Source organism: Colius striatus, chromosome 9 (assembly GCF_028858725.1).
Source record: "Colius striatus isolate bColStr4 chromosome 9, bColStr4.1.hap1, whole genome shotgun sequence".
NCBI classification, from domain to species: Eukaryota; Metazoa; Chordata; class Aves; order Coliiformes; family Coliidae; genus Colius; species Colius striatus.
The window spans coordinates 14,651,517-14,898,631 of record NC_084767.1 but is presented as its reverse complement, the minus strand read 5'-3'; the positions used below and the strand labels follow the sequence as shown (position 1 = coordinate 14,898,631).

The window sequence follows — 247,115 nt, the reverse complement described above, 5'->3', positions numbered from 1 at the left end:
TGAACCAGGCCTGGGAACAGCAGCAGAGCCCCAGTTGCAGCTGCTCCAGCCCATCCTTTCCTGCTCTTGCTGGGCAGGACCAGAAACTCTAGTTGCAATATCAGTACTATGAAATTTCTGCTAACTGCAAGCAGTGTCATCTGCTCAGACATCCATCTATCCTTAAATTAAGGTTCTGAGCAGGACCTGGATACCTCTGGATTCAAAACTGATCGTGATCAAGCCTGTGCTTATATTTGCTTCCCCTAAAGACCAGGAATATTTTTTACTAACAGCACTGGTTCTGCTGTGAGCAAGGACCAACCAAAAAGGTTACTTTTGCAAATCAGCCTTCATCTGAAGCACTCAGCTTGTCTCACTAATCAGGTCTGAATAGCTCATAGGCTCAGCAAGTCAGAGAAGGCCCCTCTGTGCATCTGTACAGTACCCAGATGAGCAGGACCCAGGGGAGTTGACATTACTAATCCATGAGGCCATCTGTGTGCAAACGTCACCATTTGTTTAGTGCACTTTGATGCTTCTACAGCATGAGCTGAGGGGGAACATGTAAAGAGCATCTTGAGCAAAGTTGGTATCTCTCATGAAATTGCTTTGGAGCCTGGACATTTGAGATGTGGCATCTCCTTTTTCTGAAGCTGAGCCACAAGCCAGGTTTTGCTCCACCTGATGCTCCATCAAGTGAACTGGAAAGAGACAAATCAGGAGCTGTTTTCTCTCCTACATCCTTGTGACCAAAGGGAAAATAACAACTCATTCAGCTAAACTCAGCTGCCTTGTAGATGTCATATTCCACCATCAGATGAGATTTGGCAGACTCCCTCCTGGCTGGTCCTACTTTCACCTTGCATGGTCACCCCGCTTTGCAGCACAGAGCCTTTCTGCTTGATGAAGGGAAAAGCCACTGCAAGTTATGCAAAGTGCTGGCAGATAAAACTTGTGGTTAACACACAGGTTTTGCCAAGCTCACAGCAGGCTGATGGGCTTTCAGCTAGATTAATTTAAATGCAAAGACAAGAAATGGCTGCCAAAATGCTAATACACACAAGTAAATAAACTAATAGTTTGATTTCCCTCATCAGCTGCTATTAGAAATCTGTGCCTTAAATGCAGCAGAAAATTACTCCCATTACAAGCCCATTGCAAAGCACTCACAGGTTCCCTTTTGATTTTAAATGGCATTTGGTCTAACATTATGTAGCAACTAGATGGTATTCCACAATTGCCCAGCTTTTCTACAGCTCCTTGCAACAGCCTCGGAAGTGTTGCCTCCAGGAGCATTAATTCCAGGAAGGCTGCGCTTACCAGGAACATTACATCTGTATTTACACAACATGTATTTTGCATCAGCTCTAGTTTATGCCAGGCAAATTACACTGGAGAATCCCAGAGCAAGGGAAAAGACCACAAGCCCAAGATGTAGTGCATCAGGGGTCATCACTGCTGTCAACTGTGTCCCACATAAGTGGTGCCAGCCACAAAAACAATGTGGGCTCTGGTGAGCAAGGCAGAGAGCTGTGCTTGAATGATCTAACTCTTCAAACACCATCAGAAAAACTTTCAGCCATCATCTCAGATCTCTCTTCTGCCCGAGGTTACAGCTGCAAATGCTAAACACTTTGCCATTAATCACGTTGCTGATGGGACATAGGAGGTTTTCATTTAAAGCTGAGAGATTCCTGCTTAGTCACTAAATGCAGTTTAACTTCACTGTACGCCATTTATCATTACCCTCCACTTAGGAAGGTTCAAAGTTAATTAAAATATGCCCTCAATGAGCAATTAGGCCCAATTGCAGGCACTGCAGGGCACAGGAAAGCATGACACACTATCCACGCAGCCCCTGCTTTAAGCAGAGTGACCCTGTGTTCTGCCTCAGGCTTGGGTCTGATCATCTTAAATTAGTTCCCATGTTTTCTCTTGGAGCTTTACAATTTGTGTCTTTTCTTAAAACAAAAATCTCTGCTTTTATCCTAACCTCAGAGCTAAAGACCTTTGTAGAAACTGGTGTTGCTAACCTCACTCACACGCCTCCTGCATCTGCCTGTTTGTGTGCAGCCCTTAAATCTGCTCCATCATGTCTCTGGTCATTCCCATCCCTCGCTGAGACATGTTCACGACCAATCCGTGTCTGTGATCACACTGTGTTGGCTCACATTTTAGTTTCTGATCAGCATCTGTCTTTCTGGCTGTCTGTGTTGGCATAGAAAGACCCTTCCTGCAGTGGATGAGGGTCTCCTTGTGTTATGGCTGTTGTAGGAATTTCTGATCTGCTTCTGCATCGTACAAGCCTAATCACCAGATCTCATTAGCGAGGCTCGCTGTTTCCTCACCTCTGGTTTGAGCTGATGGGTGGCTTTGTCACTGAAACGGCAAGCACCTGAGGAAAGAGTGGGACCGTTTTATTTCTATCTCACCATCTCTGGTTTGTAAATTCTGGTCAGGATTTTCTGTGTCCAAACACAGTTACTGTTTGCAGCAGTAAAAGGCTGCATGATCATGCAAGCAAAATTGCACGTCAGTCCGTAGATTGCTTTGTGAACTGATTGTGAAGGCTGAGACTGAAAGCTGCCGGTGGGATTTGGATAGCAATTCCCCATTCAAATTAACCCAAATCCCTTCAGCAGTTCTGATGATCTCAATAAATGAGATTTTTCTGCCAGTGATTTCAAGCACAGAGCCTGCCATGAGATTGGCCATGGAAGCAGCACAGCTTTTATCTCATTCCGTGACCTAAATTCCTCGATAAGGTTTTCTTTCTTGTCTGGGAGCATTTCTTAACGTGCTGTGACTTCTGCAGGTTTATCCCAGCTGATGATTCCTCAGCTGCTATTCTGTATAGATAAAAAGAGAGAGAGCATTTCCCAAAGGCCCTGGGTGTACATCCATGGGTCACCGAAGTGGGGAACAGCAGGAAAAGTGCTATATAGCTTCACGCTTCATCCCCTCCAAATGCATCCCACTTCTTTTCCCCTGGAAGGACTGCAGAGTCCGTTGGCAGCTCTGGGTCACCTCCTGGAGAGCCCTTGGTGGCAGGGAAGCAGTGGGCTGTTCCAGCAGCAATGGGGTGAAGGGGCTGCCCCACATCCCGTCTCCCCATCGAGCTGGCCCAGAGTGCCTCTGTGGAAGGTGGCTGATCTTGCCTGGCTGCAAAACTGCCCTACCCCAGGAACTGTTGCAGCAGTTAACTGCCCCATGGTTTCACAGGGGCTGGTGTGCTCCTTCCCAACAGAGGCGATGGTGAAGAAGGTCAGGGCTGTGTTTTCAAAACAGCATTTATCAGAATCTGAAGGCTGGCTCCTGGCCCTCTGAGCATTCCCCGTCCTGCTGGATGCTGCTCCACTCACAGGCACCACCAGCCCCATGTTTCCCTTCTCACTCTGCTGCCTCATCCCTTCTGTGACCATAATTAGTCTGTCTCTTTGTTTCTCCCCCCCATCCCCACATTGCAGTGACTTTGTCACTTCTCAGAAAATCCAGTTGCTTGAGTAGAACCTCAGTTTTCATTAAAATATGCTCCAGAAAAAGGCAATTCGCTTAAGAAAAAGGCAATTCTCTCCAAAGCTTCATTCCTCCAAGCCTTGCAGTTATCTAGCACCAAACACCCAGTGCTCCATGGGCATGCAGCAGCCTGCTGCTGAGCAAACCTGGAACCCTCACCATGTTTACAAATGCCCCCCAGTGAGAAGCACAGCCCTGCAGACCACACAGCTGCTCCCTGTTCTACATAAGAGGAGCTGGGGACTTTTCCCAAGGCACCCTGGGCTGCAGCTGTAACCTGCTCCTGCACTTCTTTCTCTGGATATTGGCCGGTTTGCAGAGCCTGGAGCAGCAGGAGTGGTGGAGCACTGAGCCCATGCCCGGGCTCTCCTCTGGACACAGCACATCGGTGCTCCAATCCCTGCTTGCAGGTACTGGGGAGTTCTGCTGGAAAAGTGGATGGCTTTCAGGGTTTTGGAGATTCACAGGATTATGTGGCAGATGGAGAATCACAGCACTGGGCATCAGCTGCAAAAGGGGTGAGGTGTGGAGGCTCCTTTTTGCCTCTGCCATGAGGGTAACAATTTTAGCTACAGCATTACAGCACTACCTGCTGACACATAGCTTTAAGGGAAGCAAGTGCCTAGATCTTGGGCATGGAGGTCGTCACTCTGACAAGGCAGAAAAGCTTTGCAAGGCATGGATGTGTGGGAAAGAGCCCAGGAGCTACTGTGGTGACCTGCTGGGGTGAGAAGGTATTTGAGTGGCAAGCCTTCATGCAGTGAACCAGCCCTGAACTGAAAGCAATCACACACAGTTCTGCAGTAATGGAAACAGCAAGGTCACGTAACAATTTTATTTGTTTCCTCTGTCAAAAGCAGTGATACATGCAGTTGGCACAAGACTTGCTAGGCATTCATGTCATAAATATTCACACTGACAGAATTAAAAGTATCAGCAGGGCAATGAGGACAAGCATCACTTAAATCCCAGTGGTAACCTAAGAAGGAAGGGAAAGATGTGGAGGAGGCAGAGCAGGCCTCAGCTCTCCATCAGCTCCAACAAATGCTGGAGCCACCTTCACTTCTTTTCTTGCCGTGTGATTAGTTCAGAAACAAAGATGAGAAGCAGTTCAGCTCCATAGCACTAATGAGTTTTAACAGGAGAAAACATACTTGAGGTAAGAGAAGTGAGAATGAGATGCTCAATATGCTGACCTTTTGCTCCTTGAGCATATTTACACTTACATTGGTACTGAACAGAAGCTGCCTTCTCATTTAATCTGCTCAAGGGTGGTTTAGAAACTGCTTGTGAGCATTTTTACAATTACAGCTTTCCAATGGTATTTCCCATCTTCGCTGCTGTTGAACAGCCTGATCCTCGTACTCCTCCCCTCCATGCCAAAGGATTTATTCTTAGTAGTAGTCACAATAATTATGCTAGTGTTGCTTTGCAGTTTTCTCCCCTACTTCTCTTGACTGGCTGTGGAGACTGTGGTACCAGGCACGGGAATGTGGGATTGCTCTGACTGCAGGAGAATGTGCTGACACGAGACAGCTTCTCTGGACAGAACAGTGTCCACACAGCAGTGAGGGTGATCTGGATGTGTGCTCAGCACGCTGTGCTGACATCCCACAGCAGTGAGGGTGATCTGGATGTGTGCTCAGCACGCTGTGCTGACATCCCACAGCTGTGCAGGAAGGCTTCTCTTCTTACAGACTTCCTCTGTAGTGCTAACATCAACTGAAGTGCTTAATATACGTGATGTGCTGGATGGTGGTAACGTGGTTCTTTCATGTTTCAGTCTCCCAGCACCAGGCATAACACAGCCAGCGTGGCTAGCATGGTTAGGTAGGTGAGAGTACAGAAGCACAGATACGAAGGGAAACCCAGAAGTTATTTTACATGCAGGTCCTATGAACACCAGCCCAGAATCCCCAGTCTGCCCCTCAGCCAAAGTTGCTCTTCTGGGCACGCCACGGAGCTCGTGGGGCTCCTGCACCTGAGCACCAGCCTCCATAGGTGCTGCAGTGTGCAGCCTGGCTGGTGCAGTGCAGGGCAGAGCTCAGAGTGATACCTGTTTTCTTACAGCTGCACTGTGGGTTGTTCCAGCTGCAGGACAGTCGCCGCGCTGGACACAGCAGTGCCTGTCCAGGACTTCCAGCTCTCCTCCTGCCAAGGGTAAATCATGGAGTAAAGGTAACAGAGCTGTGCCAGGGTAAGCAACGGAAAAATCTCTATCCAGAGGAGTTGTAATAGTTTCCATGTTACCCTCTAGCAAATCCTCATAAGACTTTAAATCTTATGATTTAAAACCAAATACTATATGGTACTGCAGGTGACCTCTCCCATGATGTTCTGTTGTTGACAGAGTGATCTGTAATGGTCTCCTAGCAAATGCATGTGGTCAAGGAGAGCACATCTAGTACTGCCCAGGCATCTGTTGAAATGTTCCTGTCAGAATGACTGTTCCAAAGTGTGAGCAGCATCTGGCTGTTTGGCATTTGCTGGATGCCACCAGTAGTTTGATGTTCCTGCAGATCACTTCTCCAGAACAGATGGAGCTGAGACTCTTTCCAGCTTTTCTTCTTGCTCAGGACAGTTCTAGGCAATAAGTTGAGGGAAATGCTTTATGAACTGTTGTCTTTCCAAAATGAGAACTAATTGCTCTTTCCTTAGTGGATGAGACTCTGAGTTGTCCCTTTGCCCACTGATGAGGGATATGATGGGTCACAAAAGTCTGCCTGACTTGCATGCACAGTCAATCCGTGTTTTCTGTGTAAAGACTCCAGGGAGAGCTTCTAGAGCACAGAGTGGTTTTATCTTTTAAATAAAATTATTCTGAGCAGCTACTTCTTCACACTTCAGCAATAGCTGGGAGCAAACAAGCTTTTACCTTTGCTTCTTTCCAGATGCATCTGTGCTCTGAAATCCAGTTACGGATCACAGCTTTTCTAGGTACCTGGAAACACTCTGAGTACTTTTGCTTCGTGAGGACATCACCCATTACATTTTTGTCACAGCGAGAAGTTTCTCTCCCTTCTTTTTCATAGGTGCTTGCTGTATTGAACAAATAACTCTGCCTTCTCACAGAGCAGGGCAAGGCTGGGTTTCCTCCTAGCTTCCCTCTGGCTGAGGATGGCGATTGCTCTTCGGTGTTGATGAACATGGGGCTGTTTTCTCTCTGACTGTGGTTACTCCCTAAAACTGTCCCCTCATCCCTTCTGAGACACTTTGTCTCTGAGCAGGCTGCATCTTTCTGCACTGGTCTTGGGGAGGGAAGCCTTGGAAAACTGAACACTTGTGGAAAACTGGGGTTCCCTGTGACTTTTTCTTTCATGGTTGGGGGATGAAGTTCACCATCCGAGGTGGAAGAGTTGCACCATGAGTAACCAGTGCTGGAGCTTCTACCAAACAAAGAAGCCTTGGAGGAGCAGAGTTTTCCTGCACGGGTGTAAATTTGTGCCAGGGGGTCCTCTCTGGACCAGAAGTTGACTTCTGCAGGTGTGACTTTTCCCAGTGGCACCATGTTTGAGATGAAATTGGTCAATTTACATTTTGATGTTTCCAGCTGTGTCCTCCCAAGGGATGAGGATGATGACACATCTTCAAGGGTCTGCAGGGTCTTTCTCTCCTGGACCTCACAGTTGCTTTCAGGAAGGCCTGGGAAGGTGGGTCTGGCGAGGTGGCAGATGGATTGAATGTAATCATCACTGGAGTAGGAGTCTGGGCTGGTGGCAGTGCTTGCAGCGTGCTTCGGGTTGCTCATTGAGTCTTCCATCGCTTCCTCATGGGTTTCACGTATGGTTGGGAGAGGCTTTGAAAGACTCAATCTTATCCAAGGTGCCATAGCTGCAAAGAACAGACCAGATCTGATCAGCATGTGAAAGCCAGCTGTGGTAAAGAAACTCTGGGCTTGTCTCTGTAAAGTCCGTGTTACTTGAGCCACTCAGTGTTCTCTTGTGGCAAACGGGTGTTTACAGAGAGGTCGCTGGCAGTAGTTTTATACACATGGCTTCATAAAGAACCATATGTACAAAAGAAGCCAAGTGATCAAGCACAGTAGAAAATAAAAGGTTCATTAAAGAGACTAGCCATGGTGCTCCCTCCTGAAGCAATGCAAGGGATCAGCAGCCGAAACACTCTCTCCTCTCACTGCTCCAGTTGTATCAGCAAGGGACAAACTACACTCCTTGTTTCATACTCTGCTGGCCTGTTCACTGTAAGAGGCTTCTGACTTCACATTGTGTCCGATCAGGCAAAAGCTGATCTCAGCAGGAGAGGAGCTGACCTACCCCTGTGGGGAGCATCAGCTAAAGAAAGTGACATTACAGCTGATCTTTCCTAGAAGCTCTAAGTGATAATGCACAAACACATCCATTTTTCTCTCTGCTGGTGGTTCATACACATGGTTATGGAGCAGCAGATCCTTCCCTGAATGCTTATGTATAGTCAAAGGGATTTAATTCATGTCCTTTACATTCAAATTGTTATCCTTAACTCTTTTTAGAATGGATTTCCATCAAACTGTTCCCATTAGGTAAACACTTTAACAAATATTTAATGCTGTAGTTTTTGCTAACTGTACTGAAATTTTTTTTCTCCCCTTCTGGTAGAAGTGACCTTTTTTTTTTCCTCCCTATCCCCCTCCATGGAATTTGTATGGGAATAATCTGCCAACACAATATAGCTTTGTAGTGTGATTAAACACAAAAATGCTCTGCTGGCTATTTTTGTGCTTTGTCATTGCTGGAAATCAATCTGGCTTTCTTGAACCACCCTGCAAAGCTGTAAATCACATATGGAGTGCAAGTGAGCAGCTCGCTGAGCCCAGGGTAGAGCTTGTGGGGTGTCCACCCCTCCCCAAGCTGCTGTCGCCTTTTTACTGGTTTTCACCTCAGGTTCTTGCTACTGTAAAGTCAGTCAAACTGGGATTTGCTGTACAGGGAGCAGGAGATGCTTGGTTTAAATCTTATGGCCTTCTAACTTCCCTTTCTTTACTCTATCTGCTCCTTTCTTCTCATTGCTTTGAGCATTAAGATAAAGGCTTGCTCCTCCGCCCTCCCTGCCACCCCTTGCCAGAGCTCAGCGCTGCCAGGCTCCAGGCCTGCTCTGACCCCGCTGGATGCTCCAGATCCTGGGTACGGGCATGTCATGTTAACTTACCATGGGGCTAATCATTAACTAAGCCCTGTTAGTGTGCCTTCCTCCGGATGGAAATGAAATTACCTATTTACAGCAAGCCCCACGCGATGGGATGGATGGGTTCCAGCCCGGATGGAGACTCGCGGCGCCCTGGCCCCTGGGCTCGGCGCTAAGGGCACCTTCCCCTTGCTGCCCCGCAAAGCACGAACGCCCTGCCCTGCGGCTTCCTCCCGGCATCACCGGCCACGGCCATGCCGGGCCCTTCCCAGCCACACCCAGCGCACTGCCCGCGTCCAGCCCCCGGCGTTGGGATGGCCTCCCCTTACCTGCGCCGCTGCAAAGGGACGGCTGGCTTGCAGCTCCCTCGCTCTCCCTTGCTCTCTCCCTCCCTGTTTTGAGTGCAGAGTATGTGCTGTCTAAAACTAACCCGTGCATCCGGCTCCCTGCCTCCAGTCAGCTGATCCCGCTGCCTGTTTTGTTGCTGTTGCTAAATATAGCCCCGCTGGCTGCCTGCCCTGCCGAGAGCCCGCGGCTGCCAAGTGCCATGTAGCAGCAGGACAGCAAACGGGCTGCAGCGAGCCAGCGCCGTCCTGTCCCCAGCGGGATGCTCCGTGACACATCCCTGCCGCTCCACTGCCTTATTCCCGTTCCTCACGGGAAAGGCGAGTGCGGGGCCGTGGCAGGAGGGGCTGCCCGTGCTCTGGGTCGGGGAGTATGAGAAGACAAGAGGTAATATCACATTTCATTGCTGAAATCCCTAGATTTTTGGGCTGCTTTTGCTCTTTCTCTGCCTTATTTCGCGAGCAAATTTGTGCCACTTTGTCAGCATTGCCCAGAAGAACGGAGCGGGGGTGTGGAGGAGTGGGGATGTTTTGTGTGCTTGCAGCATTGTTATCGCTGCTCTCTTGTCTCGTTGCTCCCAGTTTTGACTGAGCCGTACATCCTCTGCAGAGGCGCGGCAGCAGCTGCACTGGCAGCCTTCCCCTCCCCGATCTCCCCTCCTCTAACCCCCCTCTCCCTGCTGTCCTCAGCATCGGCCTCGTTTGTGTTTTGCTGAGCTGGTGCCCACCGAGCAAGACCACACAAATGCATTTCAGCACATTGCTTTGCCAGGAGGATTGGCAGCAACTGACCTTCGGGTCTGTGAGCAGCAGGGATTTGTCTTTTGTTTTCTGCCTTATTGACAGGCTACAAACTGACTGCAATTCTCATATAACTCCAGTCTCTCTCTCTTGCAGCATCGCATAGGGTGGGGAGATGCATAGTTATTTCCTAAGGCCGTCCTCAGAGGGAGCTGGGGAACAACCACAATGCACATCCCTGTGTGACAAAGGCCAGAGAGCGTGACTGTGTTTCTGAACTCTGCTGCTCCTCACACCACCCATCCTGAGCTGCTGGGATGGATGGATGGATCAAGAGAAAAGCAGAAATCCTAGATTAAAAATCAATGCTTTAGTTTTAATGCAAATATTCCCAGTGTTACCAGCATTCAGGCTGGAATTGACTTTGGCTGCTCATTTGAACACCCAAGCCCATGCTCATCATCCAGGTTTTTTATCTCAAGTGAAAAGTAATAAGAGGCTCAAAGGACTTGTGCATCATCTCTTCAGGATATGGTTCAAAGCAGAAATTATTTGCTTTGTGGAAATAGCCACTGCTTAGCATTTAAGTGTGAAAGGTGTGCATGCTTAAGCTGTTTATCTGGCCTCTTAAACAGCTGAAGTCAGCTGAAATGACCCTCAACCTTCATGCATATAATTTTATAAAAGCAATGATCAGCTGGGCTTATGCTGTAGTAACAACCTGGTGCTTAGATTTCTCCTTCTTGCTTACAGGCACTGTAATTACCATAAAATACCAAAGAAACCCCAAAACCTCTCAGCTGGTCTAAGCAGCTGCAGTATGAAACTTAGGAAAGCCATTTCACGAGAAAAATCACTGATCTGGAAAAAAAGATCCATATGTGCAGATGAGTATAGGTATGTTCTCTTTATAAGACTCTTTGAGATAATTTCCCCTCCCTTGGAAAGTCCTTCCTCCTGGATGGAGATGTCTTTTTCTCAAAGACCGTGGGTTCCAATGGAGCAAGTAAAACCAAGGCTGTGGAAGGTTCCAGGTTGGCCATGACCACCCCATCTGGGAGGGCAGCAGCTCCCAGAGCAGCTGCATGAAGCTCTGGGTTGGGCTAGCAGGTAGCTGCCAGGGTCAGACGCCTCCTAAAGCTTTTCCATATCATTGTCCCTCTGCACTGCTTTGGTGGTGTCTGGTGGGACCTGGCAGCCTCCCCTGCAAGGATGGAGCTGCGGAGACCTCACACTCCCCACTGAGAAGCTGCCCGAGAGTCTCTACAGTGATCAAGGGCCTCACCAAAATGTGGTTAGGTGAGGTGCTTATGAAATTGCACTAAAACTAAGGGTTTGCAATAAAAATCCCTTCTGATTGAAAAAGATAAAAATCCCAACATATTGAAACAAGTTTCCTCCAGGCATCTGGTGTTACTGTAGGAAAACCACATCTGTTTGAATCCTTGTTACCAGAATTGCTCAGATACCCCCAGCATAAATGATTTGCTCTCTATCATTTTTTTCACATTCTTGATGGCATGAAGATTCAAATATGAATCTAAAAATACCAAATACAGCTTAAAAAGTAGCTATCATTAACCAAATGTAATTTACAATAATATTTTTTGACTTTTTACCTTGACCACAGCTGTTTGGTTTCCTCTTTGATCAAGCAGTCGCTCAAAAATCTGTTAAATAACAAAGGACAGACCTATGAATGTTCATTTGTCTCTCTGCAAAGCTGCCACAGGTGTCTTCCAAGCACTTCTGAGGACAGCTCTGGTTAAACCATCCCGGTCTCCTGTACTTATACCCCCAAGACAGCATGGTGAATCAGCATTCCTGAGTGCTGGAAAACAGTAACCAAATGGATCTATGGCAAAAAAAAACCCCAACTAGCAGCAACAGCGGTGGTGCCCAAGCTGCTGAGGAAAATGTGGGTTATTGGTTCTGCAAGGCTTGGTTGAGTGGCTGAGAATTGTTGGAGAGTTATTTTTCTGTTGGTTTTCTGTTTGTTAGCTGGTTTTTTTTTTGCCTCCAGTTTTGGGAAAAGCCTTGATTTCAAACAGTTTAGCAGAGTTACACAAGCATAACAGGCAGAACTTCTATGAGCATTTTTGTAGCTTTTTGATGCTTGGGAAAGCAAACCAATTAATCTTAATGGAGGAGCCTTAAATGGATATCAAAGTCAGTTCCCATTTTGGACGTTCTCAAATAAAATACTCTTCATCTTCACAAATAACTTGTGCTTTGGAATATTGCAAGGAATATTTATTTGAGGGGAAAAACAATCACCTTATGCTTTCCAAAGTAATGAATCTGTACAGAAGCAGGGAAGGAGTAAAAGCCCCTTCAGCCCTGTCTGGCAAACTGATACCCCTGTGGGTGCTGGGCAGCTGAGGTGAGCTCCCTGGATGTAGGTCAGGCTTGATGGCACCAATGTGACAGCTCAGTGATGCCACAGGGCTGCTCTGCTTGGGCCTGTGGTAACACTGCTGAGCCCTTGCACTCGGACACAGGCATCACTGCCCTGGGCTGCAGTAGCAAAATCCCAGCTTGAATGAAATCCCAGTTTCTGAGCTTCCACACTGGGAAGTTGTGCCCGCTGCCAAACTCAGGTCAAAAAGACACTAAACTGAAGGTCCATTCCCTCTCTTTCTGATTACAAGGTCCCCAAGGGACATTTAGGGTGCCAGTTTCAAGCTTTCCCAGTAAGTAGTAGAACTGTAAATTCACTTTTTTTTTTCTTTATTTTTAAACTTTTCCTTGTTGTGAAGCGGTTTTTACCCTGCTTGGCATCTCTGCTCACTTCTGCCCTCTCCTCCTGCCCTCCTGGAGCAGCTGCAACACCCCAAGGCACCAGCACCGCAAAGGCACTGATGCGCACGTGTTCCTGCCACGGTCCTGCCGTCAGAAAACAAGCCTTTTGGTAAACCAGCAAAGATTGTGAGTGATGCACGGTTGGGCAGTGCTGCCACCTTGCCGGCATCTCACAGCATGGCAGGGAGCGGCGTTAACGCTGGGCTGTGCTGGGGCGTTGGGTACCGGGTGAGTGTGACCCTGAGCACCTCCACGCTTCGTTGCAGCGAGCTGCTGCTCTCTTGCGTGTTTGTCATGAGAAGTTCCGGAGAGGAAAACTGCTTGACCTGGTTTGTAGTAAATTCTACATGATTAGTGTTCTCTAATTATAGCCCCTGGCCTGTTAACCTCTCATGCGTTGCAGTGAGCAGTAGCAAAGGTACTCCTGTGAACCATTAATGAGCTGGTTTTGTATTAACCAGCTGGAGCTGGGTGAAAGATGTGGCCCCCACATCTGTTGCCTCGGCTGCAGCTCACATAGTAGCTGGTGGCAGCTACTTGTCAGTGTACAAACACTGTCGTTGATTCACATAGATTTTCTGGAAATTACCAGGTATCTCTTAGTCTTTTGCAAGCAAGGAACTGTTTGCTGTAATTTAGGCACTCACTTGCCTTGGGATTTCTATTAAACTTGGAAAATGACTCCAGGGAGCCTTTGCTGAGAGTTTCCAGTCCATGCTGGTGTCATGGGTCCATCAGCCTGGGTCTCAACAGTGCTGGTTGCTCATGGCTGGCAGGGAGCTCAATGCCAGTGCAGGCTTTTCTTCCAAGTGCTTTGAAGTGTCAGAAAGTGCAAACCATGGTGGCTGCTTGCTGGTGACTTCCCCAGGGAATCCAGCCCAGGACATTTATTCCAAATCATACAAATATTTCAATCTTTATGTTATTACTATTCCACACAAGGTATCTTTGTATGCATGCTTTGTTCCATATATCTTTTTAGATTACAGAAATACACATCCAGACCCCAACAAAACACCTGACCATCCCAAAGGGCTTGAACAATGATGCAGTTTTGCCTCCTGAGTGCCCTCTGTGAGGTGGCTGGAAAGCTGCATGCTGTTGGTCATGGCATGGCCTAAGTGCTGCCAACACTTAGAGCCTTCTCCTGCTTGGGGTCCCACCAGACCCCATGTGCCACCAGCAGCCTGGGGTCAGCCTGAGTCTCTCACAGTGGCTGTCTGAAGCCAGAACCCATCAGAGTGGCTCGAGGATGAAGACAGTGGCTGGAAACTCTGAGAAACGTGTAGGAGGGAAGCAGTGAGCCCTGCAAACCCTGTTCTGTATTACAAGCAATGAGATGTTCCCTGCCAGTCAGGCCTTGCAGGAGAACTGCGCTGCACTTGCACAGCTCCTTTCCAAGCTCCCTCTGGCATTGCTGTCAAGGGAAAAGGGTCTAAACTAGCCCTGCTACTGACCCACCTCTCCTCATGCCAAAAATAAACCCAGATGCACCACAGTGAGAGTACAAATGCACCATGCAGAGGCATAGGTGGCTGTTCAGCATCTAGGAAACCTATATTTCCTTCCCTTTGCTCTGAAGACCTCAACCACACAGTCTATCTTTCATTTTTCAGGCCCTGGGATCTCCTTCTCCTAAACAGAGAGATCAATTTTACTTTGGAAGCTGCACTGGTTAGTTCCACAGACACCTCCCTGTCCTGGCACAGTTCATAGAGGACCCAAGCAATTCACATAAACTTGTCATAAACAACTTCTGTTGCATCAGAGAAGGTTCAATCATAAACAACTGCTGGAACATCCTAGTCACTTGCAAATAGAAATGGACCCTGTTTCACTGCATAAATGATTAGTTACAAACTGCTCAGGATTTGTCTGTTAATCCAAGCTACTGACTCATCGGTCAGTTAATGATAACCATCAGTGGAAAATCCTGCAATGTTACTACCCTCTAAACCTTCTGTTATCAGATGAAGCTGAGCTGTGTTTAGATGCCCTAAGAAACAGTTCTCCCAGAGAATAATTTAATTCATGAACTATTTTCTGTGGTTTGGATGGCAGGACTGATCACAGCTCTATCTCTCCACTGCAGCTGCTGTCTCTGTTTCTCTCCTCCAGGATTCATGCTTGTTTTTAAGACAAGCACAAAAGCATTTTTGAACATGTTCATGCTGTGATGGGGACTGAGCTGAGCAGGTTTGACACCATCTGGCCCTTCCTGCAACCCAAGAATGCAAAGAGCCTGCTTGCTTACTTGATTGAAGGATTTTTCACCCTATACCGAAACGCAGAGACTTGTGCCGTGCCACCATCTAGTGGTGACTCAACTAGAAACTCTGCATCTGGAGAGGCAAACAGCATGAGCAGATCCTCCGTCTCCGGCCTGCTGGGAACCCAAGTGCTGCTCAGGGTAACAGCGATGCAAAGTGCAATTTCCTCACCTCAGGCTGGTGGAAGTTCTCTGCTGCTGAAGCATAAAACCCAGCAGATTCACTGTGTTGACATTCCTCCTACATGTCATCCCGCCCTGCATCTCACTGCAACCAGTGTGTAGAAGTGCACTTGCAGCTGAGGGGGTTCTGCGGCTCCATCCCTGCTCGGCTTTGGAAAGCTGCTAATGAGGGAAGGATTGTGGAAGGGTAGCAGGGAAGGACAGTGAGGAAGGGTGCAGGAGAGCAGTGTACACACCCACACATCCACATGCTCACCTCCCAGCAGCTACAGGGGAAGTTTCCAGGCATCTAGCCCCTAGAAAGGCTCTGCACCATTTTTTGACCCCTGTGAGCAAAGCCAAGTGTTGAGCCAGCAGCTCCTGACTGGGGGCTGGAAATTACCCTGTGCCCATCCCCACTGTTTGAAGGGACAAACAGATTTGCACAGCACTTTGCAGGAGCTACATTCTGCTTGGTGTAATTGAGAATAATATGAATAATTACTTTCCTGGCCTGGAATTGCTTCTTTAACTGCTTTTCTTTATTTCTTTCCTTTTTCCAGAGAGTGCTCAGCGGAGGCAACCATGGGGTTCACAGAATCCCAGAGCATTGGGGGTTGGAAGGAATCTAGAGATCAGCTAGCTCACCTCCCTGCTAAAGCAAGTTCCCCTCCATCAGGTCACTCAGGAACGTGTCCAGGCGGGTTTGGAAACCTCCAGAGAAGGAGACTCCACACCCTCCCTGGGCAGCCTGTGCCAGGGCTCTCTCACCTGAACAGCAAAGACGTTTCTGTTCATGTTCCAGTGGAACTTCCCATGTTCCAGCTTGTGCCCATTACCTCTTGCCCTGTCACTGGGCACTGCAGAACAAAGACTGGCCCCATCCTCTCCACATCCACCCTTTAGGTATTTATAAATGTTGATAAGGTCTCTCTCAGCCTTCTCCTCTCCAGGGTAAACTGTCCCAGGTCTCACAGCCTTTCCTAGTCAGAGAGGTGCTCCAATTATCTGACTGTTTGCTTGTTTCTGCACCACCGAGCTGTAACTTCTTCTCCCAAGACAACAATATTTGCCCAAGGAGACTCTGGTTTACCAGCACAGGTTCCTTGCTCTGCCCATGCTACTTCTCACTGGTGTTAGTGGAGCTCTCAGCTGGGAAACTCCATCCCTATCCCATTCCTCCCATCTTTGCTGAACCAGCTGCCCTCAGGGTAACCCTGTAGGACCCATGACTGTCTGTGCACGAGCAAGGGATTCCCTTGCACATGAGGAAGGACAATATATGCACACACCATCAATTAACTCATGCTGAGTATCAAAGCTGAGCCCCTTAATAATGCCCAGCACCAGTCCACTTACAGTCTCAGCAGTGCATGGGTCAGTTTTACTCTCCCAAGGCCAGAACAGTGGTTCTCACGAAGACAGTGCAGTCGTCCCTCAGCACCTTTTCAGGATGGGGTCCTTGGGCACAGAAGACAGAGGCTGAAAATGTTGAGACCCACTTTGCAGTGGAATGTATGGTTTGGGCATTTGGCTTACGGCTTGCTGATGACGCATCCCACATAGTGGGTTTGCTTTTGTGAGGATGCCCAGAGCCAGGCATGGCTTCATGTTCAGAACTACAGTGTTTGGTTCTTGTTGATACCATGGGAGTAGGATACTGTACAGACATCATCTGTGTGAATGAGATAGAATGTTTGCCTGCATCTTTGCTGGTTTAGGATAACATTTCCTTTCCTTCCACTGCCAGAGAGCTTCTGCTCTAATGCACACGTTGCATTGAGCTGGGTAAATGAAGCCCAGCTAGTGATGTATTGTGGTGTTTAACCCACTGCGGTCCTGCATCTGGCTGCAGTGCCAGGCTTCCAAGAAGGAAGTTCTTATCTGCAATGAAACCCAAGCTGGGACTCAGTTTTGAGGACATAATGCCTTCAACTGGATGTGGCTCTTGACGCAAATGCTCATGGGGCTGTTCCCAAAGCACAGCTAACCAGGCTCACCCAGCTCCACGGCACATACCCACTTCCATCTTCATATACAGTTTGGAGAAAGAGATGTTAAGCCATCATGGGCATTCTGAAGCAGTGACAGTTCCCCAGCAGGGCCCAGGGGACCATTGCAATATTTCTCATTACAGATGAAGATTTTTAAGTAAACAAAAAGAATCTGTTGCCTGCATTTGCATTTGGCATCAGCCTCACACCAGGGAAATGGTGCTCAGGAGCTTTGACACCTGGAGGGCCCTGAGCTGCCCCAGTGCCTCTGTGTGTCATCTGTCACTTGTCATCTGTGATTTGTCATCTTTAGGCACTTCAGACATAGAAAGGAAGACAGAGGGTGATAGAAGGGGTGTTGGAAGTGTTTGACCCCAGCATGGGTGTTTCTTGTGTCTGGGGTATAGATGTGAGACCTTTCCCCATGGCCACTCAAAAATCTCACAATCTTCATGTTGGGAAAGCAAAAGTCAATTGTTACCAGGGCATTTAGGTAAATGTCTTTTCCATATTGCAAGTGCTGAGGTGGTTTGTTAACTGACCAAAGACACGTTGGGCCTGAATGCACTGCATGGTGCTATCTTAATAATCAAGGTAAGTGGAGATCTTTCAAATCCTCAAGCAACAAACCTCAATTAGATGGGAGAGATTCAATTATGCTTGAAAGGGAACCTGACTATGAGCATGCAGGATATGGCAGGAAAATGTATGCAAAAGAATTTCACAAAAAGGAACAATTATTTTATCACTAGGATGTGCAAAGTGAAATTTTCTCATCGGTTCTGAACAGAAGCCCATACGTGGACCTGGATGTAAAGACCAAATGTAAAGCCAAATGTAAGACTGAAAGCCTCAAGCAGATTTAAATGAATGTGATTCATTTCTGTGCACTTATCAGCTGAAGTTTTGGTCCAGTGACCTTGTGATATTTGGCCTTGGATAACAGATGTTGTAACAATGATGTAGGACTTTGGCAGCAAGTGTATCCCAACCTCACTCCATTAAGACAATTGGAATTGGTTTTGAGGCTGAAGGTGCCGGTTCTTCCTCCTGCAGCATCTCTGCATAGTGTTACTTCAATGAAAAAAACACAGGGAAAAGTCAAACACTTTGCAAAAGAACACAGACATTTGAATTTAATAAATTATAAAATTAAAGATTCTAATTTGTATATACATTTTTAATATACAAGAAATGGCTATTTATTGCAATTTCTGTTAAGGCATATGTAAGTGATCGGAAGTCGCATATAGATATTCAGATGAACATAGCTAATACTGCACATTGTAGGTGAGTAAATAAGACATTAAATGCATTATGTAATAAAATAAAACACAAAACCCTTTGAGTACTGGTAAAGCACCATTTCTAGAATTTTCAACATATCTGAAAGCATTCTATGGAGATGTTGTGATCCTCTAAATAGTGAATGGATATATGCATATAAAAAGTGATGCATTCATAGTAGATTACAGACTATTTTAAAGGAATGTTGGTGAAAAAAATGGCAGTAGATTGGAGCCAAAGGAACCAGAATTGGTTTGGGATCTTTTTTATTTTTTTTGTGAGGGGCTGTCATTTGGGTTTAAACTTCAGGCCAACAACAAAACGACAATTTAGAAAGTTGTGTACTTGCGTAGTTATATCACAAAATGCATTGCTCAATGGGAGCACATTGCTTTAGCTCTCAGATCTCTGAGGTGGTCTCTGCAGGACTATATTTACTTACAAATCTGCTTTAGTTTCTGGGGGTTATGTTACATTAAAATACCACTCTCTGCTAATTATGTCTCAAAATGCAGTACCTGGGCAACAGCAAAATGGTTACAGAGGACACACTATGATGAGGCTCCTGCCCAGCTACAGCATTGCAGAAAAGAGGAAACAGTGGTCAAAGTTCAACCAATGAAAAAAGATGACCAAAATTTCCACTGCATGACATGGAAAGTGAACAAAACCCCAGCTATTGGCTTGGGCTGCTTTTCTTTGTTTCCTAGTAGAAGTGAGGTACGTGTTCCTAGGAAAAAACCTTCACGGAGAACTGCTGAAAAAACCCACCTCCTGAAAAACTCAGGTCAGCTTGAAAAGAAGGCATCTTCCCTGGGCTGAAGAGAATTCTTTTTCCCTTATACAGCAAGACCACAAGGAGAAGGCAGCTGGTGGCTCTGCTCCACAAGGAGATGGACCAGCCTGTATCCATCAGTATCTCACTGTCTTGAGCCATCTAGGCTGAAGCTGCTCCTTCAAAATCATTTCAGTGTTCCCTAAATAACAGCTAGACAAATATTCAGTAGAATTAAACCCAGAAAGAAAGAAATCGAACTAAATGTCCCAAAAGGTGAGACTGAAAATGAAGCAATGCCACAGGGCATTGCCTTAAGTCCCTAATGAAAGCCAGACCTAGCATAGCACCATACGAGCCTTCTGGACACTGCTCCTGCTCTAAGATGCAGCAGAAGTTTCTACCTTATCTGGAAAAATGCTTGTGGTTTGTTTAATTGTGAACTAAATCACTCTAGAGAAAGAACAAAGCAGTCAACCTTCTGAGCTCTGAACCAGCTTTGCAAGTTCAGCCAGGGCGTCCATGCTGCATGTGAGCAAGTGAACCTCTGTGAATTGGCCTTGTCCTGCTTGCAGCAGTCTTGGCCACTGGGAGACACAGCTGGTAACGCTCAGCACAGAACCACACAGTCCTTTTAAAACTCTGGGTCACCACACTGTAACAGGCCTTTCCTTCTGCTGTTTGCAGAAAAGTCACCTAAAGTAGCACCAAAAAAAATTCTGTCCCACTTGCTCTTGGGACACAATGTAGAAGTTCTTTGGACAGAACAGACTGTTTGTAAGACAGCATTTAAACTGTGGGCACTCCCTCTTGGGGCATTTCTTTATATTGTCGAACTGACTAAGCCTATTCCAGAAGTAAAGGAAGAACAGAAGCTATTAGATGGGTTATCTCCTGGAGATCGGAGAAATAGGTCTCCACAAAGTCCCAGAGAGTAAGGCTGGTACCCTCCAGGCAGCAAATTTATACCTCCTCACTGAATAGCTTCAAGTCCCAACTCGTCTCTGCCCCTGGGTTCGTGAGGGTTTTTTTCCTAAGTTTACCACACGCTTGGATGTGCTTCTAGGCTATGAAAAAGCTGGGGGGTGTGGTTTATTTTTATTGTCCACAGAGCTAGAAGAAGGGTAATAACCTGAAGAGGAAAAGATGAGTTTTACACAAACCACATCTGTGTTAAGGAAACATGGAAGGCAAGAAATACTCACCCTGTCTACAGGCTGGGAGTCCAGCTACAGCTTGTGTCTGCCATGCCATGGCACAGCAGATGGAATGATGCTGATTTAGACACATCTTCCTTGCTTATAAATAGCACGGTGGGTTGCTTATTTTCCTTTCAGTGCTCACTGCCACATTGGTCTGTTTTGCACAGATGTGACCTGACCTTACACTGTTACTAAAACCTGACCTGTCTGTAGGCAACCCCAAATCTCTTGGCACAAGGCTTCTAGGGCCAGCATTGGGCTTGCCTGTGCATGGTGGCTCTGTAACAGCAGGCAGGCTGTGCAGCAAGGCTGCAATGAAAGAAGGCTACCAAGTGGGCAACCAAAGATAAGCAACTTACAACTGCAGGAAAATCTTAGTGTCTCATGAGCTAAAGTCTGGGGTGAGGCTCCCGCTGCTGCCCCAGACAACTGCTGCTCAATGCTGCCAAACTGCGGAGATTTAGTTTTGCTTTTCAGAACCAGAACTGATTACTTTCTTGCTTACATTGGCTGCTGCTTTCACATCTGCTTGGCCCAGGAGGTGTTCCCTAGTGCTCTGAACATTTACCAGGCCTGTTGAAGCTTCCTGGTCTTCGTGGTCTTCAGTGTAACTCTCATCCCTGTACTCGCTGAGCTGCTCCTACACACTCACGCAAGTGTATCGTCCCAGTCCTCTGTAAGAAGGCACGCTTGATGCCATCACACCAGTTGAAAACATCTCTCTCTCTGCTTGGTCTACTATCTTTATAAAGTATTTTCTTAAACCATGTCTCATCCTTCAAAGACTTCTGGCCACAGTACAGGCCAGAACAGTTCAACGTCTCTCTCAGTGCTGAAAAGACCACTGTTCTCGCAGGCTCTCCCCTCCCTTCGAGCAGGACTTTCTGGTTTTAGAGAGGAGACCAGGCAGCTCATTCAGTCATGGTGGTCAAGGGCAGAAGGCAGGGTTGCAGGAAGCCATGTGTGGTTCACCTTGCAGTATTTCTGAAGCTCTTTGCCAGAAACTGGGTCACAGAAGAGCTTATGCATTGCTGGAAACTCTGCACATTTCCAATAATTACATGACTGTACATAGAGGCTTATTATTGGCCCTGCTTCAAACTACAACCAACTCAGGCTGGAGGATGAAATCTTGCTCTCAGACTGGAAAATCTGAACTAAGAGCCATCAGATCTTCCTAGTGGTAAAGGAAGGATTTCAGGGAAGCCCTGGGTTCTGCAGGAGGTTTACCAGCAAAGAGGAAACAAATGCAAGAGTCCAAGCCAGGAGACAGGACTAAAACTGCTTAGATGCCACTCACAGCAGGAATTAGTTCATGCTTCTCATCTCTGTGGTATTACAGCCAAGCTGACTTCATCTTCTGATCTCCAATCAGGACCTATGAAAACCACGATGACCCTGAGGGGAAAGGAAGTACTCAAAGGGCTATCAGGTTATACATCTTTAAGTTTCTAGCAGACCTGGTACTGTGAGTACATGTGTGGATGTGCATGGATGTATGTGTAGATGTAAAGGCACAGCAAACAATTGCTCACTTTTGCACCAATAAAGCTGTCTTAAGGAAAGGAAGAGAATACAAAATTATTTCCTCAAAAAAACCCCTCATCCTATGGGAGGAAAAAAAAAGTTTTCTTAACAAAGCACCAAAGACAAGACAACAAGAATCCAGTCATCTTTAAGTTAAACGGTACGTGGGTAGACAAAAAATCAAACCAATAAAAAAAGCACCAACCAACAAAGATCACTGAGGCTGTTGTGTTACAGGAACTTAAAGACTCTAAAAAATATGGATAATTGTAAACAGAAAGACTACGATGTTGTCAGTCCAAGTTGGCCGGATCTACTCTACTAAATGTCTTGCAGGTATTCGGAAGTTTAGGAGAATCCTTTGAAATTGTTTATGGAAATATGTAAACTACTGTTTGCCAGGTTTTAATTTACACATAAATATACGTCTACAGAATTTTCTATATCATTTTTTACCCAGTCCCGGCTAAGAAAGCTACAAAAGCACATGCCTCGCTGTGCAGCTGCTCTACCAAAGTCAACTAAACTTAGTCTGGCATGTCCTTAAGGACCTTCCCAAACCAGGGGCTGAGTTAGTGCCCAGATTTATGCAATGCACAAAAACATCACAGGATTGCTGGCACCTGCTTGTCAGTGTTCAAGGGATTTATTATATCTTGGGACTGTTTTCCACCACCCTAAGTGTAACTCCCATTACTATTCCCAAGCAGTTTTACACAGGCATAGAAGAGTTTGAAAAGCCCATAAAACAAGAAACCTGCTAACCTGCCCTAGGTATTAGGGTTTGTTTGGATTCAGTGAAACACTGTCACTATATTGCACTAATACTCTACCCTACCCTGACAACCTGGCTGTCAAAGACTTCAGATTAGCACTTTCAAAACAATCTGTCATTTCCATGTATAGTAGGCTTTAGAACTTGGCATCTCTGCCGTAGCACCACTTTGATTTTTCCCCATTTTCAGTCTCTGTGACATGGGCAATACTATGAAGTTGGTAACATCTCTATAAGAGAAAAACGTTGTTTGAGCCGTGTTTCCATTTTAGTTTATTTTTCTAAGAGTCTCTTTTTTCCTTTTCTCAGCAATCAGCTCCTGAATTCTTTGATTCCTCGTCCTTTCATAAGGTATCCTCCTCCGTGTAATGATGTTGTGCTGTGATACTTCATTATCCAGCCCATCGATTTTATAGGGAACATCAACCGCATTGATTTCTGGGTGCTCCTCAGTTGCATTGGAAGGAGGTGCACGTGTTTTGGAAACACGAGGAGGGCTGGTGGCAGACTGTGTGGTGGACACTCCCATGGGAGGGCTGAGGGTTGTCAGGAGCTCCTCCTCAATGACATTATTCTTATTTATGTTAGAATCAGTTACATTGTCTTCCTCTGTTATGTTGCTGTATATAATGCAGGACTTGCAGCACAGCTTATTGTAACTGGGTATCGAGCAGTAACGAGAGAGAACCTCCATGCGACAGAACATTGACTTGTCTCCTTGACAATGTTCTTCTGAAAGAAAAAAGGGGAACAGATAAATAAAGAGCATCCTCGTGTTAATCATAAAAAGAAACACAGCTGAAGCTTTGGCAGTGGGCAGAGGGTTTGGTATTTAAAGTAGGATGGGAAACTGGCAAACGAGCTCTCTATAAGCAGAAGCAGGCTTAATATTAAACCCAAAACCTGACTCACTTGAAGGGATGCAAAAGCTGATGTGAACTCTGTACCAGCCCCACAGACCAGAACACTAATTTTTGGCTTCATGTTCTGCAAGTGGTACCCCGAGGACCGTGCAGCCATGATGACATGCGTTCCTTCCTTAGCTTAGGGTTCAAAACACACCGATAGTGCTGTGTTGTTGCCACTTTTAATGCTACATTAAACCCCAAGAAAGTCATCAAGGATAATACTGAGAAGCCTTTTTTTCCATCTTTGCTCCTTTAAACTCTTTTCTGCGGTCTAACAGTGACTAACCAGGGGTCATTTAGATTTATCTGGGCTGTCTCAGTAGAGTGAAGGCTGATTTCTGTGTGTACCATGTAACTCTCAGAATTGATTTATCTCCCATTAGAGTGATTTTTAATTTCTTTTTTTTGGCCAGGTGCCTCTATTCTGAAAACAGCAGCACTGCCTGAGGAAGTCCCTTGCTTGAGGGACATGGTGCATTTAGCATAAGGCTTTTCTCCTCCTCCTAGAAGGGAGATGACATTTTCAAAACAACAAACTCCAGTGCAATTAAGCTAAGTCAGTCCATTAATGACTGGGAGACTCAGTAACAAGTCCTTATTTTTGTGTCACTGATTGGAAAGCTGTAATAGAAGAAAAAGAATGATAACTGACAGGTTTTAAGCTGTTGATAGCTGCACTATCATACAGGTGTTACAGCAGATCCTGATCTTGCTGAAACAAAGGTGGCAAAACGTAGCCTAAGACACTAAAGGTGAACTGATCAGTATTTTACTGTCTGAGAAACATAAACAGAAGCCTACTCAAGAGATTATGCAAGCCCCTGTGATTTCTGCCCAGAGGAGGTGGAAGACCATACAAATCAGCAGAGGATGGATATTGAGGAGTTCGCAGGCTCCTTGGAGGGAGAGCTAGAGCTACTTGTCCTTCATCCTACATACGTGCTCTATAGCTCCTGTGCCTCCAGGCTGAAGTGGTGGAGCCAGGAACTACCAGGAAAAATCCCAACATGCAGCCTACTCTGAAAGAAAGAGGAGTCAGAGGGCTTGTAGGAGAGGGCTGAGGAGAAAGGCAGACTGGCCAACATGGGGCAGAATCAGCAACAAAAATATTTCCTCTGTGACCAGAGTGCTGAGGTAGAGATGAAATCACTTCTGCCTCTCTCCCTGCTCTTACTACATTTCCATCTGCTCTTACAGTAAAGGATGAGTAACTCAATCGCTCCTTATTTAGATTGTAGCCGATGGCAGGCAGCGTGCTCAAGTAAGTGTGTTACTGGAGCTCCTATTTCACCTCCCTGCTCCAATTGCTGACTTACCCTGTCAGCAGCCTTACAGCAAAGTATAGAACCAGAGCAGATTCAGAGATACCAAGTGAACTCAGAAAGCGTCAGTGTTGCCTCTTCACTCATCCTCAGTTAACAAAATAGGGCATTATAGGTGTTTAATTGGCAAACATATCAGTCTAAAATAACCTAACAACTGTTGCTGCTGCTGCTTTAAAATGCCAGTGTTAGCTGAGGAAGGTGGAAACACCCTCCTTGCATTGTATTTATGCCCCAATTGTTGCATTTGTTGCAGAAAAGGCAAAATTCTGGTTCCTGTTTTTACATATGTCAATTCTTTTTCATATTTTTCAAATGCTAAACTGAGATGCTGCTGGAAATAAAGAAAAACTTCCTCAGGAACCTAAGAATAGTACCTTGGTTTCGGAGACATTTTCAAGCCAGTCTTTAAGAGCTGGAACTGTTTATCTCTGCATGCACAACTCTGTACAAAGAACTGCATGTCCCTATACATCTTTACATATATTTTTACATACCACATAGAGTCACTTTTGAACATTTTGCCTTGTATTGCACGACCTTAATGCAAACTTCTCCAAATGGCAAAATAAAAGCCAACAGATATAACATTTAAACGTTGTTTCAACAAGGCAGATCTGTTCTTGGCTTTGTAAGAATCACTAAAAGCGCCTTTAGAAAAATGCCTTTTTTCCTGTCAAAAATATACAACGTCAAGCTTAAAAAACGCATGAAAATGAAACTGAATTATGCAATACATTTGGTAACACCTGATAAGTTATATAAATAAACTCCATAACTTACGAATGTCAGAATGACATTTTTATCCTCAATCCAAACCAAAAATAGCCAGATTTGCTGAACTTTTATTTATTTTTACTTGCAGTATGCATGACAGACTGGAAGTATATCTTCAAAACATCAGTAAGAAAAAAATAAATCAGTTTCACAGTCACTTTGGTACACATTAGTCTCATAAAAAAATATTGAAAAGCAAACTGAATTGGCACATCTTTAATATTATGTTAAGTACATACAAAACACTAATAAAATATCCCTGATAAACCAAAGTGCATATAGACATAGTGCACAATGCCCAGATACCTTATTGCACCATTCTCTATAGCCACCCATCTCTTGAAACATCACTAAACATTGTCTATTTAAAGGTAACAGTCATGAATATATTTATACAGTTAAACACCAATTATTTTACATAACAGTATTCAGTGCCAGATACGTGTCTTTGCTTTTTCACCTTGTCATGTAAGTTGTTAACATGTTTCAGAAAATTGTCATATTAACAGCAAAATTTAAATATGTGATCACATGATAATGACAAGTTTGAAGTGCTACACTGTTGACGACCCAAAGATTCAAATATGCCACTTTTCCCAAGAACATGACCAATGCAATAAGGTAGTAATTTGCTGCAAGACTGCGGTTTGAAAAGTTGATAACGCTTCCACTATTGGTACTGACTGTCACAAACAGGTCTCTGACTCGTGAATTCCAAATCTTCAACACAAACACGGCAGGTGAGGCAAGAATGCCAGTTAAATTTCACTAAGTCAGGTCACAGTCCTGTCTTGATGAAGATATGGATATGCACTGTGCAAATTAACCTCAGATTAAATTTGCTGCCTTCTAATAGTTATCATTCAAGTAAAAACACTCCATATGAAGATTAACTCAAGGTACCAGTGTACTGTTTATATTTAAAGCTGGATCTGGTAAATTAATGCCATTTACATTTCAACATTAAGGCATTTTTCTAAAATTCTTCTTCTAAGCAAAAAAGCAATAAAAATTGAGGTAATTCTGTAGTATTTCACACTGTTATGTTTGCCAGTTGACACATCTATAGAGCATACACACACACGCACACATACAACCGCATCAGTCAAGTCAGACATGCACATGGTGAAAAAAGACCAAGGATGTAATGAGTATAAACAGCTCCGTGCTGAGCAGCTGGAGAAATTGTAGTCAATGAAAACATCGTATTGCCTCTGCCAGGCTAAGGAAAACACCACCACGCAACCTTCAACGTGGACCATGCCTGTTCTGCTTCGAGTTTGCTTCTGAAGCATGCAAAACTGGCAAAAATTGTGCGGCAGGAAAAAATGAATGCAGCTTTCCTCAGGGGAAAATCTTTCAAACCACCACCAAGACTTTGGCAAGAGCCGATGGTGTCATAGCACAGGGAAGAACCCACAGAAGCTTATGCTTCCCAGTGAGCCCTCCAGGGGTTAGAAACATAAATGTGAGGGGCAGGAATAAAAAATGGGCAGTGAGGGTGAGTAAAGCAATGGCATCGCAAAAGGAAAATGGAATGAAGAAATTCTTTCATTCATTAGACTACCCTGTCAGCAAACTGAAACTAGAGAGTTATGAGACTTAGGGGTTTTAGATAAAGGAGAACTTTAGCACTACAAGGTGTCATTATTGTGATGTGATCACATTCACAATAAGTTCTCAGTTTTGCTACCAAACTGAACATCGTGAACCAGTAACAGCCTTTTTTCACCATCACCAAGCAACAAGCAAACCGATCCCAGCTCCCTTTCAGAGGGCTGCAACATACTGTGGAGATCCAACTTCACACATCCAACACTTCAAGACCTCCACCGCCAGTGCTACGCAAGCTCCAGAGAAGAAAGACACCGAGCACCAAGTGCCTGGTGTGAAAAAAGATTCAGCCCAAGATTTAAACTTGGCAAAGTCAAGGGAACTTTCCGCATAGAGAGAAGAAGAGAGCAAAAGGCAAAGTCCACACTCGATGTGGCATGCATTTAAGGGCAAAGGCAGAGTTATAAATGGGTCTTTTACTTGAAGATATTTTCTGGATGGGGTAGTCTGGATCGGGTCTTGACAGCCATTGTATCATGTAGGTTTTCTTTGAAGGATCAGAAACATTTCCTTGAATAAAGGAAAGAGAAAAAAAACACAAGATGTAACACAACATATGTTAGCATTAAGTAGTGGAGCTGTCAGAAGTGGATAAGCTAAGAGATTGTGTGGGCTCTGACAGGGAAGGAGCCCAGGGAAGGATTATGACAAGGTTGTGTAGTTTGGGGCAGAAGGTGCTGTTTTCCCAGTTTGCTATGACATGTGCCCAGCACTTGATGGCCAACACTGAAGACAGCCTGAAAGCCAGTTCTCCAGCAGTACTTCTCACAGTAACATTAATAATGTCCTAAGGTACATCCAGTCTAGTTTAGTTATACTGTTTCTTTAAAATCCTTCTATTTGAGACCATAATTGATAGCTTGGTTCTAATTAACTAGGAATCAAAAGCTACCCTGAGAAATAAACCAGGAACAAAAGAAAAATATACATCACTATAGTCAGTAAAATGATCTCACAAGTATCATTTGCAAATAGATTAAAATCTATTGAGGATAAAGGCATTAGTGTCCTGGATTAAGTGGGAACAAATTTATTATAGCTTTAAAAAACTGAGTTAGATAACTCTTGAAGATAACTTGCACTTGACCAAATGGAAAAGAAGGCTGGAAATGTGGGGAAAGCAAAGAGGCATCTTTGTACATGATGCCCTTGGTTAGCCACAATCCAGCAGCCCCTTGCCAAGCCCAGCGCAACTCAGGGGCACAGGTCTGGGCTGAGGCAGCATTTCTCACCCAGGGAAGCTGTTGTCTGCTGGCTAGATCCATCCAACACTGCTGTGCTGAGGTCTGGCCCAGCCCCTCATACTGTCTTGGGACAAGCAGAGCTTCCCACCATGAGAAGAGAGCAATCACATTGGAAATTCTGCTCAGAATGGGCTATTGGAGAACTGCCACCCCAGCCAGATGCAACAAATGAGTGTAAGTCTGATGAAGGCATTTGAAATAAATGTAACCAATATAATTGTTTTTCAGCAAGTAATATATGCTAGAGAAGACAATCACTTACTTAGACATGGAGGTTGTCTGCAAATCCTTACAGTCTCTGGTTTATTTTCTTTACAAAGACCAACAGCATTGTCCCTGGTGCGGCACAGGACTGGGCGATCCTGCGTGCCATTGCCACAGCTGACAGAGCACTGAAAGGAGATGAACCAGTTAGAGCACAGCTCTTTGGAAACAATGGATTAGAAATTAGTTTTTTAAATTTTAAAGCACTGCCCTTGACTCGAGCCAACATGGCACTTGAACCACTGCAGTATCTACAGTCACCAAGCAAGTGGGAGAACCATTGCTTTTTGTGGTACACTAGTAACTGTGAAACACTCCAAGAAAGAGCTTATGGTCTGAGCTCTTGACACTTGTAACAGGAATCACTGAATTCTGTTTTGCCCACAGCAATGGCAAATAAACCAAGCAGAATGGAAGTTGCTCCATGAACAGGTGCACTGTGTTTCCTTAGAAAACTGTCCTTTGGCTTACAGACAGAACCTTATGAGATCAAGTAACTACATCTGCTGAAGGCCTTTATATCAAAGATGCTTGCAGACTTGAATCTTCCTGAGTGTTGGTATGTAACTTCCTTCACAGTATCTAAACACTTTAAAGAAAATAAAGCAGTGATAAAAGAATTACTTGCCCTGCTCTCAGCTTTATCCAACAGGTAAATAACTGTGAGCAGAATAAAGAGCTGGTAAAAGTCAGCTTTCCTGATGTTGCCATCTTATCTGGGTGTCTCACGAGGTCTAGATGATCCAGCATCACCACAGGATGGCTTTACTGGCTGTTTCACTGCTGCCATTTAACTCACTTTCTGTGGCATTAGTAGCAGTGGAAGCAAAACACCCTCTGTGTAGGTACTAGTTTATCGTCGTGTCAATGCATTTGAACAGAAAGCACAGAAAAAGCACCAAGATTTTCTCCCTTGCATTGTAAGCAATTAGTTGCTTGAGACTTCCAGAAAGAGACTGACCTGTGACCAGGACCCTATTCTCCACTGTGCTGGGCAGAGCTCCCGGTTGCAAGGCCTCCTGCCTTCCGGACGGTCGTTGTTGCAGTACTTGGTATGAACAGATCGGTTTGTATTATCATGTAGGGGTTGGATGCATCGGACAGATCGTACTTGATATCCTGTTTTCCCACAACTTTTGCTGCAAGGCTCCCATTCTCCTGTAACCCATCTGGGGCAATGATAAAGAAGAGTATGTCAGGTTAAATTCTCTCACCCCTAAATTAAGTGAGTGCAAATTGTCTGTTGAATTGTAACTGCTACATGCACAGGTTTAACAGGATGTTAATACTAGTTCTGATACAGAAAAAGAAGAAGATATGAAAACCCATAAAGGTTTTTTGACTGTGTCCCTGAATAAGACCTAGGTCTTTAAAATGTCTTTCTCAGTATCTCTGAGACAAGTATTATTCTTACTTTGCTCCATTTGCTTTGATTTTAAGCTGATCCTTCCAAGACTGCACAGGGAAATATGGTAGTTTTTATGTCAAAAGCAGCCACTCAAGGGTGCTGCTGAGCTTCCCAGGTCCTGGTGCATGAGCTGTGCCTTATCTCATAACATAGCATGCACCAGCTGTCCCCACAGCTGGTTCCCACGGGACTGAATACAAAACATCTGTTTTAAAACTGCAGCTCCAGCCTGGCCCATATCTGGATACCCCATGGACCATATCCCTGGCCACGCTAGTCACCATCTGCTGAAACACTGGAAAACTTGCTGCATGTGCTAAGCTTGAGCAAATCAGGGTCCTCAGCATCACCATGTTTGGGTTTGGAGAAGGTAAGACTCCACTGAAAATCAGATTCATCATGTCCAATTCAGTTTGGTCATAGAAAAATTAAATCTATGGTTTGTAACACGGTGCAGCTGAAAATTTCTCTGATCATCCAAACTGGCTGAAGAATAACAGCTGCAAATTGTAAGGAACTTAGAGCACGGCAACAAGGACAGACAAGACCAGAGGAAATTTATGTAGACTACTTAAAGCTTGGTTATAATCAAGTAAGTGAAGATACACATCAGTTTATAAATATTTACAGAAGGTACAGAAGGAAATATACTTCAATGTAAACAGTATTTATGGGATAAACTTAACAAAAAAAAGTATAATCTGAAGAAATATCCTGAGTTTGAAGCAATTGTCCTAATGTACTCATAAAATCCTGGGTTTAGAAGTAGTCAAGAAATAGCACTAAATGCTTCAGTTAAACAAAAAGTGGCAATTTCACCCAACTTTCTCCTTGCAGACTACTGAAATTAGACAACTGCAGAGGAAGGCGAGTGCTGTGGAGCACAAAGCCATGAATCCTAAGCTGATTTCTCAGACAAAGATGATTTTATTCCCAGCAGTGGAGAGGCAGCATATTAGTATAGTGGGTGTCACAGAGCTTCATAAAATCTCTTAAATAATTGCCTCTCCCATGTACAACCACAAAATGCTCCGACGCCATTCTATGGAAACAGAGGTGACTGAAACATTCTGGAATCCAAGTACAATTTAGGATCCTATTGAGTCTTTGTGGTACCTGGGTCCAATTATATTTGCAGCTGAAAGAAGAATATAGTCCTTTCCAGAGAGTCTGAGATATGGTTAGGTCATTATTTCAGTTTTCCAGTAAATAAATGTTAAACCCCGACCCATGCTGAGTTTATGGGGCACAGTTTCTTGACGTTTCTCTCTTTCAAATATTTTTTGAAAGGAAGTTAGGAAATATTGTGTGGTATGTTCTGCTTATTTACTGTGCTTCCTGGAATCTAGACTTGGTCTCCAGAGAGAAAAGCTGGGATCAACATACTCCCTTCTCATTGCAGCAGCAACATGAGAAATACATGTGAGTGCTACATGTGGCAGGAGTAACCTGCTACCAATCAAAACAAAAGCACCTGTAAAATGTGAGTTGAAATAGTTATAATGCTTGACTAGGTATAGCAAAGATGAAGGTACAACAGGCATAGCGTGCTGTACGAGGGCAGCCAGAAAAATCTAACAGGTCAAATATTTTCAATGTCAAAAAACATGCTGAGAACTTTGGGAAGATTCAGATTTGAGACGCTGTATGACATTGGATTTCTTATGTAGCACCCTGTAAGCTTGTTCTCACACGGTTAATTCCCATCACGTAAAATCAGCTGGTATAAATTGAGTTTATGGCAGGCAGTGATGCTTACATGGGCTGGGAGCACTCCTGGAGGTTGCACACCCTGCGGATGGGCTTAGGCTTTTGGATCAACTCGCAGTAACTCCGATGAACCATTTTGTGGTCTGTCTTCCTCCGGCAGCCGTACTTTGTGAACTGGTAGCCTGAAGAAAGACAGTTATCTTATTTTGAGCACTAGTAGATCTTACATAGGACTCAGGTTTCAAACAAATTGCACATATACTGTCAAAGGTTGCAGCTGGAACTACAGGTGAACATACTACCAAAGGAACTGTAAACTACACCAAACACACACTTTTTCACACAGATTTAACACCCAGAATAGCTCATCCCCTTTATTTTTCCCTACATGAGAAAAACACGAACATCTAGCATTTCAAAAAAGTTCTGCACACCTGCACAGCCACACACTCCAGCACTGTAACCTGACCTGGTGCACAGCATCAGGGTGGACATCTAGGCCCAAAAGCAGGGGTCTTGCATTGCAAAGTCCACAGCACAAGATGCAGATTTACTGAGGGCTGCCTCGTGGCACCTCGAGGTTTGTTACCTTCAGTTTTGATATCCTTGTCCAAATCTTGCCCATTTGTACCATTTTTCAGTTTCATAAACATAAATCATGTTTATGAAATGAGGCACCCTATATCCAAAACCATTTAAGTCAGATTTTAAATTCCATTTTCTAATTATTAATCTATTACTTATATATTCACTTTAAAAAAGTCCCCTCATTAATTCCACAGGTGGTGTTCATTCTTCCTTTTTTTCTTTTGTTAAACAATTTTGAATGCTCTGAGATCTTGTTTTTACCTCCTCCACAAGGTTTTGAACATTGGGACCATTTCTTCAAAGCCCACTCATGTGATACTGAGTCTTCTTCCAAAACATTATTGTTATCTACATTCAAGGAATCCTCATGGATCATGTACTTGTAAGTCAAAGATATCTTGGCACCACTGTGAGGAATCACCTAGTAAGCAAAACAGATGTAGGGAAAAAGATATGAACGACTGATATCAGAAGCTGTATGAGATGATGTGAAATTGCAGTCATCATGGCTCAGATTTAAAAACATCCCCGGAGCAATTTAAACCTTTTAGCTTCACTCAACGCTCTTTTTTTCCCCCCGATGAAAAAGTATCTCTGTCCTTATGACACAAAGTTTCTAAACTGTATATTGAGAAAGACTGTTCTTGATTTAGACTGATTTTTCTTGCCAGCATTGGACTGACTTCATGATACTAAATTTTTTCCATATCCCATCATAAAGGAAGGAAATGTTGTACTAAAATGATAACAGATAGTTCCACTGAAAGACAAGGCAAATCCAAATGCACAGACACTGACAGTAGTGAAGAAAATTGCCTGTATTTCTGATAAAACACAAATATTCTTATGATAATTCTGGGAATTCTGATAAGTTTGTCATTTATTCCTGACAGAAATACAAATATTTAGAGTTTCGTTATCATACTGTACTAAGAAATGCAAGAAAATGGAACTCAGTGTGAATAAAGTGCCTAATATTGGCCTTTTGAAAACATAATATTTGTTTCTCCTTTGACCTTCAGCTGGTGTAGATCAAAACATTACAGCTGCTTCCAGAGGGATTCTGAATCAACATACCCCCAACTCATTGTAGTCTATCATTGTCTGGTTTGCAATGAAACAAATAATATGGTTGGATAGGTTTGGGAAGTGCAGAACTGGCTGTGTCCTGGCAGCATAAAAGTCTTGCATCTGCCTTTGCAGGACACACTTTCAAAGCATGGATGGGAGGCAGAGCTATTAGATCTATCTGATAGGAACCATTTTGACCTTTTTTTAGCTAATGCTCAAGTGTTAGATATGGTAAGCTGGACAGTCTTTCCACAGTGGCTGTTTGCTAGGCCATTCACAGGAATAATCATGTGGCTACTCAACACATAACCCTGTATTATAAGCTCTTGTCCAGAGCACTGAATTTGGAGAAAGGAACTAAACCACATCTTCTATTGTCTTACAATTGAAGCAGATGTCTTCTTGTAACTCACAAGAGGCATTTAAAATATATTATAGCACGTCATGGCTCCCTAACCCTGACACTGTGCTCCATGGAAGATGGTTTTCATTTGACTTACCAGAATAACTATTCCATGACGCAGCGGCCCCATGGTCTGTACGGTTTCTCTGTCATCGTCATTCCGATACTCCCACTCCACACCCATGTCAATAAATACTTTAGAGTCTGGCACATAGTTGTCTTCACTTAGAATGTATTTCCCTGTTTCACGATTTTTAATTGCTACGAACAACACAAGAAAAGTGAATACGAGAGGGCAGCTTCTCACTGAGTTTTGTTCCGCTCTTGTCCCACTGGAAGATGCAGAAAAGGCCAGTGTGCATTTTCCCTCTGCTCTCTCACAGGCTTGGAAAGACTTTTTCAGGTGTTTCACTGAACTGCCAATGCTTTCCTGCTCAGCTCCAAAAACATCAATTGTCCCTTTTTTCCTTTTTTCATAGCCTGCCTTGCCAGAGAAATGAGGCCAGGGAGACTGCACCGCATGCATCCATCTGCCTGTTCCCAGCTAACAACTTCTGAATTCACTGACCAAATCTGAGCCAATTTGAGAGCTGGTGGGGGTCCCACGGCTACTCAGCTCTTTCATATGTTGTCAGGCAGCTCAGGGGGCTGTTACTGCTCCATGAGAGACAGGCTACTGGGCTAACCCCCAGCAGGTCCCCACAGCAAGAGAGATTGACGTTAGAAACAGTATTAATTCTCCGGCTCACATCCAGTCCTGACACTGACACAGCCCTGCTTAAGCTCCTGCTGCTTCGCAGGCACCTGCCATCACACATGGTGCCTGATTCCTCTGGTTCAGCAGTCACCAGTGCCCCATCCTTCCCCTGGAGGGAGTTCAGCCACCTTCATATTGGGACTTTTGGTTTTCTTCTGAGACGGAGAAATTCACTCTTCTCATTAGAAGCAGCAGGGACTGTTTATTTAACATCAAGTTTTAAAAACTTTCTCTCTCTAGCAGCTACCTGAACATCTTGCTTCCTTAGCACTGGCCTTGGCAGAGAGCAAGCTGTTCCCATCCCCTGTGTCACTTACCAGACACTGAAAGAAGAACCTTGTCTGAATTGTTAAGAGATTGCTCTCCTGATTCACGGGGCCTGGCTGCACTGAGCAGCAAGGGAAGCATTGGCTGGTGAGAAGCTGGGATGACTCAGGGTACAATTAGCAGGCCATTCGCTGTGAATCTACTGCCAATTAATAACAGCCTACGAGACACTGCTCTGCATTGATTAGAGGGCACTGGGAGGAGCAGATTTCAATTACTCTGTAAGCTGAGGGATTGATCTGGCAGCCTTGCATCAATACTGTTAGCAGTGGGGCAGAATCTGAAACGGTTTTGGATGCAGCTGGGAAATGACTAAGGATGGGAAGGACTCTAGTAGGGATATACACGAAGATAATGCACCCCATATTAATTGAGCTGCTCTTCCAGCAGCTTTCAGATACACACATGCTGATGCAGGGATCTCCTGTCTAGGACACTGGGGAATACAGCATGGGGAAATCAAACTGCCAAACAACTTTCCTAATTTAACATACTTGAAGGAGGTATGTGGTGTGGGAGGATAATGGGTAAACAAATGCATAAACACATTGTCAGGCTCCAGAGACAAAAATAAGCAGGAGGAAAAAAAGCATTCTGACTGAAAATTTTCCTACTCATTACGTACTTACCGAGATTATGACTGGTGGCGTCTGTTTCCTGTATAAGCAAATGTCTCGCACCAACAGGAATTTCAAACATCTTAATGTGCCCTTTATTGTAGTATTTGAAAAGACAGTGACTGGTTAGTATGCCACAAACAGGAAGAGTCTGTCTTAGCTTTTAAAATAAATCTTGTTTTCTAAAAGCAGGGTTGTATTACAGCAACCTGAATCTAATCCAGCAGCATTCCCATCCCTGTTTCTGTGCCAGGTGATGAAACATAACAGGGACAAAGGGCTTTGGGTCAGAGGGAAAATGCCATAAGTATCATCAACAGACGTTGCTCCTGATGAAAATGGGCTTTGAATGTCATTTGCATCCACAGGGAGACCACGCGGGTTCCTGTCTGACAGTGAGTGACAATATGTTATTGCAGCACTCCAGTGACTCGGACAGAGCAGTTGAGGACTAAATAAGTCCTTAGCTCTCCAACAAAGAGCACTGAAGCCCTCCTCTATTCATCCACAAGGTCTGGTAACAGCAGACTTAACCAAACATGGGATAAAAGTCTTATTTTCAAACTCTAGATGCATCTCAAAGTTAAGTCCAAAGAGTTTCTTAAAATTAGTGATGCTGTGAATGATTTGTGATTACTTTGGTACTTTCCGTGGAACAGAAGAGGTCAAACAAAAATAACCTGAATTTCCCAGGACAAAACACACTGAATACACTGACCTTGTTTCTTTGGTACTCTTGAAAATGTTCCTTTCACCACTTTGCAATGAGAATTATCTCCTCCACAAACACCACACTTATCTTCCTGCTTCGTGGAACCTATGACCCTGTCACACCCAACTTTCTGTGCACAAAAGAGAAAATCAGTCACTCTTATTTGCCCATGCTTCAATTCAAATGAACCTTCACTTCAGATACCAAAATCAGACTTCTGCTTCAACAAAGAAGTACAAACTGTAGTATTCTCCTGGAAGATCAACATCTAAGTTTTAACACTTCCAGTTCCTGTCATAGCTGTCAATCGGGTGATTATGTTTTTATATCATGCTTCACAGTGGTCCTCTTACTGAAGGAAAGCAGCACAGTTAAGGAAAAGCTCTTAAGCCTCAGCTTATCTTAAAGCAGATGCTTAAATTCCAGGAGAATCAAGGCATCTGTGTGAGGATAAGCACCTCCACCAGCTAAGTCAGAGCCTCTAATTCCATTGAAACGACCTGTAGCAGATCTCAAGTTAGAGGGACCATCATTGATTTTTTAAAAATAGCACAATCAAATATAGAGAGAATGCACATCAGTCATATTTTAGCATCACTTTCCTTGAAAACTGCTGCATGTTCCTATTTCACTGTGCATTCCACTCCCACTAAACCTCAGCAGGAAAAGCTTTCATTGAAAGCTAATTGCAACAGTTCATCTTAAAATACCACATTAAATATTACTTGTGTAGGCAGGTGTTGTTGGAATTGAGTCACATGCAATGTGGTGGCAACTGTGAATATCACACATAATATTGTGACAATAATCCTAATGAAATCTCCTTATTGCCCAAAGCACTATTATACCTAGTTAAATAGTCACTCTTGCAGAGAAACACTCAATGTCTTAATTGTTTTCACAACAGGGAGCTCTGAAAGGAGCCCCCAAAGCTTACCACGCAGTCTCCCCTGAAAGGAGCCCCCAAAGCTTACCAAGCACTCTCCCCTGAAAGGAGCCCCCAAAGCTTACCAAGCACTCTCCCCTGAAAGGAGCCCCCAAAGCTTACCAAGCACTCTCCCCTGAAAGGAGCCCCCAAAGCTTACCAAGCACTCTCCCCGCACGCAGATGCTGTAGGCGTCTTTGTAGGAGCAGCGGGTCCCATCGTGCACCATCTTCTTCATATACACCACATCCCCTGTTTCCTTGGACTCACAATATAGGTGGCACCTTTCCTTAGCTGAGAAATAAAATGTCCCAAGTTGTGTGTCAATAGTTCAGTTGCTGATTTTATAAACAGCACTTTCAATAGCATTTGCTCTTTCTTCTTCCTTGCATACATCACAGAAAACAATATAGTACTCTATAAATCATTGATGCATTTCCCCTTTCAAAGGCTACATGATCATTTGGAAACTGATGAATCATAAAGAACCTATGTCTTTAAAAAGTCTTAAAAGAACCAGACCATAATAAACTACCCATGAGCCAGCAATGTGCCCTCGTGGCCAAGAAGGCCAATGACATCCTGGGATGCATCAAGGAGAATGTGGGCAACAAGTCAAAGGAGGTTCTCCTTCCCATCTACTCTGCCCTGGTGAGGCCTCATCTTGAGTCTCGTGTCTAGTTCTGGGCTCCCCAGCTCAAGAGGGACAGGGAACTTCTGGAGAGAGTCCAGCACAGGGACACCGAGAGGATCAGGGGACTGGAACATCTTCCTTATGCGGAAAGGCTGTGGGAACTGGGGCTGTTTAGTCTGGAGAAGAGGAGACTGAGGGGAGATCTTATTAACATTTACAAATATCTACATGGTGGATGTCAGGAGGTTGGAGTATCACTTTTTTTCTGTTGTATCTAGTGACAGGACAAGGGGTAATGGGATGAAGCTGGAACACAAAAAGTTCCATTTAAACATAAGAAAAAAACTCTTTCACTGTCAGGTGAGGGAGCCCTGGCACAGGCTGCCCAGGGAGGGTGTGGAGCCTCCTTCTCTGGAGGTTTTCAAAACACAACTGGACACATTCCTGTGTGACCTGATCTAGGTGGACCTGCTTTAGCAGGGAAGTTAGACTAGATGATCTCTAAAGGTCTCTTCCAGCCACTCCCATTCTATGATTCTATGATTTACCCGGCAGGATGTATGTTTGTGTGTGTCTGTGTGTCTACTTAATCCTTGGTTGATGATGCAATCTGGCAGAGTTTTCCACAGTCTGCTACATGACTACCTGTGACAAATGCAGGTTTCTTCATCAGTTTCTCCTGCACTGTACTTAAATCTGAAAAAAGCAAAAGTCATACGGCCATTAAAAGCAGCTGTTTGGCACTGAGTGAATCTGGCATCTCAAACGTCTTCACAGACAGCTGGGCCATACCGTTTCCTCCTAAATATGAAGTTATTTCTCCCTCATTGTTGTACTTTTATTTATGATTGTTTAAATCATTAAACAAGATGAGCCATCCAAAAGATTCAGAAAAAACCATTTTTTTCTGCTAATACATACAGAGACAGCCAGACAAGTGTATCTCGTTCTTCTAATCTCTTCCAAAGAGCTAAAACCAAAGAATAATGTTGAAATGAATAGACAGTGGCTGAATAAAGTTGTATTCCACCATTGTATTTCATGTTACCCATCTCTCTCATGCTGTCCTCATCCCCATAATAGGATTCACTAATGCTGTCCTTGGCAGTGAAGAGCAGATGGGCTTTCTTTTAGATGAAACAAATAAAAATTCTCCTATTGTAATGTGATTGAAAGTTGGGATCTTTTTTTTTCACCATTTAAAACACTAACAGCCTTTCCGTGATAGCAGTTCAATTAAATCTTCACAGGCCCTTTGCATTCTTCCTCTGTACAGATCCACAGCCTCTGCCCTCTGTTAATAAAGTCCTTGTTATTGCTGTTGATGTCCTCACGGCCACTGGGTATTGGTACATCAGAGACCTTTGTTACTGCTCCTGAATCACACAGAGATGACATGCTAAAAATGTAGGGTCTAGACTATTAAAATGGACACTTTTCTTGTGCAGATTGTTAACAGGGGACTATTAAGGTCATCATAATCACAGACTTTATGTATGTGTATATATTAGAAACATTATGCACAAGCCATAGCTGTGTACCCACACCCTGCATACAAACCCACACCCACCCCACACACACATTCACTGTACACGACTAAATTAAGATCTCAGGAAGCCTGACAAGGTGCCAACAACTCTGGACAAGGGCTTTATTTTAGAAGGTCCTCTTCTCCCATTGCTCCATGGGAACAGTAAATGTGCAAGTGCCGTTAAATTGGACCCTGTTAATTGCAAAGAATTATTTTCTTTCTATTCATTGGCATGGGGCATAGTAGAGGTGCAGAGGCATGGATGTGACTGTGGGGCTGTCTGTTCCCTGCTTCCGATGCGCTTCCTTCTCATTTAATTGAGGCTGGGAGCTAACAGCCAATGCCACTCTATACTGCTTTGGCAGATGCACAGCACAAGGCCATGTGACCCCAGGGAGGCAGGGAGATGGGGTGCTCAGGGGCTTGGAGCATGAGTGAGGTCACGGCACGATGCAGCACTGGGGTGCTCAAGTACACACTGGCATGTACCCCAGCTCAGTGGCCTTTTAGTCGGCACAGGACAAAATGCTCCTCTCTGTCCCCATCACACAGACAATGTGTCAGACATGTCCAGCTGAGCTGCATGTGTGAAGTGCATGGATTTATGTCGCTTTTGAGCCATGGCTGCATTATCTGAACAAAGTATGTCACTGATATGCCTTATCTTTACAAAAGGGAGTTTTAAATACATTAGAGTTCAAACATCAAGCACCCTCTGTCCTTGTTTTCACACAAAAGCTGTTCCCTTTAATAACCCTGCATAGGTAAATGTAACTCTAAAGGTGGCTGCAGCTATACCATAGTTATCTGGGAAACCAGCAGTGCCCAGACATCAGTGAGCTGGTTTCTGACCCAGAAGCCATTTAATTTAATAGAAAAACATCTGATCAGTTTCAGTGGTCTTTGCAGACTGCTCCAAAGGCTAAAGCAAAAGCAAAGGTCTGTGGGCCACGGTGTTTGTTCCCTCTCCCTATGCCAGCAAAGCTATTTCATGAAATTAAGCTGTGAGACTGTGTCTGTGCCTCTGAAAATCCCAGATTGCACAAGACGGCATGAAAAGAATGAGGGAACCCTGAGAACTGTTTGGGTAGAAAGTCAGGCAAATTAATTACAAGGAATTTGCTACTAATTTCTGGCAGAGTGTCCTCTTACTGGAATGCAAAATGATTCACTCAACGTGGCCCTTCCTCTCCCAGAGATGAGGACAGCTCAGATGCCCCATGCTTGCCCCTTGCCAGGCCAACTCTGTCCTGCAGCACCCATCATTCAAACTAAGCAGCCAGGTTTATAAAACATGAGAGCAGCCTGCATTCCTGGTCAAGCAAGTTGACAATCATTGCCCTCCACTTTTTTGTGTACTAAAACCTCTTCTCAGCATGTTTTGAACATAATGTGGCAATTGCACAGCAACAGCCTCCATGACCCAACCCAACCAGCTGCACTTTCCTTGACAGTTAAGGAGAGGCATTAGTAGGAAAATGATGCCAAGAACATCAGACTGCACTGGTTCAGACCCAGCACCCGTTCAACCCAACATCTGCCTCCCACAGTGCCAGCAGCTTTTACAGGAAGATGTAAGAGCAGAACTGATACTTTTCTCAGAATATACTCCACGTTCCTCATAAACTGTAGCTTGGGGACTTCCTAAGCCATGTCTGGAACTTGGTGTCTAATAGCTCTTAATAGATTATAGAACTTCCAAGAATTTCTCTAAATAATTTCAACAACTTTCTGGTATCTGCAGCTTCCCGTGGCAATGAATTCCAGATTAATTATATGCTGTGTGCAAAAGTACTTGTATTTGTTTTAAATCCACCACCTGATGATTTTATTTGCTGTTCTCAGGCTTGTGTTATGAAAAATTGAATTATCATTGCGTGTTCAGTCTCTTCATGCCACGTTCTGTAATTCTGTCTTTTGAATCTGAATCTTCACTTTTTCAGGGTGAAAAATCCTAGTTTATCTCAACTCCTGTCACTCAGAAGTCACTGCTTATGCTTGATTTATTCTGGACTTTAGGAGGTCAACTGTAGGTTTTTTAGAAATGGGGGCTGCAGTTAAATGGGCACAACCTGAGCTACATTGACAGAGTACTTAAAATATAGACACCTGCAGGTACAGAGAAGTGGATCAGTGTTCTCCATCTCTCTTTCAACAGCTGCTGAACTGTCTTCCTAAAGCTATCCTCACCTCCACTTGCTTCTTCAGAGCCCACCTTGTGTACAGACTTGTACAGACATACAGGCTGTTTTTTTAATCCACATAACTATTCTTGGCATTTATCAGTGACAAACTTAATTTGCCACATTTGGTCTCTTACTGCCACTTCTGTAGCTCTCACTGTGGGCCTTCTTATTTTAACTAGCCTGAGAAATTTTGTATCTCAAGCAGCTTTTGGTACCTTGTCCAGTTCTTTTCCCTGCTCACTGTCATGCATGGTCCCAGCACCCACCCCTGTGGAACACACACCTCCATGCAAGGCCATCCCCTTTCATCTCATGATAACTGTGCTTAAGAGCAGTTATTGGGGAACAAGGTCCAAAGTTTTTTGAAAGTCCAAGTACATGATATGAATGTACTCACACACTGATACTCATTGATCCCTCCAACCAACTTGTAGCAGGTTTGTGATGTGTGATTTTCCTTGAAGTTTGATACCTCCTTATATAATTCTTACTGATGTTTGCAACTGATTTCACTTTTCATAGGAAAGAGAAATCGCTCACCATCAACATGTTCATAGGGGAGCCAGTGGTGTTTTGTGTTCTGGTACTCAAAGTAAGGATCCCACTGCCGGCACTGTTCCTCTCTGAAGTCTTCAAAGTCCTTAGGACACTCCTGAGTGTTGCACAGCTGGAACTCGTAGCTTGGCCCCACGCACGTGCGGCCTCCGTTGGCAGGACTGCAGCGAGGAGAGAAACCCATGGTTACTTTTGCCATTAATGCCTGAAGCAATCGTCTATCAAACCCTTTGAGGAGTAATTTCATTCCCAGTCACGTCAGTAGGCACTTGATGAAGTCAGCAATGTATTTCATATGGAAAATATGTATTACCTTCAAAAACCTACAGTCACTACTTAGCTCTTAAAAAGCAATTTCAGCAAGTAGAGCCTCAAAACGCTTGATATAGGCAAGAAAAGCCATTTTCTTGGTGTGGTCCAGGAAAGGAAAGCACAAGCAGATGAAGCAACTCATTCACATTCATGCCCTAAGCCAGCAGCAAATCCAGAAACAGAACCCAGCTCAGTGCTGCATCCCCAGGCAGCCGTGCATCAGATCACCGTCAGGTCTGGCAACACCAAGCTCAGGAGTTGTAGCTGGGTTTACATCCTCTTCCAGGAACACAGAAATATTCTCAGTAGTACATTAGCCTTTTCCTACACAAAAATAGATTTTACAACCAAAACTGTGCCCACAATTATAAAGATCACTTTCACGTTGCCAATGTAATAAACGCTGAAATTAGAATTGGCTCTTTTTTTTTTTTTAACAGAACAATTTCCATCACAAATTGTTGCTTTTTAAAACTTGGTTTGTTTTTTTTAAGCAACGATAAGATGATTTTTAACACTGGTCAAGTTCAATCACTTTGTCAACACAAACTGAGAAAGTCGATGATAAAAACATTCTGTCTGGTAAAATCATTTAATTCTGGCAATTGTTTCAGTTCTTGCTGTTGGGATTTTCATGTTTTATGATACTGTAATAAGATAGTAATAATTATATATTTCACATCATTTGTATCTATCTATCAATACTTAATATATCATACTTCCAGTATTACTGAAATCAAGACATCCTCCATTATCTAGACAAGTCATATATAAGTTACTGAAACAAAACAATTCAATGTTACTAACATTAACTTTGGGAAAGGTTCTTATCTGTGGAGCTTTGTTCCAACTTGAAATGAAAACAGTTTGAAAATATTTTAAGACTTGCTTTTTAAAATATCCTAAAAGGTGGAAAAAACACAAATATTTAAAAGGTATGTGCATTTAAAAAATATACAGCAAATCATTGTCAGTATGTCATACTCATATATTAAAATGAGACATATATAGGGCCCTAGACATTTACTCATGCTTTGTGCAATAGTGTTATAGCACTTTCAAATCCACGTAACTGCATAACCAGCTTAATAGATGGATAAACTGAGAAATAAAGACGATTTGTGACTTGCTAAAGACCAACAGTAGAATTTCTGACAAGATATACTATAGGTCAGATTTAACAAGCATCGCTCCCCATCCTTTATCGCATTGTGTACGACTAATTTAGGCAGGACTCTCACCATTCATTCACCCCACACCAGAAAAACCCAAGGGTGGATGTGTACTTACTGTGGGTTGTCACACTGTCGTGTTCGATACTTCACCCCGGTGCCACAGGTGCGAGAACAGGAGCCAAACTTACTCCATGCTCCCCAGTGTCCATCCTGCTTCAGGATGTCTGGTGTTAGCCAGATGCAGTGACCTTTGAAGCAATGCTGAAAGAGAAAATTAACCCTCATAACAATTAGATGATTAAAGTATATCACATGACATGCTGTGGTACAACAGATTTCATTTCAGGTACAAATTCTGGATTGCATTTTACCTCTCCATCAGAAAGCAGTGAGACTCACTGTCAGATCATGCTCATGACCCCAAACTCAGATTATATAAGCTTACACATGTTAAGTAGGCACACATGGGCTTGCAGGATTCAAGTCCACCAAGTTCATTATCTGCTTTCTCACTTCTGCACAATTAATCATATCCCATCAGGCTTTCTCTTCCCTTTTACCTCAGTTTTCATAGTCATTCTACAGAGTTTGAAACACATAATTTGCTACATTCTCCAAGCCCGTAAGGTATTTACACATTTCTTTAAGATCTTCATAGCTTCAGTACTGAAGCTACTACTGTCTCCTCTTGTTAAAGAAACCCGTCAATGTCTCTCCACCAATTTATTGAGTCTTTAATCAAGGATTTTTTTCTTAGCTGAAAGTCAGGATGAATTCTTCTCAAGGATCACAGATTCTGGCCCTTCCTAACACTATTTGTGCACTCATAAAAGTCTACTGATGAAGTGTGGGTGCTGGAAAATACTTCCAGCCCAACAAATGACTTTGCATTAGATTGTCGCAGTTTGTCTGTGTTAAGGGATACTGTTGGTTAAGAGCTCTGGCTCAGGCACACAGATGGCTATAACAACAAGTGCAATCAGTCACTTACTTTCCTTAACATTCAAGTCAACAACAACATTTTACACAGCTTAACAAGCCCTGGAAGGCAGGAATTTGGCAGGCAGCACAAGCTGAGCATATGGCTAAAGGCATGCTGCCAGCAAAAACAAAATCAGAAGATATATAACAGGAGAGCGTTCTTAAGCACAGAGCGATTGGCGATCTGGAAGACAGATTTAAAAGTGATGGATAATCATTAATAATGCTGAATTTAAAGAGAGAATCATTAGTAAAATGGTGACAAGACACAGCTTACTGATTCACTAATCTGCTCAACGAGTGGCTCTTTACTCATGTAATTTATTTTGGTGCTGATTTGGTTGGACAAGGAGTAGGAAAGAGAGTAGAAATTAGGATTCAACCATTTGTTCTGTCTCATGATTTCAAATATTCAAAGTCAAAACCTATGAAATAGATGAGTTACCACAAAGACAATTATATCAATCCTGCTTTGAGGTTATAACAGGCAGATTTTTCTTAGCTGTTTGAAAGAACAAGAGATCATTCAGCAAAGCATGAGAGAAATGCAAAATGCTAATACGTCCTTTGCTTTCTTCAGTTTTGAAGCTCAGCACTGTACCCTTCAGAGACTGTTTACTTTAGAGAGGTTTGTTTGAATGAACAGTTTGAGTTGCCAGGCCCTGTGTGGCCATGGGACCAGTCAGAGATGCAGGCGAAGCTGGCAATGCATCAGCTTGTCAATACAAATTTCATCTGGGCTTGGAAGCAGATGAGATGTGACAGCTCCTGATCTATGCTTGCTTAAACAGTCTTTCATCAGGGTTCTGCATCCCTCAGGTGTAAGTTCTACAGTAACCACTGAATTTGTTTCAAGAGCCACGTAGCATATGTTCATTAAGTGATGATTCAGGATCCAGTGCTCGGACTCTGAGGAGGAGACATGTGATGTTGTGTTTTCCAATCTCTTTTCCGTGTTTTAGGCAGGAACAGGGGGATGTGGGTTTGCAACAGCTACTAATAAACCACCTATTTGACACTATGACTGGTTCCTGAACTGGAAGGCAAACATGGAAAAGTGTTGTTGACTTGGCTGCATAAAGAGCAGCACTGACTTTTACTGGGGAAGCTGGTCATAAGCTGATTGTTGGGAAGCTGAGGCAGAGCTATTAGAGGACAAGCATTTGTGTAAAATGAGTCATCTCCAGCTCTGCCTTTTTGTTTACGGATTAAAAGAAAGGAGCCTACATAAAACAAAATTACTCACAATCAAGTCTTATTCTGTAAGAAAACGTGAGAAGGTAAAACCAGAGATGGAGTAAACTGCAAGGTAATAAAGGAAGCTGGAGCCAACCTTTATTGCTACTACATTAAGTACATAATGAGGTGGAAAAGAGCCAATTTCAATCACCATTCCCTTCATGAATAGGGGTTTCATTTAAAAAGTGAAGCATATGAAGGCATCTTTTTATTTTGTAATGAGAAAAAAAAAGTCCTGGGTAAATGCAAATTGTTTTCTTAGTGAAGGACAAGATGACTTCTTGCAGTCTTGCCTATTTTTCTGGCAAACAGGACAGTCCAAAACAAGTGCAATGTCCAGGACAGGAAGCTTAAATCTCTTGCAGTAAAACATTCCACTGCTGTTTTCAGCAGTTCTTTGAAACAACTGCTGTGGATGCCAAAAGGGAAAAAAAAAACCCAAACACCAGTGTGTTCCTGTGGGCTTAACATCTGCAAGTTAATTTGTCCAGAAAAGACTTTCAGATCTTCGGTAGGTATCTCTCTATTTTAAATCAGGCAGCAACTGGCAACCCTCCTGTCTCCTTACTTGACACCCCAGTTAACTGCCAGGTAGCCCCTCATGATTTATCATGGTTGGTAGCCCTCAGCTCTGCCTGCTCTACTGAGATCATATCAGGAGAAGGTGACTTATTTATTTGTATTTCCCATCACATGCAGGCTGGCCCGCTCCACTCCATCTGTTTGGGAATAATTAGTTGCAAGGGACAAACGGAAAGCTCTAACACTAAAGTCTACTCCGAGCCAGGAGAAGTTTCTTTAGTGAAGAATCAAGTATTCTCACTGTTTCTGTGGTGACTAACACAGCATACATTTACCCATCTGTCTCCTGTCTCCAAGAGAAGCTGAGGTCAGCTTTCTCAGTGGGAAATTATCTGGATCGCTTTGAGTACACATTAGTGTTTTCAGAAACCTTTTGTCTCAGTCCATTTCTCTCCTCAATAATATCTATTTATTTCAATATTTAATCACTCCCTTCCTTCCTTTTCCGACAGACTAAAGAAAACCCAACTTTTCAAGTTTGACTCAGATTGTCTCTTCGGCATGGTGCAAGTGAAGCAAATACAAGCTAAGTTTGCTTTGGATCCCTGGCACATAAGCCAAATCCAAGACCAACATCAGCTCAGCTGGCAGGGCACAGGTACCAGGCTCTTATCTCTCTCCATGAAAAGAAACAAAGGAGGTTCAGGTGGTGCAAACCTTTGTGTTAGTCACTGCAGCAAGCAGATGGACTGGAGCACGCGATCTTGCATGAGTGACTTTGGGTTTATTTCCCTCCTGTGGAGAGCAGTTAGCTACTCCAGCCGATATAAATGTCTCCCCAGAAGAGTAACAGTTTAAAAAAATGGAACGACGAAAATTGATGATATATTTTTGAAGGTTGCCTGGCTTCAGAAGCCAGAGGCTAACAATGGAGCTGACAGAATTGTATACAACTAAATAAATTATCAGCTGAAAGCATATGAGTTTTCTTTTAATCCACAGCACGCTGTGCAGAATTAAGCTTTGCACAGTTGTGCTGCATCCGCATGGTTTACTGTAACAATTTATGGAGTGTCTTTGACTCCACATTAAGACTCTGACCCTCCATGTGCTTAACTTAACACACTGGAGTTATTTCATGGAAGTTGGGGCTGTTTAGTCTAGAGAAGAGAAGATTGAGGGGAGATCTTATTAACATTTACAAATATCTAAAGGGTGAGTGTCAGGAGGTTGGGACATCCCTTTTTTCTATAGTAGCTAGCAACAGGACAAGGGGTAATGGGATGAAGCTGGAACACAAAAAGTTCCACTTAAATTTAAGAAAAAACTATTTCACTGTTCAGGTGACGGAGCCCTGGCACAGGCTGCCCAGAGGGGTTGTGGAGTCTCCTTCCTTGGAGGTCTTCAAGACCCACCTGGACATGTTCCTATGTGACCTGATCTAGGTGAACCTGCTTCTGCAAGGGGGTTGGACTAGATGATCTCTAAAGGTCCCTTCCAACCCCTATCATTCTATGATAAGTTAATGTAACCATTCAGACACAGAAGTAATTGTAAGTTGCTGCATCACTGAAGCTTCACAAAACTGACAGAATCTTCCTTCCTGCTACTGAAAATTCAATCTAGTTTTTAAAAAATCAAGTGAGGAACAATAAAAAAGATTCTGTTTCCTTTAGGATTTTATCTAAATCGTAGTTTTCTTCTCTGGTCAGGAAACTTCAAGCTGCTATCTTATTTTCCTATCCCTAAGCTCCATAAATAAATAGTTTCCTGCCAATTAACATAACGGTTGTTAGATTCTCCATTTGCACAAGAAGGCTTATTAAAAGGTTTGTGAAATGGCAGAACCTCACTCTTTTGGCAGCTTCTTTCAAATGATGACATGCACAGAAGAGTTTACATACATTTACATATATTTTCTCAAATATACATCTATATGTGTGCACACATGCACACATACACATATATAGGAAGCACTACAAAGTCTACTCTTCCTTCCATTTCTAAGGGTCAGTGCTGATGTCCAAAACACAGCCTGGGAATGCAGAGACAAGACCCTTATCAGTTTGCTTGACGAGTATGTGCTATGGATCTTGTGTCTCCCATAGGTGTTTGTGCCCTTTGACTGTCAGTTAGGAAGGAGGCAGCTGGACTGGATTTTCCTCAATAGCATCTGTTCAGTTTGGGGAAGTGAAGAGACCAATTATCAGTTATCTGAACACCAGACTTAGGTGAGAACATCTACCCACCATTCGTTGCGTTAGCCTTGCAAACATCGCTTTCATTTCTGGCATTTGGTCTCCTCAGCTGCTGCAAAGCCAAGATGTTTCTTTGACACATCAGCAGTGTTGTGATTGGTTTGAGCTTAAAATAGGCCCTGGGAATTGGTGGTATGAAATAATGCAAATTGCAAGTCTCTAAAGTGGGAAACAAATGGATCTTTTTGAATCAACATCTTTAATTGCTTATGTTTCTGTTCTTTACTTTTCTGGCATTATTCCAAAGAAGACAGTGGATCAAGTTTGATGCTATTTTCTAGCTCCTCGTGCTGAGGAGGCATCACAGGAGATGTACCTCAAAGGAGGCTCCCACTCTGCAACAGAGCTCCAGCTTTGAGCAATATATGCATTTTATAGCCCCTGTTCTTTCAGGTAGGAGCCTCTTCTATTGTCTGGTTCACTGAAGAGAGTAAACAGGGGAAGACCAAATCAAAGGCAGGCATGAAAAGGAAAGGAACAGATGGAAAAAGACTGATCCAATGTGCCTGTATCAAAAACATTGACAACTAATAAATACAGTGGTCAAATGCTGAACTCAGATATACAGAGTCAGTTGTGTAACCTTCATAACTCATGCTGTTTTAAAAAAATGTTTAGCTCAGAGTGCTGAGCCTTATCTAACAAAATGGGTTTCATTTTATACCATTTTCTCAGGTTCTCCTGGAAGGTTGCAATAAGTTTATTTATCAAAAAAACTGGGACAGCTCCTCTGGGAATAAAACAGTCATAGTCCTATCATCTCCTGAAACTTCAGAATGTGCACATACTCTCTCGCATCTCCACTGAACTAAAAAGCCTGGCTGTCTGCACAGTTTGCTGAAGCCTTGGATCCCAAGTTCCAGTCCAGAGAAAATTTTTACAGCTGAGTTGCATAATATCCTGACAAACTGTTTATAATGGAAGCATTGACAGATCCTTAACTGTATGCTTACAAGTTCTTTTTTTCTTATTCTTTCTGTTCAAATACTAATATGAAGGAATGGTTTAGGGAAGAAGGCGATGCAACAAAATGGAATATAACTGTATTTTCCTGGAGTTTGCATGAATATTTCAAACACAAAAATCAAGATATATAAAAATGAATCCAAATAAACTGTCTAAGATTTTGCATTCTAATTTAATTAAAAACAAACAAACAAACAAATAACCTCAAGAAACAAGTCTGTTGTAACAGGAGTAATCTAAAGAAGAGAAAACCAGAAGGGAATAGTTTATACAGAGCATGATTTGCTAGGGAATTAATCTATCGTTATGTCATATTTTCATAAAAAGAGATTTCAAATCTTAACACCAGCTGCTACTACGGTTCATTTATCCCATAAATGATGTCATCCATTGGGTTTTACAAAACATCTTTCCAAGTAGCAACATCTTCCTCTCCCCCTCAGTCACCCAGGAAAGCCAGACTTTTTCAGCTGACTTCAAAGGACTTGGAGTTCAGATGTACTACAAGTGCAGTGTGGCCTTCACAGAGGGATAACTGAACTCAGGTCCATCATGGCGGCTGAGGGGTCAGAGCTGCCTGAGCCTTTGCCGCCTCACATCTTCCCTCCACAGTTCCTTATTCCTCCCTTGGCTCTCGTCAAGTCAGCAAATCCACCCACACAAATCTACCCTTCTCTCTTCACAGTCCCTCTCTACTGGCATGTTTGCTCTCTCTTAGCTGGCACTCAACTCATAGAATTGTTTTGGTTGGAAAACATTTTTAAGATCATCGAGTTCAACCACTAACCTCATACTGCCAAGCCCACCACTAAGCCATGTCCCTCAGCACCCCAACGTGCATCCCACATACATACTTTCCTTCAGGACATTCACAGCGGCCTTTAGCTTAGAAATCATCTCCAGGATCTCACAGCTCCCTGAATCCCCACACCAGAGAGGCCAGTCACCATCACTACAACATCACTGATACAAACACAATGCCTCTGACCTCACACAAGTTGTAGACAAGTGGAAATTTCCCCATTTTTGACTCTGCCACAAAGACTTGCCAAGAAGCATAGGGCAACCTGCAGATACTTCAATGACTTGCATGAGGACAGCGTTTGATGATTACAGAGCTGCTGTGCAGGATACAGCAGTCCTTCCCCATGCCTCCTCCCATCATGCTGCTCAACAGCCTTACATTCCTGAGTTTGCCCTACTTCTTAGTGCACTTTGGATCTTCAAGATAGCTTCTTCTCTTGTTCCCCTTGATTCTAAAGGGGAACATCCCCAACCGCACACAAACACACAAGAGCACACTTGAGCATGAGGATACAATGCAGCACCCGCTCTCACCTTTCCTGGTGCACACATGGTCCCGTCCAGCGGAGGCCCTTTCTTTGTTTTGCAGAAGTAGGGGTTCTCTGGGTGGCTGCACCACAGCTGCTTGCAGGGATCAAAAGTACGGAACTGAAACACAAGAAAAATCGGAGTGGATGGTGCTTTGAGAAAGCTCCCATGGGAAACTGCAACAGGAGGTGCAGCATGATGGGGTTTTCCCTTTCCTAGCTGTCAAATTCCAGCTGTTACCACTGATTCCTAAGGAACATGGCAGTGTGTGTGGATTGAGTGTACCTGAGCTTTCATGCAAAATCATAAGTGACTGATGCAAGATCGCATCTGCATTCAACAGAATAAATTCAGGTGAAATTTAGTGACCCAAGGCAGACCTAGCAAGGGGGAAACCAGTTGCTGTGGACAGTAAAACACACACTGCTTTTTCTTGACAACTTCTCCACACAGTGCTGCTTCATTTGACAAACAAAACAAAAAATCCTGGAGTACTCATGGGAGAAGGAAATGAACTGCTCAGACTGTAGCTCAGCTGTCCACCTTCTCGGGAGGATAGAAATTTGACTTCAGGACCCTGATCCAAAGAATAAATTGACATTTTACCTAAAATACAAGAGCTTGCACACGAGGAGAACCGCCCATCACACAATGTACTAAGACATAATGTCTGGACATGTTTTTGGCTATTCTAAGCAAAGAATAGAAATGGCTGTAGGAAAAGATCCTCATTGGCTGGGACATTCTTCCACTGCAGCAACAGAGGGAATTATGTCAAGACACAATATTATGGATGATACTTTAAAGATTCTCATACACTATCTAGAGACACTGCACAGCACATATTCCTGCAGATGGGAATGAAAGCAGAAGCGTTATGTGTTAGCAGCTGCCACATCAGCTGAAAACATCTCTTTCCACTTAGTATTCTGTCCTACTCAAGGAGCTGGAGGTGGGAGGCACAGCCCGGCTGCAGAAGACTGTTTTCTGAGACCAATCAACTTGGAATTACACTAATCTTGCCTTGCTTTAAATTTAGACCTTGTCTCTTGTTTTCCTGCTACAAGAAGGTCAACTATATCATCAAGAGTCCTCGCAAGTTGCTCTGCTCACTGCCATGCTTATTTTCTCATGCTAGGCCTCAAAATGTGGCATCTATAACACTGGATCATTAAAGCATACTGACCCATGTTAGCACTACAAGATGTGCCACCAAATCTCCTTCACATTTGGGTGGGAGTTTTGTAGCAAATAACTGGCTGCCAGCATCAGGAGGCTTAATAATGCAGCAAGACTCTTTGCTTGAAGTCTACAGATACTTGTGAAACTCCAGAGTAATTATTTTTGTAACTCCAGCTTAAAAAAAAAAAGGCAGAGATACTTAATGTATTTGTCAACACTCAGTTGTCATCCCTTGCTTACGGCTAAGTGGACATGACATCTTCCTTTGTGGGCTTCACTACACTGTCCCTATTAATGACATTTCAGAGGCACCTACAACACTCCTGGATGAGACATAGCAAAAGCCAAACTTAAGTACTCACAGCTGTGCACATCATGTAGCCCAAACCAAAATCAAAACGGCACTGCTCATTCATGGAGTAGTGAATTCCTGGCAGCTGAGGAAGTGAAGGCCAGTCATGTTCGAAGGGATCATCGCGCAGACAATCATAGGAACTGCAACAGGCAAGAATTACAGTAACAGATGGGGCTGTGAGACTTGCACAGTGTTTGTGGTTTCATTGCCTTTTTGTTCCAAACAAAACAGAGCCTACGATTTCTCAGATGCTGATCATGAAGAGCAGCTAATATTGCAATTATGCTCATATTCACTTTACCATGTTGTATTCACCTTTAATGGATTCTATAGTTTGGTTTTTTTTTAAGCCTTTCAATTGTCATTTCCATTTAGCTTGCAGGTAAATTCATATCAGTCTCCAGGCTCCTCATGTGAAAGGAGTCAAAGGAAGAATTCACATGAGGCCAAGAAGAAAAGAAAGTAATTAATTTTCCATTTGTGGAATTTCTTGCTGCCTGTAACTGTCTTTCAAGTGAAGTTTTAGAAGCAGATGCCAGGGTAACCACCATCTGAGACTACCACGAAGCTTGCAGTTTTCCTGTGTCCTTGCTGAGAAGCAGCAACTCATTTACAAGCATATATACTTCCCCGCCTGCATTGAACACTCAAGTTAGTTCCCCGACTCTTTTCTTCCTGATAGCTCTCAGCTCCATCCATAGTTTGTACAAAGTTTTCCTTCTGTGGGATGAATATGGGAGTTTCTCCTCCTAAACAGTGAGGACAGCCTGTAATGTACCAGAATCCCATCTGATCAAGTCACTTGGACGACAGAGGACTGATGCTAATACCACTAAATGGTTAACACAGTATAGTCACTGGTTAATTCACAAGATTAACATGGTCAACAGTATCTCTGAAATGTCTCTGAGTTATTTAACAAACATAAGGACACCATACACTAGTCTTTTCTGGCAATCATTCAAGTTGCTTTGAAGATATCAATAGCTGAAAACAGAATTTTGAGGTTAGATTTACTTCAAATCAACCCATCATTCTGCTTTGTTATATTTAAAAATAGCTGTATTTGAAAGAATGTAAAGTGTGCCTCTAGGCCAGATGACTTTTTTTTTAATGGCTACAATCACACTTTCCTCACAATATATTTATTCCTTATTGCCATTCTTAAAATATCTAAGATAAGAAAAATATTGACAAAAAGCCTGACTCATGTTTACTTCCTGCATTTTGCTGCAGTTTTTCCTACTCATTTTCAGTTTTTGCTAGGTGTTCTAATAGTTTCCCCATATTTTTCTGTACAAGAAGAAGGGTGTGGTTTCTTCTATAAGGAGCAAAAGCACGGTCATAAACATCAGGGAACTCCAGTTTCAGGGAACTCTAGCACAGATCTACTGCTCAAGGTGTCAGGTTCAAAGGGAAGGCAAGGGACATGGATGAAACTGTTCAAATAGCTTCTGCATTTAGGGTACTCAAGTGAAGAATTAATTCTAGAACCATGCTCTTTCTTTGGCTATCTATTAAAGCCAAGAAAAGCCTTGAGTACTTTAAAGGGTAGAATTTCCTCTTTAGCCAACACCATCTTATCATTGACAGGCATCATAAGCAACAAATGGCCCCTGAAGCCAAATTTGGTACCTGTTACACACCACACTGCTGGCTAACACAGGCATTCCTCCAGCTAGAAGTTACACTGAGGAGGGGGTGAAGTTATCAATGAGATTTGTAATAGTGTCTCCTCATAAGCCCTGAGGGGACACCATACATATTATTAATGTCCAGAAAATGAACAGAGGTAAAAGAAATGAGAACAATTTAAAATGGACTGAAATCAAGCTAATTGAGAACTTGCATTATTATGTGCAGTTGATGGGAAAGCGTCTCATTCCCAATAGGATGGGGAGGATTCTTGGGTTGTTTTATTCAACCCCATTCGAGTAACTAACAAAAGAATAAAGCACAAATGCTAGATACAGAACTGCTCTTACTACTCAAGGAAGAGAGGTTGCTGAACAGCTACTCACTGGAGATATCGGTTGAGCTCTTGCTGGCTGCAGCGAGACCAATGGAAGCGATGAAACGCGGCTTGCACGAGGGGAGCCATGATGCTCCCCAGCCGGACTTCATCCCCACACCTGTTCCCTTGGCCGTCGTGCTCCATGCCTAAACTGCCCCACACAGGAGAGAGCCAGCACAGTTACATCACAGGTGAACTCTGAGTGCCCAATTGCTTCCATATCCCAAATGTCACCAGTGGTCGACTGCAACAAGGTTCTTAAGTCCCGTGATCTTTGTCCACATGAGCAAAGTCATGAGAAGTAATGCAGCGTGAGACTAAAGCTAAAGAGCTAGCCTGTAGTAGCTCTCACATAGAAGCATTGACCCTCAAGAGTACTTTCACATGATTAGCTTAATCCACTTTCAAAATAGACTAAAAATGCCTCTTTGGACTTCTGTGTACACCCACATTTGTGAATCACTATGGTCAAACAAACTCATTTCTTGATTAAGGATCTAGCCTGCTCTCCAGAAGTATTAACAGAAATTCATTCCTACTCCAATAGGGAGCTATTCAGGAGTTTATCTAACTTTTAAAAAATCCCACCTTAGCTTAATTTGAAGTAATTTGCAATTGTAGACAAGTACTTTGCATGAAAAAAAAAATAAAGATACCACACTGAAAGCTAGTTTAGAGTAACCACTGCTGCTGCCCAGTAGTAATCTAACACTGTTTAGATGTGAAAGAGTCTGGAATGGCTTGGGTGCCTTCTAGAAAATCACCCCAAGTTACAGATATTTTACAATTTCTTTTTTGCTTTATCATATGTTTTCTCCTTTCCTTTTTTAGGACCCTATATTACATTTTTTTTTAATGAGCACTGTTTGACTGACATATCTGTCCATAACTTAAACCAAATTAACAGACTGGGGCTGAACGTGATTTGAAGGATTACAAATACTCTTCGATAGTATCTCTTGTAAAGCTCTCCATGTATTCTTTTTCATTCTAATTCAAAAATTCTAGAATTAAATACCATCTGGTTATCAATTCCATGTTCCTGTCTAATTAAGATACATTTACAGTGATTTCAATAAACTTTGGCAATTTTTTGTTCCAAGCCCTTAATAATCCTGATATAACAAAGTGTAAAGGGCCTGCAGGCTTTCTTAAGGAAAGCAGAATAGATTGAAAACATTCAGAAAAATTCTTCTGGGAACTGTGGCTCTACCAAAGAGAAAATGGGAAATCAGTGGGTGTTCCCTGAAAACAGGGAAACTAAACACTCTGGGAGAAACCAAAGCTCTGACAACTGTTGCCTGGTTATTGGTTCTAATCACATCACTAAGTTAAATGATTGCATTTTTTACACGAAATATACAGAACAGTTGTAACCTTGGTGCTTGGCACCTTGTTTCTAAGCAGTACTCTGTCCTTTACCAGCAGTAACATACACAGACAATGTGTTTATTTAATATGGATTGTTTTCAAGAATCATGTATTCCACTGACTCAATTAATTTGTATTTCATCCATTATGAGTACTTTACACTTCCACCAGGAGACTATAATACATCATTCAATCTACTCTCACAGCAGCCTTGGAAGATACTATAGTATTAGTCGCTTTTTCCATTTGAAAAATACAAAAAAATAAAGCTTGCTTGTGATCATAAAGAAAGCTTTAAGAGAGCTGAGAACTGAAGCCAGAGCTAACTCTGAATATTGTTTCTTAACACGAATTGCATCTTTCCAGTGCCATCGGTATTTGTCAGTACCAAACACATTTTGATGCAGGACACACTATGTCCACAGTTTTACTCACACATGTCCAGTTTCATGAGCCACCACAAATGCAGATGAAAAACCATCTTCATGGTTGAGAGTGCAGCTTCGAACAGGATGACACATTCCAGTGACTGGAGCGTAGCCTGTGAAAAATACCAAATGTTCCAGAAAATGAACAAGTATGGAAATTCAATGCAGTGACAAGCTCTAGGACAAATATCTGTTGTGACACAAATATAGTTGAAGTAGTCCTCTCAAGAGACCTCTGGCCCCAAACACTTAATAATCTGTTTCTTATGAAACAGAAACAGATGAAACCAGCTCGTTGAACAAATGAAAACTATATTTCTGGCTCATCAAGAAAACTGTTGTCACCTCTAGGACCATACTGCAATTGCCTTCTCCAAATGTATGAGGCAACAGGAAAAAAGAAACCACATGCTGCTGTGTTACAGCTCATGAGGAGCTCGGTGCAGTTCCAGCCCTCAGGGTACATGTGAGCAAAGCCCCAGTCCTGTGCAGATCTGTCCAGTAGATCTGGACAACCCAAAAGGAATGGGAAAGCTCTGAGATTTATCCCTTTCAGTGAACAAAACTGATCTCACTGGAGGCAGAGCCCTGAAAAAAAAGAAAAGGTGGATAACACTTGGCACAGCTGTTCCAGACTTCTCTGCAACAGTATTTCTTGACAATGCTGCTGGAGACACAGCTTTGGAGACACAAAATCTATTCTTTAATCTTTGGGCATTTTCAAGACTGTTTACACACAGATCTCATTTCCTTGGCTTCAGCAAGAGTAAATAAATGATCCAATAAATAATCTCGCAGTTAGAAAGCATAAAATAATGTGAAGCAGTTACAACTGAAAATGGCCCTCCTATGCAGACCTCTTGGGGAAAGACAACATTGACCCAAACCATGCAAAAGATACACAATCAAACCTTGCAAAACTAGCCTTGCTTAGTGATAAACACAAATGCAAAACGAAACCTGATCTACATCTTACCTTGCATGCCAGATGGACCAAAATCCTGCCTTGTGAGAAAGATAGCATGATCATGATATTCTGCGTGCCCAGTGTCAGGTTTCTGCTGCAGGTAGGCCCATCGACACACATTCTCCAGACTTTGTGAAGGGTTCCCAATCTCTATCAGACTCATAGACTACGTATGCACAAGAAATAAAGACACCAATAGTCATTTATTAAAAGCTTGGGCATTTTTTTTTCATGGTTTGTTCAGAAACTTTGTTCTCAATAAAAAGGACAACTAAACTTACGAAACAAATTTTACTGGACCAAGAAAACAGTCAAAGCTCGTGGTTAGATTAAATGTGTTTAGTGATGTCTTAGATATAAGAAAAACAAAAAGGTGGGTATTGTAATGGCAAAACTGATATGATAGTGTGCATTATGTGTTATTTCTAAGCCATCCTGGCACCAGTTTGCACCATCATTCCCAGTCTGGATGTACAGTTTCTGATGGAACCCATGTCCCCATTGGAACTGCAGCGGCTCTTGGCCAGCATGGGGAGGGGTAAATGCCTAAAGGTCAAAAGATGTAAACCTCACTGATGGCAGATGGCCAGCACCCAGCCTGAGTTCATCAGTCGCTTTTGTTGTGAAACTAAGCTGTTAGGGCAGTTTTGTCAGACCTTTGAACACTATTGGATGCCTTCTAAGTTTAAAAACTAAGTGTATTTTTGTCAGCTGTACTTGAATCATTACTTTCAGAGACAGACTTTCCCAATGACTGTCCTTCAAAGTTCATTTTCTTTATCCCACTCTGTATCTGAAGATCGTTCTGAAGGTAGCACACGTAACTTCCCACTGCAGTAAGCCATTCTCCCTATAAACTGCACACCAGATAGGTGGTGCGCCTACATGGCTTAGTCAATCATCTCAACATGTGAGGTGTGGTGCAAAGGACTACTCTTTTTAACAATAAAGAGAATGGTATTTTAAAATCCAGTTACTACATCTGCTTTTTTTTTTCTTCAAAATAGTACTTTCTTAAAAATTCCCAGCTAACTCTACTTAATACTATGCACTGCTAAGACTTAAGAAAGCTTATTGTATGTGGGATGCCATTAAATGCATGACTAACTGACCCATCCCCAGCCTTCCAGGATTTGTAAGATCTACATATATGAACCCTGGCTTTTCATTTGCAAAAATTATATTACCATGACGATACTGTAAACATAACACAAACCACTACAATTTAGATGCTATATACTGTAGTGTACGCCTTTGTCATTCCAGAATACTTAATGTAGAGCAAAATCTGGCTTAAGCCAAAAATAAGAGAGATGTAATACAAATTGTGTTTAAAGACAGATGTATATGACGTGTCCTCTAATTGAGTGCAAGACAGAGTACAGAGAGTATTGACTACATGAAAAAGAAAATCCTCAAAGGGTTGTGGAAGAACAACTGGAATTGATAAAAGAAAAGTCTGCCAAACTGAGGTCTGATTTTGGCAAAATTGGGATATTACAACTCTGCAAATGTTCAGAAAAACAAATTAATAAACCAAACAGAGGCAGAGTTTGGATTCTGATACCACTGTGGAATGAAAAAGTTGTAATATAATCCCATACTGGATCATACTGCTTCCAGCTATAATTCCCTTGGAAGTTGAACTAATAACTGTATTTAAATGGTGGGACAGTTGTGATGCCTTTATTGCATCCTCTGTATATTTTTAAGAACAGACTTACACAAACTATGAGTGACTATTACAGGGTAAATTCCTGGCTCTTCAAGAAAAAATGCTATTAAGTTAAACAAGGTTTGACCATTATTGCAGTCCTTTATAACATCCAGCAGTGGTAAAACAAAAACAAACAAGCAAACAAACAAAAAAAGCCCCATTTACATCATCTTGATCTTGTTCTCATTCCTCTAAAGCTTCACAAAGGAAATCAATCCCTTCAAGGAGTTCAGTGAGAAATCTTACTGCAAGAGTCAAAATGCTGTAAAATGAAGTTCAGAAGTTGTGTGTACTGTTTGCTGATAGTTGTCTCATAATGACCTTGTCCTGCACATTCTACCAAATAAAAATCATCCCATCTTATAAGACGCATTGATCAGAAAACAAATAAAAAATACACACTATCAACATATGCTTTGTTTAAGGGTATCTGAATATTTGCCAAAAAATTTCTGCATGGCTAGCAAACAAGTATTAGAATATTGAAAAGTCAGTAATTTCCAAACAGCCACTGTTTTATAGCTTTCCTCTGTCCCATGTCACCTCTTCCCTGACACTTTGTCAGTGGACTTGAGTCGAAAACCAAAAGATTAGTGTAACACAGTGTCTCACAGCACTTTTCTGATGAACATCAAGTCTGCCAGAGTGATCAGTATTGCTACAGCATACCCAGCATGGTATGGGCACTGCGTTGGCATCAGGCACAAGTTGACAGCTCTATTCACTTTATACTTCCAATGTGAGAGCAAAACCACCCATTTGGTCCAAGAGCATCTTAAAGCTTATTTAGCAAAATAATGATTTTATAGATTGTCTTCAAGCAAATGAAAGGAGGAGCAATTAGTTAATGAGCATTGTGGAATGTTTTGCATCCAGCCTAATGGGGGAGATGAAGAAAATCACTTTGGCATAAAAGGGGAAACTGAGAACATACCTCTGTAAAACACTATTCAGCTGACAGACCAACTCCTTTGTCAATGACATAATGTTACCATCAGAAATGTGGCACATAAAAAATTGAGTCTTATTGCTCTTTAAATTGGCATACAGTAGGATGACAACTATTTTAAGTGTCCATGTGCTACAGATACAAATAGCAAGTCCAAGTCCTGTGTTAGTGAGGTGGAAAAACTCAGTATACCTGCTGTACTCAAAAGTCCACTCAGCATTCAAATCATCTGGCCACTAACCTCTTGTCTTTCTTCACTGTAATGTAGCACTCTGAAAAGAGAAATCCACTTGATTCCTAGAAAATTTTCACCCAAAATCCCACTTTATGCAATTTGGCAAGGATTTCCAAATCAAAAAGGCTCCAACAGTACTAACAGCGAACACCACATAGCCAGGGAATTGTCTGAGTCAACCTCACTGTGCTATCCCACTGAACTGGTTCAGACCAAAGAACCACCTAAGGCACAGTCCTCTCCTGATAGTAGGCAATGGAATGGCCAGGGAAAGGAATTAGAGAAGCATAAGTATAGTGTAGCATTTCCCTCCAAATAACCTCCAAAGTTCCAGTGCTCTTTGGATCAGAAATTTCCTCAGCCAGACATGTCAGTACATTGCATTTTTGTTCACTTTTCCAGCTGCCTCGCCTTTACAGATAAATGCTGCTGTCTTGCAAGAAAGAAGCTTAGGAAATGATGGGACAAGGCACAGCTTGTTACTAGACAGAGCAGACGCAATATGTTTTGGAAGGATGTTGTCCAAAAATTTACTCTCGTAGAGATATCAGATAACACTTGATAACACTTTCTATTCAAATTCAACAGGGAGCTTTCATCAGACTCAGAAAAGCCCAGCCCCTTATTGAACGGACAAAGCAGAAGGAAGAGGAAAAGAGATGAACTGTGTACAGTAATAAGGACTGTAAGTAAAGGTAAAATCCCTCTTTGTCAGACTACAAACAGAAAAGGTTTGGGGACTAGCAGGCTGCATATGGAGCAGAGGTGTAAGTGTTACTGTTGGCCAGCAAAGGGCCCACACTGCCAGGAACATGCAGGTCCTGCAGCTGTCTGGGAACTCAGACGTGGCTGGGAAGGACCTCTTTCCAAACAGGACAGCAGGTCTGTGGAGAGCATTACTCAGCTGATCAGGAGGAAAACTGCCAATGGAAAGAGAAACTTTCCTTCTCACAGCAAGGAAAGCAAAGAATCTGTGGGCATTTCAGAGAACTGCTAACGGAAACAGATGGAGATGTTGGCCAAGAAGTGGAAAGGCCTCGGCTGATGAACATCCCTCATGCAAGGAGACACCACAGAGGGTTATGAGGACACTCTGCCCTAGAGAACCAGATGAGATTCTTGGGAATCTGGGAAACTCAACATCTACTAATGTCTTCCATTTTCCTTCTTTTTTGATTCTGCCTTCCTTCTTAAATGGAAGTCACAGAAAAAAATAAAGAAAAATAGAAGACAGCTGAGTTGCATCTACCATTTGTACAAAGAGATAAATCAGAGCAGTAAGAAATGTTTGTAAGTTGATACTGTGTAGATCCAAAGGTCTTCATGCCTTCTTTGTGATCTGTCTTGCCTTTTGAGAATTTATTAGTGTGATGTTCAGTTCTATGTTATGAAGACACTGAAGAACAATAATTTATGGAGCTAATCGGAAGATTCTTCAAGTACTCATGGAGATTGTTTGGAAAGTAAGAAATCTGTCTCTTTGGTTTTTCTTTTCTTTAACAATTTCATATACAAAGTTATCTTAGAACAAACTTACAAATTTAGTCTATATTCTACCCAAACTTTTTGGGAACATTGACATTGCCAGTATGTGCGAAAGACACAGTGTTATCACACACAGAATGGCAGCTTTCCTTAACCAACAGTTTTATTTATCTGCCATTTGGCATAACTGGGTACAACTTTGCAATAGCGTTGATAAGAAATTTAGTCTGGTCAGAAAAGGACCTTTCCGAACTCATCCATTAGGTGGTGCTCCAAGAGTACCAACGGAGAAGGCTTTGCTGCTCCTCAGCAGCTCCAGGAGGAGCAGAAATAGGCTTAACTTGATAGGCTTCAAACTATGGTACCAAAAGATGGACCATAGCAGTGCTCACATTCAGGAAATTATTTAATATATGACTTTTCCTTCTTGAGTGTGTGAAGTCTCTTCGAAACACACTGTTTATATTGCTTCCACTTGGCATTTCTATTGTATATTGGATTAGATCTTCTAGTCTCTCATCCTGATTGAGACAAGTAACAAATAAATAAATACAATTATTGAGTGTCCATAGCAACCGAATTAACAAAAACAGTTAATTCAGGAAACTGTCATTTTGCATTCAAAGGGTTTGTGAAGCTTTCTTATGGGAGCAGTAGGTAAATATTTTTCAGTCTCTAATTCTGTATAAATGTAAGCATGTCAGGATACAAAGTACTGTTTATGCTATCAGTCAGCTCTACACTCCTCAAGGTCCCCACAAAACACATTTGGAAATTTTAAGCTCTGAGACTAATATACAAATAAGATAATTCAACAGTTTACCCGGATAAAAAACGAGAAGGACAATATCTCAATATCTCCTCTCATCTTTATCTCCACTCTAAACATATGAAAACAGTACAAAAATATGAATAGCATTCAAAATGTTATATAATATGTAGGTCCTGGCCTTGCAACTTAGCCTATGCAGAGTTTGTTATCGGAGATGGCCAAAGGCTAGGGTCAAGAACTCCACCTTCAGACATTGTTGTATACAACACTGCAAGATCAGGGCTTGACTGCTGCTGATTCTTTCAAGTGTTCTGCATCTACCAGTGTCAGTGGAAAACTAAGATACTCAACTGCCATTAGTGACTTTCTAATAGAGGTAGAGGCTACAGAAGAGGAGACTTGGGGGAGATTTTATCAATACATATAATATCTACTGGGAGAGAAGTAAGGATGACTAAGTCAGAGCCTTCTCGGTGGTATCCAGAGAAAGGACAATAGGCAATGGGCAAAAACTGAAATACAAGAAATTTCCTTTTGAAGTGAAAAAAAAAAAACCAAACAACCCCAAACTGTAAAAGCATTACTGTAGTTGGTCAAACATTGAGAAAAGTTGCTCAGAGAGGTTGTGGAGTCTCTGTCTAAGTTGATATTCGCAACTCAGCCTGACAAGGTCCCAAGCAACCTGCCCTAGGTGACCTTGCTTTGAGCAGGGGAGTTGAACTGATGATACTCACAGGTCCCTTCCAAGCACAGCTATTCTGTGACCCTAACATACAGCTAACAATCTCCTTTCATTGCTAGGCACAGCTGCTCTCAGCCAGACTCTTTGTGTCTTCCCAGGACAAGCACAGGGTAATCATTCCTTTCCCTTCAACCAGGGTCAACAGCAAAATGGTACAGACAAACATCAGACTTAAGGGATAAATCTGGCTTGTCCTTCCATCTCAGTTGTGTCATCTGTGACACCCTCTGGGAAACAAAGAAAAGAACCTGGCTTACACTGAACCACTGCTTTCCTTTCTGGCTGAACTGAGAACATCCTCCCCGATTGCATCAAGCTTTGACATGAAAAGGTCAGATGGCAGGAAGAAGAGAGCACTATTTTATGAAAAGATCGAAGGTAAAATCTTGCTCTAAATGAAGGCAGCAGGAGCTCTGCTAATAACTCAGACATACACAGTTGAAAAATTCTTCTCGGCTGAATAATCCTATCCTATAAGATTGTAGACAATCACCTCATAATGCCTTCTTCCTGAATTGCCATCTTAAAGTCATTTGGGTTTTCTTCTCTCCCCTAATCCTTTTGAAAGGCTCTCTGCCTTGGTGGTCAGGTTCCCCTTTCAATTTGACCAAGTTAACCCATGGCCAGAGTACAATCAATGGTTCTGGGGATAACGTTCATTTTATAGCTAATATAGGTTCTCTCTCCCTACTGGTTGCCATCCCAGATGCATACAGAGCAGACACAGTATCCCATCCTGATCCAGTCTGAACAGGGATCACTCAAGCTACATATGTTGCTGCAGGGGAGAGTTCAGAGGTGTCCTGCACTGCCATGCTCACATTTCACAAGAAAGAAGTCTCATGAATCTGCAGGTGACTGCAGTTCCTGCAAAAGTCTTTCTGACTCTGTGTTAATTACACCCATCCCAGCTAACATGTGTGTTTTACTCTGCTGCTCTGCGAGGACAGCTCATCTGCACACAAAGTCACCATTGTCCGTGGACAGAGCGTGGGGCTGGAGCCAGGAATTTATGAGGTCTTATCCCCAGCCTGCCAGTGGCCTTCCGTGTGGCCTTGGAAAATAACACTTAACATCTTTGGGTTTTTAGCTGTAAAATGGGAATAATAATCTTTATTCATCCACCTCAAAGAGGTGATGAGAGGTTTTTATGCAGTGCTTGGGATTTAAATGTTTCCAAACAATTTTAATAATAGTCAGTCCGGGTTTTTAAATCCATTCTCAGTTCATGTCTTGCCATCTCCTCTGCACTTGGTGACAGTGATTGCTTTGCTTATTCCTTTGTGTTGTCTAGAGCTAGCTGGACTATAGAGCTGTTACAACCAAAATAGGTTTAAGTGGAATAATTTTCCTAAATGTTGAACTATATTCATCTCAAATATATCACCAGTTTCCAAAATTTGGAACCAATCTTCCTACTACTCAAAGTCAAAAAGGCAGAAGCAAGACGTCATTTTTTTCCCACTTGAAGAAAAATGCACTGCATATATCCTGTTTACTTATTTGCAGTATCCCATCACATCAGTAAAGCCCATGACTGGGAGCCAATGTAGAGAAAAAGCCACCATAGACACAGAGCAGCCTCTGCAGGACACATTTTTGTATCCTACTGATGGAACTGGTAGATCAGTGAGAAGTAGCCTTCACATCAGCCTTTCTGGTGTGTCAGACAGGGTTGTTCATTTGTTTGAATTAGTAAGAGAAAAGTGGAGGAGTCAGGAAAGAGCTGGTAGCTCTGGCATGCCTACCTCAGACAGAGCACAGGCACACACCGCCCTCTCCTTGAGCAGACCGCCCAGTCAGCGTCCCGGGCTGGTGCTCCTGGGCTGGAGCTGACTTGCCATATCCTCAGTCTAAGCTCAGAGGTGATAACTTACACAAAGTCTTAACTCAGTAAAACCATGTCAGATCTTTCGAATTTGCCCCTGAAGTGATTTCAATATGTGATCACAAAGGAACATCTTCCATTTTTTCATCTTACCAGGGTAACTAATGCAACTACTGAAATTATTGAAACTTTTTGAATGTACAGCTGCTTGTGTTTGAAAATATTTAAAAGTACGTACATTTCAAGGAATCAAGTACCTTCAAGCAAGAATCACTGAAAAGCTGGTTGCTATGCAACTCCAATATTATCCATATTATTCCTATCAACAGATGACATTGTATAAAATAATACAATCCTCTTTTAAAAACTCCACAATACAGTAGAAGGCTGTTCAGGGTGGAAAATTGGCAATAGTCCAGAGTGCTGTCACAGATCTGACATTGATGGCACATACTTCATCAATTACAGAACCATAATGTAATTATTATGATTATTTAAATGGCACCCTTGATAATATATATAAATAGCTTACAATGAAGCAAATGAATCTGAAGATATCAGCTACAGGCTTTCAAAAGAAATGCTTACCCAAACCATACTGAGATAATATGTTCACATTGTGAAGCTCACCAAGCTGCTTCACTCATGAACTGCCTTAACTTATACATGCACCCTTCCTTTTATTATGTACTTTGAATGTATTTTCCAAAAAATTGGTAGTGCTGGCATGTGGGATAGTAAAATATTGAAAGCTGTGTTCTAATTCCTCAGAACAGGTTCAGAAGATAAGAACTATACACTTTTTCTCTCTGCTTTTCCACTGCTACATAATCTCAATCCTTCGACAAGAAACCTTCTCATTTACTTCGTGGTAAACTTCTCTGATCAGGAGCTTTGAAAAATGGATTCTTACATAGCCAGGACATGCAGCCCCCATACCATCAGGCATGAGGAACTCTGAAATGATTCCTTTTACGTTCACTTTACTTTTTTTCAGAAAGACATAAATTGCCTTTCATGTAAGTAAGAATTAGATACATAAATGCAAGAAAAACTATATTTGTGGTTATTTAGGGCAAGCTTGCGATACTGGAATTATTCCATTTTATTCCCTGCTGAAACCAGCAGGATAACCCAGGAACTAACACATTTTCCACTGCAGATTACGGGTCCAGAATGAAGAAGTAGACTACTTACAGGCAGATTTCATAGTGCTGCCTGCAATGGCTGTTTCTCTGATATGGTCAAAGACCCACCAAGAAGTGAAGGTTTCCAAGCTCCACTCCACTCTCCTCTCCAAAGAAGATTAATATTCATTTGATACATTTAAAATTATCAATGGACAACATTTTATTCTTCATAAGAAAAAAAAGATTTTAAAGTTGAAATGATGAATATCATGGCTACTGTCTGCAATCAGAAAAGTGGCAGAAGTTATCAGAGATCAGACTGGTGTAGCTCCATAGAGCTAAAGATGGAAATGCACAACAATTATGAAATACTTGAAATAAGGAGAACAAAGAACTGACTAGCCCATGTGCTAATTCTGATGGCTTCTACCACTGCTGCAATATCAGGATGAGACTTATTAGTCAATCTGCAATCCCTCAAATTGCTGTCATTATAGCAACCACAAAGATAAGTAATTTAATATTAACTACATGTCCTGAACTTTCGATCACAAAATGGCAAATGTGCCCTTTTTACCTTTTATTTTAGGACACACAGCTGATTAACCTTATCCAAAACAGGTACCTACATCAGCATCTACATCACTTCAGGAACAGCAGAGATGGATCAGTGTGTTTGCTGCTCAGATGACGAAGCTCCAGCAGAACTATTTATCCCAAATTCAACTAAGCAGTCCAGTAGAGTCCAGACTAAACTTCAGAGCTCCCTCATTTGCACCATGGAGGAAAATTCTTAGCTGATGTTGAGTTGGGTAAACTAGTGAATGCCAGTGGGGCTTTGCCACTGACACCATCCGCGCTGGTGCTTAACAGATAGCATTTCAGCAACTTGCACGAATACACAAGGCATCTTCCGGAATCCAGGTTTATTACATGAACATGTAAATGCCAACAACTCCAGTCACAGAAAGGTACATTAAATTTTAGCACTCTGTTTTGGCCAGATGCACATGGTGATGCAACGGAGAGCGCCGAAATCATGTGCCCTTAACCAAAGCATTTATCAACACATTTGAAATACCCTATTCCTGTTTCCATGAAATTTAATGTTCATTTGGCAAAAATAGGACACGGGTACCAAACAGTTCAATACTTTTGAAAACCATTTAGCATTTCCTTTCTCTTTGCCAGAGTTTTGCCTGTAGAGTAACCCTTTCCATAGAAACAGTGAGAGAAAGAACGCTTGGTATTCTTAATTACAGATTTGACCTACAGGGCTCTTGCTTTCTGGCCCCTATCCCACAGAACTTGCACTTAAGCATATGTATAGTCCCATTAACGTTAAACACAAGTTTAAATGAGTTCTTGAATAAGGCTGTGGCTCTCAGCATCTTGAAGAACTAATCTGGTGTTTATCGTTGCTTACATATTGTTCTACCAAAACACCTCGTGTTTTGTTTAGGAACCAAAATGTTCACTACGTTTCATGGATTACTCCAAACAAATCTGGAAAGACAGACTGCCAGAGCTAAGCAGCAACTTAAACTGACACAGGGAAAACACAGAAGAGATTGAAATTATCTGAAATTTGAAGTTCAAATTATAAATATGTGCAAACAGAAAAGTTCTTCATACTCACAGGCTGGTAAGGACAATGTATGAGTTAAAATATAAACCAAATACATGTCACCAGTAACTACATTGTTCAAAACAGAAGGAAGTTCAGAGATGTTGATATCCTCCACTTAAATTAACCTTTACTTACTTTGCCGTAGCTCAGCAGGATTATCCTCACCAAGACAACGTTGATGTGAGCACCCAGGGACTCATCATGATAAATTTCATTAACCTGCAAAAGAGTTCAGCACTTTAATCACAGTCCTGCCAACAGTGACTATGAAAGCAGTAATATAGCAGTACCTTTTATGCACTGTCATTAAGCCAAAGATCACTTTGTGATCATATATAAAATGGGGAAAATTCCACTAATGGGAAAGGGAATGTTATCTTTTCTAAACTGTTGTAGCCTCCCAACAGGCCATAATTCAGGAAATCATTTAAAATCAACACATCAAGAGCGACTTCCTATTAACAGGTATTTAAGTACCAGCCTAAGTGGACTTATACGTTCCATGGTGCACCTACACGACGCAGCTGAGCTAATCTAACAGCTACTCTTGCTAAAGAAGGAAGATTCCCAGCTCCCCTCAATTCATCCCAACTGTGTCTGCCTGACGGAACTCAGAGCACAGTAATCCAAGCAGAATCCAAAATTCAGCTCTCTGTTGGGCAAGACCATGCATGGGAAAGGGGATGAGTGAGCAGAGGGACAGAACCTCTCTCCTGAGAGCCATTTGTTGGATTGGCTCAGCTGCACTGTGTAACTCTTCCATCTGGGACCAATCACATCACATTGACAAGAGGATATACCTCTCTCAAAAAGCACTGTCAGCCACATGGGCTGGCTTCATTGTGTGTCAAAACTAATCAGTGTTAAACTTTGCAAGCAGAACAAAAGCTACAAAATACAGCCAATGAAAAACTCTTCTTTTTTTTTTCTCTACTAGAGCTACAGAACTAAACATGCACACAGGGAAATCACCCTAGGAACACTGGAAAGAAAACTGCAAATACACAGAAAATGAAATGTGGATGTATAAAGATTATCTAGGAAACACTGCTACAGACAAGTGAGGCAAATGACTGTTGAAGAGGCTGATCTTAGGTACTTGGTGATGAAGACTGCATGAGACTTGGCCAAATGGCAAGGGTTTAGCTTTACAAATTAGAAGAGGCAGATGAGATTCCCTGCAAGGCAAGTGTCTTCCCTAAAACCTCTTTTCCTTGGTAAAGATTGCACCAAACTGGACTGCTTTGCTGGCTGGAGCTAAATTTAATTTATTCCTACAAAACAGATTCATTACTACAAGTTAGTAAGTATTTTTCAGAAAACCCTTCATTAGAAACATAGTAAATAATGTCCTGTTTCTTCAGTCAGCCTTAGTTTAACAGCCCATCTTTTAACTCTGTAAAAATCATTAAAGCTAAATACATCACTGTAGGTTTTGCTAAGCAATCCCTACTGACATTTTAAAGTGAATTTTAATTCATTTTATTAGTGTTTTTTTATATAGGACTTTCATTTCATGCTTGGTAAAAGTCCAAGTTTTCAGAGTCCTTAGCATCTCGTGCTGACAGTCAGGAGACCATAGCTCCAGGACAGCCTCACACCCCGTAGGGTATCTGACCAGGCACCTGGGGAATGTGCTGCAGGATGCCTGGGGTCCGGGCTTGTTGCTGGTTTCTAAGTAGATCCTTGGCTGCATGATGGTGGGTAAGGAGCCTGTGGCTATGACTGGCTTCAGGGTCTGCTATTTTCATTGCAGAGCAAAAGCAGCTGATATGTTCAGATCTGCTTTTTGTAAACAATATCTCTGAAGATTAGATCGTTTATTTACATGTCTAAATAAGACTTTAGAAGATTAACATTATATTCCAGTATTTTAAAAAGTCTTTTATTTTGACAGCCATTACTGAACACAGATTATAAAGAGGTACACGCATTTTGCTTTACAAAATTTCTGTCACCTAGGAAAAAAAGGCCCTTGCATGTTGTCAAGGGAGGCAAGGATATTAATTTGCCTCACTCTTTGAGAGCACATGCATCAAGGTTATGAGTCTGAAATAAGCTGTAAATTACCTACACATGAAACAAGTACTGAACAAAAACTCCTGTGTATAGAGGACAGCAAACACAGCATGTAAATAAGTATTTAATTAGTTCATAAAAATAATCCAAATTGCTGCACACCGCTCTCTCATTAACTCCCAGAATTTAACCTAAGCCTCTTTTAACAATAGTTGAGTAACAGAACAACCGTATCGCTGTTGCATGCCAAAAGGAAATTTGGCTTGCAAACGTTGATGGAACAGAACTGAAACACTGTTTGACTGTTCATGCAAATGACATCTAACAAACAAACTGTGAATGAACAGAAAAGCACAAGTACTGTAAAAAGCTGCTTGGTTCTCTTGGGATATGGGGTTTTCTGCAAGACAGTGGGTCAATTCAAAGCTCTGGGTCTTGGTTTCATTAATAAGGATGAGTCCAACCCCCCTTCACACAGCAGCTGAATCGAACCCTCTGTGCTTTTCTCTAAGCTAAGCAAGGGCTTTGCTAGTAATGTCTCACTGCACATAGATAACACACTGAAATAGATGCTTTTAGTTTCTTTAGCATGGCCTAAATTGCGCCTATTTATTTCACAAAGAAACAAATTTTGTTATTAAAGAAACGAGATCCAAGTGATTGAATGTTGTGCACTGAAAAGTTCATGAAAAGTGCACACACCAAAAGGGCCTCCATAGTCCCTAGCTCAGATTCTCCAAATCTCCACCTGATACTTCAACAGGAAAGCAGAGTTCAGCTAATGCCATTCATCGTATAGGGCACCAAATGACCAGCCTGTGGAACTGGAAAACTCCAGGCTCTCCTCCAACATCACTGCTGAAATGTTTGTTTCAAAGCAAAGATAATTAGACAATGATAATCAGATGTCTGTGTAATAAATACACAGACATGCAGAAATGTTTATATAGGGCTTTTACAAAACTGTATCTCCATGTGCTACAGTAGGACATCCTGGTTTGTATCAATACCAGAAAAATCAGAGTTGATCTCCTGTCGTTCTTAGATCAGTAAACCCAAAATCATGTTACTGTATAGGAAAAGAAGGTACAGACATATCATTCCAAAATCACAACTGCTGAACTGAAGGCAGTGAATGCATTAAGTCTTTTTAGTGTCCTACAGTGATTCAGCATTTATAGAAGGTGATGAAGGAGACTGGGTAAAACTCAAAGAATTCAAAGCACAGTTGAATACTGTGAAGAGACTTTCATCAAGCTATTGTAGTTCACAAACTATTTTGGGATAACTTTGGTTTATTTTTCTGGGATATTTCAAGCAAAGCAGAAGACACATTGCTATTTAAAGTTTCTGTTTAGAAATCAGGCTGGCACAGATTGGTGCTACATAAGAAAAACAAAGACTTTATTTATATTTTTTCTTCTCTCTGCTTATTTTATAATTCTTCTGCCCTGAGTGAGCTTCAAGTCAGCACAGTAAGTACGTAGAATACATCAAAAAATTCCAACTAAAGACAAGCTAAGCATCTGTGAGATGCATCATGCTCTGTAAAAGAAGCACTGCAAAGGGGTTTTTTTATGGAGCAAAGCAGGGCTCAATCCTAAAAGTGAATTTTGGAAACTGCTTTAACACAGACAGCAATAAACAGCCTGCAGTTTCGTTAGTGTCGGTGCTGAGTGGATTACCAGCTGATACAGCTGGCATGACTTTTAGGGAGAGTCAGGTGGTTCCCTAAATCTCTAATTAAACCAATGCGCAATAGAAGAAATAATCTACATATTTTGGCAAGTCTTAGGCAAACTCATTCATGTAGTCTGAAGGAGTTCCCAGCCTTGCAAACTTTGTTAGTATCTGCTGTGCAAAAGAGCCCACTCGGTCACACCACAGCTCCATCCCACTGAACCGTAAATGATGGCAGCTGAGCTCATCCCGAGGCGCATCCTCTGTGGCTCCACGCATGGCACCACACGCCTGGGTAAGCACCGCTGCCTCGGGCTCCCTGAGCACACACCCCCCATGGACATCTAACAGTTTCAACCTCTGGCTACCATCAACCTCAAACTGATCTGACCCAGCTACAACAGTCTGCAGAGGGTATATCTAACCATTTGGAGAGTGCACAATACAAGATGCATCTGGCTTCTCAGTCACCACAAACTGCTGATCCATCCAGCCCAATTAGAGTGCTCTTTGATCACCCAACATCCTTACACAACTACCGCTGCAGAAACTACTGATGGCTATATGCTCTTGATCAAGGGACTGGGCATGGATCTCTGCCAGAACGATAGTGGGGGAGCTGGAGAGCAGCAGCGCCTTCCCCACGGGATGGCAGAGCTCCTGGCAAGCCATTGTTTGAGCCCAGCCCGAGACGCAGCTCACTCATCAGATCATAATTATCTGCAGCAAAACCTCGGTGCCTGGTGGGCATCCAGTGATTGTCTATTTCTGTAAGAAAAACGGCTGTTTTGAATTACAGAATAGGAACCAGAAATGTCATGGCGGATACCAAGCACAAACTTTTGTAACTTGACCCTCCCAAAAGCGTTCCCCTCCCACTTTATTTTTCTGTGTTCCCACTTCAAACACCACTATCCTCTTTGATTTTCATCACCTCCTTTATGCTTTTGAAGATCCCAAACTAACATTTCTAACATTCTCAGAGCTTCATCTTAATCCCACAGGAGTAACATTACATCAGTTCCTCGGGTGGATAAATTATGGTCACATAGAAAGTCATCAGGCAAAATCCAGGGCTCCTGGTTTCCCTTTCTAGTCCTTACAAGGCATTTCCTCATTTCCTCAGAGAGGAATCCTTTTCTTTTCTGAAACCTTTGTTGAACGTCACAAGGAAAAAAGAATAATTAGAGCACACAACACATGTGAAACTGAAAGGTCAAACTGTGATCTCAGATTTGGAAAACATCTATCATTCTGCTCAAAACCACAGGCAACAGTTTTAGATGAGCCTGGCAATGTAAGTTGTGAAAGTGAGATAAGACTCTGGCATTTTGTATGCAAATACAAGTCTGAGTCCTGATTTACCTTCCCTGGTGTGAGAGTCAGTAGATGTTACCAAGTCCAAGTTAGCTGCTTCTGATCAAAATGAAAAACATTCCCCAGAGCAGATGTCTTGGCAAGGCACTAGGTAGCTTCGTGTTACGGGTCTCTATCTCATCTTCAACTGTAACATTGGCTTTAGAAAGGTCATAGACTTTGTTTTCTGACTTCATGACTAATTTATTTTTCTTAGTTCCTCCCTCAGGCTCTTGGAACTCCTCATTCTTGCCCACAAATCACTGCTCTGAGATTCTCTAAACACTGTAAATTATATTTGCACCAAAAGACTCAGTATTTTTCTGAATTACTGTCTCAAGGTCACTTTAGTAATATCAGGTATAGTCTAATAAAATAATGACGCAGATTCATGTATGATATTACTAGAAGGGATAGGGGTGTGGTGTCAATGCAATAAATACGACCTCTTCAAATCTAAGTGCTTTGGTTAAGAAAAGCATCCAAAATTTGAAAGCTGATACTAATTATCCATCCTCCACAACACGAACCACAATGTCACAACTCAGAAGTCTCTGACTGCAACCTTTACAGCTAAAGTTCATGTTGGTATTTGGAGTAAAGGAAAAATCTATCTTTTAAAAGCAACTACCCTCTACCTCAAGGATGACACCAAAATCAGCATGATGCTCTGCCACATACAACAGGACTGCAAGGCATATGCCAGTTAATAATAATGAGCAACACTCACCTAATTGAAACTGGAAATAATGTCTCTGGGAAGATGAGTAAAACATGTGAGAGTTCAGAGAGTGTATTTCCTGCAGGACCTCCTGAATGCCCAATCACAAGTACAACTTCCACCACAGTGTGGTAATCAAGATAATGAACAAAAATAATCTCCTGAGGCCTTTTCAGAAATTGTTCTTACTAGTCACAGCTACTGGCTTATAATGAACAGTCTAAATGCGGAGTTAACTCACATATATTTAAATTTTCAAACAAGCTGTAATTCAACTATTGACAGATGAAATCCCTCACATGAAAAGAGCTGCACTTGCGTTTGGTATTTGTAGAACTTCTTAGAGTTTGGTCAGATCTGAAGTGCACATATTGAAATAAATTGATTTGAAATAATGAGCACTGGGGCTTATGAATTATTTATTTTTTTTAATCCAGTCAGTTCTATATTACTGAAATATCCTTGCCATCTGAAAAAAACAGGCTTTTTAGTTTAAAAAGCATGAATCTGAATATAGGGTGCACCATTATTTCAAAGCATTCAATCATCACTTTCTATTTACAGCTTGAATTAAACGTGCTTTCAGGTTTTCCTCCAACTGCCAGTTAGAAACCGGTGGCATTTCTGCCCTTTCCTCTCATTAGGGAGTTGCTGTTCTGTACCTGCAAAACTTCATCCCTCATCAGCCAGAGATACAAAAGTAGAAATCTCATCTATAACAGTAATATCATGTACATCTTATTAAAGAGAATGGATAACATATTCAAGAGTGCCTCAGGGCCACAATTTCAAAGACATGTGTAGTGCTGAAAGATGCAGGTGAAAGACTCTGGGGACTTTTCAAAGCCCTCAGTTGCATAGCTCTCATTGATTTCAGTTACTCAAATTAAAAGTTGTTTAATGTATTTGTTCTGGAGTTGATATATCACTTAAAGCCTGGGAGAGGCAGAATCCTATGGGATTATTTAAAAAACTGATTCTGTCTGATTTCAAAGGCAGGTAAATGACTGAATACTTGCATAAATCTAGCCCAAAGTAAGGCAAAGATCCTATTTAAGGTCTCTCTCTCTTTGAAATAATGGCAGTTAGGCACGTATATTCTTTGAAGAGATGGGCTTTAGCATCACAAACATTTTGCCTGCACATCCATTACAAAGATTTAACAGAGGCTAACCCTTAAATATTGCAACATCATACCATTTACAGTAATGTAAAAGAAATTAAAGACTTTTGCCCCTGAAAATTGTCAAAATATTTTTAAAAATACATATTTTGTAGACAAATTCATCCCCAAAACACACAAGGATGACAACTGCCTGCATTAGAAAATGAGGTAGTTGAGGAATTGAATAATATTGGGGAGGAATAAAGACAATGGATACAAGAAAAAGCTAAAACAGTAGCCTCACTGGAAAAAAAACCCTCTACAATTTGAAAAGGGGAATGAAAGCTGAAGACTTAAAGTCAAGATAGAAGAAGCCAAAACATTCAAAACCATTTGGAACTGAACTTATTTCATGACACTTTTTGCTGTCTGAAATGGTCAAAATACTCTAAGGTCATATATTCTACTACAGCCTCTATTTTGAAGCTACCCATCCTGGATGTGTCCCTAAACACAGGATTGTAGAGACTCTAATCAATACCGCAGGGTAAACCTACAGGTGAGTCTCAGGACTGCTGCTCTTCCATAGCAGGAAGCAAATGTTTTGCTTAATGCTAAAAACTATTTTTAACAGGATTACGAAATGATCAGAGAACTTCAGCCCTGGGGCTGGCTACTACCAATACCCACTTTAGCTCAATAACACCCATTCAGCACCCAGCTCCTCCTCCCAAAGCATCCTGCAGTGAAAACCTTTTGTTTCCCAAGGAACAAGATAATTCTCCAATGCTGCTTTTAGCCTTGGGCTTTTCTAATATTTCCAAACACTTCTACAAGCAGATAAAATCCTCAGGATTTTCAGCCACCTTCCTGATGAAATTACTTTCCACGTTCTTGAGTGAACTACAGAGCTCCAAGATACCACCCAAATCTCACTCCTCTGTTGCAATGCTCCTGCAAGCTATAAATACAAAGTTAATTTGTGCAATGTGTGGGCTCACGCTTGGAAATGCAGAGGACTGTGCAAGTTAATATCCTCCCCAGGAAAAAAACACAGCATGACATATAAAAGAAAATGGTGCAAGCAAGAGGCAGCTGAAGGTCTCTAAAATGAAAACAATGCATATTTTCCAAAGATGGGCTGACTGTCCTGATGGTGCTGAGCACAGAAAAGAGACGATGTCAAGAGAAACCAGAGATTTTGTATGAGGAAATGACTGGAGGATGAAAAGGGGGTGGCAAGAGGCCGAGCTCACTGTGGTGAAAGGGCTGGCGTGCAGTCAGCCAGTACATGGCTGCAGCCCAAAGCATTAAAAATCCTCTGGCGTCTATCACCATTCGTTTGGGAGTGACTTAATTTCCAAACTTTGGGATAAATATTAGCACAGCTATTCAAGATAGCCAGGACACCCGGCCCTGTTTTTTCTCAATTTATGGCTTTTAGGTGTGGACTGTAACACTTAAGCAGCACAAAACAGATTTACTGAGTAGGCCTTTGCACTGGGCTTGAAAAAATACATTGTTTTGGTTGGGTTGGCGGTAGGGTTCCACCCAAGATCCCTGGGAAAAGTTAATTAAGGACAATCGCTCACGCCATCACACACAGTGAAATCAAGCAAAGCGGGGAGAAGCAGCCATAGTGGGAGCTGCTTCTGGGAAAGTAATGTCATGCCTCCAGGAGCTTGGGCATAAGGGCAGATTCACCTGGGATTTATTTCATTTTTGGAATGACAGAAATTCAACTTTTTGATCACCCTCTTCCACTATTAAATTTTTCCACCGTTATTTTATTTACTTACTATGCACTATTTGATTTAATGCTCACTGTCTTGCTACTGTACAAAGCTAATGAATGACATCCATGAAACCAGCAGGGTACACACAATCTGATGGTTCTGGTAGGATCTTCCACCAGATTTAAAAGACAGATGGAATTTTTTGTAGCTGTCACTTCTTTTTCAGCTACCCTTGGGACCTATGCATTTCATTGGAAACATACTGCATACATGTAACCTCTAACAGCTTGAGACATCAAGCATTTTTATACTGGGCCCATTTTCTACAAAAAACCCACAACTTACAAATTCTCAAGGAGGTAGAAGAGAGGACAATGGGGGAGTCATGGTGTGAAGGAGACCAAAGCAACAGTCTACACAGAAATACACTTTGCAACCATCTAGCAATGAGAACAAGAGTTGGAGGAGCTGTCAGCTGGAGATACACTTCTAAGAGGAAGGAGAAGTTCTGCACTGTGATGTACCTTGACATGATACAGGTCCCCAGCATCATCCGGTATATGAAGTAACCTCTTGCCTTTCTATACTGGAGCAATGCTTGGACAGCTCTGGAAACGTACCTGGTGACCATCACCCACTCCTCTGCCAAAATACAGACTCTAGAAACCAGCTGAGATTTGAAGGAGGAAAGAGCAGGACAACACCGATGACTGCCAAAGACTATACAAAGCCTCCTCAAGAGGCCTTGTGGACTTCAAACAGCTCCTCCTATTTGGACACAAGGCAAGGGACACATCCTCAGTCCCCAGAAAACATATTTCTACCTCAAATCTCCCAACAGAACAACTATCACTTGTGCCAACATGTTACAGCCCTGTGGGTACGGTTACACAGGCTGCACTTTCTAAACCACTTGCAGAGACAGCATGCTTAGGAGTTGTTATTTCTTACAATTTGTGTGTTGGATGGTTTGCTAAAATTAGAAAAAAATATATTGCAGAGCTGGAACATTTATGACTTCTTTACCATTACTGTATATTTTAATTCTTAAAAATAGATTTAAGTGTCATGATAAGTAAAGAGTCCTGTTTAATCTGTTTCAGCCTGTTTGCCACATTCTGGGTTTGGCCCGGTTGGCTTGTTAATTTAGAGATGTATAAAACCATCTGTTTCACTGTAGACTTTGTTTTAAGCCTCAGAGGAAACAAACCACACAAATAAATTGAATTTACTATGTCATTTCTGTTAGAACATACATATTTACAGCCATCAGAGCAGACACTAGTACCCTATAACTAGTGTTAGTACAGGTTTTTAACTACTTACAATACTGTTATAAAAAGGCACCACAATTGAATTTATATCACACAAGGGATTTTCTTAAATTATAGTCCACCTCTCAATTCAAGAGAAAAACAGTGACATTCTACACATTGTTAAAAGACTGTCATAAAGACAGAAAAAAAGGAAGCTTTATAATTTAAAAAAACGTATCTTGGAAAAAAATACATTCCAGGCAAATGTACCTATTAGTCTGGATTTCTGTCCACATGTCTACCTCTGTGGTTTGTAACACCAAGAAGTCACCTACAGAAGTCCAATCTCTCGCATGAGTATAACTAAGTCAGTCTTACTCTATTTGTCAAAACCAGGGCAGACCTAAAACTTTTTACTCAGCAATATTTCACTAAGAACACATGTTCACTGAACCTTAAGGTTTTACAGAAATGTGTTTCATTGAGAAGAAACTCCTGCTCCAGATGAGAATGAGAAGGATGACAATCATCCCCAAACTGGTTGTCTTTGTGAAGGGAGCTACCACTCACTTCTATTTTTTGTCCAGAGAATAAAACATATTTTAATTGGAGATTTAATATTTTTAATGGAGATGACTTTTCAAAACTCAATTCTTCTCCCACAGAACAGAGCTCTTGCTTACTGACCAGGCTACTAGAGGGCTGCTGGGTCTGCTATGTTGATATTTAGAATGAATACATTTCTTCCAAATACAGTATTCTCTGGTGTCTCCTTTCACCACTACTACACTGTTGCACAGACTATAGTTGTGAAGATTAAATATTTAACTAAGGAAAACTAAAGATGTCAGCCATGGAGTTAATAGAAAATCAATTTGAGAAAGTTCAGTGATACACTGTAAAACATTTTAATGGAGGGTGAACAAGGAGTAAGGCGAGTGGCCTGGGACCTAAAGTGGCTGTTGAGAAATCAAAGAATTTGAGAAGTTTTAAAAAATATATAAACCAATCAAAGTTTCTAATAGAATCTATTTGAAGGCAGTTCTCCAAACCATGTTTTCCAGCAGGGAGCACAGATTTGAATGAATTCTACAGCTAAAACATTATGACTCCCAATAACCCGAGCCCCTGACCCTGTGCCCCCATCTGCTAAAGCACAGAAGCAGGACTTTGAACATTGTAGAGTCCCACAGCCAGCTTCTTCCTTGGCCTCTTTATCTTCTTTTCCTTCCCCACTTCTGGCTTCTCTGAAAGTGGCCTGGATTCTCCTCCCATTTTATCTCCTGCCATGAGAAGAATCTCTTATGTCTTATTTAAATGGCTAAATGAACCTACATTCACTGTCCTTTCAGTGCCTTCCCACAGCGCAGTTAGTGGGGTCGTACTCACAATATTCATCAGTGTCAGCAGGTACTTCTGAACATGTTCCTTCCCATGGAACTGAACAACTGAGTCATCAACCCCCAGAAGGACTTCAATATTGTAGTCATCCTCTGTCGCATGCCTTCGATGGCGCTGTCTTGATCTATGCACCTGGTCTTCAATAAAGCTCAACGCGCTGTCGAGACTGTCCAAGTTTGTGAGGTTAGCCGCTGAAATCAAACACACAAACGAGTTATCAACCAAGAGAGGCTCAGGCTCGGGTCTCAGCTAAGCTGGTTTAAATCTGAGGTAGCAGTGTTTGTTATGTTCTATGTGATATGCAACAGCATTAGTTTCACTTTATGTCAATTAAAAATTACCTAAATGATAGAGAAATCTGACTCCAAAGATTTTTACTTTTCAAAGTAAAAGCAATACTTTCCACAAAGTAATAATGCATAACAATATAATGGAGCAGTGGAACAGTCTGGCCAGGGAGGGTGTGGAGTGTCCTTCCCTAGAGGTCTTAATAGCTGACTGTACACGTTCCTGTGTGATCTGATCTAGGTTGACCTGCTTCTGCAGGTAGGTTGTACCAGATGATCTCTAAAGGTCCATTCCAACCTCTACCATTCTATGACTCTATGAACAAATATAACGGCAAATGGAGAGCAGGTGATGCCAATGTCTTGATGAGGAGAATGGAGCTGCTTGTAGTAAAATGCTTGTTGCTTAAAAATACTTGAAACAAAAAATACACCCTTCAAGGGTCTTGTACTACCAAAGATATCCTCCATTTCAGAACAATTAAAGATCAATGCCACACTTCAAAATCTGATCTTATTGCTCACAGGATACGCCAGAATTCTGCTTCAAGGCAAGTACAGTTGCCAATATAGTCTTTCTCTAGGTGGGTAGTAACAAACTGTCCTGAGTCAGCATAATAGCTTCACTCCTAGATCAACACACACAATTCAACAGTAGTGACATGGTTCCTCTCTATTATTAGAACTCAGGAACACATTTTAAATATGAAATTAATTGATTTATAGTCACATTCCTCATTTTTAATAGCTTTTCATCCTTTGTTCCCAATTTGCCTTGTCACTTTGCATTATGGTATGTCAAAAACCAATCTGTTGGGCACAATAGTAGCCAACTTCATTATTAACGGTTTCTAAAGTCCCTGTGATATGAAAAGCACATTCTCTGACCAGGCGGGATACAGTTATCGTGGCACCTACCTACTAAAAATTAACATGAAAATATGGAATCTTGACATTTCACCCCATAGAATAACAATGATTAGCTAATATCATTACTATTTGCATTACAAGAGGCCTGGAAGCCCCACTGAGAACCTCTTGATTTCAGAAAATGGCAAGAAAAGACTTACTCAGAGAGGTGAAGAATAGCAGTGAGGGTGCTGTGGATTGATCAAAGGCTCCCAGTGCTTAGTTAACAGAAACATAATAGGAAGCAAAGGGAGGAAGCTAAAACCATCACTTTCAAAGCAGAAATAAGACACAACTCTTGAAAATGTTACAAAAGCTGATTCTCCATTTTCATTTATTGAAGTTTTCACATCAAAACTGGCTGCTTGGGAAGGGATGAATGAGTCAACAGATCATGGCTCATTACAAGAACATCTGTGTTCTTGCCTTAAGACCATTGCCTCAGGCTGCTGTGTCAGAACGTCCTGGGTAAAGTGCAGCTCAGAGTCCACCACGGATCCCCACTGTTGTGACAACACCATACCAATGTCTACAGCCTCCAGCTACCAAGAGAGAGGTACACTGGGCCTCCCCAGCCCCTACTGTAGCATCCCTTAAAGCCCCCTGCTTCAGGCTGTGCTTTGTCAGTACAATGCCCAAGGTGGTGAGATGTTTGTCTCTGAACCTCCTAGAAGAGACCTGCAGTCAAAGGACAGTCCCTGAAAGACACACTTGCCTGGGCAGCTTTTTATCATTTTTCTACCAAGCTTCAAAGACATGCTTGTCACATGATCCCCAGCTGCATGCCACTGCACTGCCCTGGCAGAGCTCCACTTGCTCACTGGACAGACAGAAGGCCCTATGTGAAGGTTCTGCATCTCCGTGGAGCCACAGTGCCCTTCTCCTAGGAGGACTGCATTTAATGCAGCTAATAGGCATAACCCCCATGTTCTCACTGCCAGCCTCAGGGCTCCCAGCACTTTCTGTTCCTGGGGCTGTAAGTTTTTTTTAATTACTCTGGTCAGAATCCATGATTCAGCATGAAAATTCACTCTTCATGCAGAGACCAGCTGTCACTCCCAGGTTTGCTGTGAAGAAAAGAACGGGTCTGGTCTTGCAGCAATAGAGAAAGCTCTTTATCAGGGCTCAAAACCTGCCAAGCAGTCATCCTATCTCATGGTTTATTCCACTAGGAAAACTTCAGTGTTAATGGTTGCTAGGACCCAGAATTAACTGCTTGGCTATCACAGTGGTCTCAGGGGATTCACTAAGAGATCATGGAGTAATCATACATTCATGATCTGTAAGGCAAATCACCGTTTCTGTAGTTTGACTGTAAATCTTAAAAGTTATCTAGAAAAGTAAGACCAAGGTGTCAGGGGCTGCAGGTCATGTTCTCAATCTGTTGCTCCAAAAACCATAGTCATCAGCAGCAAGGCCAAAGCTATCAGACCTGCTATTGCAGAACAACAGTGCCGGGCAGGTGGGGAGCCTGAGCCCTGTGTTGCAGTAGCTCTGCTGGCTGAGGGGGAAGCTACTTAGTGACTGGTTGGCTGTCAAGGTATCTAGAGCGTCTGCACTTTCATTTCTTTGCCTTATGTGTAAAGTCAAACTAACCCCTAGTGCTATATCTCTACTCCTGCTATGAGCAAATCAGCCAGAGGCAAAATGTGATCCCTACCATTCTGCAGTGAAAACTGTCGGTCCTCCCTCTTTGCTCCTCACTTTATCACATTACAGCCCTTACAGCCCTGCCTACTCCTGAGAAAAGTTATCAGAAAGTTCCCTGGAAGTCATCTCACTGCCAGTGGGTGCCAAATGACTACTTGACATTTTGCTTGGAGCATAAAAATTCCCCACACCCACATTTTCCTTCACATCTTGAGTGTTACCCCCTCGAGACAACATGCCCAGTGGGCACTGGCACCTCTGAGGCACCAACCTGATGTGCTTCCCAGCAGAGAGTGAGCTGCACCTGCTCCAGCTGGCACAGGAATCATCCCAAGACCAGCAACGCAGCTGAAAACATTTACAAAAGTAGTTGCAAGACTTTTGATTCATATCCCAACTTCCCACTAAATGTCCTTTCTAGGGAGGCTCTCCTGGGACAGCCAGGGATGCCTCCACACACAGCCTGACCACATATCACACAGACAACTCCTCTGGCACTGCTCTGTCTCAGTCTCCTGGATGATGAGTTGCCAGATTTTCTGGCCCATGTTGTGTTATTCCCTCATTGGATTTGCTCCAAAATGACACATATCCAAATCAAATTAATACCTGTATCTTAACAAAAAGGAAGTGAAACAAAATTTCACTTACAAAGAGTAAATAAAACTGTCCTGTTTTGGTATCTCAACTCCCCTTAGTCAATATCAGTAACTGTTGTATCATTGTACTGTTAACAACATACTAGAAAAGCTCAAGAGAAAAACTCAAATTATGCAGACACCAAATCTCTTCACATTTTCCATGTTACCATCCTTCTGATCATCCCTGCACTTTGCACAATAACATCATAAAAGTCATGTCAAATCACACTGTTTTACTAAACCAGCCCAACACCCCTCCATCAGATAATCATCTTCAGCAAGTTTTGCCAAATCAACGCATCAGCCACTAATTATTGGTGCCAACTTTGTTCTCCATCTCCCAAGAGCAGACATTTGCAGGGGCTAACAATAGCCTGTGTTGAAACCTCCTTGTTCCCGCTGGGAAAAATTCACATTTGTGAAAATTAACCACTGAGAGACAAGGCTGTATTTTTCTCTTGTGCTGCTCATCCAGAATAAATCAAAAGGACAGCAGCACTGTAACAGTTCACCCAAAAATCCTTAAAAAAACCCCTCCTTTTTTCTAAAGCCAGCTAAAACTTCACTGGTATTTCAGTGATTTTTCTCCTAACACTGCAGACTATCTTCCAGTGAAGAAATAAAAAGTACCCAAGTTGTTGACAGAAGAGAAGCCTGTGCTTCTGGCTTAAGCATAAAATCAGGAGTCAGGTTGCCTGGCTTGTGCTCTCACCTCTGACACAAACTCTGCCTGCGGTGCTGGGAGATGCAGAAGGCAGCTGAGAGCTGGGCAGCTGAACTGTGCTGTGTGTGCACAGTCCCACTCAATGCAGCAGCCTGGGATGAGGTTTTTTGGGTGTCCTTCATTTTTGCTCGTATTTAATGCAGGAAAGTGATTCTAACTGCACCTAGGCAGCAAAGTCCTAGTAATTTGCTGACTCGAGAACCAGACAACGTCCCCAGCTGTGACAGCCCCAGTGATGCACTAATATATCCATAGTACATAAAAACATAAAGAGGACAGGTCTTTATACTGTGCAGGTGCCGACTGCTTATAGCATTATATGTCATACAAGATCCCTCTTCCTCTGCTTCCTTCTCCTGAGTAACGTGCAATATAATGATCTTTTATCTAAACTGTTCCATTTTTAGTCTGGTATTTAATTTTTTGCATCTGTGCTCTACTTGAGCTTTCACGTTTGCTGGGACCAGAGGCCTGAACACCTAGTACGGTGGCAGCATCGTGTAGCCTGGCTCTGGTCCCCACCTCTAGATGGGGAAAATTCACATTGACACAAATACCAGTTTTGCCTTTAAAAGTCTTCAGAAGAATTCTCCATGTGTGACAGTTTGGGATACCAGACAACACCTTATTTTCTGGCAATTTTTGCCTTGCTTATTAATCTTTGATATCACGTGCTTTACAGAAACCTAATGACGTGACATCTCCTGATTCTGCCTTACTCATCAAGGCAGGCAAAGCTCAAACAGATGCTGTGAGTTACTGAAGCATGAACATGCTGCCTGCCACGAAAACTGCCTCTCCCTGTGTTTCTGTCACTCCCTTTAGGATATCCACCAAAAGCACAGTTGCTAGCTTGTGATCTTGCTTTGTTTTTTCATGATCCCTTTCAAAATGCTCAGGGGAATATGGCTGCACCTACAGCTCTTAAAGAGTGCCTTGTGAAACTACTGCACTTTAATTATATCAGCTTTAGGGTTCCACGATCTCACAGCAGCCATATCATCCTAATAAAGCAGTTGCATATTTTTTACCTCCAATTTCTGGTAATGGGAAGGGAACTTTCTGGTGAGCCCAGAGCAGAGACCAGGACAGGCAGCCAGGAGACTGAATCACATGTCATGTTCACAGTCATCATCTGCAGCTTGTCAGCACAACTCACTGGAATTTCTTTCCAAACAGAAGTGTGCAGCATACTGACTGGCCAGCCACCATTTCAAATGCAGCTTGTTTGCTCTTGCAGACACTTCATCTATCACAGCAGGAGCAGACAAACACCTGAGCTGACTGCTGAGCATCTTCTCTGCAAGGCTCAGTACTTCTGAAGTGCCTTTTAGCCACTGATCCCCATTCCTGGGACACAGTCCCAAAATGATTCCCGTCTTCCTGCTCCTTTATGCGGCTTGCTGCAAACCACCAGCTTTTTTGTTGTTTGGGTTGGGCTTTTTTTTTCTTTTTAACTGCAGTGCCTCAGTCTGAATTCCAGTGAAGCACACCTGGAGCCCATCCTGTTGCAGTTGCCAGCATATCTGCACGTGCAGCACTGCGATGGCACAGAAGCACAGGGTACTCACCCCTGCTCAGCGGCACTGCAGCTGGCGCCAGTGCCACTCCAAGCCTGTGACTGCGATCTCAGCATGGGCGTGAGGCCATGCATCCATCACTTGGTGTTGCAAATGCAGGAGGAACACGGCAGGAGGCTGTGTGGTAGGGAAGCAGAAGGAGAAAGGGTGGACTTGCTTTAGCTCTCAGCTTCCCACTGCTAAAGTACATCTGCACCTCTGGAAAAGTACCAAACGCCCTCGACAGCTTGACAAAGAACTGCTCTTTTGGGAATTGCACTTTAAATCACAAGTCATCTTTCTGTAACGCTCCCTGCCACTCGCATGCTGTTGGCTTCTGTTGTGTCTGTCCTCTGTGATCAACTGTCTCCCCAATTAGCCCTCAATTAGCCTTTTCGTGTATTCTACCAATATCCTCATTTGTTTTCCATGGTAAATTGAAGCCCAGCCCATGGAGGTTAGAGGCAACAATGAGCAGTCAACAAATCTTGCTTTTCATCCCTTGGCAATTTTTTCTCCCATTTTTAAGTTCCTCAGTTTGGGGTTTTGTTTTTCATTCCAGACACACACAATCGTGATGTGTTTTGTTCATTTGCTAATCAATAGTTCCTCTAAGTTTTAACTTCTTTTAAAAAAATTATTTCTGCTGGTTTACAGCCCTGCTCACCTTCTTCTTTGCTTTCTTGTTTCCTTTTCCAAATTTCCTCTGTTTGTCTTTCTTCTCCCCCTTAACCATCCTGTTCAGCTATGCTGGTCTTTCATAATTTATAAACCCCTTTCCCATACTACAATCTGCTTTTGGACCCTTCTGCAATAGATCATTCATAAGAAAACTGGGGAAATCCAGCAAGGTGAATTAAAGTGGCAGAGAGCATTGTGAGGTGAAAGCAAATTGAAAGAGGTCCAAACAAGAGAAGCAAATCAAACACAGTGCACTGGGTACACGAAACAAAGTTTAAGAGGCATCCCCGAGGAGGACACTGCCTCAACACAATTTTAACTTAGAGCTCAATTTTCACAGGATTATTGTGTTATCTTGAATCACAGGTTAAAACAGCAGCTGTCACTTGATAAATCCGTAACCAGGAGCAATTATTGCAGCAGAACTCTCTTTGGGTGTGTGTTCAAATTCTTCTTCTTCCACTTTTTTACATAAATCAAAAGCAAGACCACACTAGTAGTCTGAAGACCAGGCATGCGCCAGGCATCCTCACCAAGGTTATGAATCTTCATCCTGTCCTTATCTGCAAAGAAACAGCAATTCAAAAGGAAATTTTTGGGCTGCATGCCTTGTTAACCATATGATCTCATTATGAGCTCCCTACCTCTTAATTTACAGTAATGCCGTTTCCAGTCAAATCACATTTTAACAGAGAGCTTGCTCCACCTTTCATCTGTCTGGGGAAAGTTTGACATGGGTAAGCTGGGCTGGGCTCTCAAAAACTAGGTCTCAGGCTTCAGCTGCAAGAAGGACAGCAGATACGGCAGCTGAACTGCTGGAATGATCTGGTCATAGCATTTGAACTCAGGAGGAGTTCAAAGTATTTAATAGTATTTCAAATACTGTATATTTCAGCCTTTATAAAGCAATTCTTGTAAACTTCTAGGGGCAAAACAATTGTCACATATTTGCAGAATGAATGCATATTCTTGCAAACACAGGCACAATCATTGTTCCCTTTCTTTCTCATAACTTATGAAACAGTACAGTGTCTTTAAAACTCAGGACATGTCCAAGTGTCTGCTCAAATCAGACTTACAAACAGCAACGAAGCTGAAATCTACCGAAGTGGCAAAACAGAGAACTTTCAAAACTGAAAAAGAAGGGAAAAAAAAGAAAAAACAAAGTCTTTTCCAAAAGATAAACCAATTAGTGCAATGACAATGGCCAGGTGGACACCGTGGCAAATGGCCAGGCAAGAGGCACTAAGAATAACCACAGCTGCATGTTGCCAAGGAGATATTTTCTGGCATGTCACAACAAAGAGAAAATACAATACTAAACAGTAAAATACAATACTAAAAAGTAAAGTTGAAAACTAAATTCATCTCATCAGGGCCACAGTCACACAATGAATAATATAAAGATGAGAGATAATTGCGCTGTTAAAAGATTTTGTGAGTGGAAGGTAACAGAATACCCCAGGCTAAACCTCCCCTCTTTTTCTTTTTTGCAAAATAGTGAAGCATATTGTGTTACAACTTTAACTTTCATATCACAACTTAATAGTCAAAAAGGGAAATGAAGGAATGGCTATCCAGCCAGGCAAACCAGTGTGGGTAACCTGGTTGAAATGGAGCTTTTTGAGAACGGATCATAATTTTTTCCCAACTGAAAAACTCACCCTTTGGAAAATTTTCAGGTATTAACCTCACTACTACAGACACAGGTTTCACAATTTAGCATCAAACAGTGACTGAGCAAGTTGTTTGTTACTCAGTGCTTAAAAGTAAGCTCAAAAAGAATGGAAAAAAAGCTGTCTGTAGAACATTAATTTATGGGCCACCTTATAAGTTTCACTGACTTAATTGATTGCATCTGGAAAATGCTTATCTTGCAAGTATTTTGGCAAGTCATTGTAATACATTGGCCTGTATTGCAGAGCTGGTGACTTGCAAAACATTGCTTGACTTTTCACTTTCCACCTGTCTAGAGAGCCCACAGCTGCCCTAGGAAAAGGACTCTGTCCCTCACAAGCCCTCAAGCTCCTATGCAAAGTGGGCTTTGTTCTACACGACTCATGTAGAGCTACAAAGGGAGTTTAATGCTCTCAATCTCATTTGCAGATAATGCATAATTAATTAAACTGCAGATTTCAGCCACGTCTCCACGCAGGCACTTGGCGTACAGCCACAGCTCCAGGAAGCTGTTCAAGCCCCAGAGATCCCACCTGAAGTCCCAAATGCAGAGCTTTCTTGCTTCTCTTTTAGCAGAGGATCAGGATCTGACCCACAACTTACACATCCTGACCAGGCTTTAACAAAATGTTTATGGACTACTTGAGTCCAAGTCTGCCACCGAGATACTTAACATCCATTCCATATTCCAAGCATGATTAAATTACAGCAAATTAGCACATTAAGTAAGCTGCCTAGCTGACCTCCTGGCTTTGTAGGTGACATGTCTAACAATCCCACTTGAATTTTTAACAGAATGAAATGTCAGACTATGGTAACAGGATCTGAATAACAACAGGTTACAGGGGATGGCAGTTGTCTTTCCATTGGCCAACTATTCTGCAAAAAAGGGAACATAAGTTTAATCACAGTTTAACAAACAAACATTACAGAACACACCGGTAAAAACCAAACCAAACCAAACCAAAACCAAACCAAACCAAACCAAACCAAACCAAAACAACCCCTCCCCTCGAAATTAAAAAAAAACTCAAAACATAAACCAAAATAAATTCCCAGCCAGGACAGTAGGGTGAGAAGAGAGGGAAAAGATGAAGAGATAAATAAAATAGCCATACATTGTTAGAAATACTACTGAAAAATAATGGCTGAAGCAAACATGAATCTTTCAATGCTTTTTAGCTATAACTACAGAGCTACAAATCTTGCCTTTGGATAATGTTTCAAAGTGGAATTATTCCATCCTTGTAAAAGGGGGGCTCTTTGTCAGGTATAAAGTTTCACAAAGTTGTAAATGATACAATTAACTGTCAATGTCAAGTATAACAAACATAGCATAAATCTTATCAGTGTAAATAATGTATCACACAAGTGACAATGCAAACAGCTCCTCTTCTTCTATATAATCATAATGATCTTTTAATTAGACAAAGTAAACAATCTGCTTGTTTCACCTTGTAAAGAAAAGCTCAGCAAGAAAGTTTTCCAAATTCTAAGGTGAAAAACATGTGCAACTTGAACTACCTTTAAGTTCAACTTCTTGTACATCTCAGAATGTTATGCAGAAATCAGCAATCAGTCAGAAAAGAACAAATGTTAATTTGAGTGTCACAAGAGGAAAACATGATCCGGGTAGTCTGAGCGATGGCAATGTGACGTACGATGCCTTGGCTACTCACACTGGCAGGATTTGAATCGGAGCAAGAAGGCCTTATAAGTTTACCTATGTTTTGAAAATACTCTTGTTGCTAAATCTGCTTGGACTTTCTGCAATAACAAAACCAGCTGCAATTGATTAGAGACTGTAAGAAAGACAAAGCTAACTTGGAGGATGCAGGAATTTCTTAAACTTCAAAATGACAGTAAAAAAACCCTGAAAGAGAACCAGCCTCTGCCATCAGTGAAAGCTCATGAATCTTATCCCCAGGGCATTTCAAAATCAAGGGCAAAGACTTCTTTTTTCATTTGTACAAGAGCTGTGAATCTGTTAGGCCCTACAAAAGGCAAACTGCTCAACACTGCCCTTCCTATTGCAGTGGGCAAGTGGGAGACGGGGTCTCAGTGACAATGGCTGAGCAGAGATGCTTCTGAGATGCAGCACTCCCCATGAACATGTACCAGGCATGGAAAAAGGGTGGAGGAAACGAGGCAGTAAAGAAGCTGGATGGATACACAGATACCAAAACTCTCTGGGGAGGAAGTAAATCAAGAAGCAGAAGTTGGAACAACACAAAGGCAGACGAGAAAAGTGAAAAGAAATCATAGAAGGTCTTCCTGCTGCTGTTGCCTACTGCCTCTAGGAAGGGAAAGCCAGGGCTTGCTCTCACCTCCCAATACCCAGCCCTGAGAGCTGCAGCCTGTGAACACTCTCCAGGTTTCAGGAAGTGCAGGGATGAGAGAAGAGGTTTGCAAGGCAATCCATCTCCCCAGTGCATGTAGGCAGGGCTTTCATGTTTCTTTTTCTAGATAATTTTGGCATTAATATCTGTTCGCTTTAGAGGGATTAGAGGCAGGTCAACATGTAGTTGTTTAGTTTTCTGTCAGGCCCAAGATATTTTTAATTCCTTTTGGGTCAAATGAACTTGAACATTGAATTTTTCTTGAAGTGAAGAAACAAACAAACCATTTTAGTTCATGTGAAATCATATGTCACTTGTTGGTATGAAATCAAGCACTTAAAGTCTCTATTTGGAGGTTTGTTTAAAAATGTAAGATATTTCAAGGAAAAGAAGGGAAATAGTTTCAAACCCATTGCCTTGAAATCCTTCAATATTTTCAGGGGTTTTCTTTCTTCATCTGTGTGAAGTTCAGTGAAAATTCAATATATTTTATCACCAACAAAAAATTTCACTCAACTCACTTGCAAGTGCCAGGACTAAACAGTTTCCATTTGTCTCTTTCCACCATCTATCCCTCTTTCCCCAAAGGAACGATCATCATCAGTTCAGGACCTTTATATTTTTGTTGGGCTATTCACATATTATTGATAAGCAAGCTGTACTCAGTGCTGTCTGACTTGTCCTTCAGATTGGCTTCCAGCCTAATCAAACTGAGGTCATTTGTCTACTAAATGAAATGTAGCTGGTAGGATGTAATGCTCCTTGGCAGGCAATAGAGAACTCTCCTGTAGGGACAAATCAGACCCACCACACCTCAAAATAAAAGCATTTCAAGAATTATGTTACAAGGAATTTATCTCCTGAATATCTTTGTCTGTGTAAATAAGGCTTAAAGTGGTCAGCAATAGCATCTGTATTCATATTCCAAATTGTTATAAAATTACTTTAGTATTAATGACTACCCTGCTCTTACTACAGAGAAAGAAATCAGGCTCTGGAAATGAATGCACAATGTCCGGTATGAATGGCTGAGAAATATTTTACATACATGTACACACATATATAGATGCAAATATATGTATGTACACACAGAGGTAATAATTGCTAAAATGAAAGAACTCTGTTTTTTACCAAGGTATAATGGTGGTTGGAGGGTTGGTGAACAATTCACTTAGTTAGATAACATTTCTACTAGAAATGTTTTTAAAAGGAGTCAAACGTATTGGAAAACCATCAGAAACAGCAGCAAATTAAGAGATTCAATTTCTTAAAATTCAACTAAATCCTCCTTAAATGGTGCTAACCCAAACTGAAGCTAAAAAAGCCAGACAAGTCAATGGCTGCCAGAGAAACAGTAGAAGCTGTTAAGGGTAAAACCAGACAGTTGCTCCAAAACTTCAAGTAGTTTCTGCCTTCTGAACTGGAACAGCGTATAAAGACCATTTAGCCTCTAACCTGTTACTTTTGCAGAGTAAATGGAAAATGTCAAAGCCAACACCAAAAAGAACTTTCAAATTGCCTTACAAAGCAGTTGCTAGAGTAATCAAGAAATGAGAGTTTTGCTCCCCAAAGTAGTAAAGGCTATCAGTAATTAGCACATTCTGTCTCATATTGGTAAAAACAGGGTCACTCAAGACCTGAATTTTTGCAATGAGTTACAGGTTTTATTTAAGTGCTGGACTTTGATTAGTTGAATTCTATCATCTACTTCCACCTAGTTAAGAATTAGCTAACCAAGTCGCTCCTAGTTTATGTGACTCTAAACATGCCTGTGATCAGTTAAACAATGCCCATGGGAAGAAATGGAACAAATGCAAAAACCTCCCATAAACTATTGGCTATAACTTCACGGTTTCTGTCTCATTTTTAGAAATAACAGGTAAAAAGCTTTCCACAAGTATATCTATCTGCTTCATTCTTCATAAACGCTACAGATTTAGATTAAAATACTGATCATACAATCACTGAAAATATTAATTATTAATGCATACTGTGCTAACAGAAGTAATAACATGGACTCCTCATCTGAAGTCAGAATGGATTCTATCTTCTTTCAGTGCTTCCTGAGCAAAAGAATATTACTCCTTTGGCTGTTGACCACAGAAATTCTTTATATTTTCCTATTACCCCAAGAAGAGACGTCTACAAAGGTAAACAGCAAAGCTAAACACTAACTGAACTTACTTTAATGAAATAAAGTGATATCTTGTAGCATGGGGAAAGCAAGGCCCCAGGGCAAAGCAATATCTTTTGGAGGATGAAAAGGTGTCAGGAGGTTGAGACATCCCTTTTTTTCTATAGTAGCTAGCAACAGGACAAGGAGTAATGGGATGAAGCTGGAACACAAAAAGTTCCACTTAAATATAAGAAAAAACTATTTCACTGTGAGAGTGAGGGAGCCCTGGCACAGGCTGCCCAGAGGGGTTGTGGAGTCTCCTTCCTTGGAGGTCTTCAAGACCCGCCTGGACACGTTCCTATGCGACCTGATCTAGGTGACCCTGCTTCTGCAGGGGGGTTGGACTAGATGATCTCTAAAGGTCCCTGCCAACCCCCACCATTCTAAAAAAAAAAAAAAAGGTCTCTTCAACAGACTGCTGTAACCTAAGAGCACAGCTTTCTGTCTGCCTCCTCAGCAACAGGAGTACCACAAATACTATCTCCTTCAGTCCACTCATAGTATCTGTTCACACAGATCTGAGACCATAAATCAGTGCTGAAAAGTAATGTTTTTGACAGACAAAGCAGTGTTTACCTGTCTGAGAGCAGTGCTATTCTATTATGCAATAAGAAAAAGATGTTAAAGTACCAGAGTCAATATTGTTTCACTTTGGTGCCCTGGAAGCCTCCATGAGTCCCCAACAATTACTTTGGACTTGCAGGACTTTGCGTGATCTTCTGCAGTGTGGGAGCTGGACATATATTTATTGAAGTTGACACTAATCAATATCCATCACTTTCTCACTGGTTTGAACTTTATTAGAAAAATTATATCAACAGCTGCTACCATCTCACTGAGCTTCAAAAGAAAGCAGAGGGTTGATGGTCTCTACGTGCTCTCATTGCCTGGTTCTCCAGTTTATCTTTATCTGAGCTCCAGGCTACTTTCAGTGCAAAGTTTTCCACTTGACCTTTCCTATACTTCTCTTAGGATCAGAGAATTTTAATTCAATACTTTTTAACTCTTCACAATGTATTTCTGGTAATCTTCTCTAAAATTTTTGAAACATCCAGAAAGGATTCTTACATTCTGTTTTTTGTCGAAGGTGCCTTGGTCTGAAATACTTCAGTGTAGCTGGACAGCTCTTACATTTTGCTGAACAACTGGTTCACCAAAAACAAGTTTTTATTGGTCTGAAATTATTTTAAAAATGGAGCAAAGACTCATGTTTTATTTCAGTGAACACACATTCCACAGTATGAAAGTATCCAACCAGCTTAGGCTACAGCAGAGAGAAGAAGAGGACATGAAAGTGTACAAGCACCTGAAGATGTTTATCTTCCAATGACCGAAGCTAGCTCTAGCTTGTGAAGTTGTAAATGTTGCAAAGTTAGTCCATGCCTTAGTTCTCCAAAGTATTAAGTGCATTAAATGGGCTGGTTCACAGGAAGAGTCAAAGAGCTGCACCTTGCCAAAGGACTGGAATCTGTGGGAGTTCGACATAACCAGGCAATATGAGGGAGATCCTCAGTCCTCCAGCCTGAGAGATTGCTTTTTTTGCAGAGACTGTCTAGCTTTAAGGTATTATCTGCTTCTTGACCCAAAAGGACATTTGAATAGGAGATTGCTATCCAAGTCTTTAGTAGAATAGTAGGGGTTGGAAGAGACCTTTAGAGATCATCTAGTCCAAACATATCTAGTAATGTTTTCTAGCCTTGCTAACATTCAGAAAATACCGATTCTGAGCAGCCATCTCGCGGGGTGGGGGGGGAACACATAAAAATAAATCAACCACGATGAAAAAAAAAATCACAATATGAAAAGGAGGGAAGAAAAGCACCTCACAAAGGCAAAAACCTTTTAAAGGTGAAACCACAAAGCAGGAGTGCCAAACTATGCTATGAAATTAGTGCAGCAACCATTACACATGTAGCACCTGAATCCCAGCTATCTCTTTGGACAGAGCTATAGCTGTGGGCTCAGCACTGGGGGTTTTAGGTTCAGAGGGGTAGATATTTTGAGACAAATCCATAAAATTATGTTTAAAAAACTCATCTAGAAGGCCAAGTAATGCTCTGAGAGACAAAAGAGAACATGAGCATTTGGATCACCTAAAGTATGAGAAAAGTCAGCAATGAACACAATTTGTCTGAAGCATTAACTTGACAGGATTATTTCTTAATGTCACAAATTTCAGGTCAATTTGAAGTCTCACAACAGAGAAACAAAGGTAACTGATTGAACATCCTTGTGAAAAGATTAAAAAAAGAAATCCTGTAGAGTACAGCATGTGGTCTTGCAGATATGTCCTGAATTCACCCAGGAAGACTGATGCCTGTTGCAGAAACCCTCTGTTGCCATTAGTCAAGGCAGAGGGGGTAAAAAATGTACTTTCTCATCCAGTTGTAAATGCAGCCTCTATTTCTTTGTTTCCCAGTCTTCCAGGCCTGGATCTAGCTCAATAAAGACACTACCTACACCTATTGATTTCATCAAGGCCAAAAATATGCCTGGTGCCCTGTGAACAATATTCTGCCCCACTGCTATCAGCAGTAAAACTTCAACAGAGAAGAGACCTTCTTGGAACTCAGAAAAACCTCCAGAAAACCAACACCCTTCCCCAAAGACAAGTCAAGCCAAAACCCCAAAGGTTCTGCAGATAATCATCTGGGCAAGGAAAGGGTTCATTCATATCAAAATACGCATGTGAGAGGGAAGACAGGTTGCTTGATTGGGAGAGAAGAGTTGTTCTGTTTAGCAGATACACATAGAATCTGACAATGGAGCCAAAGGGCTTTGGGAAGAGATATTTTTATGTGTTTTCAAGCACAGGACCAGTGATGGAAACATCAGTGAAGAACTGCAAGAAGAGAGGGGGAAAAAAAGAGGTATCAATGGCACAAAAGTGTAGGGGTCTAAAAACACATATCTGGGAGAGAGAACTGACCAGAGAGAAAGAACAAAGTGATAAAGAAGCAATGCCTGGCTCCTAGCATGGGACCTGGTGACTGCTGGTGGTTTCATGCTCTCCTGCACAAGCAGCTTGTCTTTTTCAGGCTCTGGGTCATCCACGGTAGGGCTGACCAAACATCTGCTAGGGATGAAAATTTCCTCAAGGCAACCGAAGCAGTCGATGGATTGGCAAGTAATTGTAAAGGAAGAAGCAGAGTTAAGCCCCTGCCCCTGGAGCAGGTGCCTAGGGCTGCAGGCTCTGGCACTGGATGAAGCCCCCCTGCCACTCCTGACAGCTGAGCATGGCAGGAGCACCTCTGCAAAGGGGCAGGGTCACAGGTGGTGACACAAAATGTCTTGGAAGACTGGTGAAAGATGCTGAGAGAGGGAGCACCACAACAGACAAGCATGGTGGCAAAGATCAGGCTGACAAGGCCAAAGAAAGACATTTTGTGTGTGTGGGATTATCACAGTTCGGCTGGCACCAGCACAGACTTCTTCCTATCCCTGCCTTCCTGACACGTGTTATCTTGGAATAACATGCAGGTAAGTAAGACCAACTCACAGTTTACGCAGTTCCACAGACCGTGTTCAGTGTTGAGCCCCTCACTAAGAGGAGGACACTGAGTTGTGTGTCCAGAGACAGGCAACAAAGCTGGTGAAGGGTCTGGAGCACAAGTCGGATGAGGAGTGGCTGAGGGAAATGGGGGTGTTTAATCTGGAGAAGAGGAAGCTGAGGGGAGTCATGAGCCCTCTCTACAGCAACCTGAAAGGAGGTTGTAGCGAGGTGAGTATCAGTCTCTTCTCCCAGGTAATGAATGATAGGAGGAGATGAAATGGCCTCAAGTTACTCCAGGGGAAGTTTACATTAGAGAGTGTAAAGAATTTTTTCACTGAGAGGGTTGTTAAGTACTGGCACAGGCTGCCCAGGGAGGTAGTGGAGTTCCCATCCCTGGAGATATTCAAAAGCCACATTGCTGAGGGACATGGGTTAGTGATGGGCTTGGCAGTGTGAGAGAAGTGGTTGGACTTGATGATCTTAAAGGTCTTTTCCAGCCAAAACAATTCTATGATTTACTGCTTCTTGAGAAAGCAGAGAGCCAATACAGAAGTAAAGATCCCAGCTAGCGTCCTCCAATTCCCAGGTCTTTCACTTGGCACCCTGGGAGGAACAAGAAAGAGGACAGGAAGAGCAGGCAGGGCCTGAGCTTGCACCAGGGCAGGGAAGGCAGCGCTACAGCCAGTCAGTGCCTGCACGGGGTCTGCACTGCTCCTTCTCTACACCATGACACACAGCTGCTCCTAAAACTCACGCCAGATCTGCTTAGACTGCCAATTCTGCAGGGCAGAGACTGTCCTCCACTCAGTTCTGGCATCGTCTTATCGTCAGGCATTTCCAGTCCAGACTGGGCATTAAGTATAATCATCATGTAAGCAGTTGATAGCAACAAGCCTTTTTTTCCCCTGAAGCCAACTGTTTCCTCAAACTTCTGTAAATCTCTGCCATGAAGTTAGTTAGCACGGCTCCACAATTATGGATGTAGCATAAGGAGCAGACAAGCTGAATTAGGCTTCCGATTGCATGTCTAATTTATGTACAACTGCAGCAATTAGATGCAAATTAAATAACTGTGCAGAAAATGGGTTTTATTAGCCATAACTAAAACCCAATAAAACTCAGTAGCTCATGCACATCTCTGCACTGAATGTGCCTCTTTAGAATGTCAATTAGAAATGTGAGAAACAACCAAGATTTTCTATTTCCCAATCTGAAAAAAAAGAAAAGGATAAGCTGTCAGAGCACATGTCTTTCTCCCACAATAAAACAAACAGGAGCTCTAATTGGCAATTTCAGAGAAACACACTGTTTTACAGACAGCAGTTATATGCAGCTTTTAAACACATTATTTATACTCAGTCTTCTATGTCTGACATGGCTGAGAAAAGTCTCATCTAATAAAACCATATGCCAAATGTAATTCAGCTTCAGAAGAGGCCCACTCTCACTGCCTGGCAGGTTGGGATTTAAAAGTTTAAACTCAAAGTTGAGGAGCACCGTGCTTAACTTTGCAGCCCTTCTGAGATTTCAGAAGTTGGGGGCTTCTCAGCATCATGTCAACTGCGGCCAGGGCTGTGAAAAGCCTCTCTTTATGTTTTAATGCTGAAACCACTCAAATCTTCTGTCAGTCAGACTTAGCATGAGTGCTGCCATGTCTAAGGAGTCAGCACTAACCTGACAATTTGTTTAAAAGCAATAAAAAAAAAAATGTTCCCATTAAATCAAGGTTAATCCTCCTGCATGGTTCTTATACATTTCCCTGCTATGTGTGATTAAAATGACTCCATATATATGCAGCAGAAACACCTGGAAAAAAATGTACCATGATGTGTCTACACTGTCTGCTTCATTCCTTGTTTTGCAAGAGGGAAGGGACTTTCCCAGCTGGCTGCATCACATGCATGTGAGTTAATTGCTCTGTCTCTGACCAGGAGTGACTGTTGGGTCTCAGCATGGGAACTTTGACCTATTCCTGTATAGCCACCTATACACAGCAGGCCAGAGCATATCACCAATGCATAGCATAGATAAAACCCAGGATTTCCATCTACAATATAGATAAACCCCACTATACATCACACCTTAGTCCTTCCCAGTCCAGCTGCAGGCAGAGGCTTAGGAAGGGCTCTGTTCAACCTGTGTACATACCAGGCAGGGCAGGATTGACTGTGTTCCTTTCCCAGGGCTCTCTGGCAGCCACCAAGCAGGACAAGCTCCTGGACACCAGGATGAGAGAGAAACACCCAGCTTCTTGCATGGGGCAGTCAGCAGACACCAGAAGGGGAGCAGGCAGCATGCCACTGTTAGCAGATCACCTTGTCTCCAGGCTCACTCACACATGGCTTCCAATGGTGACATCTTCTCCACGAGTGCTCTCTGCTTCCTCAGCTGTCTCATTTCATGATGTATTATTTCTAATACAGCATCTTTATCAATGCACCCAGTAATAGAAGTGGTATGTAGTACATTAGATTAGCAAGATAACTGCTCTTCCTATGCTGCTTCCTAACAGACTTGGTCCTGCACACAGTGCTGCTGCCCTGAGCTTCTCCTGCCAGGCCACAGTACGGACAGTCATTCTGCATGCACAAGCCTCCTTCAAAATTTAAATATACCATATTGACTGACATCCCCTTATCTCTTGTGGCAGTTATATCCTCAGACAACTCCAGCAAATTACTTAAGCATGACCTCCCTTGTCTGAATGTCTGCCAGGTAGTCTTAATTAAACTGCATTCCCATATACAGTCTCCACAACGCCCTGAGGAGAGGTTTCCAAGGTTTCCTCATTTTGTGTGTTCCCTTGGATCATCTATCATTAAACAGCAATAATGATAAGCAAAATGAAAAAAGACAAGAATAGTTTTGAATCTGCAGAAAGACAGCACAGAAATAATAAATTACTAGAAATCAGTTCTTAGACCACTGACCACGTCTCTCCCCAGAGATGCTGAGCACATGACTACCGCTGCTAGAGTAGATGATTTTCAAACACCACGATGGAACATGGAGTAAAATCCAAAGAAGATACGTTCAGAACAGGTCTCATCACAAGAAGGATAATCTAAGTTGCTAAAAGAGAAAGGCCAGAAATACTGATTCTGAATTAAATAATAGGAGCACTTATATGGAATCATTTCCAGCTTTCACAACTAAGACATTCACATCAAAAGCATTGTAATTTGATTATTATTTCGTCATGTTGCAGCTCTAGATTCAGACGTTCCAGATTCCACAAAAAGCCATTAAAAAATAGTCTTCAATGAGCCCATTCACCTTCCCAAACTGGTCTCCTCCTCTTAAATCAATGTTAGAGCTATTGCCAGTCTGAGCAGATGCAGGAGTATCCTGCAGCCACCAACTGCACCCAACTCTGCAGAAGCAGAGAGGGAGGCAAAGTTCAGCTCAGGCTGTCTGTCTCCTCAGCACTAGAAGGAAACACCTTCTCTTAGAGGTGAACTGCTCTGGAAGTGGTAATATTGTAACATTAGGAAAGGCAAGGACAGAGACTGAACCATGCTCTCTAAACTGCCAGCTGAGAATCACATCAGTGCTGTAACACAACAGCAGCATCCTTGGCTCCTTGGAGCCTGTCACAGAGTGCATAACATCCCCAGAAGATGAGTAAGGTAATGTATGGCACAGATTTATTAATCCTGTCAAAAAACAATTTAAGGAGATTTAGGATTTACACTTATCCCATGCCTGATTTAAAAAGATATTTTAAGACATGCCTTTGTTTCTATCTGTATTTTGTAGCTGACCTATTTCTGTTCATAATTAAAAATGAGGTTTTGTTTTACTCCAGAATCAAGATACCTACAGAAAAATGATCTGGTTGCATTTGTCCTGACGCAACAAGATTGTTACCTATACAAGAGTCTGTTGTTGCTGATGAGTGAGCAGGAAAGAAATCAACTTCATTTTGTGATGCAAGCTCAACTTTACATTGCTCAGCACTCAAATAAATGCGCTGCTTCTAATAGCACAATGAAATCTGGCAGCATTACCACAGTAATGCGTATGGAAGTCCACAATGTCATCTCTGCAAAGTCATTTTTCAGAAGAGAAGTACACCCACAACTGAATGATGCCATCAAAAAATTCCTCCACTGCAATGTAGCCCAGGGAACGTTGGGCAAATAAAAACCCAGCTGGTCACACCACAGCTATCTCATTCATGTCAATACAGGAGTAGCTGAAGAAAGAGAGAGAAAAAAAAGCTTTTAACTAAAACTAATGTTTTAATAATTAAGAAACTCTTTGCTCTTATGCCTGCTGTTGGTAGTTGGTTGGCTGAGGATACCAATGTGGGGCAGAGGGTTAGGGTGTTGGGGAAGGAGACAAGAAGCAAATGATGGGAAAATGGGAGAAGGAGAGTTATACACATGGTCAAACTTTGCCTCCTTAAAATATATGAAAAAATTGGGGGACACTGTTTTACGGAGCAGTAGCTCTCATAAGAGGATAGTTACAGTCATTCACGGTGGTCTAGAGAACAGGAAACTCTAGGTGAGATAAATGAATTACACCACAGTAAATGCATGGGTACATCCATTTTGGATTTGAACCCTGTACACGCAACTGGTGTGAAACCACAGACAAGACTTGGTATTGACATCTGTGGTTTGTGGGCAGCACTTCCATTACATGGGCAGGATGCAGACTCACTGCAGCCAGAAGACCTACTGAGATTGTCTATCTAGAAGACATAATTTTCTTACACTGCATACAGTGCATCTGTGTTAAAAATTAATGAAGACTCAGGTACAGCTATCAATAAAGATGGACAAAAGTGAATACTATCTGAAAGAGGTCTACATGCACCCGAGGAAAAGAGTCACTTTGATTCTTCCAAGTAAAGCACCACACACGGTTACTTTGCCAGTTCAAAAAAGCGAAGTCCCCAAAAGTCAGTGCATCAAAAGATGCCATCGATCCGCGCCAGGTTATGCAAGGTCTAGAGCATACTTCCCACAAAAACTTGCCCAAACAGAAATCTTTTTAGTACTTTACTTGAGATTTTGCCTAGATTCACTTAATCTGCCTTCTTAAGGTACATTTACAAAAGCAAAAATGATCAATAGCTCCACCATTAAATCGCATTACTTTGCATAAGTAATTTGGGACAATACATTAAGTAAATGAATGAATAATCCTTGAAATCTACATACAGTACAACAACAGCTTTAATAGCAAATCACTGCTAGAAGGAAAACCAGCAACTCAGACAACTCAATCTATGAGGCAACTTAAGAAAACCAGAAAACAATCAGTTTTATACTGGAAGCAAGTAGATTAACTTAATGTAAAAGACACCAGCACAGCAATTTATAGCTATCACTATTTTTTTGACAACATAAATTTCCAATTTCAGCAGCCAGAGTAGGTGAAGCTTTAAGTACAAAGAGCTCATTGATTCAGTATGTCTGTACAGTTTAATTCTGAAAAATCAATCATTGTGCATTTCCTCCAACACTTTTTTTTTGGTAGCATCCTCCTAAACAATTTATTAGTATTGCTTATTGCTAAAATAGAAACGGTGATTCCACCACTCTGAGCCCCACTAAATCACTGTTTAATGCTGTATGGTTGCCCTCCTTACATAAAGGGATAGCTTGGCTTAATATGAACAACATTACTGTTAAACATTTCTCAGCTGTGTTTATAGTTGGTGGCTATTATTTTAAGAATTCTCTGTTTTCTTTGAAGAGATTTCCCTTGCCCCATCTATGGTGGGTCGAGCTCTTGGAATCACCTCTAAGAGACAGGGTCACTGATAGCTTAGGAAGTATCCCCAGGCAAAAGCCAAAAGCTATAAACATGAATTTTTCATTGCATTAATTGTTCTGGTTTAACTATGCAACATGACTCTTCAAGATAACCGATACAGAATTTTAATTGTGTGTGAAATATTCAGTCTTTACAAGCCCTCTTCCTAACCTTTTTTTTTATACTGGAGGGAGCCTCTGCCAACAAACACTGCCTCTTAGCTAATGTTCAACTTTCTTTGTAATTCACTTTCCTGACCTTTTATTTTGACATTTTCACCTCATATATTAATTTCTGCCTGCACTGAATACTTGCAGCATTATAATTACTTACATATAAACCTTTCATCACATCTCTCTTTGGACTTTGTTAGAAGTTGCTGTATATCAAATAACAGCAAATTTCACATAAATCAGCTGGCCTTTCAGAAGAACAGGCTGCCAGCAGCTAGGAAACAATCACACCTACAGCCTCAATGCCACTGAGCATGGGTCAGAGGACCCTTCTGCTTTGAGAGAGCAACACAGGGCACCTGAAAGAGAGAGACCGGCCTTCCCAGACCTCCCACAGCACCCATGGATGTGTCCCCAGCCTTGCTCTCATCCAGCTTTAGGGCTGCAATAAATTACACAAGACACCGAGCACCCTCCTTGCACATCACAGGAGCTCCGCTGCCCCAACAACGCTTCACACAGGCTTAAGAGTTACCTTTCTCATCCTGCTCCCTGCATTAATGGATATTATGGGTAATTTAAATTTTCCAGTGAGTATATTGCCCAAATCAAGAAAAAAACAACTTAAATCATGCAGGTTTTCTTTTGTATTTTTATCTCTTCACTCACAGTTATCACAAATGAGTAAAATGCAGCGATACACTGAAGTCACATTCAACCAATGTCTTTCTCATCTGGTTCCCACACTAGAAACACGGAACAGAAACTGCACAAAGTTAAATTCAGATGATTAGCTCTAATATTGTGGTGACCATTGGACCTAACATCTCCTAAAACCAGCCTGGTGAACCACCTCAAGTTCTGCCACCATAAGGCATCATGCAGCGAGCTGTGCTTTGTGCATCCCTGCATGCACCAAACCACCATGCCAGAGTCTGACCTGCCTCATTGGATGGGATCTCGCCTGTTGGCAAGAGGCAACGGGTTCCACTGCTGGTCTCTGTGGTACTTCTGATTCTTTGGGATACAGATGAAAGCCTCCAAACTGCCCAGGTGATTACAATATACTGCAGTGACTTCCATAAGCCAGTGTGTATTTCAGCTCTCCTCTACCTTGCTGGCTCCTCTTCCCACAGCAGAGCAGTGTTTAAAGTAGCATCTTTACAGCGACAGGCAGGTGTGGGGATGACAGTCCACAGAAAGCAAGAGAGAGATTTCATTCCTCAGAGTCTAAGTCTAACTTTTTTCTAGTCCTGTACCATAAGATATCATAAAAAGCATTTAATTTTTTTTTCCACGGCAGCTGTCTTCAGAAAGTCTCTTGGATGCGAATGCTCTAAATACAATTCCAGTCTTTTTGGGTTATTAATCTCTTAGTTGCACTAAGGAATTGTAGGACATTCACAGCTGTCACAAATTTTTGATACCTAGACAGAAGTGATTTTCAAATAATGTGTGCAAGCAGCACAGATGTTCTTGCATTATTCTTCCAGCTTCCACTCAGGAAAGTCTCACTTCTGTTATTTACCATGGAGACTAGCAAAAAACTAATCCAAATATGTGGGTGAATTGAAGTAACCTTGTCAATAGTTCTGAGAAGTGGGTATGTGCTCAACGGAGCAAGAGAGACAGAAAAAACACAGCAAAGCCATTTCAAACATCATAGAGTGTGAGCTGAGGTCACACTGAAACTATGCACTAGTGGAAAATATCCACAATTCTGCTATCCATCCTTTATTTTACCAGCTAATAAAGACATAACTCAGTTGTTTGCAGGCAGACACAGCTGAGTATTCTTCACCTAGAGATCTAAGTTGTCACCTAGTATTCTGAGATTCTGGAATGATGCAGGATAAAATTGCACATGACAGAAAAAGAAATATGCTGCCACATGTTAAATACGTTTTCTGGAGTAGAAAAGAATATAGCGACAACATCACCGGGATGTTCATGGGTTGCTCAGCCTTCCCACTTCCCCTAAGGCACTTCATATTTCCCCCCCTTCCTCTTGTCAAGGTCCTGTCTTGTGCCCAGTTTAATGTTAGACTTTAAATAAAATCTCCACTCCAAAATTCACAAACATGTTTTCAGGTCCTTACACTAATAGATTTTCCCACTCTTCGAGAGCCACAGTTTCTAATCTTTGCAAAATAACCAAAATGCAACTAAGGATATAAACATTACTAAGCAGACATCATCTGTGCCAGAGATAATCCTGTCGCTGAGAGGACTGAGAGGTATTTATCTCGTATTTTGTTTTCCAAGACCACCAGAATAGTGTTTTGTCAGTACACTTGGAGATATCATTACCTCAACTGACATGCTATTTTATTGGTCTCAAATTCAAAAGACAAGTCAGCTCAAAACTCCAACCAAGATCTTTGCTTCTAACTTGTTAAGAAGCAGCAGCAGAGAGCTCACAATGTCCCACTATTTTTTAAATACCGTTTCAAATCTCTCTGAGCAGATTATTTCAAAGCTTGATTTCAGCACACCACAGAGTGATGCTCTTGTGGAACTCCTGGTAATGGGAAAAGAGCAAGCAACACAATGGCTATTTATCAGAACATATTGTAGCAGAGAACTGTGTGCCCATAAAAGCACAGCCAGGCCCCTTGGGTCTGTCCAGACACCAGAACTGCTATTTAATCACTGGAAGCTGGAGGAACACTCCAAATCATGGAATGCAAGTCAGTAAATTAAACAAGTGAAGCTTCTCTCTCCTTTAACCATTGCAAGGAATTTTCAGCAAAATTCTGAAACCGAGGCAATAGGGATGCTTTATTGCTAGTACGAGGAAATGGTAAGAAGCTTTCCAGGCTTGGCAAAGGGCGAATGAATTTCTCGTTTGGAGGGTTGCTGTGTGGATTCAGTGCATGCCTGCACAGTCTGGGGGACATTTCAGAAGTCATAGCTGCCATTCCACATGTTAGGCTGAGCCAAGTCTCAAACTCAGAACAAAGTTCCAGCTATCTTCATTTGGAGGACAGAGTACAGCATGCTCAAAGTTACAAAACTTAATCTCTAAGAAAAAGATCCTGTCCTCATAATGTAGAAGCAAATCTAATTTTTTTTTTACTTACTATTTTGACATAATTGAAACATTGGCCCTGCAAGAACCTTGGCACTATATATCACACCAGATATTTGTTCTTTCTCACTAAACAATTGAGCTGTTTTCTTCAGCCTTTCCACTTCCATAGAATTTGCATCTTATGCCATTTTTTAGTATTTTGTTTAATGAATAGGAAAGGACATTTTCCTCTGTTATTTTTCAAAGACAGAAGTCTATTCATAGAAGAACTAAGGCAAACTCTTCTAATCACACCAACCTCCTCACAGAGCCATTCAACATAGACTGATCAGCAGCACTACGGATATCATCACTGCTGCTGCTGCTGTTGCAGATAATTCCAAGACAAACTCACATCCTTAGGACAGGTTGTGTTCCCCTACGGCATGGAAATTTCTGATGTACCCCTGGCTGTACAGCACAGGTCATCAAGTGCTACAGATTATTATCTGTCACTAGTCCAACAACTCAACACTGTCCAGAACAAAGTCTTTGGCATAATGGGCCACCTTCAGGTACCTGAAAAGTAGATGCTCAGAAGGATGCCAGACTTGCTTCACAGAACTGTCCCTCTTTATTGCTCATGATGAGTATCAGAGCAGTGGTTCCAAGGAAGTGGGCAGGAGCTTTCTCACAGCAGAAATCTCTGCCATCTTCTCCTAGTATTAGCTCAAGGTAAAATTTTACATTTCTATGTCTTCACTTACAAGGATTTCTCTGTATATAATCTACATATTGGCTATACCTCACTGTTGTTACCCCTAATTTAGGGATAATTGCATCACCCCTAAAATATATTGTCTTTTTTATTACTCCCAATTGTCATTTCAATATACATAGGCATTTTTGGCAATATGTTATAACTGGTCAAAAATTACTCTGATACTTTTCTGCCAGAGTTGGAAGTAATTGAAGCCAGTTAAATTGGTGCTAGGGAAAACCAAAGTTATACTTATCTAACCTGAAATGCAGAAAGACACTGTCTGCATGGCTAATGAAACACTATTTAAACATAGGAATATATCCTGTGCTATCCCAAAACCATATATTAACTAAAAGTTGGCTCAGTAATAGCATAAGCATTCTATTTTGTTCAGTGTAGGAACGGCCTACTGTTAAGTGCAGTAACAGAGATTGTATTCTGCACAGAAGGTAACGAGCCCTGGGAGAGACATACACATAGCCATCACCATAAAGCAAAATTGTCTGTGCCAAAGTTTGCTGATCTCTGCTATGAGACATTTCCATTGAAACATGTTTCATAAAGCCACAGGTTCGTTCAGCCAAAACCAGGCAGCTAGACCGGTTTGTCAGCAAGCAGAGCCCTGGAAGACCTCAGTCTCTGCTTACTGATCATTTCAACAAAACTTGCATTTACCCAAAGACCATCAGCAATTCATGTTCTGCACCATTTCCTAACCCAGGTACCTGAATCTGAACCTATGTGCCTGTATTTTGTCATAGAGGCAGGGGATAAATTCTTCTAAGACCTGAATATTTGTGTTTCAGTCAGAAAGAGCACTCCAAAAGCAACTGATCTTTAGATATTCAGCATAATATTCAACAAGATCCTTAACATTGACTTTACAGTAGGAGATAGTATAAATTTAAGAGACTGAATTAAGATAAGAATAAAGAAGACAGAAGAGAAGGCCAAAGACATTTATTACAACTATATAAAAGAAATATCACTACAACTTCTAGAAATGATAGATTACTCTTTTTTTAACAGGCCCAGAAGGTCAGTTGATTCGAATGGCTTTGGAAAAAGGCAACACATTAAGTCTGAAGCTGAAAATCCACCACAGAGAATGTCTAGACAGCGAGTCTTAAATCTCACTCCTAAATCAACTGAGCTGCAGCTCAGCCATCCCTGCCATTTCGTCATGCCGGGTGAGAGACAAGTCTCAGCTTTGAGAAGTCCCCAAACACCATGCCAGAGATGAGCTCTGAGTGCCTGGGGCACATGACAGTAGAGATGCTCTGTGAAAATGGTATCACATCGGGGAGGGCAGGTTGTTTAAGGAGTCAGTAATGTTCTGCCTGAGCTTCCAGGTGGATTTAACAAGTACATGTGCAACACTAGCGAAAGCAGAAGCAGCAGCAGCCAACTTGTTTTATCATGGCACAGAGAGAAAATGCAGCCCTGGGAGAGAAGGTATACGAATAGAGAGCAGATGTCTCAGGCCAGTGACACCACAACACACCCACCTCCACCACTGCACATTCTCTGAAGGTGCCAACTAGCTATTCACCATCTTCAATAGCAGCAGATCTTCCAGCTCTTATTTGTTCCAGGTATACTCTGAACATAGGCACGAGAAAACATCATCAAAAGTTTAGTGTCTGTTTTTCACCCTAGAAAAGAATATAAACCTTTCACTAATTTCTAATTCCATTGGCTTTGCAGACCTCCTTCAAAGACTCAGATATGACATTGTGTTGTATTTTGTACATCAGAGGGTAAAAACTGTAAATTTTATCACTTTGGTTCCTGTCTTCTTCAAACTTGATTTATCAGACCCAGCTCACGGTAAGGAATATTATGCAAGGGAAGAAGAGTGATAAATGCCACTAATGACTGGCCTGAGAACATGCAGGATGAAACAGTGGGATAATAAATAGTGTGGGATTCCTACCTCCTGGTCATGGCTGAAGACAAATTAGACAAAGATATTGTTTTCTGCTACAACAGGTTCAGACACACTCCATTCTTTTGTTTAATCCATGAAAAAGATATTCAGCAGAGAAACAGACATGTAGTCACTCAAAAGTGAAAAAATAACAGAAATGCTATTTCTTTTTCTAATTTCTGTCATTCATTCCTCTGCTGCTTCTTCCCCCTCTCTCACCCCAAACATATTCTTTTGCTGTTCCTGAGGTTTTTTTTTCCTCACAGATAAAGACAGAGCCATATCGTCATTACTGAGCTTTAATCTTTGTCAGCCCTTGGTTTTACTCTCTAATTTCAGAAAAGATCCTGAAGCTAATAAACAATTAAACCACAGAGGAAAGCCACCTGGAAAAATTAAACAATGATTTTAATTTGAGGGGCATAAGCAGCCAGGAAATGTAGAAAGCTTCTGAGCGGTCTGACAGCTTTGGGATTCACAGGGTGATACCCAGGTATTTGGTAGCAATTGTATGCAAATACCAAAATTTTCATATTGCTCTTCAAGTGAGGGGAAAAACAGATAAATAATAATTTTTTAAAATCCTAAAGAATAAACGGGGAAAGAAGGGTGGTGCAGAAATAGAAATGTCAGAGAATGTCACAGGCAGAGGGTAGGTATGGGAATAACAGATCCAGAGCAAATCTGCTGGAGATGTTAAGAGCTGGCAAAAGATCAAAGCGATAAGAAGCAGGAATTGAAATAACCTTTAATTCTGTGCCTATAAGAGGACATGAAAAAAATGCTGCAGCAAAGGCCAGCCAAGGTAACATGGAAAGGGGCCTAGTCATGCGCTGGGAGCTCTGCTCATCTCAATCCAAACCTAAGGCTTTTGTCCTACTTTAAACAGCACTCTGCTAAAAACATAGCACAGAAAAACTCTGAAACAAAGCTGAAATACTTTGGAGATTTTTAATAAATCAAGGTTTTAATTGCAGTTTTCTAACTCTTCAGATATCACAGCTCTGCGAAGATGTATTTTCACTTGTCTTCCAGATACGGAGGCAAGCCTGTTCCACTGTCCACTGTGAGGAATGCTATTTATGGCACCATGTTTAACCAGGTGACACAGCAGAGATAAATGACCAAATCCTGTCTTTCCTCCCAGCACCCTGTTCCACCTCTGAATTCATTCACAAAGCAGTTACTCATCAGACACCAGATATCCACTGTTACTGACAAGCTCTGCACTGCCCTGACTGACCACTATTTGCTTACTGAGATGACAACCAACCAGTAGACTGTATTTTCATTTGAAATCTGGTCATCACTGCTTTGCTAAAGAGCAGGTACAAACCTGCCTAGCTGCTCCACCAGTGCAGGTCCTACAGGCCAAGTTCCCTTCTTGGAGTGCACACGAGTCATCTACTTTGAAGTTAGCTACTTCAAAGCAGAGAAATGCAGCTTTGGTGGAGCAAAGGCAAATGCTCATCTTCTCTAAACTTCAGCTAAGATTTCCCTGAATTCAGAAGAATGTATGGAGCTGACACAGAACACAATCTCTGATCCAAATATGCTTGTATATTTGAAACATTTGTTCCTAACCTTCCCCATCCCCATCCCAACATGCCAAAACACTGCTCAGGGAATGGCTGAGGATTTTACAGCTTCATCCCAATCTAGAAGTCCCAGAAAAATATTAACTTTACTAGAATAACAAAGCCAGTTTTGCAAAACTTGAAACGTTTCAAAAAACTTGGCTAAAATCTGAAGAATCACTGAGTTTTTGAGCAGCATCTGAACTGAACCACAGGGAAAAACTGAGGTTTGTTCATCACTAATTAAGGGCTTAACTGACATTAGCAATGCTTAGCATATGTTCTTCCCTATGAGCTTCCAAGAACAACAACAGGCCTGCAAGATTATTTTGAGCTTGAGTTGAAATAAGGTGAACCATACCTTAGGCCAACAAAGTTTTCCAGAAAGAACAAACATTTTGTTTACTCTGAAGCAAACTCTAAGGCACAAAGTGTTTATCCAGCTTCAGCACACACAGACTCTGGTTAGCCACATTTCCAGCAAACTGAAGTCACTTTCACTCTTACTTCACTTCAGCAATTTGCTCTCAGAAAACTACATGGTGATACAATCCACTGTAATAATGCCCTTCATATTAAATGAGCACATGTCTTGAAGCTGCAAAGTTTTTCCACAAGATAGTTGTATGGAATTCTGTTGGTTATAACAGGACTGATATCCTGTGTACCTGCATGGTATTTTGTCTAATACCAATGTAATATACAACTTGCAATACAATATATAGTATATGCAATATATATTTATGGTGGGGGCTATCTACACCATGCCCTACCAAAGACCTTCAAAAAGGCTAAAATGAGACTCTGTGAAGCACAGAACTTGCTCCACAGGAAAAAGTTAATCCTAAAGTGGATTTCTTGCCATATTAGACTTTAAAACTACACAGCGCTCACTAATGTCCTTATCTGTAGGCACATATGGAGTTCCAGAGAACTTGCTATGGCACTTTTATACTTAAAGGTTTATACGGTCAGAGGCTCAGATGTAATTATTCATGGGTAAAATAAAATTTCAGAACTGTAAGGCACCATGGAAAATGTCAAATGCAGTTCATAGCACTTTCACATAAGTTTTTATCATCGTCTATTCATCAACACCATTAAATGTTTTTGTTTGTCATACAGGGGAAAAATCTCACTCTTATTTTTGAAATAGAATACTCAGTTAATAAAAAAGCACATTTATTTATTAAGTTTTAAAAAACAGTCTGGTTCCTCTCCTAAAGCTGTCAGAAAATTTCACTGATTCCACTGGGAAATAGGTCAGGCCTTCAAACACAGGCCAAAAAAAGTGAGGTTTACTACAAATATGTCACAGGTACACCACTGAAAAGCCTAAAGCTGTCAGGTGCCAGCGCTCCTGCAAATACTGGGTGATGGGATGTGAGGTCTTTTCTCTGTATGGTTCAGGATCACTGAGCTCCAGCACAAATGCAAGTCTCATAATTCAACATAAGTTCAACACAAGACACAAGGCTTGTGTTTCAAGACAATAGTCTTGAAAATCTTTTAATTGTCTTCAGGGATTCAGAAATTTCCTCATTGAAAGCTGCTGCTATTTATTTTGTAATGTCATGCCATGTACCAGTTTAATACGCTTACGGCTGAAATCCTGCCAGCTCTCCCTACCTACCACCTCCCGTATCTTTTGCTAGAAAACCAGTATCTCTGGCATAAATAAATAGTTGGCATCAGGCAGATTTCCAGACACAGTGTATAGGTCAGACACATCCCAGACTATTTTTAGTGCACATTTAGAGCCCATTCAGGCTTGATTTATGCCTCCTTTTAATTCAGAGAGTTCAGAATTTTATAAAGTTACGGTACTTAAAATTTATTTAGGAAACATCTAAATGGAAAACCTGATGACCTTCCAGTGATCCAAGACAGATTTAAGTGTGTTTAGTAACAGAAATGAAAACTCATTTTCTTGTGATGAAAGAGAGCTTCATCTTTATGATGTTATAATTTAGTCTTAAACCAATTATATTTATAGTCTTGCTGGCATCTTATACCACGTCTGGTGAAATAGCTTTATCTATCACAGTCCAAACACAGGCTCCATAGCTAGGATCTTCTCAGGCAGTAAGTGGTTTTGGTGCCTGAAATGTCATCAATAAGCCTGACTTCTTGAGCATGCATGGCTCAGCAGTTTTTGAAAATGAGGCCTTTGAAGAAGTATTAAAATTGTAATGTAACAGCTGCCTTCAAAAATTTAGGCCACCTGTTGCATTTAGTGGAAAAACAATCAAGATGCTTGTTCCCAAATCTTCAAGCAACTCAAACTGGCGATGAAATATTAATTCTGTTCCACAAATTGCCAAAGTCAACTGCCTGGTGTAAGAGACGCTCAGTTTCGAAGCTGTTTCTGTGAGGAAAGACTGTGTGCTAAGAACAGCTTAAGGTGAGTCAACCACAAGTACATCCCAGAGCACAGTCCTTTGCAAGAGAGAAAGGTACATTGCAAAGTTGCTTTGCCTGAATTCAGATTTGAAGAGGCATTCAATGTTATTTCAGGGGCTAAAGGGAGAAAGAGGGGGGAAAAAGTTTGTTAAGGAATGCAGCTTGGCATTTTGTGGTGGCAGATGAAGTAGAAAATTCAGGATCAGTGTATACACTGCTAAATCTTTGAGATAATGTAATGCAATTCATAGAATCATAGAATGGTAGCAGTTGGAAGGGACCTTTAGAGACCATCTAGTCCAAACCCTCTGCAGAAGCAGGTTCACCTAGATCAGGTTGCATAGGAACATGTCCAGGAGGGTCTTGAAGACCTCCAAGGAAGGAGACTCCACAACCCCTCTGGGCAGCCTGTGCCAGGGCTCCCTCACCTGAACAGTGAAATAGTTTTTTCTTATATTTAAGTGCAACTTTTTGTGTTCCAGCTTCATCCCATCACCCCTTGTCCTGTTGCTACCTCCTACAGAAAAAAGGGATGTCCCAACCTCCTGACACCCACCATTTAGATATTTATTAATGTTAATAGGATCTCCCCTCAGTCTCCTCTTTTCCAGACTAAACAGCCCAAGTTCCCGCAGCCTTTCCTCACATGAAAGATGTTCCAGTCCCCTGATCATCTTGATGGCCCTGTGCTGGACTCTCTCCAGCACTTCCCTGTCCCTTGTGAGCTGAGGAGCCCAGAACTGGACACAGGATACCAGATGAGGCCTCACCAGGGCAGAGTAGAGGGGGAGAAGAACCTCCCTTGACCTGCTGGCCACACTCTTCTTGATGCATCCCAGGATGCCATTGGCCTTCTTGGCCACAGGGGCACATTGCTGGCTCATATTTAGTTTATTATCAATCAGGACTCCCAGGTCTCTCTCTGCAGAGCTGCTCTTCAGCAGTTCAACCCCCAGCCTGTACTGGTGCACAGGGTTGTTCCTTCCCAGGTGCAGGACTCTGCACTTGTCCTTGTTGAACCTCTTGAGGTTCCTCTCTGCCCAATTCTCAAGCCGGTCGAGACCCCGCTGAATGGCAGCACAGCCTCTGGGGAATCAGCCAGTCCTCCCAGTGTGGTGTCATCAGCGAACTTGCTGAGGGTACACTCTGTCCCCTCATCCAGGTTGTTGATGAAAACGTTGAACAAGACTGGCCCCAGAACCAGCCCCTGTGGAAATCCATACATATATATGTATATGTGTCCAGGAAGAAGACTTTCACCAACCCAGAATGACAAATGCCAACAACCTAAAAATTTGCACTGGGGACTTTACCTGTCTCTCAGAAACTGTAATTGCTTTCTTAGTATCACTAATGAACTGAAACTCTGTAACCTACATTCAAGCTGTCAAATCTTGCAGTCTAATAATTTTCATGAAAACCAACATATCTCTATTCTCTGTCTATAACATACACTATTTTCCCTAATTAAACTACAGAAAATAGAGACATTTTAACTGTCTTTGCATTTCTCAGATACACGTTCCTTTACTTGAAGAAAATATCTTTTATCCGGAGAAGCTAGACTAACTTTAGGAAAACAACCACAAAAGCAAGTTGGCAAATTTATATGATAGAATATAGGTGAGATCTTTACTAAAACTGGCATTTCTAGCAATTAACCAAAAAAAAAGTTTAATAACAAATTTTGTTTCCCCATATCCACAGGAAATGTAGCTGTACTGTCTCCCATAATCATAGAATCATAGAATGGTAGGGCTGGAAGGGACCCAAACTTCCTCCTGCCACTTACATCACATGAGACAAAATAGTTCACTGAAAGTCATGGCAAAACAAGCAGAACACTAGTGCTTATTTGGTGGCCTGGATGGACCTAGGTTATTGTCTTATTTTGTGCACACAAAGAAGGATTCTGGTAATATGATGACATGCACTCCACTTTCCAAACTAGTGACCTGATAGCCTTAGAAATCCACTGCACTGCATCTCCCAAAGCAGAGGTTAAGTAGAGAGGTAAACAAAGCTGATGAAATGAATTTTGGGTAAAATGAGTTAAGGGCTTAGCTGGCTCCTGTCATTCATAAGTGGGTTTTTTTCCACAGGATAGGAGAATGGATCTATACAATTAATTGGGCAGCATCACAGGTGAGCTATCCTTTGAACAGATTTGTAAAAGCAGCCTGGAAACAGAGCAAGGAGCCTCCTCACTTCCATTCACCTTCAACTCATGGTTGCACATCGTGTAACTAGATACATAAGATATTCATTAGTTAGCATTTTAATAGCTCCTTACAGGTAAATATGACAAGCATTTAGGAAGCTTCCTTCCTGCCTATGTAAACTTCCATAATTCAGCAATATTAGCTGTGTGGAATGGCAACAAGAAGCTGCAGCTTTTTAACTTGGAAAATGACATGGGGAGGTTTGCTTTTATTCCTCCATCAACAGCCTTTGCTCGGTAGTTCCAGGAAACCGACCTTTGAGGTGAAATCCTGCACAAACTTCATGCACTCACCAAGGTGAAAAATCCTTTAAATATTTCTGTGTTTGCATATTTGTTGCCCAACCCAGCTTTAAGAATGACTCAGTACATCCGGTAGGAAGATCTAGTCAGTTGTGTAGACTGTACTAAACCTTAGATTTCATGAGTTCCTTTCCACCCTGAAATCTGTTGTACAAAAAGTTTGTCCTATAAAAATACTATGTAGATAGAGTAAAATTTCCATGACATGCCCAGCTCTGTGGCTGTTGTTATCCTTAAAACACTATATACCTCTTCTGCAAACCTTCCCCTGAAGATTACTAAAACTGGGTCACTGTCCATGGAGTGAGTCATCAGGCTCAACTTGAGCATCTGATGCACTAGCTGTTTAGGAATCTGCTCACTTTAGACCTTAGAAGTAGTCAGCAAATGAAGAAGAGGCATCTCCAGATGGTGAATCAGAAAAAGACATCAAGATAGATGCTCTGATTCCTTTTCCAAGTTCCTTTCTGACTAGTGACTGTGTAACAAGGAAGCCAAGGGACATAGGATGGGCAGCTGTGTGTCAGAGCTGGGTGCTATGCAGGGTGCTTTTGTACTGTAGTGATCGCAGAACCTGATATCAGCCTCCATTTTAAACTCTTGGGAATAGGCATAGAAGGACTATTTTCCTGTAAGGCAAAACACAAAGAGTCTATATGTAATAACTGTGCTCACACATTGCCCTTCTTCCAGGATCCATACTACTGGGTGATGCTCTGCCCCACTCCCTAACTGCTCTGGCAGCCAAGGCTGTGCTGGAATCTCTCTCCAATCACCATCTTTCCTGCGCCCAAAGGCATAGGAAAGGTTCACTTTGTGGCATGACCCTCTTGTTGCTCAAGCACTAAACTGCCTAAGGGCTGTCCATTTTGCCAAGGGAAAAAAAAAAAAGAAAAAGAAAAAGGAGGTAGAAGGAAATAAAGTTGAATAGATTATCTCTATCCAGCCTACATTTGCCTTCACTGGATAGATGTTAATACTCTGCAATTGTTTTCATTCACAAGTGTAACTGGGTGCCTTAACCACTGTGTTTGGTTGCAGTGTATTACATTACGAAAGCAAAATTTGCCCTTTTCAACAAGCTGAAGTATTGTATATTTTTAAAAAGATAGACTGTTCAAAAAGATTCTTTTCAACCAGTATCTGTATTTCTGCTCAGTGAGGTTTCTATAATCTCAATTCCAGCAAATTTCAAATGATTGAAACTACTGGCTAGTTAGTAATGAGCTAATTGGCTAACAATTGTATGTTAACATGCCTCACTTTGTCCAGCATAGCAGGCATGGCTTATTTTTTCAGCACATTTTTTCATCATACCATTCAAAATGCAGGCTGTGGAGAGCAAGTTCTGTCTTATGGCAAACTGTTAAAATAATGGAAAATTCACATAAATTGGTACAATTCAAATCTCAGAAGACAAGTATATGCTCCACCCTAGGATTGTAGCAGTGATTGTCATCAAAATGTCTAGAAATTCATCAGGGCAAAGAAAAACCTCAATGACTAAATATTTTACTGCATAGTCTTTTGATATTGTCTAATAAAGAGCTACATTTCTTGAAACAAGGAACATCTCAGTCAAAGAAGCCTAGAGTGGCATTTATTAAACATCACTTATCTGTGGCATAGAGAGAGATTATTTAGGTCTTCTCCATCAGTCTGATGCTAGAGAATACCAATGATATCACTGAGCTTTGGATTAATTCCCATTGGAAGTTTTTCAGGAATCGATCACTGCCCAAGAAAATACTTTGGATCATAGCAAGTCCAGTACAACAGATTGTCCTTCAGCTCTTTCAGACAGAAAACCAGAAATCCCATGTTTAAACAGCATTTCTAAAGCAGCAGTGTCAAAGGTTGTCTCAGCTACAAAGGTCACTTACTGGAAACGTGTTCACGCTTGTGCAACCTTAACCTTGCTCCCAGTGCTTATGTATTGTGAAGTAAATTTTAATGAGATGCTCACATACTCTTTTTCCACTGTACCCCATACCACACAAACTATAAGCACGAGGAGACATGAATCAGAGGAGGGTAGTGAATAATTTTCTGTGGAATTTATTTCATAACATGTTGCAAAAGACAAGAAAGTGTGTTGAAAAGTGTCTAAGAAAGGAAGACAAAGTGATGTGCTGGAGAACTGAACTTTGCTCTATAGCACATACCACAAAGATTTTCTTTTCCAGGTACTAAGTGTGTGCTTTTCAGTTAGTAGCCATCTTACTTGAAACATCAGGCTTTGATTTTTCAAAAGCCTCAGACTCTTCTATCTGCAGCTGGGCTTTACAGTTGCTCAGTGTATTCTGAATGCTTCAATCACTTTTTAAACGTTGCCTCAAATGGGACAGCCAGAATGCAAGGAAAGTTTAAGCTCTAACCACTGGTTACTCAGTTCTCTCCTTTGTAAAATGTGGGAAAACTACTCTTCTCACAGAGGGCTATGAAAACACATGCATTAATGGCTGTGAAATGTTTCAGGCCGAGCAGTGATTAGCATCAGGGAAGAACCTTGGAGAAATTTCAGTCATCAAAGCCAGGTCTGAAAAGAGATCAGGACTGAAGCCATGAAGGGACATCCTGGATAGCAAAAAGAAAGCAAAATCCTGAGCAGATGCTCCCCTTGAGAGCTTTGTTTACCCTGTTAATGAATTAGGACCTCAATATCATTGCTAAAAGCCACTCTGGCTGAACTCTTGACTGTAACTTGGCCCTGGCAGATAGCTGATCCAAAAATCTTCAGCCCAAACCAGTCAAGTTTGGCAAATTTTTAGCAAAATTAAATCAGAGTTCAATAATAGGAAGCATCATGTGAACTCAATGATAGCTGATACTACCCACTCTGCTTACAACTCTGCCATCTCTCAAGATAAACTGCCAGCTTCAAACTGCCCACGTAGAGATTCATTGAGACGCCCAGAGGAATGTACTGCTTTGCTTTGTTCAGGGGAAAGTGTGAAATTTATCATATGCCTTTTTTTTTTTGCTTTCCCTTTTCCCCTTACTTCAGACTGACAAGTGCAAATTAAAATTTCACACCCAGCCTAAAGCAGAGAGCATGAAATTATGATTTGGGGGATTTAGGTAGATTTCTCCAGGATTACACCAGCAGCAGCTGCCCAAGTCATTGCCACAGAGCCTGCCCTACCCTCGGGCAAAAACACCTTGGTACAAACATTTAACAGGGAGAAAATGCAGATGTATCACTAACAGCATTATTGCACATTCCTATTTCTATTTTTTACTATTAGTAAAAGACAGTTATACTCGAAATTACCCTCAGACCTTTGAATTGAGGCTGGCTACAAGAACAGACAGATGGCTCTCGGTGTCAGGGCAACAGAGCCACTTACAGGGTAGTCAAAGATAAACAGAAGATACTTATATCAAAACATGTAAAACAATACATGACTAGTACTGAACACAGATTTTTACTGTTCCTTTTCTAGAAACAAGAAAGGATTTATTGCTCTGGACCATTTGTTAGATATTCTCTGTCCTTAGAAGATGTTATTTTCCTTCTCTGTGGAGGCCTCACTAATCTGCTCCATGCTCTGGGAATGGCTGAGGACAGCACAGCTATTGCTGAGATGCTGACTTTGATCTCGTGGACATGGTTATTCCATGCCAACCTTAAGAACATCTCTGGCATTGCTAAAAATGAGCCATGGAAAAGAGTAACAGGAGACAGAAACAAAAAAGACTGAGACATTTTGGTACTGTGAGGTACGGAGCATCTTCATCTCCTTTGTTACCACTTGCCCCCTTTGAGCCCTTGGAGACCTCTGCAGATGCACAGTGGACACCACCTCACTGCATGCTTCCTATTTCCTACACAATTTTATTGGACAATTCACCATTCCTTGAGAAGTCCCATCCCAACACCAACAAAGAGCAGGAAATGAAGGAATAGCCTAACAAAATTCATGACACACACTGTTACATATCAGAAGCATACCACAACGCTCTACCAAACAGGATTCCCTGGGAAAGTTCCCAGTAATCTCAGAGGAGCTACAGCTTTACTCAGATTTGTTTGCCTCAAATTCACTAGTATCTGTTGGGTAGAAGTCTACGTTTGTCAAAGTGGCATTTCTGATGGTCAATTTTTGACTTTCCAAACATTTTATTAAGTAAGGATAATATTAATGGTTTGAACTTTACATAGATTCAGCCTTATCCCCATTGCCAAACTGCTGCAACATCTCAGTGCTGGATGAGAGAACACATGTGGATGTCAGGAAGTGCCACTCCTGGATTTTTCATTACCTTGAACAGTTGAGTTCCATTTTCATAACACTAATTTCTCACCAGTTCCTGCTGACATTCATGACTTAACTGGCAAAGATTGCAGTGAACTGCTGAGCAATCCATTTAAAGAAATAGCTTGGATATATTAGCTAGGAATTTTCTGGCACCAGTTCCTACGTTTTGGTTAGTATATACAGCAGAACCTATGACCTATTTTCCTCTTTGCAGAGAACAACATTCTCCCCATTTTTGGAAACCATCTAGCACATGGAAAATAAAGAGGTGTGACTAGAGTCAACTCTCAGCTGCACTGTTAGATATTTAGTGTAATCTCAATTAAGTCAATGGCTTTGTAGAGTTTTGGACCATCATCAGGGTAGTTGAGAGAAGTTATTGACTCAGTAACTTCTGAAAAGCTTCTGTATGAAACAGATCTAGGAATTCAACATCTGCATTATTGTGATCGTATTTTATTACCTTTGAAATCTTTTATAATTCAAAGCCAGGATGCTCTGCTATTCCAACACCACACAGTCACAATACTTCTGGAAAAGTATCCCTTAAAGAGATCCAACGCGAGGACAGCACTGCAGGATTAACAGTGTCCTCCATGTTTGAATGTTGCTTTCCAAATCTATAAAACCAGCCGTGTTCAGTTGGGATGTTTTGATCACTGAGACTTATCCAGGAATACAAATGTATGAATAAGTCATTCCTCCTTCCAAACATCACCAAACCACAGCAGAACATGAACTCTGCTCAAGGACACACACTTACTCAGCTGATGACTATGGTGCCAAGCTGCCTACTCATTTGCTTTATTTTTCTTTCTTTTTTTTAAGGGTGTGGAAATCTTTGTTTACTTAAAGGCATCCTTCTGGTTTATTGTCCTAGATCACTTACCTTCTAGGTGATGATTATCAGTACAAGCAACAGTGCAGGTACTGGGGTAAAGGTGCCTTATCCCAAGCAGAATTTGTCTTCCCACTGAACTAAGTTATACAACACCACAAGCAAGGCTGCATCGTTTTAACTCCAGGAGGTTACATTAGTACAGTTTTTGTATTTACATAAAGATGAAGACAAAGAAAAAAAAATAATTATCTACAGGAACTAAAAAGTACATCTTGATTGAAAGATGGCTGAGACAACCTGATAACAGCTTATGTGTCTAGAAAACACTGGCACATGGAAGAGAAGGATTTTTTTTTAAGAAGAAAATGGGGGAGGGTTAGCTACAAAGGATAGATTGTGAAAAATTATTAAATCTAGACCCAAGAAAACATTTTTAAGCACTGAGATCATTTAGACTACAATTTAGGCTCCAAGTACAAATTGTTGAATTTCATTCTCTGCAATTCTTTTAAATAAGTCTGAATAATGCACAGGAGGGAGTGGTGGTACACGGGCCCAGGCTGCACCAACAGACCAAAGCAATCACATCTACAGCAGACAGAGGATACTGATACTGCTATGCAAGTGACCTCAAAGATCTGGAGTATTTGGCTTCTGAATCCTAAACTACAAACATCTCACATTCTAACCACATTTCTGAGATTTTGCTTACATTGAAAAATCATACATCAGATGGTACACAGAGCGGCGGGAGGCAGAGAGACAGATGCGAAGAGAGAGGAATCATTCGTAACCATTGCAAAGCATCCCTCCGTGGGGAATCCTGTGTTTCTCTGGGTAACACAGAAATTAACTACATTTCCTGCCCATGTGGTCAGAGGGAGTGAATATGCAGAATGGAAAGAAATGGTATCTCAAGACAAGTAAAATTTGAGAATACCAACAGTCAAGAAACACTTTGAAAATATCAAGACAAAATAAGAATTTAATTTTAATTTAGCAAGCAATTATCAAACACTCAAAGCTAAGAGAAAAATACAGCCAAAACCAACTAACAGTAAGGAAATGCCCTCAACCAAATGGTCTGACTGAATGCTTTGTCATGTTCACGTAGAGAAAGGCTGGTATGTCTGAGTCTGTCCAATCAAGAACTTAGAACTTTTATGATAAAATATTTGCACCAAATTTCGAACTTTTTTTTTTCCTCATCACTGTATTTATACATCACTTGGAAAATTCAAATGACATTTCACTCCTGCTTTGATAAGAAGGCTTATAAAATCAAAATAGGTTCTGATCTTGGATGAAAATTATTATAATTTTCCAGTGGGGGGCAAAAGAAACAAAATCAGAAACAGAGAAAAAGAAGATATACCTTTGTGGGTGGCCTCCTGCAAAACTGGCAAAAGAAACCCACTGCTTTCCAGTTTCACTTCTATATTCAGACATGTTTGCGTAACTTTTGCATTTGGAAAGGATTTTTCATATTTCAGGGGAAGATGGTTCTAGTAAGGAAAAACACCCAATAACAACTTCCTTTTGTCTTCTTCATTTTTACTTTAGCAAAGAAAACTTCATCTTGTTCAATCACAGAATCCAAAACCCACTGACATTTGATTGTTATCAAACACAATCCTAGCAAAGCTCTGGGAACAGTACATCCTTGATATTAAGGTTTTGACATTAGTTTGTTCATCTAGGTTTCCTCCTACTTCTGCTCTTTATCATCCCAGAAATTTTGCCCAGGTGGAATTAGAGAACACCGGCTGTTTGTCTTACATTTCTAGATGGCCAGATGTGTGACCAAGCTACTGGTGTTTTGGACCACTCCTTCATGAAGGAGCACTGGTAATGAGGTAATCACAACTGCAATAAATCTACTGCAGCTGCAACATACTGGAACAAATGAGCTACACACATCTCCAGTAAATTTGAGGCATCCTTCAGTGCTGTCTCACATGTTCAGAGCATGCTCTCAAATTTCCCAAGCAAGCAGGATGCCACTGGTATGTACCGGGCTTACAGTGTGTAGGTGGATCAGTGGTGCAGGACATGCAGAGTCTTGCATATTAAGACCTCACCACTTGGACACTGCAGATTCACCCTGGTCAAAGGACACAGAGATCCTTGTTTGGAAAACTATGGACAGAATGATGACAACCAGGACCTAACAGGTTTGTTTAAGTTCTATTAGAATGTATCAAAAATCAGGTGATACTCAAATTCTCCATGAAACTTGATGATTTAGCCATAAGGATATATATTTCTTGCAAGATACAGCTAAATCAGCAAAGAACAACACTTCAGATTGGAAAGCAGATTGAAAGAATTGAGTTTTTTGACACTGCTTAATTAAGCTATGCTGCTTTTCACACCAGGACTGCCAGCAGAAGGCAAAACATATTGCAAGCATACAGTTCTCTCTACAACTAGACACTAAATGGCACTCCTTCCTTGCTTCCTCACTCTGCTACGTGCTGTTCCACCTTGCCTACCAACCATCCTGGCAGCCAACGAAGCCCCTCAGCTGACAGGCACTATGTGTCTATACTTTAAGCAGGAATGTTTTTTCCTGGCAAAGGGCAAGAGAACTGGGCAATGAAAGCACCTGCAGCAATTATATGTGTCTTTAGACCCCTCTGCAAAAGGAAAGCAGATCCCAGCCTGGATTTGCACAGTAGCCTCCTCTTCCATCCTAAGTTCAGCACTTCCAACGGAAGGAAAATCACCCTGAGGTCTTGGCAGCATTTCTGAAACATCCTGTTAATCACTTTTAAAAGTGAAAAACTGACTGAAGTGAAGTCCAAAGGCCTACTCTGACTTTGTCATTAAGATGACTGTGAGAGGGAGAAACACGAGGAGAGCAACTAACGGGAATACAGAGGTCAGACCAAGAGCTTCAAAGCATGTAGGCATCTTATTGATTCTGCCTTCAGATCTTGAAACCAATAAAGTTAGCTTCTTGAGATCCTTTCTGTACAAGCTGAAGACAATAATTTCTCCTGGGTATCTAAGGAACTTGAAATTTGTTTTGAAAAACTTTAACTATTTACATTTATTATAAAGGAAGTGAGAAAGGTATTTGCACAACTGAGAGGTGCTTTTCGGGACCTAGAGAGCAAGGATTGAATTTTGGTTGTGTGTTTCAAGCCGAATTTCACCATGAATGAGAAACTCTTCTAACTGCTAACACAATGGTATATTTTTTTTCCCAACAGTTTCACTGTAAATTCTAAGAAAATAAAATGAGAGCACCAAAAGCCTCATGCAACGTGACATCTTGGTATATACTGGTCAAAATACTGAGGGCATATGACTGGGTCATTGAAAAATGAGAATGAGAATTCTGAAAGATATTAGTATATCTGGGAAAGATGGAAATCACCAAGATTATCACCTGGAGATCTAAATTAGATCAATTAAGCATTATTTTAAAAAAAAAGAAGAAAAATAATGGCTCAGCTAAAAAAGACAAAAAGAGAAAAACTGGAAGAACAAATCAGTAAAAACAGAGCTGAAGAAGAAAAATTTTAGACTTCTTACGGTTACACAGTAGAGTTGAAATAGTTTTGGTGAACTGAAGAAGCATCCAGAAGGACAGCCCAATGCTAATCCAGTCAACTACTGAAATCAGTTGAGCAGTTTTCAAAAAACTGGAGCAGAGGGACAAGAAGGTGGTACTGCTACATGAGCACAGAGCAGGGGGGTTTAGAAAGCACCATGGGAAAGGAAGGTACTATGTATGTCCTGAAAACTGGATTAAAACCAAAGTACGAGTGGAATATTGAGATTAAGCACAGTGAAGTATAGATCCCAAAAGAGGGGTTCAGAAAATTCAGAATTATTTTATCAGAAAGCAGCAGAAGGAACTGAGGTACCGTTATTACTGACAGCACTTAACAAAATTATATCCCAGCTCTGAATGCATCTGTAACAAACACTGTAGGAAGGCATACCTGACCAGGTGATAGGAAGGAAAACTGTGCTCATTAAAAAGAAAAAGGAGCAGCTTGCTCTGAAAGCTCAAGACATATAACAGCTTATGATCTGGAAGCTTCTTATCAGATTCATTAACCACAAATTGGTTGAATTAGGTGAGACTAATGATGTGTTTCTTGGTGTGAGGAAGGATATTGACAAAGCATAAGTGAGAAGGGAAAAAAAGGCTGAGCTGCTGAAGGCAGAAAAAAGACTCTGCCTGAATTGTAAATTACACGTACGTGCAGGACATTGTCACAAGCCTGTGTGCTAACTGGTGAAAGCATGTCGCAACTGTAACATAGCACATAAAATCATGCAATCTATGTAAGCAATACAGTGAAAATCGGTAAAACTTAGCAGTACTTTCCAAGGGGCTCTGATAATTTTCATGAACAATGAAAGATTGTTCATGAAAGTCTGTCTCTCAACAGACATAAAAGCAGTGTCAGAGAGTGAGGAACCATATGGTATGGCTTTGTTAGGAATACCTGGATCCATTCCATCACATCCATAGGAACACTCCATCATTAAAAATATACTGGTCATATTCTCAATCATCAATTCTTAATGTAACTTCAAGTCACAGATTTGTTTCAATGTGTTCAAATGAATATTAAAGTAAATCATGAAACCCAGAAGGTACAAAATTAATCAAAACAGAAGCAAAGACACTTTGCAATTCAGGCGAACTCAGCCACCCAGTTTCCCACAGCCTTGCACTGAGTCTGCCCCCACTAAACTCATTGGGAACTTTTCCATAAAGATCAGTGTGAACGGGATCAAGTGCATGGCTTGGCTGAACCCTACCCACTTGCCAACTGGTAATTTATTATTGTAAAGGCAGTTCCCAGAAAATGCATTTGTATAAGGTCTGTGAGAATTAGCTATCATATAACATGCATTGCCTACAGGGATTTTGAAAGAGACACTAATTTATTTGGTGGGAGTACATCTCGCATTGCAAAGACTCTGAGCTCTCCTTTAAAAACTTACTTAAATTGAGAAGAAATAATCTTAAGAAATGTGGTCTTTTAGCTAAAGGATTCTTTCTCCCATAGATTCTTGGAAATGCCCCTGTTACCACTTCGGAGACAATCATGATTTCCAGTTGTCTGACTTGAGACCCATGAGGACTGTAAATCCTACTAGTACAATCAATCTTATCTGCTACAAATCTTCAGAGCTTAGAAGCACCAATTTTCTTGCAAGGAACGCTTTGCCCTTTGCCAGGACTTTCCACCAGGGTCTCAGAAGCACAGAAGACCATTTAATTCTCTTCAGGATGTCCGATAAGAGGGTCCCAAATGAGGCAGCAGTCAATCAGCTATCATGGACCAGTGAACACCACCACATAGATCTGAGGCTTAACTGCTTCATGCCATGCACCCTTCTTACCCACATCCTACCATCACTGCTAACAGCTACAGTAACAGTGGCATGAAGGCAGCCAGGTAAGTCTCTCCTGAAGTCTGTTGCCACCTCTAATAAAAGTGTACTAGGAGTTCCTACAACATTTGCACAATCCTCCCACCTCTATCACACATCCAGACACAAATACAAACCAGAGCCATGGCTAAAAAATGGCAGAAACCAACCCCTTGGGGCTGTCACTTGGTATTACTCACTGCCAGTGGATTCTTAACCAAAACTTCCACTTAACTTTCAGTTCAGACTTTATTCCAAAGCCTGTGTTTTCTCATCTGCATTTTGTTGCTATGCTATTGCCCATACATTTTTAAGCAGACTGATAGATTCTGCCAGTCTTCCAAAAATATTCTGCTTCAGTAATTCATGACCTGCAGGTCAATATCTCAAATGCTACAATGGGTTGCCATGGAAATGTCAATACCATCCGTTTCTCTGCACACATGTAATTGGGATATCCAAGAAAAATACCTGGAAATTTGGACATTATATTCAAGTCATCTTACAGTGACTCAAAATCAGATTTTCCCCTTTGTTATATTTTACACTGGAGATTGAGTAGCATTTTAGGGCTGCCTAGGACATTTAATACCGCTGGCTAGAGCCTTTAGGCTGCCTTTTTCTAACCATTTCATGGTTTAACAAGTCTCCAGAGGCTCTGCTTAAAGAAAAACAAAGCAAAAAATACTTTGGCTTGCAAGTAGAATATAAAGTTAAAACCTATGATTTTCAGCCTGCTCTTTAGTCAGTACTTTCTTAAGAAGCACTGGGAAAAGGCTAAGCTAAACTGGCAGGAAGAATGGTCAGCAAGCCTGTGAACAAGTCCAGATTTAATCTATGGCTTTAGACAATACATCATTCTAAACTCAGATCCCTGGAAGAACTGATTTCCCAATCCCCATGAAATCCATTTTTTTTTAGTGTATTGAAAAAAAGAATCTGCTTTAAAAGCCACTGAACAAATATACTCAAGCCCCAAACATCTAGGGTTTGGCATATCCCACTTCAACATGAATAAATGTGTACAAGAGCCCTGACACACAGAGCAGATCTCTGTAAAGTGGAGACCAAACCACTGCCCTACTCCACAGAGAGAAAAATATGAACGACTGCAACGTTAATTCCTATAAATAACAGTGTCTCTCTAAAAAAGGAAAGCTCTAGAAAGAAAGAAACCCAGTAGGATGAATGAACTCTGAACACTACGATATTGTGAAGCTCAATTAGACAAACAGGATTGCTGCCCACTCAACAACACTATTTAGTTACTGTTGCTACCAGCTATACCAGATGCTTTCCCATGAAGAGACCTGGGTTTTCTCACCTATGGAAGAAGGACATTTCCAAAATGTCCCTTCTCACATCCAAAGAGCCATCCAAAACCCCATGTCACTTAAATCACGCTGCAAATTTATTCCAAAGACAGTTCAGAAAAAAAAAAGAGATCAGACAGAGAACACACAACACTAGTTCACATTTCTTTAAAAGTTGGAAGAAAACCCATTAAGGTAAAGTTTCTCTGCTAAGTGTGTGAGGTGGGTTTTGAAAGAAGGCACAGGGATGGGCGTTTCGGAGGCAGCTGCTTCAGGCATAAAATGTTTTTCAATGTCTCTCGCCATTCACAGTCAGCAAGCACTTCCAATAACTGCAATATGCCTCCACATGTACAACAGAAAAAAAGAGATCATCTTGACAGGCAAACAGACGTGGTCACAAAGTGCACTGATATCTGACAAGAATAGAAGATTTTAAAATTTGCACAGGTGGCAGTTCAGAGAAACCACTGTTAGGGTTTTCTTTCTAGGTTGCCTTTAGGATTGAGCACGTCTTATGTGAGACTCGTTCTTTGGATAAAAGAATCCTTTCCCAAATGTTCTGTAAATAATCACGCCAAGTTTTAAAAAGCTGTGATTGTTGATGCTACATTAAAATGTTAGGGTTACTGGCAAAAAAAACAACAACAAAAATCCATGTCATTTTTATAATTGACAGTCTGTGGTGGCCAAACCCTGCAAAAGCGGAGCAAAGCCCAGGGAAATGGATTTTGTTCCAAGGTCAACTGTCTGAAAGCCCAGCAGTGCTAAAGAAAGTGATCCTTAGCATGGCAAGGCTCCTGCAGTGTGAAAGCCCTGAGCGGGCCAGCAGCGAGGGGCTGCGGGGGCCGAGTCAGAAGCACCGCTGCTCCCAACGCTTCCCTCACACCTGGTCCTTCCGGATTTCTGCCCCCCTTGCCTCCCACATCCATCAAGCACTACTGCAAAGGACTGCTGAGAAACCTTCTCTGAAGAGCTACCTACCTGTAGGACTGTCAGCTCTGGAGTTGAAATAAAAGCAATCCCTAACCCCCTCACCATCCAGATTGTGATTAATAATTTTTCCTCTTGAAAGCACTACACATTGCTGGGCAGGAGAGCTGTGCCAGATGGTCCAAGCACACACAGAGAGCTGGAATGAGTAAATGGCTGCACAAAAACTCACAGATAAAAAGAAGAGCAAAGATGGATACCAGGCTTTTAATCAAAGAACCTGCTGAAAAATACACAGTATTTAACCCATTAACAAGCACTGCAGTTTCATGAGCTGTGCGACATCACGTAGTAAAAGAATCGCTTGGACTGCAAGAGGCTTCACCCTTTACACAGGGATGGGACGAGTGGACAACAGAACCAGTTGCCACTCTCTGTGAGGGTCTCCTTCGAGGCACACAGCCAGCAGAGTACAGGGTCTCCTGAGGCACTGAGAAAAGCAAGGCAGTGATTGAGTTGCCTGCCATGGCATTGCTGGACCATCCAGTAGCCTCCAGCTTGTGACTGTATCCCTTTCAGCAAAGCAGCTCATGCAGCAACAGCTGGCCAAGGGATTGTGGCCAGCGACAGAGAGAAACACTAGTCTGTCATTAACACAGTGTTAGAATGGTTTAAATTACCAAACCATGCCCTTGTTCTTACTATGATAGCAGAGTTCCAGCAACAGAGAACCAGGATGCAGGTCTATGCAGGCAATGCTGGAGGATTTGAATCACATCAGGGGTGTGAGGGTAAGTCACTGAAGCAGCTTGTGGCTGCTGCTCACGTATGGACCTTTAATAGAAATGGTTCAAATCCAAGAAGGTTTCTCTGTATTAACAGAATAATCATTGTTTGGCTTAAGAGTACATCCTGGTGTACTCAGGATCATCAGTCCTGCAGACAGAACATTTTAAATCTAATATGCAAATGTTAGGTAACACAGCTTCTGAGGTTTATATTCCAATGAGGAAAGATAATTAGAATCAAGCTACTACCAGCAAACATTCATGTGGGACTTTTTTACATGCACAGTTTGGGATAAAATATTTTCAAGCTTAATTATAAATCATTTGTAACATGATCATTTAGAAAAATCAGAGTTTGCACTCTGCTTGCTGTAACATAGTTTCTGCTACTGCTTTATCCCAGTGTTTTAAAACAGTGTTTCTGCTCTACAGAAAAGAAAAAATTTCCAGGAACAAATTGATTTACTACTGTACTGAAATGCAGGTTCAAAGTAACTGTTTTTTTCCTAGGCTAAGATCCTCTTGCCTTTTATGATTTCAGGAAAGCACAGTGGAAAGGAGACTTGCAGTAGCCTAAATGAAAGTTAGCACTGCTATTGCTTGCTTTTAAAGGGAAAGATATTTTTACCTAAAAAATCCAGGCAGCCTCAAGCATTGCTTGGGGAATTCAAAACACAGAGAACACAAACAAATAAGCAAGAGTTACAAAACTGCTACACCAAGTTATTACCCAACATGAGCTCTATCCGTAAACCAAAGCTTTGTCGACCAGGCACCCAATTCATACCAACCACAGGGTTACTACAGGTGTAGTCCTCAGCCTCCTGCAGAGAGTAACACATGCTTTGCTAAAGCATAAGCATCAAAGAAGTATGTGCTTCCCTGCTCATCCCTGCAATTGCACACACCAGGAAAAGAATCAGGCCCAAAAAGCAGCATCCCCCTCTCACGCTACCTTCAAAAGGCAGCTGAAATGCTCTGTATCCTCTCCCTCTGGCTTGTTCACCCAGCAGGTAGTAGGGGCAAGCAGTAGTTGTCCACACTGGTAAGCTCCCAGAGCATCTCACTGAGCCTCACAGGACCTTGGACTGCAACAGGGAAGAGAAGCAGGACAGGCAGCCATGGCTGTACTGTGGGATGGGTTTAGGGCAGTGGGAAGGGTTTAGGGCAGTGGGAAGAACAGTGCAGTGATAAATGCATTTATATGGTGCATAACCTACCACACATGTGGTCAGCTAAGGAAAACAGCCCTTCAGCTCAGGCAGTAGCTTTGAACATGCCCCAGGACAGCTGTCTATGTAGCAGCAACTCTGAAGCACTCTCACTTTAAGCAGGACTGAGCTCACAAGGAACATACCACTTGGTTGTAGGGATGTGCTTCGTGTATGTCAGCCACCATGAATTAAATTAGTGTAGAGAAAGACCTAATAACCTATTTCTCATTCTCCATCTGCATCTCACGTTGCTGTAAACACAGCCACCCTTCCAGTACCCCTTCTGCAAACCTCAAGACACCAGCAGCACACAGACTTCTTCAGTGGCTGGCCATTGAGGAGCAGATTTCACACAGCTGAGAACAGTCAGAACCAGCTGGAATACATTTTTAATCCTTGGCCCACTTCATAGGGCCTCACATGTGGCTTTTCTGTTGCAATAAATGACAGAAACTTAGATGTTTGAAGGATATCCATCTCCCTTGCAACTCTGGGCTTGCCCATTGCTTTCATTTGATGGTGCCAGGAGGTTTTTGCCTGATTGAACCACTTTATCACCATTAACGTGGACAGCAGACAAAATTTATGCCTCTTCTAGACAGAAAACATTTTAAACAGAAAATGTTTATCGGCATTTTTTACTAGAGCTTACTTCAGTGACGCATAGCAGATGCTACTTTGCGTATTGTTATTAAACACACTGTTTGAATCCCATGGTACAAAACAGCAAACATTACATGCTACCCATATTTCTGAATTCTCAGTTCCAGAATCCATTTCCTAAACAGAGATATGGGTTGCAGAACACTTTCAGTTTGTCAGGACAGAATATTAAGGTCTTTCTGTGAACAAGTTTCTGTCTTTGTGTCTGGCAGAGACATCAGAACCCGCTGGATCATTGCCATCCTCTGTCTTTCTCAGCAGGTTAGACAACATGAACACAGCTTGTAAATAAACAAACCCCAATAGGATGACACTTTGCAGAAAACCTCACCAGTAGATGTGAAACTGCAGAAACCGTGTGGGTGTGCACATACATTTTCATAAGCAAAACCTCCTCACATGCCTGTGGGTGGCTGCGCACACTCACACACTCAAGCGCTCACTCTGAAGGCAAGGTTTGACTTATGAACTGCTGCTCCAGTGAACTCTGCTCTTACACTGGGCCCTTGGTAGCAGGGAACAGGATTGGCTTTCAGTTAAAAAAAAAAAGAGCTTATGCTACTCTTGTCCAAAAGGCAAATATTTTGTTCTCTCTTTCCTCCCAGGAGACAGAGAGGCTAAATTCATTAAAGATTGTGAGACCAATGTAAGACCAAAACCAAACCTTAATGAAATCTGTTATGAAATGCTTTGTCTCTATAAACAAACAAGTGTTGACTAAACGTAAGCATAAACAAACCAGTGATTAATCAGGCTTAGTTTCATACACCCCTAGTGCTGAATTAATTAACAGAAGAACGTGAAAAATAAAATGAGCACTTTCCCCATGCTTTCATCACGGCTTCTCACAAAGACTTTGAAGCAGTATTTGCATGAGAACTGGAAACTGTTGGCTTATAGACTGCTATCAGCCTTATTATAATTTTGTTATATTTAGCAATATTTGGTAGTGTTCAGCTCCAGCTGCAAGCTGTTCCCAGCAATCACTTAGGAGAGCCCTACCAAAGCGTTTGAATTTAGCAGAGAGGCTAAAATGAACTCATCAGTTGAGTGACATTAATTTTAATTTATATTAACCTCAGATACAAGCAAATCAGTGATATTTAAATAAGCACAAATAACTAAGCTGTTCACCTTTAATTCATGCATATCTGAATGGAAATAATGTGCTTCGGTAACTTGCTTCATAACCAGAAGAGGAATCCACCTCCATTCAGAATAAGAAAAAAATATTTAGCCTAAGGTACATATAATGAAAACCACTCAAATAATTTTGACTTAAGTACCTACTCAAAGTTAAGTATGCACTTGTTTCCTTGAAGTTTACGTGAATCACCAAGTATCTACTGAGAAATGCAGGGATAAATACAGAAACTGAGCTTCTTAACACACTATTATGATGTTCCTGTATTCCACATTTAGTGACAGTTTATTACAAGAACTGCAGTTTTGTGGAGTGTATGGGAGAGGGGGCTGACAGCTCAGTGCTGGGACACCTCAGTGGCAGAGCTGGCCCATGCAGCAGCTCCATCCTCTCCCTGCTCCTATCCCAGGCACAGTATTGCCCGGCAGCTCCGCATCGCTCCACGACCCCCCAGCAATCTTTACTTAGGTGCTCAGTTTCTGATGAAACAAAACGCTGCTGCAGTGACTACAGATTTGACTACTGACTACAGAAAAAGTATTTCATGAACATTCAATCATTCTGAAAGCGATTTTTAGCATCTGGAAAAAGGGGATGTTTAATTAAAAGCAAAAATCCTTTGAAGAATCCGTATACTTTTCAAAGCACTTGAAAATTTTAAAAAGCCTACTGTAAAAGTAGCCCACACAGCTTTATTGTGGTCCTGATACACATGCACATCATCACAAATCTTTAGTTACATGAGCCCTTCCCTTCCTCTCTAAAAAAACACAGCAAACCCACTACTATTAAAAAAAAAAATGCAATTAATCTCAGATTAATTTTATTCCAGATGAAAGAAAATTGACTGTCCCAGAAGCTCTGGGAGAATTAACTTTTTATCTGAGATCACTCTGTGGCCCAGCTAAAACCACAGACTAGAGAGGTCTATGGTAGAAATTACCATCCTCTCTGGGAAAAAAAGAGGTTATTCCTTATATTTTGCACCAAGCACATGCAAGAGCATTGTTCTTTAACCTTCACCTAATCACCCCAGATTTATAAAAACAGAAACCTTTACATTTATCCTAAACTTTCATGTTAAAATTGTTGCAAGGGTCTTATTTGCCTGTGCCAGCAAAGAACTGCTTCATCAGCTGCACCTTGGGAAGAGTGATACCCAATGGCCTAATACCACTCTCTGGAGACTTGTTTTGTCAGGAGTGCATAACCTTGCTTTTTATTCAAAAGTTGATTCTCAACTGAATTCACAATCTTTCTCTTCCCAGAAAAGACCCATGAATCTGCAATGTGAAATTCAGAGGAAACCCAAGACGGGAAAGACAGATGTATTTATCATGCACAGATGATGTAGGAAGGAGACAAAAAATATTGTCATCAGTTCTGTACTGACTGCAAAATAAGGGGACAGTAATTAATCAGCAGGAGTAGACGCTGAGAGGAAATATTGATTGAATTTGGAGAAACTTCAGCTTCCTGAAGGAGCTGTTCCCCTGCAAAAGTAACCAGAAAAGTTTCTGTAAATTAGAATGGCAACCAGCCAGCCTGCAGCCAATCTGAACATCGTTTCAGGCAATCCACAAAAAAATATACACCAGATGCACGTTGGTTTCTAAAAAGTAATTTAAATACATTAGTAAATCAATGGCATTGACAGTTTGATGGACTGTGATGGAGGAGTCTTCCTCTGAAATATCATCTTTAAAACCTGCAAAGCTCTGGCAACTGAGTTCTTACAACTTTATCATATTTTTAACTTTTTCATCTTTTCCACCAGCTTCTAGTTTTTGATTGTTTTAGCTTAAATTGACATGGCTTGACATGGCTTTCTCTCCTGCTGAATTGGCTTCCAATACACGGGGACATCCCACCAGTGTGAGGAGGAGGAAAGGTTTTTGTCCTTTTGTGCTGTGGTGGGACAGGAGAGATCAGTAATAGGACTGAGGAGCAGTTCTGCTCTGATGAGGTTTGGGTATCTGTCAGGAAGGAGCTGATTGCCTCTATTGAGTAGCAGCAACTTATTCCTGTCCTTTTACCTGACCTGTATGCATTTATGGCTGGGTGGGATATTAGTCACAACACAGAAAACAGTAGAAATAAAAATCATAAAGAGAGGGGTATTTTTCCTCAAGAAGTACACTATAGGGTCACACAAAATGATCACATTTTTCAGCATCATCCCTCTTAAGGTCTGACTACAAGCAAACCCCAGTATTGCTGTGGGAAGAGGTCACAAGTCTCCAGCAGAGGCTGAGAGCCCATCCATTCCATCAGCTCAGAGTATACTCATGACTTGTGGCAGATTGGTTTGGTCATTCCAAGGGATCTAATTAGCAGTTTAAAAATGCAACAATCTGCCTGGTTTAAGCACATTTGAACAGTTACCTTGCTGTCTTTCTTAGTAATAAACTGCTCTTGGCTAAGGTCGTCTTTCATCTGCACAGTAAATAAAACTGGCAACTATATCTGAGTTTCTGTTTCTCATCAGTCAAACAATACAATAAAACTCAGAGCAGCGTACTTAGACAATGATTTTGAGAGAGGAGGCAAACCTTGAGGAAGTTTTAGTATAATCATTTCCTCCTAGTTGATCAACATAACAAGACACAGCAATTTAGCTGGGGAAATGTGATATTAAAGCTTGCAAGACTGATAATCAGATTGTCTTTAGAGGCAAAAGTCAAGTAGGTTTTCCAGACCTCACCATAATCATTAATTAAATACTTACCATCCCTTCACTTAACATCCAAAGAACATTTAAGCAAAAACCCATCAGTTTCAAGAAAAACAACCTCCTGTAGCTTGCCTATTTAATTCTAGTTCTATCATGTAGGAAGTTTTACTGCTGTCAAGCAACATTTCTCATCTTTCTAAGAAGGAATTCAACTGAAAATATTAAAGCATTATCAGCATGCTGCTTATTTTTCTCTAGAGGAAGATAAATTATTATATGCATGCAAGTAGTAAAAGCAGTTGCCAGAAAAAATAGGGTTTATTCCCACCATACCTGCAATACATCAACCACTACATGAAAATATTTCTCTTTCCAAAACCATTAGCCTAATTTGTAGAGAACGTGTGCAGACTTTCACAGTACTACTCTGCTGCAGATTGTTACTTGCCTAAAATATGATGCTTACATTTTTCCAGTACATTAGCAAATAGTATTGTTTGAGAGGAAGAAATAAGTAGAAATATTACACTCTTTACTCGGTTATCCTCGCAAACACCAGATAATCCTACACCAGTCAAAATACAATGATTCAAGCTGCCAGAACAAGTATTTACTTTTCCCATTATACTGATAGCATTTGACGCAAATGCAGAAGCAAACCTGGTATGGTCTGAAATCAGACCAGATCTGCCGCTCGTTTCACGTCTGTTCTCTCCCAGCACATTCCACTTCTTAAAAGCCAGCACGTCAGCACAGCCTTCATAAAAGAAGCAGCATACCTTGATCCCTCCAGAACTTAGGAGGTTGTCTTTTTTGTTCGTTCATATTTTTTAACCAGATGGAATAAAATGCCATTTTCCATCACTTTAATACTTTAGATAGATAATAGTGTATGGGAAATGCTACAAAAACCCTGCTGTCACATCTCCTCACCATGCTTGTTAGTACAACCTAGAATTTATTTTCATGGTTGGGAAAATACCTTTTTCTCCCACCCTCACAACCAGTTGATGGATGTTCTATTAGTCCTAGTTGTCTTTTGGGGAAGATCAGCTGCCCACAAGCTACAGAGACATCTCTCGTGCAATTGTACATCTCCATGTTGGAGGTCTCTGCCTGAGAAGCAGATTGCATTTAGGAGACTATGACCCTGTATAGACTCATTATGAGAATATAGTTAGAGCAATTTTGTCATCAATGTCTTAAATGACTAAACAAGACCACCCACTCAAGCAGCACGCTGGCCACGAAGAGCTCTTCCCTTCTGTGTGGAGACAGGAGGCATGAAGAGCCCCAGCAGCACAGCCCAGCCCCTGCACTGCAGGAGGTTCCCTGTGCCCAGCTGGGATGTGCTGCTCCACAGAACAGGCCCCACTTCTGCAAGGGAGAACCTGGAGAGATTTCCCTAACAGCAGCATCCTAATGTACCCACCAGCTGTGGGAGTAAATCCTAAAGTCCTTGCAATGACGACTGACCCCGTTTCAGCATTTTCCTGTTTCAGTGGGGAGAGAACAGCTTGTCCTATTTCTTGTGAAATGAGTGCCAGAGATAGGAATATTTATAAGGAATTTGTATCTATCTATCCAAACCCAAACATTCAAAAATCATGACTCACAATCCCCTCCCAAATCATGGGATTAAAGTAACATATCATGAGATTTTGAAAAGCGTTGCCTTAAAAGTTATGGAATACCATATATTTTGAGTTACTCATTACTTGTAAATATTTACTCAGAAATTACTGGTTTTTTAGCCACAGGTAAAAGAAACAGAAGTTCACCTAGAGAAAAAAAAAAAAAGAAAAAAAAATCATCACATATTCATAAGATTCCTGGAGGCTGGACCTTTAAAAATAGTCCAAGTGTTACAATTCATCACATGTAAATTTATGGGACTTGGCAACAATGCAGTTGTCTCCAGGGATAGTGGAAGAGGGAGAGTGCTCTTGGTTAACCTCTTTTTTTCTGTTTTCTTGTTGGGGTATTTTTTAATAGACACAGCATGCTGAAAGTGCCCTACTAGGTCTTTCCTAAATAAATCCATTCATTAATTTAGAGCACTATGGAAGCACGCAGCACAGTGTGCTTATCAGCACCCAGTCACTAAATATTTTTATGTTTGTTAATCAAAACTACATGGATTCTAGAAGACAAAATGGAAATTAAAATTACAGTTTTTGAAAACATGCCCTTTCTATGCCTGTTGCCCAGAGCAAATCAGAGGTGAGAAGTTTAATAAAAAGATGGAACAGACCAGTTTTGGAGTGGCCGTTCACTTTGTTAATGGAAAAGAGAATTTCAGGAGGGAAAAAAACTCAAACCTGTGTAGTGGGGTTTTTTTATAAAATAAAAACTAATCTTTAATCAGTTTTACAAATCAAAAGATGGTGGATGGAAGGGAAGACTACTACTCTTAGCATTTTTTTTCCTTATGTGAAATTTGAAAAATCACACCTATTCCTCCCGATCACCAACAGATGCTGTTCCAGACATTGTCTCAGCCTGGTCTGCACAAGCTCAGCCTCATTTTTGCTTTTTTACCCCACAGTGCTGGCTGATAGCTGTTATTACTCTGTGCTCTGTAGCAGAACCTCAAAGGTGACAGACACGGAAGGCTGGTGGCATCACGCAGCCACCACCCGTCGCTTCAGTGCCGGGCTCCGCCAGGAGCCACCGACACGACGCTGCACCTCACACAGGTGCTTTCACATGGTGCTGTCACAGCCTTCCTCTAGCAGGTACTGCATGCCAGCAACTAGAGCTGATCTACAATTTATGCTTTTCTGTGTACTAGACTCCTACTCCTGAGGAATATTTACTATCCAAAACCAAAAATACTGCCATAAGGTGTGAATAAAATCAAGTCTCTTTTGTTGAAGAGGAAACACAGTGAATGGCTGATATTTTCCCACATTGCAATAATTTTATAAGCATCTACTCAAAGAGCAACTTCCATCCTATAATTCTGGGACTGTAGCACTTGGGTTCCTGCATCCCTCAGCTCTGCTCCAGAATGAGTTCTAAGGCAACCAGAAGAGCTCAACGTTGTACCAGTGACAAAATTCGTGGGTCATTATGATGAAGGGCCAAAGTGAAGGAAAAAAGTTACTTGAACATTGAGAAATTTATAGTGCTCATTTGGCCCCAAGTTCAGTGTCTCAGTGACTCTCTGTCTATCTGTTCCTTCAACTGCTTTCTGGGAGAAAAAAGGAAGGAAGCAATAAGATTCAAGTAACTGCTTTCTGGGCATTACTAGAGTTTTTATGACAGGTACCAATCCTTTATCTTTTGAAAATTATTAAGGTGGCAGAGGTATGGGGATCTCTGGGAAGAATTTTACAAAGGACAATCTAACACACTATATTATATTTAAAAACATATTTCAATAAGAGAATACTAGGTTATGAGTGGTAAATAACTCCACAGTTTGGTGTACATATTTAGAACAAAAATGTAGCTATTCTGTTGTTTCCACTCAAAAGACTCAGTTAATCTTGATGTTAACATCAGCTGTCAAAACATCCACTTACCAGACTTGCATCCCTTATTTATTCAGCAAAATAGGTGCAACATCCAAGCAGTTACCAGAGAAATAAAAATTACTACATAGAAAGGGTGTTTACATTTAGCTCCTATTATTCTATCACTGTCTATAACATACTTAGTACATTTAAATTCCACACTTGGAAACACATAAATAAATCAAGAAAGTTTGTGTTCATATCTGAAAAGAACGTTATTCCCCTCTTGAGATTGAATCCAGTCCAGAGAGAACACCATCAATGAGAAGCATCCGTACTATGTCAGCCTTAGTGTATCCTTGTTGCAGCCTTCCAACATAGCCTTTGCAGAGCCAGCACTGCTACCTGTTCCCAGCGCACACAGGCAACTCTGCAGCACTGTTTCATCCACCATCCCCTTCCTCTGCTCTGACCCATGGACTCAGTGGGACACAGGACTTTATGCTGGCTACCTCCAGAGCCAAGGAAACTCTATAAAGCATACACAGTTCCACCATCCTGGAGATCATAGAATCGTAGCACGGTTTGGGTTTGCAGGGACCTTAAAAACCATCTTGTTCTAACTCACCTGCTATGGAGTTCCAACCCCATACCTTCCACCAGGTCGGGTTGCTCAAAGACCCATCCAATCTGGCCTAGATCACTTCCAGGGACAAAGGATCCATAAGATGGTTTTGGCTGCTGCAAAGCTTGTTTACCCCAGGTAAAGCATACCTTTTCACCCACAGAGGAGAACACATCTCCATTTTCAAGGATAAAGCCAGACACAGCAGATCACATTGGCTATATGCCTTCAGCTGGCATTAGTATCTCTGCCTTACCTTTATACAGGGTATCCGCACTCTCAATAGGAAGCTGCTTCTTGGCAGCTGCTCTGCGATAGACCACGTGCGTTCTGCCTCCTCCCTCCTCCGCCTCCTGGGCCCCCTTCTCTAGAGGTTCGATGAAGAACTCGTCCTTGTCTGTGCGAATCATGCCAGCCTGCAGCGACAGGGCAGAGATCGAACATTTTGCGTTACTGCACATAGAGCAGACGTTGTGAGTAAACAGTAACAATATGCTTAAGCACACTTTAGTGCTCTCTAGAGAGCAATTAGGATGCAGAGAGGAAACCAGGTGAATTCTTTATTAGGGCAAAACGAAGCATCATTTCCCCAGCTTGACAAGAAAGGACAAAAAAAGTATAACCCTGAACCAAAAGGACTTCTCCTCAAACCACATGAGCAAAGTACAGGTCTAAGAATCTGTCTAGGAAATACACCCTCCATTAGAAAGCAGCTGCAATGAAAGCTGCTATGACCTTAGCTATCTGTCCCATCCAGACCACTCCAGTGTTTACTATCTCTGCTAAATAAAGGATCAGTTCGGCAGTCACAAGCTGGTCCTGATGTGCAGTTCAACAATCAAAACTGTAGAGTCAGCCTTTCTGTTCAGAAACAAGATGGAAAAGTACTATGTCTTACGTGCAGGCAACTAAGCCTTGTGATTATTTCCCCCTTGACACAAAGAGTTCAGCTGACAAAATACTCTTTCAAGAAACTAGTTTATAAAAGGTCAGTATTGCTTTGCTGAGAAATAAAATCTTATTCCGACTGGACTGGATACCCTGGTATTAAAGAAAGAGAAATTTTCACTTCTACAGAGTACATTAAAGGAACATCACCCAAGTGATTCTCACTGTGTTCTGTGGAAACCCTCATAAAGACTGAAACTTGAAAAAGTCTTCTCATTATCTTCATGCAGGTGAAGCAACTTGCACACTTGGATCATTTGTTTCCTCTTGCAGTCCTGCCCTACTGCAGAAGGCCACAGCAGCCAGTAGCTGGCTTGCTGAGATGGTTGGCTTCAATCAATTTTTTTGCATATGTTTGCACACCTGTGTTTGAGAACTTAAACTAATGAAACTCATAGTTTGCAAACAGAAAGTCTCACTATTAATAGGAAAGAAATTGTTTAGATTATTATTGAGAGAAGCCCCAGATCCAACCTTCAGAAGCTCCTTCATCATGCTCTTTCCCACTCTGCCCACTGATGACCCCGCAAGTCTCTGGACTTTCAGACTGGACACAGAAGAACTTTTTGACATTGTGACACCTTTATGCTCTGCTGGATGAAACGCTACCTCAAGCTTCCAAGAGAAACAGCTTGATTCCTTTGAAGCCAGCATCCTCACTTGAAACGTGTATAATCGAAACACTCTTAGCATAACCCAGCACTAAAGTTCTCATACAAAGCATATTTTTCTTTTACAAGCAGCAAACTACATTCCTCCTGCTATAAATACAGTATGTTCCTTGGTTCCCTCCTTGGAAAAATGTCAGGTTCATTTGTCATGTCTTAACTTACATTAGGCAAGATTTCCAGTCCCAGATTTCGTATATATAATGTATACAAAAACAGATTGAAGGGGAAGGATTAAAGAAGCAAAATTATATCGAAGCAATTTAAACTGATGCCATCCTGCCTGTATAGAGGAAACTGAATTTGAAACCCTGTTCTGTTTCTTCTTATCTAATTTAGATTCTGCATCAGACATAAAAGAGGTGAGACAGGCTCAACAGCTCCAGGAAGCTCAGACAACCAAGAAGATAAGTGCTGAACCCAGATCCCAGGAGCTGATCTTTTACTGTACATGAAAATTCAGAGTGGATGTCATTCTCCTTTTAATGTATATTGCAATTGTATACACACACACATACAAACACACATTCTGGATATTAGATATTCTATCCAGAAATTTTATAGTCTTTGAAATGTGCAACTAAAGATCAAGAAGGAACAAGCACGGCATGCTCAGCTGCACAGTCTATGACACATGCGCCGTACGTTCATCCAGGAGAAATAAACACACAGGGGGCTTCACTGTCATGTGAAAAATGGGATTTTGCTTTTTGCAAGGAAGCTATATGGTTGCACACATGTTTGTATGTATTTCTGGATTTATTAAACCTACTACTAATTAAGCAGCTAGTGCCAGATCTCAGTTTAAAATGCAGACCATACTTCAGGATGCTGGAGGAAACGCTGCTGTATACTGTATGCAGCAGAAGGCACTGATGGGAATCCAGAGGAATTTAGAACTTCTGAGAAAATTAACAGATAAGCAACTTCTACAATCAGTAGTTGAACTGATTAGACAGAAGAACAACTCTTATAGGTGAATTTTAGCTTTTGGAAAAGAAAATGTGGTCAGAGTGAAGATTCCTCCCTGAGAAGATGAAGGTCACACCCTGGGCAGATTCTAAGGCTGAACAAAAGAGATAGCTGAATGTTGGTTCCTAAGACACAAACCCAGTGGTTAAACACTGACGTTTCCTGCAGATGATTGTGCCTGATGCTGGCTCTTTTGTGTGCAGGGGATTTGTGTGGCACTGAAGACTCCCAAATAACAGCCCATCCATCAGGTTCTCCCATTTTATATTCTGCCTCTTGGATAGACACACCACCATGCTTTACATCCCCATGGCAGCATCATCCTTAATACTGCTGGAGTGTGGAAAGGAAGAAACTTAACCTTCAAACATGGCTGAATATTTCTTATCTCATTTTCATCTTGATCTAAAATAACTTTGTCTTTTGTACTGGAATTTCTCTCTTCCTCTAGCCCTAAGAAACACATACCTTTTTTTTTTTGTCAGAATTATTAGGAAAGACTCAGCACGTGCTTGAATTGTAAAATAACTTTATTTATTTGTTTGTTGTATATCCTAGACAGTCTTTGATTTAGCCAACATATTTTCATGAAATAAAATAAGAAAAAGTGTCTTTTTCTTAAAAAGACTTTAAAGATGAGAACTCATTCAGATGGCGATGCAGTTACTACAGCAATCCACAGTTCAAGCCATCTGCCTAATAATATACCCTCACTTATAAATGATTCATTAAGAAATATGTGGGGCTGCTGAATGGCTCCACCACACATTTCTTTGCTGCTTTGAGCAAGACATTTAACCTCTTTATTTCTATTACTCCACCTCTGAACCAGTAGAACAGTAGTCTTGTAGGATAATTACAAGGACTGAGTTGTTACTTGTTACTTTTTTGCCAAGTGCTTTGAACATGAAAAGTTCAAGATGAACTGGCTAACGCATTTTTTCTACTACTACTCAGAACACCCTCAAAAAGCCACCATGAAAGGGAGGTTGCTTGTAGTCATCAGCTCAACACCAGTGTTACACACAGCCAAGCAAGCAACACAAAGGCATTGCTCCAGGAGCAGGGGTTTGCTCATGCCCTTCACTCATCATTCCTGTTTTATCCAAGGACCATCACCCTTGTGTCAGCCTGTCCTGCCAAGACAGCTGTCAGGCAACCACCAAGTTTTTGATGACAGAGAGCATTAAAGTTGCTGCAATTTCCTGAAGAATGTCTCTGGACAGCTAAACCAGAAATGCCATATTGTTTGAGCAAACCTGTGCCTCCCCTTCAACACAGTTAGACTAAAATGATTTCAGAAAATTATTCAGCCATCAACCAGACATTTACTCCAGGGAATGAAAAAGCAGAATTAAGGCTTTCAATTGTCAGTTTTCCTAAGTTCTAACTGAAAAACAGTAGCTGCTTTCATGAACTAAGAGCTGAAAAGTAACTGCTAGCAACAGCAGTTTTCTCTCCTATACAGCTCGTCACCCATCCTGTGACTGCTATACTGACAGTTGTGGACTAGCTGTGTCCTCCCTTGCACTACCACCATGCAACCAGTGTTGATTCAGAACTAGATGTGAGATTGAGCATCTCCATGGAAAGAACTTCCAATTCTGGAAAAACCTGTTACCTCGTCCCCTCCTCTTCTGGGACTTTTACTTTGAAACTAAAGTGAATATGAGAATGTTGCTAAACAACAATGGCAGGAGAGACTGTGTCCTGTGACTAATAAAAACATAAATTAATTGAAAAAGTGTTTGCCTTTGGAATGCACCAAACTGCAGCACTGAGCCTGTAATATCCCACTATTTCCCAAGGTGGGACGTCCCCAGGCCTTCCTTCCAAGGATTTTTAGACCCAGTTGCAAATTACTCGAGCCAATCACTGCTTAGCACTCATTAATATGCATTAAAGACTATAGCAGAAGACACTTAATCAAAAAGAAACTGCAGTTCAGAGAATCAAAACCTCCTCTAAGGTTAGTAAGGCAGTTATTTAGAAGTCAAAGCTACAAAGGAAAAAAATCACAAGGAAAGCAGAGAGCGACTGTCCTGTTTAATTAAGACAAGAATTACACTGATAAGCCACAAATGAGTTCACTGCAATACAAAGGGCTGGGGCTTAGAGCTCCACTAATCTCTTTTGGGAGTAACAAGGATCTTGCACACCCCTGAAGACCTGCCTCCAAAGCCTTGAAGGGCCACAGCATCTACAGACACTGGCAATGGCAGCAGTCACACAGACCCTTCTCTACCACTTCAGCTTTTTAAGTCAAGTCCACTGCACCATCAGGTCATCATCTTCACTTGGGACTTTCTGCCCAAGGTAATTTTAGGAAGAACATTTTCACTGAGAGGGTTATGAAGCACTGGAACAGGCTGCCCATGGAGGGGGAGTCACCACTCCTAAAGATATTCAAAAGTAGTGTAGATGAAGTACTGAGGAATATGGTTTAGTTCAGTGGTGGGCTTGGCAGTGTGAGGTGAGTGGTTGGACTCGATGATCTTAAGGGTCTTCTCCAACCATAACAATTCTATGATTCTAATTAGACTAGTCCCATCTACCACGATGGAGACCTTCTCTCCAGGCCAGGAGATCTGCCAACAGTTTGCCAATGCATCGCAGAGTTCAGCTGAAAAGCAAGTCTCCTCTCCAGTCTCCTCAACATCCTCAACCCCTCCTGCATTTCTAAAGACATTCTTTAAAAATCTAATTTTACAGAAAAACTGCCTGGCATATTTAGATCTACAGAATCCTCCAGGTTTTAGAATGTTAGCTCCTGTGGATAATTAAATGTCTTGCTGGCTCTGCACTTGGTGAGCAACTTTAATTGTCTCCTCATTCCCATTCCCATCACGGCTCCCTGTTCTAGGCTGTAATGAAGTAACCCGTCTAGCTGCTGCTTCAGGACTCCAGAGCCTCAGCCCATCCTGTAACCACACGTTTAATTAATGCTCATTTTCTTCCTCATTAGTACAGCTTTACAAAGTTTCTCATTGCCACATAAAGGCAAATTTACTTCCCAAACTCCAAGCACATGATACAGACAGGAAGCTAAAATTAAATGTGAACAAATCTGAAACTCATATTGAAAAAAATCCAAGTGTTTGCTTAGTTAATTAAATCAGTAACCTAGAAAACCAAAACATGTTTCAGAAACTCTTAAAAGCAGTATTTCTGTAAATAGAGAGAGCTCTGTTTTGAGTATTTGATTCTGAAAAAAGTAGCCAGCCATGTGACATACCTATGCCTGAACAATTCCTAAATACAGTCCTGAACTTCAGGTGATTTTCTTGAGATCAAAGGGAGGTTCAAGCTACCTGATATTTAACCAAAGTGCCTGGGTTAGACGCCTGCACTCTCTGTGATGACAATGAAGCCTCAAGAGGAGAATTTGCAATATGGGATCCTCCAAACAATCAATTCCCAGAGAAGCAGAGAATGATTTGCATATCACTGTACAGTTGCCAAAAAATACTCTGTAGATAACTTGAAAGAGAAAATATTTATATTTGCAGGACAGTACATTGGACAAGGTCTTATTCTATTTTTATATCAATATGTCTGGATGCTAAATAAACAGCTGCTACAGATTTTACCAAAACTGGCATTAGCATAGCAGAAAGTTTTCAAGCAAATTCCACATATTACTTGTATTTATGATCCTTCTCTATGTCTTAGAGCCACAGGAACATGCTTTGTTTCCAAACAGCAACAGATGTGTCCTCCCACCACTGAAGTACAGAAATATTACAAGTTCAAGTGCGTTCGAATGGACCTGATGCACCAGGAGCTCCAATGACTGCAGCACGATCACCCAGTCTGTGGCAGAACTAAGGACATAACACAGACATTCCAAACTCATCCCTGCACACACGGGATTCCTCAGCATTTTCAGCTCTGCGATGTATTCCTTCCTGATCACATAGTACACTGATTCAGGAACAGACACACTTGGTGGTTTATTTCCATTTAGCTTCATTCATATAGATAACAACGCAAAATGGTCCTTATGTCCTATTTGCATTTGATTATTTGAGAACATGCCTTGAACTACTGAAGCATTGCAGAGAAAGAACTGTGCAGTGCTACAAATTCATCTTCCTTTACAGTGAACGGAGGCAATGAAGGAATTGTAGCAAACATAAGTTGCCACTTACTGTTCTGTATGTTACTGCTGCCCTGAAGCTACACTGATCTACTCTGTCCCAGGCTGGATGAAGAGAGGGAGAAAAAGAAAATTTTAACTAAGCACATATATTTTTATTAGTGTTCATCTAAAGGAGTATTTTTCAGCTTTTTTTTCAAGTCCATTTGCAATTAAGTTGCTTTATTTTCACACATCCCTCAAAAATTAAGGGGGTAAATAATAGATATATATACACCTAGGAATTACTTAGATAGATTAAGATACCCAGAGCCTGCTGGGTAACCCTATAAAAGCTGCATGATACTCAGGACCTTTATTTATTCTCTGCAGAATAGGGATAAGGTCACATTTTTAATGCACTTTGAGATCTAATAATGAAAAACACTATACAAGAGAGATTCGAACTAAAAGTGCTTTCATGATAGGCTGCTTTCGTACAGCCCTTGTAGCTCAAGGGAGGATGGGTATCCATCCACTCATTCATGCATTTATATGCTTCCACTGCTACCAAAAATACAGTTTTGTCCCTGGAGCCTAGCTTAGTTACTAGACTATTGCAGGTGTGATTAATGATAGCAGTGGGATAAATCTGCAGCCAACAGAATCTGAATTTAAGATAACTGAATTTAGCTTGCAGCAGATGAGAATCTGGACCCAAGTCTTGCATTTGTATGGTATTGGTCCAATTATTTTTAGAAAGAAGGGTTTTCTGTGTTTTTTAAGAGGCACAATAGTGAGACAGACTGTGTCTCAATCTCACTGAACCATCAAGAAAACAGACACAAAGTGATTTCATAAAGCAATGCCAGCAGATTTCAAGATGAGCATCCTGGCAGATTTCAAGATGAGCATCCAGAGTGTCTGGCTTTTACCAGTGGACAACACTAAAAACCTTCCAGCTTCTCTGTCTTTACAAGAAAACTACCAAATTCTCACCTCTGCCAGAGGCCAGGGCCATGACTCTGAGCATCACTTCACTAAATCTCTTGCCTCTGTCCCCTATATCATGCCCCATGCTAGCAGCTGCTCACCTTTGAATCCTACTAGAGGTAAATCTCTTTTCCAAAAGCTTTAGGCAATACACAAAATACAGTCTTCTGCAAAATGAGTATCTGTGGTAAATGCAGACTACAGCCTGCAAAAGCATAACAGATGCTTCAGGGCAGGCAAAGACAGAGCAGACCTCTTTGCAGCTGCTGTACAGGGAAAGTGTATCACACCTTTGCCAGGCTGACTTCCACTTTTCAGATGTCTCTACCACTCCTAGCAGGGCCCTTGTTTCAGAAGAGTTTGGTCACATTCAATGGGCTGAGGCCAACTGTATGAAGTTTCACAAGGCCAAGCGCCAACTCCTGCACTTGGATCACAACAAACCCAAGCTTGGGTCAAAGTGGCTGGAAAGCTGTCTGGCAGAAAAGGAGCTGGGGGTGTTAGTCAAATGCTGTCTGAATATAAGCCATCAGTGTGCACAGGTAGCCAAGGCCTGTGGCATCCTGCCTTGTATCAGAAATAGTGTGACCAGCAGGACCAGTAAAGTGATTGTCTTCCTGTACTGGGCGCCTGTAAGGCCACGGCCCATGTACTGTGTTCAGTTTTGGGCCCCTCATTATAAGAAAAACACTGAGGTTCTGAAGTGTCTCCAGAGACAGGCAACAAAGATGATGAAGGGTCTGGAGCACAGGTCTTACGAGTTGTAGCTGAGGGACTGGGGGTGTTTAATCTGGAGAAGAAGCAGCTGAGGAGAAACCTTACCATTCTCTACATCTACCTGAAAGGAGGTTGTAGCAAGGTGGGCGTTGGTCTCTTGTCCCAAGTAATGAATGACAAGAGGATATGGCCTCAAGTTGTGCCAGGAGGGGTTTAGATTGAAGATTAGGAAAAAATCTCTTTTCTGAGAGGGTTGTTAGACACTGTCCCAGGCTGCCCAGGGAGGTGGTGAAGTCCCCATCCCTGGAAATATTGCAAAGCCATACAGATGGAATGCCTGAGGGACATGAGTTAGTGATGGGCTTGGCAGTGTGAGGTGAGTGGTTGGACTTGATGATCTTAAAGGTCTTTTTCAAACAAAACAATTCTATGATTCTAAGAGCTGTTATAACTCTGTACCTTTTTAAACCGAGATAAGCAAGATCTTTTAGCTAGAACAGTGCTTAAGCAAGTCTTTGCAACTTAAGCAAGTGCAAAGTCTTTAGGCTTGATGTCAATCGGTATATGTAATCCCAAATGGGAAAGAGGTGAGTTATTAAATAGCTGTTAAGAATGAAAATGATAAATGTGGCAGATCTTGCAGACTCAGGGGATTGTAAACTTGATTGCTGTTGTTGCAAGAAGGGAATAGTAATTGCAGTTGCCTGGAAAAGAGTTTCTCAATTTTAATTTTTCAGGGAGGAAAAGCATGAATATCAAGTCCATGAATTTGCTAACGCCAAGATTCAGAAAGATTAACTTTCCCAATTTTAACCCAAGAAGCCATTTGAAATGAAGCATTTCTGAGGTCACTTTGACAAAATGCATACTTGAGTCCTACCCTCAGCAATAAAACATAATTGACGTTCTGCAAGAAAACAAAACCAGTCCAACTGGAAAGTTCTTCAGCTCAAACACTCACAAAATGGGACAGTTGCTACACAACTTTCTTTTCAAAAAAATATTTGCTTAAGGCACAAATCACCACCGACTGAAGTCAACGGGTGTCACATTCATAAATCTCAAGGCCAGGATTCATAAATGGATTCATAAATATTAAAGTGGTTTAGTCCGACCTTCTATAAGACAGGCCAAAGACTTTCACCAAAGCATCGCTGCAGCTTCCCAAAAACAGGCTTCATCTTGAATTCAGCAGGGCTGGATCAGATCCATTAATGGGTAGGAAAGGGAGTTGCTATGGTAAACACGATAAGAGGATCCAGACCGCAAACTGCAGAAAGAGGTTTACTATATTTTTAAAGTTTAATATATTAAATTCATGCGAGTCGAAAATTAGTATTGAAAGCAATTTAAAAATACATTACAGAAATCCCAAATCTTCCCTTTAGAAGATGTCACTGCAGCAACATTTTATATTCCAAAGGAGTGCAGGAGCTGCAGAGTGCAAGCTGCAGGGCAACAGAAGCCAACTCTTCCCTAGGTCATTCCCATCTCCTCCTCCACTGTGCTCTAGTAGCCCTTCTCAAACAGCAGCCTCAGTGTCCGTGGAACAACACAGGTTCAGAAAGCTTACCCCAAAATCATCATCCTAGAAAGACATGTACCTTGGCAGAAGCAGGTCTCCCTGGTCTGTAGTTTCTGATGTTAGCAACTCCAGTGAAAGCAAGACCTCCAACAGGTAAAAAGTCCCACTTGGGAGAGAGCACCTCACACCCGCTTCACACTGCTGCATGCAACGGGTCAAAACCCAAAACCAGCCACAGATCCAGAGGTGGTCAACATGGTTACTCATGACTTGGAAATAAGATAGGGTCCTTCTTTGCTAAATGCAAATTTTACTTAAACTGGATGCCCATAAGGATGAAGGGAACTAAAAGCACCAAAAGGTTGCTACAACTAGGGCTTGTTTTCCTTTCTGCATCTTGTAAACAGGATTATTTTAATCTTCCTTCTTTTACCTGGTATTGGAGGAATGAAATTGGAAAGAGGTTATCCAAATGAGAGCATGAAAAACTAATGAGAGATGAGCTTTCAATTTTATACTGCACTCAGTTGTAGGCTCCCAGTACAAGATGTCAACAAAGTGCAAGATTCAGTATAGAAACTAAAATAATTAATCCCTGGAGGAACAGGCTTATTAAGAAGGATTAAATCAAAGAATTAATGTGAACTATTTGTCTATTTGACAAAGAAGAAGGAAGGCATATGATAACTCTCCAAGATTTGAAAGCATAGAGAGAATAAGAATTGCTGATGAGAAAAGCCTGGACATATCAGAAAACAAACAAGCAAACAAAAAAAAATCTGATAAAAATGTTTGCCTGCAATGTTATAGGCAGTCTCCTGCATCTTAAAGAACAGCAAAAAAACCCAAACTCAAAAGTAAACTTAAAAATCTTTAAATTACCATTTCTTATTCTTTACATTGCACTAGTACCTACAGTTCAAGGAGAAAGGTTTAGGCATTGCACAACAACAAATACATTTCAGCAGACATCAGTCTGAAATAAAGATCATCAGCTGAGCCAAAACCAGGCTGAAGGAACTCTGCAGGACCTGGTGATCTACGTCTTTGGAAAAGCAGAATCAAACATGAGTTGGGCCTCTTCTGCGAGCTCCTTGCTTGAACAAATGGAGCCCAGCTTGTCCCAAGGCTCTGCTGTGTCCTGACCAAGCCAGTGTATTGAAGGCTCAGAGCAAGTGTATACCATCCATCAAACAAGTTCAAAAAGAGGAAATCAAAGCCAGCATTACTAAACAGCAAGGCAAGGGAGTGTTATTGGAAGCATACAGGCATCCTACCAAAAAACCTAGAAGACTACTAATGCTAAGACACCAAAGATAATCACTCACTACTGACTAGTTTTGAAGACAAGATAAGGACTTGCAGAGACATCTCATCTAACACGGTATGGCTGGTGTGGTTTTGTCTTTCCCTCATACCGATCATATCCAGTTTTTAAAGTTTTTTGCTGTTTATGCTTTTTTCGATGTTTTTACCTGCACTCCCTCCAAGGCTGCAGCTACTAATAAAACGACCTCTGAACTGAAGAACAAGAATGTTTTCTCTGCCTGTTCCTAAGATTGGAACCTTATGGCTCCAGCAACCAGAGACTTTTCACTAAACTCCAGTGAGCACAAAAGAACTTCAAGTACAAGTGCACACAAAACTCTAAAGGATACAACTGTTAGATAATAACTGTAGAAACATTAAAAATTAGCACATGTTGAAGTAGAAGATAGACTGCTAATAAAATTTTATTTTGGAAAACAAAAGGCACCCTTACTCTTTGGCAAAAGTTAAAGAAAAAGTGTCTGTTTTCTGAGAAAAAAATAAGTAAGTTTTGCCTAGAGGAGGAACGAACATTCAGCACAGGGTGAAATAAATTGCTCTGTATTTCTTGAGGGAGTTCAGAATGCTAATGAGGGTACTCATCAGTGACATGAGGGCATCCAGGGCCTGACAGTGAAACATCCCTCATTTAGAAAATAGAGGTTCCAACCAACTCATGTGCATCCCAGACCAGACGTATAAACACACTGATGGTAACATGTGGCCACATGACCTGTGAGGCTCTGAGCTGCACAATGAATTTCCATCATTTCTGAAAAATTACAAAAGAGGTCAACAAAATTCTCACTTTTCTATTTTAAATTTGCTGCTAACTACACAACTTGGGTTAGCAATAGCACTGTCAGGAGCTCAAGAGACACAATTCAGGAAGATCAGGGAATTGTCAGATGGAAGCTAACACTGACAAAAAAAGCCTAAAATGCTTTAATAGAAGTATTTAACCAACCTACACATCTTATAAATTACTAAATTAACTACTTCCAGCTCAGGTGAAGGTTGGATGACTACTGCAACAAGTTTAATGCAGATTTCCTCTAACTCTACAGTAAAAGTCAACCAGCACTAAAAAGGGAAAATTTAAAAAAAAGGAAAAAAGAAAAGAAGGAGGATGTTTAAATATGGGATAAAACAAGACAAAACAGATGGCATTATTATTTGGTTACACAAGGCAGTGGCATAGCTGCATTAAAAACACAGGACTCAGGATGCCTGCAAATACAACCCAACTGAAACCTTTCTGAGTAAGTTGAATGGGGATGAGCAGGAACTCAAAACTACTTTCAGTTCAGCAGAGACACTGAAGACATTAAATATTTGTTTTAATATGAGTGATAAAAGACAGAGGAAAACAATTAGTGGTGCAGCAAGGAATACCTGAAAGTCATCTCTTCATTTCACAATAAATAACAGTGTATCAATTACATTGAAACATTATTTCCCTTGCCTCCTGCCTAAAACAAATCACAGATGAACTCCACAGTGTTCATTCTCCAGCTGACATCTTATAGCAAATTAAAGATCTTTAATACAAACAGTGAGGAGCCTCAGAAGCTCCAGGGTGCCCCAGAAAGAACAGAAGCAGGTCTGGACTTCTTGGTCTTGGACTCCTGCCAGATCAAAAGATTTTATTAGATGAAAATGCCCAGAGGACCCTAAAGAGAAATATTTCTTTTAGTTTATTTGTTTAACTAGTGATATTACTTCATATTTATGGGTTGAGTTTGTACTGGTAGTTTTTTGTTTTCACAAGCCTATACTCCCACTGACCCTGGTTTCACAGTACTTAAACCCACTGTGACAGTTTTACAACCTGTTGTAGCTGCCCCATGCAACATGGTCATGATCTGTTTTGGTAACGCCATCAGGTTTCATAGCTCTCCTTCAACAGGTTTCAAATTCTGTTTAGGTACCGCATCTCTATGGTAACTGCCAATCCTGCAGAGCCTCACAGCACTGTGCCGGAGGAAAGCAATCCCCATTCCTCACTGGGGAAATGGGATGACTTGCTCAAGGACATGCAGGAACTCTGTGGAAGAGACAGGAAACCAGATGTCCTGAAGACCAAGTCCAGAGCAGGAACCACAAGAAACCCTTTCCTCTCCTACCAGCAAAACCTCATGCTCCAAACGTCTCAGCATCACTGTCACTTCCGACCACACTGTGGTTCTCAGCTTACAAAGCAGGACTCTTAAGAGATAAGTCACTTCTTTTGCTCCCTTTGCTACTCTGCTGAAAAGAGTCAGCCAAGAACAGTCCTCTCTTCAGCTACTCGTCGCCAGCACGACCACCAGGCCAGGCCGGTCGCTGCAGTGCAATGAGGAGCTTAACGCAATTAGACTTTCATGGGATTTATCTGAACTCTGGGGAAGCAGGAATTTCACAAAGCTATAAAGCTTGTTTTAAAAAGTTTTCCAGATTTTATTATTTTTCACACAGTCTGCAATTCTCCTTCCTGGCTTTTGAAAAATGACACACAGCTGTGCTTTGGATCACAGCTGTGACTTTTGGCAGCAGGCAGAGGAGGCCCAATGATGCCAGGCTGGGGTAGGTGGTGTCACCCTGAGCTGCCCAGCATTCCTCATCAGCGAGGAGGGCTTGGTCCTCTTCACCAGCGTGACATGGTGCAGCACTGCAGGCTCTGGCTGTACCACAGCATTTCTGAGCTATTAAATACCTATTAAATACTATTAAATAACTATTAAATACCCTTGGATTTGCTCTCCTGAGTAGAATCAATGTGAAAATATGAACATATGCATGAAAGGCAGTGGGGAAGATACAGGCAAAAAAATTCTAATGAGTGTTGGATTTCTCATTTTAAGGCAGTTTTCTTTCTTGTATTTTCTACTTCAAGTTTTGTTTTGCTATTTTTTGGTCTGTTCTGGTGTTATCCAGGCTCCTACCAGTTATCAGCATCTTATTTTCACATCCATCTTTTCCCCAGATCCTGAGCACATTTTCTGCCTTTTCCGAAGAGCTCACTGGGTTTCACACAGTTGCAGAACAGATGGCACAACACTGAGGTTTGCTTTAGTAAACGGACAAATGCGATCACTTTGTTCTTTTCCCCTTGGATCTGCACTGGGTGAAGAAGTCGGCCTCTGCAAACCAGGTGGCCAAGGTCAGTGATGTTGGCCATTGGCCAACAGCAGGGCAGGACCACGCAGAGCCAAACCAGCATTTGGCCAGCTCGGGTAGACACAGATGCAGCATCTCCCAACCAGCAGCACAAGAACCAAATGGCCACCTTTCCCCCAGGTCTACAGAACTAACAAACCTCGGGAAAGCATTAAAGCACAAGGGGAGGTGAGGAGAATGAAGAGCACAAAAGAACAAGATACACTGACTCTCCCAGAAGAGCCTTAGGACAAGTGCTGTCATTTTTAGCCATATTTCAACCTCTTAAGCAGCTTCCATCTGTCAGAATTACAGTATGTGGAAGGAACCTGTTCCGTCTTGGAGAGCCAGAGGGCACTTAGTCTCACGACAGCAGATTGTGATCAGACCCAGCTTCTTGCACAGAGTACAGAGCAGTGAGAATTAACCCCTGGCCTGCCAAGTGCTCTCCTTTTGTGTTAGGCACATACAGCAAGTCATCCCTGAAAGTCCTGACTGCTGATGGATCAGTCTTTAAAAATCCAGGTATTGCTAGGTCACATCATGCTTCACAGAGGATTCCACTCATTCTTCAAGTGGGCTCTCATGCATTCACAAAGTATAAACATATAGGGTTCACAGTGGCATCTCCAGGGGTGTCCCTCAGTTAGTGGTCTAGATTTCTTCCAGGCACAGGTGCCTCATAACAGAGATGATGATGGTGAGTTCATACTTTTAGCTGTCCATATCAGCAACCAGACATATGTTTGAAAGAGGTCCAGGCTATGAGAACGTTTTGGGTCACCTCTGCTTTGTCTTCCTACAAAAGCTAACAATTAAATGACAGTCCTAGTCCTGAGATATGATGCTCACCTTCCTCTTACTGTGGGCTATCAGCCTTTCCTCCTTCTCCATGAAATCACCAGCCCACTTCAGAGAGACCAAAGGGCCCTCTCTTCAGCCCACTTTGATTCACTAAGGAATTTTCAGACATCCATTTTTTGTTTCCATTTGGGCTAACGCCCATTTAAAAATAACGTCAATCACCATGAGAAGGAGATGTCATTGTTCAATCCATGGGCACAATCTCAGAGGAGTAAGAGAGGAAGTATAAGGAAGGGTAATTTGCCCTGAGGTCTTGCTTTGGGAAAAAGCATAGCTTGTGAAGAGAAGGACTATTAAAACACCTGTGTGCTCCCAGACCTCAGACTCCTCGTGGTATTACATTAGGCATGTAATCCTCAATGTATTAGGTTTGGGATTTTATCAGCCAACATTAATACAGACAACATTTTAAAGCACAGTGGTGAAGGGCAAAACTTTTCTATGATTTTTTTTAAGGGTTTTCTTACAGAGTTTCTGTTGAATTTTTACAGTTTATCAGAGGAAAAGAAAAAACCATTTTAGTTCAATCTCACAGGAATTGAAAACTTCTTTTTTTTTATCTGACTCTCTCCAAGTCCCTTTATGTAAGTCTCAAAAGTTTGGGTTTTTTCCACATCTCACAGACAGTTTTAAAAATTAGTGTAACAGATTAAAATTAATTGTGTTTTTTAAATAAGAATAACTTCAGTAGCTGCCTGCAAAAAAGCTCAAGGGAATCACAGGATTATGCAAACCATAACCAATATTTTGGTGCCAAAAATACAGCTCAGCAGAGATGTATAAATACTGGCCAAACCTTGGGAAATAAGGGTTACAGAAGTAGACAACAGAGCTCTCTTTTCAGCAGCTATTCAAATTTCCTTCCTTTTTAACTTCCTTGGAAAGGAATCAATTAAGAAACAAACATTTCTTCAGCTTCTGCACCATCCCTTTTTATTGCTTCTGTCTCATGGGAGAAACTAAATCCCACCTTAAAAATTCTGCTAATGTTTTCTTTCGGAAAGCAAAGTCACTCAGTATGGCCAGAGCTCTCAGTGCTCATCTCCTGTGCCCAAACAGTCATGGAGCTATAAATGCAAAACCTCAAGACCTACAAAATTCAGGTAGCAGCAATTGGTCTTTGGGACTCTCTTCCTCTCTGAGACTTGCATGTGACTCTGGATCAATCAGGACACTTGGCACAAGTGAAAGATGTGTGCAAACAAAGGTTTTCCAATTTTACAAGTGATTCATAGGAAAAAAATTACCAAGAGACCCATTTACTTTCAAACTCCTTTCATCAGTCTGCCAAGGTAAACTTTGGAATTTGTATGTTTCTCTTTGGTACTTGTACAAATTTCAGAGTGCTAAAATTAACATGCAAAGACTTCTTAAATACACCTCATTAAAAAAGACCTGAAATATCTGTGTACATAAAAAAGTAAGTAAACTTGCTTTTCAAACTCGAACTTAATCTTTTCTCAGTGAAGCACACATGCAAAGAACAGACAGATATCTGGCATACGCATGTACCTCCACAATGACAGCCAGGGCCTGATATCAGGAGGCCCCTGTGAATTTAATGGGAAAAAAAACCAATAAAAATCAACAAAAAAACCCCTTCTTAGAGTATCAGTACCACAGACTAGCTTTTCAGTGCAAATACATATACAGATCTGCACAGAACATGTGATCACATTATCTAATGTGGCTACAATGGGTTTTTTTAAAGCATTTGATTCACAAGGAAAACTTGTGGATAGAGAAGCCTAGAAAAGGACTCTTCCATCTGTCACCTTTTCCTTCAGTAACTCCTGTCTCACTCACTAGTCATGCTAGTTCTTAGCAGGGATTAGCTAGAATTTAGCTAGTTCTTAGCATGACTCTTCTTAGTAGGGAAAGGATTAACCATACTCTTAATTCTTGCTGGATATGCCTAAATCAGAACAGCCAACATATTTGATATCAAGGCACATGGCTGTAGCAAAGACCTTGGACATTGTGCTTAAAAAAAGCATGTGCAGTACATAGCTATGGATGTCTCATCCCATTCTACTACTGTACAAACGACCAGTGAGTTAATCAGCTGCATTTTTTCCATTTGTTCTCCACTGATCTGTTTTGCATCTTTTTAGTTGTACAATACAGATAAGATCAAGGTCCTCTTTCATGAGATAATGCTCATTAATAACACACAGAGGCTTATTGGAATTTGTTCTTCCTCTTTTGTTTGACCTGAGGGTAAGGAAACAATGTATAGATATTTGTATTTGTGTCTTTTTGTACATTTCAGACAGCACAATATGCCTCCCCTACACACCCCACGTAAGGATGTATAATGTCAAATCAAAACAAGTTATGTACATCTCGTCTATTATTAACCAAGAATCTTCTGTACAGATCTGAGTGTATGTTTACTCTGTGAAAACCTACATATTGTAATCTACAGTTAAGAGCAATACTAGACACCTACATAAACAGAGAAAAAGCACAAAGAATTCTGCAAAGCAAATGAGCAAATGCTAAATAGATCTTATTATATTGCTCTGGCTGTTCCAGAGGAAAAGGGAGAATAAATATTGAACATCCAGTATTATAATTTCTTTCAGTTGCTGTAGCTTGGGACTAAAGAGTCAGGCGTTGCATAAATAAACAACTCACAAATTGCTTACAATCCTGCACACAAGGACTAGATACAAAAAAACAAACCAGAAGCAGAGTAAACATCAGGTAGGTTGTGGATTCTCCCTCTCTGGAGGTTTTCAAAACCCGCCTGAAGGCATTCCTGTGTGACCTGATCAAAATGAACCTGCTTTAGCAGAGGTTTGGACTGGATGATGTCTAAATGTCTCTTCCAACATCTAGCATTCTGTGATTCTGTGATCAGAAAGAATAATGATGTACCCAATAGGCAACAGCTGGATAACTTGAGCTGGCCTAATTCAGTAGTTACCCCCAGGTACCTGAGTAGTTACCCAGGTACCACACAGCAGAGACTGCATTGCTCAGCTACGCACTGTTACAGAGCTCAGGACCTTGCAGCTCAGGCACCCAAGTCCTGCAGTTTGCATTTAGAATCACAGAAGCATTCAGGTTGGAAAAGACCTCTAAGATCGAGTCCAACCATAACACGCACGATCCAGGGCACATAGCCCTAGGGCTGACTCCATATGGGAGGCACATGTCAAGCTGAGGGTATAACCATGCAAGAAATGATGAAAAAGCAACACAGGTTACAACAGATTGCCAGTTATCAATTCAAATGCGACAAACGATCCCTGAGGGCAATGCTATTTCAAGAAGTGTCCACTTGGCAGGGGAGCAGCTGAGTCCAGGAGCTGCCAGTCTGTGCTCTCCTGAAGTTGCACTGTCAGTGTGCATCCAACAATGTAAAATACAGTTGAGGTAGGTAAATTACATACATTTCTTGAAGTTCTTACAGGATTTTAAATTGCATTTATAATGACAACTTGATCACTGAAACAGACTAGAAAGACAGGCAACAAAACAGGGTGTTTCAAAGGGACAGCATCACTTCCCAGCTTGCAGGAGCCTCCAAGCTCAGCATATTGTAATAAATGGTGTGCAGCCAGAGAGATTACAGCCAGCAAACCTGATGTAGGCAATACGCAGCACCTTGTCAAATAAGCAGCAGTATACATGTCTAATGCCTTTAATTTTGTATATTGCAGCCTGGTGCATTAATAAAGTCTATATAACAGGCAAAAGAAAGATTGGAGCAATTTCTACAGATCAGTGTGCCTGGAAGTATTACATTAGCTTCCAGTTTTGAAAAAGAGCAAAGATACATGGCTCTCATTAACTGACGAGCTTTGTGAAAAAATATTTGAAGGTAACAAATTCTTGCTACTGTGCAACTGAGACAGTGCTGTTTAAATATAATAACCAAACAAAGTAACAAACCAATCGCCCAATCCACCAAACAGCAATCTACTTGTATAAAAATTGATAACATCTAGGCCTGACAGGGACTTGTTCTGACCCATTATTAGGAGCAGAGAAACAGACAACAAAGTTAGAGTTCTGCAAACTTAGTCCTGAAGAAGTCAACATTAGTGTCTAGTAACGTTCCCATGATGGAGACAGTCTTTGTATACTGGTTACTATGAAAACCAGAAGATAAGTTTCAGAGAAAGTAGAAGACAGGAATGCATCTGACAGTTTATTTTTATTAATGAAATAGCTTCATCTGCCTTCTAATGAAATTGTGTTTTGGCAGAAAACCTGGCCCAAACAGGAAATTTTGGGAAACAAAATATTCTCATACATTCACAAATCAGAATAAGCTGGAATCTTAAGTTAACACTTTCAACAAAGTAAAAAACAGTAAGTTACTATAATCTAAACAAAAAAAAGGAAAAATAATCCTGGCATTTCTGTGTGTAACAGCTGAACTTCTGAACATCAACTCCTCACAACAAATCACTTGTGAATGAGCTACAAAATAAGGATTGCTGACAAATATTATTTGGTGCATAATTTTAATTAACAACTAAATTCAAGCAAGTAATGCTTCATACACGGACAATTCAAAATAGAAAAAGGTGACATTCATGAAATAAATTACTCTTTATGAATTATTCACCCAGCTCTAATGTCTTTTTCAGAATTTCCAATCTGTTCACTAAACCCTACTGTGAAAAGTTCAATACCATCTTCATTAAAATAAACTTAATGTAACTGAATCTTGAAGGAAAGCATACAAGGATTGATCATTACAATCAACTGTTCTGCATCTGAAATTCCTGTTTTACACAAAATGCAGAATATGTTACCTTACATGCAGTTTAAAAGGTATATCAATACCTTGATTAAAATTGCTGTCCTTCAAAGGAAATTAAAGATATCCAGGTATGACCTACTGACCTACTTCAAGACAATCACTGTCAGACTTTACCTCTTTTCTGACAGTGACTGGCTGCCATAACTCTCAGGATGAAGCCCTAATCACAGACCTTTACTCTTGCCACGTGAAAGAATATGCCTAAGGTAAGGCGAGTCATGGGCTAAGGGAGTAAACTTTCCATGTCCTGACCTTCTCCTTGCACTAAACCACCACCTGGGTCTGTCCTTTGAACAAAAGCACGAAAGATGTGTACGGGCTTCTGAAACAGCATCTCTCTCACTCTGCACTGTCAGGATGCAATTACAGACCCTCCAGTGATTTGTGAACGTAAATCTTACAATAGAGGGAAGCAAATCAAATATATTCACTGACCTTTGCTTGAGGAAATGAGTATAGTGATGAATGAAGAGCAACTGGAGCTGCCACTATCTGTATTACTCACCATGGAGAGTTCACTTCTCCCCCATTAGTAAATATGAAAATATGTAGTTTTATTAGCAGCCAAATAACCAGGCTGCGATCCTCAAGAGGATAATCTGGCAGACACTGCTGCAAAGTTTCTCCATTTGGTTTGATATTAAATAAGATGTCTCAGATCTCTCTCATAACCATCATCTGGTGTGTTAATCTCCCATGTATATTAGGAGGGCTGTTTTTCCAAAACCTAATGTAGCACTGTAACTAGCATATGTCAGGGAATTGCAAATCAGCACATTGCAGAGCATCGCTGTAGTCCGAGCCCTGAGAACAAAACACGGTACTATACCAGAACACAGGGCCGCATGTCAGCAGCAGCACACTGGGCACACTGGGATCCCAAACGTCAGACAGCACTGAAGGAAGGAGACCCATGATGCAAATCAAATATTTACATTCTTTCCCAGAATCTTAGCCAGATTATCAGTGGTTTGTTGGCAGTTCAAGTAAACCCACGGAAGTACATAAAAGCAGGAAAAGAAACACAATTCTGCATTACCTGAGAATAAAAAAAGAGGACCCAGTACAGCAAGTGATGTACCTCAGAGCACAGACTTTCTGTTCCTCCGGGTCACCATGATAGAGGAAGAAGCCTGTGCTCTCAGAGGAGAGGTGGGTGACATTGCTGTGTCCAGTGTTTCTATGCACAGATGATGGAGAAGAGGAGGAGAGAGCAGAGAGGAAGAGGGAGCTCTCTGAGAGGCTGGAAAAGGGCTCTACATCCGCTTCCTGAGAAATATGTCTGCAGAAATAAATTACCTCTGTTCTCAATTAAAAATATTTTCAATGTCTGAGCTCTCTCCAGATCTCAAAAACCTCATTGCTTTTCCTCATTTTTAAGGAAAATCTATATTTTAAATAGACATTTCTGAGCAAATTGGGGATGCAGGGGCAAGAGATGTTCTTTTCAGAAGGAAAATGAACTGAAACATTCCAACTAACCCTAACGGATCTACAGCTGTGTTAGCTCTGCTACGTCACCACCCCAACCCTACGCAGCCCCAGCCAAGGAACATGACTAATGTGCCGGAGGAGTAATCCGATGACTCAAAATCCTGGACAGTGATCTCTCAGGGCAGCACTGTATGGCCTGAATACAGCACATGCTCTAACCCAGCACAAGTTTTTGCACCTCTTGAAAAAGGATAGGCTGGAGAGGCAGTTAGAGGAGCAAAAGAAGAGCAGGTCCCACAAATTGCTGACCAGATCCCTGCTGCTTTGTCCATTCTGTGCCAGCCTAACACCCCACAAAACATTTTCCTTGGAATCTTAGCAGATCTGCAACTGAAAAATGCTTAAGATAAATCCTCTATTTGCTGTAAGCAAAGATGGAATGGGAAGGCTTAAAACACAAAGGGGAGGAAAGACTAAAAATGAGATAAGAAAAACAGAATGGGAGAGAAAGAAGAACCTTTGGTCCAATGCAAAAGGATCAAGCAGTGAGGAGGAGAACAGGGTTTCAACTGAAATCAATTGCCACCAATTAATTTTTAGAAACAAGAAATTTGTATCACAGGTAATAGAAGGTGATGAAAAACCACCAACTCCCAAGTTTCCTGTTCACCACATACATGCCTGTGATTATTTCTTATTATTCCTGATTTTTTAAAGGAGAGGGAGAGATAACCAAGCCCATGACACTGCTCTCTGAGATCATTGCTTGGGTACAGCAATACAACCTATCCAGCAAGAATGACCTGTGGCAAATTAATACTCATGTGCAGTTCAACAGCTGCACATTGTTTTAAAGATGAACAGAAGCAGACAAAATACATCTTGTGTTATTTTAATATCTACATATATAAATATATCTAGTAGGTAAAGGAAATCGAAATCCAGAGCACTAGCAGACTGCCAAGAGCAAAAAAATGCAGTATTGCTGTTGGCTTCAAAGAAAATGGTCTGTCTGCCTTCTTCCAGGAACTCTGAAAGATTGTGACAGAAATCAAAAGGAGAGAAGAAAATAGTTTATAGAAAAAGAAGAAAATTACCACATAAATTACAACCACATACGGGATCCCCTAGGTGTATCACGTACTCTAGCTCATGGTATGTATTGGCCCAGCAACTCACAACTTCAGGTCAATACTCTGTACTGTCACCCTTCTGTCTCTAACACACATCTGCTCTGGGCATTGCTACGCTCTGTGGCTTGTTTTAGAGACAAAGAGTATCTGTGAGTAACAGTCAACTTAATTATTAACAAGACAAGTTTCTCTAGAAGGCTTCACAGATAAGAGATGAAGTTCTTGTCTCCTTTCTGGCAATGAGTTTTGTACTATCTGAAGGAGCACATGGAGAAGGCTTCTAACCCAGAGGAGCCTCTCACTTGTGATCACAGAAGTAGAGAGATGACAGGCTGACCTAACTGGAATCACAACCATCAGCCATATTTGGGATTGCATTTTTTGTGGACCACATTATTTAGAAAAATGTAGAATTTTGTGTCCTGATGTGTGATTGAGCCCTGCCCTCTCCCCCAGGCTAACCAGGCTCTGAGCCTCAACAACGCAATGCAAGGGAGACAGTGGGCACTGGCCAGTGTGGAGGCATTTCAAGAGGACCACTCCATTGCACCATGTAGATGTTGCTGCAACCGACTTAAAAACGAGGCTGTTGGCACTAATCATGAAAGGAGACCTCAAAATACATGTAAGGGGAAAATTTATGTGAGAAGTGTTTCAGGTGACTAGAATAGTTTAGAAAAAAGTCATAGCTAAGGAGGCATCATGTTCCAAAAGAAGAGTGAGCAGAATAAGCAGAAGTAAATACATCAACTAGTGCCACAAGGTTGATGCATGTAAGTTCAAGCTCATTAAGCCCTGGGCAATATGCTTATCTGGAACAGACGTTTGTTCAACATAACTTAATGCTACTCAGAAGATGGACACAGAGCCAACTACACTCACTTTACTGCCAGACAGGACCATTCTGGCAGAGGTATGCTCTAGCTAAGCCCCAGTAACTTCACAATTTTAGTGAGTTTTTATCAATATTTGGGTTCTTTAAATAAATAATCCTCAAACATTGTTAAAGAAATCTTAAGAGCATTGCACCAAGTAAATAAATCATAATATTTCAGGGCAAAAGCAACCACTCACTGCTTCAATGCAGAATGACTTTATGCCTGCTATTAATTTTCGTGTACCTGCAACTGGGACATTTGGCTTTGGCCATTTGGGGGGGGGGGGGGCAGAAAAACTGACTAATGGAAAAACAGATGTTGACCAACAGGATAAAACACTTATTCCTGACATGCAGAATCAACACAAATCTCATTTACATACAGTGCAACCCAAGTCCCCCCACCATCCACATAAAGGCAGTACGATCACGGCTCCTGCTCCACAGCTGTGTTTCCTCAAGGAATAGGAGAAGGATCAAGAATGCAAACATGCAGAATTCCTGTTGGTAGAGAGGCAACAAAAACAAAATTGTACAGTCTGTGAATTCAGACTAATAATCTAAGGTTTTGCCACCACTTTTCCTCTCATTGCGCCACCAAAATTAAATGAACCTGCAGCCAGTTATAAATTGGCCTTAATAAAAATGGGATTTGTTTCCTTTAAATGCACAGAGCTCTACCATCCTGCAATACACGAATTCTGCAGCTTTTGCACTTTAAGGGACATTAATTCAAACGAATACAGTAGTATATCACTACCATATATTACACTCTGTTTTTACAGATGTACATAGTTTTCAAATTGAAAGATAAAATAATGCAATCCTAGGCAGGGGAATTAGGCATGTGGGCAAAGTCAACGCACAGGTATGAAACACAAAGCAGGGCTGGCATGCTGACAAGACACTGCTATTCTCTAGGGAAAACTAGCATTAAAGAGTTGAGTGCGCAGCTTGAGAACATCTGAATGGCTGAACACAGTTTCCTGTTTACATAAATTAATAGAAGATTAGTCTTTTCCAAGGTTTGAGTTCAGCAAGTGACGTGTAAATTCCATGTGACTCACAAATCTTTTGCATGTGACCCAAGCACATCGGATTTTCCATCCCGGGTCAGAACTTGGGTCGAGCATTTTCCTGTAATGGCGATTTCCAGGAAGGAGGATACAAACCCTAAGACAAAGCATTCTTTTTTCAATCCACCCTTCTAAAGACATGTGGGACTGGTCTGCTTTGGTAACTTTGTTTTGCAGGAGCAAGCCTGGGAAAAATCCAGACCAGATGGAAATATATAGCTATTGTGAACCATTGTTAAGGAACACGCAGTATCTTCTCAGTCTGAGGCCAACGACCTTGCAACACAGCACTTGGTGTCTCTCCTGCAGGATAGTAAGTGATCTTATCCACTTCATTCCCAAGGCAGGGGTAAGAATAAAGTGGGAGGACTCCTCTACAGATGGAAAATAGTCTATGTTACAACCATAAGATTGTAAGAAAGATGGGAAGCAAATTCTTACCAGGCTGGGATTTGCCTCTAGAGTCTGTATTCCTCGAGGAAAATATCCACATCCACCTCCACTGAATTTTAAAGCCTCATGCACGGCACAAAAGCAAGGAAAATTGGAAAAGTCTCATGGCTTCATTTTCCACTGAGGCCAAGTACTATTTACTACAAACAGGGACTCTTTGATGAACGCCCCACTATCAGAGTGGAAAAGGCACACTCCCAGCAAGGATGGGCATCACACTCGCTTTACGCTAATTGGAAGAATTGTCTGCTGGCTGTTTTAGCTGGCCTTGCAACCTCTTCACACACAGTCCAAACACTTCCCTCGGGAAAGCTGGCAAGAGACCCCAGAGAATTACAAAATGATGAATTTTGCTTGGACAAGAGAGATTGCCAGAGTTAATTATGAACCATTATTTAGACATATTGGTGAGGAAGACATAACAATCCTTTGGAGGCCTATTATCGGGCCTGCCAAATTCATGCCTCTGGGTACAATACTGCATGTAGACCAAGAAATTTCTTCAGAAATTGGCAGTGATGAAATTTTATGAAGAAGCAAACATCCCATTAGCAAGGGGTCTCTCAACAGCCATTAGTCAGAGTAGCAGTAAAGGCATGGGATGAAGCAACCTACATAGTCACTTCCTCCCCTGTCCCAGTGACATGGATCGTGAGAAACAGATTTTCAGCCACAAAAAAGCCCAAGAATGCTGATAGCTTGAGAATAGGTGGAAATTTTGTACTGTTAACTAGACAGATCAGGGAAATGAATCTGTATGTTGCCAAGAAATTAAAGTGAGCTTCCCATCTTAAGCTTTTTTGTGTCTTCTCAACTTCTTGCAAATCAGTTATTATGCCAATAAAATATCTTTAAACTATCATAATAACACAAACCCCATACTGCTAAAGCAAATGGTGAGTTAGAAAAAGAAAACATTTTCTCCTATGTCTGAAAAGTTTTGATGCCAACTGACAGATGATGGCAGAAATCATGTAATAAAACAAACCGAGAAAGGGTTATTCATGGAGAGTGATGGGATATTTGGACAACATAATACAGGAAAGCTACTGAGAGCTACATTAATGGCAAAGCTTTAAGCCACTCCGAACAGCAATAATGGAGTGTGTTGATGTGACTGTGGAGAAATATAGTTTTTTTCTAATAATGTGAAGTTCAAACACCTGTGCTTACTGAGCCAAAGACAGGCTCAGAGTTTGCAACTATTTCTGTCTAAATCATAGATGCTAGAGAAAGACATGACAGCAGTGTCTGAGCCTTCTGATTGCTTGTGAAGCCCCAAGGGTCCCTAGTTGCAATAACATAAGAACAAATATCGTCAGTACTCTGAGACTCTGAGATAAAAGCTCAATATCCTGTTTCTAAAGATGTCCTATAACTGCTTCTTAAGAAACTATATAAGAGTAAGTCAAGCAAGTAGCAATGTTCTCCAAAATATACTTTCTACCTCCAGCAAAGTGCTAGTCAGAGATTTCCTGAAGCAGCAATGGTGACTGGATACTTCCCAGCCCTTAATCAATTTTGCTTCTGTGAATGTCTGATGACTTTTAGAATTCACACAACATGTTAGCATCCACAGTATTGCTCACGAAGCAGTTCCACAGCTTTACTGTGCACTGAGTTGCCTTCTTTGTGTTTGTCTGAAACTGCTTTCTCTAAGTTTAGTTGTCATATAGGAGGAAACATGGGACAGTGATTACCTGTTTACCTTATGATGACTGATGATTCTATAGAACTTGGTATCTCAGTATCTCTTTTCACCCCTTCTCCCCTTGAATTGTTCTGCCCTTTACAGCATTCCTCAACTTCCCTAAAAGAAGACAGGTATGTTCCTGTTCTATTCCCAGGGTTCAAGAACACAGTTTCATTTAGTTCCAATACTGCCATAAAAACAGTCTGACCTTGTGAAATCTGGGAGGAAGGAAAAGTTTTGTGGAAATGCTACATATTATCACTGAATTCAATAGCTGGTCCTGTCTACATGCTACGTTCCAGAACAGTATCTCCTAGCTCTTTTATATTATTTGGTATTACCCATCATACTTCCTGCAAATTCACTGCAAAGATCCCATCTACTTGTTTAGTTTCAATTCAAGGTTAACCTCCAATCTGAATGTAAGATTTGCAAGTTATAATTCAAGGTGACAGAAGACTATAGTTGATGAAAAGTGACAGACAGCAAAATTAGTGGTTTATCCTACACCACTACAGTCCCTTCTATACCAGTGAAGTCTTTTTCTACCACTATAAAGTTCAAGCAATTCATGCTTAGAGGAAAGAACTCATTTCACAATCTTATCACTGTTGTTATGATACCAGCAGGGGTTTCTTTTAAAGCCTACTCTGGCAAGAGCATAACTCCCTGTGATTCTCTCTCTGCATTTAAAACAAAACAGCTCTAGCTGTTGTGGTTGCAAAGAAATCTTTGCACTTTAATGCAATCTTAGAAGCTCAGAGGAGGCAGCAGATATAAACCCAAACATGATGAGAAATTAAACAAAAAATATGAGGATTTTTAACCAAATCTCATTTTCTGAGCAATTGGATTTAGTGCATGAACCTCCCTCCACACTATACAGATTGTCAGTCTGCTTCCTAACATTGTGCCTACAGCTCATGCCGGATAAGACTGAGTAGGTTTAAAACAGGATCCTCGGGTATTCATTTCATCAAGCAACTCAGCTCAAGCTTATTATCCATTTTGAGAGAAGGGAGGGTGCAGTTACTGGTTCTTTTGGAGAGGCTGCAGCCTCTCCATCAAGCTCTTGCTGTCTCAGCAATACTATTACCAATACTCAACTCAGTTATTTTAAAGCTGGTGCATGTAGTCTACACAACCTGCAATCATACCTTTGACTCGAGGGTAATATGTCTAAATTGAGTTCAAGAGTATTGCAGGCTGGATTTAGCAGCTCAGAGCTTCCCTCCGCTGCTTTCCGCAGTTCAGAGCACAACTGAAGCATCTCTTTCATTCTGTACACTGCACCAAGTTACGAAATTCACATGTAGTCTGAAATTCATGTTGTAGTTTGTATCAAGCTTCCATGTATTTATGTCTGTTTATATGAAATAGTTGCATATTTTAAGGCTTTACGTAAGATGAGAACGTAGAAATGGCAAGAGCTGCTCTAGGAAATAAATGGGTATTCACTTACAGTTTGCTTACATTTGATTCAGAACTTCTCAAAAGCTTCTCTGAAATATTAGCAGCTTCTACACAATGTTGAAAATTTACAGATCATTTTACAAATAATAGCAAGAATGTTCTCTGTTGTGAAAACTTAACCATGGACTGAGTTAAGCTGGAGTCAAATTTCACAATCATCTTAATTAGAGAATAGAAATTGCAATATACACTCATTTGAGCACAATATCTTAGAAGTCAGTTAAATACACGCCTAGTTGAATCCAGCAGGCATTTATCTGGCAAACATGGCATGTATAAAACTTATTTACAGTAAATGAAAAAAACCACAGTGTTTGAAGATAAAAAGCTTCAAACGGTCAATGATATAAAATTGTTCTGCAATTGTTCTCTGCAAGATCCGTGGCACAGTCACCAGCTACATTTCACACCCAGCTCCAGGAACTGACCCTACTCCTCTCCTTTCATTTGTTTTTGGCTTATGACTTGGCAAACTCTTAGCCTGTTGCTTACTTTTACAAGCACTGACACGCTTCCCCCTGCACCACATTCAGTCCTCAGTGGTTTTCAGCTGCGTCTGAACACATTCACAAATGCTACTGGGAAATTCCATCAGATGTTTCAAGGTAGCTCTCTGAGGAAATACTCCAGCTGTGAGATGGCTTTTATTTTTATTTTCTTCTTGTCTTTTTTTTTTTAAATACAGACCACATTACATTGCTCTCACATCGTTTATTTTAATTGTCTCCCTTCTCTAGATAAACTGTGACTTGGCAGAAGATGACTCTGCCCAGCTCCTATTCTCACACTAGGCCTTTACATTCTATATGTTCCACCAAAAAACAAGGGTTTTGGTGGGTTTTTTTTCCTCACTTTAAATGTTGTGTATTTGAACACACATCAGTGCCCACACCGGACAGCATAGACTCAAGAAAGCCATGTTGGAAGCACACTACAACCAGCTCTCCAAGCTGTGCATAAAATTTGCATCCCACCTGCAGCTCACCAGGCAAAGACACAAAATGTACAATAATTAAGACTGCATCAAAACAAACAAACAACTTTTTATGAAGCATTTCCACTATTTGATGGAGACTGCTTTTAGCTGTTTGTTTTTTGCAACATAACCTACAGAAAGCCCTTAGGTATACACACTTACAGGTAGGATGCTGAAATAAAAGCTGGACTGGCAGCTAACTATATCACCTCCAGCAAAAAAAAAAAAGAGAATGAAATATCATTAAGTGAGCTAAGCAGTGGATGCTGCTGTCAGAAGCAGCATGAAATGCAATTTCAACAAATTGTTCAAATTTGGTTCCTCATGAAGTAAGGTCACAGACAGTACACCGCCATCCTTATTTGAATCCTGTGACTGCTGGAGCATCACATGTGCTTCCGAACATTCAGAAGAATGGGACATCGGCTGAACAGAACACCTGCAAGGAAACAGGACTATCCAGCCACTTAAACTGAGCATAAAAATTCCACCTTTCATGTAAGGAAAAGATCCTTTGTCTAACGTAACACGCCCAAACTCATACCATCCACAGACTCTCGAAAAGTATAAAAGGCCATGTTGTACAACATGTATTCAGTCTTATATATTTCATTTGGATATTCCCCAGCAGACAGGGTGAGCATTCAGCATTTTGCAACTGCTCTCTGCATCCACTCCTGGAGCCCAGAGTTCACGTTGTTTCCATGGGAAGTCAGTGGGAAATTGGTATCTGGAAAAGGAAACCTATATTCTCCAATTTTACCACTTTAAAAACTGTTTGGTCCTTCTGAAGGAGAATGTTGTGTTTGTTGAGCTGCTGGAGAAGAGAGGATAAGGAAAGGAATATATTTTCCTGTGCCTTTCTGAAGGTAACAGAGGAAGAGGAGTTCTCTCATCCATCTTCCCCAAACATCAGCACTGACACTCCTATGGTTACTGCTTTGGTTTAAGTGTCAGCATACCATCACCTAGAAGCTCTTAGTAGCTGCATGAGCTGGAGTCAAAGCAATATAGACATCTGTCCAGAGTGGTCAGATATGACTTACGATCCCTAACAGTTTCTATTAATTTACATGAAAGTCTGTAAGTAAAAAAGAAGAAAAAAAAACCCAAACCTCCATCCAGGCAAACACCTTAACAATCAGCCAAGAGCCCAAGACAGGCAGTTTCCCGTTTATCTGAAGGACCTGACAACTCCTGACACGGAAAGCTGGATCTTCTAATCTAGCCAGTCTGTAAAACTACAGGAATTCATTCCAATACTACCCAGCAAGCACACTCCAGTAGAAAATCAATTCCAACAAGCAAAGGGCTCTGGAGAGCACAGAATACTTGTTTTAGTGATTGGTGAAGATTTTTAATTTTTGGTTTACTGTTACTATCAATATCTTTCCTGATGCATGTGCCTAGCAAACTTGCAGGGAAACAGAGGGTCAGATAGCACAGAAATATCCTTCCTGCTCGTAGTTTGCTAGTTCTAGCACTTTTTGCAAATCTCTTCAAAACAGGTCACAGATCCAACAGGTGACAAACTGCAGACAGAGAGATACTTTTCCAGTGTGTTTACAAAACCACACAATTCTAGACACAGAGCCTAGCTCTTCATTACTCTACAGCTCCATTCTATCTACTCTAAATAGTTTTTATCCTGGCAACACTTATTAGTGATTGTTTTTAAAATCATGCTTTCTATGTGCCATTTATGGGATACATACAGGTATGAAGCCATTCCACTCTCTCACCTTTAAGCCAGGTTTTGCTGCTTAACACATCACTATTTCTGAGCACTGCAGATTTTACAAGGACAGATCAGAGTAGCAGATCCCCAAACCCCAGATCCTGAGGGCAATCCTAAATCAGATTGGATTCTCACCTTGAGCTCACAATCTGAACTGAAATGTAGTTTTCTTTACCTCATTAAATATTTAAACAACACACTATGGTGGGTTGTTTGTGTATTGTCCATCCACAGGAAACAAATGAGAACTCAGGGAAAAGTCCTACCACATGCCAAATATTTTCTGGCAGGCTCAGAAATGCCACTGCCCATCAATGGGCTCTTAAAAAAAACACAGTTCTAGGACGTTTGACGGATCACTGTGTCCGGGACCTTGTCTGTGGGGTCAAGCACTGAGAAGCACTGGGGCATGTTTGACAACCCATGGCAGGAGCACACTGGAGATCATATTGAAGGAACTCTTCTGCAATCCTTACTGATTATTCAAATTACAGTGGTAATTTGAGGAACTGAGTATTAACAGAGTGCTTGCTCCTCCTGTTCCCAGTGGGACAAGGATTTGGTACAGAAGGAATCTAATAGACTCCCAGACCTAAAATCAGTTTCTATTGAACTCTATTGTCTTTTTAATTGTAAGCACCTGTACGTTTACTCTCCTGGTTTTATCAGAAGCCTCACAGGAACAAGTTTCAGTTCCTGTCTTTAAACATATATGATCATATTCATAGAGTGGGCTTTTAAGAAAAATTTAAATAAATAAATAGCCACAGTATGTAAACAAAACCTTGAAAATACAAGAGAACTATGCTCAGGGTCAAGAAACAAAAAGAGAATGTGGCTAATAAATAAAACCTGCCTTTAATTTTACCAGGATCCTATATTTGGTAGGTAGGGAAGCAGGACTGAGACAGAATGCTTTAAGTTGGCTTTACTGCAACACATCTCCAGGAGGATTTAAACACCACAAATGAGAGGAGAAGCCTTGGTGTTTAGTGCAAGAGCTGTCTGGATCAAAAGTTGCAAAAGATATCAAGGAGGCCACAGAAACATTTGTATTTTGGCATGCAAGACTTCTCCTACACCAGGTTATGTCCAAATTCTCTGCAAAGTAACAGTAATAGTATCATAGAATCACTGAACAGTTTGGGATGGCAGGGACCATTAAAGACCATCTCATTCCAGCTCCCCTGCCATGGGCAGGGGCAACTTCCACTCAACTGGGTTGCTCCAAGCGCCCTTCAGCCTGGCCCTGAACACTTCCCAGGATGGAGCATCTACAGACTCTCTGGGCAACCTGTGCCAGTGCTTCACCACCCTCACAGGGAAGAACTTCTTCCTAATATCACATCTAAATCTCCTCTCTTTCAGTTTGAAGCATTTACCCATTGTTCTATCATTTATCTATCAATAGAATGTGTTCATAATGCAATGACACGGCAGGTTTTTTGAGTTCTTCAAAGAGATTAGTGAATTTCACATTGTGCTGGAAAAGCAGAGAAATCCTAATCTTACCATTTCTTTTGCAACCAAATAATCACTGCTTAAGCATATTTTTTCTTTTATGCTTTGCTTGAGTACTGGAACATCTTATGCACATGGAATTGACTCATGTCTATGACCCCTGTTACCCTACTAAAACTGCATATTTAAAATGAATGTTTAATTATGGACCAATAATACCAGCGTGCCATGATGAGCTTATTTCACAATACTCATTTGTGTTGCAATTTTGATCAGTTATTTTTCACACTTGCTTGGTGACAAGGTTAAAGCACAAAGAACTCCATCAGATACACCTGCCAAGGCACAACAAACTGCAAGCAGTAAGAACAACATTAAACATCCTGTTTATAGCACTAAGTATATATGTTTAATGGAGCCTAAATGGCAAAGTAGCATGTCTGCCACTTCCTTCCCCATAAAGTCAGGGAAGTGTTAGGAGCAGCTTGCTTGTCTGGAAGTGAAATATGCATTTTTCTGTGGCAACTTATCTTAAATTCAAGCTTTCAACTCCAAGGGGTAAACAGTGTGAGGATTTAAGAATACATATCAGTGAAACACATGGAGGATTTACTACAGACTATTTGAAAAAGTAGGAGGAAAGAAGTATTCCAACAGAAAATTATTTAGGTCACTGGGATAATTCATTGTATGTGTCCTAGAAGTTACAATGCCACTCACTTACTATACTATATGTATGCATTAACAGGTATATTATACTCTTACATCATAATTCTGACACATGTACTTCACAAACACTTTTATGTTCCATAAACATCTTTATACTGACAAAATCACGTCTACTTTTCACCCTTTTTTTTTTGTGACTGCTTTCTTGGGAAGGCTGCCCCTAATTCCCATCCTAAATCAGAAATAAAGTATCGCACCCTTCATGTTATATACTGCTTTTGCTGAGCTGGAACAGTTGTGTGTGTTAGACAGACAGTCTCTGGCAATTTTCTAATGTTGTTTTGTGAGTCCTTGAGAGTTTCTCTGTAGCATTTAAGGGAAAATGGAAAGGCCATAATACTATTTTATAAACCATTATGATACTCTGAGAAATGCAAGCTTGTGCCACAGTTGAACAGCAGCAAGAAAACCACGTCACAATGTCTCACTTCAATAGTTTATTTTTCCAAACTGATACTGGAAGTGCCTGAGTGCAAGAGACAGTGGGTCAGGTCCTGACCAGATCTCAGCACACTTTGATAGAAAGACGTATCTGATCCATTTCATTCTAAGATTAAAACAGCAGTACATGATCCAAGCTTACAAATATAGAATCATAGAATGGTAGGGTTGGAAGGGACCTGTAGAGATCATCTAGTCCAATCCCCTTGCATAAAGATTTTCAACAGACTAAGTTGTCTGTAACTATGTCCCAGAGGGACATAAACCACAAATCAATTGGCAAGTGAAAGCAGATTAGAGAAAAGAGCTCAAAAGGTTCCGTTTCTGAGGCATACTGTGCTCTGTCTTGTAGCTGATAGAAAATGTTCCTTTACATGTACTTTATCAGGGCACACACAGATTTCATCTGGAGTTCACATGTGACCAAGCAGATTCCTCCTCATAGAGGTATGGCCCATAGGATCATCCTCCCTATTCAAACCGAATTTACCAGTATTTTGTAAACACAGCTAAGAATTATCTGCAAAGTCTTTGCTGGCTACAAAAGCCAAGGCAAACCACCACAGGCACAACTGAATTTCTAAAATGTTATGGCTGATTCAAAGGCACAACTTGTCATTAGTCTGCTTATTAGATGCAAATCTCATCAGTTACACTAGTGACACCCCTGCTGGTCTCAACAGGGTTATATTAGCCTAAGAGAAAACATCTTTCCCTGTGTTTATAAGGGCCAGTAACCTTGTCTCTTTTTTTCTGTCATCTCTAGTACTGATGAATGAAACTGCAACAGTTCCAAATCACTCTGTGAAATTAGATGCATAACCCTTCATAAAGGGCAAACACTCTCCAGAGTTTTTAATTCTCCTCATACCTCCTACCTGCTGACCACAGGAAACAATCTCACTCCTTAATATCGCCTTCATCTTATCCAAGTAGATTTTAAGATTAATGGCATTCATCGTATCTTTACCTCGATATCAGGTAAGCAAGAACACCATATCACACATTAGTGCTAATATGAGAACTAACATACTCACCTCTGCCTCTTAGTCCCATTTCCAATGAGGTCCCCATGATTCTAGCAGAGAGACGCTGTCTGCAGAAGAAATTTTGTTCCATATTTTTTCCATTAACATCCATGGGATTTCATAGTGCTTCACACTTCCTAAAATCAGGTCCAATGTCAATATTCATACCTTTGGAGACTAAGGAAATTCCTCTGGCCTGCTCCATGCTACTCATGTTGTGCTTAGAGGTGAGCAATCCACTTAAAGTCACAAATCAAGGTGATAATCCTTCAAGAAGCTCTACCAACAATTTTGACTACTGTTAAAAGAGCACATACATATTGGTAAACTAACTACAAAAAATAAGTTGATCAGAAAAATTACTTACTAAATGCTTTGCTAAAATTTATAATCACTTTCAGATGTTTTCCAAAAACTCTAGCAATGACAAAATTCACTACAAAAGATTCTGATCTCCCCCTTCTTTGGCACTTACATTTGCTAATTATTCCCAGCCCAAGAGGCAGCCTCCCAATTAAGGAGTAGATATCCTGGCTTGAAAGGACACCAGCCAGTAATTACTACTGCATGTTCATTTTCATTCTCTGCAGCTTTCCATGATGTTTGTCAACACTTCCTTTGCCTTTGCATATTTACTCTTTGCTATTTTCTCAACTATGAGATTCCTGTAAGGACAATGGATGCCACTTTTATTTAACCTTCTGTCTCTGTTAGATTCTTGCAATGCACAGAGTCTGCAAAATCAACACAGAGCTGGAAGTAGCAGGTTTCAGTTACTGCCATTTCTGAATGAGCAGGAAGCTCATAATGACTTGTGGCTTCACGTCTAGGAGACAGAACTCTATCCTCTAGCTCGCCTGGCTTCCTAAATAGACATAAAATCATAAAATAAGCCCTTAGGCTCTTTATGTTCATGTAACAATTTCACTGACCACAGCAGAGTTACTGCCTGTTTTCATTAGTGCATGGCAGAAAGTTGCACCATCTAATGTATTCATCCTAAAATACTGAAGACCATTTTGGTAAAATTGTTTAAGACAAATACATGTATAACAAAGTTAATTTCAGTTGAAATTTGCAGTAAGTAAAACAACTGGCAAAATTAAATCCCATGCTATTTGTAATCTCCATGGTCAAAATACACATTCGACTGTAGAAACTAGCAGAACTACTATGGAGACTTCTACACTTGGTGAATATTCTGTTTAGAAAGCAGCATAGTGTGACTGCAACACAAAACTCCAGCTTTGTTCCAGTCCTGCCGCTGACCCATCTGTGTAATTGCCACAGGTTTGTGAAATGGAGATGAAAAAGAGACAACCTCGCACAGGTGCTCGCACTAGTGGCAGAGGGCACATAGCAGCTCAGGAAGTTTCCTCTATTCCATGCTCTTTAAAAAAATAATATATTTAAAGTTCTTTGACATCATTAAATTTAAAACATTATTTAATTGAAGCTCTTTTTATAGGCCATTTTGTATCAGACTCCTGTAGGTGAAAAAAGGGAAGGAAGGAAGTTTTGGAAAAATGAGGAAATGTTCTCATTGTTTTAACTTTATCCAGATTTACCTTGCTCAAAGTAGACTGATAAAACATGTATTCTATTGCAGTGGAAAAGCACAAGTGCACAAAATAAACTGTAACTACAAACTTAAGTTTTAAAAAAACAAAACCAAACCCAAGATGGACCAAGCTGAGCAGGAGCATAGACCTGTTCAAGGGCAGTCAGGCTCTTCAGAGGGACAGGCTGGAACGATGGGCCAAGGCCAGTTGTATGAAGTGCAACAAGGCCAAGTGCTGGGACCTGCACTTGGGCCACAATAACACTGTAACACTACAAGCTTGGGACAGAGTGGCTGGAAAGTTGGCCAGCAAAAAAAGGACCTAGGAGTATTAATTGAAAGCCGACTGAACACGAGCCAGTAGGTGGCCAAGAAGGCCAATGGCATCCTGGCTTGTATCAGCAGGACCAAGGAGGTGATTGTCCTCTTGTACTCAGAACTGGTAAGGCCACACCTCAACCATGGTGTTCAATTCTGGGCCCCTCACTATGAGAAGGACATGGAGGTACTGGAGTGTGTCCAGAGACAGACAATGAAGCTGGGGAAGAGTCTGGAGCACAGTTCGATGAGGAGCAGCTGAGGAACCTGGAGATGTTTAGCATAGAAAAGAGGAGGCTGAGAGGAGATACGATCACTCCCTTTCAGGGAGTTGTAGTGAAGTGGGGGTCAGTCCCTCTAGTAATGAATAATAGGACATGACAAAATAAGCTCAAGTTGCAGCAGAGGAAGTTTAGATTGAATGTTAGGAAGAATCTTTTCACTGAGAGGGTTGTTAAGCACTGTCCCAGGCTGCCCAGGGAGGTGGTGGAGTCACTATCCCTGGGGATATTTAAAAGACGCATAGATGACGTGCTGAGGGACACGGGTTAGTGGTGGGCTTGGCAGTGTGAGATGAGTGGTTGGACTCGATCTTAAAGGTCTTTTCCAACCATAATGATTCTATATCTGAAGACTATCATTACTTCAGGCACCACCTCCAATCCACCATCCACCAACCTTTCCTAACATTTCTGGTTTTCAGTAAAGTTCCATCGCAACAAGCTGAGCTAGTCAGAGAAGTTAAAATTTTGAGAAAATGGTAAACACCATCCTCCAGCTGCTTTCCTATAAAAGCCAGGGCCAGCTTCAACTTCAGCTAATCCAGTCGCAGAAGTTCTTGCAGCTTACAAGGGAACTTCCCTCACGCAGAGGCAGCTCCACGTGTCATGATGGAGGACAACACCAAGCGCCAGAGTACATTCTGTGCAGTGCGAGTCATCTGCAGGGACTGGATGGCAGCAGGGTGAGATGTGATATTTGGCCCTAACAGTGGTCATTTCAAAATTCAGAAGCGAAGGACGATGTCTTGAGATGAATGCCTCAGCAGATACAATAAATAGGTAACGCTGGAGTCTGTGAAATCTCAGTTTTTGATTCTTAAGGATAGACAAAGTTCTTACAATTAAGCTCTTACAACTGGATTGCAAATAAGCATTAAAAAGGCCCCTTTTTTTTTTTTTTTGGAGAAGGATCAAAGGAGAATTGTCCTGAGAAACTGCCTGCAAGTCTTAGTGTAACAGGAAAGAAAACTCACCCACAAAGCCAAGAAACAAATGGATAACTGGGGAGAGAAAAATATCGCCCCCTTTCATCATCTTCTTCCAAGTTTCAGGCAGACTTTCTCTTAAATTGTAGGCTAGGAGCAGTGAGGAAAGAGATGGTGCATTTATAATCATGATGGAAGCAACAGAATAGATCAAAATAGCTCTAGGCACAAATGCATTAGTTGGGACAGCAAGCCTACTGCCTAAGCCTGCTACCACAGCTCTCTGCCTTAGCCATAATTCACTCTTAACATAACGGGCTTTCAGTTCCCATGCTCCTCCCACACTCCCGGGTGTCCCATTTTTTTTTTTAAATACATATCTGCAGGGTATGCAAATACATTTAAGAAGCAAATGGCTCTCATCTGCTCATGGCTTTGTCAGCGGGAGGCATCATCATCACAGAAGAAGCAGATTTTGCCTCTGGGATCCAAACGGCAAAATACGCAAAGAGAAGAGAAGAAATTCCAGCACTGATCTCCAGTGATGCTCCGCTGCCGGTGCCTCCTGTGCAGGGCATCATCGAGCTGGGGCTCTCCTGCTCCTTTTGCTAATAGTGCAGACAGACGTTCCACGTGGCCCCAGGCAATGGGAGAGGCACATGGATTTGGCAGTGCCCCACTGTGGTCTTTTTAATATCATTTATTTAAAGCCTTTCTGAAGTCTCCTTTCAAACTACAGCACAGCTAGGGAAGAGCAATTAAAAATAAAAGGAAGTTTTCATCTGTTTCATCATGATCAAAGGAGAAGGTAAAGAAGCATGCAAGTCCTGAGGGACCCATGTTCCCCACTGCTGCACACTCAGCTATTGTCATAAAACATGTATCTGTATTTTACGCAGGCAGTTTTGCTTAACAGGATATTCGAAGATGCAACGTCTCATTTTCATGAGAGGCCTCAGGGGACAGAATAAAAACACCCACCCTGACCAAGTAAGAGCATTGAAATATCAAAGTAAGATGACAAAAAAAGGGAGAGTAGAAAGCTTTGTCCACCTATGGAGACTAATGAACAATGACCCAGGTTCAATTACCATCAGCTAACTGAATTTTCTTAGTGTAAGCAAGGCTTGGGATAGATTGGGACATTTATTCCAGACAACAGGACTAGAGCAAACAAATAGATGCTTTTTAATTTCTCCTCTTACTTAGGGGCCATGAAATTGGATGGCAAAGAGGCAGCACAGAGGAAGACAGAAGATTTAGATTAGCACATGAAATATAACATCGTCATCTGAGCAAAGGTTTGCCCTAAGAAACAAAAAGGCACCTTTTAAGTCCAGAAGGGTTCATCCTTAGAGAAAAGGACAAAGACTTTTACCCTGAACATTACATTCCTTGTACACATCCCCGCTCACCTCTCTTTTCTGCCAGCAGGCTGCCATCTTGAGTAACCCTTATTCCCCTCTTCACAAAAGTAGCAACAGTTTAAAATCTTCTCACATCTTGTGAACAAAACAAAACAAACACCATCACCCCTAGTTAAACTATAACTGGAACACTCAATAGTGTATGTTTAAGTTTGGCCCATCAAATCCCTACCTGAACACTTAAAAATAACCTAATTTTAAAAGCTGCTTGAACACCCAACTCACTTTCATTCCAATGCAATTGTGGAGCTGGATTAGCCCTTACATTGTCTGCAGCTACTTGTATCATCAGACTGAGGAGATTACAGCCCTGTCACATCTGAAGCAGCACTCCTAACTCGAAGAAAACTGAACAAAGGGTTAAGAATACCTTAGATACTTTATCTCTGAGTAAAATAACACCGCCCTACCTCACACAGCCAAGCATAAACCAAGCAAAACCAGTTATCGGTGTGCTATGCATATCTGCTAAGTAGGACCATGGGGATATCACAGAAAGCTCTATCCTATCGTCATTTAAGAAAAAGAAAACTAAACAATGCAGTGGCATGTATGTAACAAGGACTTTACACTGAGCACCAAGTTGTCTATAGGAACTGTCTCCTTTTTTAAGGATAATGCCCTGTTTAATTCATGGCACTTATATCAATTGCTCACAGTTTTATCTCAATTCTTACTGCTGTTGTTTGAACCTTACAAAACAAAGTTTTTTCCAAAACCTTTACCAAATTCAGAAACAGGCCAAAAGCCTTAGGAGTCTACTGTATACTGTACTTTCCTTGCAGCTATCTCTTTTTTTAATTACAAAAGGAAAGTGGCTTTTGGAAGGCACAGGAGTGGTTCAGCAAATGACTGCCTAGAGCACAGCGTAAAACCCAATGCCGACAAAGGGACACATTCAGAATTTCAGTCTTAAAGGTCAGAAATACCAAGTGTAATGAACAATGGTTCAATTTCAAAGTGCTAAGTGACGGCTGTGGTCCACAGATTTTTGTCAGATGTGCAGGAAGACAGACTCCAAAAGAAATTAAATTGGTGCATGCGCATCTGGTAGAAAAGTGGTCAGTAATTCACTATGAGCATAATAGGGCTTTATCTTGTAAGGCAGTATAATTGGACACGTTTGGCTATAGTTTTAAAAGGCAGCTTTCAACAATGAAAAAAAAATAGTAGTATCATATACATGAAACCTCTATGTAAGTAGTTAAGAAGTTCACCATCTTGTTTTTGGATCTGCTCCAAAGTTTGGAGACAACTGTGGAAAGCCTCACTTGACATCAGAGATGAAGGTCTGATGAGCTACACAGTATAGTGAAAAACGGGCTCTGTGTGCAAAGAAATCTTTCAGGTATATGGATTTAAATTTCATTTTTCATATGGGATGGGGGGTGAAGAGCCCTATCACCCTCAAAGGAGAGTTGGACGGGGAGAAATCTAATGAAATTCAACACAGGCAAGTGTAGAGTCTCGCATCTGGGAAAGAATAAACCCATGTACCAGTACAGGCTGGGGAATAACTCTTAGAGAGTAATGTAGGGGAAAAGGACCTTGGGGTCCTGGTGGGCAGCAGGATGAGCGTGAGCCAGCAATGTGCCCTCATGGACAAGAAGGCCAATAGTATCCAGAGGTGTATTAGGAGGGGTGTGGGCAGTAGGTCGAGAGAAGTTCTCTCCCTCTACGCTGCCCTCCTGAGACCACATCTGGAATATTGTGTCCAGTTCTGGGCCCCTCAGTTCAAAAAGGAGAGGGAGCTGCAGGAGAGAGCTCAGCACAGGGCCACAAAGATGATTAAGGCAGTGGAGCATCTTCCTTACGATGAAAGGCTGAGGGAGCTGGGGCTCTTTAGCTTTGAGAAGACTGAGGGGTGATCTCATTAATGTTTACAAATATGTAAAGGGTGGGTGTCAGGAGGATGGAGCCAGGCTGTTCTCAGTGGTGTCCAATGATAGAACAAGAGGCAATGGGCACAAGCTGGAACATATGAGGTTCCAAAGAAATACAGGGAAGAATTTCTTCCCTATGAGGGTGACAAAGCACTGGAACAGGCTGCCCAGATGGGTTGTGGAGTCTCCTTCTCTGGAGGCATTCAAAATCCACCTGGACAAGTTTCTGTGTGACCTACTCTAGGTGGCCCTGCTCTGGCAGGGGGGTTGGACAATGATCTTTCGAGGTCCCTTTCAATCCTTAAGATTGTGTGATTCTGTGACTATTCAGAGTAATGTTAATGCATATGATTGATCCTACAGAATTCTAGTCATCACAAAAATAAGAAAAATAAAAGACAGTGGAGATTCTGGAAGATTATAACTTTTGCTTTTGAGATTTTTTTTTTCTGATAGTTTTTGATGATGACTAGATGTATGAAGCACTTCTGATAAAAGCAAAGCAATTTTTTCAAATTAAAAGTAGTATTTTTGTTCCAGATCCAACTCAGCATACATTTTGTGTTAAGAAATGCTGCCAGATTTCATAAAAATTTTTCAAAAACATATCTTTTTCCTTAGTGTACAAATTGCTACATTCCAAGCACATCCTACACAGCCTGGCCAAATTAACATAGTCTAATAAGGCTTTGCAGATACCATTTTCACTGGTCCTTGCAAGTCAATACAAGAAGGATGAATGTTGCCTGTGATGATATTAGAAATATTTAGAAATGATGGTACAAAACATGGACACAACTCAATGTCATTCAATAGTATAGGACATGTTTATTTGCCTTCCCCAAGATCATATTCTTAGCCACCATTCTTTAGCGTCAGAGCCTGTTGTCCAACACATCATTTGTAACTTTGGCCTTTTAATTGCAGGCTTGTCTCTTTTGCATTTTAAGTCCATACTGTTTCCGGGCGTTCTGCTCCAGTCTTTCCACATCCCAGTTTACACACTTGCATAATGCAACCTTATTAAAGATTACAATCTGCTGTAAAAGGCTTTCTTCTGTCTGGAACTACAGAGAGAACTGAACTAAGGCAGGCAATAAATCAGACTATTTCCAGCAAGGCAAACTAAATAATTTTCTGTCCTAATTATTTTGGATAATCTTGAATTTAGCCTTATACCATCTCTCTATGTAGTATTTAGCCATGAACTGGAGACTTGCTAACATACCCTGACCTGCTTAATTGGAAGCTGAATCATAATTGATATCAAAACAGATATCAGAGAAAAACGTTAGCCAGTTCACCACATTTCCCATCCCTTACCATGTCTGAAAAGACTTCAGTTGACTCATTAAGAAATTACTTCAGGAAATGAGACATGGAAGAGCAGAGACATCCTAATTAGTGGAACAAGAAACACATAATCAGGGCAAGAACCACTTTATGTAGTGGGTGCACTGTTAGATTTTTCAAGTAAACCAGGCAAAGGCTGTGTTCATACTCATGTTTCTCTGCATCGATGGTACAGTTTTCTCAATAACACAGACTGCTGTGAGTTTGAATAAACCTGTCCAACTGTCAAGTCTTAGCAATCCACCTATGGAAGGCAAATCAGCTTAAAATACGTTCAGAATCTTAAATTCATCTTTTGAGATTATAAACTCCTCCAGTCTTTAGCTCCATTGCAGAAGAATGTATTTTAACCAGAAATAGGCCAAGACTACACCATTTCTTCCAAGTCCTTAACAATTCAGGTGGGGCTCCCATCCAAATATGCCTTGGATGCAAGTCAGATCCAAAGCTTGAGAAAAACTGTTTTCTTGTTCCAGTTCAAATATGGACAAAATCTCAAAATCTGTCTTGAGACAATGAACATATGCCTCAGATGAAACATGATTAAAAATACTGTTCTCTCTTCATCTCTTGTTTTGATTCTGAGTAGATGGCTTTACTTTGCCCTCTTGCCGCATTATATTCAGCTCTGCTGTTAGTCCACGTGACATTGAAGCAAAGCAACATCCTTTTGCCAGCTACAGACTTTCCAACACTTTCTCCTCTTCCAATACAGATTTAACACTTTCACAAAATATGGTTTAGTCCTTTCCATTTCCAAAGTAGATTCCCACAGTCTAATAGACGTGGATTTATGAATCAATACATAGGAGGTTTAACTTGAGAAGTTTCTCCCTTTGCCCTCGCTTGCTGGAACTGCACTCCATATTCTCAGCTACAAGAACTACGCTAGAATAGAGTTACTTCCAGATTCATTAATTAAAGCCGTAATCCATCCCACAGGAAACTATCAGTGGATTCTTTTACTGCAAAACTCTGCTGGTAAGGAAGGCTCATCTACACTTACCACATGTTTAAAATCAGCAGCTTTTCCCCCTCCTTACCCCTCATTCATTTTCTTTTACACCTCATAAATACAGCTTTCAAAAAACAAAAATATATTTTTTTCTTAAAAAAAGCAAATCTGACTTGCACAAAGTTTCTGAGAACCTTTTTCACACCAGCAGCTGTCTCAGAGCCGAAGCACAACTAAGCAGAGATCACACATGGGTGATGTCAGACACCTCCCTGAATCCCACAGCAAGCCCTTCCAACACAACCAAGCCCGGTTCTGAGAATGGGACAGGTAAGGAGCCATAGACGAAATTTATTCTTCACCCAAAAATATGTGCTGTACTCAGAGGCACTAGTAAGCAATTTGGGGTGGTAACTGTCTTCTCCTTTAATATCATAGGGAAAATGGGTTAGCCCAGTTCCTTAGATGCTTAAGAGTTCAACATAACATATAAGAAACACTTTTTTTCCTACAACAATCTGCTCTTTGGCACTGTCTCAGATTACTTTACTGCCACGTCTTACTTGGAAATGGGAGGATGCCAAGAATGAGATAAGTGCAGACATCCATGACTGGGAAACACAAGTAAAAGGCCTTCTCCAGAGCCAATTACAGTCTTAGCAGACAAGCACTTTAATAATAATTAAAAAAACTCTAAACAAACAAAGAAAAAGCAACAGTAAATTTGTCTCTCTGTATTCAAGTAGAAACACTGCATTTATTTCTTTCAACTAAAACGCTCTCTTTTTATTTAATTAAAATCTCAAAAATGTCCAGACAAATGAAATATAGACTTTGTTTCTTCAGAACTTGAGTTTGAATTTTCAAAAAGATATGAATGCCCACATTATTACATTAAAGAAGAGATCATTCTTTATCTGCTATTACCCATTCAATGAATGGAAACCCAGACTACAGCAGAGACTTGCCACAAGATATAACTGCTTTAGTGGCCAAATTTGTCTCTCACCAGCTCCATTTAGCTTTTTTGTCTTCCTTACAAGTCTGATAGCATTTTATCACGTAGATTTACCAGCAGTTTCTCAGACACTGAATGTTGCAATCAAGATAGGCAAAAATGCCAATGTGACTGCAGTCTTCATCTGCAATCATATATTATCATAGAATCATAGAATGGTAGGGGTTGGAAGGGACCTTTAGAGATCATCTAGTCCAAACCTCCTGCAGAAGCAGGTTCACCTAGATCAGGTGGCATAGGAACATGTCCAGGTCCTGAAGACCTCCAAGAAAGGAGACTCCACAACCCCTCTGGGCAGCCTGTGCCAGGGCTCCCTCACCTGAACAGTGAGATAGTTTTTTCTTATATTTAAATGGAATTTTTTGTGTTCCAGCTTCATCCCGTTACCCCTTGTCCTGTTGCTAGCTACTATAGAAAAAAGGGATGCCCCAAGCTCCTGACACCCACCCTTTAGATATTTGTAAATAAGATCTGTCCTCAATCTCCTCTTCTCCAGACTAAACAGCCCCAGTTCCCGCAGCCTTTCCTCATATGAAAGATGTTCCAGTCCCCTGACGTATATCCTTTTGGAAAAGGAAGAGTTAAGTTAATTAGGCAAAACACAGTATGAATCCCTTATATACCATCAGGAGAGAAAAAAAAAATGAGTGAAATGAAATATGCCACAGCATGTAATTGACTGTTTAGATTCAACTTCATATATACTTCAGCCTCTCAAGGATCCCAAACTGAACCATCATTCTCACCTGGTTAGGAAAATCCATGTGCATAAAGCCAAGAAAAACCATGTGCACCTTGCCAAGAAAAGCCAATGAAAGGTAAAGGCCAAAAGGTAAACTGTGAAAGGGATTTTGGTTTTTTTTTACAACAATCGTTTTGAACCTCTAGGGAAGATCTCAGAGAAGCAAGCAGGGGAAAGTCCATGTAATAGAAAGACAACACCAAGATATCAGTCATGTAAATAGCACTGCAATTGAAAATAGCTCTGAAATCTCTAACCTCAAGGAAGTTCACAAGTGAATGCTTTCCACCCAAATCAGTCCAAATGACACTGAAAATTACCTTCAAACAGCACTAGAAGTGTACTTTAGCTCCTCTTCATTTCTCTGACTTGTTCACATTGCCTCATGCAAGAGTTCTGGACACTTCAAAGTCCTTAGCTCCACCTCTCCTCCTTTCCTAAAACAGTGACGCTCATCACTGCTATTGCACAGGAGACACAGAAAACTTTTTGGTTCATTTGAGTTTTTTTTAAAAGCATTACTACAACTCCAAAGCATTCTGAAATTGATTGGAACCAAATTCAAAAGAGGACAGCACACCTTCACTTTCTCAGGAGTCTACACAGCAGATCCAACAAAGGCCAACAGCTCATAGTTCCGAAATTCATCTGTGTGGGGTTATATACTCAAAGGTATTTACATAGCAGGATACGCAAAACTCTTCAGCCCCAGTGGGTTAGATACTTTAAACTCATTGGAGACCTAGCAAGTTAAGACCATAGCTCAAGTGCACGTGGATGGCATGTATCTTTTTTTAGTTCCTTAAATAAATATACTAAATTTTGCACTTTAAACTGATTATGGTAGGTTAGGTATAGGTATATATAGGTATATATGGAGTAGTTCAGAAAATCCACTGTAGCATTTAGTATCACAGGCAGTTTGAAACTTTTTTTCTGAGAGGGTTGTTTTGGGTCTCAGACAAGTGTCTGGCTGGCTACAGGTATGATTACAGGAGATTTTGTGGTTTGTGTCATACAAGAGATCAGGCATCAGCATCATAAACAAGGCTCCCCAGCTCAAGCGGGACAAGGAAGTTCTAGAGAGAGGCCAGCACAGGGCCACCAAGATGATCAGGGGACTGAAGCATCTTCCTTATGAGGAAAGGCTGCAAAATCTGGGACTGTTCAGCCTGGAGAAGAGAAGACTGAGGGGGGTCCTCATTAACACCTACAAGTATTTTAAAAGGTGTATATCAGCAGCATGGGGCAACACTTATTTCTGTAGTGTCCAGTGGTAGGACTAGGGGTAATGGACAAAAGCTGGAACACAAAAGTTCCACTTAAACTTAAGGAAAAACTTCTTTACTACAAGGTGAGGGAGCCCTGGCACAGGTTGCTCAGGTGGGTTGTGTAGTCTCCTTTTCTGGAGGTTTTCAAAACCTGTCTGGACATGTTCGTGAGTGACCTGATCTAGATGGACCTGCTTGAGCAGGGGGTTGGACTACATGATTTTTAGAGGTCTCTTCAATCCCTACCATCCTATGATATTAAAAATAAAAGGTAAAGGATCATAAGCAATATTTCTGGGGACATGTGCAAAATCATTCATTTAAACTACTAAACAATTTAAACTACTAAACTAACTTCAGTTGATCACCATGAACACTTCCAGGAGAAACTAATGCTCACCAGATCTCCCTCAGCTGTTGCACCATATGCACAGCACTGGTAAAGCAGCAGGAGCACCAATGAGAGGGAGAATTTAAAAAATTATTGAATTGGTTGTGTTAAAAGTTTCCACATAGAGCAGAATTTACCTTTGGCCAAAGACCAGGAATGAAAAGCTCTCAGTCCAAAAAGAATGTTTTGGCCAAGGCTGTATACAGCTTGAAAAGGGGGCTTCTCGTGAGAGCCTGAGTGCTGTGGTTAGTCTGGCATCTGCTATCACATGTTTTACATTTTCCTTTCTTAATGATATTACGCTGCCTCTAAGCACTGAAAGCAAGAAAGATTTACTTATGTTACCCATTTTTCCTATATGCTCTAGTGGTGCATTAGCATCATTCACCAATTTATTCCATTTTTAATTCTTTTAGGGATTTTTAATGTCCAATAATCTACAGTATTCAGTCTAAATTTCATTTATTCAATATTTTATGTTCAATTTCTGTGAGTTCCACAAAAAGAATCAACTGCCTTTTGAAAAAGTGGTACTTGGACTATCTTGAAAATACAATATAATGTTACAAGTATAGTGACATATAATGATACACATAGCATACTCCAGGAAACCTTTCTTCTCCAAAAGTTTCCATAAATCTTAATCCAGAAACTAAACTGATTAATTTTTTTCCAAATAAAAGAGCAATATGTACTTGGTAAGGTAACTATGCAGAGGATTAAAATAAAGGATGCATGCAAATACATGGTTGAATCAGAGCCTTTATGCTCTCTTAAGCCTTTCTCGGTCTCTCTTAACGTGAAATTATTCTCATAGCATTCTCTAAAAATCAGCTGAGTAGTAGTAGTAGCCCAAGGCAACCACAAATACAAAAGAAAAACTTGAACCTGACAATAATAAGAAAATTATTGCTACATTCACTTTCATCTGTTAGTTTTTTACTTGCACTGACCCAAATAGTTGAGCAATTCTCAATCTGAGAATCGATGCAACACTATTTTAGGTAAGTAAAATAAAGCTGCAGTCATTCTTCTCGAACTCAGCCAGACTAACCCCTTTTGAGCTAGCACTGTATTGCCACTTCAACTTATATTCTGCAAATAGGAAAAGGAGGAAGGTTTTACCTCCCTCTTCCCCAAGCAACTGATATCTACAGTCTGCGGAAACTTAAAAGAGGGATATAAAACAATGTCACTTGAAAGAGGAGGATGTAGATGCTGCACTTGGAGCACTTCCCTTTGCAACCCAATAATTCCCTCTCCCACGCCTCTAACTTTAACTGCTCTTCATGTGGGGAGGCTGAAACAACAGCTTGCAAGGAACTGCCACGCAGAGCTGCTGGTTGGGAAGAAGGAACCCAGGGAACTGCACCTCAGCAGCAGAAAGAAGGGAAGCAGACACAAATGCTGGGACAGGTAAGTCCTTTGGCAGGGGCAGTCTGATTTCCTTCACTGGGAAGCTGTGAGTGCAGTGAGTAATGCTATATTTAGTTTAGGGCTCAATATGCAGAAGTGGCATAAATGAAATAAGATGAACCAAAGAAGGGGCAAATCTTTAAAAGAGTTCATGTAGGGACATCTCTTACCAGCCAGGGGTAAAAAAAAGAAGACTGAAACTCAGTAATTCTCTCACAACAACCGAACAGAACTTTCACAGTCCTCCAAAGAGGATTTTAAGGTGGTATTTACTGGATTACACCTCAGTGAGCAAAAAAATGCAGAAAACTAACAGAAGAAAGCAATATGTGTATTTATACACCTGGAATTTCAAGACAACTGCCTGTATTTTGAAAGGAAGGAAAAGACACTTTCTTGTCTAAAACTGGATTTGAGGAACACAGAAAAGACAATGACTTATGTTATTTGAATCAAATATCTGGTTGGTTCAAAAGCAAAATAGAAATTCTTTATCTGAAAATTAATGTCTGTAAAGTGACCAGAAAATTGGGTGGGATTTGGTTTTTTTTTTAAAAAGAGATCTTTTTATATGAATTATCCGATTTCCTGATTAGCAAACTAAAAGTATGAAATGATTTTCCCCTGGATATATCCCAGCTGGATCAAAGCACTGGCCCAAGAACGTACTGTACCCAGCTTAGCTATTGAGAAACTCCAGGAGAAATTCGAGCACCTACTTCTCATCTCTCCTGATAAAGATATCAACCCAGGAATGTAAACATGGGCTGGATATCCAATCTATGGCCAGACACTTGCCCAAACAGTTTTATACCTTTTTTTTTGTTTCACTGTTACTCCTTCAGCACAAACAGTGTCTGTTCTGCTTTTGGAGCAGAGTCCATGCCCAGTCCTAGATGACAAATTGCCAAAGTTTGTTACCCATTGCTTCTCTTCCCAGGTCTCATGGGGAAAGGTTTGTTCCATACCTAGGAATACCATTACTTCTAATGAGCACCAGAAGACCACAGCTCACATGGGAGTTGTGTGTACACGTGGGCCAGCGGGCACAGGGGCACCCTGTAAGGGTGTATGGGTGAGGTGTGGGAGGTCAATTGCTACTATTTCAACATCACTGCAATGTCTGTTTTCAGTAAATACAGAGTAAAGAATCCCCACCCACATCTTCTGAATGCACAGGGTCATCTGTGAAAGGAGTCTCCTGCTCCAAGCCATTAAGTCACAAATCAAGACAAAACAAGCAGTTAATCTATTTTTAATTTAATATGGAGATATACCATCGGTGTAAGGGTTTAAGGCCATGACAAATACTTCTGGGTAAATCAGCTCCCTGCTATGTAATCATGTGAACAATAAATCCGAATACACACTGACAGCCAAAAGAGGAGAGTAGTGTTCTCTCTTTTGGAACAAATAGAACTATCCTTCAGGAAGGTGCCTGTATAAATATTACAATAAGTGAGAACTGATTGCTGCCTTCCAAAGAGTAATGTTAAAATAGGCTTTAAAAAGAGATCAATAGGCATTATTTTATTAGTCACATTTTTGGCAGCTTGCCCATATCTGCAAATATGTATTTTAGAAGCTCAATTCAGCAGCCAAACCATGCTACATACAGAAAAAGGAAGACAGTAAAAAGCACATCTTGTAGAATTGTATCAGTGCTCCCTGCTACCTACACAATGAAGTTTTACTATTATGTCTGGCTGGTCAAACTACTTTCTCTTTACTGCTCGCTGGAATACCATCCCTGGTACACCCTCCCAGTCAACTGGTTTTTGTTCCTTTTCCTCAGTCTTTTATTTAAAAAAATGTTTTGCAAGTACATTGTCAGTTGGATTACACTGTATTAACCTGAAAAGGGGTTCACCTTGTTGTGAAACGACAGAGAGAGGTTTGGTGTGCATCACTGCTCAAAGCCTCTGTGGGCTCATCAAGAGCAAATCTGCTGAACATGGCACGGCTTGAGAAGCAGGTGTCCATGTGGAAAGTCAAGGAGACAGCCCAAAAACACACAGTGAAGAGAATCTGACACAGAATCCACAAACAAATGGCTCTAGGAAAAAAATTAGACTTTGAGTTAGTGTGAGGTGAACCAGCCTTTGAGTTGGGAGCAGGCATCTGTGTCCCATTGCTTGATTTCTTTTGAGTTCAGTGAAACAGCATTTCTTATATTCTTTGTAAACAAGCAGCAGACATGAAAGATATCTGACTCCATCACCTTTCCTTAACTTCACCTATCTACAAGAACCCCAGTTTTGGCAAGTCTCCCTCAGGTCCAAAGACGTGGCAGTATGTGTAAATGCATTATAGTTTAAAATGTCATATGTTGATGTTGACAAGTTCAAGACATGTGAAGAGGTTGCTATGGAAACACACACCGTATTGCCTGGAACATAAGGCAACATTTTACATTAAAAAAAGAAAAAAAACTTGGAGCAACAGTTGTCAAATTAGGTTTTGGATGGGGAAAAATTAGTCTGGTGTTTGTTCTCAGACAGAAATATTTTAATTCAGAAACAATGCAGCTGAATGTAATGGAAGCATTTACATTATATTTTCATTTCTTTCCCTTGCCTCAGAACAAAAAGTAATCTTATATGGTAAGACTTTCTTTTGCAGTCCATATACAGTAAATTCATCCTATATTCCCATGTGCTGGAGTTTTCATCTAATTTTCCTTTTATAATTAAAGGAATCACTTCAATGGATGGTCACGTTCTCTGAAGAGTTAACCCTGTAACTCTCTGTAACCTTACTTATCTGTGTACTCACATTGGCCAATGAAGGAATAAAAGAATGGAATTGTTCAGAAGCGTGCAGAATTGCATCCTTGAACAGTTAGGCAGCTCTTAGCTGCTTTTAAGTCCCCTTTTATAACCTGTCACTGTTGCAAGGTGACACCTGCCTTTCTGGGGTATCGCTGTGCAGCAGCAACCTTCAATGGCAATCTCTTCTGCTTCATTCCCCTGTCCTCTCAACAAGCACAAGGATAATTTTAAATTCCCTAAACAACAGTTTCACTCTGCAGGCACCATCAAAAGCTTAACTTTGAGAAACAATTCTCACACATTCATTTCCTCAGTAGAAAGATATTCTTTCCAACTCATCTTTCTCACATAGAACATATAGCCAGGATAGTTTTTTTTCTGGAAACTTACTGTTAAGCAACCACTGGAATTTAAAGGGAAGATTGTAAATAAAAGAAAAGGATGGAGTTTTCCTTCAGACACTTTATTTTTGGAAGCACAGAAGAAAGTTTGAGTTGTTAAGCCGAGACTGATTCCATCCTCCTTTTCTATTTTAAATATTCTAGGAATTTTCCTTTTACTAGGGGACTTATTTGGGATTTTGGGGACTATTGCAGAAGTGACAAATCTACAAACCTACAATTCAACTTAAATATCTCCAATCTACAGCTAACGCAACCTTCATGACTTTTGCAAATAGGAAGCCAAGGTACACTTACAAATGCAGGCGACAACACCATGATATCCCGCTGTCGCCATCAACATCTTTTCTTCATAAATGTATTAAAAGCCTAAACCAAATTGCAGACACTATTTCTTCATGGATAGCTGACCAGCAAAATTGGAGAAAACCTCTTTTTTGCTAAGTTTCAGAGGTAGGATGTTCAGTAGATGCTAGCAAGCCTGAAGACAAACATCTGAAAGGGAAATAACCTTGTGAACCAGCATGAGAGTGCTACCCGTCATCATTAATGCATCAGCAGGCAAACAATGCCAGAAATATATTTTTAGAAAATTTCTCATTTAGGGTTGTATTTTCAAAAATGCTTAGGGAGAACTGATATCCAAACACAGATGGGTGCCTGGTCTCCTCAGAACTTCAGCTTACATGGTTACAGTTCAATTCCAGTACATCCAACTCGTTTAAGTTGCGGGGTTTCACCAACCATCCCACTGTCATAAGGCAACTCCTGTATATGCCTTTTGAGACAGCTGACCTTGATGTCTCAACAGTGCTGCAGGTTACTGAATTCAAGGGCTACTGCTGCCACCCAGGCAAAAGGAGTCACAGCAAAAGGAACAAGGAACAGCATTTCTGAGTTTTAAATACCAGATCATTTTTGCATCCATCCAGCAGAGTATATAACCCGTTTATGTCTGTATTTTTCATGTCTGAACATGACTGATTCTGTGGCTAGTTCCACAATAGCCTTTTTAAAAAATTATTATTATTTTTCAAATGTAGCCTTTCCAGATGTGTAGTATATTAACTGTTCTGCTTACCTTCTACTTAACAGCACCAGTAGTGCCAAAAAACTGTTTCTCTTTTCTCTGAAACCTAGAAACTCTGTGTTCATTAAAAACAAGAACAGTCAAGCAAAATAAGTGTAAATTATTATCACCTGACTTATTTGTTTAAAGCCTATCTTCTTCTTCTTCTGTCACACCACACTTGTCATTTTTTCTTATTACCTTCATTGAAAAAAATGTGTCTATGGAAACTTGTAAATGGGCAGGACAAATGTCAGGATCCTTATAAATTCAGTTATCTTAAAAGTCTAAAGTTGTATCTATTTCAAAAAGACTGAGGCAGAGAAATATGGAAAAGCTCATCTATAGAGACTTTGGCTGCGGTTCACTCAACTTCACAGGGTTCATCATAACAGTATTTGGCTCTACTCTCTTCTGTTTTCTTCATTGCTAATGGATACTTCACTATTTAATTAGCACAGCATGATCCAAATCCCATCAAAGTCAATAAAACTCTTTTCATTTATGTTAATGGGCTTTGGACCAACTCCTGAATTAGAACCAGAATCAAATAAAACATCCTTAGGAAAAGAATAGATACACCCAGTTTACACTTTAAAGTGCAATCTTAAAACCTTCCTAAGGTTTTTACTTGCTTTAAAGTAAATCTGATTACTGAACATCTCATAAAGCCAGCTGGACGGCCCTTTTTTACCGATCTGATTGAAGTATCAGAAGGAATCTAAATGTATGCACCCCTTTACCATGAAAAATCTTCCCAGTTAGGACAGAAAAAGGTTACATCGTCCTGAAGCTATTCTTACAGCATCTACATTGTGCAAGTACTTGAGTGTTTACCCTGCAGAAAGACAGATTTGGCAACTTAACCGTATTTAAAACATCCTTCCTCTAGACGCTTGTTATTTCTCTGGCACCATCTTAGTTGTGCCAACACAACTGTTGGGCATCTGTGAAGGAAACTTCACCAATGTGTTTAACCCAGGAAGGCTATTCAACCAAACAAGATTCAAACCTGACCAAGTTGCATTAAGACGGTCAATGCCTGGAAAAAGAAGGCTCTGTTAGTGGAGCAGGCAGTATTATATGTTACATAGATGAATGTCCATAACCACTTCAATCACATCAGCAGGAGAGAGCACCAGTTAATTTTATTATACAGAGAGGGAAGGCTTTCTGCTCTTAGATTATATCCTACTTGCTATAGAAAGTAATGAACCACAAAGCAAGCAAAACAATACTGTGTAAACAGGGTTATTAAACTTTCTGATACTTTTGACCCATTTTTGCAATAGAAACCAAGTCACAACAAAGCCACCGCCTCATTTCTTGAATAGCAGCATCATTTAATTGACCAGCATGTTAAACATCAAAGCTTTCTAAAAAATTTGACCAAAGAAATCACATTCAGAAATGAGATCTCACCAGTGCTGACTCAGCAGCACAGCCACAGAAGACTTCTTAAAATTCCTAAAAGCCCAAACAAAAGAACCAAACCTGTGCTGTTGGTTTGGGGTTTTAGTTCACATTAGTCCACTCTGGCAGCACAGCAGGCTGGGAGACAACTTTCCCTGAAAACAGAATGTTAATAGAGAAGGAAGAAACTTCAAGATGAGGACAAGAGGTGCTTCAGTCCCTTCTGGGCTGGAATTGCGAACTCTTCCCACTGAATCAATCACAGCAGCTCTGGAGGGGATTGTCCTGCAGTGCACAGGACACATTGGTGATGTGCACACGTGTCGCCAGCAATCTGCTCCCATCTGCCCAGTGCCTCTGGGCAGCCTTGACTCACCTCATACTGTCACACGTACTTGTTTGTGAGTGGAAGAAGTTCAGGTTGCTCTCAACTAGAGTCAGTAATCCAGCCCTCCTCTGCAGACTAGCACTAGGAATAAATGGGGACATCACTTCTTACTTCATTCTCCCTTCTGGGGATATTTATTAACGGAGAATAATAACTGAATGTTGTGAACAGCCAAGAAATACAGTGTTTTCTGTTCATACCTGCTGCATGGGCTACTCACAAGGTATTTTTATTGCCTCAGCACTCCAATGCCAGGGCTTAGCATCTTGCCCTGCTAACACTCTCTCTACCTGCCTACTTACCTTTAGCTTTTTTTCTGACCCATCCCATCCTCTCCCCCAAAACACATACAGAGACAGTCATCTTCATGTTCCTGTGTGACCTGATCTCATCAGACCTGCTTGTGCAGGAGGGTTGAACTAGATGATCTTTAGAGGTCCCTTCGAACCCTTACCATTCTGTGATTCTATGATCTTGTTGCTCCAAACACAATGCTCCTCCACAGAAACCACAGTACATTTTTCTCCAGTGAAGGAAGTCTTTCCAGCTCGTGAAAAGGAGAGAGGTACTGCCCAGCAGCACAGCAGCAGCCTGTGAGGAGGTAGACTTTCAAACAAACTGTGTAGCTTTGGAATTCAAACCCCTTAACTGTGGTGAAGCACATTAACCACCTCTTGGCAGTAACTTCCAAGATTCCTGAGCAAAGAAGCAATGCTGAGAAGGTCTGTGGCTCTGTGAAGGCAAGGAGTGAGAAAACACAGGCTCAACCATCACCTAGAATCAGCTTTGGGGAAGACATCATCACAAGGAGAAAGCTGACTCTGCACGGACTAGAAAATACAAGTATTAGGGCTAATCTAGCCAGTGCAACATCCTTCCCTCTAGCGTTGCCTAGTGCTCTCATGTTTCAAGAGGCAACAAAAATTACAGATACTACAGTTGATTACCTGTGACAGTATATTTTTATTACCTTCACAGAGTAAGTCTAGTCCTAGAATCAATCTTATTGTTCTCTGTAGCATTCCTCTGAAGCTGTGGCCAAATGCAGCAGATAAAGTAGTCCAGGAAGAAAAACACCCCATCTTTTTATGATATTTATGATATTCTTAGTGATATTTCAGCTATAATCAATACCTGAAGGGTTTGGAGCCAAGGTAACTGCCTGTTCTCTTTTGTCTCTCCACTTTGTCCCCACTGCCACTACTTTACAAGGCTGGGAAACAGACAGGGCCAACTTGCATGGACGCTAACAAATCTTACAGAGACCAGCTACTAAATAGCAACAAGGTTCTGTATGAAACTTCAGGCAACCTGCACTTCTACAACCAATGCTAGTAGCGATGGATATTGTTCTGATCAGTATGACAGCATGCCTCTTGGCAATATTCGCCAGATGGTTCACCAAATGATCCTGAAGTTTAATAGAACTGGTTTTATTGCTTTTTCAAAAGGCTGGACAAAAGGCTGGCAAAGTAGCATAGAGTCAAATGGGCAGCTTTATGACAAAACGTTTAATGTGTGTTTCTCTCACTGTGTTCTGCTCCCTGATGACACCACAGCATCATAACAAAGCTCTAAGGTCACCTTCAAATAATTAGAAGTATATGAAAGTGCAACTCCACTGAAGCATCTCAATGCAACTTCAAAACTGCTCTGAGTTTCCAGTTTGATAAAATGTTCTAGCACTTTCTAATCCATGTTCACTTGCCCTCTTTAACTACCAACAATTTCTCCATAAAGCAGACTACAAAAGATCAAAAGTTCCTCAGAGGAGATGGTTGTCAGTCTGTCTTCATCGTTCTTTTAAAGGATACTTTAAGGCATCTCATGATTTCTCACCAATAGCATATAGGTCACAAAGCAGCCTCCATATTGAGGTTCTGCTTGTGACTCTGCCTTTTTTAGTCAAGAATATGATGTTCTAGCAACAAAATAAAATTTAAAGTTAAGGATTCGGTAGACCTGTTGCAAAGGCTGACCTTGTACAAAGTCAAAGCAGTGGACTCAGTGGTGCATAAGAGATAGAGGATTGAATTTGACCCAATAGGTCTCTGATGTCGCTGAAAAAGTAGTTTTAATATAAACAAATACAAAATGAAAAGAGGAAAAAAACCAAGAGTTTCCCTGAGTGGAATAGCTAGAACATACTGTAGGACTTGCAAGCAGTGATTCAGTATTCCAAAATTATATCCTTGGGTTAAAGCCTGCATGGACATCATTCTGGAAGTGCTTATAAAAATGCAGTAGGCACAAACATTACCTAGGCACAAACATTTCTTAAATCCACAAGTGAAAGCAAACATCTCTTTCAGTCACCCCAAAGGAACACAAAATTGACAGAAGCAGCTAAAACCCCTCAGACCTGAATATACCCATCACAGATGAATTTCACATTACTAATATTGTATGTATTCAATAGTTTTGCCAGAAGCATCATAATTTCTACAGGCCTGCATTATAACAAGAAAACATCACAAAAACTACATCAGAATGGTAATTTACAGACAGAACGAGATGAGGCCTTCAGTGAGCCCAAACTTTTGCACAAGAATAAGAAGCACTTGCAGCTATGTCTTTAGCCTATCTGCCATTTGGGATCTGAGCACCTTCAAAGAAGCCAGAACCCTGTTCTCCTCTTCCAGTGCATTTCACAGTTTCCAAGTATATTAACAAATCCTGAACACATTACTTCATTAAATCCCCTGTTAATAGCACATACACATTCACAGATCTTATGTGTCCTGCTGCCTCGCAAGAACAAGTATATTTCCTTTTACAAACCATGGTAGCCTGCGATTCAGACTGTCAGAGGAGGGAATATCACCAGAAGAGTGTGAAAACATCTAATTACATAAGGCCAGGTCCTCAGCTAATGCAAAGTGACAGAGCTCCCAGAAATCCAGGGAGTCACAATGATGCAGATTAGCAGAGGTTGGGCTCATTATAATTGAATAGATCTAACTTCTAATTTTCCCATCTACTGGCAGACTGTTGGAATCCTGACCATCAGCATCTCAGAGGGCAATGGAGAGTTGAAAGGAGATTACATCAGAGAAAGGAGATTGCATACTTACGATCCAGGAGTTTCAATTAGGTATTGCTGAGTATCACAAAAGTCTGTTGAACAGAGGTGCAATTAGAGTTTTTCTCACATTGCTATTTCTCATCACTTGGGTTTTTTATTATTGGGGGCAGTTGAATATGGCATTTGGGGGTTTTTTTTGCAAGTGATGCTAGGGGCTCTTTCCACCATAACACCTCCAGCAGTGCAGGAGCAAAGAGGGACAACCTCAGTAAGCAAAATCCTCCTCCTTTCTGGTCCTATCTTTAAGTAAAAAGGAGAGAGAAGAGCAGTCAGAATCAGCCTGCAAATTCAAGGCAGCTGGAATTGCCTCATCCTCTTGGCATGGACAAGAGGAGGGTTTCTCCTGATCCCTCCCCCTTGCTTAATGCATCACCTCTTCAGTGGTGGGGATGTGGTGTGAGGCAGAAGGGGAAGAAGGTTTAGCAGAGCTATTTCAGTTTTAGAAGCATGCAATTCTGCCCTGCAACATCCAGCATACGGAATATAAACAGCAATGGGAAAAGCTGCACTTGAGCCTCTTGTAGTACTCACCTCCCTCACCACCACCATGGCACCAGGGGACAGAGAACAAGGTGAAAGACAAGGTTATTATGTAGAATACTCCATGACCTGCTTTTTGTCCCAAATTCTTTGCTAATCAAGCTGCCTGTACAAAGCCAAATTAAGCCAGTGAAACTGAACACATTCTGTTCAACAGTTTGGGAACAAACTCAAGGATCAGCTGCTTGCCATGGGACTTCCCAGGCCTTTATGCAAAATGATGCTGGACCATGACATAAAATTGACATAGATTTTTTTTTCTGTGTGATTCTTTGCTTAGACTAATGCAAGATTATACTATATTTTCACAGGTTCATGATTTTTAGTCTATTTTATAAGATGCATATGATTACTGTTGGCCTTAATTTGACTGCAACTTTAACAACTTTATTTTCATTGTAAATTCATTACCCTTTCCTACTGAGGAGTTTAAATCAATTCAAAACATCTTGTAAATTGTCTTATCTGTCTTTGCTTGTCTATTACTTACCCAGAGTGAGCTTCGTACTCCTCTTTCACAGTAGTAAATCATCCTTTGATTAATCACATTTTTACACTTACTTCTTATGTCAGCCTTAATGTGCCATAACTTTGCACACAAATTTAATATTGACAGGCACCTCTAGCATGTATTTGAGGATTAAATGTGTTGGCTTACTGACGAATGGTGGATCTGCTATTTTCACAATGAAAGCTAAAATTATTAGGAAACTCTGATTTCAAGCTTTGTTATTAAACTGAAATCAATTAAAATTCATTCCTAAAACTTCTCAATCCCTAAGCTCTTTATTGGTATTGAACTAGTGTAAAATTTGGGCTTCAGGGTTTGGAAATTTTTTTGTTCCCTTAGGCAAAAGACTGTGCCCTTAGGTGGGCTCACATTGTTTTATGAAGAGATGGTTTGAAAGGTTTCAAAGCCATATTTTTATCTAGCTATTGCTTACTTTGTTTAAGTATATGAAAATTTTTAGACATTTTCAGCCTTGCAAGCTTCAAAGTCTGCCAGCTTCCAATATAACTCCTGTCACGTGAGAGAGCATTGGCACATGAAAGACTCTTGGCCCAGCTCAGCTGTCATCATCAGGTAGTGATTTATTTCTCAAAGACTGTTTTTTAAATACATTCTGCTTTGCAGAATGCTTTCCAAACAACATCTCTCACATTCCTTCCACAGCTCTTCTGCTTGGAGAAAGAAAAAAGCCTAGCAATTTTAGTGTTCCGAAGAATCAAGAAGTATATTCTTCTGCAAAGGAGTTGGATGAACATGATTTACCCAAAAGACACAATTTAAAACAAATAAAACCACCATTAAAACAGTAACCACAGCCTGTGCTGCCACCTATCCTTGGTTAATCTCTGCATTTTCTGCAGGCTGTTTTTCCACTTCCAAACTATGGGCTCTGCCCTGTAAACAGGGCTGCCCCTCAACTGATGAAAAGGCCACGGACACCAGCCCTTGTGCCAGCCTTGGGAGCCACATGCTTGACTCTGGGACAACACATAAGATGCATCTGCTTGGGGCAGGCATTGGGGCAGGTACTGCATGTCAGTTCTGTGTTTTGCACACTGGGGGAAATATCAGCAAAACTAGTCTTTGGACTAAGACCTCTTTCCATCTAAAGTCTATCACTTTACTGTATTTGTATTAAAATTTAAGTGGCTTATTACTATGTTTACTTCTTGAAATACTTATACTCCCAAGAAAATAAACTTTTTCTTTCTTGTTGGACTTGCCACATTATTTTGACTTTCTTCATCCCATTCTGTACAATATTCATTATACCATTCCAAAAAGCACTCATTCAGAAGCACAACTTGTCAAAGAAACTCATCCTGCAGGCCAAGTGGTGCAAGAGTAGCACTGAACCTGAAGTCCTTGTCCTTCTGGGTGCACAGTGTGAAGGTGCCTTTGGATGGGTTTGCCTATGGGGCTAATACATGCTTATAGTTGCTGGAAACTGCTGATGCAGCCCTGGAGCCCACAGGGCACAGAGAGAGGGGGCAAGCACAGATGAGGGACTACCCAGCACTAGAGAGAAGCAGGCAAAACAGCAGGCTGAGATCTACACTTGAAACTCCTGTAGAAACATGCTCTACTGGATACAAAAGTCAGCCACTCCATTTCATGGGTCTGCCATTTGTTAAGTACTGCAAGTGATCTTATTAATATTTACAAATATCTAAATGGTGGGTGTCAGGAGGTTGAGACATCCCTTTTTTCGACAGTATCTAGCAATAGGACAAGGGGTAACAGGATGAAGCTGAAACACAAAAAGTTCCACTTAAATATAAGGAAAAACTATTTCACTGCTGAGGTGAGAGAGCCCTGGCACAGGCTGCCCAGGGAGGCTGTGGAGTCTCCTTCCTTGGAGGTCTTCAAGACCAGCCTGGACATGTTCCTGTGCGACCTGATCTAGGTGAACCTGCTTCTGCAGGGTAGTTGGACGAGATGATCTCTAAAGATCCCTTCCAACCCCTACCATTCTGTGATTCTATGATGGGGCAAAAGAAGAGAGAGGTCAGGAAGAGCTGCTGGCCAGCCTACTTAGCCATGCAGGGTTTTTTCCATACATGTCAACATCTTTATTCTTACAGTAAATCAGAAAACATGTTAATAATGGTTTAAAGGCTCAGAACAGATATCTGAGGTGTGGCACTGTCCTGTCCTCAAACCTCAGAAAGACATTTTGCTTTTATATCTTTCAAAGATCATTTTAAATGTTGCCCATATGGCATGGACTTCCTTCTAGTTTTTTTGCTTCAAAAATCTTGTAGAAATAGATCACCTGCATAACAGTACTACCTACAGTCAATACACCTAGTGAAGACAACTAACTTAAATGCATTAAATTATCCTTATCTAGTTACAGGTAGAAGGAGCTCTTTTTACTCACAAAGATACCAATGATGTTCACCAGCTCTTTCTCATTACAGGATTTGTAGGTTTCATGCTTAATTTCAGTAGCAAATAGATTGTAACCCATTCCCTGAGGTCCACCAGGCTAGAGGTTAAACTCTGCGAGAAAGTGGTTTAACCATATAATGAAATTCAAACACATAGGTGGCAACTACAGGAAAAGTTAAAGGGAACGACAGTAGGAAGGGAATACTTTATTTATAGCTCACCACATCAAAAGAAAAGGGATAATATTGTACTTTAGAGGTGTGTAAGAGTCAGAAATACCATGGATCTCAGGCAATTTCAACCTCTGAATTCTCCACAGAGAGCTGAAAAAGTGAAGAATTAACTGTATTTATCTATTTTGAAGATAAAAGTCACAGGAGCAGCAATAAAGAGACAAAACATTAAATTTGACACAGACCAATATAAAGGGAATAAGAAAGAATATAAACCTGAAAGGAAGACTGATAAACTGTAACACACTTACAGAATCACAAAATTGCAGAATCACAGAATGGTAGGGGTTGGAAGGGACCTCTAGAGATCATCCAACCCAACTTGGGATACCAAGACCACAGAGTAACAACAAGTTCTGCAAATGGTACTTCAATTTTATCAAGGCAAAGTTTTGGAAAACTTTAAACAGATCAGTAGATTCAGTCCACAAGGGACGTGAAGAAAAAAAAAACCAACAAAGAAAGAGTAAGTAGATAACCTCTAGATAATCAGAGTAAGTTCTCCCTGTGGCATCAGAGAGGTAAAAATGATACTGAGCTTACCATCTTCAGCAACTCAACTCCCTTTACTCAAGGGGAAGCCAGCCACACATAAGTGCTCAAATCCTCTCAGAAGTACACACAAGACTAGAGAGATCCCAATCTCTTGCTCTGCTTTTACCATTCAGCAACTTATGTTTCCCTCTCTCTGCTTCTGGCACTCTCCCTACCACCTCTTTTCCCCAAAGCAGCAAACTCCACTCTGATCCCGTAACACTCCCCTTCAACAGAGGTGGAAATTTATCAAGCAGAGCTACAAAGTGGAAAGCCATCATCCACAGAGCAAAACAGTAAATTTGTCCAAAGCTGCAGTTCCAACTTCTCATGCCAAAAGGCACAAGTCAAGCTCCCTTAAATATTCAAAATCAGAAGATAAGAACTCCCATTTCAAAATCAGAAGAATAAGAATGTGGTTTCACAAAACACCTTGATTCTATCTGTAATCAAAGAAGCAGTCTCACTTTTTGAGCCCATTTGAGGGCATTCCCACTTTCATCCCTTTTCCTATAAAAATGTCCATCTCACTCCCCAGAGAACCAGTTCAAGCATCTAAACTGGCAGGCAGCAATTCACTCATTAGGCCACTCACCCACTGGGTTAACCTATGGTGGAGCAAGATGAGCAGGGTGCTGGAGCAGGGGAGGAACAGGAGCAGAGGACATAGAGTAGCCAGGGGAATAGGATTACCTCTCTCAGCAACACTGAGATGTTAAGAGAGACTTATTTGCACTGCAGAATGACATCTTCAAAACAATACACCTGTGATGATTTTCACTGGCCTGGTGATTTTTGAGACATCAAGAAATACTACTTTTGTCTCTCTGTCTTTTCCTTGAGGAAAACTCTTACTTAAAATCACTTACTTTAAACAGAAAATAGTGACTTAGAAGAAAAAGTGAAAGAAAAAGAAAATGTTGAGATTCACACTTATGACTTCAGGAGCTCCAGATTTGAGGAAAGTACTGGACACTTTGCGACCTGGGAATAACTCAGAAGATCTATAGTGGAGACTGTAATTTAGATAGGAAGAAGCAACGTGCTTTTCAGCACTTGAAGAGGACACTCTTCTTTTCAATGTTACAGTTTAATAGAATGGTGCTGAAAATAGCGTGTGAAATGTGGGCCTTTCACTCTGCAGACTATTAAAACTGGGAACCCGCTGTGTCAAGACTCTGCAAACAAAGATGAATTTAAAACACACACAGATAAAGGGGCAAGAGAAACCAGATATGATGTTTTAAAGAACTTACTGAAACTTTGGAAGAAGGAAAGCAATATAGGGAGAAGGTGATCTGCAAAAGACAGTGTGCATGTCAGAGCTATTCAGAGGAAGCAAATGCAAGGTTGTGTAAACCCCTACAATAGACTCAAGATCTGATCCCCAATTCTCTGTTTTAATCAGACCCAGTATGAGAAATGTCCTAGCGTGCAATTAAGTAATGGCATGACCTGCTTACAAAGCAACAGTCACCATTAATAAAAAATACTCAGAAGTAGGTCAAATCAAATACTTGTGTGATCTGTGGAGAAAAGGTCCTGCTCCATGCAACAGCTGGAATTCTGGTTGGTCCAAAACCAAAAAATTTTCCAACCTTCTGTAGCAAAAGGTCAATATGTAATTAACTCAAAACATGGGAATGTCTTGCCATTTGCCGGATTCTGTACTGTTAAATTCACAGAGGATATTGGAACACCTTGTTGTAACACGAGGAAGCCCTCAGCTGGTAGTTAAGTAAGTTAATAACATTGTTCAAGGGACACACATTTGTTAGCTGAGGGCTAACAGTTTTCTCAAAATAGATGTTCTGCTTACCCCAGAAAGTAATCACGACCTTAACAAAATTAGCTACTATATTTGGATCTTTCAAGATGGAAAGTAGAAGGAGCCACTAGGCACAGTTTCTTGGGTGCACATGGTTTAATATTCTGGTTCGAAAATCAGCTCTTGTGTGGCTGAAGAGAGTAGTACAGCTGAGATACTACTATAATGAGGACAATGCAGCACAAGGTTGAATAGGACATAAGGAAATGCCTAACTTTTATCCAAAGGCCTACAACATACCACAAAGACACTGGTTTTGATTGCCTGAGAATATTCTGTCCAGATGGTGCCCACCTGTATGATGTAGGAAATTACTCACTCTGCTCTCAGATAAAATGTAGGTGAGATGATCCATGCATAGAAGATGTAAAGAAAAAAAAATAGTACTTACTGATGTCAGAGTCTCTTTTAAGGACAGCAAAATGAGGATAATTTACTCCAATTAGCAGCTGAATCATAGTGTTTACACACTCAGTGTTTCAGACTATAACTTTTAAAAGGGAAAGTCTCTGCAATTTACACAGCAGAAGAGCTTGTCCAACTACTGTTGGACAGGGACATGAACAGAAGAAACTCAAAGAATGGGCTATGAAACAAAGTCTCCGATCTATGAAAATACACAGATATGCTTGAGTGTTAGGCATCAAAATAGCTCCATCGCTTTCTGTCAGGCAATGCACGTCTTTTATATCGTATGTGTGGGTGTGGATGTGCAGTCAGGCTCTGACTGCGCTAAAATTTACATCCATGCTTGGCTTAATCATGTAGAGACCCCAGCTGAATTCCAAAGACCATGTGGGTTAATGGAAATCCCACTCTAATCGTCTGCAGACGAAGGGCTGCTGCTTTCTTCAAGAAAATGGCTTTAAGTCTTGTTCTATACTGTGTCACAGGAATTAGTTGCATTTCTTCTGCCACTGTATTACAGTTCTAGTTGTCCAAAAAGCAAAAAGCCCACAGTGGTTTGTGCCATTACACAAAAAAAAACAGATGGCAACTTTGGTTTGATTTTCCTTTAATGTAAAGAGAAAATACTCCCAAATGAAGAGATTATATATGTCAAATTTAAATCCATTAAAAATGGATGCAACCCAATCTTAATGTAAATGCTAAGAACTTAGCATACAAAAAATAATTATGCAATTATTTGTAACAGACATCTATTTTAACTGTCAGGCACTTGACCTGAGCAGGCTTTGAAGACAGTATTGTGCTGCTACCTTGAGTTTTGCTTTTTTGCTACATCACAAACTAGTGTAATCAAAAAACCAGAAACAAAACTAAACTGTAAATCCATATGAAAGCAGGAGATGGATGTCTAAAAGGAAAAATAACTCAGTTACATAAGCATGTTTGTCTTCTCCTAGTGTATTCATACTGAGCAGATCCTTCACCCTGTTATCCAGGGTGAATCCTACATGATTGATCTAAAGTGAGTAAGATTTCTTCAGCTTCAGCTGACCACCTCAGCTCCATGGCCAGTTCCAAGAAAGCATCTCTGTCAGGAAGCTTTTTAAGAATATAACTTTAAAAGTCATCGACTTCAAAGAACTTAAGCTCATGCTCAAAGTGAAGCAGGATTATACTAAACAAAGACAGGTTTCACACGGTGTTTAAATATCTTCAGGAACATGGCAGGAGGGAGTGGGGCAATATGCCCCCAGGAAGGAGAAAGGTGGACATTTAATAAGGGTAGTTGGAATTGTTCTTAAGAAACACCACTGACTGGATCTGGAACCTGAGCTCCTACATTTACTATTTACAAATTTTATATGAATATGCCTCTGTAAAATAGAGACTGATAAAAATTAAAATATTACATGATCTGTTTTAAAACAGTAAAGAGCACAACCAACAGACATGAACTTGCATTGACAGCAGCCAAAGCACAGGTCAATTCCTGAAGACTGATGACTGGCTCATAAAGCAAATGGATCACCACAAACCCACCCAGATCAGCCCAGTACTACAGTTACTATTAGTATTGGGCATGAATCTAAACAGCACTGCTGGCGTCCCAAGCATTTCTAGAAGAAATAGCATCTGGGCAAGCAGCCAGCCACAGGCTTCTCTCCAACAGTTTGCGAGGGTTATTACAGCACAGAGTAAAGACAGAAATGTTGTAGAGCAAACCCTGCCTATTTCATCTTGTAAGAAAAAACACCTAATGTCCATTATACTGGTATAGTGACTATGGCTTGATACGCCAAGACATGTAATGCTTTCACTTCCATGAGAAAACATACAACAATAGATGTCCTGCATAGTTTACTTTCTTGTGCTACATTGTCTACTTCTAATAACTCACCATTTTAATGATAATATAGTCAAATTTTTGGACAGTTGATATTTCAACTTTTAAAAAAGGAAGAGCATTATACTAATGAAGCAGAGCTAAGACATCATGTTGTGTTGCTGAAACCAATGTTCCTCTATTTGCTGCAGTGGGTACTAGATCATACTGATTATTCAACATGAAGCTGCAATCCTCAGTCTTCTTTGACCCTGTATTACAGCCTAATTTAATCACGTGCTCATTATCTACACCAGATGTGATGCTGACATTATGTTTCTCCTATATCTGCTTGTGTTTAAGCACATATTCTAGACCATGGCTTATGAATGTTATGAGAAAACTGGGAGAAAGTTTATGTCTCTGAAGTTCCACAACCAAATAGTTAACCAGAAGAAGACATTTTTGGCACATCTGTCTTAAGCACTGCAGAAGTATTTATCAAAGTAAGACATTCATATGCAAAAAGAGTTCTTCTACAATGGCAGGTTCATCTGCTGGGGTGAAGAAACAGAGTTTCTATAGTTCAGGCAATAATCTGAAAGGACTATCATAACCCTAAATCCTTATTGCCTTATGGCATATTTACAGCCTTCAACCACTTCATAACTAACCCTTAGAGAGGACAGCCACCATCCTCATCCTCCAACTGTGTCCACAAGTAAGGATCTGGCCAAGAACCAAGAATGTACTCAAAGTGCAGTACCTTCCACAACAGTCTGCACACCACGGACAGCTGACAGGTTGGTTCCATCCACTCAGTGGAAAATGAGTTTGAATGCTATCATGCCAACCAAGATGATACCAAGTTGTCCGGAGTGTTTATTCTTAAGTGGGAAAGCTTTCACAAAACTTTTTTTGATGTCAAAAATCACATCCATGATTCAGACAGCTGTTACAAAACCTACTGGTCAGCTTTAACTTTCCAATGATTTGTAAAGATTCATTTCAGCTCATCTAGACTGCACACTTCAGAAGTTCTCTTCATCTGTCTCTGATTTGATTTTTAGGTCAATAAAACTAATTTGGTCATTGACTTCTGTTACAGAAAACTGAGAGTAGCCACAGTAACTGTGTATCTCCTCAGTCATGGCAGCAGATAATTCTGTATATGCTTTCACTGTACCTTTTCATTTTTCAGAATTATTGCAGATTAAAAACCTTCAACATCTATAGTACAGTTAAAAAATCTGTTTGCAGATCTACTATTTTCATGTAAATGCCTTCCAACAACTTTTCATTTTGGCAATACCAACACCACCAGACAGACTCTTCTCAGACAATAACTGGAAAATAAGACACAGTTGGCAGTAAAGTGCAAACCAAAGGGCATATTCAGAGGAAATAGCATCAGAAGTTGGCAAGGTGGCAGATGCATTTGCTGACTTGAACCAGATTCAGTCAACAAAAGTTTGCAATGTAAAGATCAAACTATGAAACTTCAAATATTATTTCAGCCCTAATGTCTGGATGTAAAAGCTGGAAGCTCACCAGCAGCATAGACAGATGTCAAACCACCTTCAAAAGCAAGCACTTCAAGAAAATACTAGGAATTAAAAGAAGCAAGTTTATAACAAACAGCTCTAACACCTGTTAGTTGACAACTCAGTTGTTGGAGAGCTCCACCATCCCTATCTCCGGAGTAATCTAGAAAAGGAAGTGGAAATACTTGAGGAGCATTGCCCATGCCTTGTATATAGTTAGGCAACTGAAAGAAAATCCATGATACTACAGAGTTTCTCCAGTGAACTAGGTGTGAAGAGAAAAATGGGCATAGAAAACCAGCTGAGAATAGCCTTATCTGTGTCTTCATTCACATCTCAAATTCCAATAAACTTGAGAGTAACATATAGCCCAATGGTCTCAAGGAATGTCTTGTTAGCAATACATTGCTCCAGAGACCCTTCAATACTCCTTGCAGACAAGAAACAAAAAGGTAAACCAAGAGACAGGTAAGTGCAGCATTAACTTAGTAGGTTAGTTGCTCATTATTGCTGTCCCTGAACTAGTGGCTTCTGAGGAACCATTAGTATCAATTCTTGGAGTTGTATAAGTCTATTGACATCTGTTTTAAACTCTCCCTCCACAAGAAAGAAAAAAACTGAATTGGAGGGAATGAGTAGAGATGGAACATAGTACCCAAGGGACTCAAGTTCAATTTGTTGTTCCACAGCAGATTTACTGCACAATCTCAGGGAAATCATTATAGCCAGATGCTTAAAGGTACTGAGGTAATGCTTCCTGTGGGGAAGCTTCAGTGACCTAGGCAAAACTATACATGGTCTCTGCCCTGCAACATTTACAGCATTGATACGCAGTGGTGGGAACAGTAAGCCATTTCCAAATGTATTCGCAGGATCATAGAAGTTGTGGTGCCATATGAGAACCAGTGTCACATCCAGGTTGGAATATGGCAGCTTCCTCACTAGACCAGCTCTCCTGCTGGTCCAATGAAATCAAGGACACTGGAAAGAGGCAGGCACACAAGCTGCAGATACAACTCTTTTAGTAGTTTTCTGGATTCTGGTCATTTGTGAGTGTCACTGAATTGAGGCCTGGCTTCCTTCCTTCGCATTTGAGAAGTTAGTTGCAAATGTGAAAAGAGCTGCATTTTATAAACACTTTATCAGTTATATGTGCAACATGGAGCCTTTGACTTTTGGAGCCTTTGACTTTTTGAGCCTTATCCATACTTTGGCTTTAAATCCTGTAACATTTTATCATAACTCACTTCCCCAAATAGAAGGAGTCCACACTCTGGCTAACACTGGGCTAACACTCTCCACATACTGCCTAACACATGGAAGAAGAGCTTTGGCTCCACCCCAGGTATGCAATGCCCAGAGCAAGTAAATTTTGCCTTGCACAAAAAGACCTGTGCTAGGGCTGGGGACAGCAAACAACTTCTGCCTCTCACCAGGGGAAGGCATGCAGGCTCATACTCTGCTTTCTGAATTGCTCTTCTTGCTCAGTCCTTATGTCCCTCTTGCCCTCAGCCAACTGGCCACATCAAAGACTGCACCATTAAAACCTTCTCCTCAAAACAGGAATGCTCACAGCTAGGAGAAACCACAGGAAAGGAGACAGTAAGAAGAAAAGTATTTGATTCCCTCAAGATAGCCAACATACTATCTACATACATGCTATCTTCTTGGCACAGCAAATGAACAACTTCCTATGATTAAACAAACAGAAATACAACTGAGTCATATTGGCTTTTTATGCAGAAAACAGAGTGCATTCAAATTAGTAATCTCAAAATTGCGAACTCTGAAGGGAGGAAAAAATGTCCATTATCAAAATACAACCCTTTCTCACTAAACAAACTGCTGTGCAGTAATTACTGCTCAAATGATGGTATAACAGTTTAGAAAGTCAGGGACAACCCATTATAATTTGACTGCTGAACATGCACTCCAGAAAGCTGCAGCAAGTTGTAAACCACACAGCCTTGCAAAATGTATCACAGGGAGCTGTTTTGCTTGTAAAACTCAAACTCTTCTGTGACTTCCCATCAATCACTTGATTGGGTAACAAAACTCACCGAGTGAAAGATCCATGAAAACAGACACTGAATAAATTTAATTTTTCCAAGGCAAAACCATACTGTGCCTATGAAATTCATTTCCAGGGCAGTCCAGCCCATTTCTTGGGATTAATTCTTCTAAAACATCCCCTTGTGGACTGGAAGTGAAAAGTGGAAGAGGATGCTGACAACATGCCATTTCCTCCTCTTTTTCCAAGCATCAGACACCCCAAGTAACTTTACCACTGATCAACAGAAATCCTGGCTTCGGCTGCTCTGTTCCGGAGTCGCTGCCGCAGAGCATGTGCTCCAACTTCCAGTGCCGCTGTCAGTAAAGCAGCGCCTGGTACAGCGCAGCTATTCCCACACAAGGGAACATTAGTTAATTTGCATTCACAGTTACCATATGAGGTGTGAGTTTCTTGACAGTCCACACATTTTATATTTAAAGACTGGAGGAAATTAATGTAATTATCTTTGATATAATAACAAAAGTAACTTACCAGCCCATCACAATTGCTGATAGCAACTGAAGCATTTGGCAAATCAGTGATATCCCCAACATAGAGGCAATTCCCATAGAGAGGTTCAATATGAGTCTCATCAGAGTCCTCCTGCCATTCAACTGTTGCTCCGGGGGCCACGAGCCTGGAGTTTGGCCGCAGCCTGAAGTGAAGCTCTCTTCCAAAAACAGTGACATTGTAAAATATTTGCTCATTTGCTGCTTCACGTTGCAAGTCCTCCACAGCCCTCCTGAAGCGGGCTTTTGGCGGTCCAGACACCAAGTGGGATAGGAACCTGCCCTCTGAATCGGTGCTGGTGGGGATGACAAGGCTGTACTCCTCTATATTCCTCAGAATTGGATCTTTGCAGGAAAAAAGCAAGAGAGGAGAGAGATGCTAGAACTAAACATATCCTGATGCCACGGGATTTTTATTTCATTACTCATTTGCACAGCAGACACTTACATAAGGCAGATGGACACTGCACTCTGTACGGGTACTTCATTCACTGTCATGAAGTGTCCAGAGTTCATTCAAACTTGCCTTTTACTCCCCAAAACACAAGACGGCAGCACGAGTATCCCCACCCAGCCAGGACCCTGCACCCCCACTCATACAGCAGGGTCCTGCTACCCTTTGCCCACCCACCACAGACACTACACCTCTGCCCACCCAGTCAGTGCCGAAGGCGCCTGGGGAACTTTGGGGCAACCCCGGTGGCCAGCGATGATGAGAGCGAGTTGATCCCCTTTGGGATTGCTCGGAGGAGCAGAGGCAGTGGCTAGGTTTTCAGGTGGCAAGCCCGCAAAGGAAAGGCACGTCCCTCAAACTACACCCCGGTGCGGCGGGGCTGAGTCGACTGGTGATGGGGACGGACGGCACGGGCAGCGATCGGCAGCGGTCTCAGCGGGAGCCCCAGGAGTTTTGGACGGCAGCGATGGCCGGGGCAGGAGAAGGCAGACGAGCTGCCGTGTGCTTCATCCCGAACTCTAGACGCCGAGCCCTGCCTGCCGGGGCTCGCCCCCTCCGTGGGGCAGGCAGCGGGCGGCCGCGGGGCTGCGGGCACCGGCGCAGCGCTGTCGCCGCCGGCGGGGCTCCCGCCTCCCTTCCCGGCCGGCGGCGCGAGTGTCCCCGTCCCCGCCTGCCGCTCGCAGGAAACAACTGGAAACCCGGCAAAAGTCGCCGCAGAAGAAGTTCAAGGAGAGCGGAAAGCCGCGGGGGGACGAGCCGCGACTTCGGACGGGCGGGCTGCAAGGCACCGGCCGGTGGCGGCGGGGCAAAGCGAGCAGCCCAAAGGCGGCGGGGCGGCCGCGGCGTCTCGGCGGAGACCTACCTCTGTCCCCGGGGCGCCGCAGGGCGCCGGCGGGCAGGGCGAGCGCGCAGCAGAGCAGGACGCAGGCGATGCCCGCGGGAGGGTCCATCGCGGCGGCCCCGGCCCGACGCGGGGGCCGGCGCCCGGGCTGCCCGCAGCCGGCCGAGCGCCGCGCCGCCCGCAGCCGGGGCGGGCCAGGCGACAAGCCCCGCTCCGCGCCTGTCCGCCGCCGCTCAGCGCTGCCCCGCGCCCCGCCGCCCGCGCATTCGCCCAGCCGCAGCCGCAGCGGCAGTGGCAGCCGCGCTCCCGGCTCGCAGCGAAGCAGAGACACCAGGAGGCGGCGGGGGTATAATACTGGAAACACAGGGCGTGCAGGAGGGAAGTCAGGCTGATTGACAGAGGCGCTGCCACACGGCGCAGCCCGGCCGAGGGGAGCGGGGACTGCCCGCCCCGCCGCCCCGCCGGGCAGCCCTGAGCTCCGCGCCGCCCCCGGGGACCGCCCGGCCCCGCGCCGCGCCCCGCCGCCGGGCTCCGCCGGCCGGACCCTCCCCTGCCCGAGGACGCGTCGGGACGGGCTTCTGGGAGCGACGATGGGAGTTGGCTAAAAAGTGGTTTGCAGCAAGAGCGAACACCCACCGCAGCACCCACGCGCCGGGCTCAGGAGTCCTCGGAGCGCTGGAACTGGGTTCTGCCGGTCCGGGCTCCGGTCTGTCAATTCACACGGAAGCTGGTGCTCAAAGAACACCGCAGCCAAACTAGGCAAACTTAAGGAACCTCGGCGTAAGTTTTGTTGGAGTCTTGGGTTTCCTGTTGACAGCAAGGAGCCAAATGGAAAAAGTGCCACCAACATCAGCAAACCATGATCAGAGATCTTCATCTGAACGCATAAATTACTCTAAGCAGCCATTTCACAGGAAAAAAAAATGTTTGGACTATATCCTAATAAGACTGAAATTACTGCTGCAAAGACATCTTACAGTAAATATCTGCAAATGAAGAGACAGTCCCTGAAAGCATTCAGGAATACTTATAAATATTATATAGAAGATTTTTTAAAATAATTATATGATCAAGAGTGGCCTTTATGTAAAAAAAAAACAAGTTATTTTTTTTTCCATATGGCCAGGATAAATGCCATACTGCTTATTCCTTTCAGATAATGTATATATTTACTCAGCTGTTACATTATCAGGATCATGTGTTGGTTTCAGCACTTTAACCTTGTAGAGTCCCAACAGCCCTTCCTGTGCCCTCACTGTCCTCGCCAGTCCACGGGCTTAGCTACCACAGACAGACCCACGCTGTATCTGCAGGTATTATATCCCTCCAGAAACCTGCATGCAATGGCTTCCTGCAGGAAGCTGGTCCTCTGCCAAGGAATTTTCCTGGGCATCCTTGACTATTCCAGCTCCTATATGACTAAGGGTCCAATTATTACCCCTATATTATGGACACCAGTGAAGAGTGCAGAAGAAAAATAACAGCTAGCTAGTATTGTTCATTGCCAGTGACCAGGTTTTATGGCCCCCAGGCCTGATCAGTTACAGCAGCACATGATTTTCTCCTTGCTTGGTTTGTTGGTCTGGTTTGGTTTCCTCATTTTTTAGGTTAAGGATAAAAAGGGAAAGATTATTCTGAATAACAGAGTAGATCAATTTCTACACTACATTCAAACATCCCTTTACTTATCTTTTCAAATGACCTCTGCTTGGGATTGCTGTCTCAACTGGGCTTCTCCCAGTTCTTCCTTTTGGTTTGTTTTTGTGTTGGCTCGTTTTTTGTTTTGTTTTGTTTTGTTTTGAGTCCATATTGAGCAGCTTCTCTTACTTAAAATCTCATATACTTTCATCAGTACACAGCTGGTAAAGTTCCAACTTTATTTTTATTGGACTTGTATTTTAAGCTGATGATGTGGCTTTTTTATGTTCCATCCATCCCATCCTGCTCAAATTGAAATAACTTCTACTCGTAAACTTGAAAGGGAGAGGGATTGGCCTTATATTTGAAATTAAAGTTCTTATTTGCATATGATGCACCCAGAAAAAAATAAGAAGACAGAGTATATTATGGAAATACAAAACAACCCAGCCAGTAGTTCCACTAATTAAGATGGATTTTTATTCTTGAAAAAATTGGAGGTTAGAAAATATGCACTAATATGAATAACAGCTGTACTGCAGAGTAATGATATAAACAAAAAGAATCGGTGACTGCTTCATAGAGTCACAGCATGGTTTGGGTTGGCAGGGACCTTAAACACCATCCCATTCCAACCCGCCTGCCATGAGCAGGGACACCTCCACCAGACCACGTTGCTCCAAGCCCCATCCAAACTTGAAGGGATGGGACATTCACAGCCTCTCTGAGCAACCTGTGCCACTGACAGGGAAGAACTTTGTCCTAATATCTCATCTAAATCTCTCCTCTTTTAATTTGAAGCCATTACCCATTTTCACATCACTACATGGCCTTGAAAAAATTCCCTCTCCACCTTTATTGTTGGCTCCTTTAGGGACTGGAAGGCTGCTAGAAGCTCTCCACAGAGTCTTCTCTGAACTGAACTGAGCAATCCCAACTTTCTCAGCCTTTCTTCATGTAAAAGTTTATTTCTATACGGAAATTAAGTTCTATGTGCACATGTTATTATCTTATCACATGGGGCCAAGATCCAAAAGCTCCACGAGCACCAGGGGTTGGTGGACCTGTTTTACAACCTTCTTTAAAATTTTAAACAAAACCAAACTGGGAACAAGTGTCAAACAATAGAGCCAGATCTGCAGTTGGTAAAAACTGTGCTTCCACTGAAGTCACTGGAATAAATCCTGATATCTCACTGAAGTCAGTAAAGATTTTGCTATCAGCTCCAAGAGAGCCAAGATTTTCTGCAATTGATTCACAATGCCGTTTTAGACCAACTGAAGATGTGCCACAAGGTGCAGCAGCAGACCTATTATTGTTCCAGAATAAAAATGGATCCATGTTTGACCCTGAGGAGGTGATTCAAAGCATGCCAACCACCACAGAGCCTGAATGAGTGAAATTACATCCCTGTTCTTACACTGCTGTAGTGGAGAAAATCAGAGGAATACTCCCCTCAAAACTAATTCTTTCCCATTTCCTAAATTATTTGCGCAGGATTCTTGACATGGACAGAGAAGGCTGCTGCCTGGGTTTCCATGGTAGGGTCTTGCCATGGCTGCCTCTGGTAGGATGCTTCAAATTTTTTTAGAATGAGCTAGAAAAAAATCACTGTGAAATGTAGGTAGTGCTGTGTTAGTCATAGTCCACAAACCTCAAATTGGTGTGAATTAAGTCTCATCATGTTTATTTTACTGGAATGAAGGGTGCAGGACTAGATACTGCAACTGTGCTCTGATAGTCTGATCTGAGGGTATGCCTATGGTGCTGCCAAACATGACTAGTCACACAGCTGTTTGCCTTTGCTGGAGACAGGCATGAAGGAAAGGAGAAAATGATGCTTTGTCTCCTGAACAAATAACTAGTCTGAGGAAAAGTCTTCTAGGAGCTTGTGCTGAAATACCCAAAGTAGCTTTAAACAAGCTAGCTCAGCTACAGACAGCACTGCAACTGAACCAATATGGAGTTCAGCACAGCCTGCCTGAGTATTTGCTTGGATTTACAGATCTTGTCCGCATCTCGTTCGTGCTGTCAGTTGCTGTTCTAGCTAGGGTACATCTGTATAAGCTGCAGTCAGATCTTCCCTGTGGAGATGTTCTCTCAACATTTAATTTTGCTTAGTAAAATGAAAAGATTCTAAGCTTAAAGCACCAACTACTGCTATCAAAGTGTCCACATATAACTGCACATTGCAATGAGAAACCTTGTAGCTGAGATTTCTAAGATCTCTTGCTGTTTTCAAGGGAAAATCAATCTTTTCCCTGTGTTAGTGAGGCTGTGAGGGGGAGATGCTGAACTGCAGCACTGTGCCTTCTCCAAAGGGTATGCCATCACCTGAGCAGGTAACTTACAGTCTGCTTACAGCCCTCAGGATTCAAAACAGTCCAAGCTCTTACACAAGAGGCTCCCCAGAAAGGAGAGTTCTCATTTCTGACCTCCTTATGGGCAATACCATGCCTTTCTGCAGAAGGCCCATGTGTTGCCTGCATTATGTTTCTTATGCAGATCATTGCCTTTGCTTTCACCCTTCATGGGTATGCATACTTGGTGGCTATTCAACATTATAAAACTTAATAAAAAAAGAAGAAAAAGTAAAATAGTGTGCCAGTTCATTTCCTCCACACTTGACATTTCCAGATTCTATGTTGTTTGAAACCTTTTGCCATTTCTAGGTAGAAAAAAAAATGCATGTATTCAATGCTGATTTTGAAGCCATGTATGCTAATGAGCAGTAAGTAAAACTGGAACAGTCCTCCCTTCTCTCCCCTTTACCTGAGCACAGTAACATTCCATCACAGAAAAATCCAGACAAATGTAACAATTAATAAATTACCAAATTATCAGACTCTTTTAATTGTTTCACTTCTACTCCTTTTTTTTTTTTGAGAAAGAAAATGGCAAAGAAATATTCTAAGAAAAATAAAGTGACAAGAAACTAAATTAAAGCAATAAACACAGCCTAGTCACTTTGATCCTGGAATAAGAAATGAGATAATATTACAAAAAATATCTACATCTTTAATTGGTAACTAATAAAATCCTGCCTACAACAGGAGAGCTACTGATGGACTGTATAAAAGGGGGGCAATCTCCTCTGCCTGCTCATCCTGAGATTTCTGAGAACCAGATCCTTGGCCCTTACCAGACACGCTCAGAGTGGCCAAGCAGGCAGGTCCTGAGAAGGCTTTGGTGACTCTGTCAGGACAGGAGTCGCGCAAGATGTGTCCCAGAACTCCAGGGACTTAAGGAGCTTTATTGACAAAAGTTTAAACAGCTAAACAGTTCTGAAGCCTGTCACTGTTGGACAAGGGGACCTAACTCTCTCTTCAGATATCTAAGATTCAAGTGTACCATCTTCCAAGGTGGAGTGGAGCAAGAGGCATTCTTACCAGTCTCGCTACATGAGTCAGTGTTGCCCATGTGGGAAACCTGCAGCCTGAGACACGGAAACGGTCAGGTTGTCTGCAGATCACACAGGCCAAAACAATCATCTGCTAGATGCCAGGTCTATAGTGTGGCTCTGATTGATAGCACAAGGCTGAAAGCCTTACCCAACAGAAGGCTTGTAGCTGAACTCGCGCTTAGTTTGTTCTCAGACATGGGGAGGGAAGTAACAGAACTATAGGGATAGATCCAAGTTTCCTTCATCTTCTGTATTTGGTTCAGCCACTTTGTCTTGATTTTTTGGCCCACAGTAAATATTCCATCTTCATTCCCCTTTACATTTTCTCTGTCAGCACAACACATAAAATTTCATTGTTACCACTTCTTTCACTATCTGTATATAACTGCTGGTGTATTTGTCTTTTGATAAATAGTACAATCCCTCCCCTGCGTTTTCACCTTCATTCTTTCTGTGCACATTTATTGCCTCGCTATTAATATTCCAGCCATGTGATTTATCCCAGCATGTTCCCAGAATACTTGCCTTCCCTGTATAAATATTTGAATGATCTTAATTTCAACTAATTAGCACTGGGACATTTGATTTCCCTCTTGAAGAATTCTCATTTGTTACTAACCAGTTCTTTCCCATATTATGAGCTATCTGTTTTGAGGGGAGAAAATAGTTACTGGATGAACCAAACACTTTTTCAATACTCTTCTACCCTTCTTCATATTGTTCATGTCAATCTGGTGCCAAAATAACTCTTCTAGGTCTGAAATCTCAGAAACAGCAAATGCATAGGCAGTGACAATAAAGATTCCTATCCTGCCTATCAACATGTTTCAGTCCTTGCAGAAGGACAGACCTTATTTAACATCTTATTATGTCACAAATTTGGGCAAGTCATCAAGTTTAGGTTTGTGCAAGATTGAGGAGACAGAATACAAGTTAGATGGCCTGAAGATCTGTTACCCTCTGAAGCATCAGGCTCACTTTCAGCTTTACTTATAAAGGAAGTTTAGGGCAGCTAGGCCCCAATCAAGAGGCTGGGGTTTTTTTCCCTGTTGTAAATCTGGCTGTACATAATTTTTCCCTGAAAAACATTTAGCAAATTTGGATGAAATATTTTGGCTTTGTGTGTCATGATTTTTAAAACGAGAAGAATCAACATCCTCCAGAAGAAACACTTCTGGGGGAAAAACATGTTTCTAGTCAACAGACTAATTTATTGTTGAGAAACAAGTTTGATGGAGCAGTTTCAACCAGCCATACATAGAAATTGTTCTACTACAAGTAAATTGTCTCAGAAGCATTTCAGCCATGCAGATTTCTTTGCCCTCAAAAAAACACTACCACACTTACTTTCACAGATTCACTCACTGCTGACATTAATCTGTTGGTCAGTCTAAGCATTGTTTTAGTCATGATACATATAAGGAGTATATAGAAACAATGCAAAAGTATTCTTTACAACTACTAGAAAATGACACTGAATTATTGGCTTATAAATCTAATCGAGTATAGAATAAAACAGATTTTTCCCCAAAACAGAGGAGTTAAGAAACACAAGTTTTTAAAATTAAGCCTTACCAAGGTCTTCTGATTCAATTATCTCCTCAAGTAAAACAATTTCTGCTTTCCAGTAGCTTGTTTCACAGTTGCAACTCTGATAATAGGACATCTTAGTAATTTAAATCTTCACAAAAAACAAACGCCCATCTAAAATAGATCAGGAGATTTTCCAGCCTCAGAATCATTATTTGGACACTGGAGAGCAGCTCTGCAGAGAGAGACCTGGGAGTCCTGATTAATAATAAACTAACCATGAGCCAGCAATGTGCCCTCGTGGCCAAGAAGGCAAATGGCATCCTGGGATGCATCAAGAAAACTGTGGCCAGCAGGTCAAGGGAGGTTCTGCTACCCCTGTACTCTGCCCTGGTGAGGCCCCATCTGGAGTCCTGTGTCCAGTTCTGAGCTCCCCAGCTCAAGAGACACAGAGAACTTCTGGAGAGAGTCCAGCACAGGGCCACCAAGATGATCAGGGAACTGGAACATCTTTCATACGAGGAAAGGCTGCGGGAACTGGGGCTGTTTAGTCTGGAGGAGATTGAGGGGGGAATCTTCTTAATATTTATAAGTATATAAACAGTGGATGTGATTTTTTTCTGTTGTATCTAGTGACAGGACAAGGGGTAATGCAACAAAAGTTCCGTTTAAACATAAGGAAAAACCATTTTACTGTGAGGGTGAGGGAGCCCTGGCACAGGCTGCCCAGGGAAGGTGTGGAGTCTCCTTTTCTGGAGGTCTTCAAGACCTGCCTGGACACGTTCCTGTGTGACCTGATCTAGGTTGACCTGCTTCTGCAGGGGAGTTGGACTAGATGATCTCTAAAGGTCCCTTCCAACACCTACTATTCTATGATTCTATAATGCCTAGAAGGTCCAGTGGAGACTGAGGTTTATTGAGTTAGTAAGACAGTGAAGAAAGTGACTTGCCTAAGTACAAAGTTCAAAGCAGCAGTTCAGTGAAATAAGTAGAAAAATAAGGATTTCCATCCCAAAATCCTGACAGGTGGTATAATCTTTCAAAAAGTCAACCCTGCAATCCGTATCTATTACTTGTAGACACACTTTTCAAATGCTATTTATTCTTTACATTTACAAACATTTTATCTGAGTATTTAATTTAACAACAGAAGTCTGAAGCTATTTCCCTTCTCCCTTCTCACCGCCTACACTACCACCTCAAGAGATGCCATGCATTTGCAACTTAGCTTTTTTTTTTTTTTCCTTTTCCTTAATCTTGCTTTCTGGGAGACATAAAGCTGAAAGAGAGAAAACTGTAAATAATTGCATCTTCAGAGAGGAGTTTAAGCTTTAAGCAGTGGCAGAAATACTGAGTTCATATGCTAGCACTGTGCTTGATCAGAGAAGTCCTTACAAATTAGGTTCAGGAAAATTTTCTACTATCCAGGATACTATATTTTCAGAGGTCTTTCATCAGTCACAGAAGTACTATCATTTATGTAGCTGCCATTTAAGTATATAAGTAACACAGAGGAAAAGTACAGCAGATTACTGGAATCCTGTCCAATGTGGAATATCTGCAGCTTCAAGTCAAACAAGCTCAGAAGGTTCATGGAATTTGACTCAGTGAGCACTGCCAACTCAGGGGGAAGATCACAATCACAGTGCCTAAATGATAAAGGAAAAGGCTCTCAAGCAGTCAAGAGATACAAAAGTTTGAGGAATGTGCATTACAAGAGGAGATTCTTCTTGAACTTGTGAATTGTGCATTTCCCTTGCCTCCAGCCTCCAAACCTGCCGAATTAAGTAACATTGCCTATGGAAGCTTTACCTAATCCTCCATTCATTCAGATGAAAGAATGAGGGCAGGGATTCTTTAGGAAAATTTGAAAGCAAGCCTCTTGCATTATTTGTCACTGAGAAAAACTCAAGAAAAGGACTAGGACTAGAATAATTCCTATTCACCTTTGTGGTACAGAAATTGAATCCCATCCTTACTCAGAACAGAACTTGAGCGTGGGTTGGCACTACTAGAGTGCACTGTAAATTGTGTCACACTAGCATCAAAGGAAAATAGCATGGAAAATCTCTAGTAAGCCCAGGGCTGTTATTGAAACACATACAGTAAAACAACAAAATGTTTCTGGCTGTTCTTCAAGTTATTCTTCAAAGGAGATGTTAGGGTCTAGTGCATAACGAGTAGCTCTAACAAGTAGGAATGCTGTATGCTTGTCTTCTAAACTAATGAAACCTGGATTATACAACAAATTATTGCAGCTTAAGGAAGTTCAGTTTAGAGGAAATAATAAAGCAGCAAGTTCACTGAAATGGAAATTTAAGAAAACACATTCAGAAAATATAATAAGAAACAATTTTCACCTGAAAATTCAAAGCTATCTTGGTGCAGCAAATGCGAAACCCGTGTTAGGCCTTTCAGTGCCTCAAAGGAACAAAAGGAAAATCTGGATGTTTCTAATGACCTTCATTTCACAAATGTGATAAAATCACTTTCAAACAGATATCTAATGTTTAGAAAATTTATAGCTGGTTTTTGCTCCACTTTCAACCAATGGCTGACAAGCAGACTGCAGCGCTCAGTCCATGACCTGAAAGCTTGTTAGCAGCCTTCCTTGTTCTTTGGTTCTTTGTATTGATTTCAGAGTATCACAGGGAGTATCTTCTGATTGTTCCTGTCCTTTATAGACATATAAATCAAGAGTAAATTCACTGAACTCAGAGCTGTGACCCTCATGTGTGACGGATGTTAATACAATCAGAATCACCTACTGGCAACGCGTTTTTGAATTATTTCAGCCTGCTGTGCTTATAGTGTCCCAGCCTCTAACATGTAGTTTTTGACAATTATTTAAAGTGTATTTCATACTCTGACAGCAAAGAAACCTTAAACACAGAAGCATGTAAAAAGCATGAAGTATGTCTACTAAATGTGACTTTCTGAGGTTTATTTCCTCAGCCATTGCGTGATAATTGGAGGGCTTGGGAGTTGATGGAGTTTCGAAATAGTTAACCAACCACAGCACAGTATTTTATTGATCTGTTTTCATGCTCACAGTAATGATGTGATACTACATAGGGGATACTGTATCAATTATCAAAGTGCATCTGCTTTGCATTCTTTGACAACCTTTTCCACTTGTAATAACTTCTGGGTTCTACCTTCTTTAGGCAGTGCTATAGATGAATTACTGAACTTCAGAAGCGATTCGTGTATCTTGTCTATGTCAAAGATGAATTCTTTGAAAGCGGGAACAACTCTTTAATTCCTGATCTGTCTGTGTTCATGGCTATGAAGCCTGTTCATTTCTAAAGTGCTTGTGAAAACAGCGTGGCAGACCTGCAGGACTCCCTGAAGCTTGCTCAATCTAGACAGTATGTTTTGGTTGAGTGACCAGAGCCACCAGAAATAGCTGTGCCTTTCACTTTGTGTATTTACTTCTAGCATCTCTGTTTACAGATCTTGAAGACTGTTGCATGCAGTTCTTCTAGGGCAGCACCAAGTACAAAGATGATCAAACTCTTCCAGTGAAACAGTAGACGTTTGCCTCCTAATTACAACCGATGCAATTCTTAGTAGAACAGGTCTTTTTAATGTTTTACAGCTTAATAAAACTGCGTAAAGTACCCATCATCATTAGATGGCATATTACAAAAGGACTTAAACAAGACTAAATTACAAATAATCTGTCTACACTGAGCTTTGGGCAAGTTCTGCAGAGACTGAGAACAAAGCCCCTGCTGGAACACAGTCGATCTCTCATTGCTGGTCAGACTGAAGACACCTAAATAGGCCTATAAATTAGTCAGTGTCTATCAGTTCTGTAGACTCCAGGCTTCTGACCCTCTCTGGAAATGTTCCATTCACTACAGAAGAGAATTAAGTTGCTTTTCCTTTTAAATCAAACCTACAGAGTCGTAATCCATCAGGCAACTTCACAGCATATACACATCTGCATAATCCTCCCGAAGTTGCGTAACTCTCCAACTGTCCTCATAAGAGGGATTTCGTTTTGTGCCTGGCGGGTTTTGCAAGAAGTACACGTTCTGTAGAGTATGCAGGTACTGATGTGCGTGATGCTGGGAAGGATTCTTAAAATTAATCAGTTTTTAATCTCTGTGCCTTCCTGTTGTGAAAACCTGCCTTCCCTGCAGCTGTGTACATACAAATACAGATGCGCAAACTAAGAAGCAGACATCAACTCTTTTGATTCTAAAAGTGACTCCAGTTAAATATTTTTACAACAGTCAAATATTCATCTGAATTGTATCCTCTCTTAGAAATACACTTGAAACATTATATAGAAATGTCATATTTACCATGTGAACTGGTAGCAGTTAAATTAATAAGTTATTATGATGGTAATTCTGGGACTAGCCATACACATATAGAATGCTAAAATTCATGTAGGATCTTTATAGTTTTCAGTATTATAGCTATTTCCTAATAATAGTGAAGCCTATTCTATTTTACAGAAGTTAGTCATAAGCACACACTTTCACAAGTCTCCATAGTTTATTGTAGTTCAAGAACTTTATAGACCATTCTTGCACTACCATCAGTAGTAATTCAGTTCTTAACCTTAGAGCCATACTACAGGTAGTCTCTGAATGGTTTTTTAGATTCCTGACCCACTGTCTTAAGAAGAAATATCTGACTGTGAATTATGCTGATTACAAAGCATGTTACATCAAGAGCAAAAGTGGAACTGCAGCTGTAGCACAAACCATACACAAATCTGACTTTCACATGGAAAAATTAATCTCATGCAAGAGAATTACAAATACCATCTCCAATGACTCCTTTCTTTCTTCACTCTAAGTTGTTACTCAAAGATTATTTGGTACTGTGTGTTTATCAAAAATATGAGCAATTCTGGGTTTGAGGGACAAAGGAAAAACAGTTGGGTTTTAGTGTATTCAAGAAATCTACAGTATTTCTTCCTCCATTTGGCTTTGTATCATAGCTAGCAGCTGTCATGTTCCATGGGAGAAGAGGGAAACGCGATTGTGCCTTATAACTAGACCAAGTATTTCTAGAAATCTCTTTTCCAAGGTTACTAAGACAATGAGTTGGTTTACTCTTTTTCAAGTTTGTTTTACAAATTTCCCTATTACAAAATGACACCTGTCTTGCTTACTGATGGTATTCCACCCAACTTCATCCTTTAAATGCAATTTTAGCATTGCCAGGATACTGTAAAAACTTGAAGCTTCTCATGAAACTGATATTCTCTTGTTTTTAATTGGACATTGCAAGCAGGAAGAGAAAAAAGAAATAATCTTCAAAACAGCATGAAAATCTGAAGGAAAGAAAAGGGTAGGTAATATCTGGCAAGTTCTTAAAAACTCTGCCCTCCAATGGAAGGGAGGACTGAAGTCCAATCTGAGCTACTGGTGACCAGTGTTACTACATAAACCAGTATTCCCATTCCCATTCTTTCACTGAGGCCTAAACCAAATTGTTTTCAAATCTCTCTGAGGCCATTTAATAACTAAATTTGAATTTTGCAGCTCAGTCTCTTACAACTTTAACATCATTACAAGAATATCAGTATAAGAGAGGATAAGAGAGGATTAATGTACAGATTTGCTAAAGAAAATGTGCCATAGGTGATTGCAGTGAATTAAGAGCCATGATTATAAATAATTATTGAAATAACTGTGACGGCAAGCAGATTGAAACAAAAGCAGATCATATTGTGCTAAATCCTATTAAATACAGTAAATAACTCACTCTTTGGTAAATATTGTTTACATAAACAAGACATGGTCAGAAAATCACTGGCAGGGAGTAAGGATATAACTTGTCTACATTCATAGAGCAGGTCAGCAGAAAAATCAAGAATAGAACACAAATCTCAATGGACCACGTAATCATTACCTCAGAACATAATCTAACATCACCATAATGAATCTGCATTACACTTGGATAAACATTTGTTCACTCTTACAAGGTTTGGCAATTTGGAGCATTAGAACAGTGAAAGAACGTACAACTTACATGAAACATCTGCATTCAATCCTTTCTTAGATATTATTTCACATTAGATGTTGATCAAATGGTATTTTAAATGATGCAAGAAATGAAAAAAGGGAAACATACACATCATATGCTAAATACTTATACACTGAGAAAGGCAAAAAAAATATTGATTCTTGTTTCAAGGTCAACCATGTGCATGTCTTCACTCTAATAGGGCTAATTAAGAAAGAAGAAAGTTGGTCCCTGGTGTTCTAATCATTAAGTGCTGCTTAGAAAAGCTGCCACTTATAATGAATAGAAACTATTTTGCTTAGTTTTATATTTCAGTTATCTCAAAATATAGAGATATTACCCTTTATGTACCAGTGCTCCTGCATGATACATGGTGTTTCTCTTCAAAACAAAAGTTGAGCTGTGTGGACCTGCAGTCAGAAACTCTAAGATCTCACGTCATGCTAACTTGACATAAGATTTCAAGGTAAAGGTTAGATCTTTCTCAGCACCATCCTCGTCTCATTCAACAGGCTTCTGAATACATAATACCAGTTTTCTTCCTAGGAACTCTTTTTAGCTCTACAGTGATTTATATTTTTTTCATTCCCAACGTGACATTTTGAATTGTTTAAACTGAGGGTCCAGAGAGATTGTTATTATAACCAGCCTGCAGATATCGAGACTTCGAACATATGTACCACATGGCTGCTTGGAACATCGTGGCAACAGAGGTGTTAGACGACTGCATAATACTAATGGAAAAAAAAGCCTGCATATTTATTTTAAAATATGTCATCAGGGGAAATTAAAATTGAGCTGAAAGTTCAGCAAGCAATTGGAGTTTGAAAACAGGAATTTTTGGAGGCTCATCCACTTTCTACTCTGCACGTTGATCTTGCATCTGCCTGTTTTCTCTCTGCACACACTGTTACAGCCACTGAGACAAAGATACAGCTTACTGTCAGCAACACCCTATGATGTGCACTGCTCTCCAAAAGAGTTGGAAGAAAATGTTGTGGGGTTTTTTTTTTTTTAAATTAAGACAGAGGAGCAGAAATTTCCAACTGAGACACAGCAGACAGCTGCCAGAAAATGGTAAAGAATTCAGGAAGATGAAGGGCGAGGCAGCCTTTCAGCTTTGGAAAAGACACACGCACCCAAGAGCAAGTGAAGTGCCACAGGGCAGAACGGTTTCAAGTGGCAAAAGTGTGTAGGAGTCTGCCTTCATGCATTTTTGCTGGCATCTTTTCGGTCCTGCCACAGTAAGCCTCCCATTGCAAATTCAATTCTAAACACAAGTGCTGCAAGTCAGCAATAATTTAGCATTCCACATACGACAAGGAAATATGTCTATAAGTGCTCTGCACTGGCCTTTTTGGCCTTTCTTCAATACAACTGTAACCAGAGCTGTATTTCCTGGGAAAGGTGGCCTTATTCTGGTACAGCAGTTCTGCAAATACTTTTCTTAATATTGAAAACAGTTAGCATTGGAAGGGCTTAGATAATTCCACAGGAAACCCATCTAGCCATGGAGCTTAAGAAACATTTTATTAGCAGTACTAACAACCTTTATAATAATAATAGGCAAAGTCAGTATTTCCCTTCATTTATGTTAGGAGGTGTTGATACAGATGTTTTCTTTTGCAATAGGTGTTATTGTAATGATCACATTTCAGGAAGGTAGGAGAGGAATTTCTTCTGTAACTATCTAAACCATTTTTTTTAGATATCCCCATACAAGAATTTTTAGTTTCTCATTCTGAATTGTTGTGAAATTGTCAATCTGAAGCCTCAAAATAAAGTGTTATCAGATGGCAGTAGCACAGGTTTGCAGAAGACAGTTCAAAAGTATATTATTTGATCATGGTTGGGGTTCAGTGTGTTGTGGTTAGAATGTGTATCCATTTTGGCGTCTTTTTCTGGCACTGATTTCTAGGAGTTCATAGCACCTCCATATGGAGCTGGATTTTCAGCATACCTCAGCTCCTGTTTCAGAGCTCCAGCGGAATGGCCATGTTTTCTGAAGAGTCCAGCAGCCTCACATTCCCAGCCTTCTCCAAGGCAATGGCAAGCTGCTTTGTAACCCAATTCCATTTGATCAAAATACAACAAATCCATGCATTTCTGACTCATTAAAGCCCCCAAACTATCCCTTCCAGTGAAAATCACCATTCAAAGGATCTGATCGTATGAAAAGTGGTTGTTTCCTCCCTAGTCCATTTGAATACCTAAAGTGATTATCTCAAGAAGAAATGCAAAATACAAAAGTCAACATCTCTGTGAACAGTTCATTAAACAAGTCCCAAACTTCCCATACACCAAATGCAAAGAATAGTTATTGTGGGGAGAATATTCACCTCTTATGGAAATAAGAAAACATGAGGCTTCATAGTCTTTGTCATGGACCACAAAGTCTCATCAGTATTTCCTATTTCATTTAAGATCATTTTGTACATCTCTTTTGGCACACACAGACAAACAAAAACACCTTCTATACATCTTCTGAATGTGATTTACTAGCTGCAATTATATCATATGGCCAGTTAGCTCTTTGAAGGTGGCATGTATGTACTGCATTGGTCCTCTTCAGGACTCATGGCCTTGTATGGGATAAATTTAAGGCAATTCAGTGGCCTGTCTACTTTTCACATTAACTACAGAAAGTTCTCCTTTAGCTCAAGGAAAGGGACACATGTACACAATTGGAGGATAAGAATAGCCACTTTCACCACTCATTGTATTCATTGTTGTATTCAACCAAGTAGTGATTCTTAAAGCTCTGTACTGGCCATACTGCAATATTTACAGAAACAATAGGGTTTCTACTGTTTGTTAGAAGATATTGTTGTAAAAATTATGCTACTAGGAAGGTTGCTAGAGATCCTCTATAATACAGAACATCCCACACTAAAATCCCAAATCCTATGTTCCTCATTAAAAGCAAACAGAATATTACTTTCTCTGTATTTTCTCATCCGTGAGTGGCTGCTCAAGGCCTTCAGAACATTATCATGAAGCTGATCTACATTTCTGCATTAGAAGGATGATACAGGTGATGACTGATTAAAAATAGGCACACACCCCTGAGATTGATTTGCTTTTTAGTTGCATTTCATTTGTGTACAGTTTCTTCTGTACTCACACATTTATTTATTTCTATCAGAAGTGCTCTACTGTCAGGAAAGCAAGAGAGGGGATCTAAAACTCAAGTAAAGGATATTGAAAGCTCACAAACGTCAGGAATCAACTCTTCAGCAAGCCTGTGTTTTATTTTACTGGAGGCTGGTGGAGCAACGGCATGACACACACAGCTCTCATCAACTTCGTAGAATAACATGAAGAAAACTTCCACAAAGACCTTCTGGTCCTACCTCCCACTGTTGTAGCAACACAATCTGAATCTGAGCCTTTGTTTTTATTGGCATGTTGATTAATTCTGTAGAGCAATCAAAGTAATTTTTTCAACTGTTTTCTTCTAAAACAACTCACATTCACTGCCACACCTCTGACAAAAATCCCAAATTGTTAACAAATGTCTGAGGTCTCAGTTATAATTAAAACAACAATTCTGAAGCAGAAATAATAACAACACAAACACAGTCTCATCCAATTCTTGCTGGGGTAAGTTATCCCTGCAGAGACATGGAACTGTGACCCAAGGGTGTGCAATGGTGTTCTGTTATTTGGCTCAGTGATCTCTCGCAAGCTAAGAAGTATTACTGCAAAGTCATGCTGCTGGATTATTATCAATAATGCCCTCTAATTCTATAGGCAGTGTAAGTGGTATAGTATTTTTCCCAAGTTCTACCCCAAAACCACAAGCTTTTCCTGTTGAATTTAACAAATGTAAGACATACAGTAATTGCATATCTTGATTGCAACATATGGTTGCTGGTAAGCACTTCCAGCAGCTGTCATGATCAACTTGAGGCAAAAGATTTTAAATCAGATATGCCCATGCTTCAAACAATCGTGTGTGCTTCCTTCTCAAAGGATGCCATTTGCATCATCTACACCAAGACACAGCCAAGCACCAAACACAGAGTTTGGGAATAAAGACATGGCATTTCTGAAAGTATGAGATTAGCTGCCATTCTGTTCACCTACAAAACAGATGTTCAGCTTCCCTAGTCACCTAAAATCATCCTCCAGGAAAGCAGGATTTATATCTAGCTGCTTGTATGTAAAACATTGTGTATGTAATCATTAACAGATTCAAATAGTTCACAACACACATGCTTTTGTGTCTATGTGCTAGTAAACAAATTGTTGAAAAGTATATAGAATTACTGATGTTTTTACTGACAAAGGATAACACAAATGTCAAGAACAGTAAAAAAACATACAGAATTCTGAAATATATGCACTATATACTGAAAAATACACTTAAAGTTCCAGCTTTAAATGAATTTTCATAATTACATACCTTGCAATGCTCAGGTGCCCTGGAAAAAAGTTATCTTTCAATTTACCAAGTTTTTCTCTTGAATTACACAATGCCCATGGACAGCTAAACTTTTCTACTGTCCATATGCAATTTTAAAGTATAGGGAATTACTCAATATACAAGATTATAGAAATGTTTAGGGTGCTAAATTTATAAATGCAGTCTAACTTTAATAAGATAAATTGGAATTAATTCATGCACATTTTAATGTACATTACCTTAGCACTTACAATCCTTTATTTCCTCCAGCCACTAGAAACAAAATCACTTTTAGGTAATGAACGCCCAAGCAGCCTAAAAACCTATGGAATAAGAAACCAGAGATAAAATGTTTTCAGGACTGTCCTGATGTCAATGCAGACCTGTTCCACAGGAAATACTGTGTCTCCATGGCTCCCTGCATTTGAGTTTGGTCAGCTCCTATCTTTTCACCCTTTTTCGTAGAATCATAGAATGGTAGGGTTGGAAGGGACCTTTAGAGATCATCTAGTCCAACCCCCCTGCAGAAGCAGGTTCACCTAGATCAGGTCACATAGGAACATGTCCAGGCAGGTTTTGAAGACCTCCAAGGAAGGAGACTCCACACCCTCCCTGGGCAGCCTGTGCCAGGGCTCCCTCACCCTCATAGTAAAATTTTTTTTTCTTATGTTTAACTTTTTATGTTTTGTTTCCATTGTGGTCCCGTTGCTAGGTACCATAGAAAAAAGGGATGTCTCAACCTCCTGACAGCTACTATTTAAATATTTGTAAGTATTAATGACATCTCCTCTCAGTCTCCTCTTCTCTAGACTGAACAGGTCTAGTTCCTGTTGGGTTGTCCTCATTATCTGCTCACCTGAACACTACTTATATTATTTACTGGGCTGAGAATGGGAACAGATTAAAGAACACCATGATCACCTAACATTAACTAATGGCTTCAGGACTATCTACTTGGTACTACTATTCATCTTTCTGCAGAAGCTACTCTGTCTTCCCTCTTAATCATTTTTGTTGGTTGTCTCTAAATTCCTTTCACATTTCTGCTATTGAGCTGGCCAGAACCAAATTTATTATTTCCTCCAGATATATTAGCCTGTACTTCTCCCATGTGAATCTCATTTTGCTTCCTGCACGTATTTTTGAGCTCTTTAGATCCATTTTTATTATTTCTCCTTGCTCACTTATGTTTGCAACACCTGCCATTTTAGAGTATGACTGCACCGCCAGAAAGCAGAGCAGCTGCAGGGCAGACACTGCCACTGTGCCCAAGGGAAACTCCGAGCAATTCTGGATCTTAAACTTTTGGCAATTTACCCATGGAGTGAGGAAGCATCAGGAACAGGTGTAGCTGAGCTGGTGCTTAAAATAATCTGCCTGCAGATACAGGGCATACAGTGTTGATTCAGAGAGACACAGAGTGTGTGTTGCCATTGTTTTGTCTGAAGTAGCTGCTGTTACCCAAGTACAGTTTTACCTGGACGTGAGAGATCTGAAGCCTCTCATTACCCAGGAACACTGCCAGGTGTTGGCTTATGCCCGTAACACAGATGTGCCTCTGCATCCCCCCACTGCCCTCTCTCTTTGGAGAGCACTAAGCTAAAAGATTGTTCCTTGGAGCCATGATTCAAACACCTTTTTTTTTTCTCTGCAGACATTAAAACATTTTAGGATACTCAGGACTTAAAAAAAAATAAGAAACAGCCTGTAAGTTTGGTATTGATATTCCAAATTCTGATGCTATTTAACTCTGAAATGGAAGCACAGGGATTAAAAGTTTGGGAGACAATGTTCACATTGAGTACAGACATTCCTTTCCCTTTGTGAATTTTCAACATTTATCTGGAGCCTGATGTTCTTTTTTCCCATGACATTTTACATAGAATTAACTATTCTCTTAATGTCTTATTATTTGCCCTGGCAGATCCCTGGGTGATTAAATTATAATACTGACAGCTGCCTCCAGGGAGCACTGAGTTTCTACACATGTGACCGAGTACTTTATCTAACCGGCTGCAAGTAGCAGCCCACCTAGCAGTGTACTGATTCTGCTTCCCTTTGAGGAAAGTCAGTGAGTTTAAAACAGGCACATTTGCTCTCTCTGAGGAGAGGTGACTTTTCAGTGAATTCATAATACTGCCTTGAACAAATGTCTCCTCCAAAATTTACATTTGTCCATTTTATTCAGAATATAATCAGTTGGGGTTTATGCCACCTTTCTGTTTCATACTATTTCAAACAGAAATATTAATTACTGAATCAGTTTTCTAATCAATTGTCTTTTCAGCTGCCATCTATTCCACTATAAAACTTCAGATTTATAGAAAGAAAACTTTAGTGCAGGAATTTGCTGTGAGTAATGCCTGTCAGGAGCTTTTTTGGGAACTATGTCATTGTGAGGGACAAGCCTGGGCCCTGCCCTTGCCCAGCCCCACAATTAGTTGGTGCCCTGCCCTTATCCTTTATACAGGCTGAAATTATGGTCTGAGTAAATTAGTAAAAGATGTTGATCTATTGACAACAATAATCTTAGAATCAGGCTATTAAAGGACTAAGGACTAGGAGTAAAATGTCCCATTTACTGACAAAAAAGACAAAATTATACCATTCCCTAAACAGCAGAGTCCTCATTAAAAAAATAGAGCATTTAAGAACTAGCTTAAAAAAACTCTAATTATTCATGTCTTTCTTTTTTTTTCACAGCTTTTATAAGTAAATTATTTGACTGATCACTTAACCGAATCACCCACCCCAATGAAAGTATAGTACCTGGTATGGCAAACCTATACATAACAAAGCTCAACTCCTAAAATGATCCATCTGTAATAAATTTCTATATTTCTTTATGGGATCTTCATAAAACCAGAAATGCTCAGCAATCTGTAGCTGAACAAATATGGCTTAATTCAGAGGAAATAAGGTGTTGCTTAAGAGAGTCAGGAGAGCTGATTTAAATTCCTGTTCTGTCACAGACTTCTACTGTGACCTTAGGCAAGTCACTCAGAGCAAGATTTTTATGGGCATCTGGACACTAAGTAACTTTGCAAATCTAGCTATCAAGCTCTATTCTTTCATGTTTCCATTTGCAAAATTTAGACAGTGTTATTTGCTCTCTCATCTTTTATCTCCAAAGCTTCTAGGTGAAGTTCTCTATTGAAGAATAATGTAAGACTGACAGACTATGTAAAAAATTCTACTACTTGAAAATATTATCTAAAAATATTATGACTTTCTCTACCCCATTGTTTATAAGTTTGGGGGGCAATTCTGATTGCATGTAGCTGAATAATTGAAGTTTCTTCATGAGTCTTTGCTACCTCCATCTGAAAAGGACACAGTCATCACTAAAGCAGTCAGGTAACGTTGTATACCATTGTTTCAATTTCCAACTCAAATATCTGCCCATTTAAATTTAAAATCTAGTTTCCAAGATCTGCCATCTAACCTAACTCAAGCATGAGCCTCACAACAAGACTATGTCCCCCCATAGCTAGGACAACTACAAGCAACTGTACTGCAGCCTCTCTCCCATTCTCTGACCCCAGGTATTCTTTACCTGAAAGCGACCTTTGTGTCCAGTGTCCCGAGACATGAAACAGGACATAGCACCAAACCTGGCACTGCAGCTTCCTTTAGAACTTCTTGAAATGGCCTTGCTAGATGGCACAGAAAGGTTGTACTGCAGCATTACACCCACTCTCATGTTATGTATGATGACATTTCTGATGTGCTTCCCTTGACCGTGGCTCAAGACTGCTTCAGAAGCCAAAGCAAAGGAAACTCAAAAGCCCTCCATTAATGCTTGTCTGTGCTACTTTGATTCACATTTTGCAGACATGTTGCCAATAAAACACCATGCAAGCGAGATTTCCTCTTGCCATACTTTCTAATGAGCAGATGATTTGTGGATATGTCATTCAGCTGGGTTTTCACCTGAAGAAAGCAGCACACTGCCTACACTGAAGTGACTTGCTACTAGCTTTAATTGGCATATACTTCTTTTTGCATCATTCTGTGCTCCCAGGCATGTCTTGGCTGAATCTCATGGAATATATTTTACATGTATTAGCACTTCCAACATACTGAAAGCTTGCGATACATATGCTGGGCATCACTCCAAATATATATGGCCTCATAAGGTTTCATGAATTTTGGACATTAACTTGTTTTGAGGTTATTTTTAGTGTATAGAAATGGAAGATTTGAATAAGAGTATCTACACTAGCTAAGCTCTAGTCATATTTGTTATACATCAAGGCAATCATAGAAACTACAGGAGTGAAGCTTGGAAACCAGAATGATTTCAAGCAAATGTATGTAAAATGACATTTTATTCACTAAGTTATTGTCATCAACCCTTGCAAAAGTTGAACAGGCCCCCAGAAACAGTTTCTAATGTATTTTAGCAAGCTACTGCATTATGGTGAGTAGTACTTTGCCCTTTGAATAGTCCTATTGATTTTAATTCAAACTAAGGTTGGCAGAATGGGGATTTAGCAACTGCAGATGGACGGCAATTCCTTTCTTAATTTATATTCACTAGGTCATGTTTGACAACTTTTTTTTTAAAGGAGGATCTCTCTCCTCTCACAGCAAGTATAAACCTTATCTGGACAGCTCTCCTACTTGTTTCCCACTGACTTCTGTTGGAAAATGTTGATGCCTCTCAATCAATGGTAGAAGTTCACCAGTTTCCACGAGGCAGGGATTTGCCCTGATTCTCTGGGTATTATTGCCTACTGTAGTCATCTTTGGCATATTTCACAATTTCTCTGACCTGGAATTCATTAATGAAATCTTTCCTTCTAATAAAGCTCTGCAGTATAAAACACGGCATGTTTCCAGGGCACGTTTCCTCTTTTCAAAGTTTAACTTTTTGGCAGCACACTCCTTACTTTCATTTTTGTTTTTATCCCAAATCTATTGGTGCTATGATCTTTGCTTTAAAGATTTTTCTATTATATAGTCAATTGTACTTCTAGTATACTACTTACACTACTGTAATACATAATTATTTACAATGTTAATACTGTGTGTAGAAGTATACACATCTATGCCATCTGATGCACATATTAATTTGGGAAGTTATTTTAAATCCATTTCAGTGTCATATCCTTGATTTCCAAAATTAATTATGTAGTTCAATGTATACCTTTTACTACTGAATTTTACATATTGACATAAATACTGCCTCAGATCATCTCACCATAGCAATGAGTTACAACTGCCACCTTACCCCATACTTTCTCATCATTCTCAGACAACAAAAACCAACAGCCTACCTTGTTAACAGCACATGAAGGAAGTCATAGTATATTTAAATTGCTCTAACATATTCAATCCCATGTGAAGGTTCTCAGTTCTTTTATTGTAATCTCCATTGCAAAGAAACTTTTCTTACTGTTATGTAAGTACTAAAAAAAAAAAAAAACAGGAGGAAAGTTTCTGTAATGTCCTAGGTCAGTTTGTCCCTTGGAAGATAGTAAAGCTTTTTATCTTTGGAATGGGTATCTAACATTAAAGTTCATCCTTCCTACAGTTCTCTGCTGGTTCTATTCCAAATGCAGTAACAAATGTATTGACTCCTAGGTTTAACAATACTCCCTGTAGATCCTACATTAGTTGGGGAAATGAAAGGAAAACTCAGCTGGCTCTAATGCAAAGATGTTGTTTGCCATTTTATGTTGGGTTCTGCCATAGAGAAATAAATATTAAAGGTTTTCCTTCATGTCCATCCCGTAGAGAATATAAATCCTATAACCTCATGCAGAGTGTGCTAGTCTTTTTAGGTAAATTTATCTATTTTTTTTTCACTCTGGAAGACTTGATTTAGTCCACAGCAAAATGCCAGCCATCATATACACATTCATTCTAACAGAAAATTCTTGTGTTCTTTATCCCCTACTATCTTCTTTTTTAAAATGTTTGCTCCATTAGCACAAACACGATGCATCAACACTATATCCTTTTCTTGGCAACATAAATAGTTTTTAATACATCTTCTGTCTCACTTTTTATCTTTCTGTTATTTTTTTTCATTTATGCACCAGTAGCATCTGCAAATCTCTGTCTGAAATGATGGTCATGATGTTTTCCTGACAATCCTCTCATTAAAAAATAAGGTCCTCCATCACAGTCTACTAAGAGCATACTTCTTTACCCCAAATAAGCAGAGAAAATATAGAATCACTAGGTAGATCGTTCTCTTGCTCTTAGAACACATATAGCATTTTCTTCCCTTATATTCCAGCAACAATATAATATTTTATTTGAAATCTCACTTCATTGTGTTCTCTCAACCTTCTCACTTCCCAACGACAGCCAAGCACCTCTTTCTCAAATGGTCCATTGATTGACGGCCACAACAGCTACATATTAATTTTAAAAATAAAGAGGGAGGGGAAATCTTGTTAAAAATGAAAGGAAACACCACCGTTTCCACCTGCCATGTTTTACTTGTGCCTCTCACTCTCAGTTTCCCAGCAACAGCATGTTCACTCAATCCTCCAGTCAATAAACAGCACTGAGATTACCAAGGAATTACTTCAGATGCTTCAATGAAAAGTCTAGAAAACAGAAGAGACATTGAAGTGACAGTTATCACTTTTATAAAGAACAACTCCTTCCATAGAATTGCATGTTATAAAGCTTGGATACCAGAAATTACCTCCTATCTTTTTGTATGTGTGTGCTAAGCATATCTGACAGAGTTTAATACCATGTAATTATACAGAATCACAGAATGGTAGGGGTTGGAAGGCACTTCTAGAGATCATCCAGTCCAACTCCCACTGCTAGATCAGGTCATACAAGAACATGTTCAAGTGGGTTTGGAAACCTCTGGAGAAAGAGACTCAACAACCTCCCTGGGCAGCCTGAGCCAGTGCTCTATCACCCTTACATTAAAATAGTTTTTCCTTATGTTTAAGTGGAAATTTCTGTGTTCCAGTTTATATCCATTAACCCTTGTCCTGTCATTTGAGACAAGAGAAAAACTGCTGCACCAAGAAAAAAGTGCCACCTCAACCAGAGATCTAATTATACCAGAGATCAAGTTGATCCATGACTATTTTAAAAGAAAGCATCAGAGAGAGAGAGAGAGAGAGAGATAGAGTCACACTCAGGTATAACTGTACTTTGGTCCTGGACAAAAACTAAAAAAAATCAGATAAATTGTAACCACATTTTTAAATTGTCTCTCAGAATAGATTTTTACCACTTGATTTCCAAAGCTGCAGTATAACACAGTCTAGTTTTATATACTTCACCTTCTATTTAATTCCTTTTCACATAGGACACGTGATTGTGCAGGCAGTTTTCATTGCTTCAGTTCTGGGCAAGTCAATGTCTATCAAACCTGGAGAAGTGCTGCAAAACTCTACTTCCATGCTGGCATCTCCAGCCACAGTGATGGAAAGCTATAATCTAAAAATTGAAATAGTTGGATCAGAACCTCTGATCCAGGAGACCTGACCTGAAACAGACAGTGTAACATTTCAGAACAACACATAAAAATGCTAAATTAAGTATGTCAGGAGTAGGATCTAGCTGGTACAGAAGAAACAGCTTTAAAGATTGGAGTAATACCTTTCAAAGCTACTTGAGGCCTGTGTTCTGTCAGTCACTATAACAGAGAACCTTTAGAATTTCATGCTGTAATTCCTGCCTTGGAAGTCAACAGATTCTGTTAAAGGTTGCAGCTACCAGAAAGATGATAAGCATTGCAAAACAGTTTTGCTCTATTAACTGATCACCCAAAGATTTTCAAGTAGGATGAAACAGCAAGGTTTCACAGAAATTTTATTAGGCTCTGTAGAATGTATTTGGAGAACTATTGATTTTGCCAGAGAATTCTACATTTTTACTAGGCCTTTCTACTTCTCTGTGGAATTTTATATGGATATAATTCTTCACTAAAATTTATAAGATGTTTCAAAAACTTTTCAGAGATTAGCTTTTCACTTAAGATTAAAATGGTTCCATAAGGAAAGAGATAAGATGCAGAAAAAAAATAATTTAAGCCTGCTATAATTCAGAGTCTGTATTTCTGTCAGTAGTGTATTTTAAGCAGTATAAATATCCTCCCAAAGACAGATCTAGTTAAGTGTTTTGTGATAGTCAGATGTAACAGTATGTTTTTATAAGGCCAGATCCAAAACGTAATGAAAGTCAACTGAAAGACTGCTATTATTTTCTCAGTTTAGTGAGCAGTGACAGAATTCCTATGGGATTAGTCTTGTCCTCATTTTTTCTTCTCAAACCCAATCAATTTCTCAGTGAAGTTTGTAGGAATCTTGCCGCCTATGGCCACTGCCATTTACCTCCAGCCTTCAAAGTGTGATAGGATCAGCAGAAGGGCTTTCCCATTTCTGTGACACTTCCTCTTCTAGAAAGCGCATGAATAGCCATGGCAAATGTATTGAAAATCTTTCATTTCAGTCCATTACTTTTTCTTTTCTTTGTCAACTGACTTCACAAGGGATAATAAGGAGAGTTGGACTCAGATGGATTAATCTAATTTAAATGATCTCCCCAATGTATTTTGTGAAGTCCAATGAAAAGAAACTTTGCTCACTTGTTCCTGGCTAGAGCAAGTCACAACCCTATAGCAGCTTTGATCCAATTAAAAGAACTGTATTTTATCTCATCCCACTGCAATAACCTTTAGCTTCATTTCAGTTTCTACACATTTTATTTTGGATGTTATACTGCTATTAGTGAATCCCAGTTAGGGGAATGTTTTCAATGAGTGGCTATTTGACTGCAATATAAAATAAAAAGTCTCTTTAATATGCCCATAAAAAGTCTTCAACTTTATTATATTTGTGTAAAGTGACTACGATTTTTACCATCTTGTGTAAAACCTTAATTAGGGCTGAGTGTAAAATGAGATCAGATGGGGTTTTACTCTATCCATTATTTTTTCCTTTTCTGACCAGCATAGAACTGATAGATACAGAACACCGATTGAGCTGTTACCTTTCTTTTTATTTTATTGAAAGATCTCTGCAGGGACAAATACACTCTTCTGGAGCTTTTTTGTTTTTAATTAAAAGTGAATAATAAAGTAGAATGATCCAATAACGATACGGACATAAATTCACACTTCTCTGAAATGTATATGTCATTATATAACAGTGGAGTTTCGTGAAGTCCAGCATATTCTTCCATTTTTCTACTTGCAGTCTGTATGAAACCTTTATCACTGCAGTCATTCCTTTTAACTACATTTTTTCCCTCTTCCTTTATTCTCTGGAGTATTAGAACCTTTCTTCAGTACCATTGTGAAAGAAAGTATGACAGCAGTAGTTGGAGTGCAAGGAAAAATTACCCCTGTGCTATGCAAACACAGAATAAAAACCAGCCTTGCCTCAAAAGGTTTTAGTGTCAAGCAAGGTGGGAACAGAGAAGTACAAGGTGATAGCATGCAGGCAAATGAACTGCATGAAAAGTATATCTGTAAGAAGTATGCTTCTTGTTCTGTTAGGTTCTGTTTCCTCCATAGCAATGTATTGCAAGTAGCTATCACAGAGAATTAGGTGGTAGTATGAGATAAAAGTAAAAGAAGGTGAAGAATGAACAGGACAGTCAAAGCTCAACAGCTGGTTCCAGATGCCCAGAAGATATGTCAAGGTTGAAAAGAATCTCTGAGAGATTTAAGAGAGATAAGACAGCAGCTGTATTGGTGTAGCTTTATTTTTTTATGGCAAGATTTAAAAAAAAATAGGTATGTGAGAGACTGCAAGAAGGTATTTTTTTTAGAAGAGCATTGCCCACTACATTACATACTTTAACAGGAAGAAGAAATCTTGGTAAGATTCAGATACACAAGTTCACTGTGATACACTGTTTAAAATCTTGTCTGTGTGGTTACATTGGCCAGGATAACTGCATATGAACAAATATCAGACCCTAAGTATTGTTATGTAGCTCCTTTCTGCAGACATTCTGTTTTAGAATAAAGGATTTAGAGGATTATTCTGGAACAGAGCATTCCCACAGGAAAGCAGAGGCACACTGGCACCATTATAGAGGAATAATAACACCCTGTAAACATGACCTATGTTTCACTCCACTTTATGTCAAGGCATTCAGAATCCCTGTAGAAACATTCAGGTGCTCAGCAGCCAAGCAATTATACTCTTGATCTCTGCAGTGCCCTGTTCTTTAGGAAGGTCTCCCTTGCTGCAGTGAAGTGCTATGCTCTCTGGAAACTCAATGAAAAAAAAAATGTTTATAGCAAGAATCTCTGTCAGCAGACTGTGATTCTCAGACTGTGCACAGAACAAGATGGGACAATAAAAATGTATCATGCAAACAAGGAAAAGTGAGAAAAGTCATCTGAGAATTGCTTTAAAGATGCTCAGACTAGCTTCAGCAGAACTGTTATAGTAAACATTCATTTTACAGTGATTTGATTTTGCACAGCCAACTTAAATACCCTGAAAATCCCATCTTTCCAAAGGAACAGGACATCTCTGGGCTGCTGTTCTGTTTAAAGTCATTTCTTGAGATTACCTGCTGCTGTTACTGACATTGCTTACCATGTCTCATCAAACACATCATCAAATTGGAAACAATGGAAACTTGATAGTGCTACATACTTTTTCTTTTAACCTGAGTCACTACAGCTTCACTGGAGTTATTCTGATTGACACTCATCTAAGAGAGGATTCAGTGTTTATGATTGTAGAAACAGTTTTCAGTTCATTCATGGCCAATTCTGCTCTTTAAAGACAAGTTGCTACTTCTGTTTCATTTTTATCATCCATAACTCTACTAGAGAAAAACACACAAGATGGAGAAAACCATCACAGGCAGGACAACCAGCCAGCTCATAAAACAAGACCTTTTATTCCTTCCTTTGTGCAAAAAGAACGCTATGTACAGACTGAGTCTCAAATCACAAAGCCTTACATTCTATAAATCTTCCCAAATAGAATTAAAAGTGACAAATTTATTATGTAGCTCAGATGATATAACTGCCACTGTAGCTAGGGACCAGCTTATTTGAGTTCAAAGCAAAAATAACCACATGACACTCTGAGGAATTCATCAGTGTCCACTTTCCCCTTTAGATTAATCTTCATACAGTATGATTTGCAAAAAATATCACAGTCAACTAGATAGCACACATCAACTATTGTGTGAAGTACAAGTTTGACTGACCATTGGTAAACTGGCAATTCTTCAAAACCATACACAACAGGGCAATAACAAGGATTATTTGTGCATACTGAAAAGGCAGGCACCAAAATGAGTTTATCACTGCAAACAAAGATGAAGGAAAAATTGTATCCACAGATGGGAAAGTTTAGAAGTAAATAAGGATTCTGTGGAGGAATTTACACATATCAACCTGAGTGAGGAGTTGAAAGAAAAGGATTACTTGAGGTCAAAACCTATTTTTTCCTAATCAGAGATTGGGAACTTCAGGTAAAAGACAAGTTTTATTATATATCCATACTGCCTGAAACGTTTGGAATGTCGCTGGGACTGTCCTATGGTGGATGGCAAACTGCAGGACATGGAAAGACATGCGGTAGGATAAACTGAAAATTTATATCTTTATTGAATAAAATAATTTGCTCATTCTCATAACACTGCAATAAAATGCTTTTAGTATCCCTGTTATACAGTCATTGCTGTGGAAGGACATGGTTTCATAAGCAGTTTAAGTGAGTCCAAAACCGCATTCTCACCAAAAAGGACTGTCCCAGCTTCTGCCCAGGCTGGCTGAACAACGTCAGATCAGTGCAACCTACCTTGATCTGATAATGAGAATGCATCCTGAGTAAAACATTGAATCCACCAGTATCAGTAGTAAAACACTAACTTCAGTGTGTCCTAGATCACCCTGGTAACTTGTTTTATTGTGATTATGTGCTTGGTCATAAAATATGTGTTTGTGTGTGTATGCACACACACAAAGTTTGTGACCCAGCTGCAGGCAGGTAAGTCACACTTTACAACATCATCACCTCTCTGTTTAACATGTTTTTCTCTACAAACCCACAGGATTGATCACTGGTGCTACAAATCTGATATTGTCACCTGCACTGCATAATAAAACTGAACTACTTTTAGATTCTTAGGCACAGAGTTGTCTTAGGAAAATGATGCTGCTGTCTCACTTTGAGAAAAAAAAATACAAACATCATTGGTTGACCGTAAATATGCACAAACTAGAGAAAGGGCATCTTTTCCCAGACAAACTCTGCCTGATTCTAAGGTTGGGACGTTCCCAAGCTGCCATGTACTGTTAAATTTGTACACAGTGAATTTTGAACAATAATTTGCATACAGAAACAAAAAATAGTTGTCTGGGGATACAATGCAGCCCATTTCCTTCAAACGTGCTGTCCAGGCGTTCAGTTGTAAAATTTTCAGTGGTAGTTGGATATTGTAGTACTTCATTCCCTAGCCTGTATTTAATTCAGTAGGAATCAGCATATAAAAGGAAGTGCTATTCTTTACTGACTCTCCTGTATGGCGTGCTTTTCAAGTACAGCTGTCTACCAGATGCAAGAAAATTAAGACATTTAATTTCCTCTCTCTGTGCATACCTCCCATTAATGCTAATGTCAGCTAAGTATGAAAGTAGGAAGAGAGGTACTGTGATCAGACTGAATATAATAGTTTGCCCATTTCAAATAAATCCGGTTATTTCAAGAAGAAAGGCAGAAAGATAGCCACGTCACATCACACTTATCCTTCAGCACACATCATACTCGACTGGCCTCAGAGCCAAAATGGACATTGTGTGCTGAACAGTGTTAACCCTTTATGCATCACCTCAAATTCAAAAGATTTTTAAGTTATGAATTTAAAAATGCAATTATTGCCTGCATATATTTTAAACTGCAGCTCCTGTGATGGTTTCCCAGATGGTTTTTTCCAATCTTTTCCCTGTCAATTGTTCATTTTATTCTACTTTGATTACTGTGTTCTGTTTCTTCTTTTTTTTGTCAAGAGGGTTCTCCAAGGTACTAATAGATGGGGCAGATCAGAAGCAGATTGGTGCATTTAGACTTTGCTGTACACCTATGCTTTTTACTAAAAGATGTAAGTTGCCAAATATGGATGTAACTCTCTCAGTTAGGCTGTTGAGGGAACTGGTAGAAAAGCTTTGCCATGCACACAATGCCATTGTATTTTTACTCTGGTTGCAACACTTACGATTGTCTTATCTGAACTATATGGCTTGATTCCAGAAATACACAGAAAGACCATTTGGGACATGTCTATCAGCACTTTATTTCAGGCAGAGTGGTATTAATGCCTCTAATTTACTGTTGTCCTCTGAGTTTCATACTTACTTCATGCTAAGTGGCATCTAGAAAAAAATGTAGATTTTGTCCACTTAGTCTCATTATTCTTTGCATATTTATATCAAAAAAACTTTTAAATCATAACATGGTAACAATGAGAAAGACCTTTCTGAATGTTCTCTTCATCAGTCCTGAATTTCTGCTACCATGAAGAACAAAACAATTATTTGCTCCTTTGTGAATCAGTGTTAATTTCCTGAGTAACAACCGAAACTGGGACAATGTGGCTGTATACATTCCATGATACAGCAAATCAAGTTCCATTTTCGCTTCCAACTGAAATTCTGAAGCATATATCAATAACAAAATCTTGAAATCTGTCTCAGAGTGCTTTGACAAATGTAACTTTTCTTCCATCGGGGACTATATAATAATAATAATTATAATTATAATATTTCCTTTTAGTTCCATATGGTGACTACAGTGAAGTAAGAACTGTTTCTAAATAACATATACTTGTCAAATAAGACATTTATGTCCATCTTATTTGATACGGGGTGTGAACAGATTAAGAATTCGTTGCAGATCATTTAATATGACTTAGAGATTCAAGCTTGTGACACAAGAGGAATTACAGGATTAAAATTCCTGTTACAGATACATTAAGAATCCAACCCATTGCTATGTGGAAATCTCCTATTCTTTTGTTCAATGTACTGTATTGCTTGTTCATGGTTGATTGAGATATAAGACTGATTAATCTGTAGTTCTAGAGAGGCAGATTTTAAGGTTAATTGCAGAAATTCATTGTATGTAGGCCGTTTAAGCCTCCAAGTGGTTGGCGTCCTAAATTTGAACTCTCTTTCCTTTCACATATGCTGTCCATAAAATCAGTGATTCAAGGTATAAGGCAGGAAAAAGTTTTCTCACAGATTAATTTTCTGTCATTCTCAAATATTATATACCCATACTTGCAATATAGAAGACTTTCAAATTCAAGAACATAGAGGCTGAAGTCATGTTGCCTAAGTAATTTTCTGTGTCTGACTTGTGTTCTTCTAGTACTAATAGAACAAACGCAGGACACTTTGCTTCCTCTGTAAGTTTGTTCATAGCAGCAAAATCAAATACCACTGTTTCACCAGAACTTTGGTTTTCAAAAAAAAAAGACTCAAGAAAAGTTAATTTTGAAGGATTCTTCTGGATTCAGTGTAATTAGGAACTCAGTAGATCAAACCACCCTACAAGTCTATCCAGAGGAAATATGCTTAGGCCCTCTGCCATATAGAGAAGAACTTTCTGGGAAGACTGTAGTGAGGGTTGCAAATTAGCTAACCCTACAAACTCTGGATCAAAACCTTCATATGGCTGATCTTAGGTAGCCAAGTGAGGACGTGGCTCCGAAGGAGACCTAGTACTTTCAGTATCCTTAGACTTCTGATTTTCTCCCACAGATAGATCAGGGTTACACATGATCAGCACAACTGCACTGCCTATTCCTGAACACAACTATAGTATGGCAACCACTCCTGACCTATTCTCTAGCTGCACAAAACCCAAGCGTAAGGAACAGGCCACTTAGGAGACATGACAATCCTTAGTATTGAAAGATTGCAAATCCAAAACAGGGAAGCAGCTTTCCTGGAGCACATGTCCTGCAACAAGCCATGTCTCGAAGTGTGAAGAGAAAACTGTGTGTTCATGCTGCTACAGAGGAGGATGTCCTGAGCATAGTATCCCTCAACTGAAGGGCCATCATATGTGGCTGCAGTGCTTTTATTCAAGTAAGAATGGGTAGTAAATTCCTCTGTGGAAACTTTCCTAGACAGTTGCAACTTTGTAAGTGAGAATAGATGAGACCTGTGTGGGCATCTGGAACACGGGTTAAGCTCTTAACACTGGGGCTATGCTCTACTATTCCACACAAAGCCTTGCACACTGTGGTGTGGGAATGAGTCCAGGAGTGCACCAGGGTTTTAGCCAGCCTCCAAGACAGGTCACTGCAGTTATAACATAGACTGTGTTTCCACTTCATTGTGATGGGTGGCAGCTACTGAAAAGGACTTTCAAAAAGTATAGCTACCTTCTGAAAATCCCTAGTTCTTTAGTGCCTTCATTAATTGCAACAGTTAACAGGGTGAAGTTTCTTGTTTTGCATGTTCTGAGATCACAGAGCCCAAGGCTTGTAGCACCAGAGACAGGATACAAACAGACAACCGTTTCCGTATAGCCTTCCAAATAGGTATTCACGCATCCATATCTGGATCTACTGTAATACCTTCCTGTGTGCTCCTCCCATTGCCCACTTTAAAACTGGATCAGTATAGTCATACAGGAAATTCTAATAATCTACCACACTTAGTGTATAATTACACCTCAATGATTGAGACACTTAAAATTTTTGTAATATTCTTGTATATTAGTTTTTACAGGCTAATACTTGGCAGTTTCTTATCTTTTCATCCTGCTATTGCTCAATGCACACATCATTGTCCCCAGAAGTGATTGCTATGAAGCCCGTGGGTATTTCACAAATCCCCAAGTCATTATGCAGTTCCAAAGGTGCTACACAGTTGTTAGCTTGAGACTGTCCATTGATTGCCATTTCATAACACAGACATAATGTATTATTGCATTATTAGTTGCTTATGGTTTGATAGAACATAATCATTCCTAATTTGCATAGATGTGAAAACACAAACCTGGAATATATATCTGTAGCTGTCACATGTAAGAGAATCTGTGAAACAAAACTAGATTTTAAAAAATTGAACTATTATTCTCCATATCACTAAATTTCATACAGGATCTTAAATGCAAGGTGTAAATAGTCCATTCCAGCAAGTACTTTTAAAGTCCATCCTGTATTTAGACCAGAAAGTAGGATATAATAAATATTAACTGTCAGAAATACGAAAAATACATGCATTACTTTCCAATATTCCTATATTCTATTACATTTTATTTAAATCTAATACACCTATATACTATAGTAAAACATGGAAACCTGTAGGCAAAAGAGTGGGAAATTAAAGGAACTGTGTTACAATACCTGAGCAATAGTAAATATTTCTCTTTTATTACTGATTGTATGAGAGCACTGAATGTAATTGCCCATGTTAAAATTAAAACTCCACTCAACTGTCTGACAACCTAACCCTTTGCCATTTTTTACAGGATTATGACACAGTAATTGGGGTTTTTTTTAATACTGGGGCATTGTTGCAAAGTGTTTATTTGTTAAATTAAGTCTTCCAGTAGTTTTCTGGAAAATATATATTTGTGAGAATTATTGTATCAAATAACTTCAATTCTATCCTAAAAAGATCCAGTTAATGTAGATTATAAAACTCAGAGATAATCACTGCAGTTTAATATGCTTATACCAAGGACAAGGAGGTCCCACACAGCACTGCTTGTGCTTCCCTAACTGAAATCTCAGTTTATAATATTAGCCTGAAGTGGGATGTAGTCTGATTGCAATTTTGACAAAATAAATACTCCAGCTAATAAAATACATTTCTCATTATCTCTATCACAGTTACTTCAGCAATTTCTTTGAACTCTTCTAAAACAGTTTAAAAATATGGTTTTATCCATCCCTTCACATCCAATGTACTCACAACATACTTATAATCTCTTCTCTGTCACCGTAAGAATCTTAAAATATTTTACCTTCTGGCTTCACCAAGAAATACATTCAGGAAGTCATAAACTCTACCACCTTCTCTTTTGGCTGCTGTTACTAAGTCAGCTACAGTTCTGCAGAATACATCAGTTTAAAACTACGTAAACTAATTCTTAAACAAACATTGCTTCCAAAAGCACCATCTATGAAAAATTTATTTGTATATGGTTCATTTCCTTTACCTTTTCTAGAAATATAAGATTTCTTTTATTAGCTAATTTTGGTTTATGCTATGTTCCTGTCACAGGGACTTTATTAAACATGTAAAATATTTCAAAATAATTGCTTTCAGATTATTTTTTAATGTAAGAGCTGTTAATCTAAGAAAGACTCCAAATGCAGTCAGTTTAAATGATTAGCTCTTTGCAGAATATTATGACACTATGAAGTTTCACATCTATGAACACCCCGAAGGTTTAATTAGCAACCAATTATAAAACCTTTGGCAGTGGAGGCACCGTGAAAACATATGAACACAAAACATAAACAATGAGGAAAACAGAAAAAAACCCACATTTAACCAGTTAAACATAGAAGGAATTATTTCAAAGTAGCAGTATCTTTATATCTTTGATCTGAGACAGAAAATTTTAGGAGAAAAGGGGGACAGATTCAGAGTGCTCAAATCACAGAGTTTTTCATAAGATTTTGAACCAGAATGCTAGAAAACTCTAAGATCAGGTATTACAAAAGAATTTAGAATAATAAAACCCTTTTGAATTCAGCACAGAATCAATTACTCAGGGACAGATTGGAGATTTACAGAATGACCTTGAAAATCTCACTGATTAATTTAGGAGATGTCCACACTGATATTCTGATCACAACTGCCTTCTGGTATTAAATAAAAGCAAAATAGATGCTAATACTATGAAAATTGGGGGTCAAGGAAAAAAAAAATCCACACAAAAAACCCCACCAAAATCTGAAACACACAAAATTACAGTAATATTGGTAATAAATGTGAAAAAACCCTGAGTTCTCAGGTGCCTTCAAAATCTGCAGCCTATATCTGTGTAATACACCAAGTGGTAAAATAAAATCTCCACCAACAGTAAGAATAATCAAGATGCAACAAAAGATAATAGAAGAAATTCCTGAGAGTCAGAGTAAGTTTCACCGAAGAAGTTGAAGAGTAGAGCAGTCCTGATCAGGGTGATGTGGGACATTTCCTGGCCAAAGCAGTTTCAGTTTCCCATGCAGCAAAAAGTGAAAAATTCAAAATCCATTGCCCAGAAAGCTGAGGATTACACTGGAGAATTACTAACTTTGATCTGATTCCACCTTAACAAATGTTTCTCATCTTGACCTGATGCTTATACCCCGCAAGTGCAAAACAGACACTATGTTAATATTGGCACTGCTGAATACTGTCTGTACCAGGCCACAGTTGTTGATGAAAGATCCATATGTAGAACATCTGTACATGATCTACCCTAAAAGCATTATCCCAATTCAAATAGCAATAGATAACTTTGTAATATTAGCTAATATTATGAAAACTAAAGGAAAATACTATATAGAAAATTCCAAATTGTCAACAAGCTATTATTTCTGCACATTAGATTCAGAGCTGAATTTGTCTTAGTAAAGATCTTGGCATAAAGAAGGGTAAAAGTTTTGCCATGTTTAACCAGAAAAAAAGAGAAAGGCTATCAGAGCTCTGTTTCCCAACTTGGCGCTCTCTGGCATCAAGCAGATCAACACCTGTCTCAGGTTTCCTAGTTTTACTATAGACAGTACCTGCTCCTGCAAAATACTTGCAGTACCTCTTTAGTAAAGGCTGTCCCAAGGCTTCTCAGCACCTCAATACAAGCGTGAAATACTGGTATCAGCAAGGAAAGTGATACCACACCTGGGTCACACTTTTCCCAGGAAGGGGAAGAAAGAAGGGAAAAACCGACCAGAGATCTGGAAAGGGAGAAAAACCTGTTTCCTTCTAACACTGTTCAGAGGGATGAGATGATATAACACGGACAGATTTTTCAGAGGGGTTTCCTGCACTCACATCTGAAGTGACCGTGTTGTATAACCCAGCTTCTCCTTAGGCAGCTACAAAAGCCACATTTGTTAGTGCTCTGGCAGCGGGTTGGGGCTGTTTTTTGCTGCCCCTGTCCTCTGCCTTGGCTGAGTACTGCTCTGCCTGTACCTATTGTCACCTTGAAGAAAGGTACAGAAAATGCAGTTTCTTTACAGTTCTAATGAGCAAAGCCTCAGCAGTTCATGTGAGTTACTTATTTACCATTAGAGGTCACTGTCCTGCTTATGACATAACCAGTAGCTACATTTCATTTTACAAAGATGTACAAAAATGGGCGGACACTTGAAAGCTTAATAAACATTAAGGATACAAGCCATTATTTAAAACAACATTAAAAAATCTTGTTGATATACAAGTCCTGTAGAAAACTGAAAAATAATCCAGAAAAATAAAAGATATCTACTAGAATAAGACAATTATCTGTTCTTAAAGGTTCAATAAGGTATTGAGTAAATGGCCTTACAATTAAAAATACTTAGCCAAAGAAATATTGTCTTAAAATGCTTCTTGTTTTAATTCTTTAACAACTATCAATTCTCTTCAATTAAAGATTTTTTCCCAATGACTTCGTGATCCTTCTGAAACAGAAGAACTGTCTGTATGAGAACTAAGAGGCAGTAATTAAGAAGGAAATTCATTACTTGATCAGTGTTTTGAAGTTTTGAAAGGCAGATCCTGTCCTACTTTCAGTAAGAGAAAGAATCTGATTGCAGTGCCTAAAAATGAGTATAGGGGATATAACAATGCAGAAGACCATGACTTCAAGTTTTGTATCCACATCCAATAAGAGCCAACAGGAAAATGGAAATGTGAAAGTCAATTTCAAACCAAACAGGAGAGCAATGATCACTGCATTCAGTCATCTGCACTGAAGACAGAGGGATAAGGACATTGCCCTTCTGGAAAGCCCTCAATATGGAATTTCCTGTCTGTTATTCCTCCTGGAGGAAAGAGTAGTTTGATCTGTTTAGGATGATAGTACTGTCATACAGTGTCCTGTGCCCTCCTCTGGCCCCTTCAGTCTCTCTAGAAGTTGCCAATGTTGAGCTCAGTTCCACTGCACCTCATTGAAAAACATATTGATCATTGAGAAATGTGAAACGAGCATCTTCTCTCTCCACTCAAGATCAAATGACATAGCACCAATCAGCAATCTCTGCTTTCCTTTACATCTGGCCAGTAAAACCATCAACATGCTGCTCCTGCAATGTTAAAGAACTAAATCTAAATTATGTCTCTCTTACTTCCACATCTCTAAATCAACTTCTCTCATGAACAGAGAGCAGTTGGATTAGGAAAAACACACAGATGAAGATGTGTGATCCCTAATTTTCTTTAGTTCACTCCAGTGCCTTGAGAAAAGGATTGTCTAGTCTGTGGTTTCTGTGCAGTACCTCACATGTACAACAACATGGAGAAAACTAAATATTTGTTATTATAAAGAACCATTTAATGCTTTATGATACTCTTTGGATAAAACTCAAAGTTGTTGAAAGGAGTTTTCTGAAATTCATTATAACTGCTATAAAATACTGTTATGAGGTTATAATCCACTGATTACCATCTCTGCCATTTATCTTTAAATTATGTGGTCCTTAATGAACTTTATTGAAGCATAAATGCACATCATATAGGTTAAGAGCATGAGAACATGAAGATGGCAAATACGGCATTCACTTGCTTCTCACTTTTAATTAGGCCAGCTGGGAGTATTTTAGCATAACATATTTCACCTGTATTTCTTTACCACCTTTAGACATGTGCATCCCCAGCTAGGTATTTGCAATATTTTATCACCATGATCAGGATTGTTTCTCAGCAATGAATACTTCATCCCTAGGATGAAACTCAGTAACGTTTTTTAAAGCAAAGGTCACGGGCCCTGCGCACTGAGTCTTTACTACAGGCTGATGATCTTTGTAAAACTAAGTCACTTTCCTTCTAATAGGAATTAAAATTCACAGGAGAAAGAGCCACCTCCTGTGCATGTAACAGCCTTCTCCTCCGTTAATATTCTGATGTCTCTTCATCTTCTGTATAATTCACTAGCTGCAGTATACTTTCATCACATCTGCACAGATGCTGGGCTGGTCAAGATAAATGACATTCATGTTACATAATGACACACCTTTTTCCATAACTTTTCAGAAAGTAATGTCAATTAGTGGTACTTCCCTTGGGAAAAGAGGATCAGGAACTGCCATAATAGTCCTGACCAAGTGTTCTTGGAATATGGAAATGGCAGTTCTAGGAAGATGAGAAACTTAACATTTTCATTAGTCTTAGAGCCCTACTACTGCTGAATTCATCCTCACATAGTAATTAAATAATACTTATATTTTATTACAGTGATAAAAATAAAGAAGTGTAACTTCCACTACACAATCCACTACCCTTCCCTGTAACAGAGATTAAGCTATAAAGAGATTGACAAACTTGCTACAGAACTTACAGAGATGCTTTAATCACAGTTACAGATGACAGGGTTTTTTTTTCCAGGATGGTTTGGGTGGACTTGGGTATTAATCACACATTTCCATTAAACAGCTTTGAACAGCTATTCAAAAAACTGTTATGAGTTAACACTAAGGTGATCCTACAGAGAATTTGAGAAGCCAGAAATAAATATTACCATCATTAACAAGTACCTAAGAGTGAGGAGAGAGGACAGATCTAACTTTTTTCTTCTTTAATGTTGTTCTTTGTATTAAATTGCAGACTTTTTCAGGATAAGAGAAAAAGAAAAATAATGTTGGGAGTATTTACCCTGTATTTACCCTTTTTTCTGATGTAACAAATACTTGCCAGGCTTTAGCCTGATTACTCATACCAGAAGGAATTCGAAATGTCATTCCAGTTTAAAACAACTTTGAAAAATGAGACCATTTTGAGGATAGGCCAAGGCATTTAGATAAGTCACATACGTAAAGATCATGCATTTTTTCAATCACTAATGGATTTGTATGATGCTTTTTTAAAGTATGTAAGAATAACAAGTAACTAGGAAATCTTCTAGGGTAGCTTTGCCATTGATAATACTGGGTAAAACATCATTTCCAAGAAAACCATCTTCTCAATGTAATTTTGAGTCTCTTCTGTGTTAAAAATCTTGCACATCAATGTATTAGGACCTTTATCTTCCATTTTCTCCATCAGGAGTAAAAGACATGCAGTAACTAAAGGGACAATTTCATAGTTTTCACACTTAAACTCGCTCATGATTTACAAGTGGAGTGTGATTAATAGGCATACTTTAAATGCAAATTAGAAGGTTAAAACTAACAAAGGTCTCACCATTTCTAAATATAAGCAGCTGAAAATAAGGGACAGAATCTGGAAGCCTTCCTCAGAACAGCACTGACTTTGCCAATTTCAGCTGACTTGCTAGTGAGAACTCTTTTCTCAAATAAGAGTATGAGGATTGGGGCCCTGAAATTAAATTCTTAGTCTTTGACTGCTCAGTGCAATGCTAAATAATGATCAGCTGACTCACTTGCAAGAACTTGCAGTGTGAAGGAGTGCTGTTAGTACAGATTTACTACTAAGAGTGTGGACAAATGTGGCAAGCAAGGCAATGAAATGGTGGTGTTGCTGAGTAATGACTGACAAATTTCAACCTGCCTTTCTGTGATCTAGTGCCATTTTGAATTATATACATCCTCAAAACACTCCATGTTAAGATAAAACTAATACAAAGAGCAGCCTTATACTTTGAAGCCTTTGTTATTTTTCTGATGATCCCTTCCAGCTACTAAGAATGTGTA

General features: G+C 40.9%; 2 protein-coding genes and 1 long non-coding RNA gene across 5 annotated transcripts; 1 reads left to right on the top strand and 2 right to left on the bottom strand.

Moving 5' to 3' along the window:
* Window positions 1-4,329: 4,329 nt before the first annotated feature.
* On the bottom strand, window positions 4,330-9,053 carry LOC133626070 (uncharacterized). The gene is made up of 2 exons (XM_062002652.1): window positions 8,949-9,053; window positions 4,330-7,329 (listed from the first exon to the last, which is right to left on the bottom strand). The coding sequence occupies exon 2, from the start codon at window positions 7,325-7,327 to the stop codon at window positions 6,335-6,337; it is 993 nt and encodes a 330-aa protein (XP_061858636.1). The 5' UTR covers window positions 7,328-7,329; window positions 8,949-9,053; the 3' UTR covers window positions 4,330-6,334.
* Window positions 9,054-18,137: 9,084 nt separating this feature from the next.
* Window positions 18,138-207,487, bottom strand: ADAMTS2 (ADAM metallopeptidase with thrombospondin type 1 motif 2). 3 transcript variants are annotated; one of them, XM_062002068.1, is made up of 22 exons: window positions 207,400-207,487; window positions 206,067-206,428; window positions 136,786-136,945; window positions 78,903-79,105; window positions 67,776-67,859; window positions 57,162-57,318; window positions 56,193-56,298; window positions 54,394-54,537; window positions 52,380-52,512; window positions 50,842-50,955; window positions 43,653-43,798; window positions 42,036-42,211; window positions 37,305-37,438; window positions 36,226-36,349; window positions 35,520-35,600; window positions 33,904-34,067; window positions 32,594-32,753; window positions 31,794-31,926; window positions 29,588-29,795; window positions 28,625-28,754; window positions 27,539-27,628; window positions 18,138-23,229 (listed from the first exon to the last, which is right to left on the bottom strand). In XM_062002068.1, exons 1-22 carry the CDS (start codon window positions 207,485-207,487, stop codon window positions 22,766-22,768), a joined length of 3,561 nt encoding a protein of 1,186 aa, XP_061858052.1. In that variant the 3' UTR covers window positions 18,138-22,765. The 3 variants fall into 3 exon arrangements, with proteins under 3 accessions (XP_061858052.1, XP_061858054.1, XP_061858053.1); XM_062002070.1 differs by lacking the exon at window positions 207,400-207,487 and having other exon boundaries at window positions 18,138-23,226; window positions 206,067-206,149; XM_062002069.1 differs by lacking the exons at window positions 206,067-206,428; window positions 207,400-207,487 and adding an exon at window positions 181,820-181,855.
* On the top strand, window positions 184,331-195,980 carry LOC133626031 (uncharacterized). Its single transcript, XR_009819236.1, has 3 exons — window positions 184,331-184,577; window positions 195,216-195,328; window positions 195,419-195,980. It is a non-coding gene; the product is annotated as an uncharacterized LOC133626031 (long non-coding RNA).
* Window positions 207,488-247,115: the final 39,628 nt, after the last annotated feature.

Excerpts from the sequence above, each read along its gene's own strand:
- LOC133626070 (XM_062002652.1), bottom strand. The coding sequence starts at position 7,327 with ATGGCACCTTGGATAAGATTGAGTCTTTCAAAGCCTCTCCCAACCATA.
- ADAMTS2 (XM_062002068.1), bottom strand. The coding sequence starts at position 207,487 with ATGGACCCTCCCGCGGGCATCGCCTGCGTCCTGCTCTGCTGCGCGCTC. Across the intron at positions 136,946-206,066 it reads TCAGCAATTGTGATGGGCTG|GCTGGCATGATTCGCACAGA; the intron begins GTAAGTTACTTT and ends CTGTCGCTGCAG. Across the intron at positions 67,860-78,902 it reads TGCTGACACTGATGAATATT|GTTAATGAAATTTATCATGA; the intron begins GTGAGTACGACC and ends ACTCTTTTGCAG.